The 288358-nt window shown below is 36.2% G+C and overlaps 8 protein-coding genes across 17 annotated transcripts; 2 read left to right on the forward strand and 6 right to left on the reverse strand.

Moving 5' to 3' along the window:
- Positions 1-4024: 4024 nt before the first annotated feature.
- Positions 4025-110297, reverse strand: LOC142339296 (uncharacterized). 6 transcript variants are annotated; one of them, XM_075389231.1, is made up of 10 exons: positions 110099-110211; positions 107948-107985; positions 97298-97661; positions 85557-85631; positions 82724-82777; positions 41702-43142; positions 39834-39897; positions 27565-27770; positions 23096-23277; positions 4025-4659 (listed from the first exon to the last, which is right to left on the reverse strand). In XM_075389231.1, the coding sequence occupies exons 3-10, from the start codon at positions 97493-97495 to the stop codon at positions 4447-4449; spliced, it is 2433 nt and encodes an 810-aa protein (XP_075245346.1). In that variant the 5' UTR covers positions 97496-97661; positions 107948-107985; positions 110099-110211; the 3' UTR covers positions 4025-4446. The 6 variants fall into 6 exon arrangements, with proteins under 6 accessions (XP_075245346.1, XP_075245347.1, XP_075245343.1 ...); XM_075389232.1 differs by lacking the exons at positions 107948-107985; positions 110099-110211 and adding an exon at positions 110258-110297 and having other exon boundaries at positions 97298-97545; XM_075389228.1 differs by lacking the exon at positions 107948-107985.
- Positions 110298-134773: 24476 nt separating this feature from the next.
- LOC142339298 (uncharacterized) lies at positions 134774-184491 on the reverse strand. 2 transcript variants are annotated; one of them, XM_075389235.1, is made up of 18 exons: positions 184403-184491; positions 173861-174180; positions 172097-173448; positions 171528-171760; positions 170053-170189; positions 165638-165919; positions 164935-165008; positions 163208-163497; positions 162153-162241; positions 149481-149745; positions 149048-149164; positions 148629-148697; positions 148463-148542; positions 144976-145087; positions 136541-136633; positions 135935-136041; positions 135648-135768; positions 134774-135374 (listed from the first exon to the last, which is right to left on the reverse strand). In XM_075389235.1, exons 1-18 carry the CDS (start codon positions 184469-184471, stop codon positions 135297-135299), a joined length of 3888 nt encoding a protein of 1295 aa, XP_075245350.1. In that variant the 5' UTR covers positions 184472-184491; the 3' UTR covers positions 134774-135296. The 2 variants fall into 2 exon arrangements, with proteins under 2 accessions (XP_075245350.1, XP_075245349.1); XM_075389234.1 differs by lacking the exon at positions 162153-162241 and adding an exon at positions 162603-162856.
- Positions 137072-138028, forward strand: LOC142339929 (uncharacterized). The gene is made up of 3 exons (XM_075390292.1): positions 137072-137461; positions 137723-137767; positions 137841-138028. The coding sequence occupies exons 1-3, from the start codon at positions 137237-137239 to the stop codon at positions 137871-137873; spliced, it is 303 nt and encodes a 100-aa protein (XP_075246407.1). The 5' UTR covers positions 137072-137236; the 3' UTR covers positions 137874-138028.
- On the forward strand, positions 141223-143119 carry LOC142339930 (uncharacterized). The gene is made up of 5 exons (XM_075390293.1): positions 141223-141391; positions 141759-141979; positions 142418-142462; positions 142541-142599; positions 142886-143119. Exons 1-4 carry the CDS (start codon positions 141334-141336, stop codon positions 142577-142579), a joined length of 363 nt encoding a protein of 120 aa, XP_075246408.1. The 5' UTR covers positions 141223-141333; the 3' UTR covers positions 142580-142599; positions 142886-143119.
- Positions 184492-188021: 3530 nt separating the features above from the next.
- On the reverse strand, positions 188022-189804 carry LOC142339299 (nucleotide exchange factor SIL1-like). The gene has a single exon (XM_075389236.1). The coding sequence runs from the start codon at positions 189692-189694 to the stop codon at positions 188276-188278; it is 1419 nt and encodes a 472-aa protein (XP_075245351.1). The 5' UTR covers positions 189695-189804; the 3' UTR covers positions 188022-188275.
- A 147-nt stretch (positions 189805-189951) lies between these two features.
- On the reverse strand, positions 189952-195709 carry LOC142339300 (uncharacterized). Its single transcript, XM_075389237.1, has 2 exons — positions 195498-195709; positions 189952-190435 (listed from the first exon to the last, which is right to left on the reverse strand). Exons 1-2 carry the CDS (start codon positions 195663-195665, stop codon positions 190274-190276), a joined length of 330 nt encoding a protein of 109 aa, XP_075245352.1. The 5' UTR covers positions 195666-195709; the 3' UTR covers positions 189952-190273.
- A 3466-nt stretch (positions 195710-199175) lies between these two features.
- LOC142339301 (dnaJ homolog subfamily A member 3, mitochondrial-like) lies at positions 199176-207533 on the reverse strand. Its single transcript, XM_075389238.1, has 4 exons — positions 206811-207533; positions 203843-203976; positions 203486-203636; positions 199176-199793 (listed from the first exon to the last, which is right to left on the reverse strand). The coding sequence occupies exons 1-4, from the start codon at positions 207477-207479 to the stop codon at positions 199275-199277; spliced, it is 1473 nt and encodes a 490-aa protein (XP_075245353.1). The 5' UTR covers positions 207480-207533; the 3' UTR covers positions 199176-199274.
- A 6560-nt stretch (positions 207534-214093) lies between these two features.
- On the reverse strand, positions 214094-270596 carry LOC142339302 (uncharacterized). Of its 4 annotated transcripts, none has more exons than XM_075389241.1 (10): positions 269945-270596; positions 269445-269592; positions 245975-246123; positions 243735-243746; positions 243549-243603; positions 243284-243408; positions 242727-242931; positions 242302-242529; positions 214687-214705; positions 214099-214286 (listed from the first exon to the last, which is right to left on the reverse strand). In XM_075389241.1, the coding sequence occupies exons 1-10, from the start codon at positions 270530-270532 to the stop codon at positions 214274-214276; spliced, it is 1542 nt and encodes a 513-aa protein (XP_075245356.1). In that variant the 5' UTR covers positions 270533-270596; the 3' UTR covers positions 214099-214273. The 4 variants fall into 4 exon arrangements, with proteins under 4 accessions (XP_075245354.1, XP_075245355.1, XP_075245356.1 ...); XM_075389243.1 differs by lacking the exon at positions 214687-214705 and adding an exon at positions 222955-222981; XM_075389239.1 differs by lacking the exon at positions 214687-214705 and having other exon boundaries at positions 214094-214286.
- Between the last annotated feature and the right edge of the window lie 17762 nt (positions 270597-288358).

The following is a 288358-nucleotide window of genomic DNA, read 5'->3' on the forward strand; positions in this document are numbered from 1 at the left end:
CGATACCTCAAGAAGATTTATTAATACTACCGAAAAAAACAAAATCAGGAAAAAAAGGAAAACAGGCAAATATTGAATACAATTTGTCCGATTCAAAAAAAAAACATAAGATAACGACAGGAGACAATTTACAAAAAATACGATTGGAAGTAGAAAATCACAAATGTTTTAATAAAACGTTTAGAGAGGAAGCCAAGAAAACATTTGCTCCAGCCTGAATTGAACACAGCTGTTGAGCATTGAGAGATATAGCTGACATTCAAGATTTAGTTGCAACAAAAACAATGTCACTGCGTCTTTTAAATTTTATTGTTCCGACCCTCTTGAGGGGTGAGGAACTATATACTCAAATGGGTTTTTTTTTGTTCAGTCAATTTTCGCCGATCGATATATTTATTGTAGAGAGTTGAGACTGGTATCATTAGAACGCTCGTGCAGCGTAGAATATAGAATTAAAAAGATTTTTTTGTTTTTCGTTCTCTACAGGGAGTTATCGAGGTTTAAATTTCTGAGAAAAGTAGAGTGAATTCACGTTGTTTTTATTCACATTTTCCGGAATTTTTGCCGAAATTTTCGACAATTTTGCCAAAATTTGTTAAAATTTTTATGAATAGTGTCGTTGATTTTATTTTTAAAGACAAACAAGCATTGTTGATTGTTTTGATTTAATTTTTTGGTCAAAAATTCTGGATAAATTTTTCAAAATTCAGCCTTTTTCATCAAAAATAGCACGAAATACGCTACTTTAGTCCACTTTGATTAATTTTGCCGGCAGTACACCCCAACACAACACTCATACAATCTTTGTAAACTCAGAGGGGGGTATTCCTACTTCAGTTTCCGCTGAGAGTGCTCTGTAATTAAAACTTCGCCGTTTTTTGATAATTTTACTCTTTGATTATCAAACATGCAGAATTTGTTTTTGAGTTTTCAACTAACAAATTATCTGTATCTCCACTATTCAAAAAATCAATTGTTCCTAACAGACAAAAAGCATTAGCAGGGCTAGTTTTGGGCCAATTTTGGACTGTTACAATCCAAAAAAAATCGTAGTTGGACGGTCTTTATTTTTGAAAAAAAAAGACTTTTTTTAATAAATAAAACTGACCATATCAACTTCTAGCCTAGTGTCAGCAAAGAAAGACAGCTTCTTCGTTCTATTGTTTAAAATTTAGACTCCGTTGCGTTTTAAGCCTGAAGTTATTGTTTTCTGACTTTGATACTACTAGGTTTCAGATTTTTTTGTTTTTAGAAATTTGCCAGTTTTTTACGTTTTCAAGTTTTGTCACATTATCACGTTATTGACAGTTCTCATATCACATTATTAGCGTTCAAAAAAGAGCCCAATTGATTATATTAAAATCCTGAAAGATATAGATTATCGTTTTAACGGCCTCGACACCTTTTTCTTGAAGAAATTAATTGAACTTTAACTGTCATTTTTACTTTGTCCTTTCGGTCATATGAAATTTCCTGTATAGTGATAGATTTCATTGGCTTTCCATTAAAGAATAGATGAACCAATATTCTGATATTAGTAGATAGCTGATGTTTTTCATGACTTTGAAAACAATCGTTTTCCAAAACTATAAAAAAAACTTTTTAACTTCGCAATTTTGTTCTTTTTATTTTTCTTTTTGTTACCTACTCTTGTTAGTTAATTACAGGTCAAATATGACATTATGGGTGTCAGGGGGAGGTTTCAAAAGGGATTCGTGTCCCAAAATCTACTTTTTAAAGAATTGGTTACGACATTACTAGCTTCCACACTGGTTTTTCACAAAAAAGTGAATTAATTTGGTTTTTGTCATATTTGACGTTCTTTTTGTAGACGCAAAAATATTCTGGATAATTGCAGGTCTTAAAGGCTTCCTTTGAATGAATAAACGACCCTATTTAAATAATTTTTTGTAATTGTTGTCTTTCATGACTTTGGATGTTTTTTTGTTTCGAAAAAAATCAAAATTCTTACATACTTTTGCGCTTCGCTTTTTTGTCTACTTGTTACCTAGTCTCACTAAAGAATGGCCACATAGTACAATATCGCTGTTTGGAGAAGGCGCAATCGAATATTTTTTGAGGGCCAAAATATGGCTTGATGGTTTCGACAGCGTTTTCTGGCAAATTTCAATTGAATTTTTGTATGTTAATTTTTGTTCTTTTTAGCCGCATAAAAAAAAGAATAAGGGCAGGTCCTAATGCCCTTCTATAGAATCATTGGTAATCGTAATTTTTTTTTAATATTCTACTTGATTTCAATGGTTTTCGTTTCTTTAAAGTTAATTGTTTCAAAAAAATAAGCGAATTTTTTAACTTTACTCTTTTTGTTCTTTTTTGTCTAATTGTTACCAAACCGTCTTATCGACTGGTCCCATATATTTTCTGGTGATTTATAAGTTATTTAGATTTGTTTTAGGTTTATATGACGGTATGTTGACTTTGTTAATAAATTTCGTTTTTTAGAACGGACATAAATTTTTTGATGTAATTAATGTTTGTTGTTGTTGTTGTTTGATTTCCTGTTCGTCTTGACTCGCTTTCTTATTATTGGCATATCACAGCAATCTAATGCATCAATTTTTACTCCACTGAGTTATTTGCTTTGAAGGCTATCTTATCGTTCATACACAATTTTTTTGAAAAAATACTTGGGCTTTTTTGGGTTTTTTGGCTTCCCAAAAAATAATTTTTGGGGTTTTCTATCTGTTCCTCATTTGGTAGACAATTATGCCAAAATTATGGATAGGCGGGGTCGGAATCTTATGTGCCATCGCACATTACCGAGCCGCCTTGTTTCTATACATGACAAACACAAAAATTTGTCAATTTTTTGTTCAAAAAAGTCTTTGGAACCAATAATGCGTCGCTTATCGCTTTCATTTTTTACATGTCCCGATAACTAGAATACCGATGTTTTCTCAAGTTTTGTTGCACAATTTATCTTAAGTTTCCAAGCAACTGTTTTCTTACTAATCCAAAACATTTATCGGAGGCGTGCAGCGTTTAAAATCATAATTTTGGGAGTTTTTGGGAGAAGGTTTATAACATTACATCATAATCAAATCTCAACTATTAGTTGCTTTTTGCTTTTTCTTAAATTGACGCTTTTCTTGTGCTTATTGAGTCTTCCATTTTTTCCATAGAAAATAAAGAAAGCAAGGCTCTGGACAAAAGAAAGGGAAACATAGGATTCATTGCTCGGACGAAATATGGTAAGTAAAGGGGTTTGAAAATAGTCGAATGATTTGTACATAACAAATTTTTAAGCAAGACTTCATATATAGAAATGTAAATTGTTTGATTTTACCTTGATTCAATACATAGAAGTAGACTTAATTAGCTGAAGTCAATGTAAATGCATTTTAGATTTTTTTATTCACTTTACAATATTTTTGATTTAAATTGACAATGAACGCGTAATTCTGAAACGTTCGTTTTAATTACAAATAAAACTTTTTAGTTCAAAATATTTTTCTCTTCCAAATTGCGAGAAAACTTTTCCGTCAATTATCGGCATTTTTGAAAAATTAGGTGGAGTGATCATAACTTTAAAAAGGACATCATTGTTGTCCCAGCATTGCTCTCCAATTGGTTTATTATAAATATAAATTTGTGGTATGATAAAGGACTCGTTCTTTCTTTCTTTGGCTCGCTTTTTTCGGGGTAGTTTTATATTATAGGTAGGTTAGTTTGAGGGCTTCTCTTGTCCAAGGCGATCCTTCAACTCGTTTGCACAATCTTTCGGCTATGTTTACATTTGTTTGTTTTAGTGATGTGAATCCCTGTAAGATGGAGTGTACGTCATTGCCTCTCATCGGATCAATCACATCGACATTTTTTTGCGGATAATCTAAAACTTATTTGCGAATTTGACAACTACTATCATTTTTATTAAAACTTTTGAGTCGTTTTTTGAAGTTAACACTATGACTCTAAAAAATCATTGACGGTGTTCAAGCAATGAAATCTTTTTAATAATTTCTAAACAACACCTCTTTGCTCTAAAAAATATGAGTATATCATATTAGTTTGTAATTCAATATGACATGCAAATTATACAAATATAAATAAGTTCTGCGTTAAATTATTTTGATATCCAAAATTATAGCCATGAGAGTTGCTTGCTATCATCGGAAGATAATCATCATTTTGTATATGATATCCTCTAAATTTAGCTCTCCGGATCGAGAATTCTGGAAATATTAGACTATGCTTTAGCGTTTTCAGAAAATTGTCCAAAGGTAATGAAGTTTAATGTTAGCTTTCCACTAATATCGTCTTGTAAATAAGGTCTATTTTAACTAACAAGTTTGGGCGCACGTTTTAGAATGTTTTCTTCAAATTTTAATAAAAATAGCTTTTATTTTGGAATTCTCTAGTGAAAATTTTTTGCTTCTAGTTCTTCTTATTGTCAATTTGTTTGGGTGATCCTCATACAATGCTTCATCACAAATGAAAATCAGCAAACTCGGCTGTAGTTTCCGTGATTACACTCAGAGTATCGTCAATGATATTCCTGCGACTGGCTATCTCTTGCAGCATTTTGTCCACCAGACAACTTCTCACTTCGAACCTCATGTGAAGGCCTTCAGATCTTGCTTTTTTCCTGGACATGAGACCAATGTTCAGGCATGCTTCTTTCAGAAGGTTCTCGTAGGCCTAAAAGCAGGCTTAATTAAGTGTGGCACAAGTAAAAACGATTATGTAATTGATCTCCTATGATCTGCCTCATTAAAATTCGGTGAAAAATTTCAATTAAGCTTCCATTAGAAGTGAATTATCCATTTCGTAATAATAAAAATACACGAGACACAGCAACAAAACTTTAGCTAAATTTACCTGAAAATTTTTTTCAGGGAACTGTTCAGTCTAAAATTCTTGCCTAAAACTACCTGAAAACTACACGAAATTTAGTAAAACTTTTCAAACGTCATCATTTACCCAAATACCCAAAATTATCTAAAAACTTTGACTCAACAGTTCAAGTTTATGGCTCTAATTTAAGTGTTCATAACTTGATTTCAAAATGAAAATTTCAGGTACATAAGTTTATATAGATTTTCGCATCGAGAACAAGATGTCAAAACAGGTTTAGCTTAAAAGGAACAGCTACCAATTATAAAAAATATTTTTGAAGACCAAAACTTGAATCTCGGTACGAACATATGTTAACAATTTCCAAGTTTTGGCGCTATGGCGCTAATACAATTAACAGACTTAATCTCAAAAATCATTAAAAAAACAGCAAATTTCTGTTAGTAGGAACATCCCCATAATGAATGCAAACGAAATCAGTGCGGAGACGGTGTGTAATTAAAATATTTTTGAAGAATGTTATTAAAATTTTTCAAATTAACGTCCTGAAGTTCTGTTTGCAAGTCCCAAATTCACTTTTATCGAATCGTGCTTTATTGTTCCCACACTTTTTGAAAAAAAATGGGAGAACTTTATGCTAGCCCCACTTTTTTGATCAGATAATCTTTTTGAGGGCATCGCATGCTAGCCAATTTGGTATCAATTTGAAGCTCGCTGCGTCTAGAAATTCACTTCAAAGAGAAATCTCAGGAAATTTGCATTTTTTGGAAAAAAAACTCACGCTTTTCTGTCCACAATGTCAGGCAATTTAGCCTAAATTTTTAAATCAGTTTTAGCTAAAATGTTGGCCAAAAATCAATCCTTTACAACAATTAGTGGGTTTTTCTCGCGTCTATCATTGCTAAAGCAAGTATCTTATTGTACCTTATCGTTTTGTCAATGTCTTCATATGGCAAAGAAAAACAAGAAAAAAATTTGCGTCTTTTGAGGAAACAATTTGAGACAATTTTCAGACAATTTTTTAACGTTTCTTTTTCTGTGAACATTCCCTCACCTCAATTTTTAATGAAATGTCCAGTTCGTTCTAATTCTTTGTTTCAGTAACATAAAATTTTGTAACATAACATTTTGTTTCAGTAAACATAAAGTTTTTTAAAAGTAAAAATAAAGTACCATCGAGCCTGAAAGAGAAAGATAAATTTTAGAAAAAGCCTAAACTACAAAAATTCAATTGTCCACATTTACAATGTAGATGGGACCTGTCTACAGGGGGAAAAGATAACCAGTCGACAGAAAGAAGAAAAATCGCAAAGTTCAAATACTCCCCGATTTTTTTTTCAAAATCCGTACAAAACCCCTAGCTTGTAACTATAAATTCTTTCAAAAAATATTTACATGTCAGTCCTCGAAGGAGTTTTTTTTGGTAAAATTATTTCATAGGACAGGATTTTGAAAGAACTAGAGATACAAAAAAAACGGAAAAAAAAGACAAACAATTTAGGAAAGGACATGGGACTTGGTGTCCAGGAAAATATATAAAAAGACAACAACAAGGAACACAAAAATTACCGCTCACATTTTTTTCTAAGAAAACGCATACTATACATGACATAAAACATCAGCTATTACAAAAAACCAAGAAAGGTTGATTTTTAAACAAAAAAACAGGACGCACATCTCATTGAGGAGACTAATGTTTCAACTAAACAAAAGAAGAAAATAGGAACCGTTCAAAAAACAGCAAGAACTGGAGAAGTAAGTATCAAGTACTCAGTCAAAAAACACGGATGTGTTAAAGTGATTTTCTTTTTCACACCAGTGGGATCTCTCAGCATTGTGAAAATGTGACTTCAAAAAAACTAACGATAATGATCTGATATCTAAAAATTACTAAATTTAAGAGACAACTAGTAGTATCAGAGCCCTCAAAACTAACAATTCAAAACGCTATTCAATAAGCAAGTTAATCTTTACCTCGAATGGAAGCCAACGGAATTAGTCGTTAATTAGGCAAAGTCTTTTGACCAAAATGAAGACAACAAATAAACGCAAAAACCAAAAAAAATCAATAGAAAATTGACAGAAGAAAGCGTGTACGCCATAAAAAAAATAGTCGGTTCGCCGATAACTTTCTGTATATTGTGATAAAATTCATTTCAACGCCAAATTGAGTTTTTGGTATTGTTATAAATAAAAAAGACTGCAAAAGAACCACAATTGTGAACAAATATCCAAAAACCCCAAAACTTTTAAAAACTCCCAGCATCAAATTAAAAAAAAACAACCGTTAGAAGAGAAAACTGCTAACAGGACTGCTTTTGTAGTCACTAAAAATCATAATAGACCTGACATTAGAAGGACAGATCTACAATCTCGCCGATTATAATTAAAAGCGGTTAACAATTGAAACTTTCTTTCGAAAAACTTTAAGGCAAGAGAACATTTAGGTAAGCATTCAAAGCACTAGGTAGGTTCATTTAGATACCAATTGCACTTTTATCAATGAGTTTTTAACATAGAGCCAAAGAAGGCAAAAAATGCAGGCAAAACATAAAACTTCACTAAAATTTATTAAAACAGAAAGTCGAAGCCAAGAACGATGTTTCATTGGAAACAAAACAACTGTTCATCAGGCCCGATTGGGTTGTAATTGGGGTATTCAGTAACAAAACCTTGATATGAAAAGGTACATGTCTACACAACATGAGGAAAAAACAAAGGATTTTGAACAAAAATTCAAGAAAGAGCACTTCAATAGAAATGGGATTTTTTTTGCCGCTTGTGTTTAAGGAAAATAAAAATATTCATTGAAAAAAGCTTTAAATTAAGATTTTAACACCTAATAATATAAATTTCAGCAAATATTACGCGAAAATTGATCAAAATTGTACTTAATCATCAAATGTTTACAAAATTTTCAAACTCCGCTAACTCCTCGAAAAATAAGAAATTCAAAATTTTTTCTCAGTTTAAACTCCATAATTGAAGTGCTTCTGAAGATACCATTCACAATTATCTACGATTAATATTTGGAGGGGCCAAAATTGACTGAGCAAAAAACAAATTTCAGTATATAGTTCCTCATCCCAACTAAAAAGGGGTTGAAACAAAGTTCTTTAGTTTCACAAAAAGTTATGGAGGCCCATGTTCATTTACAACACGATTCAGAAAAATTGTTTTTGATAAAAACTATCATAATTCAAGTTCAACTAAGTATTTCGTAATTAGAGGTTGCACAGGTTTTCTTGCGTCCTCTTTAAACTCAAACATTTTTCCTTGTGGTTCTGTTTTAAAACTCAGCTAAATAATTTAGTTTTTTCGGAATAGCTTGATAAAAAAAGTTTGCTGCCAAAACAAACGTTTCTGAAATATCATTATCGATACATTGATATATGTTATGTTTCAGAAATTAACGTAAAAAAATTTATTAGGCAAACAAATCCAGCTCTACGTTATTCATAGGTTCTCGTATACACACGTTGGTTTACGTTATATTTAAAGACAACCTATTATTACATCAATTCTGCGCCGAAATACTGAGGCAGATTTGGAATATTTGAGGGATATTCGGCATGATTAACCACAATTCTTGAGGTCAACTTTAAACGGAAAAATTGACGTCTTTCTGTCATCATCTTCACAGTGGGAGGATCAACGTAGAATTAGAGTTTAAAAAACTACCAAAAATTAATTGAAACACAACAATTTTCAGCCTTGTTAAGCCTTGTTAAATGTGCTTTTTGAAGCAGAATTATTGAGCAGTAAAATGTCTGCTGCTTTGTCCTGCAGCTACAGCTTGTTTGAGGTGAAATCCAACTATTGCTACATTTTCTGGTATACTTGCTCGTGAGTACAAAACACTAAGCTCAATTTAAGCTTTAAACTATGTTTTCTTTTCCATTACTGGTCTTAGACTTATGTTTGTCTTCAGTTTGTTCAGATATCGAATTGAGGTGGTATACATGAAACAATCTCGTATTGAGGGGTCTGTATTAAATCGAGTCCAAATCAAAATAGAACAACTATGATAAGCAAATAGTCAAACAGATATCGTAATGCAGCGATAAGAAAATAAGGTATGTTCAGTTATAAAAGCAAACTGCAAAAATACGGAAAGATTTGTAGCCGCTAAACAGAACTGGTCGGTGAAAAATTTTCCTGGTAAATTGTGGAAGAGCAGGCGTTACCTGGACATGCAAACGGCTGTCCAATTTGAAGAAGGGAGTGCCAAAGGCAGAATCTAAAAAAATGAACGATCCAACAGCGAAGCACCAGCGAAGGAAATCTAAAAGTGCTAATCAATTCGAGTGTAAAGGAAATTGAGGTGCACACTCTGCTTAAAAAAGATAAACAAAGCAGAGACGAACACTAGCCAGGAAATTGAAGCACATTCAGTAAAGAACAGCTTTGGTGAACATCTAAATAAATACAACAAGCAGATACTTGGTGAAAAATGTTAACATTAAACGAAGTCTTGGCTACAAACTAATTTGTGGCTACAAAAAAAATTGTCCACATTGACCCAACAAGCTAATAGTTATGTATCAACAGGCTGTTTAACTTCCAGAGGAAAGAATCCGCCAGCAGTTGCAGCGTCGAAACAAGCTTGATCTAACATCTAAAGCACAAAAAGAGAGTGCAGAGCAGATTTGGACTTTCAATGGCTTAATTATTTAAGCCAAAGCACGCGACCAACAATGAATGCAAGAGCAAAACAACAACTGTCAAGCAAAACGAAAGCGAGGGTAACAACTGGACAATGCATTTGTTCAAACGCTGCAAAACGGAGCAGAATTGACGATCTGGATAAAGAAAAAATTTCTGAAAAATCTTCAGCGAAAAAATGGAGTGAAGAAAGTCAAAAAAGCTAAAGCTCCAGTTCGAAACAAAGTTGCGACTTCAACAGGCACAGTTTGAATGGCGAAAGAAACTAGAGCTAGAAACGCAAAAAAACAACCCAAGATTAATTATCAACAACGAGAAGCAGAACGAGAACTCGAGCAGGGAAATTCTTTGGAGGTTGACGATGCTCGTTCCCACTCAACCAATTTATGCGTCAGATCAACTTTCAAGTAGACCCTTAAAAGGAGATGTCCCGGATGGGGCCGGTAGAATTGGAAACTTTCTAACACCCGAAACACCGACAGCTCGTTTTGGAGCAACCACTGAACCGAACGGAACGGGCCACTTTTCACATAATCGAAACTCTCGCTATCGTTCATCAGATGTCGCAGTCCAGGACTCTTCCCCAGCAGCTGATTTCCGATACAACAATTGTTATTCAGGTAGCAGAAGTAGAACGATGGAAATCCTCTCGAAGGACAGGAGTAGTCTAGTATGTGAGTTGCAATTCTGGAACAACGACCAATATCAGAATCTGTGCAAAATAAGCCAACTGAAGATTCTACTGACGGGTAAGGCCAAGTCAACAGTTTCTCGAATGGGTGATGCCGGGCAATTCTATGATGCAGCCTGGAGCATTCTGGAGAGGAAATTTGGAAAGCCTAATGTGATCATCAATGCATAGCGGGAGAGCCGCCGCAAGGCAAGTTAAGTGAAACTTTAAGACTCATCAGATCTGGTTAATTTCTCAGTTACTGTATATAATTTCGTGAAACCGCGAAACGGTAAAGACTAGTGGCGATCTAAATTTAAGTTCAACGCTGTATATAGCAGTGGAAAATAAAACCAAGATCGTCAAGAGAAGTGTTGGTTCTATGTTTATTATAAAAAATTGCACTCATAAATAGCAGATAACACCCATAATGCTTGGAACTGTCCAATATTCAGGAACTGGAGTATGAATAATCGGTGCAGCATTTAGGAAGCAACGCTTTTGTTACAGATGTCTAGGCTAAGGACAAGCAATCAAAGATTGTAAAGTCAATGCGTATGGTAGAAATGGATGTACCAAGAAGCACAATTGATTGCTGTACTCAGAAAATCAAATAGACGAGGGCAATCACAAATTCAACGTAGGCGCATCAACAATCAATCTCAAAAAAAAATTACCAGTTTTCTTCAGAAAGTTTGTTTCTTAATACAGAGCATTGGCAACAGGTTGGACACATATGCTATACTCGATAGAGAACCAGCAGTTTCCTTCATCGATCAAAACAAGCAAGAGAAAGTTCCAGCCCAAGGCACCGATGCAACGCTCGAAGTAATTGGCATACATGGAACGAAGGATCTGCAGACATAATGGGTCAACTTAAAGGGACCACAATCAAAGGTGCACTCAATCGAAGCGTTTGCACACCCGTCAATCTTTTTTGGAACCACAAACTACGAAAAAAAGCAAAGCTTCAGTCACCTGACTTATCTACCCAACAGAAGTTTCAATATAAAGGAAGTTGGCATCATCGGTAGTCAAGACGCTTGAGAACTAAACAATGAGAACCTTTCGCTGTTTTAACCGAGCTCCGGTGGGTAGTCAGTGGACATATTACAAGCAAAAGAAGACAAAATGTCTGTCATTCCGCCTTCACAAAAGATTTGAAAAAGGCTGCAGGCACAAAGAAGGAACTGCAGGCATAAAAGATGCTAGATAGTATGACGACCATTACAGGCGGTCCCTTTGAAGAAGGAATACTGTGCAGTGAACCAGAGCCAAACGTACCGAACAACAACAACACAGCCTTGGGTCAGCTTTACTTATTGGAGTGAATTTTCCGAGAGTACCAGAGTCTGTATATTATCTAACAAAATCCAATGAATACAGACGTTGAGCAAGGATTCGTAAAGATAATGATCGAGTAGGAAGTGAACATCACTTTTGGGAAAGGATAGTTTCAGCCCCTCCATGCAAGGCTAAATGCAACGTAAATTGAGACTTTTTTGCAATGTCGAAGGAAAAAACGAAGAAAAATGCCTCAACGACAAGCTAATAGCAGGTGCTGAACTACTACAAAAATTGAATGGAAAAATGATCAGATTTTTTGAAGGATTGATTTCCCTGTCAGTGGATATCGAATCAATATTTTTGCAAGGGCAAGTTCCCGTTCACGGTGGATTTTGTTTGACATTTCTTTGGCGGCCAAGGACTAACGAATCTGTCAAATCATATGGGTATCAACGTCACGTATTTGAAGCAAAAAGATCTTCATTTTGAGCAAACAATGCTCTCAAACAAATGCGACCAATATGTATCCAATAACAGCAAATGCAATGCAAAGCAACTTCCACATGGATGATTTCATCAAATCGGTAGAAACATAGGAGAATCAATCGAAGTCTTCATTTTGTTACAACCTCTTTTCTCGCAATACAGATTTGAACAGGAGACGTTAATAAGCAACAAAAATGAGGTCTCCAAATTAGTCCCACAATACTTGAAGTCAATCACCCAGCCGAAAAAACTCGAAGTGAAACCTTTTTCTGAGTGTTTATCAGTGCTTGGACAACAATGGACTGTTACTGATGAACGTGTTCAAGTGTGCAGAGGTTCAAATGACGAAGTTGAAACAACCCTTACTCAGAAGAAGATCCAATTGCTACTATCTTCAATATTTAGAAAATCAAATTGTTTGCTCTGTTCACTCTGCAAATGAGGCGGCTTTTGAAACGCCTTTGGACTAAAAATTGACAATATTGGGACAACGAGGTCGAGCTCAATGAAGCAGCAGAGATCCTGAATTTGAAAAACATTCAGATTTTGCTGAAATGTCCATCGATAATAGATATTTCAATGCAGTGAGGGAGAAAACTGAACTTCATGTGTTTGCTGACGCATCTTAGGAAAAGATGTGTGCAGTAGCCTATCAACGTTTCGAACCCAAAGAATATACAGCTCACTTGGCATTTGCTATTCAAAAATGTAGAGTGGCGCCGAAGAGACTTTTTTCAATACTGCGTTCAGAATTGCATGCAACAGTTATGGCGGGTTTTCAGAACATATAGCTAAGGAACATGAAATGAAGATACATAAATGCAGATTTTGGTCGGACGTAACAATAATATTGCAGTGGATACACAACTGCCATCGTAAACAACACTTGTTTTTGGCCAATCGAGTAGCTGATATACTGGATACACCAACGTTTCACAGAGGAAGCATGTAAGTGGTATCAGTAAACCAGGGGCATTGGCATGAGAACAGTCGACATTGAGGACCTCTCAAGCAGAAAGTGGGTGGTCAAAGAAAGTGAACCTTATCTTTGCCTCAGATGGAGATAACATACCCTCAATAGTTTTCATGACACAAACTGAAGAGAGGAAAGCTGAAAAGTGGGAACAATTCATGAACTTTTGTGAATTGTTAGGCTAAAGGAAAATTAGAGCAAAAAACGAGCAGCCTAAGTAATAGAGAAAAAGCGAATTTAGTCAACTTCAAGCTACTACTGCAAAAAAAATTTCGCAAAGAGATGAAGTCTCTCAAAAATGAATAAGAATCTGCAAAAGGCGGCCAAATCCTACAGTTCTCACGCTTTCCTAATGAAGAAGGACTTATTGGCACCAAAAGGAGATTGGGCAAATTTAAATTGGAATTCAATGCGAAGCATCCACTATTGCTAATTTGTAAACATCACGCAGTTCAGTTACTCTTCCGAAACGAGCACAAGAACAATCAACACGAAGGAGGAATGTCAGAAACGTCGTCCAACAGAAGATGTGCATTCTAGCCATACGAAACGCCATTCGCTCAATCAAGAACAATTGTGTTACCTGCAGAAGTGGAAGGGCACAAACGATAAAACTAGGAATGACAGATTTACCCGAGGAACGGTCAGATGCTTCAACACCTTTTTACAAATGTCGGAGTGGACTGCAAAGATTGAGAAAAGAAACGGAAAGGGACGGGCTGTCAGTTCACATGTCTAACAATGAAAACGGTGCATTTAGAAGTAGTAACCCATGTTAGACAAAGATATTTGCCTCGATGCCATTATGTCCCCTATAACAGAAAGAGGCGAACCTAGTACAATGATCAGCGACAACAGGACAAGAAATTTGGAGGATGAACAAGAATCACCAATTACATTACGGCACGGAACAAAGAAGGGATCGAGGAACATCTAATTCACCAGGGAATCAGATAGAAGTTCAACCCACATGCAGCACCTCACTTTGGAAGAATATGGGAACGGTCGGTCAGAAGTTGCAAGAAAGCAATCTATGCGGTGTAGAGGAACAGCTCAGTCACTGAGGACGTTCCTTCATCTACAATGTGTATCGTGGAGCAAACATTGAACACAGGACCAATGACTCCAGCCAGTTCGGATGCTAATGACTTGTCAGCATTGACTCACAATCAGTTCTGGCTTGGTAACACTTTGCTTGCCATACCTACCACGCGCAGAAGAATTTGTCGACCATCAAACTCAAGGTTGCGCAAATCTCATTTGGAATAGATTTCGAAAAGGATACTTGCCAACTTTGAAGAATTGGTGTGTCTATGTACAGCAAACAAAAACCTTTTAGAAAGCGAACTCTTCAGTTGATTGAAGCTGGTGACGAGCGGGTTTATTACAAAATGGGACGAATTGAGAAAACAATCGAAAGGTGTGACAGTGTGGTTTGAATTGCGAAATTTTGAACAACTCATGAGGTTATAAAAGAAAATTATTGAAGCTCGCCAATATACTATGTCTCAAATCTTGGAGTGGACTGCAAAGATTGGGCAAAGAAACGAATAGCAACGGGGTTGTCAGTTCACAAGTCTAACTATAAAACGGTGAATATTGAAGTAGTACCCGCATTAGACACAGAAAGTTGTCTCGATGCCAGTATGTCCCCTATGAAAGAAAGAGGCGATTCTAGCACAATGATCAGCGACAACAGGAAAAGAATTTGGGAAGTTGAACACGAATCACCGATTACATTGCAGCATGGAACAAAGAAGGGATCGAAGAACATCTACTTCACCAGGGAATCAGGTAGAAGTTCAACCCATATGCAGCCCCTCACTATGGAAGAATTTGGAACTGTCGGTCAGAAGTTGCAAGAAAGCAATGTATGCGGTGTAGAGGAACAGCTCAGTCACTGAGGACGTTCCTTCAACTACAATGTGTATCGTGGAGCAAACATTGAACGCAGGACCAATGACTCCAGTCAGTTCAGAGGTTAATGACCTGTCAGACTTGACTCGCAAAAAGTTCTGGCTTGGTAACACTTTGCTTGCCATACCTACCACTTGCCAAAGAATTTGTCGACCATCAAACTCAAGGTTACGCAAATCTCACCTGGGATAGATTTCGAAAAGGATACTTGCCAACTTTGATGAATTGGTGTGTCTATGTACAGCAAACAGAAACCTCTTAGAACGCGAACTCTTCAGTTGATTGAAGCTGGTGAATCGCGAAATTTTGAACAACTCCTGGGTTTTTAAAAGACCATTATTGAAGCCCGCCGATATACTATTTCTCAGGCAAAAAAAATTTTGTTGCATCTGAAAACAGGTCCGGCGATGTCAAGGCCCAGCTCAAATAGAATATCCATAATTATTAGGCAAACAAATTCAAATTCAATTTAGACATATGTTGTCATACACACAAGTTGGTTTCCGTTATATTCGAAAACAAATTTTCATGTCAATTCTAGACCGAAGTCTTGAAGTTGGTTTTGAGTATTCTTTGGATATTCGACACAGTTAACAAAATTCCCGGCGTCAATTTCAGATGGAAAAACTAACGTTTGTCATTCGTCATATTCAACCAATCAATGGTTCGGGATTGGCATATATGGAGTTTGGAAAACTATCAAAATACTGAACTCAAATACCAGAAATTTCGTCTTATTAAATTGACATACAGTGTGTATAGAAGCGCAACTCTTGAGCATCAATTTTTTTTGTGTCCAGTATCTACAGCTTCTTTGAGGTGGAACTCAACTGTTGCTGCAACAACTTCGGGTTCTGGAGTTGTGACTACACAACACTAGACGCCACTTAAGTTCAAGTTAAATTGTTTTTGCAAAACAATAATTAGACACATATCTTTGCCTTCGATTTTTTCAGATATTGGAGTGAACTGGTATGCATAACGAGATCTCGTATTGTGTGATATGTAGTAAACACAATCCAAATCGATAAGGAAAAACTAACATTAAATATAGTCAAACTGAATTTCTAAGGCAACGATAAGTTAATGGCGTACATACAGTTACAAAAGCGAACAGCACAAAACTTAAAATCCCGACAAATTTGTAGCTGCTAAACAGAACTGGGTGATGCAAAGCTTTCCTCGTCAATTTTGTGAGAGCAGAGCAGCTATTAAGATTGACCTGGCCAAACAGACTTTGAGCACTCCTGGCTGGACTGAACAGGCTCTTGTCCAGACCATTGCATTGACCAAGCGTTTTGGCAGAGCATGGGACTGTCGATTGGCCAGACCCACTTCAACAAGTAAAAGGATCCAATGAACTTAAGTTAGTTATTTTTTGTTCATTTTATCGAAAATTAAAATTGAGAAACTTTTCGAAATTGAAAAAAAACAGTGGGCAGATACTAGACCAACGAAATCCAAATCTGGGTATTGGTTAAACCGAACAGTCTGAGATGTGCACATTGGTCATACCAAACAGACCAAAGTTGGGTATTGGCCAGACAGAAGTCGCATTCAAAACTTTTTTCCAGACCATTGAGTTTGGTCGCATCGGACGTCTCTCCGCGACCCAAGTTGGTCCCACCAATACCTGTCGAGGACGATATCCAGGGGTTGGGGGCTAATTTAACCTCACATATCCCAATCCCTTGACATTTCACACCTCATTTCATCTCCATTTGTCACAAAGGCTCTGATTTATCACTTAATTGCTACAATCCCTATCCGGGCACATTTGTAGCCACTAAGTGGGACTGGGGGAGGCAAAGCTTTCCGGTCAGTTGTGGGAGAGCAGTTAACACGCTTGACTTGGGCAAGCAGACTTTGATCAACCCTGGCCAGACTGAAGAGGCTCTTGTCTAGACCACTGCATTGACCGAATGTTTTGGCAGATCATGGGACAGACAATTGGCCAGACCCATTTTAAAAAGTAACACGATCCAATGAAATTAACAGTTTTTATTTATTTTATCCAATATTAAAGTTTAGAATTTTTTGAAATTGAAAAAAAGTGGGCGTATACCAGACCAAACAAACTAAAATCTGTGTATTAGTTAAAGCGAACAGACTGAGATGTGCACATTGGTCAGACCAAGCAGACCAAAGTTTGGTAATGGCCAGACAGAAGTCGTGACCAAAACTTTTTTTCCAGAACATTGAGTGTGGTCATTCCTGATCTCTGTCCGCGAGCCAACTGGTCCCTCCAATACTTGTCGAGGATTCATTGAAACCCACAAATCACAACTCACATCATTTCACCCCTCATTTTATCTCCATTTATCACACAGTCTCTTAATTGTCTTTTAATGACTTCAATCCCTATATCGATATCATATATACCGCATAAAATATCAGCAAAATTTTCGTTTCCTTATTTTGGTAACAAAATTCAAGGGGTCAAAAAGGATAGGATACATTTTGTTTTAATGTTGCAAAACAGAAAACCTCTACTAATTGAGCCATTCTGACCTGATGACGTAATGTAATAATAACAATAATATTAATAATAAATTGTTCTTTTTCTGTTATCGAGCAACACGAAAGAAGTTGATTTATTGTGCAGAAAAATATGTACAATGAAGTTCAACAGAAAAAAAAGCACACCATTAGATCATCAGTTGATCTTTTCTCAGGTGCCTCACAATGAAGGAATGTCAGAGAACTGTTGATTACGCACCAAAAGAAAATTACTATAGTAATTGAACTATAAATCATAATTGGTTAAAACAAAAAATAAACTGATAATTCCGTGCAGGGGGCTTATAATTAGAAAAACTAACATTAAATATAGTCAAACTGATTTTCTGAGGCAACGATAAGTTAATGGCGTACATAAAGTTACGAAAGCGAACAGCAGAAAACTTAAAATCCCGACAAATTTGTAGCTGCTAAACAGAACTGGGTGATGCAAAGCTTTCCCCGTCAATTTTGTGAGAGCAGAGCTGCTATTCGGATTGACCTGGCCAAACAGACTTTGAGCACTCCTGGCCGGACTGAACAGGCTCTTGTCCAGATCATTGCATTGACCAAGCGTTTTGGCAGAGCATGGGAGAGTCGATTGGCCAGACCCGCTTCAACAAGTAAAAGGATCCAATGAACTCAAGTTAGTTATTTTTTATTCATTTTATCCAAAATTAAAATTGAGAAACTTTTTGAAATTGAAAAAAAAACAGTGGGCAGATACTAGACCAACGAAATCCAAATCTGGGTATTGGTTAAACCAAACAGTCTGAGATGTGCGCATTGGTCATACCAAACAGACCAAAGTTTGGTATTGGCCAGACAGAAGTCGCATTCAAAACTTTTTTCCAGACCATTGCATTTGGTCGCATCGGACGTCTCTCCGCGACCCAAGTTGGTCCCACCAATACCTGTCGAGGACGATATCCAGGGGTTGGGGGCTAATTTAAACTCACATATCCCAATCCCTTGACATTTCACACCTCATTTCATCTTCATTTGTCACAGAGGCTCTTATTTATCACTTAATTGCTACAATCCCTATCCGGGCACATTTGTAGCCACTAAGTGGGACTGGGAGAGGCAAAGCTTTCCGGTCAGTTGTGGGAGAGCAGTTAACACGCTTGACTTGGGCAAGCAGACTTTGATCAACCCTGGCCAGACTGAAGAGGCTCTTGTCTAGACCACTGCATTGACCGAATGTTTTGGCAGATCATGGGACAGACAATTGGCCAGACCCATTTTAAAAAGTAACACGATCCAATGAAATTAACAATTTTTATTTATTTTATCCAATATTAAAGTTTAGAATTTTTTGAAATTGAAAAAAAAGTGGGCGTATACCAGACCAAACAAACTAAAATCTGTGTATTAGTTAAAGCGAACAGACTGAGATGTGCACATTGGTCAGACCAAGCAGACCAAAGTTTGGTATTGGCCAGACAGAAGTCGTGACCAAAACTTTTTCCCAGAACATTGAGTGTGGTCATTCCTGATCTCTGTCCGCGAGCCAAGTTGGTCCCTCCAATACTTGTCGAGGATTCATTTAAACCCACAAATCTCAACTCACATCATTTCACCCCTCTTTTTATCTCCATTTATCACACAGTCTCTCAATTGTCTTTTAATGACTTCAATCCCTATATCGATATCATATATACCGCATAAAATATCAGAAAAATTTTCGTTTCCTTATTTTGGTAACAAAATTCAAGGGGGCAAAAAGGATAGGATACATTTTGTTTTAATGTTGCAAAATAGAAAACCTCTTCTAATTGAGCCATTCTGACCTGATGGCGTAATGTAATAATAACAATAATATTAATAATAAATTGTTCTTTTTCTGTTATCGAGCAACACGAAAGAAGTTGATTTATTGTGCAGAAAAATATGTACAATGAAGTTCAACAGAAATAAAGCACACCATTAGATCATCAGTTGATCTCTTTTCAGGTGCCTCGCAATGAAGGAATATCAGAGAACTGTTGATTACGAACCAAAAGAAAATTACTATAGTGATTGAACTATAAATCATGATTGGTTAAAACAAAAAAAACTGATAATTGAGTGCAGGGGGCGTACAATTAGACATACTTAAAAGAAATAGCTTGAAAAGTCTTGGTTGTCAATTATGTAATTTCTTAAAAACATAGGGCAAAATTTTTGTATTTGCTCTTTTGTCATTTTTAAAACCGTTTTTACAAAGGAAGGTTCAAGAAGAACCAACAAATTCAACATTTTTCGAACCTCACAACCTCAATCGGTTTGTCACATTTTTACGATCACCGCAATCCCGAAACGTCGTTGTGTTTCTTCTTTTATTTACTCGTTTTAATTCGTTATCAATCAAGAAGGAATAAATTGACGTGACTAACTACACATTCGTCTCTTAGCATTTTTATCAACAGTTTAGGTACTTCGTACAAGTTTAGTTCTTTTGCTAAAAACAGATTAAATTTTCTCCTTAGATAGCTCACTGAGTTGAACGTTCTTCTATTGAAAATTATCCTTTATGAGATTTTGTTATTTTGAGTCTATCAATGAAATATCTGACAAATGAGATTTTCCATAAATCAGTATACCATATTGCACTACCGGCTGAACATAACTTTTAAAACCTGAATCATTTGACTTTTCCTCAGAAAAATTCTCAGTCTATAGAAAAGTCCATTGAATTTTATTTGTTTTTGTTTAACCACTTCAATATGAATTTTGAAAAACAATTTATTATCAATTGATATTCCAAGGTAACGTATTGAATCAAGGTTTTCAATTCTTTCTTTATCGATTTTATTATGTTCATTTTTGCAGTAAATTTTATTTTTCCCAAAATACATTAATTTTGTTTTCTCAGTATTGACGGCTAATTTATTTTTAGTTAACCACTGATTACAATTTTTTAATTGAGATTTGTGTTTCATCACAACATCTTCGGCTCTAGCTGAAGTTTCAATCACTGTGGCGTCTGCAAAAAGTATGATATTAGATTCCAGATTAGTTAAATTGTCAACATCTTGCATATTGCTCAGATCATTCACGTATATTATGAAAAGCAGAGGACAGAGTACCGAGCCCTGGGGAACTCCAACTTCAACAAAAGCAGTACTTGAAACAACTTCTGCAATTTTAACAAACTGAGAGCGGTTAGTTAGGTATGATTAAAATATACTGAAGACATGACCTCTCAAACCAATATTATAACATTTGCCTAATAGTACTGTATGGTCTGCCGTATCGAAAGCTTTTTTGAGATCCAGGAATGAGCAAACAGAAAAAACGGAACTATCAGATAATTTTTGTTGCAGGAGTTCAATCAGAAACAAAACAGCGTCAACCGTACTTCTTTTGGCCCTGAAACTAAACTGAGAGCTTGAGAGCAGATTAAATTTCACTAAAAAAGAAATCGTTCTTCTATGAAGCAATTTCTCGAAGATTTTTGCTATCGTTGGTAATAAGGAAATAGGCATTTGGTGGTATACTCTTATATCCAGATTTATGAAGTGGGAAAACTTTTGAAATTTTACGACAATCAGGGAACACGCTAAGATTGAAATATTCCTTGAACCATTTCGATAGAAATGGGCTCAGCACATTAGAAAACTTGTTGATGCAGTAGTAATTGAGGTCATAACAGTCCTCATTGTACTTGTTTGAAGCATTATTTATGATATGAAAAACTTCCTTGTCCGTAATATCTGCAAGAAACATAGACTGCTCTGTTTTATCGGTTGTTTTTAGAAATGATTTTGTTGGTAAATGTGCGTTCATTTTCCTCCCGATTGATATAAAAAAGTTCATTTAAATGGTTGACTTCTCCTTGAGATGGTATTTTTTTCGATTTTCCATTTTTTGGCTGTTATGTCATCATAAACTTTGAAAAAGTTTTGGTTTGTGTTTGCTGCACCCTTTAAAATTTGATTTTGATTTAAAAATCTTCATTTTGTTATTTATCAAAGTTTTTACCTTCCTGCACTGTTGTTTGTATTCGTTATTGGCCGATATTGATTGACCATGGAGTGTTTTCTCCCGCAACATTTTTTCTTTGCTGCAGCGTTTTTGACTTCGTTGTCAATCGAGATCTTCTGCGCATGTTTTCTTGTTGTCCTATGTAAATAGTGATCTAATGCTTCTTGCACAACTCTTTGTGAACATTTGAAATAATTATCAATTCGTTTTTCGTTAAGATCAATTTGTTTTGATCGCTGCCATAGAACGAAACTATTTTTTTCCTATAGAAAAAGATTTTCTAGTTTTGACCAATTTCATGATTGAAAAAAATTAAATTCTGTTTCTAAATTTGTTTCATTCTCCAATTCAAGGAGAAGCGAATAGTGATCAGTGATTTTTGTTCTTTGCCTGATTACATCTGATTCAAAATTTGTAGAGAACAGATCAATATAGGAACATGAATTGGTTGCTTCTCGTGTAATGAGGTTCTCGCTTACCATTTTTAAATCAAATGTTTGGGTCAGTTCCCTTATTTATGATTGTTTGTTTTCTTTGGATAGAAAATTCACATTGAAGTCACCGCACAAGACATGCAGGCTTTATGGATCGCTAACATATTGTTCCAAGTAAGTACTAAGAACGTCAAAAGTAGCAATCGTGGAGGCATTAAGCGGTATACAAACACACTAATAAATTTTTTGTTCCAATATTGAAGTAAACACTAACCGCTCGTATATTATTGAGGTTTAGACACCCACGTATTTTAATTTTAACATTAATTTTTTTGTACAAAAATTGCAACACCTGCACCTCTTTTTTCCCTCTGTTGCTTGTAACCAGTTCATCATAACCATCTATGTGAAAAATATTTGGTGAGAACTTATCTTTAAGCCATGTCTCTGTTAAGCAGATTGCTATAGGTTTTTATTTCAGAGACGCAATTTCCAAAGTGAGTTCATCAAAATTTTTTGTTGGTGAACGTATGTTCTGTAGCATAATAACATGGTTGGTTTCGCGCAGTAATATTTTGTCTATGACGACCATGAGAGAATAGTTCAACTACACAATCTGGGTAATCAACTTTGATCAATGAAATAATTAACAAATTAAGTTAAAAAAAATTAAAATTTCCATCTCAATACTGTTGTTTCAAACTAGATGAATGCGGAAATCAATCAAGTCAGTACTTACCAATTATGTGATCGAAGAGCATCAGTGAATAAAATTGGTTTAAAATTGCAGCTATTTCTGCTACTTCTCTTTGTAATTTCAGGGCTTTCCCCAAAACAGATATCAGTATCTTGTCGGAAGTTGACATTAGATGCTGAGTTTTGTATACTATGAAAGAATGTTTAAATGAGTGTATGGTGCAGACTTAAGCTCGCCTATTGCAAAGTTTATTTTTGCTTGTCTGTCGTGCCGAACGTGCCTCGTGTATGTGGCAGAATGTGGCTCGTCTATACTATAGAGTTAATGCGTCTATGGTACAGACGTGGCCTCAACCGTAAGTACTAGGTACGTCTATGTTGCTCGTTTAAAAAAATTCCTCGCCAGTGTATTTTTGAACGCACCGTACCCCCTGTGTGCGTTCAAAATTGTTCTGCGTCATAAACGAGGACCTCAACCTGGGTTATGCATTCGTTTCTCTTTATTTGTTCTAATTGAAGAAGCTGATGTTGGTGCTTTTTTGGAAATCTGTTCAGAAAAATTGAACATTTTGGTTTTTTCATTAGCGAAGGGCCAATTAGTTGTACGGAAAATTAGTTTCCATTATCAAATTATTCGCCCATTTTTTTGTAAACGTTTTCCATTAAGAAATTAATTCAACTTACAGGCGTGTTTGTTGTTCGATCCAGAGCTCTCAGCTTATGCAGTGTTTTCAGGAGAGTCTGAAACAGGTCGAAAACCAGAACATCTTCTGGTGTTTTGAACTCCTCCAGTTTGTTCGGCTCCTCCTCGAATGGTGACAAGAAACGCATGGACATCACTGAGTAGGGTTTACTTTCAGATTTTGCTAAAAACGACGAAATCATGCAACGTTATTATGCTAATTTAGTAAAATTTGCCACTTTAGAAAATATTTAAGGAATTGAGCAGCATGGCTCTTGCTCTAGAAGTTTGTAAAAATTAACAAACAGTTGTACCGGGACCACTAAAGCTGACACTTAACTGCTAAAAAAACAGTTAAAATTACAGGTTTAAAGAAAACTTCACCACCTTTTACGAATAGCAATGAAGACAAAGAAGTCGGCCAATACGTAAAAACATAGCAGGACAAGTCCTGAAAAGCAATCTCGAGAAATAAAAGAACAATTTAAAGCTACTGTACTTGACTGATGACTGACCGTTACACCAATTGAACAACTTCAGTCAAAAAGGCAAACACAGTTTCAAAAATGCAGAGAAGATCATAAATAAAAGAATCCAAAGAGCATATACTTTAACGATCAGTGCGTTGAATACAACGGCCATTGTCAAAAACTGATGGCAGAAAACGCAGAAAAAGGTTGCTTGATATATATACGCCATCACAGACACGCAAAACATCAAATAGAAAACAAAGAAACCAGGCTGCTCATACAGAGCGACAAACAGAGGCAATAAATGGAAAAATATTAACAATTTGGAAAAAATTAGCGAAAAAAAAACAAAATAGTTCAAGTTTTTGGAGCTATTATTCTCGAAACTCAATTGATGCCACCATAATTTGGTTTTTGAGCTAAGCATAAGCTTTAGAAAAGCTTCATTGGCCCCCAGAGTCAAAAACGTCAATAAATGATAAAAATGACAAAAATTGTAAATATTTCGAAAAGCTATTACCATAAAAATCATTTTCTATCGATCAGAACCAACCAATAACCTATCGCCAAGCCCATAAAAGTTTCATTGAACCCAAAAAACTAAAAACTTGAAAACGATAATAATTTTCAAAGAACTTTATAATAATTGTCAACTGGAATAAAAACTGACTTAAAAATGTGATACCAATATCTTAACACCATTCCAATGCCAATAGGGTCTAGGGAATAACCTATTATAAACATCTAGAAGAGTTTCTGGCCTCGGATGGTAGAAAAATTAGAAAAATTACATAAAATTGACAAAAATGTAAATTGTCAAAATGTGAAAGGAAATTTTATACTTTGTAAACAAATCCGAAGAATTCGCAATGCTAGTATCTTCAAAATATTTTCCTCATCTCCTTTTTAAAGTTTTAGAGCAGTGTTTTGCAGCTAAAATGTTCAAAAACGACAAATTCTTTAAACAAAAAAACTTGAAAAAAATGTAAAAATCATTCCCATTGTGCATACTTAAGTTTACACTTCTCCAATATATCACTGGCATCGACAAAATGGGCAACAGAATTTATGTCTGCAAAAACATATAAATCAATTATAACAGACGACAATTGACAAGTAAACAAACAACTAAAAAACGGAAAAACTCGAAAAAGTGCGCAAAAAACTACTAAGAGCTAAGAGTGTATTTTAACTATATTTTTGGGTCTTCCCAGCAGTTTCAGCACTTTAGGCAATTTAAATAACAATAAATCCATCTGAGAACCTCTAATGAAACTTATTGCTTCTGCTCGCTACTTGTTTATCTTGTTTTGAAAGATTAAAGTCGTAGAAAAGACTGCGACAACATCTTTCAAAAGAACATAGATTAGCAATACAATCCACTTCTTGAATTGTGATAATATAGAAACCCAATTTTATGAGTTTGATTATCACATTTGGCTTCAAATCCATCGGAAAACGTAACTATAAAATCAAATCGTCAACCGCATCTAATCATTCATCAGTAAAAGTTATATACTATTTTTTATTGATACCATTAAAATTCAGAGATAAACTAGAGTTTTTTAAAACAAAATTGTGTCAGTCATAAAAGTTCTTTATCGGTAGAAAACCGTTCTTTCAGTGACATCTTGTTTATAGAAAGCCCTTGAGATCTGTCATTGTTGAGAGTAAATGACATGCCAACAAAACGAAATTGTTTTGGACAAAAAACTAAATACAATATGAAACTTATAGAAAATTTAGCTTGGCTTTTCTACTTAACCAATTTTCAAACAATGGGATGGGCTATATTACCGGAGGAAATTATCATTGAAACAACGCAAACCAAAAACCTCAAAATTCAGGTATACTATTCCAAATTGACTTCTAATCAACCTGGGCTGTCCCTAATAACCCAATAAAGACTTCTTCTAATTCTTCTAGTTGTCCAGCCTGCCCCAAGCATTGGCAGCCACGTCATCATACACTTTCCAGGCGCGTCTCTCATACGTCATTTGGATTAAATCGTTACAATTTCATGCGAACTGAGACATGCTTGTAGGTGTATCTTTGCCTTCTATGTGACTTTCAAAAGGGGCTTTTGCCCGCTAGCGATGGATTCTCGAGCTGCTCTTCACGTGACACAGGAAGTTTAGCTGTCGTTTCCGTATGCTCTTTAGAAGGAATCGAATGACATTTGTGGTTCGTAGAACATGTTAATTGGTCTTCCCCTGGGTTCATGAGACTCCTTTCATTTGGCGAATATCCCACATTTCGAAAAACTCAATTTTCCGCCATTTTTTTTCAAAGTGGTCCAAGTTTTGGAGTTGTAAATCATGATTGAGAAAACATAGATGACAACATTTTCATCACAATAAGAGATACTCTTATTGCAAAGGAGGGATCTCATTTCTTTGAACATTTTCCTGGCAAGAGCTATTCATATTTGTATCCCGACTCTATCTCTTACATCCCAGTTCAATGTGGTGCCAAGGTATGAGCTCCTTCAGGAAGGACTACAGCTGACTTAACTCTGTTATCTATTATTCCGTTAAAACATTCTACTACCCCAACAGAGGGCGTTTTACCCTTCCACGTGAAATTGCAATGTTATATGCGATACATTGTTACGTGTCATAATGGGCGTCTAATCGTTTGTATTGTTCAACCTTTATATAATATTCATACTAAGAGCCGGGAGGGATTGAAGGACACAATAAAAAAACGTCCTTTTTGTTGAATCTACAGTTTGGGTATCCTATGCAGCAGCTTCTGAAGTACAGTTGATTCTCAAAAACTAAATATTTCGTAAAGAAACAATATAGTGAAGTTGAAGTAAATTGGCCCCTCTGGACAAAAGCTCTCCCAAAACTTATTTTTTAAACAGCAAAGTTTTTTATTCCTCTTTAAAAATAATTTAAAAATTCTACATGCCTTTAGACAACTCGTACTCGCTTTTCGCGCTTTTTTTTAATAAAAATTGATGCGCCAAAATTTACTGTTCCAATTTGACTTCAAATTGTCATGGAAATTGAAAATTGAGTGAGCGGATATAAAAAAGTACAATCTAAAACTTTTGGATAGCAAAAATAGAAAGCACTTAAAAGTAGACATTTGAGTGGCTGACAGATGCTATTAATTTGAAATATATTAAATATTTTTCAATCTTGTGCTTTTATCTAATTTAGGTAGTCGTGCGTATTTGAAACATGAGAAATAATTGAAACATAAAAACAAGAAAAATTTTGCTGCGTCTTAACCTCAATATTTCCTTGAAAACGTCTCTTCGACTTTCCTTGAAAACGTCTAACAGTTTGAAAAAGTCTTTTCGCCAATCGATCTTTTTTCAGGGCTTTTAATGGTACCACATTTATATCTCTCCGGGAAAGACATCCATCGGCCAAAATTGGCTCAATGAAAAAAGGACTGGTATTATGTGCCTCAACCCCATTTCACTGAGGGTTGTAACAGTTAGTGTTGAGCTTCTACAGGTATGAGAAGATGATAAAGTGAGCGCTAATGATAACTTTAAAGTGCAGAAATGAAAGCTGAATTAATCCTGCAAGGGCGAGCTCCCAGACAAAAGTGATCTCAGGTAAATAGTCTCCTCAAAAGGAAATGACTTATGATGGGACCAGTTGCACGCCGTTGTCCAAAATTCATGCAACTCTTGCCCAAACTATTTTCATACCAAAGCATTCTCCAGACTTCTTTGCGCTCACACGGTTTTTTTTTTACCGGTCTATGCAAAAATTTACGCTCAAAGATGCTCTGATCAGGACAAATTCGGTCTGGGACCTCAACCTGGGCTGTCCCTGATACCCCAATAAAGCCGAAACTGGTTAGAACCTGTTCTCTGTTATTCCGCTAAAGCATCCCACCCACCCCCATAGAGTACGTTTTGCCACCCCACATGAGATTTCAATGTTATGCGACACGTTATTATATGTCATAATGCGCGTCTGGGGTTTTTATTATGGGGAGGAGGGGGGGGGGGGTCGTAAGAAACGAAAAAGAACCATCGTTTGGGTCGAATCTGCAGTTTGGATATCCTATGCAGCGGCGTCTGCAGTAGAGTCTGCTGAACAGTGGCTGGACCATCTCTTGTGGAACTCCGAGGAGTTCAGCAACTTGCATGTCTACCTGGTATTGCTCCCACCAGAACACCAGAGCCCCAGTCTCAAATGTCTCCAACACCTTTCGTATGATTACGTTACTGTCACTCCTGCAATTTCACATTTAATACTGAATTAAGAAAAGTGGTAACAAGCCATACAGGACATAATAAGGTGACTCTGGATCAAAATTAAATCTTTCTCATCTAAATACTGTCTAATAACGCCTACCGTTTACTAGCTCCAAATTCAATTATCAATGTTTCTCTTTATTACATCAGGCAAGAGCCATTTATTGAACTCAGGAAGTAACTAAGAGCTCGATTGTAACCGAATCCTGTTCATAATCAATTTTCACGTTGGTCCGAGTTGGGTCTACTCTTGCAACTGCATTTACTACCGAGCATTGACAATTAGACCACCGAGCAACACAAGAAGCACGAATCTCACCAATCAAATATTATGTAAATAAAGGGTTTTTTGCACTTTTGAGACGGATTAATTCAGTATTAGCACGTACCTGATACTCAATAGATTTCCCCAGTTTAAACGGATGAGACCATTTCGAATAAACAAAAACCATTTTAAGCTCCTGCACTTTCTGCAGACCCAAAACGAATCATGAGTTGAGGAAAAGTCTAATCTGGTGCCTTTTTGTTTAAAAAGCCGTGTGAATCGGAGTATCATCAAAACTGGAAAAAAAAGACCTGTTTTAAATAAACAGAGCTATTAGCAAAGTCTACAAACATCATATATCATGTCAAACAACAAAAAAATGGGTCTAGCTTTCATAGAACACATTTAGTGATTTTATGAACTCTAAAACAGATTCTTTCGATCAGCTCGAAGTGTTTTTTCAAGTATGTTATACTCGATTGCTACTGATTAAGCCAATCGAGTCGCGAAATCTTATCTCACAATTCAGTCAAGGCTATTGCGCCGCTGATGGCACTTATTTCTATGCAAATAGAATTTATTTGAGCGAGTGCAATTGAAAAGCGATTTACTAAAGTTAAATTGAAACTGGTTTACAGAACTGCAAATTGGAGAATGAACAACTTAGGTAACAAATTAGTATCAAAAAGCAAATGAAAGTTTTGTTCACAACATATTCATAAGACAGGAAGAACTCATCGATTTGTTTATGAGCTGAACAGACAGTTTCCTGTCTAAAAGATGAACAGACAGGAAGTTACAAGGAACATTTGATGAACTAAATTTAAACTAGGCAACAAAAGCACTTGCCCTTCAAATGGGTAATTAGAACTAAATACGTTTACTGATATATGATGATATTATCCATACCGTGTGACATTTCCCCCTGTTGGGAGAAAAATTAGTACATAAAATCCGAAAATTAATAAATATTCACCGGTCACATAAGCAGTAAAATATTAAATAATAGATAAAATATAAAGTTCAGAGAGTTTGTTGAGTTTTTATTCAGAATCTAATTGATCTTGGTTTTCGGCCCGCAAAACAGTCATCTCTCTTGTGAGATTTGGATTTGGATCCGTTGTCCATCTCTCATTAGGGTTTCGTGCCGAAACCTCCCCAATGAATTCGGTATTTGATTCGGGAATTTCTGTTGAATACCCTTCCGTAATCTGAATTTTTTCCACTATCGACGTAGTGGACTTCTTTTGTCTTTTAAGAGTTCTTTTGCTTTTTCTTCCTGATGATGTATCCGAATCGGATGTGTCGCTTATTGTTAGTTGTCGTTTTTTCCTTTTGCGTAGAATAGGCGTTGGCATTTGAGGAGAAGCCACTCGTGCCGCAGATGGTCCAGCTACGTTCGGGTTATGTGGTGGAGGCGCAATTGGCACCGGTGGGCTGAAGTGTAAAATCTGGGTTAGATCAGGTCCATTCTATTTGTGAATGCATTATCGTGTTTTGGGTTGCGTTTTGGGATTCTCATTTTCAGTGAGCGCACAACATTACTAGCCGTAGACATGCAGGATCTGCCCGATGAAACGACACTAATATCGTCCGTTTGTTTATTGTTTCTCATTATCTTTTTGTCCCCGGTGTTCTTTCTAAGTAGGTCCCTTGTATGTTTTATTATTTTGGGTTCGACCGTTTTTTCTTAGATTTTTTTAAATCTACGCTCTCTGTATTGGCCAAGATCAGTATCGCGTTCCGCTTTTGTACCGAATTTTGCGATATCGGAGTTTTGCACCCGTACTTCTTGTCGATTGGGCTCTTTAATAACGCTCGTGGTTGGGCTGGTTTTACATACAGTGCTACCAGGAGCGAGCACTTCGTATAGCCCATCGAGATTTTTCTTTTGACGCTGGCTTTCGTGAATTTTGCTCACTATTTTGACTTGAATGCTTCGTTCGGAACACGGAATTGGCCTGCTTACCCCTTGTGACTAGATTAGTCGTTGTTCTCCGTCTTTCATTTTGTCCTCCTCTTTCTTTGCTCGGGAGTTTGCGGCGCAGATGACCTTTTCTATCTCCGTATCTGGGCATAGGGCCGTGTCTGTCCACTGTTCCTCCGTTAGGTACGAGCGGCCTGGTATTGCGTCTTGAGCTAAATAGTGTTTAATTTTTTTATTGTAATTTACATTTTTGTTGTTAGGTTTAGTGGTGATATTAGAAATTGGTGTATTATATTTTCTACCGAAATGTGCCTCAAATGGTGTGATGTCTTTTGTGCTTTGTTTTGAGATTCTCAGTCATTGTATAATTGCATATAGGGAATGTTCTAAGTTAAAGTTTTTATTCAGTTGTGTTTTCATGCATGATAATTGACGTTTAATTGTTTGAAGAAGGCGTTCTACTATACCTGTTGCTCTGTGATCATTTGCTGGTGCATATTTAGGTGTAATGTTGTTTTCTGTACAGAATATTTCAAACTTTTCTTCCTGTAAAACATCGAGCTTGATCTAATCTAATGGTTCTTGGGATCCCGTTGTTTTATATGTAGTTATTTAAGAATTTATTTACATTTGTACAGAAGCGTTATTTACTATTTCTGCTGTGGATATTTTGAATATCTATCTACACTTGTAATGGAATAAAGTTCTATACCCTTTTCATTAAGTATTCGCCCACCAAAGTCTATTTGTATTTCATCATTCGGTTCAACGCATTTTGGTGTAGGTGTCCATTTGCAGTGCGGAATCACTGATTTTCAATTCTTACCAATTTCCGTGCAGGCTTTGCACTCGGTGGCTTTTGCCAGTATATCCCGATGGATATATGGCCACCAAATATTCTATGCTAATGAAAGCATTCCGAAGCTCCCAGGATGAGTTGAGTGTATATCTTCTAACACCGCATCATTTATCGCTTTTGGTATCGCTATTCTTTCGTCTAGACAGACACATCCGTGCTTCACACTGAGGTCCCGCCAATACGAAAAGTTGTAGGGGCTTATCTCGCGTAGTCTGTCAGGATCGTCTTGTATGACACAATCTCGCACTTCTTTAAGGATTGCGTCCTTTCCGGTGAGGATGGCCAGTAGTTATTCGCTAAATATCTTATTTAATGTTTCTGTGAAGCATATATCGTCTGCCACGTCGATCAAACTGCCTAATTGGGTTTCGGTATTAGATGCCGTATTTTTGGCGGGTGTTGATGGGGTTGTGTCAGAAAAGGTCACTCGTGCCTCCGTTGGAGTAGATTTGGATCTTGTTGCTTTTGTTTTTGGCATCTTGTTGAGTAGATTGACAGAGTTGGTTGCGTTGAGCGGTTTGATAGAGTTATTCAAAGTGGAGTGAAATGTGAATCTATTTTGGTCAAAAAGCGAGTGATTCTTTTGCAGGTTGTATTTATACTTAGGAACTTGTGTTTTCGCGCTTAATTTAGGGTATTTAGGTGGGTTATTTGACTTAATACCATTAATGGGCGTTATTGGGTTTAATTGTTCAGAGTGTTCACATTCTTTACTGTCTGACATTTGCACTGCTTTTGCAGCAAATTTGTTAATGGAATGTGAATTATTTGTTGTGTGGTTATTTGGTGCAAATTGTGATTTTATAATTTTAAGAGGCATTTGCTATGCGAATGGTATATTTAAATGCGGATTAACTGATGAACCTGAAAGTGTTAATTGCCGCGCGAATGGTAGTTTATTTCTAGAAAGCAGTGATTGTGGGGCAACTCGTTTAATACTCATTTGTGAATTAGTATTTAATGGTGTATGCATTTGCGGTGCCATTGACTGTTTTGAATGAAATGAAAGTGAATGCAACTTTAATATGCTATTGAAACTTTGTATTGTGTTATTTTTATTTTTAATTAGATATTTTATTGAATTACGAATTTTAGATATTGTTGCTACTACAAAATGTTCATCATATGCAGATGCTTTTTTAGCTCTTGCGAATGGGCTTGTCCACTAAGCCAATTTTTGCTCCCGGCATGTGTTCAATTGTGAAATTGTATGGAAAAAATCTGTCTATTCATCAAGAGAGTCGGCTATTGTAAGATTTGTTCGATCTGTGTTCTTTTAATATGGACAATAATGCTCGATGGTCTGTTATAACAGTGAAGTTCTTTCCATATAGATAGTATTTGAAATAGTCAATTGACCAAACTATTCCCAATAGTTCTAATTCGTTAACACTGTAACGTTCTTCTGTTGAGTTCAGGAATCGTGATTCAAATGCTATTGGTTTCCAACCTTTGGGTGTATTCTGTTCAAGTGCTGCTCCCAGTCCCGAACATGAAGAGTCACATTTAACTCGAACGCCTAATTTTGGACTGTAATGACTATTTTTTGTGCTGTCGGCAATTTTTTTCTTTTATTAAACTAAAATATTTATTATGTTCTTCTGTCCTAATAACTTTTGTGGATTTTTTGAGAAGTGGTCTAAGTGGATGACATCATTGTGCTAGGTGTGGTATGAAATTGCCAATATAGTGTACTGACCCGAGAAAGGATTGTAGACATTTTAGTGTTGAAGGTGGTGGTATTGTTAGAATTGCTGCGGTTTTACTTTCTAAATGTAATATGCCAGTTTGGGTAAGCTTATATCCCAACCATTCAATTTCCGTTTTTGCAAAACGACATTTTTGAAGTTCTATTCTTAAATTGTCTCAATCTAACTTTTTTAAGCATTTTGTAACTTATGCCAGGTGATCTGTTTCAGTTCCAGTACTAACAATTTTGATGTCATCTAAGAAACAATAGGTGTTTTGTAGACCTCTTAATGTATAGTCCATTGCTTTCTGAAATTCTGCCGGCATGTCAGTAAGGCCGTAGAATCCAGTTTTGAATCTATAGGTGCCGGTGGACTCTCCACAGATAATGCTGAAGTTACAGTGTTTCACAGTATCATGGTGTAAGTTTAGTTGACTGTATGCATATTTTAGGTCTAATGTGGTGAAATATGCTTGTTGACAATTTTGAATGTTTGCGAGATGTTGTGATATTGTGTCAATTAGCATGCCAATGTTGGGCATTTGATATTTATTTTTGTGCAAGGCTTTATTTAGTACGTTAGAATCTAATGCTAGTTTTAGAGATTGATCTTTCCTTACTGTGATCACGATCCGAGATATGAAATGTTCATCTGAGCAACTAGATAGTTTTTCAATATGACCTTCATTCTGTAAATGTTCTAATTCTGCCGTGACTCTAGGTTGTAGATTTATTGGAACACGACAAACTTTTTGATGCTTTGCTGTTAACTTTTGATGAAATTTTGATTTCGCTTCATGTGTCTTTGAGAGACCAATTCTTGAAACTAAATGAGGAAATTGTGCTGCGATTGTCTCTTTAATTTTACATGTGGAATTATTAATGTTATTAACACATTTACCATTCTCTGGTTGTTGTTGTTGTTGTACAACTGCAAGGCCAAGGCTTGTGAAGAGGTCTCTACCAAGGATGATTTTGTGAACGTCTTCCACCACTGTCAAATTGGCTTCTCTATCTATCCAATCATTGTATGCAACCGTTGTCTCCAGATATCCGAGGACTTTGATCGGTTCATTTGAGAATGTTTTTAGGTCCCTCTTTTCCCTCTTAGTGATCCCCTTTGCAGATTGTGTAGTTCGAAGTATTTGATTTGCTAATGTTTTTGTGATGAGACTAACTGCACTCCCAGAGTCAATCATGGCGTTTGCTTTTACATCTCTGAATTGTACTTTAGCATTCACGGGCTCGAGTTGATTTGCTGATTCACATGAGATTGCCGCTACGTAGTTGTCAGAGTCGCTACCGTAGTTGGAATCGTAGACTTGGTCGTATAGTTGTTGGTAACTAGTTATGTAGTTAACAGACTCTTCGTCGTCAAATTTTTCCGGAGTCTTGTCAATTTAGTTGACATTTGTTCGAGGAGCTTTAGATCCTTGTCCCTGTCATAGTTTCGGCTTTCGACATTCTCTCGCAAAATGGCCAATTATTCCGCAATTATTACACTTTTTTCCATTTGCGGGGCAAATCTGTCGATGATTATGACTCCACCGTTGGCCGCAATTGGCACAGATACTATTATATTGGTAGTTTTGGGGTACAATTGGATATTGCGTGAAATCCTTTCTAGTTTGTTGGACATTCGCGTTGCGATTGCGTGTTTAATAATTGTTGACGACATTTACTGAGTTTGTAGCTGGCATCAAATTCTGATTGATCTTTTGCTGATTTTGTGCCCCCAATTCCATCTGAATTGCTATTTCAAGTGCCTTGGAGGGTTCAACTGTTTCCTTTAAAAACTTCTTTTGAGTTTCATGATCTATCATGTTTAGTATGAAAGCATCTCGAATAAGTGTGGTTTCTTCACTTCCTAAACTACAATTTTCAGCTTGTTCTATTAGGCGGCCGTAGAAACTTTCAACAGATTCGCCTTTCTGTTGTTTGTAAGAATAGAAGACAAAACGGTCGTACGTAATATTTCTCAGTTTTATAAAGGAATCCTCCATTGCTTGCCATAATTCTTTAAATGGCTGTATTTCTACTAGGAAATGAGGATGTTTGCTTTTGGAAATACGTCGTCCCTCCGTTCTAATGCTCAAGTATAACAATGATATTGATGTTTGCTCACAGATCCCCCATGGTTTATCTCCGCACAAGATACCAATTTCATCTATCTTTTTGCAACGATTTTGCCAATTTACCTTGAGTTGTTGGTTAAGGATCTTTCTATCCCTTTCAGTTGCTTGCGTGTGATTCTCCACTGGTTCCTCGTAAGTTGGCTCGGGTGGGTATGTTAGCGCTGTTGGTGGATGATTCAAAAGATTTTCGAGCTGACTTCCTTCTTTTGCTAACAATTCGAGCTTCCACTGTTGAGTCCATTTATCCCACGCCAGCGGTGGAGTGGCAGTAGGCTTTTCCCAAAATGCATCGACGTGAAGAGGCGTCTTCTTTGATTCAACTGCTGACTGCGCCATGTTATACTCGATTGCTATTGATTCAGCCAATCGAGCCGCGAATGCTTATCTCACAATTAAGTCAAGGCTATTGCGCCGCGGATGGCACTTATTTCTATGCAATTAGAATTTCCAACTATTGAATTGGTTAATCGCGGTGCGAATGGCGCAATTCTATTTGAGCGAGTGCAATTGAAAAGCAATTTACTAAAGTTAAATTGAAACTGGTTTACAAAACTGCAAATTGGAGAATGAACAATTTAGGTTACAAATTAGAATCAAAAAGGAAATGAAACTTTTGTTCACAACATAATCATCAGACAGGAAGAACTCATCGATTTGTTTTTGAGCTGAACAGACAGTTTTCTGTGTAAAAGATGAACAGACAGGAAGTTACAAAGAACATTTGATGAACTAAATTTAAACTGGGCAACAAAAGCACTTGCTCTTCAAATGGGTAATTAGTACTAAATACAGTTATGGATATATGATGATATTATCCATACAGTATGACAAAGTAAAAAAAGCTTAAAACTAGACTTTTGTAATCAAATAATGCATTATTTCTAAACAAGTTTGTTTCACGTGTGAAAAAGCAAAATTGCTCCACGCGTGTATGATTTTTCGAGTGAACAACGTGTCTCGTGTGATTTCACACGAGTAAATTCTCCCCGTGTAATGAAGAAAAATTACAAGATTTCCCCTGTGATTAAGCAAGTTTACAGGGTTATTTTCTCCGCAAGCTGCTTTTTAGTTGTTCTTTTCTAAAGAAGAAAAATCAACATGAAAGTGATAATTTTAACGAACGCGTACTTTCGTTTAAGTGTTGCAGCCCAGGTAACATGACCCCAGATTATATTTGACCAATGTTCTAAAATTTGTCTATAATATATGAGGTACAGAAGTTTTTCTAGCAAAATCTAAGGGATGTTATCATTGGGGGGGGGGGGGGGGGTTGAGCGGAGTGTTGTGGGGGAGGTGGTGTTGGGGAGGGGGTAGGGTTTGGAAGGCTGGAGGAGAGGAGGTCCAAACCACCGGGTGGAATGGACTTTGGGCGTTCTGCGGGGGGGGGGGGGGGTATTATTGAAGGTGGGAGGAGGGTGACTAAGGGGGTCAAAGTATTAAAATTACGAACAGTCCTTAACAACATGAAATTGTCTCCTCAAAACAGTTCGGCGAAGCGCTTCTCAGTGATTGTAAGAGCACTTATTGTCCTCCGGGTGCTACTTGTTTTTCCCGTTTTTGAGGACAAAAAATCAATCGGGTGAGGCGAAAAAGCGGTTTAGCAAAAAAATTGCATAAAAAGACGACAAGACGAATATAATTTCTCCAAGCTTCATTTGAGAGCGATTAAACAAAAACTGCAGCCTTCACCATTCTTCGTCGGATTCTCCAAAATCAAGCCGAGCGTGTATATCAGTGAGGCCATTACCAGTGAAGTGTTGTAATAGTGCACTAGAACGTAATAAAATTGAACTGACAAAAACATTTGGCTGGAAAAAAACGAAGTCAAAGCTTAAACGATTCTTCATTGAAACAGATACAAATTAATTAATTCAGCTCCTAATTTTGTCCAGCGACAATATATGAGATTCTGAAACCAATTTCTATCTTATTATCAAAGCAATTTGCAATAACTGTTATCTTTCAAAAAATAGCTTTAAATTGATCTAAAGTGGTGACTTTTTTCAGTAATTTTTTGACTAACCTCATTTATGTTTACGAAAAATCACAAAAAAACTAACTTAAAAAGCTAATACAGACGCCAGTACAAATAACCCAGAGGAAGCAAAATTTGCCGCCGAAGAATAAGCCACCAAATAGGTCTCGCTTTTCGGTCTCCAAAGGCGTGATCAAATGTTCCTAACTAAAAACGAGGCAACCGACGATTTGCAGAATCATACAAGAGGTCATACATTAATATCCTAGGAAATGAATAAACTGTTCACCTAAATATCAATAATTTTTGAAAGAAGCAAATTTCAATGGTCAACAAAGTAAACCTGCATGCCTAAAACAGGCAAAACCAGACTAAAATCTAAAAAAAATTGTATGCAACTCGAAATTATTAAAACTATTTGTAAATTTATAAAGAACTCCATCCAGATATGTGGAAATATAACACAAAAAACGCAGACATTTGGAGAAATGCATATTTGAAAAATAGTGGCGTTAAAGTCAATTAAACACGTAACTGTTCTTTTACAAACATTAACCACCACATCATACAAGTCTAAGAAGCTTCTAATAGAAACTAAAAAATTTATCAGTCCCAAACAACTTAAAAAAAGAATGAAAACAACAATCGGGTCACTGCAAATCAAAGAAACTCAAGATTAAGAAATTACTCAATTTTTCAAAAACTAGTTGTTTTTTCTCTCTGATTAACGTTAACTTAGAGTTTATTGATCACCCAATGTCTGAACTCCTTAAATACAGCCGCAATAATACATACACGAGACCTGTATTTGCTTACCTTAAGAGGCAAAACAAAAAGAAAATCTAACAATTACTGACAAAACACAAGTATCTTTTTTTGAAAAACCGTTAAAAACTTTAAACCAATAAGATACATGCTTATAAATGAGTGAAAAAACTGAAAATTAAATTATTACGCTTAAAGATAAATAATTTGAAGTCAACATAAAAAACTAGTTGAATGAAGCTCAAATGATAGGAAGTTAAACTAACAGCGAAAAAAATTACTGGTGATCTATGTGAAAGCCGACAAGGCTTTTCCTTAAAGAAGCAGATCGGAAAACAAAAAAGTATCAGTAAATGATATTAAGCGTTGAACGTGATTAATGTCAATAGCTGGTCTGTGACTATTTTAAGGTATCACATCTAAGCACCATTACAACAAATCGATCGATTATATAAGCTTCGACACAAATGAGTACAAAAAAACAGCAGAAACAAAAACCAAAATGGTGCACCTACAAATAATCTGTTTAAAAACAAAATCAGCGCAGACTTTTTCTCAGTTGCTTTCTAAATCAGTTTTGAGTCTGTAATGCTTTCTCAAATTTTGAATCCCTTCTATATTCCGACGAGAATAAACCTTTTTAAATGACTTCTTTTTGTTCTATTCAGATTTTTTGTTGTACACTTTGGTACCAAAAAACTACGTAAACCTAAAGATTTTTTAAAAAGCAATACAAACGTCAAAGAAAACAACTTTTTGGGTTCAAATTTGTTCTCTAATAACGCGTCATCACACCTTTAGCTTTTATAACGTCTAGTTGACGGTTTGTATAGTTTTCATACAGGTTTCTCACGACGTCTGCCCAATTTCATTCCAAATTTCATACACTTTTTCTTCTAAATTTTCCCAAAAAACTGTCTGTTTTCGTAGTCGTTGCTCCAAAATTGCCCATAAGTTTTCAATAGGATTCAGATATGGACTATATGCTGGCCATTCCAGCACCTTCCACTCGTTTTCTGGGAACAAATTGCCAATAATATTCGATTTATGCACAGGAGCTTTATCTTGTTGAAAAATAATATCCACGAAATGAATTTTTTCTTCGTAAATTTTCAAAATTTCCAACAGCGTTTAGCTTGTTTGGACACTTAACAGGCAATTTCCGTCCTCTGATCGTATTGCACCCCAAAACATAAATGATCGTTTGTCCGAACTCAAATGTTTTGTGTTTTTTTCAAGCAATCTTGTTCCATTTCCTGCCACAAAGAGAACGGCTTCTCATATTGATACACGATTTTGAACGAAAACATTTGCTTTTCTTCTGCAAACAGACTTTTTTTTGCAGCATTTCTTAGAAAAATGCCATATTTTTTAAGAAATCGTCTAACTGTACCTCTGCAAATTGTATCGTAGCAAGAGAAAGCGTTATGAGCCACTCTAATGCGCTCCAGTGAGGTTTTGAGATCTTTCAAAACATCGGTAACTAAAGTTTTTTTCTGTTTTTTTATACAATTTTGGGGTCTTCCGTTCAATTTGTGGGCCTCGAAACTGTTATTTTTCAAGTAACGTTTGTAGGCATACTGTGCACTGGCTCCTGATTTCAAGTTGAGTTGCTGTTGTATTTTAGACCATGAAAATCCGACATCTCTTAGCGTAACTACTTGGAAAAAGGTGAAAGAACAAAACGGTTTAACCATCTTTTCTGTTTAAGCGGAGAAATTTAGAATGAAATTTCTCTTAAAACTTCTATATTTCACGACTTTTTCGCGCCTTAGCGCAGATCATGCTTATGAAGCACGAATCATGCTTTAAAAGCAGAAAACATGCTGTACGTAGCTTTTTGGTACCATAGAGTATTAAGAATTTGTTGTATTGAGAATTGCAATAACTTTATTTAAGAAAAAGAGTCACTTAGTATACTATCTAATTTCGCTTGCAACTTTTAACCCACCCTCAATTGATTCAAATATGAACAAATTTAACATAATTCGGTAAAAGTTATCTAAAGTTGACGCAAAATGACGTTAAAAACGAACAAATTTACTGTAGAACGTCAAATATTCATAGTCTTCGAAAAAGGCGAGGTTTGAAAAACCCTCGATTTAAATTATCATGCGCTTTAAAAGGGCTTCATATTAGTACCACTCACACCTCTATGATAAATTTATCGAAGGGCATAAATGGACTGGGCAAAACAACCCAGGTGAGCATATACTTCCTTCACCTATTGATCTGGTTCGGAACTAGAGAAAGGGACTCAGTAACCTCAATCGCCAGGAATTTATGTATATTTTCTTCGATTCACAAAAACTCAAATATGTTTTAACTTGGCTTCAAATCTTACAACTGATGTTTTGAAGCCAACTCTTGGCGTGTATCTTGAAACTAATTTTTTTTACAACTGATCAAAAATTAAAACGAGTTACCAGCAATTGTCGAACTTCAAGGCAATTTTCTTCAATTCTCGGAGGACACGTCCACCATCTTCAACTAAAACAGACAAGAGAGTAGATCATAACATAACATTTTTCTAAAGCGGAGCTTTTGAGACAACTTAAGACATCATGGGCGTTATTTGCAGTCTTGCAATAATTTCGAATTGGTTTAGCAAAGAAATTTTTCGGAGCAAAGTAGAACTTTACTCGGAGAATAGAATATAGTCTGGATGCAGAAAAGCGGAAGATTTTTGTAAATCTTAAAAAGATTCTTTAACCGCTACTTCTAAACAATGACCTATAGATTACGCAAATCATCCAAAACAGAAAGTTCCTAGATGACATTATATTGATTGAGATTTATAGGGTTGTGACCTGTCGCAGCTTTAGACCACCAAGCATAATTTAAGTAAATTCCATTATTGATCCAGCAATACATTTTTTTCGCTGAGGAACCATTTTTCTTTATTAATTGTAAAATTTTCCTTATTACTGAAATAGAAACGTGGAATTTAAAGATGAAATTTTGTTTAACAAAATCAGATTTTATTATAAAATAACCAAACACTGTCTGTTCTTGTGTCGCAGTTAACGCACAAAAAGGACGCCACCTGGGTCAAGGAGTCACAGCTAAAAATCACAAAAAGATGTAAGATTTGCGGTGAATTTGAATGAAAAGTGTAAGATTTGCGCTCAATGCGATGAATGCGCTGAAAAAAACTTTTAAGCAGTGAATTTTTGTTCCGCCCCTTAAGCGGAAAAAAAAATTTCACGTCTCACGGCAGAATCCGGTGAAAAAAAATTTCAGCGCTACCAGGATGTGGTGAAAAAAAATCAGCGCTACCAGGATGCGGTGAAAAAAAATTTCACTGCTAATCCGTAAAACCACTTATCTTAAGTTCACAGGAAATATCATTGCAGTAAGTGACAGCCCATGTTGAGAATTTCGTTGTATTCAAAAATAAGAATAGTCGGTTTTGTCGGTTTTACTTCGCCAAAACCGATCAAAGCCCCCATGTTTTTTTCGTCGTTTTGATCGGTTTTCTTCGGTATTTAAACGCAAGAATTGTCGGCTTTTGCCGTTCTAAAAATCTTACAAAAATGATAGTCTCTGTCAGGATTCGAACCTTCGACCACTAAATTACTTTCCACCTTCTCTTCCACTGCAACACCTGTCACTTAGTTTTATTCTACTTCTCTTGTATTTAAAACAAATTGAGACTAACAATAGCGACAAAAAAACGACGATAATCGACAGTTCCTACATAAAAAACTGACGAAGTCGACAAAATTCGACAAAAAACGACCCTTCTTGCGTCGATTTCGTCGCATTTTCTCAACCCGGGAGATGATGAAGTAGAATAAAAAGTTGTTGACATGCGAGGTTCGAGAGGTTCGACAGGAGGTGAGAGGTTCGAACGCGTGTACGGCAGTTTCTCTGTAAGAAATCCGGTGAATGTGGTGAAAAAATTTCACCGCTAAAAACCGCAAATCTTTAAAAAATTCACAGCATTCAACGCTTAAAATGCAGGCGCTTTGCGGTGAAAAAAGTTCTTTTTTCACCGCTATTCACCGCTAATCTTTTTATTTTCTAAGCTATTCACCGCATTATTTTTTGACCAAACCTCGACCCGGGCAGCATTTATAGCTCTTGTTTCTGCAAACCCTTGCCCACAATTCTTTCATTCCTTTTTGTTCAAATTTGTTCCAATTGTCCATAGCTTATTACGTTGCAAGAAAAGACAAAAAATTGAGTGATGACGTGTCTTCACTGAATTACGCGTCTTTTAATAAATAGTGTAGTGATTTATTCGAAGCTTTACAGCAGCCTCAGTTTTTAAGATTTTTAGGCCACTTACTCGATTTGGGGCCAAAAAGGGACACATTTGAGGTATCGAGCACCTTTCCATCACGGTAAGGTACCGGCATAACTTTAAATCCACCCCAATCCCCATTGACCTCTCTGTATTGAACCTGCTTAGAAACTTTTGAGTATCCTCTCCTCGCGTGCACCTTGAACTCTATCTTCCGGACTTCAATTTCCCCATAGCGTAGAAAACGCGCCAGGTCGTAGTCATTTACCATCTGCAGATCTCTTCTGTTCTCTCCTGACAACGTTCCAACTGGAATCATGGGTCGGTTTGGCAATGGATAAATCGACAAATATGGTTGATTGATCGGATTGTCGTTTGGCATCTGAGAGTTGGATGGATTGCATTGTGTTTCTGAGGTCATATTGCCCCTGTTTGTGACACCTGTGATGTCTGTAATGTCCGGCCATTCAAAATCGGATTCCTCGTCCGCTGATTGATCTGTGCCCATTTGTGCAGTGGCAAGTGATTCAGAACTACCCATTTCTACGTTTTGATGTCCAAAATGAGTCGTGGTCTCTTCGGCTCCTTCAGTTTGCTGGTTGCGATACTCTTGCACAGTTTGGAATAATGGCATTTGAGAAATGACAGTGTTCGAAGAATCTGGCACAAAATGATCTTGCTGGTAAACGGCAATGGTGGTCCCGTTTTGTGCACTCGATACCTGTCCTATTCCATTTTCATTGTGTGTACCGTGCTCAAAGGGTTCATCTATTATCCCATGTTGTGAAAAACTTTCCATCATTGCATTGCTAAAGTTTGTTTGACTTCTGCGTACGGTGTCATTCGTTAGAGAAACCGATTTTGAATTTTCTGCAGAAGTAGCTGTCATGGTAGGATTAAGATACCCATTGACCCATAAATTGGCTTGAGCCGTTGTTTCTGATCCATTACGTGGCATGAGATCCTGAGGTAGAGGAACCCCATTTGATTGACTAGGAACCCAGCATGTTTGATTAGGTCTGTTTTCTGTTGTCGTGATGCCACCAGTAGCATAAGAACTGAATTGTGACTGGGCATTATCAGAAGCAACTTCTGGGGCTCCGCAATTGGAAATCATTTCTCCAGTTGAACCTACGAAATCTGTAAGCGAATTGTTTATGTCATCAAAACTGTGTCCAGCATGCATTGTCGAACCACTGAAAACCGTTGCCATGGTGACATTCTCAACCTGACTTGATTGCAATTCTGTCTGTAGGACGTTACCCGTCGCCAGAACCTCTGTTGATCTCGAAAGTGTCTTCTGTTGAAACTCAATTGAACAGTTTTGGACAAAAACAGCACTAGTCTGTACTACAGGATCAATAATCAATCTGTTCACAAACTGATATCGCTTAACCCTCTTCCGCAATTCCTCGGGAATGTCTTTATCTTCGATTTTGAGCAGCTTTTCCGGGCAACTTTTTTTCACCGCTGCCTTGAAGTTTCCCTGCAAATAACGAAAAACAAACCGTGTTAATTTTTGACTAAAAAACCAGTCAATGAGGTATACCTCGTGTACGAGAATCCCTGGCTTTCGCAGGCGATTCCTAGGCCCTCGACCCATCTTATTAGTCCTTACAAAAATAAAGCGTATGTTGTGAAAAACAATTTAACCCTTATTACAGGTGTGTTGAGTAAATTTTCCTCTTAATTTAGCAGTGATCTTACATATATCCACCGGGTGAAACAATTTGTGAAGTGAGAAATGCATTTCAGCCCGCTTTATGGATAATATCTTACATAAATTCAATGGTTGTAAAAATGCAAAGAAGCGATTTTTAATGATATGCGTTAGGGGTGAGGTTCATCTCAAGGTAACCACAACATTTGAGTTCCAATTTGCTCAAGTTCATTGCTATTTTCCCCAAAAACCGCCGTTTTTCAATGAATAGAAGATAATTTGATTGCTTTCCAAGTGCAGGTTAAAAACGACTTGTGTGATAGAGATTTGTGGTTTGCGTTCCCAAGAGAGCGGCACAAAAGATGAGTTTTTGTAAGGTTCTTTGTCTGGATCTGGTCAGGTCCCGCCGCGATTTCAGTTACAAATAATCTTTCTATTCACCTTCGGTGGAAACATCATCCCGCATCTATCTCACTTTGACTTTGTGGAGGTGGTATGAGATTGGGGAGTTATGAGTCGCTCTATTTGCCGAAAACAGTGATTTAAACCTCCGTATTTTATCGTTCCGGTCTTTTCGGCGGGGATTCGGTATGTTCTGTCGTCGGTGAGTTTTCGGTAGTTTTTCAGTCCAGCATTAACTGGTTTTAATTAAATTTTAATTGCCATTAATTAGGTTTCTCCCTTAAATCTCCGTTAAATTGGGAATTTATTTCAGATAAGTTGATAATATTGTTGTGATATATTTTTTAGTTGTCATTTACGGGTGGTGTGGAGGTACTATGCTCCTGGTTCAATGTCGGACTTTAGGGTACCTCTTTTAGTGTTCTTTCTAGCGTGCGGTTTCTAGCGAGCTCTGGTTGGTTCGAACCTCGTGTTTCTAGTTTGGTTTACTGGTGCGTTCCTGGATCGTAGTACTTGTCTCGTCGATTCGTCCTGTTCTCGATTATTGCGCTAGTTATATTTACTAATGGACTGAGGTGGCAGAGTTGGTTGTGGATGTGATAGGAGCGTCAAATTCCGAGGTTGTTTTTTAGAGGAGCCTCGCTCTTTTTTTAAGGGCTCGAGGCGTGTCTTCTTGTTTCTTGGTAGAGACGAATAGACGAATAGCAATGTCTTTTTCAGGTGTTTTCGTTTTTTACGCTAACGCAACTACCTTTGTTGTTAGCATAGAGCAAGCTGTATTTGTCCTCTGGTTGAGCTGTCTCTTCTAGTTCGTAGTACAAGAGCTTGAATTTTGTCTGGCCAATATTTCTTTTTCAACAAGGCTGGATTTTTTCACTTGGCTGGTATTCAAGTTTAGCACGCAGCCTAATTCGTTCCTTGTACCGTCTTCCTCCTTGAGAGTTTGGGGCCAACTGTTGTGTTAATCTTTTCATGTCCGAAGTAACCACTTTGTAGGGACGCGCGCGCTTCTTACAAGCTTTGCTGAATTTGAATTTCAAAGCTAGTCTTGGTGTGGTTACTCTATCTCCGACAGTGAACCTCGACCTTTTGTTGTTTCGGTGATTTTTGTGTGATTTTGACTAAAATTTCTGAAACTAAATTTGTGATTGATTTTGTGTATGCGTCAGTTCTTGTGGGTCGTAGTAATCATACGGTGCTGTCATGACGTCAACGCAGCGACAGTTAAAATTTTGTTGTTGTTGTTGTTGTTGCTGTTGTTGCTGTTGTTGTTGTTGTGGATTTTCGACTGCCTTCGATGGGACTTTATCCCTTGAGCATTCCAAAAAGATCACCCAGATATTTCTTCCCCAATTCCTACAATCACAGCACAGTTGCCATGCGCAGCTATTCAAATCATTGAGCCTTTTGTTAACGTACTTCTACCTTAATTTCAATATTGAGTTTTTGAGGCCTTCGATCTTCAAGAAGTTAACTTCAATATTAATTCTGTTTGTCATTCGGCTATTTTTCCGCAATTATTTAAGCGTTTTCATTTCGCAGGGCTCAATCCGTCAGATGTTAAACCGTAATTTGTTTGGCTTCTTGAGCCGTTTTTCACTTCATCGGCGGACTGCAGATTGTATTCAGACAGCGTTAATACTGATTCTTGTCATCGAACTATCAAGGTTGAGTATTTTTCCTCTGCTAGTAACATCTTGTTTCTTTAGAGCCATCCGTGAATCGAACTGACATCCCCCTGGACCTCGCTTAGGGTCACACCTATTGCAACCATAATCAATTGCGCTTCAAATAGGAAGGGCATGCGAAATTGGAGAACGTCCTGCAGATCGTTTGTGAAACCGCAGAAGAGAAGAGGACCAAGTAAATATCCTTGAGGAACCCCGCTGATCACTTCTAGTACCCTCCAAATTGTATGCTCTGCTGTTATATACTACTTCTTATGATTCAGGTAGTCGCGCAGGATATTAAAAAGACAGTCACTAACTCCGAGTTGGCTTAATTTTCGTGGAAGTGTTTTGTGAAGGTTTTCGAAAAACCTGACTAGAAGACGGTTATGTCGTCTGTCGCGCTTCGATCATTGGCCTCGTATATCTTCTTTGAAAAAGAAAACAAATTCGTGAGTAACGATTGTTTTCTAACGCAGCAATGCTGATGCCTCGTCAAAAAATTTAGAAAGTGCGCAAAAAGTACTTTGTATGTACATTTATTGAAGACTTTGCCGTCAATCTTTAGCAGAGGTACTGACAGGTTGTTTTGACCTGTCTTTTGTTCCGTTTTTGAAGATTCGCGTGATTCCGCAACTCTATGCTAAATATGCTGGTATTTTTTCGGCGTCTAATCTGTTTGATGACTTTGTGCCTTGATGCGTTCCATCTATGGGGCTTCCACCTCAAGAAGCCGTTTGAGTCATATGATTTTGTGATGTCGAGTTAACCCAGAATTTGGTAGATTTATATTCTGTAGACAATGAAAATTGTCAAACTTGATTTCTGGGTTTGTATGTGCTTTTCTTCGAAATACTCAGAGAACGCAGATAGAAAAAACTTGTTTAGTTTGTTCACTTTTTTCCAGTGAGGTTAGTGCCGACTGTTTGTTTTGACTAAAACTTTGGGCACGCTTGCAAATGAGTTTCAGTTTTTCAAGTGCAATTACGCTTCCTCTTTTGGACATCATTTTGTACTGGTAATAATAGTTCTCGGGTTCAGCAGCTTCTGTTACTGTGTTCTGCAGCTTGACAACAAGATTTTTTCGATAGCTTGATGTTTTTTGCATTGGAAGTTGTTTCTCAGTTTGCAATTATTTCAAACATTTTGACGTGATCCAATGATTACCGATGATATGTAAATCTAGGGACCGTAGCGTCAATCATAGAGTCAGAGACGAGGTATAACTCCTCGTACAATTTGTTAAAATTGGAATGGCACTTTGGTTAATCTGCACATAACTTTAGTTAATCTGGCCCTTCCGAAGCAGTGGATGGTTTCTATTGTCGGCTTATACTCGAGGTTAGGACATTCAAGTCGAAGTCAAGTGATTTAGTAAATATTTGATATTAACAATTATATGACTTCGTAAATTCCTCATCAAAGTGGGCAAAAAAGGAGCAGTTATGACAGAAAGCCATATCAAATATGCACCAGTAAGAAATCTACCGCTCGTTGATACAGTCCATTTTTGATCCAGTTTAGAACAGCCTATTCGCCATTGTTTTCACTTGTATTGTTGTTCCAGTTTGCTTCCGCGAAATTCATGTCACCTTAAATGAGCGTAGTTCTGTTTTTCGGATTTTCAGATAGCAGTTTTTGGAAATCTTCTTTTATGTTCCTGTATCTACTACCTTTAGGGGGTTAGAGAGTATAGGGGGTTATTGATGGTTTGTTGTTTGATTCATAGTCTACTGTTCACTGCGCATTCAGGTGATCGGTTTCCAGTCGTTGAGGCTTGATGCTATTTTTGACTCCATTTAGAACATTACCCTGGATGTTGGGATTGCTCTCTCGGGCACGTTAGATGGTCTAGTTGCCTAGTTACAATTCAAAATGAATCAATATTCTCATTTAGCAATGCCTCACGCAAATTCCATAGTAGTTCGCGAGTGTTACGGCAAAAGTAAACTTCGTTTTGCCTTCTAAACAGACTAAACAACGGCCATTTACAAGAGGAACGTTCCGAGGGCCTAGTCGATTTTCATGGACTGTGTCCTTCAATTAAACTTCACACCATAGTTAAAAATCTCCAAGTTCCGAATCTTTAGCTTGTCTCACAGTACACCTCGATCAGGCAGCTCTCTTTTCTTCATGAGACACAGATTGTCGGTCTTCTCACCTTCTTTCGATAGTGCAGGTAGAACAAAAAATCTCGTTATGTTTAGCTCGGATCGCTTCTCGGCTGCTTTTGCTAGAACCGACCTGACTTCATGATAAGCAGACAGAATAAACTGAAGAATTTTTGCTTTTCTCTTAATTCGTCCAATTTGCCATGTGTTCTCAATTCCTTTATCTGTGATAGTACACCAATGACTTCCAGTATTTGTTTTAATGCTTCAATCGTTAGGATGAATTTTTTGAATTTTGTTTTTTCGAGGTCCCCGAACCCCTGTGCTAGTTAATTTTCTCTGGTTGTTGAAATTAATATCGCTCTTCATCCTGTTGGTCACCACGGATGGAGTGCCCCTTGAGTTTTTTGGATATACGGCAAGAACTTCAGCTTAGCTTTTAGCAACTTTCTATCAGTTTTGAGGCGACTCATGAGGCGTTTTTCCTATTCCATTCTCCTCAGGCGATCTCCTGAGTTCATCTTCTGAGTTTCGACTTCAATCTTTTTGTTCATCTTCGCGATGGTTCCATCTTATGGGCTTGAGATGCATATGAACATTACACGACAAACAACACACAAACATATTTCAACGCGCTTGCTTTAACCGTTTTCTAGCGGGTAGAGCAATTTTTGTCTTTTTCACACTGTGGTATGATGGGGGAGAGAAAATATAAAGATGGAAGGTAGCTCAGGGGATAATGTCTTTGCTCAGAGTTTGAACAAATATATCCACTCTTCTAACAAAGTAGATTGGAAATAATTCGTAATTTCTAAATAAGAGCCTGAAGAACAAAATCCAGTCTTCTGTGATTGTTACTAGACAAAAAACAAACTGGCGCTATTCGAAATCAGCTCCCTAGTCATCTCTTCCATTTCTCTTCGTTTTCCATTGTTTCTTATTCCGTTTTCATTTTTCGTCAAAAATGAGGTTATGGAAAAAATTTTGAAGAAAATGCAGTTCAAATTCCCGGCCCTGGTGGATTTCTTAACAGTCAGTCACGTATTAAGTGTTCTTTGTCTTCTGGTTTGACACAAGTTTTCAGATTGCTGTGTATGCTGTTTGCAACGTCTCGTTCGCAGTACACGATGCCAACAATGTATCTGGGGAGAACCCGACGCTCGTGTACTGTTGATTAGGGGTTCGCTTCAACCAGAGGTGTTCGGATATCAATTTGTTGATCACGTCGTGCAGCACAATCACTTCATCGCTATGGTCGAAACTCTGTAGTATCTCCCGGAGGCACTTTTGGGGTTTTGCGCAGAAAGATAGATGCAGTTTTCCACCTAACTGTAGACGTGTTCTGTCAATTTAGCCGCTGTGTGGATCAGTTCCGGATTCTGGGTGTTGAGGGCTCTTTTCAGTGAAAATGCTCCAACGATCAAAACCACATCAACGGCCGCCACCGGCCTCCCAGAATATCATTTAATCTCTGAAACTATTTAGTATGTATCGATACGTATCGATGGTGGCTCATATTCTTTTTACGGATCTCTTACCTTTGTAGACGTAGAAAATTACGAAGTCAGCTTTAATTTTAGTTTTTAGGAATTACTTTTTAGGTTTTACTTGTTAAACATCCAGCATAATCATTGTTAGTGTTATGTGTTGAGAAAACTTTGGTTACGATACCTTTTTATGATGATTGTACACTAGTTCTGTACTGTTTTTCAGTAGTTTTTTCCGAAAACTCATCTTAACAAAATACAAACAATCTACTTCGCTGTTTTGATCGGTCCGTGCAAAACTATTTGTATATTGTTGAAGTATTTTGTTAGAAGTGTAGATTTCCCTGTTTTTTTGTTTTTTTAAACTCTTAGGTTATTACTCTTTATGATGAACGATGCGCCGGTACTTGCAATATTCTAAATATCTCCTTCAATGCCCAGCCAGAAAAGATGTGCGTCAAATATGTGTCCAGTAGAGAGCCGAAACGAACAAGTTTTGTAATCTTTCGGTAGGACAGTTTTGTCATTAACTATAACGATCCTCATTGCCGAGTACAAACGTTTGGCGTATGGTTTGCAATTGAGGTGTTTAAGTCATCTTCGTTGTCTACTTTTGCCTGTTTTAACGTTGAAAACTTGTGTTAATCAGTTGCGTTCTTGATGCGTTGCTGGAGTCTCCAAAAGTTTCGGATTGATTTTTACCGTTCTTCTGGAAATTTTTGTGAAGCAATTATTATTGGTGTAAACACCGAGCGCTCTGGACACGCAGATTTTATGATAGAATTCCTGTACGTTTTCCTGAGGATTCGGCCATTGCAGCGCATGAAATTTCCGTCTTCAGTGTCATTGGCGCTTTTGTTTCTTAAGGACTCTGTTTTTGTTTTGCTCTGATATTCTGTTGATCTTCTCATTTGAGCCATTGGATTGTGTTAGCGCAAGCAACTTTGCAATCAAGTAATTGCCGTGTCAAATTTAATTATCGACTTCATTGGCGTTACTGATTTAACCTTTAAAGCATCAATGCATGGAGGTAAAGTAACTAGTGCCATTGTTGTACTAAGGGACTGGTCTAAATGAGGGTAATTAATCTATTGATTAGTTGCTTTTCCTTTATGAATTCGGATGCCGGAACATAAAATTGGTCTTTTTTGATTCCATTCGGCTGATCAAATACCTTTCCAAAGAAAATTTTTTGGTAAGGATATTACAGTTCCTGCTCAATATCTGGAATACGCTATAGAAGGTTGGCTCTTTCTCCCACTTTCTCACAGCATTAGAAAAACAAAATCCAAAGCTAGCGATTCCTTTTCTCATCTTGCCAATTGGCTCTTGTACGCTGAGGTTTGGTGTCTGTAGTACTCTACACCTTTAACTACGTAAAACCTGTCTATTTCATTTGACGTATTTCACTTGGGCTAGTTTCTTTAGGTATAAGCTGCCGGTTGATTGTAATTTTTAATCATTGAGTCGGATAATTTGATTCTAAAAAAAATTTTCGGTTTCAACTTTGTTCCTGATTTCTTCTCCTTCCATGTTATATTCTTTTTACGGATCTCTTACCTTTGTAGACGTAGAAAATTACGAATTCAGCTTTAATTTTAGTTTTTAGGAATTACTTTTTAGGTCTTACTTGTTAAACATCCAGCATAATCATTGTTAGTGTTATGTGTTGAGAAAACTTTGGTTACGATACCTTTTTATGATGATTGTACACTAGTTCTGTACTGTTTTTCAGTAGTTTTTTCCGAAAACTCATCTTAATAAAATACAAACAATCTACTTCGCTGTTTTGATCGGTCCGTGCAAAACTATTTGTATATTGTTGAAGTATTTTGTTAGAAGTGTAGATTTCCCTGTTTTTTTTGTTTTTTTTTTTAAACTCTTAGGTTATTACTCTTTATGATGAACGATGCGCCGGTACTTGCAATATTCTAAATATCTCCTTCAATGCCCAGCCAGAAAAGATGTGCGTCAAATATGTGTCCAGTAGAGAGCCGAAACGAACAAGTTTTGTAATCTTTCGGTAGGACAGTTTTGTCATTAACTATAACGATCCTCATTGCCGAGTACAAACGTTTGGCGTATGGTTTGCAATTGAGGTGTTTAAGTCATCTTCGTTGTCTACTTTTGCCTGTTTTAACGTTGAAAACTTGTGTTAATCAGTTGCGTTCTTGATGCGTTGCTGGAGTCTCCAAAAGTTTCGGATTGATTTTTACCGTTCTTCTGGAAATTTTTGTGAAGCAATTATTATTGGTGTAAACACCGAGCGCTCTGGACACGCAGATTTTATGATAGAATTCCTGTATGTTTTCCTGAGGATTCGGCCATTGCAGCGCATGAAATTTCCGTCTTCAGTGTCATTGGCGCTTTTGTTTCTTAAGGACTCTGTTTTTGTTTTGCTCTGATATTCTGTTGATCTTCTCATTTGAGCCATTGGATTGTGTTAGCGCAAGCAACTTTGCAATCAAGTAATTGCCGTGTCAAATTTAATTATCGACTTCATTGGCGTTACTGATTTAACCTTTAAAGCATCAATGCATGGAGGTAAAGTAACTAGTGCCATTGTTGTACTAAGGGACTGGTCTAAATGAGGGTAATTAATCTATTGATTAGTTGCTTTTCCTTTATGAATTTGGATGCCGGAACATAAAATTGGTCTTTTTTGATTCCATTCGGCTGATCAAATACCTTTCCAAAGAAAATTTTTGGGTAAGGATATTACAGTTCCTGCTCAATATCTGGAATACGCTATAGAAGGTTGGCTCTTTCTCCCACTTTCTCACAGCATTAGAAAAACAAAATCCAAAGCTAGCGATTCCTTTTCTCATCTTGCCAATTGGCTCTTGTACGCTGAGGTTTGGTGTCTGTAGTACTCTACACCTTTAACTACGTAAAACCTGTCTATTTCATTTGACGTATTTCACTTGGGCTAGTTCCTTTAGGTATAAGCTGCCGGTTGATTGTAATTTTTAATCATTGAGTCGGATAATTTGATTCTTAAAAAATTTTCGGTTTCAACTTTGTTCCTGATTTCTTTTCCTTCCATGTAATATTCCCGTCAATTAGTTTCATGCCCGCACAAATTGTTTCATTGCTATCGTGTCTATTTAATCAGACTGTCCTAATCCATTCTTTGCAGTGTTGTTTTCCTTTTTTCTATTTTTTCTAATTCCATTTGTAGTGCTTTCACCAGCCGGTGTCTCTAAAACTAGAATTGTTTAAACTTTTTTTGAAAAAGACCGGAATCTCAGATAACCATTATTAACATTAACCTCGGTTGTTCCTTTTGTGGCATACGGTTTCAACTATAATTGTAAATGTAAAGTACTTTTTGCAGTTTTCAGACAAATTGGATGCATTAGAAAATGCATTTCAGCTCAATGAAAGATAGATAGATGAAGTAGTTGCGGAAGTGTTTTGCAAACATTGAGGTTTCTTTGAGCAAAATTTTCATGATAATGGGCCTTAACTCCTTCTTTCTGACGATATTGTCCATGCTGTCCATAGGGTCTACTGAAAAATTATCTGTGAAACTTTTTATTCAGAATAACGAACGGAGACCAAATGATTTGGAATGACAGATAAACGAGTTGGATTGGTTTATAAATTTGGAATAGAGATGAACTTTTTGTATAACACGCAGACAATGTCCTGTACAAAAAACAGTAGAGTCGGGTAGCGCTCAATTTTGTTTTCGAGCTGCTGAAAATTGAATTTCACATCTATCTTTGTGCACCAAAAAATTGTGGAAATTAGCCTCAAAGCCTCTCTGATTGGGCCGAAACAGCCATAACCAAAACTTTACAACAGGCAGTTGTTGTAGTTATGGCTGACCCTCTGTCCACACCTTGCGTATGCATAATGCCAATCATTCTTTCATAAATCAGCAAACATAATTAATAAAGAAAACGATAGTATTCATCTAGAAATAGGCTGTTAATCTGGCAGCGATTAGTAACATTGTGCTCTGAGCAAAACAAAACAAACACGAGAGATAATATCATTTTAACGCAGAATTTCACCCAAGCAAATGACCAACATCAAGAATGAAACATTATTGTTTTTACAAGAAACTTTAACCAAAATTCGATGTTCACGCGTGAAAATTATCGAGATGACGCTCCAAACAAAAAAAAACATGGCGAAAAACAATACGAATGAAAGTCAATAAAATTATTACGATTGAAAAGAGTCTCAACACCGTCGCATTACCGTTTAATATTATTCGCTTACCCGGAAGACCAGATCTGGAAGGCAGATTGCTATGAATATGCTCTATAAAACAATTCATCAAGAATGTCAAAAATTGGAAAGAAACGCAATTCAAATACATGGAAGAAATGACAAAAATTGGACAGTCAGTTCACGGGAGGTGAAATTTACTTCTCTCTTCGTTTGCAATGGGTTCTCGTGATTTTCTAAGTCGAATTTCTGATCAAAGCTGGGCATCGGCCTCTAAGCTGATGGATAACAATCTAATTTTTCCAGTCAAGCTACAGCTGTCATTTATTTCAACATTGTGTTTGAAATTTTGTACTGTTTTGTTATTGTAGAATAGTTTTTGGTGGTGGCTGGTATTTTGGTGTACTTCTGCAAAGTTTTTAATTTCATCTTTCACAGGTTTGTAATGTATGTATAATTCAGATTTTTTGCATGTTGTGGGCAAGGATCAGCAGAATCAGCGTTTATCTCAAGTTCTTCGAACTTTCTTTGTTTCATTGAGATATAAGCTGACAGCTATCGTTGTCTGTTTTCCTCAATTTGTTAAATTGGAGCTTCAAATCAGAGACCACTAGTTTCACCAGTTTGGAAACTTTCCCAGATTTCTCTAGTTATGTGAGGAAAAATTTTTAATTTTTTATCTGCATAATTTTTTTAGAATAAATTTTCTCGATTTCTGTGCATTTCATTGTGGCTTTTGATTTTGCTCTGACTGTTTTTGCATAAAATGTTATCTCGGTGAGATTTTGAGCGAAGACTAAATGATTGGGAAAAACAGATAAACGAGTTGGATCGGTTTTCAAATTTTCAAGAGATAAACTATATGTATGCCACGCAGACATTGTCCAGTGCAAAAAACGCAGCAGGATTTACAGAGTCGCGTAATGCTCAATTTTGTTATCGAGCTGCCGAGAAGTGAATTCCGAATTTATTTATGAGACATAAAAAAATTGCGGAAATTAGCTTTTAAGCCCCTCTGATTGGGCCGAAGACGTTGCAACCAAAAATGATTGTGGCCTTTTTGGCCCAATCGGAAGTCCAGACAGATTTCGGTTTTGGGCGCGCAAAAAACCAAAAAAGCACAGGACACATTTTATATATCCAAAATGAACCCGAAACAAGCAGATTTTTACAATGGCTTACAAAGTTAGAGCACAGTCCAGTCAAACTAACGCATTAAGCAAAAAAAGTGATTGAGCTGAAGATACTTTTGCATATTACTGAAATGAACACCAGGTCGATGAAAAGGGGAAAAAATCAAACAAAAAGTGATGACAGTGGATCCAGATCCAAAACAAAATTTACGAAAGGAAATCCATGTTTCTGAACTCAATTTTCTGTAGTTGTTGAAAAAAGTATTATAATGGATGCGAAAAGAGAGCAAATTGTTAAATGAAGCTTCGGAAAAAATTCGGGAGATTCGGGATCAAAGCTTTCTGCAAAGAACAGATATAACAGCACATAACTCTCATTGCATTGCCTTGAGAAAATTTAAAAGTTGGAGTAGAAAACAGAGAAAATGAACGCAAGAGATCAGATTTTACCAACAAATTAGAACTTGATGTGACGAAAACGATAATGAGAACAGTTCGAATTATTAACTTAAATTATTCACAAAGCGGGGATGTTCTTAAGTATAAATACTGTTCGAATTGCTCCACGAGAAGCCATTCAAAAAATGAAATACTGGTTTTGTTATACAAAAAAAAACAAAGTTTCGAAATACCACAGAAAACACTTCAACTTCAACCACAAAACAAGTTCAAGTGACACAGTATTTACCTACCATTCGACATGTTCAGAAATCACAATAAAGTATCTTTAGAAGATAAAATAGGAAAAATATCATCACACTACTTCAAAATGTATGATAAACAAACTACACAGAACATTTGTTTCAAAGTCTAAACCCAAAAAGTTCTAAGTATCAATTGAACAAAAGCAGAAATTGAACAAAAAACTAATAACAACACAATAAAAAAATTTAAGATCAAAATTAAAATTCGTACTTGTTTATTGCCGAAAAACTGCGTTGATTTCGAACAATAACAGGAAACACTTCAAAATCAATCATGAAAACAATTCAAATGACACACAAAATACAAAATTAGGCAATGTTGCGGCTGCTCAGGAATCTCAGCGGAACCCATATATCACAGCCTGGTTCTCGAGTTTTACGCCGGCCTTGTTCTTTAAAGGGTTCGATTGACTAACGATCTCGTCGAAAAAATTAGTCGCACTGACGTATTCAAAAGAAAGTAATTTTAATTCTGTTGATTGAATTTAAAAAAAATCCTTAGTGATAAACTATGTTAAATCTCGTGCTGAAATCTACAAAATAGCCGCAGTTGTTGGTCTGATGCAATAACATGATTAGCGTTGGGTCCATGATTAGCTTAGAGGTAACCCTAACCGTTTGCCATAACCTCGGGTGGCTTGGGTTTTGCCTTCCAAAATCGGGGGGTGTACAGGTTTGACCTTTTCAGAGTTTTGACAAATTCTAATTTTTTTCAGTTTCAAAAGTTATTTCTTGCTGTCTGAGGGCTTTTGTCGCTGATTTGAAGTGGCGCCAACATCGCCGGCCTGTTTTCGATCTCGGCAACACCATCGTAAAATACTGGCGCTAACTTCACGACTGGCCGGTTTAGCACTCCATGTGCCATTTTGACTCCCGCTGATCTCACAACACCGTCGTTACCAGTGAAGATCTCAATGATTCGTCCCAATTTGTACTCACAGAGTTTCACGGAGTCATCTGCTAGCCATACTAACTCGCCTTCTTTCAGGTTTCGCACAGTTTCTTTTGACCACTTCGATCTTTGGTCCCAGTGTGGAAGATATTTGCGAGTCCATTTTTCCAGATCATGTCGGCATATGCTTAAGCCGTTTTGAATGATTTTCTCAGGTCATTGTAGAGCTCACTGGATGGCATGAATGGTGCACTCGCGTTCTCTCGTCCTAGTAAAAAATGATTTGGCGTGAGTTCCACAAGACACACTGTGGTGCTACGTACCTTGTCGGTGAGGCTTCGGTTGTTCAAGATTGCAATCATCACCTTCTTGCAAATTTGAACCAGTCTTTCCCAGATTCCACCAATGTGAGGAGCTCCAGGAAGACTGAATTTCCAAACAATCTTTTTCTGTGCTAAGTCACTTTCAATCTTAGCTTTGTCCTTCCCGTTCATGAAAGCTTCCAGCTCATTGGCTGCTCCAACGAAGTTTGTTCCGTTGTCACTGATGATGGTGTTCGGGTAGCCAAGTCTTGCAATGAACCTTGTCAATGCAGCTAGACATGACTCGATGTCCAATGACTGTGCAACTTCGATGTGTACTGCTCTGGTCGTCAGGCAAGTGGATAGGCCGCACCATCTCTTCATGGTACGTCGTAGGAACTTAACTTCGAAGAGTCCGAAGTACTCGACTCTGGTGTCGGTCAATGGGTACACATGTTCATGAAATCGTTCTCGGGGTAGGTCTGCCATCGGTGGTTGGATTGGATTGGCGTTCCTGTGTCTGCATTTGACACATCTCGACTTGATTTTCCTTAATGCATTTTTCAATCCGATGATCCAGTACTCTTGGTGAAGCATGTTTCCCACGTTTTTTGTGCCCTCATTTAGGTTGTCTCCATGTGCTTTGTCCAACAGAAGTTGTAGAACTGAATGTTTCGCGGTTAATAATATTGGGTGTTTTACCTTATAATCAACGTTTGAATGCTTCAGTCGGTCTTTCAATATAATTGCTTCATCTTCTCCTATGAAGGGTGACAGTTTGGCGATGTTCAATGTTTTGGAGATTTCTTTGCTATCGACTTCGAAACATTCGGGAAGTTTTGGTTTTGAACAAATCGAAACAGTAATTTCCCGCTTGATGGATTTCGTCAGATTTGAGGAGTCCACTCTGAGGCAATGAAGTTTAAAATTCGGTTAAAGCTACTCTATCGTCTCCAGTCAGATAGTTGGCATAATTTAGTTTCTGTTGCTACAGTACTCGTAACTTGCTCAGGTTCGAGTTCGTTCACCTGGCACCACGGCTTTGGCGTGTTATCGTCGCTCCGTTGTAGCCATGCCGGCTCGTTTAGCCATAAGTGCTCCTTGAGTCCTTCGTTGGAGATTCCTCGCCTTCCGATGTCGGCAGGGTTTTCGACACCTTTGACGAGTCTCCATTGATACGTCGATGAGTTTTCCAGTATTTCCGCTGCTCTGTTCGCAACGAACACTTGCTGTTTCTTGTACGCTGTTTGTAGCCACTGTTATACTGTTGACGAGTTGGTTCAATGATAGATATCGTCAAGTCTGACATAATGTTTGTTGAGTATATGCTTTCTGAGACAAACTCCGTAAACTGCGGCTTGAAGTACTAACTTCGGTATTGTCATGGTGTCTGATGGATGCGACGCGACATTTTCTTATCATATAGGTCAGTTTTAACGTCGCCTCGTCTTACAGATATGCCACGATACAAATCGCTTCTTCTGACGCGTGTGTGAAAATGTGTAGTCTTAAGTATGAACATCCGTTTTCGATATAAATTCGATTTATTGACATCGTCCTTATTTCTCTCAACTCAGAGCACCAATCACTGAATAGTTTTGAGTGTTCTGCTTGTCCCATTGTTGCCCAAATGCTTTTGAGTAGAAACCGCATTCTTATCGTGAAGGGTGAACATATCCCAAGTGGGTCGAACACCGCTGAGACAAAGGATAGGACAATTCTCTGAGTTATTTTTGCAGGAACTTCTTGCTCAGTTCCACGACAGACAATGAGAATGTCTGTGTCCACATTCCAGTTAAGTCCTAGGATTAAAGATGATTGTGGTTCTGCTTCGAAAGTTTTCACAACTCTGGTTGATCTGTCTGTCTCTGGGATCTGTGACTTGACTTCATCGTCACTTTGTTATCCATTTCGTCAAATTGAATCCACTTTTGATGATGATGTCTCTGACTTGCTGGTAGATCTCAATCGCCTCTTGAGAGGTTCTGGTCGACGTGAGGAAGTCGCCCATGTAGATGTTTTGATGAACCGTTCTGACAATATTTTCGTCGTTGACTGCATTATCTTTCGCCACTTTGTACAAGGCGTAATTTGCACAATTCGGCGAGCTTTTCGCCCCAAAAATATTTCGTGTGTACTCATAGACTTCTATTCTCCCCTCTGGCTCTTCTCGCCAGAGAAATCATAAATATCGCCTGCCATCGTTTGGGACAGCGACTTGAAGAAACATTGCTTCTATATCTGCTGATGAAGCTATTGGGTGTTCTCGGAAGCAAAAAATAATTCCGATCAGACTCTGCAGGAGGTCTGGTCCGAATAGAAGTTTTTCGTTTAGGGCTACACCCTAAATGGTATTTAGGGTATTTTGCTGCTGGTATTTTGCTGCTGCGTTGCACACTCTTCTGACTTTCTCAGGTTAGTGCGGATTTATGACAGGATGATGTGGTGATTACCACTGCAGCTTGTCCTTGGTTTCATTAAGTTCAGTTTGATCAACTTTCCGAACGTATCGAGCATTGACATCTGTGTCGATGGTTTCCTGGTAGCGCTTCCTTAGCGTTTCATCCTTCTGCAGGCGCCGTTCTAGGGACTTGAGTTGCCCCATTGCAGAGTAGAAGTTGTTTGGCAACTTCACTTCGTCCTCTCGCCACAGAAGACCTACTTCATACCTTTCACCGTTGAATTGCGTTGTTTGCTCCAACGTCTTGATTGCTCGTTGTTCCTCTTTTGAATGACCCGTGACATCGCAGTTTGAAGCGTAGGACTCGATATCCCACCATTTACTCAATTGGTTTGCTAGTTTGTCATCTGCAATTGATGTTGCTGTTGTGGCAAGGGTTGCGGCCTGCTTCGATGGTAGCGAACCATTTAAGAACCAGCCAATTGTTGATTTCACTGCCCATGGTGCAGCTTTACCTTCTGAGTTATGGAATTCTAAAGGGTGGTGAATGTCGTAACAATCTTGTCCAAGAATCACTTGAACCTCGTTTAGATTGTAGCTCTGATTTGGCAAGTTCCTCAGATGTGAGTAACGGTCCTTCAATTCTTGAAGCTCCACAATCTGGTCACCCGATTTTAGTATCTCGTGCACATAAAATTGCACTTTTGTGAATGGTTGAGACTTCTCATGGGCTGAAACAGCTATCGGCTCTATTTCAGTCTTGACATCTTGTGAGCCATGGATCCCTGCTACTGATAAGGACGCTTTTCGGCCTTGAAGTTGAAGTTTAGACACCATTGACTTGTCTACAAAGGAAATCGAGGATCTGAATCACACATTGCTAGTACATTTAGGCTTAAGCCTCTGTTTGTCAGCTTGATTCGCACAACTGGGAGTCCTCCTTTGGTGATGTTAGTTGCTACTGCCGTTGTAGCATCTGAGACATTCTTTATAGTATCCGTCTTCGGTAAGTCGCTGTGCAAAAGTCTGTTGTGTCGCCTTCCACAGCTGGGGACACTACATGTCCTGCCAATGCAGTCCTTTGATAAGTAACCTGGTCTCAAACAATTGAAACACAGTCGAAACTTGTGGACATGCTCTCGTCGTTCATTTGCCTTCATTGTTTTGAATATTTTACAATTCCAAATATGGTGATGTCCATCTTTGAGGAGATATTCAAAATTCTTGGGTTTGCTTGACTCATCAGCGTTTGAAGCAAAGGTACTCGTCTTCGGTTTATCACGGCTTTGTTTCTGTCAAACGACGAGTTTGTCTGTGCTAACAGATGCTCATGAATTACTGTTTTGAAAGCAAACCACTCTTTGAAAATAATCAGGTTACCTCTCAGTAGTCGACGATCTTGGAAATACTGCAACCACTGTTCTCTTGGTTGCGGAAAAATTTTACTCGTTGTTGAACTTAGCCCTGCTTCTGCTTCTAGGTCTGATGTGTATCCAAGTTGAGTTAAGGTGTTCGCTACCTTTGTAACCACATTTGCAAATTTGTCAATGCTCATAGAACCTTCAAGCCGAAATGGAGGATGAGGATGTATTTTCTTCAATTGAGCGTTGACTATAACAGCTTATCTGCCATACTTCTCACAGAGTTTATGAGTTTATCCCAAGCACAAAAGAATGATTGAGAGCTGAATCCCATTCCCGATATTGCTGCTTTTGCTTGACCCTTGAGACTTGTCTTCAGGTATTGCATGTTTTCTGTATCACTGATTGGCTTTTGAAGAACAACAACATCAAAAATACCTGACCACTCTGGCCACTCCAGTGGATCTCCTGAACTCAGTCAGTTTTTGTTTTGGCAAGCCACAGGCACCAGTGCTTGGTACTGGTTGGTAATGGGACTCTGACTCCTGTTTCTCTCTCTTGAGAGTGCTCGGTTCTGTCAGTTGCGTTGAGAAAAGTCCCTCACCGAGTTGGAACAGCGGGTTGGTTTTCGGATAGGTGTCGAAACGTTTCTCATCTCTGACCTGGGTGACAATTGTTGGAGGGTCGATAACGTTTGGAGATAGTGGCCGTCTAGGGACAGACTGTTGAGGCACTGATTCTGCCCACCCGGCTGTTCTTTCATGCTTTCGTCTTGATCGAACACTTTGTATTTCATCTGCCACTGATCCAGATGCCCTTGAGCTTCCTTTGGCCAGCTCAATTTTCAGATGTCTTTGTTCTTCGACTTTCTCTGCTTTCTTTCTTTTGCTTTCAAGGGTTCGCTCATGCTGTCGATGATGTCTCTGACTTGCTGGTAGATTACAATCGCTTCTTGAGAGGTTCTGGTCGACGTGAGGAAGTCGTCCAGGTAGAAGTTTTGATGAACCGTTCTGACAATACTTTCGTCGTTGACTGCATTATCTTTCGCCACTTTGTACAAAGCGTAATTTGCACAAGTCGGCGAGTTTTTCGCCCCAAAAACATGTCGTGTTTACTCATAGACTTCTATTCTCCCCTCTGGCTCTTCTCGCCAGAGAAATCATAAATATCGCCTGCCATCGTTTGGGACAGCAACTTGAAGAAACATCGCGTCTATATCTGCTGATGAAGCTGTTGGGTCTTCTCGGAAGCAAAAAATAATTCCGATCAGACTCTGCAGGAGGTCTGGTCCAAATAGAAGTTTTTCGTTTGGGCTACACCTTGGTATTTTGCTGCTGCGTTGCACACTCTTCTGACTTTCTCAGGTTTGTGCTGATTTTTGACAGGATGATGTGGTAATTACCACTGAAGTTTGTCCTTGGTTTCATTCAGTTCAGTTTGATCAACTTTCCGAACGTATCGAGCATTGACATCTGTGTCGATGGTTTCCTGGTAGCGCTTCCTTAGCGTTTCGTCCTTCTGCAGGCGCCGTTCTAGGGACTTGAGTTGCCCCATTGCAGATTAGAAGTTGAGAAGTTGTTTGGCAACTTCACTTCGTCCTCTCGCCACAGAAGTCCTACTTCATACCTTTCACCGTTGAATTGCGTTGTTTGCTCCAACGTCTTGATTGCTCGTTGTTCCTCTTTTGAATGACCTGTGACATCGCAGTTTGAAGCGTAGGACTCCATATCCCACCATTTACTCAACTGGTTCGCTAGTTTGTCATTTGCAATTGATGTTGCTGTTGTGGCAAGGTTGCTGCCTACTTCGACGGTAGCGAACCATTTAAGAACCAGCCAATCGTTGATTTCACTGCCCATGGTGCAGCTTTACCTTCTGAGTTATTGAATTCTGGTGGTGAATGCCGTAACAATCTTGTCCAAAAATCACTTGAACCTCGTTTAGATTGTAGCTCTGATTTGGCAGGTTCCTCAGATTTGAGTAACGGTCCCTCAATTCTTGCAGCTCCACAATCTGGTCACCCGATTTTAGTATCTCGTGCACATAGAATTGCACTTTTGTGAATGGTTGAGACTTCTCATGGGCTGAAACAGCTATCGGCACTATTTCAGTCTTGACATCTTGTGAGCCATGGATCCCTGCTACTGATAAGGACGCTTTTCGGCCTTTAAGTTGAAGTTTAGACACCACTGACTTGTCTACAAAGGAAATCGAGGATCTGAATCACACATTGCTAGTACATTTAGGCTTAAGTCTCTGTTTGTCAGCTTGATTCGCACCACTGGGAGTCCTCCTTTGGTGATGTTAGTTGCTACTGCGGTTGTAGCATCTGAGACATTCTTTATAGTATTCGTCTTCGGTAAGTCGCTGTGCAAAAGTCTGTTGTGTCGCCTTCCACAGCTGGGGACACTACATGTCCTGCCAATGCAGTCCTTCGATAAGTAACCTGGTCTCAAACAATTGAAACACAGTCGGAACTTGTGGACATGCTCTCGTCGTTCATTTGCCTTCATTGTTTTGAATTTTTCACAATTCCAAATATGGTGATGTCCATCTTTGAGGGGATATTCAAAATTCTTGGGTTTGCTTGACTAATCAGCGTTTGAAGCAAAGGTACTCGTCTTCGGTTTATCACGGCTTTGTTTCTGTCAAACGACGAGTTTGTCTGTGCTAACAGATTCTCATGAATTACTGTTTTGGAAGCAAACCACTCTTTGAAAATAATCAGGTTACCTCTCGGTAGTCGACGATCTTGGAAATACTGAAACCACTGTTCTCTTGGTTGCGGAGAAATTTTACTCGTTGTTGAACTTAGCCCTGCTTCTGCTTCTAGGTCTGATGTGTATCCAAGTTGAGTTAAAGTGTTCGCTACCTTTGTAACCACATTTCCAAATTTGTCAATGCTCGTAAAATCTTCAAGCCGAAATGGAGGATGAGTATGTATTTTCTTCAATTGAGCGTTGACTATAACATCCTATCTGCCATACTTCTCACAGAGTTTATGAGTTTATCCCAAACACAATAGTATGATTGAGAGCTGAATCCCATTCCCAATATTGCTGCTTTTGCTTGACCCTTGAGACTTGTCTTCAGGTATTGTTTGGGTCTTTATCACCAGCCGATGTGGATGAAACTAACGATGTCTGATTTCCATAATCCTTGCAGTACCTGTAGAGCGTGATCAGGTCTCTATAGTGACTCCTAATGTCATAGACATCCACAAACTCTCCGGCGCGAACTTCTGGACCTTTTATTCGAATTCATTCTGTGTATAACTTTTCTAGATTTTCTACTTGCTCTTCCATTTTATTACATAATGTCTGTTTTTTTAGTCGCTTAAGTTTTAGTCGCTTTATTTGTTTGCTCGTAGTGTGTCTTTCCGACAGTCAACGAATTTGGTGCGGAAACGTTCAATGTCTCGGAGAAAGGGCATTTTTTCAACTACCCATCGCAAAATTTCACTCTTTTCTTCTAAGATACGCTTGGTATCACTTTCGAAATTTTCAAAATACTTTGGTTTTAATAGTAACCTCTGCTGTTCTCTGTTTTCTTCGAATTCATCGTAAGTTGCGGAGAAAAATTGATATGTTCTTTCTGCAGATATTGTTTTCTTCTGAGCCAATCGGCAAGCTGCCGTCAAGTGTTTTGAGCAACTCAGCGTGTTCACTTTTTAGCTTCTTGAGATGGCCTGACATCGTGTAGTCAGCCGTTTTCCAATGTCTATCGGGACTCTTTCCAGCCATCGTAAAGATTTCGTTCTGGTCCATCAAATTGAATCGAAGATTCGTTGCTGTTCGTGTTGTTGTTAAGGTCTGGGTCGGCGGACCGAATGTTGCGGCTGCTCAAGAATCTCAGCGGAACCGTTATAACACAGCCTGGTTCTCGAGTTTTACGTCTGCCTGACTTTTCACAGGGTTCAATTGACTAACGATCTCGTCGAAATAATTAGTCGCTCGGACGTATTCAAAGGACTGTAACTTTAATTTTGTTGATTGAAGTTAAGAAAATCCTCAGTGATAATCTATGTTCAATTTCGTGCTGAAGTTTAAAAGGCTTCAGCTAGTCACTTTAAATTTGTTGATTGAGGTAAAGAAAATCCTTAGTAATAATCTATGTTCGATCTCGTGCTGAAGTTTGTAAGGCGTCAGCTAGTAGCTAGTATTGTTGCTAAATTCTGGTCAAGTCAGCTCAACTAACTTAAAATCTCCTAAGATCTAGCAAAAATTAGCAAAAAGCCTAAAGTTTTTAAAGAATCAGTTTTTAATCAATCTGAGTTCGTTCAACTGGCACCACGGCTTTGGCCAGTTATCGTCGCTCCGCTGTAGCCATGCCGGCTCGTTTAGCCATAAGGGCTCCTTGAGGCCTTCGTTGGAGATTCCTCGCCTTCCGATGTCGGCAGGGTTTTTGACACCTTTGACGAGTCTCCATTGATCCGTCGATGAGTTTTCCAGTATTTCCGCTGCTCTGTTCACAACGAACACTTGCTGTTTCTTGTACGCTGCTTGTAGCCACTGTAAGACTGTTGACGAGTTGGTTCAATGATAGATATCGTCAAGTCTGACATCATGTTTGTTGAGTATCTGCTTTCTGAGACAAACTCCGTAAACTGCGGCCTGAAGTACTAACTTCGGTATTGTCATGGTGTCTGATTGATGCGAAACGACTTTTTCTTATCATATAGTGCAGTTTTAACGTCGCCTCGTCTTACAAATATGCCACGATGCAAATCGCTTCTTCTGACGCGTGTGTGAAAATGTGTAGTCTCAAGTATGAACATCCTTTTTCGAAATAAATTCGATTTATTGTCATCGTCCTTATTTCTCTCAAATCACTGAGCACCAATCACTGAATAGTTCTGAGTGTTCTGCTTGTTCCATTGTTGCCCAAATGCTTTTGAGTAGAAACTGCATTCTTATCGTGAAGGGTGAACATATCCTAAGTGGGTCGAACACCGCTGAGACAAAGGATAGGACAATTCTCTGAGTTATTTTTGCTGGAACTTCTTGCTCAGTTCCACGAAAGACAATGAGAATGTCTGTGTCCACATTCCAGTTAAGTCCTAGGATTAAAGATGATTGTGGTTCTGCTTCGAAAGTTTTCACAACTCTGGTTGATCTGTCTGTCTCTGGGATCTGTGACTTGACTTCATCGTCACTTTGTTATCCATTTCGTCAAATTGAATCCACTTTTGATGATGATGTCTCTGACTTGCTGGTAGATCTCAATCGCTTCTTGAGAGGTTCTGGTCGACGTGAGGAAGTCGTCCATGTAGATGTTTTGATGAACCGTTCTGACAATATTTTCGTCGTTGACTGCATTATCTTTCGCCACTTTGTACAAGGCGTAATTTGCACAATTCGGCGAGCTTTTCGCCCCAAAAATATGTCGTGTGTACTCATAGACTTCTATTCTCCCCTCTGGCTCTTCTCGCCAGAGAAATCATAAATATCGCCTGCCATCGTTTGGGACAGCAACTTGAAGAAACATTGCTTCTATATCTGCTGATGAAGCTATTGGGTGTTCTCGGAAGCAAAAAATAATTCCGATCAGACTCTGCAGGAGGTCTGGTCCGAATAGACGTTTTTCGTTTAGGGCTACACCCTAAATGGTATTTAGGGTATTTTGCTGCTGGTATTTTGCTGCTGCGTTGCACACTCTTCTGACTTTCTCAGGTTAGTGCGGATTTATGACAGGATGATGTGGTGATTACCACTGCAGCTTGTCCTTGGTTTCATTAAGTTCAGTTTGATCAACTTTCCGAACGTATCGAGCATTGACATCTGTGTCGATGGTTTCCTGGTAGCGCTTCCTTAGCGTTTCATCCTTCTGCAGGCGCCGTTCTAGGGACTTGAGTTGCCCCATTGCAGAGTAGAAGTTGTTTGGCAACTTCACTTCGTCCTCTCACGACAAAAGTCCTACTTCATACCTTTCACCGTTGAATCGCGTTGTTTGCTCCAACGTCTTGATTGCTCGTTGTTCCTCTTTTGAATGACCCGTGACATCGCAGTTTGAAGCGTAGGACTCGATATCCCACCATTTACTCAATTGGTTTGCTAGTTTGTCATCTGCAATTGATGTTGCTGTTGTGGCAAGGGTTGCGGCCTGCTTCGATGGTAGCGAACCACTTAAGAACCAGCCAATCGTTGATTTCACTGCCCATGGTGCAGCTTTGTCATCAGTTCTTGAATTCGAAAGGGTGGTGAATGTCGTAACAATCTTGTCCAAGAATCACTTGAACCTCGTTTAGATTGTAGCTCTTATTTGGCAAGTTCCTCAGATGTGAGTAACGGTCCTTCAATTCTTGCAGCTCCACAATCTGGTCACCCGATTTCAGTATCTCGTGCACATAGAATTGCACTGTTGTGAATGTTTGAGACTTCTCATGGGCTGAAACAGCTATCGGCACTATTTCAATCTTGACGTCTTGTGAGCCATGGATCCCTGCTACTGATAAGGACGCTTTTGGGTCTTGAAGTTGAAGTTTAGACACCACTGACTTGTCTACAGATGAAATCGAGGATCTGAATCACACATTGCTAGTACATTTAGGCTTAAGTCTCTGTTTGTCAGCTTGATTCGCACCACTGGGAGTCCTCCTTTGGTGATGTTAGTTGCTACTGCCGTTGTAGCATCTGAGAATACTGTCGTTAGTACTACTGCCGTTGTACTACTGCTGTTGTACTATCTTCTTTATAATATCCTTTTTCGGTAAGTCGCTGTGCAAAAGTCTGTTGTGTCGCCTTCCACAGCTGGGGACACTACATAACCTGCCAATGCAGTCCTTTGACAAGTAACCTGGTCTCAAAAAATTGAAACACAGTCGGAACTTGTGGACATGCTCTCGTCGTTCATTTGCCTTCATTGTTTTGAAATTTTCACAATTCCAAATATGGTGATGTCCATCTTAGAGGGGATATTCAAAATTCTTGAGTTTGCTTGACTCATCAGCGTTTGAAGCAAAGGTACTCGTCTTCGGTTTATCACGGCTTTGAAATTTGTTTCTGTCAAACGACGAGTGTGTCTGTGCTGACAGGTTCTCGTGAATTACTGTTTTGGAAGCAAACCACTCTTTGAAAATAATCAGGTTACCTCTCGGTAGTCGACGATCTTGAAAATACTGCAACCACTGTTCTCTCGGTTGCGGAGAAGGTTTACTCGTTGTTGAACTCAGCCCTGCTTCTGCTTCTAGGTCTGATGTGTATCCAAGTTGAGTTAAGGTGTTCACTACCTTTGTAACCACATTTGCAAACTTGTCAATGCTCGTAGAATCTTCAAGCCGAAATGGAGGATGAGTATGTATTTTCTTGAATTGAGCGTTGACTATAACATCTGATCTGCCATACTTCTCAGAGAGTTTATCCCAAGCACAATAGTAAGATTGTGAGCTGAATCCCATTCCCGATATTGCTGCTTTTGCTTGACCCTTGAGAGTTGTCTTCAGGTATTGCATGTTTTCTGTATCACTGATTGGCCTTTGAAGAACAACAACATCAAAAATACCTGACCACTCTGGCCACTCCAGTGGATCTCCTGAACTCAGTCAGTTTTTGTTTTGGCAAGCCACTGGCACCACTGCTTGGTACTGGTTGGTAATGGGACTCTGACTCCTGTTTCTCTCTCGAACTTCTGACGTTCCCTGCTGCTGAAATGTCGTCCTTGACAACGGCGCTGGTGGGTCCGTTACTCTAATTGATTTACGGATTTTTGGTTTCTTGAGAATGCTCTGATCTGTCAGTTGCGTTGAGAAAAACTCTTTCACCGAGTTGGAACAGCGGGTTGGTTTTCGGATAGGTGTTGAAACGTTTGTTAACTCTGACCTGGATGACACTTGTTGGAGGGTTGATAACGTTTGGAGATAGTGGCCGTCTAGGGACAGACTGTTGAGCCACTGATTCTGCCCACCCGCTGTTCTTTCATGATTTTGTCTTGATCGAACACTTTGTATTTCATCTGCCACTTATCCAGATGCCCTTGAGCTTCCTTTGGCCAGCTCAGGTTTCAGATGTCTTTGTTCTTCTTCTTCCTCTGCTTTCTTTCTTTCGTTTTCAAGGGTTCGCTCATGCTGTCGAAAACGCCGTTTTTTATGTTGCATCTTCAGACATAATTCCTGCTCTTGTTGCTGTTGTTGTAACTCTTGTTTTCGTTGTTGATGTTTCAACTTTCGCTTTCTACTGTTGTTGTTGCTGTTGTAAACGTAACTTTTCCTGCTGGCGACGAAGTTCTACTTCTTCATGCTCCTGCTCAAACTCCAACTGGTGCTCTCGCAGTCGTTGCTCTGTTTCTTTCTTTGTTCTCAGGTTTTTGAGCTCCATTTCTTCAATCTGTCGCCTTCTCGATGATCGCAAGTTGGCGATATTGGTTTGTTTTCTGCTTCCTTGTGTAGCAGAGTGCCTGGAAGAGACCTCAACGTTCTCTTGTTTGTTTTTTGTCACTCTATTTCCTGTATCAATTAGTTTTGTTTGGGTCTTTATCACCAGCCGATGTGGATGAAACTAACGATGTCTGATTTCCATAATCCTTGCAGTACCTGTAGAGCGTGATCAGGTCTCTATAGTGACTCCTAATGTCATAGACATCCACAAACTCTCCGGCGCGAACCTCTGGACTTGTTATTTGAATCCATTCTGTGTATATCTTTTCTAGCTTTTCTACTTGCTCTTCCATTTTATTACATATTGTCTGTTTTTTTAGTCGCTTAAGTTTTAGTCGCTTAATTTGTATGCTCGTAGTGTGTCTTTCCGACACTCAACAAATTTGGTGCGGTAACGTTAAATGTCTCGGAGAAAGGGCATTTTTCAACTACCTATCGCAAAACTTTACTCTTTTCTTCTAAGATACGCTTGGTTTCACTGTCGAAATTTTCAAAATACTTTGGTTTTAATAGTAACTTCTGCTGTTCTCTGTTTTCCTCGAGTTCATCGTAAGTTGCGGACAAACATTGATATGTTCTTTCTGCAGATATTGTTTTCTTCTGAGCCAACTGATTTTTCACATCATCAAGCTGTCCGTCAAATGTTTTGAGCAACTCAACGTGTTCACTTTATAGCTTCTTGAGTTGGCCTGACATCTTGTAGTTAGCCGTTTTCCAATGTCTATCGGGACTCTTTCAAGCCATCGTAAAGATTTCGTTCTGGTCCATCAAATTGAATCGAAGATTCGTTGCTGTTCGTGTTGTTGCTTAGGTCTGGGTCGGCGGACCGAATGTTGCGGCTGCTCAGGAATCTCAGCGGAACCGTTATATCACAGCCTGGTTCTCGAGTTTTACGCCTGCCTGATTTTTCACAGGGTTCAATTGACTAACGATCTCGTCGAAACAATTAGTCGCTCGGACGTATTCAAAGGACTGTATTTTTAATTTTGTTGATTGAAGTTAAGAAAATTTTCAGTGATAATCTATGTTCAATTTCGTGCTGAAATTTGTAAGGCTTCAGCTAGTAACTTTAATTTTGTTGATTGAAGTTAAGAAAATCCTTAGTGATAATCTATGTTCAATCTCGTGCTGAAGTTTCTAAGGCTTCAGGTAGTAGCTAGTATTGTTGCTAAATTCTCGTCAAGTCAGCTCTAAGTCAAGTTTAACTAACTTAAACTCTTGCATAAACTTAAAATTAAACTTAAAAGATCTAGCAAAAACTAGCAAAAAATTCTAAAGTTTTCAAAGAATCAATTTTTAATCAATCTGAGAGCCAACTGCTCTGCATAACAGTTTGTAATGGTCCTAAATACAATTCGGTTTCACTAATGAAACAATTGGGTTAAAATAAAACATCAAATATTTGTAATTTATAACATCATCACTACTGGTGTCTGATTGGTTAGTCAAGAAAATTATATAGGTCATTGTTTACATTGTAAATGTCAAATAACTGCAATATTTACTTTTGTTGACATAATCAAGGATGGTTATTGCGTCGCTCTAAATGCCCCAACTGTACGGTATTTGACCTTTAATGATCACCTAAAGTTTAATAAATTAAACAACATGAGAAATTTAACAATAAGTAACAAAATATCGAAAAATGCCAATTTTGCACCATATAAGTGCTAATAGCCACACTTGTGGGTCTGATGCAATAACGTTCGTTGGATCCATGAGTAGTTTAGAGGTAATCCTAACCGCGTGCCATAACCTCGGGATGCTCGGGTTTCGCCTTCCAAAAATCGGGGGTGGGGTACAGATTTTCGGTCCCAACTTGTATAATTTTACAGTTTTGAACATTTTTGAGTTTTGACAAATTCTAAGTTTTTTAGTTTCAAAAGTTTATCTTGCTATCTGATGGCTTTTGTAGCTGATTTGAAGTTGCGCCAACAGGCAATTTCTAAAGACACGCAGAAAATAAACCTAAAAATGGCAGGCAGCTACCACAAACCTAGACAATAGGGCAAAATAAAAAAAAGTTTTTTCAAAGTTTGAAAACCAAAAATTTGCTAAAATTCAGTTCAACAAAAATAAAAAAATCAATAGAAAATCAAAAAACACACATTTAACGTTTTCAATTAAAAAATATTATGTTTATCAATTCACAAAAGTCACAAACTTATCAATTATAATTAATTCCTTAAATTCAAACTATTTTTCATTAAGAACTGAGAGAAAAACAAACACTGCCAAACAACAAGAAAAAACGGTACTGAGTAGAAAAGACCAATTTCCTCGGCCCAGTCTAGTCAAAGCAATTAAGTAAAATTGCGCAACCATTGAAGGAGGAGTTTGCAACGCAAAGTCCATCTCAAACTGTAGAATTACTATTGCATTGTGAAATTTCGGGTTAGGTTCTAAGATAATATTCTATGGTGCAATCATAGAGAGAAGCCAACAAACCTCTACTTATTAAAATTTTATGGCAACCTACCGTAGACCCAATCAACCGAGAAAAAAAATTGTTTAATGAAAATTATCTCCTCTTGCAAACCAAAACTTCCATTGCTGAACAATAAAAACTCTAAGGACTCATTAAAAGCACCCAATTAAATATAGCCTGGTAAAATTGATGCAAGAAGATAGACAAATTTGGCATCTTAAGTGGGCAGAAAACTATGGGGAATATATGCCAAAAAGGCGGCATCTTTACTCTATCTCCGCATTGGCACGGAAGGGCGTAGAGTTTTCAACAGAAAGGAATCGCAGCTAGGAAATTGGAAAACACAACAGCAGAATTTTGCAAAGCATAGTAAGAAATATCCATAAGAAACTGAAAATTCACTCACGACTGGTACTTACTATATAACCAAAATCGGCGAAAACGCGAAGCAGTGAAACTTTCTTATTCATAGAATAAGCTGAAAAAGGCAGGCTAGGAGATAAAGAGGATTAAAGAATACGAGATATATTTATCAACAATACGATTGAATTTGAAAAAAAAACTACTCTGAGTAACAGTTACCCAAAGTATTGAAGAAGCATTTCAAGCGGAGATGAAAATAAAGAATCAGCAAAGAATAAACCAAAACCCGACGAATTAATAAACTGTCAATATGGTAAACATTCTTGGAACCGAAATTGCAACACACATTAAAACGAACAACGTCAGAACTTCAATTGCAATGCAATTGCTTTCCCACAAAATAAAAGCTCAAAGGGTTGTCAAAATTGAAATCATTGATGGAAAAATAACCATAAACCAATTTGTTTCGCTCAAGGAAAGAGTTGCAAATTTTGTAGAAATGCCAATCACTTTGCAAGAGTGGGTCAAAAACAAGGAAATCAAAAGCAAATCCAATCACGATAAACAAATATTAATTAATTCGATTGTACTGTAAAACATGATGTTAAAAAAAGTTAATTAGGTCACTGGATATAACCAGTTGTACGATCAAGTATCGTTTTGTGGTATGAAAGTTCGGTTAATAAATACGACCAGACATTAATTTGTAAAACTTCAACAAAAGTGGAGCCTCTCAAAGTAGCGATTCAATTTGGAAAACACAAAAAACTGGAATGATATAAACCGGAGGTGTATGCAGTATCATCAATAAGAGTATCGCATAGGGGATACTGAGATACTGGAGTGACCAAGAATTGAAACTTTGCTCGAAAGAACCAACTGAAGTAACTGATAAAGTACAAGCTTCATTTCCATGTAATTATTGGAATCTACAAAATGTATTACTGAGAGTAGTGGAGAACAGTCAAAAACACATAGTGGTGAGAGATCTCCTCCACCAAACTTGCCTTGCAGTTTGCAGTTGTACAACAGCAATTTGATTCTAGTATATCTATTAACAAATTGAACTTTCATTTCCAACGTCCTATACAACAAAATGTTGATCCCAATTTCCCGGAATAACATCACATCTTGGTTTATTAAAGACAAAGGTTACAAAATCGATTCCATATAAATTTTCAACAGCTATATTTAAAAACGGAGATTAATCTCTTTTAACCTGGAACTCAAAGTCTTCGAAAAAATGAGTAGTCTACAAAAAGAAGGTTACATCAAAAAATATCAAGCTGCTCTGATTAAATTTTCGTTCCGAAAGCCTCAACTGTTAAAAAAGAAAACTAAAAAAACAGCATCAGATTAAAAAGTAATCAATAAAACAGACCTTTGAAATAAGTACCAAATGCCAAACAATGAATTGCTCATTGACCCGATATCACAAAATTTGATTCGAACCATAAATGACAAATACACATACTCATCGAAAATCGCTCTAAATTACGCTTATAATCAACTTCAAATTCACCGAGAAACATCCAATCAAGGTAAATATAAAACTAGGTGTGGAAATGACTGGAACATACCGTTTCAAAACCAGATTTTATTGTATACTTGACTTGACTGGGGAATTGCAAAAAGCTATCGGTTTTACACTTAAGGATTTATCACCTACATTTGATTTAATTCACGATATAATCATATTCAGTACAGAAAAACGTAAATCTGAGTTCAAAACAATTTTATGCTTTATTATTTATTGTTTTTTTCAAAATCGAAATTGAGCACTTTGGACAAAAATTTTCAGAGACTGGGTTTCGCCTTGACTTTCAGAGACAGAGATCGAAAAGAACTGTATTTTTATCTTTACTGCAACCGAATACTACAAAAATTTTAGCTTATTCCTGGAATCAGTTGATTATATCAGTAATTTAATGCCAAACCCTGTTCAGCTATGTCACTCACTTCGTTATCGGAAAGAGATGGATGCAAACCAACTGAATTTATTTCAGTCTGTTTCGATCATTACTGGAGAAAGATTTCGTGTAAACGAATTTGACCAGCTGGGCATGGTCTGTTCGACTACTCTAAATAATACATATATGGCAAGCAATTGACAGTCATAACTGACCGTTGCAATTCTCAAAGAGCAGGGATCTAACAAGGCATACATGAGCCGATTATCTCGATGGGTCGATAGACTCCTTCTAAATAACTTTACAAATGAGCTTCTTTTCTGAGCTGAATGGGAGTTTTGTTTTGAAATCCGTTTGCATGGGAACAAAAATTTTCTCGTATGAAGAAAAATGCACAGAGGCCACCATTTCTAAAATACGTAAATCATTGAACAAATCCTTAATGTAATTCGAATGTAATCAAAACATCCAGCATTATGTAACATGATTTATATCAAACAAATCTTTACAATGATTTTGCGCCGCAAGTAATAACAACAAAACAAACTGTTTAAAATGTCAACAACCCATTGCATCACAAAATTTTACTGTTGATACAGTTAACACTCTGGCCCCGCAAACGCTGCACTTAAATATTCATAATACTAAAAAATCACTAAGGCAATCGAATCGCAAATTCTAATCATAATTAACAAAGTTAATTTATCACCTCAAAGTCCACTATCTGTGAATAGAAAAATATTATTTCTTAGGATAGATTGTACTCTTCAAAAGCTAGAAAAGTTAAAAATGAGAAAAGTAAGAAGATTTATGTGAACTCTGCTCTACATTTGACAAAATTTTAAGAAGCCGCGAAAAAACTTCAGTGGCAAAATACATCTTGCAAAAAAATTTGGCCATGAATACCACAGAACCAATAACCCTCCAAAATTTTAAGAAGCCGCGAAAAAACTTCAGTGGCAAAATACATCTTGCAAAAAAATTTGGCCATGAATACCACAGAACCAATAACCCTCCGTTTTTGCTCAATAAACTCACAGCTATCAGATGTTATCTGACACTTTAAAATTAATCAAACACTCAGACCATTCAATTAGCACAATCGAAATGCCTTGTCAAAAGTCCGATAAAACTTCACAGTCCTGACAATCACAATTCTACTTCAACACAAGTCTTGACTCAAAAAGTACCGTGTACAAACTCATACCCCATCAACAGACCAAAGCAATTCTACCTCGCCAGGAGAAATAAACTTTGTCCAACACTTTCAAAACTGAAATTGAGTCGAAAAAGTTTCGCGGAAGCGGTGTTGAAAAGCTTGTGCAAGTTTTTCAAATTTTGTTCATTTGAACAATTTGTGCGGTTCTGACGAGCAAAGATGCAATAATAAAGGAACCAAGGGATTGAGGAACCGCAGAGATGACGAACAGCGCCTGAAGGTAATCAGTCAGTACATCCCTTCTATATGATGAAATCTAAGCATCATTAGTGGGTGTTTGTGTATCATTGAGCGAATCGCAATACCAAACGCGATAACGAAGCAGTCTTAGACAATATACATTACTCACATCCTGACGTTCTCCCAAAGCTAATTTTAGCAAAAACAAATTAGGTGGACGTAAACCGCGAAATAGTGGAAAAAAACTTCCAGTGCAGAGCATGCACCAAAATCTGGAAGAAATAAGGTGACCCATTTTTAAAAGAAAAAGGCATAGAACAATATTGTATGACGACAACGGATTGATTCAAAATAGCCTTCTCTTGAAGTTTTTAATAACACATTTGGCCTTAAAAATTAAAACGTCTTGAGTCATAAATCGTTGAAAACGGAGTACCAAGATGAATAAAATTGGATCAAGCAAAGTATCTGACTGAGAAAAAACTCAAAAAAATTAGTAAAGATAATTATATTGCGCATATACACGCCCCCGCAAATGATCACAGAGCAATTGGTCTAGTCGGAGGACTAATACCAGCTATCAGTAGTCGGATATCCTGCTCAAATAGGATGATCATGTAATATATCTCTATCAAACATCGCAAAAAAGACAGTAAAACCTGAAGTTACGAAAAGATCATCGAAAAATATTTAGACAAAACAGCAGTTAGGACGAAATTTCCTCAATCATGAACAGTGGGAGGACACAGGCACATTTAGTTTAGTAAAAGTGGAAAAACTCAATTCCAGCGCAGCAAGGTACGCAGCCAAAATAAGGCAAGTGGTTCAAGATTTGGAACCCCGAGTACTTTGGTCTGAATATGCACTGCGCCAAATTCTTCGTACTGAGCGAGTTGCTAAAATCAAATCAAGTCGGCCTGCAAAATAAATGTTGATAAACGAGAGAAAAACACTTAGACGGCTTGTTTGAAGTACCAGCTCCTGGAAATGCATTGTGTAAAAAACACATAAAACCAAGCATCATAACAGAGCCACACAAACCAGAGTGCAGAGTTAGATAATTTGATATCGTTAAATTTCTTACTCATGAAGAAAGAAACACATAATTAGCAGACTACAAATAATTAAACCTGAGGCAACAAGTGAGAAGAAAACAAAAACAGAAAGCTGCCCTTCATAAAAAAGACCTTACAAAAAAATTAGGCGTTCAAAATAAGTCAGCGACGATGTAAATGTGATATCCAGAAGATCATTACAAGCAATAATATTGCATATCAAAAGTAATTGATCGCCTCAAAATCCACTATCTGTTATTAGAAATAAATAATTTATAAGGATGGATTTTACCCTTCAAAAGCTTGAAAAGTTAAAAATGCAAACGGTGAGAACAATTATGTAAACTCTGCTCTACATTTGACAATAAATTAAGAAGTCACGAAAAAAGATAATGACTCAGTGGCCAAATACCTCTTACCACAAAATATGACAATGAATACCCCAGAACCAATAATTCCTCGTTTTATGCCGAATAAAACACACAGCGATCAGTTGTTATCTGACACTTTAAAATCAATTTAGCAATCAGGCAATTCAATTGGCAAAATCAAAATGCCTTGCAAGAATTCCAATAGAACCCCATAATCCTGACATAGTCAAAAATCGTTGAAAACGGAGTACAAAGATGAATAAAATTGGATCAAGCAAAGTATCTGACTGAGAAAAAACTCAAAAAAATTAGTAAAGATAATTATATTGCGCTTATACACGCCCCCGCAAATGATCACAGAGCAATTGGTCTAGTCGGAAGACTAATACCAGCTATCAGTAGTCGGAAATCCTGCTCAAATAGGATGATCATGTAATATATCTCTATCAAACATCGCAAAAAAGACAGTAAAACCTGAAGTTACGAAAAGATCATCGAAAAATATTTAGACAAAACAGCAGTTAGGACGAAATTTCCTCAATCATGAACAGTGGGAGGACACAGGCACATTTAGTTTAGTAAAAGTGGAAAAACTCAATTCCACCGCAGCAAGGTACGCAGCCAAAATAAGGCAAGTGGTTCAAGATTTGGAACCCCGAGTACTTTGGTCTGAATATGCACTGCGCCAAATTCTTCGTACTGAGCGAGTTGCTAAAATCAAATCAAGTCGGCCTGCAAAATAAATGTTGATAAACGAGAGAAAAACACTTAGACGGCTTGTTTGAAGTACCAGCTCCTGGAAATGCATTGTGTAAAAAACACATAAAACCCAGCATTATAACAGAGCCACACAAACAAGAGTGCAGATTTACACAATTTGATATCGTTAAATTTCTTAAAGATGAAGAAAGAAACACATAATTAGCAGACTAAAAATAATTAAAGCTGAAGCAACAAGTGAGAAGAAAACGAAAAAAGAAAATTGCCTTCATAAAAAAGACCTTACAAAAAAATTAGGCGTTCAAAATAAGTCAGCGACGATGTAATTGTGGTATTCAGAAAATCACTACGAGCAATAATATTGCATATCAAAAGTAATTGATCGTCTCAAAATCCACTATTTGTTAAGAGAAATAAATAATTTATTAGGATGGATTTTACCCCTCAAAAGCTCGAAAAGTTAAAAATGCGAACGGTGAGAACAATTATGTAAACTCTGCTCCACATTTGACAACAAATTAAGAAGTAACGAAAAAAGTTAATAACGAAAAAACACACAGCGATCAGTTGTTCTCTGACACTTTAAAATCAATCTAACAATCAGGCAATTCAATTGGCACATTCAAAATTCCTTGCAAGAAGTCCAATAGAACCCCATAATCCTGACAATCACGATTCACCTTCAACTCAAGTCTTGACTCAAAAAGTACCCTTGTACAAATTTATACACCAGCAACAGACCCAAACAATTTACCTCGCCAGGAAAAAACTTTTTGTCCAACATTTACAAAACTAAAACCGAGGCGCAGAATTTTCGCGGAAGCGGTGGTGAAAAGTTTGTGTAAGTTCCTCGAAATTTGTGCATTTGAACAATTTGTGCAGTTCTGACGAGCAAAGATGCAATAATAAAGGAACCAAGAGATTGAGGAACCGCAGAGATGACGAACAGCGCCTGAAGGTAATCAGTCAATACATCCTTTCTATATGATGAAATCTAAGCGTCATTAGTGGGTGCTTGTGTATCATCGAGCGAATCGCTATACCAAAATTGATAACGAAGCAGTCCTAGACAATATACATTACTCACATCCTGACGTTCTCCCAAAGCTAATTTTGGCAAAAACAATTTTGGTGGCCGTAAATCGACCGCGAAATACTGGAAAAACACTTGTCAGTGCAAATCATTCACCGAAATCTGGAAGAACTTAAAATATGAGGTGAACCCTTTTTAAATGAAAAAGGCATTGAACAGTATTGTCTGACGGCAACGGATTGATATTCAAAATATGCTGCTCTTGAAGTCTTTAATAACACATTTGGCCCAAAATATTAAAACCTCTTGAGTCAGAAATCTATTAAAACTGAGTACCAAGATCAATAAAATTGGATCAAGCAAAGTATATGACTGGGAAAAAGCTCAAAGAAATTTGTAAAGATAATTATATTGCGCTTATATACACCCCCGCAAATGATCTCAGAGCAATTGGTCTAGTCGAAAGACTAATACAAGCTATCAGTAGTCGGGTATCATGCTGGAAATTTCAAATAGGATGATCATGTAATATATATCTGTCAAACCTACCGCGCCAAATTCTTCCTATTGAGTGAGGTGCTAAAACCAAATCAAGTCGGCCTGCAAAATAAATCTTGATCAACGAAAGAAAAACACGTAGACGGCTTGTTTGAAGTACCAGCTCCTGGAAATGCTTTGTGTAAAAACCACTTGGTACGCAGCCAAACGCAGGCAAATGGTTCAAGCATACGAACCCCGAGGAGTACTTTTGTTCTGAATATGCAACGCGCCAATTTCCACGTACTGAGTGAGGTGCTAAAGTCAAATCAAGTCGGCCTGCAAAAAATGTTGATAAACGAGAGAAAAACACTTATACGGCTTGTTTCAAGTACCAGCTCCAGCATTATTACAGAGCCACACAAACAAGAGTGCAGAGTTAGATAATTTGATATCGTTAAATTTCTTACTCATGAAGAAAGAAACACATAATTAGCAGACTACAAATAATTAAACCTGAGACAACAAGTGAGAAGAAAACAAAAACAGAAAATTGCTCTTCATAATAGGACCTGACAAAAAGTTAGGCATCCGATAAAAATTAGCGACGATGTAACTTTGGTCTCTAGATAATCACTACAGGCAATAATGATGCATATCAAAAGAAATTGATTGTCTCATAGTCCACTATCTGTTAATAGAAAAAAACTAATTTATTAGGATGCATTTTACCCTTCAAAAGCTAGAAAAGTTAAAAATGCGAACAGTGAGAACAATTATGTAAATTCTGCGCCACATTTGACAACAAACCAGTGAATCCACGAAAAAAAATTTTGAACAAACAAATTTTGAAGCCACGAAAAAAATAACAACTCAGTGGCAAAATACCTCTTACCACAAAATATGACAATGAATACCCCAGAACCAATAATTCCTCGTTTTATGCCGAATAAAACACACAGCGATCAGTTGTTATCTGACACTTTAAAATCAATTTAGCAATCAGGCAATTCAATTGGCAAAATCAAAATGCCTTGCAAGATTTCCAATAGAACACCATAATCCTGACAATCACAATTCACCTTCAACTCAAATCTTGACTCAAAACGTACCCTTGTACAAGTTTATACACCAGCAACAGACCCAAACAATTCATCTAGCCAGGAGAAAATTTTGTCCAACATTTACAAAACTAAAACCGAGGCACAAAAATTTCGCGGAAGCAGTGGTGAAAAGTTTGTGAAGGTTCCTCCAAATGTCTGCATTTGAACAAGTTGTGCGGTTCTGACAAGCAAAGATGCAATAATAAAGGAACTGAGAGATTGAGTGCGCAGAGATGACGAACAGCGCCTGAAGGTAATCAGTCAATGCAACCACTCTATGCGATGAAATCCAAGCATCATTAGTGGGTGCTTGTGTATCATTGAGCGAATCGCTACACCAAAAGCGATAACGAAGCAGTCTTAGACAATATACATTACTCTCATCCTGACGTTCTCCCAATGCTAAGTTTGGCAAAAGATTTTTGGTGGCCGTAAATCAACCGCGAAATACTGGATAAAACTTGTCAATGCAGAGCATGCACCGAAATCTGGAAGAACTTAAGGTATAAGGTGACCCTTTTTGAATGGAAAATGCATTGAACAATATTGTCTGACGGCAACGCATTGATATTCGAAATATGCTTACCTTGAAGTCTTTAATAACACATTTGGCCCAAATTGGTAAAACCTCTTGAGTCAAAAATCATCGAAAACGGAGTACCAAGAACAAAAAGATTGGATCGAGCAAAATGTCTGACTGGGAAAAAGCTCGACATAATTTGTAAATAAAATTCTATTGAGCTTATATACATTCCCGCAAGTGATCACAGAGCAATTGGTCTAGTCGAAAGACTAATACAAACTATCAATAGTCGGGTATCCTGCTGGAAAGTTCATAAAGGAAGATCATGCAATATATATATATATATATATATATATATATATATATAATTTATATATGTATATATATATATATATATATATATATTTGTCAAAAATTGTAACAAAAAAACAGTAAAAACTGAAATTACAAAAAGATCAATAAAATTTTAGACAGAACAGCTTTCCGGAACAAATTAACTGATTCACGAGCAGTGGGCGGACATATAGTTAAGTAGAAGTGAAAGCTCATGTCAACCGCCACAAGGGTACGCAGCCAAACGCAGGCAATTGGTTCAAGCATACGAACCCCGAGGAGTACTTTTGTTCTGAATATGCAACGCGCCAATTTCCACGTACTGAGTGAGGTGCTAAAGTCAAATCAAGTCGGCCTGCAAAAAAATGTTGATAAACGAGAGAAAAACACTTATACGGCTTGTTTCAAGTACCAGCTCCAGCATCCTTACAGAGCCACACAAACATGAGTGCAGAGTTAGACAATTAGATATTGTGAGGTTTCTTACAAGTGAAAAAAGAAACACATAGTTAGCAGAATACGCATAAATAATCCTGCAACAACAAGTGAGAAGAAAACAAATACGGAAAATTGCCCTTCGTAAAAAAGACCTGACAAAAGAAATAGGCGTTCAAAAAAGTTAGCGACGATGTAATTGTGGTATCCAGAAAATCTTAACAAGCAGTAATATTGCACAGGGCCTGAAAATGCGTGTTCCAAAAGGCAAGCCCAAATGCGACTACATAGGCGAAACTCGAATTATAACCCCACTACTACCCAAGTTCCACAAGAATAAACTATTGCGCACCGAAAGGCATACGCTGACACAAGTTCATCACTCGCACCACAAAACCTTTCTTCAAGTAAAACGACAAATTGGGCTGCAAATATCTCAAGCGAAAAATCTGGTGAGTACGTTAGACAGAAGAATGATTCGGATGAAGAAAAAAAAGCTGAAGCAAAATTACAACGCATATTGGTAGTGGAGATTGACGCAATTGAAGGCTTTAACAATCATATTACAGACACTACGCATACACTTGTTGGGCAGTGTGCGCCACGAAATCCTAACAAGAAATATCTGTGCAAAACCGAAACCCAGATTTCTCACGAAGAAGTCGGTTCTTGAGGCCGAACATGAAGGTAACGAGAGTTTTGATGTATATTGAATACTTCTTAAAACTGCATAATGTTGTGTATGTTCTATAACCGGTGAAAAAAAAATAATATTACGATTTTAAGGTGTTGAGTTTTCATATTTTTATTCCTCCAATAGTTGTCGGAGCAGGGGAAATGTTATATGCATATGGCAAATCCATATTCTATTTCGTTTTTTGTTTTTTCATTACAGTAGAAAACAAGGATGAAATTTTGTATTTTCTTACCATAAACAAATGTAGCACAAATTTAGCATTACAGTTAAGTATACTTTTAGCACGGTATGATAACAGACAAAAATATAATCAGATAAAGCCAGCATCATAATTTCGTTGCAATTTTTTTTTTAAAAATATAAAAATAGGAAATTGAAATTAAAAACCAGTTGTAATTTCTGCCTTTTTCTAGGAATTTCTTAAAATTTGACCAGTTTATTGCGAATGGAAGTTTATTGCGGGGCAGAGTCTTCAATGTGAGGTACCGCCCAATACTTGAGACCAAATATAAAATATAAATATTCTTTCTGACATGATTACGTTGATTTTCTGCATGAAATGAAGGTCTTCAAAAAGGTCGATTGGCCATTTTAGAAAGTGACAAATAGCTGTGACAAAGACACAGCTATTTTATGATAAAAGGGGCGAAAAAACTAGGGAGGGCACTTGAAATGGGGGAGATCACGTCGAGAATTCCGAGAAATTGTTTTGTGGCATCATGCGCCGTGCGATTATACGAGAAAACAAGATGATTGAGATCACCAAGATCGCCTACTGGTCGAATATGGAAGAGCGGACCAAAAACTGTTATCAAAGATTAGGTCTTGTAAAATCCTAAAATTTGTGAGAATTATTTTCGGCCGGTGGGAGCTAGACTCAACTCCTCTATGAGCTAACCCCCCGATGGTTTTCGCACCCATGCTCTGGTCTTCATGGCTTGGAATTCATTCCTCTAAAGGTCTGATGACTAAAAACTTGAGGCTTCGGCCAAAGGGGAGATCAATTTCTCAGATCCACTAATCAAGAACTGCAAAATTTATTAAAAAACTGACTCTTTTTTCAAAAAAGTAGAAATTCAGGCAAAACGCTGGAATAATTTCAGTTTTTAGTGGTGACGGAAGTGAAAATAAAAATTTCATTGATATTGTTAATAATGATAGTGCTAATAGTTAAAAAAATAAAACACATATATTTTACAATAACTGGAGTGAACCTGAATACGCAGGAAAAGGGCGTGACTGCAAGCAAGAAGTCAGTGGATCAAAACTGTTCACTGTAGTCGGTTTGGGCCATAATCATAATAAATTCATCGAAAAAATTTACCGCTTATCTCAACTCTTACACTATTGCTCTAATGCAGGCAATTTAATGCAGGCAATGCTCTAATGCAGGCTCTAATATTGCTCTAATGCAGGCAATGCAGGCATGTTTATTTTCACTGCTCTCATCCGCAAATCTCGCATTATTTCTCTGTAATCATGATCGTGAGAAAAGAACAATACAGTCAATTTCTAAATGAGGAAGGAAAAAAACGCTCATTACTTACTTTCAATTGTTTATCAGTTTTTACTTCTGCAGTTGCGACTTGAATTCTATACTCCTGAAATAAAAGAAATAGTTAAATATTTGTTAAAACATTTTGAACAGATAGTTGTTAGTTTATAAGCTATCAAAACTAAATGCATTGCTAAGCTTAATAAGTCTGCATTGTTTGATCGTAAAATTAAATGAATTGTTTATGCACTGTACATATAAAATTTTCCTCCAATTATATATCAATTTGGTAAATTGCTGCGATCATTGTTCCGACCCCACTTGTCGGGGGAGGAACTATTTACTCAAATGTTTTTTTTTGTTCAGACAATTTCGGCCGATCGATATATTCATCGTTGAGAAATGTGAGTGGTATCATTAGAAAGCTCGTCCAGCGTAGAAATAGTAATCAAAAATATTTTTTTTAGTTTCATTTTTTCCAGAGGCGTTATCGAGATTTAAAGTTTTGTGTGAGCACAGGACATTTGGCATGACCTTGTTCACTTTTAGCCTAATTTTCGTTCAAATTAAGATGTTTTCTATACAAATATTAATTCAAGACAAAATTTCACGCTACTAATTGAAAGATTTTTTCATTCCTAAAAGACGAAAGGCGACTTAAGTTCTAATTTTGGTCTCATGGGTAAGTTTACCATAAAAAACAAAACTCGAATTCTCTTTGATAGCTGTTTTTTTTAAAACTTTTCGATTTTTTTGTGTTTTGAAGTCACTTAAAGACTACTCACTTTCCACATCAAGATTCCTTTAAGGATAAACCGAGCTTACAGTCAAATGATGCACAATGAACAAAAGATTTCTTTTCAAGGGATCGCACTTGTTCTCTTTTGGCTTATGCTCTGACTTTTCGTAATTTTTAATGAAGTTTTGATTTTCTTTTTGAGATTTGAATAAATTTTTTAACTCCTATGGCATAGACTCGTTGGCTAAAAGCGCAATAGACTCCCTAATGAGCAGTAATTGAATCTATATTGTGCTTTGAAGGGCAGCTAATGGCCGTTAAGACGTTAAAAATAATTTTTTGAATTTTTTTTGAACATTGACCGACATTAAACCTATTTTTTTAAACTCTATTCATCATGTTCAGTAATTACAGAATCTCCCTCTTTTCTTCTGCAACCAAAAATTATCTGCATAGATATTTTGACTTCTAACTTTTGGTTTTTATGACTTCGATGCCACGAGTTTTCATTTTTTTCTCATTTTTTGGATATCTTTCTCTCATTATTTTGGTTCCTTTTGAAATCTTATAACATTTTCATAATAATGACAGTTCTTATTTGCTTAGAAAGACGTGCATTGGACAATAGAGGAAGTTTTCAGAGAAAACCTTACTGTTTAAATGGCTTAGACAATTTCTTCTCGCGCATTTCCATTATTTTTTGGTTTTTGCCTGTATTTGTCGTTATTTTCATAACGTCAAGACTTATTGTGATGTATTATCGATGACTGATGAGTGAAAAACATCATAGTTTTCCCATTGAGGCATAATTTAGCGTATTTATTGATTTCCTTTGAAAGCTATTGAATTTCATAGCGTTGATATTACTTGTTTTTCGTAAAAATTTTGTTGTATTGATATACTTGTTCATATTTGTTGAATTTCTGAAGTTATTTTTTAACGAAGAAGCATCCAGTTGCTGTTAGAAAACAACAAGATAGAAAGTTTTTACAGAAAAGTTCACTATTTACGACTTCGACAATTTTCTCTCTCTTTTTTACTTTGCTGTTTTTACTCTTTTTTTCTCTTTTTTTTTGTAGTCGTAAAAAACTGAGGGGTCTCATAAGCTTCTATTTGAGGATTGAATAAATGATGCTACAATGCGGTCAGTTTAAAGCAAATAGCTCTAAAATTTATGATATTTGTTTTCAAAATTTTTTTAATTTTTCAGTTTTTGTTGTTCTTTTCTAGAAAATTTTCTAGAAATGCTGAATCTCGCGTAAAAACAGATTCCCATGATTTTAAAATATGGACCGAGCACATTTTTTTAATCGTTCAGAATAATTTTAGCTGAATTAGTATAGATAATAATTGAAATAAGAGAAACAATATTCAGATAAAGCTAATGATTTAAATGGCGTTAATAATTTGTGTTTTCGCAATAGGTTTGTTTTCTTTTAGTTTTTCTACAACTTTAGTTCGTTTCTATGGCTTGGTCTAAACCAATACAGGTCCTATCGGTTTTGTAATGACTTTTTTTGTTATTTTATCAAGAATTATTTCGTTAAAGGCTAAGGGTTTTTGAGACGAAAGAAGTTATGAAACGTTTTTAAAATTGTTGATTTGATTTTCGAATTTTGCCTCATTATTTTTTGTCGACTTTTTAGCTAGTTCCATTAAAGAAAAATCCCATCTGATGTGTAGTTAAAAAGAGTAAATTTGTGTAGTTAAGGTTTTATTTGATTGCATTTTGACGTTGTTACAAGGTGCTTTTAAATTTAGATATTCAGTTTTGCCGTGAAACTTTTGTTTTTGCTGATTTTGTTTTTTGTTTTTTCTCGTAGTCTTTTTTAATAGCAGATCTCGTGAGCGCTTTAATGAGGCATGGCATTATGTAATTCAATTAGTAGTTTGTAAAGATTTTTTTAACTCAAACATATTTTTGATTATCTCTTCATTTGGTTGACAATTAAGTCAAAAATGTTGATCAGCTCGGCGGGTCGGAACATCATGTGCGAACGCATTTTAATGAGCCTCCTTGTTCTGTCTTCTCGTTGCAAAGTTTGCAGTAATTTTGGAGTAAATTAATATAAATTGAACGCTGTTTCAGCCCATTATTATCTAATTGGCAAACAACTTTGGCTACTCTAAGAAGCGAATAACTCACCCGAAATAGGGTGAAATCCTCCTTTTCGTTTCGAAATTTTGATGTATTCAGACATTTGAACTCAAACACTTGATTCTGAAACATATCAAAGTACATCTGATCTGTGCAAAGAGTATACCTTCTATAATAGGCTGCTGAAATCACGGCACGCATAAATACTCAAATAAGTTTAACTTATTAAATAGTTTTATGAAAAACTCCGTGCCTTATATTAAATAAGAAAGCTAAAAGAACTTTAAGCAAGGTTGTCTGTTTACTCAGTAAAAAGCACGGACATACATATACAGCCATAAATACACACACAAACACACACACACACACACACACACGCACACACACACACACACACACACACACACACACACACACACACACACACACACATATATATATATATATATATATATATATATATATATATATATATATATACATACATATACAAACGCGCGCACGCATATGTTTGGTTGCAACACCAGGATCTCAATATCAACGATATAAACGATAATAATTTAAAAGCGTGTCAGATTAGCTCAAGAGGAATGATCAGTCGTGTACTGTTTGAAATATCTGAAAGCCAGCCAAAAAAGTCCCTGGTTTAAGGCTTTATGCATAAGGGCGATATATTTAGATTTCGCATGGGACAGTTAAAAAAGGTGTCAACACTTAACACAGAAAACTACCCTATATTTGAAGACAGGATATACAAGGAGGCTCGTTAATGTGCGTAGACAAATAATGTTCCCACACCGCTCATCCACATTGTTATTTAATTGTCTACCAATTGAAAAGATGTTCGGAATTTTTGAGACCAGCCATTAATAAGACTTCAAGAAAAAAAAAACAAACAAAAAAACAGTTTTTCTGACAAGAACTCAGCATCTAATTTTTATCTAAGAGCATTTAGTAAAAACAGTCAATTAACATCAGATAAAGATTCAAGTATACAAAATCAGTCGTCCTTGAAAAAAGCAGATGTGACCTGTCATTATTGAGACAAAATAAAAAAAATACAAGAACAAAAAAGGTCAAAGTTCAAAAAGCCATTGAAACAATGACCCTGCTCTTTGGTGACATTGAGTCATGGGACACGACTACAAAACAACAGATACAAAAATATTTCCGAACAACTTACAAAGCCCAAAGTAATAAAGACTTCAAAATCTAAGCTATCAATAAAATATTATATATTTTTATATCAGGACTTATTTATATTATTTCAATTAATGCATAACTGAAAATTTCAATGGGATCTATGAAAATTTCAAGGTTAGATAACAAAATACAATCAACAGAAGAATGCATATTGACATTTCAGAAATTAACGAATTTTTTGAAAAGGAATAAAGTCCAAATAAAAAAAATGACTCGTCTTATGACAGCATTAATCAATTTCAATTGTACTTCAATACAAAGCAAATGAAGTCCATCATTAAATAGAATACTTCTCGAGACCACAAAAAGACAAATACCGGCGAAAAGCAGAAGTTGAGTTGAAAATCCGAGAAAACTGTCGAATTCATTAAAAAGAAAAACTATTCAATACCAAATTTTTCTATGTGTTCAAACTTCTCTTCAACACGAAATGGATCTGTCGTCAATTTGGTAATATGATAGGATTTCAAAAAGGAACAAAAAAATTCGATCAGATATCCAAAAAAAACAAAAAAAACTCGTTTAAATGAAAACTCGTGGTGTCAAAATCGTTGAAACAAAATAGTTATTATGAGTAAGCAATAATTGTGTGAATTTTCAGCTCACAATAAAGCCACTGAGACCTGTAACTAATCAAAATAAGAATTACGACCTACAAAAGTACAATAAAACATGCGGTAATTAATATTTAGAAAATAGTCAACAGAAAAGTGTCAGCAGATATTATCGGAGCCATTTAAACCATAAGATATTCGATATTTAAAAAATATTTTCACCTCACAAGAAAACCACTGAGATCTGTAAGCAATCAGAATGAGACTAACGACCTAGAAAAAAAACAATAAAAACAAACAAGAATTTATATTTAGAAAAACATCAAAAGAGAAGTGTCCGCAGATAGTGTCGGAGCCACTAAAACCATAAGTTATTCTGTAAATTTTCTAAATTTTGTTCAATTGAGCGTTTTCCTCAACGTCATTGGGACCTGTCAATCTTGTGAAAAGATGAACAAACATCCAAACATCAAAAAAAGTTGTGAGGTTTTGTAGTATCAAAGTCATAAAGATGAAACATAAAGCCACTAACTAGATTATTATTGTGTTAGCAAAGATAATACGGGACCTGCAATCAATGGGACCGACAGAAAAATTCACAATAACAGTTTTGAAAAGGAACTAGAAATCTCGTAGATAGTAATCTTTATTCGACAGTTTCACCTAATTCTTCTAAGGAAGCCCATTGCACTTTCAATTAATAAGACTTGTTCATTGTACTAGGAAAAATAAAATAAATCCGGGCAAAACCCAAAAATTTACTAAAATATTACTGAAATACGGTGTCGAAGCCATAAAACCATTAGCTATCAACTGAAAACAAATTATGTGTTCATTGGGTCTTATCTGAACATAAATGGTGTTTTTCTTTCATGGAAACTGGATATGAACCATGACTGTATGAACCCGAAAGATGTTGGGAGGATATGAACCATAAAAATGTTCGGCGGATCGGTACAAGCTTATCAAGGAGCGATTCAGACAAAGTGCGGTTGTTGATGTGGAGCCGTACGTGAGCTCCTCAATACGGGTAGCCGGATAGAAACCCCTAGGGTCGCTTTCTTGAACTATCTGAGCCAAATCCCCGACTTTGAGGGGCTTGTTCGGCAGGCATGTGCCACTTAAATCAGCCGTTTAAAGCAGGTATATACTCCTCTAGCCAATATGCCCAAATTTCATTGGCGTAGGACTGCAGAGGAGCGTACCACTTACGATGATCGAACTCCTCAAAGCCAACGCTGGACGGAATTCCGGTTGTTTGGTTACCAGTGGTATCCTAAGAAAAGGAGACAAACCTCGAGTATTTAATTAATTTTTTATCTACTTTAGTTTTTTCGGGGAATTATCTGAGTTATAGAAGCGTAGCAATAGCAGCGTAGCACTAATAGCAGCCTAGAAATTGCAAAGATATCATTGATCTCATTGAGCCGTCAAAAACCCATGGGGTTAAGATTATTGTGATACAGATTCGCAATCTGTAATCTGGGTTGATTCGCGGTGCCGAAATATTCAATTCACTATTCCAAATTAATTGGTTAATTCGCGGGGCGAAATCACTATTAATTTTGTAGCTGAACGATTCAATATTCTGAGTACAGAATATGCGTAGATTTGGCGGAGCGGAATTTAGTTCTATTATTAAACTGGTATTTCGCTTAGCGAAATAAGACTCAAAATTGTTTGTTACACTTTAATGCTTTGGCGGAGCAAAATCTAATTTAAGACAGAGAGACAACTAATTTGAATTAAAAAATGAGCAGAATGAAATAAAATTAAAATAACTAAAATTGATCAACAATTTGATCACGACAATTGAATTCAAATTGCGGCAACTCAAGATCACGAGACGACATGAACAATATGAACAGACAAATTTATCAGGCACAGGATATAAACAAATTGTTAAAACGTGAAAACTCAAGATTTGATCTTCAAACAAGAACTCAAATTATGATTAAATTAAATGGCGAAGGAAAATGAACTAAATTAAATTTACTTAACATAACTTGATTTGCTATACCAAATCATTAGCCCCAGAATGAAATGTACTACTGAACCACATTTCCCCCTTGATAAACTAAATGACGAAGTTATTTATCATAAAATTAATAACATATGTACTAGTTACTATAATTACTACTATAATGTTTTCATTTCAGAAAGTTTTAGTCAAAGCAATTTAACGTTCGGCAAGTTTTAATTACTGTCACTCTCATAAAATCTTTCCGCCTCGCCGACCGTCGTTGATGCATCTGGCCCCTCGTAGTTGGGCGAAATATAGTACTGTATGGGGTAAGACTGTGCAGGGGAGCATGGACCGACTGTAAAATCTGCTTCGTTGTGCTGACTTTGAGCTGCGGCCGTCTTTTTAGCTGAAATGATGGACCTGTTTAGGATCTGTGTTTGCTTAATAATTTGTCTCCTTTTGTTTCGCGAGGGTGCACTGGAACTTGAAGCTGTGGATGGACAATTTTGCGCAGATGCAATTGATTCGTCTGACGCAGTTACTGAAGGTGTTGAACGTTGTCTTTTTGACGGTTTCAGTGCCGCTGAAGCCTTGGTAGCAGCTTTCCGTTTTGCTCTACTAGGGGGCTCCGCGATTTCAATGGATGACGACGGCATCCCCATTGGCACCGCGAAATCACTTGTTACTTCTGCTGGTGGCTTTGGTGGCGCTGTTATAACTGTTTGTTTTGGTTTAGTGGGCATCCGTACTCGAAGAGCTCGAGTTACATTTGAATGTATCGAGGAGACCGCACTGGTATCGTCTGCTATTTTCCGGTGTTTCTTTCGTTTGCCTCCTTCTAATTTCGTTCTGAACTCTTTTGCATGATGACTAATAAGATCTTCAGTAATCTTTCCCGTTAGTGTTTTCGGTCGTCGATTCACATACACTTGTAATTCCGTTTGGCGTTCGGCCTTTGTGTCAAATTTAGCCAAATCTGAATTACGAATGGTCACATCTCTTTTTCCGGGCTCCTTTATCACTGATGTAAATTTATCTGTCTTCACCACCGAAGAACAGGGTGCTAACACATCATATAGCCCGTCCAGGCTTTTCTTGGAGCGTTTAGTTCTTGGTCTCTTTTTGGCGAGCTTAAATTCTAGGGAGGATTCACTTCGTGGCACCGACAGTCCGACTTCTGGATGAGGGATCACTCTGGATTCTTTGTTTGTGTCCTCATTTGCCGATTTCCTGCGTCCTTGTTCAATCTATCTCTGTTTATTTCGAGTTCTGTGTCACTCCTTTCCTCGTTGTCCCAGTTTTCTTCGGAAAATAGTTCCTCCCATCTGACTGCCTCCAAATCTAAATATTTATTTAAAATATTTTTATATGTCAGACTACTTGGCTCAGGTTTCGTCGATATATTACTTAATGGAGTATTAGCCTTTCTACCGAAATGTGCTTCAAATGGTGATATATTAAAAGTCTTTTGACGGCATATTCGTAGCTGGTAAATAATTGAATTTATTGATGCTTTCATATTAAATTGAATTCGCGCCGCCGTTTTAATACAAGCTAGGCGATTCTTGATTGTTTGTACTAGCCTCCCAACTAAACCAATTGCTCTGTGATCGTGTATTGGCGCTTCAATTAACTGTATATTATTTTGACTACAAAATGTTTTAATTTGTTGTCCCGTTTGGCATCGAGCTTGATCTAGTCTAATTGAACGGGGTATTCCGTGTAGCAAAACATACTCTTGAAAGAATTTCAAAATATTATCTGCATTAGCTCTATCAAATACTTCTGCTGTTGGAAATTTTGAAAATCGATCTACACATGAAGAAAGTAAATCTCTTGATTTTTTTCATTATAAATTGGTCCTCCAAAATCAAATTGAATTTCTTCATTTGGAACTTGGCATAACTTTAATGGTGCCCATTTATTAGCAGGAATAATAGACTTTAATTTTTTAACCAATTTTTACACAGCGATTGCACTTTGCCGTCTTTGTGACTCTGTCCCTGTGCATGTACGGCCACCATGCGTGGGTTGCCATATCTGCCATCCGCCATGTTCCAGGGTGAGTAGCATGTATGGCTTCGACGTAGGCTTCTTTGATTGCATGAGGGAGAGCTATCCTGTCGTCGACGCAGACACATCCATTCTTGACATGAAGGTCTTTCCAGATTGAGTGTATGTATGGTGATATCTGTTTGCAGCGATCTTCATTTTCAGTTAAGATGCAGTCTCGTATCTCCTTTAATATCGCATCTTTGGTGGTGAGACTGGCCATTAGCGTGCTAGAAAAGATCTTCGAAAGGGCGAAGTTTAATGTATCCAAGTAGAGGTCGTCTACTGAGGGTGACGTTACTGTTGTTGTGTCTTTATTAGTAGTGACTGGCGTTGGTCCTGCCTCGTCCGCAAATCTTACTTTGGAGGGCGTCGATTGCTTGATTTGCAGCAAAGTTCCTTCATCTGAGTTCGAGTGTGACATCATGTAGACTGTTTTAAATTTATTGGCAACTCGTTGAAAATTGTTCAATTGGGATGGAGACAGATCGGTAGGGCGAGTTAAGGCAAAAAGCGTATGAGGAATGTTAGCTGTCTCGATTTCGATATTAGAACTTGAGTTATTCAGTTATTACGGTAAATGGTTTGCCGTATAAATAATATTTAAAATGTTCAATGGACCAGACAACACCCAACAGTTCGAGTTCATTAATGCTATATCCGTCCTCCACAGAATTCAAAAATCGCGATGCGAATGCCACAGTATGCCAACCATTTGGGGTTCGTTGTTTCAATGCACACCCCAAACCTTTACGTGAAGCGTCGCATTTTATAAGTGTTTCTAAGTCCGGGTTGAAATGTTTATTTTTGGTTGTTTCTGCAATCTTCTCTTTAATTAATGTTAACTGTTTTTCATGTTCATCCGTCCAAATAAATTTTGTATTTTTCTTAAGCAGAGGTCGAAGTGGGTAACATAATTGCGATAAGTTTGGAATGAATTTTCCTAAGTGATGAGCTGAGCCCATAAAGGATCTGGGTTCTTTGAGATTGGAAGGTGCTGATAATTTTCCGACTGCATCTGTTTTATTTGACAATGGTGTTATAATTGTTTTTGTAATATTATGTCCGAGCCATTCGATTTTATCATTTACGAAAAGACATTTTGCAAGATTTATTCGGAGATTTTCTTGATCTAACATTATCAGAAATTTTCGTACTATATCGAGATTTTTTCTATGCCTCCTCTGCTCACTATTAACATATCGTCCAAAAAACAGAAAGTATTATCAAGACCTGCAAGAGTACAATCGATCGCTTTTTGAAATTCAGCCGGCATATCCGCAAGGCCGTAAAATCCAGTTTTAAAACGATATGTGCCGGTCATATCTCCGCTTACGAGGTTGAAGTTGCAATGGCGGGCCGTATCACTGTGTAAATTGAGTTAACTGTATGCGTACTGGAAATCAAGAGTCGCAAAATAAGCTGTCTCTTGCGGCGCGGCTGACAGTGTTTGAGAAATCGTTTGAATTAGCGAGTCTATATTCGGCATTTGATACTTGTTTTTGTGAAAAGCTTCATTCAGGATTTTGGAATCTAATGCTATTTTGATTGATTGATCCTTTTTGACCGTAGTGACTATTGGAGAAATAAAAAATTGATCAGGGCAATTAGTTAGTTTTTCAATATGTCCTTCGTTTAGCAATTTTTCAAGTTCGATTTTCACTTTTGGTTGGAGATGAATTGGCACTTTTCTTCCTTTTTGATGTGTAACCCGATAATTTTTGTGGAATTTGGAGTTGACCGTGTGTTGTTTTGATTTTCTTATTCGGGAGATTAAGTCTGGAAATTCCTTTGCAAACGATGTTTTAATTGCACAAGGTGGTTCTATATTATTGACTTCCGTATTCGGGCAAGGTTTTTGTGATATTATGCATAATTTATCGAAGAGCTCTCGTCCGAGAATTGGTCGAAAACCATCAGCTACGACCGTGATTTTTGCTTTCGGAATTTTCCAATCACTACAGCGAACTGGCGTTTTAAAGTGACTAGACTTTCGACAATATCATAAGAAAAAGACTTTAATTCTAGTGGTTTTTTCTCCGACCATTGTGATTGCGCACAGTTATACATCATTTCTCTGGCGAGCGACATATTGATGATCGTACAACCGCTACCGGAATTGAGGAGCAAGTGACAATCTGTGTTGCCGATCGTTATCGTCATATTTGGCAACGCTATTGGCGGTGATCTAACGTTTTCTACTGTCGCAACGTAATTGTCGTCCGAGGAATCATAGTCAGAAATAAATTGTTCATTATAATTAATATAATTTACGTTTTGATTTCCCTGACTTGTATTTTGATCTGTAGATTCGGCAGTTTCTACATTGTTAATACAATTATTTTGACGTGAATTTCGTGCATTATTAAGTTTTTTCCGACATACCTTGGCGAAATGCTTGAGCAACACGCAATGATTGCATTTCTTACCCATAGCAGGGCAAACCTGGCGATGCGTTGTTGTTCAAGCTTGACCACAACCTCTACATTGACCAACTGCTGCACGGTTAGCTACTACTCTGCCTGACTGATTTCCACGTGCACCCGCGCCGCGAAATTGATTGAATGATTGTATTGCATTCACCGTATTGCCAGTTGCACCGTTATTTGATGATATTCTTTGCTGATTCTGATGGCCCATTTCCATATTGACTGCAATACTAAGTGCTCTTTCGGGGTCAACTGTGTCGCGGAGAACTTCGCGTTGAATATCATCATCCAACATGTTTGTGATGAAAATGTCCCTGATGATCACCTCCTCACGATTTTCATAATTGCAATTTTACACCACTGTGAGAAGAATACATACCGATCGAATGTGATATTTCTTGGGCGGATGAAAGCTATCTCCATCATCTCCCAAAGTTTGAGTGTAGTCAGGTCGTAAATATTGTCATGAGGGAATTTTTGTGTTAGTAAGCGTCTTCCCTCTGTACCGATGCTAAGGTACAAAAAAGACACACTTTTTTGATCACAAAGATGCCATGGTTGTTCCCCGCATAGTACTCCCGCTTTTGTTATCTTTTGACATTTTGAGTCCCATTGCAACTTCAATTGGCTGTTTTTGGTATCTGACGGTCTCTCTCCGTTTCAAGTGTTGCATCTTCAATTGGCATGTCGTACTTTGGTTCAGGTGGCAATTGTACCATCGTTGTTTTCGGTTGCAGTAGCGTGTCCAGTGTGACATTCTCGCGCGCGAGAATCACAAGCTTTACTTGAATCTGCCATTTTTCCCATCTGATTGTTGGGTCCGACGTTGGGCGTTCCCAAAATGGCTCTATCGACAATGGTGTCTTTCTAGATTCACATGCTGACTGCGCCATGTCATACAGATTCGCAATCTGTAATCTGGATTGATTCGCGGTGCCGAATTATTGAATTTACTATTCCAAATTAATTGGTTAATTCGCGGGGCGAAATCACTATGAATTTTGTAGCTGAACGATTCAATATTCTGAATACATAATATGCGTAGATTTGGCGGAGCGGAATTCAGTTCCATTATTAAACTGGTATTTCGCTTAGCGAAATAGGACTCAAAATTGTTTGTTACACTTTAAAGCTTTGGCGGAGCAAAATCTAGTTTAAGACAGAGAGACAACTAATTTGAATTAAAAAATGAGCAGAATGAAATAAAATTAAAATAACTAAAATTGATTAACATTTTGATCACGACAATTGAATTCAAATTGCGGCAGCTCAAGATCACGAGACGACATGAACAATATGAACAGACAAAGTTATCAGGCACAGGATATAAACAAATTGTTAAAACGTGAAACCTCAAGATTTGATCTTCAAACAAGAACTCAAATTATGATTAAATTAAATGGCGAAGGAAAATGAACTAAATTAAAATTAACTAACATAACTTGATTTGCTATACCAAATCATTAGCCCCAGAATGAAATGTACTACTGTACCACAATTATAATTGGAGATGTCTTTTAAAGGTATGTCATCTGTTTCAATTTCTGATACCAAAACGAAAGCAAATTTGAGTAGTGATTATAATCAATGTAAATGGAGAACCAAATTGGTTAAATCTAATACTTAAACTTTTTGATGAATTCCTTTTGAACTGAATTAAGAAATTGATGTCGTATTTTTTGCTTTTCGAATATGTACTTTTTAACTTTTGCCAATTCAACGTCTATTTTGCTGTTTTATTTATTCATTCTAGCGAAACAGTATTAAACAAATAATAAGAAACAGAATCGTTCCAGTGCTTTTTTAACCTAACTTTTTTCTATTTTTTTGATATTTTTTCTACTGAATAATAGGTGAACTTTCGAGATTCGTGGTACCTGTTGAATTTTTGTGGTATCAAAAGTTAGAAAAATAACTGACCTCAGGGGTCCTATAATTTGACATTTTTCTTTTCTATTAGTGTCCTCAGATGATAGGTAGTTTCATCTCCGGCTAAACCGTTCGTTTTTTATTCATTTTTAGTGATTTTTGAAATTTGCTCTGCTTGGCTGTTTCTCAACTGCCTCGATGTTTCGATGCTTCTTTATAGCGCACTGGAAATAAGAAAGTGTTAACTTCTTTTTAACAATGAAATGAACGAAATAGTCAGGGGATTTGATGTATGTTTACGTATTCTTAGAAATTTTTAGCAGCTGATTTTCAAAATACTTTGGTTTCTGTTCTGCCTTTATTTGTCGTTTCTTTTTTCCTCTTTTTGCAGACCTTTTACCTTGTTTATTTTGGCTTACTTAATGTCATTTGCATTGTTGACAATCAAGTCTTCTATTATTTTAAAGTTTCTTGTATTCAAGTCATTATTCAGTTCATTATTCAGTTCATTGATTTTGATAAAAAAGAACTTGAATTCAGAATTCCATTCATTGTGGTTTTACAAAACTAGGTGTTTGCTTGACGAATACGCTCCTGTTTCCGCTTGAGACATTGTATTAGTTTGATGTCTTTTTTAACCAAATCTTTTGCACAGTTCAATTATTGTCTATGCTACTGAAATAATAAAACATAGCAGGACAAGTCCTGACGTACAATTCAAAGAATTTTCATTGACTAAAGAGAAAAACTAGACCTGGAATGGACTATGAGTGAACTGAGAAAACCATTTTAAAAAAATCAGATAAAAAAAGAAAAAACAGAAAATCAATGTCAAAATGCTGCATGTGAACAAAAAAACCAATAGCGAGAAATGAAAATTTAATTCAAATGAAAAACTAGGCCTAGAATGAGCTGTGAATGGATTGGGAAAACCATTTAGAAAAAAAATCCGATCCAAAAAATCGAAAAGAACAGTAGAAATCAGAGTAAAATTGCCGCATGTGAACAAAAAACCACTACCGAGAAACCGAATTTTTGTTCAAACACCGTTTTCTCACTCTACTTTAAAATTAGAGCGAAAAAAAAATTCACGCCGCAAAACCACTCGCTTTTTCGCTCACCTTCCTGTTTCAGCGTGACCAAAATCACTACTCCAATTTGACTTCAAAAATCATGAAAATATGTGAACAGATCTTAAAAAAAAGACAGCGCCACAATACAATTCAAATTCTTTGAATTGTAAAAAGTTATCCTCACTAAATGAACAGTCTCAGATGTGGGGAATAATAGAAAAAGTACAGCTGAGAACAGGCTACTGTTAATGCAGACTCAAAGCCTAATGCTGCTCCGCTGCGATTACGCAGAAACAAATTTATTTTTTACTAGTACAAACGACTGTCCATATTTCAGAATTCATTAAGTATTCTTGAGAATCCATTACTCTATCGTATTGAATGTTTCCCATATCCAATTCATCGGTAAACAAATAACCAAGAGGGTGCGGAGTCGGAGCATTATGTGCGAACGACTATATGTTGTTTATACTTTGCTTTCCTACAATTGCAAGAACAACGCGATATTAAAAAATTTTTCCCTGAAATCAGCAGTTGATTTTTACATGCTACAATTCAAAATAATTCAAGAATAATTTTGCAAAAGCTAACTAACTTTTCCATTTAGATTCATTTATGCACAAAGAGACACAAAGAAACTAACTTGTGGATTATTTTCAATCCATCTGATGAGATCATTTTGGCAGATAGAACAGGCACAGCTGATGTATCGCACACCCTCACTGCCATAGCACACATTGTCGCTGTGGTGATTACACATATCGATGATGAAATTCATAAGGCTCATCTTTTTCGCCCTGCTACCCGCTGCGGCCGGGTTCGAATTTTGCACGGACTCCATTTTAGATTGACCGACGGTCTGTTCAATCAAAATCTGAACACTGCAAACGCCTTTGAAAATATCAACGTCTTGGATACAACTTGCAAGAAGATGATGAATTTCTGGTCAGTCAGCTAACTGCAAATTGGGGTGCATTAAGACAGTAATTATAGAGCAGAGGTCTTTTCTAAAGCAAGATAAGTTGAGCGATAGTTAATTCAGAGAGCACTGTTTTCACTGTATGAACTTTTCAAATGCGGAACAATGTGCTCCCTCGTTACTGCAGATGCTAGCGCATCTTCGAAAGGCTGCCGGAAAAGCATTGCCAAAGAGCAATTTAACTGAAATACATATTTTTGTTTTTGTTTGCCGAATATTCATAGTATCAAAAGTTTGATCAATAGTTAGTTTTTCTTTATTATTGAAATTTAAGAAAGAGAAATGTACTGCCTTGTTTATGAGCATTACATGTCACGCAAGATCTTGATAACTTGCCACCTGGTAACTTGCCACTTGCCACTTGATAATTTAAAACACCTTACCAGGATCTTGATAGGCCAAAATTTCCTGGAGAATCATGACAGTATCTTGACACGATCTTCTTAAGACATGTTGAGAAAATTTTGTTGCGCGAAAAAGATTTTTTTTCAAAAATAACTGAGATAAAAAACTTGTCGAATCAATTTCAGAGTTGAAAACATCAAAAGAAAAATGGATTAAAAGAGTTTAAGAGTTTTGAATCTCAGGTGCTGCAACAACCAGCGGCACGTTAGACAAAAAAGAAGTGATCTAAATGTATTATCATTAAGTCCACTACACAATAAAGACCTTCTGAGCAGATAAAAATTCGAATTTATTAATTATACGATGAAGTGAATTTTTCCGTTTTGAAAACTATTAGAATTTTATGATGTTACCAATGCATAATTGCAACAAGACAGCTAAAAATCGTGTAAATTAAATTTCTCCTGAAAAATTATTAGAAAATTTAATAAATGTTTGACAATGTTTCATAAAGTTGAGGTTTTTCTCCACAGTTCTGCCCAAACCTTTATAATTATTGGAAAAATTAGAGTGCCCAAAGCAAGTCAAATAGTACTTTAGAACTTAATTCTCAAAATAAAGAGCTTCATTTTTTGCTGACGGATAGTATGTCTATGTGAAACTATTGATTCAGTTTTTAATGTCCGGTTGCATACAATTTTTTAATTTTGCCTAAATATAGAATTCATATTTTTCCCAAATAACACAAAATTCCTGGCTCATGTTTTTTCAGCAGATCCATTACATATAGCAAAAAAGTAGTTAAATCAAAACTGATCCTTGAGGTGCTACTTTTCGATCCGTGATGTACATTTTTCAGTTGTTGTTAATGACATAATAGACGCCACTTGGACTATCTTTGCAAAATTTGTTATACATTTTACAGGACTCCATAACTTTTCAAGTTTCTCAGCTTTATAATATAATAAAATGTATCAAACTCTTTCAATGAAACGTGTGAAGCAATCCCAATTTTTTAAGCACTTAAAGTAACCTTTGCTGATGTTTAAATGGTTAATGACGAATTGGCTCTAAATCTAAACCGATCTGAGCTGAATGTTTTGAATTTATCAATCAGATTCATCTTGCACGACATATGGGATTTTTGCTAATTTTTGCTGAAATTTTTGCTGAAAAACGGGGACCGACAGAAAAAAAAGTTTCCGGACGTTCATTTAATCCATGTCTCTAACTCTTGCTTTCTAATCAATCTAAATAAGGTCAACATCCAGTCACATTTCAGACACATTTTTGACTTATATCTAGAAAACTTAACGCGCTCTTCTCAAGCTTCCGGGTGCAAGCAAGTCTTCAACCATGGTATTTAACCTATCAACCTTTGTGGTAAATCATATATCAGAGTGTTACTCGAGACCCTTACATGACAACGGTTACTTCGACATGTTTTCTAAGCTCTCTTTGCTCGTTAGTCTCAATGAGAGCTGTAAGAGCAAAGATTGCGCCTTCTAAAGCCGAACTCTATCTTCATATCGTTGATCTTTTTCTGAGCAGTTAGCTCCTCAATTTTCTTTCAGGTGCGGTGATTCAATTAAAGGAATATTCTCCTTGCTTTGTTTAGGACTCAATTAGGTCTAGGTGCTGCCTAGATAGTTTGGCTCCTGACTGAACATTGAACAATAAAAAAATGTTTCGTGACAAAGAGATTTGAAGCTATCAAACACATCAGATAAAACAAGGTTTGTCTAGAAGTTTCCGAAAAAAATGAATGTTCGTCATCAGAGAACTTTGAACAATACCACGAAAAGAAATTGCATCAAAAAAATTCAAAAAAACCCCAAAAACTGTTTAATGAGATAATCTCACAACAAAGAACAGATTTCAGTATCTCGACAATTGAAACACAACTCCACTAACACTCTAAAAGTTGGCACTTATTAATTCAACTATTTTTTAACGAAATTAGGGCCTGTTTACTACATATTCACAAGAGTCACGCTTGTGCTTGAACAGGGCCCAGGCTAAGGGCTAAAATAGGTAACAACAACAATTAAAATGTATATGTTTCTATCCTGAACTATGTTATGCTCAATTGCTACTGTTTAAGCCAATCGAGTCGCGAATGCTTATCTCACAAGTTAGCCAAGGCAATTGCGCCGCGGATGTCACTTATCACTATGCTATTTGAATTTCTAACTATTGAATTGGCTATTCGCGGTGCGAATGACACGATTCCAATTGAACGAGCGTATTTGAAAAGCGATTTACTAAAGTTGAATTGAAACTAATTTATAGTGCTGAAAATTGGAGAATGAAAGTTTTAAGTTACAATATAGGATTAAAGAGGAAATAACATTTTGTTCACGACATGATCATAGAACAGGAAGACCTCAGCAATTTGTTTACATTGTGAACAGACAGTTTCCTGTCTAAAGGATGAACAGACATGAAGTTGGAATAACGTATGATGAACTAAGTTAAACTAGCTAACCTGCCCTTCAAATGGAAAATATGAACTAAATACGGTGATGGATATATGAGGATAATATCCATACCGCATGACATATCCCCCTGTTGGTAGAAAAATTAGTACATAAAATCAGAAAATTAATACATATTCACCGGTTATATATATATAATAAAATATTAAAAAATAGTTAAAATATAGAGTTCAAATAGTTTTTTGCGTTTTATTATGAATCCGATTGTTTTTGGGTTTCGGCTCGCAAAACCGTCATCTCTCTCGGTAGATTCGGATTGGGGTCAGTAGTCCATCTCTCATTGGGGTTTCGTGGTGACATTTCCCCGTGAATGCTGTAATTGATTCCAGAATGTCGGCTGAATTTCCCTCCGTTTTTTAAATTTTGTCAATTCTAGATGTCGTAGCTTTTTTCTGTCTTTTCAGAGTCCTTTTACTTTTCCTGACTGATTATGTATCCGAGTCGGATATGTCGCCTATTGTCATTTGTCGTTTTTCTGTACGCTGAGTTTCGCGTAAAATGGGCGTTGGCATTTGTGGAGAAGCAACTTGTGCCGTGGATGGTCCAGCTATGTTCGGATTATTCGGTGGTGCTGCCAGTGGCACTGGTTGACTAAAGTGCAAAATTTGTGTTGGGTCGGGTCTGTTGGCCAAAGCATCATCAAGCTTCGGGTTCTGTTTGAGGATCCTCATTTTTAATGAGCGTGGGACGTTACTGGTCGTTGAAATTCAGGATCTGCCCGATGATACGACACTGATCTGTTTGTTTCTTACTTCGTTTAATTTTTTTTGTCTCCGGTGTTTTTCTGACGAGATCTTTTCTGTGTTTTTTGATTTTTTTTCAACGGTTTTTTCATAAATTTTTTTTGGTCTGCGTTCTATATATTGTCCTAGATCTGTATCACGTTCAGCTTTTGTTCCGAATTTCGCGATATCGGAGTTTTGCATGCGTACTTCCTGTCGGTTAGGCTCTTTATAACACTCGTAGTTGGGCTTATTTTTCACACAGTGCTACCAAGAGCGAGAACTTCATATCAGCCATCTAGGTTTTTCTTTTGGCGTTGATTTTCGTGAATCTTTCTCGCTAATTTTACTTGTATACTCCGTTCGCGGCACGTTCGCTGCACGTTCGCTGCACGCGGTTCGCCATCTTTCATTTTCTCTTGCTCTTTCTTGGCACGGGCATCCTTATTGCAAATTACTTTTTCGACTTCCGTATCTGAGCATAAGGCCTTGTCTGACCACTGCTCCTCTGTCAGATAGGGTCGGCCTGGTATTTTGTCTTCATCAATTTCTGTGCAGGCTTTGCACTCATTGGTTTTTGCCAGTATATCCCGATGGATATATGGCCACCAAATATTTTCTGCTAATGATAGAAGCGCGAAGCTCCCAGGATGTGTTGTGTGGATGTCCTCTAACACTGCATCTTTTATCGCCTTGGGTATTGCTATCCTGTCGTCCAGACAAACACATCCATGCTTAACACTGAGGTCACACTGAGTGCTTTTTTCACGTAGTCTATTTGGATCATCTCGTATAATGCAATCACGGACTTTCTTAAGAATTGCATCCCTCCCGGTGAGAATGGCCAGAAGGTTTTTGCTGAAAATTTTGTTGAGTGTTTCCGTGAAACATACATTGTCTGCCGCGTCGATTAAACTGCCTGATGGAATGGTTTCCGTATTAGATGACGTATTTGTTTGGGGTGTCGACGTTGTAGTGTCGGAGAAAGTGACCCAGGCCTTCGTCGGAGTAGATTTATTTGCTTTTGTTTTCGGCATATTATTGATTGAATGAACAGGGTTGATTGAGTTGATTGATTTGACAGAGTTATTCGAAGAGGACTGAATTCTGAGTTTGTTTTGGGCAAAAAGCGAGTTATTATTTTGCTGGTTGTATTTATATTTAGAAATTTGTGTTTTCGCGCTTAATTTAGAGTATTTAGGTGGATCATTTGATTTAATACCATTCATGGGCTTTATTGGGCATAATTGCTCAGAGTGTTCACCATTGCTCAGAGTGATTCTTTACCATCTGACTGCTTTTGCAGCAAATTTGTTAATGGAATGTGAATTATTTGTTGTGATATTTTTTGGTGCAAGTTCTGATTTTGTATTTTTAAGAGGCATTTGCGATGCGAATGGAATATTTAAATGCGGATTAACTATTGAATTTGAAAGAGTTAATTGCGGCGCGAATGGTAGTTTCGTTTTTCAATGTAGTGATTGTGAGGCAACTGCTTTAGTACTAATTTGAGAATTAGTATTTACTGGTGTAAGCATTTGCGGTGCGATTAACCGATTAACCGATGAGATGAAGGTGAATGTAACTTTAATATGCTATTAAGTTTTTGTACAGTGTTCTGTTTATTTCTAATTAAGTGTTCCATTGAATTACGAATTTTAGATGTTGTTGCTACGACGAAATGTTCATCATATGTGGAAACTTTTTTAGCTTTTGCGAATGGATTTCTGGATATGTAGTCCACTAAGCCCATTTTTGCTCCCGGCATATGTTCAATTGTGAAATTGTATGGAAGTAATCTGTCTATCCATCTAGAAAGTCGGCTATTGTAAGATTTGTTTGATCTGTGTTCTTTTAATAAGGATAATAATGCCCGATGTTCTGTTATGACAGTGAATTTTTTTCCATACAGATTGTATTTAAAATAGTCAATCGACCAAACTATTCCCAATAGTTCTAGTTCGTTAACACTATAACGTTCTTCTGTTGAGTTTAGAAATCGTGACGCGAATGCTATTGGTTTCCATCATTCGCGTGTATTCTGTTCAAGTGCTGCTCCCAGTCCCGAACGTGAAGCGTCACATTTAACTCTGACGTCTAATTTCGTATTGTATTGGCTTTTCTCCGTGCCGCTACCAAAATTTTCTTTTTATTAAACTAAAGTGTTTGGTATGTTTCTCAGTACCATTAAATTTTGTGGATTTTTTGAGAAGTGTTCTAAGTGGATGACATAATTGTGCTAGGTGAGGTATGAACTTGTCAATATAATGTACTGACCCGAGAAAGGATTGTAAAGGATTTAATGTTGTTGGTGGCGGTATTGCTAGAATTGCTGCAGTTTTGCTTTCAAGTGGTGATATACCAGTCTGGGTAAATTTACACCCCAAACATTCAGTTTCCGTTTTTGCAAAGTGACATATTTGAAGATTAATTCTCAAATTGTCTTCATCTAACTTTTTTAAGCACTTTGTGACATATGCTAGATGATCTGTTTCAGTCCAGTACTAACAATTATGATGTCATCTAAGAAACAATAGGTGTTTTGTAGGTTTATCACTGTATAGTCCATTGCTTTTTGAAATTCTGCCGGCCTGTCAGTAAGGCCCCAGAATCCTGTTTTAAAACTATAGGTGCCAGTAGACTCTCCACAAATAATATTAAAGTTACAGTCTTTCGCAGTATCATTGTGTAGTTTTAATTGACTATAAGCTTATTTGAGATTTAATGTGGAAAAAAATGCTTGTTGACCGTTTTGAGTGTTTGTGATATGTTGTGATATTGTGTCGATTAGCATGTCATTGTTGGGCATTTGATATTTATTTTTGTGTATGGCTTTATTTAGTACTTTAGAGTCTAATGCTAATTTTATAGATTGATCTTTCTCTACTGTAATCACGATTGAGGGTATGAAATGTTCGTCTGAGCAACTAGATAGTTTTTCGATACGACCCTCATTCTGTAAACGTTCTAATTCCGCCGTAACTCTAGGTTATAGCTTTATTGGGACGCTCCGACCTTTTTGATGCTTTGCTGTAAACTTTTGGTGAATATTTGATTTCGCTACATGTGTCCTTGAGAGACCAATTCTTAAAACTAAACGGGTAAATTGTGCCGCGATTGTCTCTTTAATTTTACATTTGGTATTATTAATGTTATTAACACATTTACAATTCTCCGGTTGTTGATGTTGGACGATTGCAAGGCCAAGACCTGTGCAAAGGTCTCTACCAATGATGACTATGTCACCATCCTCCACCACTATTAGGCTGGCTTCTTTACCTGTCCAATTATTGTATGTTACTGTTGTCTCCCGATGTCCGAGGACCTTGATCGGCTCATTTGAGAATGTTTTTAAGTCCCTCTTTTCTCTCGTAGTGATCCATTTTGCAGATGATGTAGTTCGAAGTATTCAATTTGCTAGTGTTTTTGTGATGAGACTAACTGCACTACCAGATTCAATCATTGCCTTTCTTTCTACCTTTTCAAAATGTATTTTAGCATTCAGAGGTTCGAGTTGATTTGCCGACTCACATGAAAAAGCTGCTACATAGTCGTCAGAGTCACCATCATAATTGGAATCGTAGACTTGGTCGTATAGTTGTTGATAACTAGTTGTGTAGTTAACAGACTCTTCGTCGTCATTTTTTAAGGGTCTTGTCGATTTGGTTGACATTTGTTTGCGGAGCTTGTCCCAGTGATCGTTTCGGCTTTCTAAATTTTCTTAAAAAATGACCAATTATGCCGCTATTATTGCACTTTTTTCCACTTGCGGGGCAAATTTGGCGATGATTGTGACTCCACAGTTGGCCACAATTGGCGCAAATACTAGTATATTGATAGTTTTGGGGTACAGTTGGATATCGAGTGAAATCCTTTCGAGTTGGTTGGGAATTCGCGTTGCGATTGCGTGGTTGAAAAATTATTAACTGCATTGACTGAGTTTGTGGTTAGATTCAAATTCTGATTTATCTTTTGCTGATTTTTTGCTCCCATTTCCATTTGATTTGCTATTTCGATTGCTTTGGAGGGTTCAACAGTTTCCTTTAAAAACTCTTTTTGAGTTTCGTGATCTATCATTTTTAGTATGAAAGCTTCTCGAAAAAGTGTAGTTTCTTCACTTCCTAAACTACAATTTTCGGCTTGTTCTATTAGGCGGCCGTAGAAACTTTCAACAGATTCGCCTTTCTGTTGTTTGCAAGAGTAAAAGACAAAACGGTCGTACGAAATGTTTCTAAATTTAGTGAAGGTGTCCTCCATTACTTGCCATAATTCCTTAAATTGCTGTTTTTCTATTTGAAAATGGGGATGTTTGCTTTTGAAAATACGTCGTCCGTCAGTTCCAATGCTCAAGTATAATAAAGATATTGATTTTTGTTCACAAATCCCCCATAGTTTATCTCCGCACAAGATACCAATTTCATCGATCTTTTTGCAACGATTTTGCCAATTTACATTGAGCTGTTGATTGCGGATCTTTCGTTCCCTTTCAGTTGCTTGCGTGTGATTCTCCACTGTTTCCTCGTAAATCGGCTCGGGTGGGTATGTTACCGTGGCTGGCGGGTCGTTCAAAAGATGTTCGAGCTGAATTCTTTCTTTTGCTAGCAGTGCTAGCTTCCACTGTTGTGTCAATTTACCCACCGTTAGCAGTGGAGTGGCAGTAGGCTTTTCCCAGAATGCGTCAACGTGAAGAGGCGTCTTTTTGAATTCAGCTGCTGACTGCGCCATGTTATGCTCAATTGCTAATGTTTAAGTCAATCGAGTCGCGAATGCTTATCTCACAAGTTAGTCAAGGCAATTGCACCAGGGATGTCACTTATCACTCTGCTATTTGAATTTCCAACTATTGAATTGGCTATTCGCGGTGCGAGTGACGCGATACCGATTGAACGAGCGTATTTGGAAAGCGATTTACTAAAGTTGAATTGAAATTGATTAATAGTGCTGCAAAATGAAAATGAATGTTTTAAGTTACAATTTAGGATTAAAGAGGAAATAACATTTTGTTCACGACATGATCATAGCGGCTGCTTTCTTATGTTCAAGAAGAAAAACCTAACGTAAAAAAAAACATCCACTGGTCTGCCAAACTTGCTACCTTGATTCGACAGCACAGTAGTGTGTGTGCCATTATGTTTTGCTAGAATATTTGAATAAAAACAATGTTTAGTTGGATTTGAAAAAAAGGATTAAAAATGGATTAAGTTTTGCGACACAAACATTTACTTTTTATTTGTTGTTACCTATTTTAGCTTTTACCTTGTGCCCTATTGATGATAATCATTAGTTCAAAAGTTTAGTGCCAAGTTTTGACGTATTAGTGGTGTGTGTGTCAAATGTTGAGCTTTTGAAATATGCTCTTCGATGTGGGATTATCTCCTCAAATGTTTTTTAGACTACTTTGGATTTTTGTTGATGAAATTTAATCGCGTTGGTTTTTTCAATGTTCCCAGATGTATGACATTTTGTTTTCAGATCATTTTTTGAAAAATTGGTGTAATCAGCAGTTTAAAGATAGCTTTGTATCTGTCTTTGTCGCCAAGCATTTTTTTATTGTTCAATGTTCTGTCAGGAGCCAACCTACCTAGAAAGCAACCCCACTTTCAATTTACTCTAGTTTTCTGTATTTTCCTCAATATAAACAAAATCTTAGTAAAATCACATAGTTTTAAGGTAAAACGTTTTTTAAATTCAACTGTTTATTGACTAAATTAAAAAGTTCGATGGATAATTTCAGAGTCTTGTCGTTTTAAGAACATATGTGGTATTTGTTAAAGTCTCACATGTGCTAATTTCTGCAGATGATAAATTATGATCAATGCAAGTTTGGTTGCCATATCTGATTGGCAACCACATCTATTTATTAAACCAAGCGCCTCTTGAGCTCCTTAAATGCAAAGCTGTGATCTTTATTAATAGCAATTTCCTCTTATAAGTCACCCAAATAGAATCACATCTTGTTTTTACTAGGGATCTGTATAGCGAGAATATCGATTTTGGGATGTGATACAAAAATTTAACAATCTAAACTCTCGAGAAGGCTAAAGACCGGGTTAGCCCTATACAATATTGAAAAAAAAGAAAACAATCTCAAAACCAAGGAAAGTTAGTATAATTTAGTGCATTGGTCACCATAAAATCTGTTTTTTAAAAATGACTTAAAATCTTGGAGTAAATAGAAAAATGGAATGTGATCAATTAGTTATGTAATATATTACCTTTTGGAGTGACAAGAGGAATAATTTCCTGACGTATTTCGAATTTGAAAGAATCAGAACAATACTGTGCTCTTTTTTTGCTACCTAAACTTTGTTTCGGAGAGACAAATAAATTTCAACTGTACGTTTCGTTTCATTTGCGCTAGGTGCAAAAGAGGTAAACTTTAAATTATTTAACATTTTTGCTTGAACAGTATTAAAAGTGAACTTTGTACAAAAATTTGCTCTGTTTCAATCCAGATTTATGCGATATACGAAACATTCTTTGGATTTAGAAGTTTTGAAAAATAAGTCATATTGAAGACTAAAAGGCCACATTCATCGACATTTATATTTGTCCAACTCCTTTTCATATATCAAGATCATTTTGGATCTTAGCAAAACTGTTTCTATATTATATCCACTATCAGATTGAAGCATTTTTTCCTGGCTGAGTAAAAGTTCACAGCACAACAGTTTACACTACAGTATTTAGGAAACTTCCGAAAAATTTCAAGTAATGTGACCTTTTAAATGCACCAGGAATATTATTACCTTGTTTAATGAGGGTGTTCTTGCCGAAAGATTGTTTCCTAATAATCATGCAAAGTTCTTGCAAGACTTTACTTTTGTGGATGTTTTGTTGCTCAATAACAATCTTGACGACGCCGTGTATCATTATGCTATTAAGTCAAGGCTATTGATCTTTAGCTCACTGGTAAGGAAATGAAGCGCCTACAACGATATATTGATAAGGGGCGAATACTTCAAACAAAACAATAAAATGCTAAGCAGTTAAGCCGAGTCTTTTCCGGTCCTTCATCTTCTCACGTTGTTAACAAAGAGATACATTTGTTGTTAAATGTGAGAAACGAATTCAAGAAACATGACAATCAGGCAAGTTTGTTGAAAAAAATACGTTCAAACCCCATATATCATTAAGCATACCATTTTTTCCCGAAAATGAACGCTCTTCAATGCTAATCTACAAAAAAACAAGTTCTGATGGAAGAATTGTTCAAGCTGATGTTTGTTTCAGGCAACCACCCATAAGATATAAGCATGGATACATGAAAAAGTAATCGAGCATCCAAAAAAACTGGAGAGGGCAGGCTAAAGCTAAAGTTACTGTCACCAACTTTTTGTACACAAAAACTGAGGTGTAGACTTAAACAGAGTATTAGCTGTCAAAAAATGAGCCTGGAAAAATTTCAATTCGGAATCACCAAAAAACGGGTATGCATTCTGGCCACTGCATCCACAACGGTGATGGATTTCGGTACATGCTTAAAAAGATGTAGTGTTGCAATCGTTTTGTGATAATGGCTGCCGGAGCAACACAAAATTTCAGTAAAAAATTTTTTTTAAATAAAATTTTTACGATGAGAACCAGTTTTCGAGAAAAATGTTAGTTTTGACAAAAACTGATCATTTCCTTATAAAAGTCGTTTCTTCATTTCGAAGCCCTTTGATGGTTGTAGCACAATCCCCAGTAAATCCTATTTGCCAAACCAATAACCGATGCACAAAAATCTGAAGCAATGGAAAAAGTAGCGACAATTACATTTTTTGCTTTCAAAACTATTGAATAAAGATTTGTCTTGGATTCGTACAAAACAAATATGAATTTATTGGGCTCATATTTATTGTAAAAATGTCAAAATGTCAATTGTACGCGCCTATAATAACACAATTTGCTCACCATACTCCACATTTTGTGCATTACTCATTCTTCATCAACCAGATGACTGCTCAGTATGCTTTAGTCCATACATATTTTTTGCAAGCTGCAAAAATTGGTCTCTTCGAGTTGGCTCTGCAAAGTTGAAAAATTTTTGCAGCAGTTTTATCTAAATAACATATATGGAGTTTTTTAATCATTGTGTCTTGACATCAACTATAACTTAATGATTATATAAAAAACATACTAAATAAACGTTCTCGCTTAAATGTTTTGCATGTGGCTGTTCTCTTAAAGAAAATTGTATTTTCTAGTAAAATGTATAATGTACAAATATTAATTTATAAGGTAATTTTTATGAATATGGACAATGTAATTTAAAAATTCCGACACTGTGTGCACTGTATCGCAACCTATGGAAGATCTTAAGTTTAAAGTCGGAAACTGAGGGACAAAATTTTCACCAAATTCCCCAAAACAGTCAAATTGGCCCTTCTCTGGAATTTAGTGACAAAATTGAAACTTCTGAACAATTCTTTCGCAACAAAATTTTACATTTTCAGCCAATTTTAAATGTTTTAAGACATATTTTGCGGTGAACGTTGTGTGGAATGGACCAAATGGTCCGTCCCAATTTGGTGGGGGCGCTAATCGGTAAATAAAAACAACGAAAATAACCATCAATCAGCAAAATAATGGAGTAAAATTTGAAAGAAAATTACTCAAAAGGGAAAAAATAGTGAAAAGTACAAAAAAATGCAAACTTCCAGTTAGAAAAGACATCCCATTTCTGTAGTTTACGCTCTCATTTTCCAAATTAGTATGCTCATTTTTGCTTTCTCAAATCAATTTTTGAAGAAAAAAATAAATTTTCACTCATAAATTGCTGAAAATTCGTGTATTTTGGCGCCGAAGCAGTCGACAACTCACAACTTTTAGACCACAATAATTTTTCAAAAAAGTCGAAACTCAAATGGGTGGAAACAGTGAAAGTGAGATAATGAGCTCGATGTTTGAATACTGACTGTTGTACAATAAGAACTGTATTCTCTGAATACAAAAGTAATCTATATGTGAATGGTTTTCGTGCGAAATTAGTCAGACGTTCAAATGTAGTTACCAATGAAGAACGCTGTACTGAACGTCAAATGAGCGAATACAATACAAATAAAATTGTTACTTACACGTAGAAACGCCACGTCAGTACTGCAGTGATTCAACTATGTCGCCATTTTACTACACTTCATGAAAGCCTGATTCACATAATGGCGGGCAGTCGATAGAGACGAACGTGTGCAGAGCAGAATCGTATATATCAAAGAATGAAAAGTTAATATACCACAAAACTTCAATTAGCACAAAACTTTAGTTTCAAAAATTACCAAATTTGGTGAACTTATATGTTAAAAAGCTCAATGAGGCATATCCATGGTTATACATGCTTATCCCTAGAATTTTCCTCCAATGAAATTGTCAGAGCTCTACTTAATTATCAGAGGTATTCCGATTGAATACCGCAGAGTGCAGAAAGCTATCAGCTCTGATTCAGAGTATGATTCATGTCACATTTTGCATTTAATTATTGGTTGAACGCATTCCGAGCAATTTTTTAAAGCCGGACCAGAAAGATTGATTCTGAGTTTATTGCTGCGGATTCCAAGATCACACTTTATCTTCTCAATTGTTTCTCAATAATTAGTGAAAGCTGATTTTTAATGGAGGTAGGATGCGACAGTTCATTACTCACTGAGATTTACTGCAACTATGGTTATGATGCTATAGCAATATTGGCAGACAGGAGGGTTTAGCCGAAAAGGAAAAAGTGATAAACTAAGCTGACGTTTAAGTCTGATTTATCGACAAATTGGATTGGTGAAAACATCATAAGTTCGTCCCACCCTTACAGTTGGTGTGTGCGGTCGGGTTGTCGGCTTAAATTTTTTATATTTTGGTTGTCGGCTAAATCCCCTGTCGGCCAATCAGGAGACCACCCTTCTGGTTGTTCAAAAATCACGTAGCAGATTAATAGACAAGCTTGCATGATTCCTGTTCAAGTGGTCGACTTATAGTAGAAAAAAATTGGTTTTATAAAATAAAGATTGCATCTAGAACCAATTGAAAGTGTTAGCCGTTAAATAGCACAAAAAAACATTACCCTCGCTGGTTCCACAAAAGGCAGTGCTCGAAAATATCTGGGTCATATATACCAAAAATTTGAATGGATGAACTGAGAACTATGCATTAATCTGTTGAAACAAAAATTAAATCAAATGTTGGAAGGAATTAATCATATCTTTAATTTGTAAAACCTTCATAACATCCTCATACAGTTAGGATACAGAAATCTAAAAATTGCAAAGCTATTAAATTTGATTAATCAATGATTACCAAATCCCTCCAAATATTATCTTCTACCAGAGAGAATTAGAAAAAAGGGATATATTTAGCGTTTTTGTGTCTGTTCTACTTTAAGGATTCAGATAAAATAAAATTTTTGCAGCTCGCACATCTAATTTGAAAACTCAAAAAGATATACCATAAACTTAATCAAGTTCTTTTGGTACGGTCAGAAAAATTCACAAATATGCAGCATTTATTTACAAAAAGTTAGTCAATTACTACAGAGAGATCTCTATTGGCCACTGCATCATTGCGCCAGTGACATCATCCGAGTGATTCAGGGAAAATATAAAGCAGCCCCATTTTTTTTAAGAATGAAAAATCTACCAATGTTACCAACATCTTAGAAAACGCAGCATCATGGAGTTATTATGTTTCTGAAAAAAATTTTATTTGACTCGAGTTCTGAACCCAAGAAAACCCAAAAAACTGCAAAGCTTTTCAGCAACTATATTCAAGTATAGAATAACTGGTTCCAATTCTGTTGCGAACTCAAAACTGTTCGCAATAGACGATCCAACAAGCTCTTGATCACAAAGAATTTCAAGGTCCCAAAGATAATCCAGCTTCTGAAAGATAATCTGCCCGACTCCTCTCACTGCATGTTCGACGAGCTGGAGCATGGTTGTCTGCTCCCTCCATTCCAGCTCTTGGACTTCATATGGCACAGAATGTGTTTAGAGTTAGTGCAAACTACAGGTTGGGTGTCCCCCTCTATATTGCAGAAAGGGAGTTCCCGCTTTGTAAAGCAGGAGTTCTTGACATCTATGGTGACCATGCCATTGAGTGTCACGGTCGAGGAGACGCATATGCATGACATGACCGGATTAGAGATGAAATAGTGTCCACTTGCGCGTCTGCCAACCTCTCACCAGTGGTGGAGAAAAGGAACCTCATTCCAGAAAGCCAATCAAGCCCCGGAGACAACTTTGTCCTGGCTTGAAAATCAGGGAACCTGCTGTATTTGACGTAACTGTTACTTCGTCGCTGCAATCCAACTCTGTCACTAATGCCGCAACAAAGGCAGGATAACCACTTGATGCAGCACATGAACGAAAATATAGCCTGCACGACAATAACTGCTTAAAAATGGGAAATAAATTTGTTCTTCTTGCAATCGAAGTCCTTGGCGGAATATCGACAACTATTAAAAAAACAGTGAAGCGGTTAGCTGTGCTAAATGACCATCGATCTTTTCATCGCCGGGGTTGTCCGTACCATTCAGTTAACTTATACAATCCCTATCGGTTACCGCTGTTTAGGGATCGGCAACAATGTTAGCAGCACGAGCTCCATAGGTGATTAATTTATTTTTCAAATACTCGCCCAAACAGAGGGGAGACTGCTTGATCCATTGTAGGGATATATATATATATATATATATATATATATATATATATAACTCATACACAAACTTTCTCTCACCTAATGAGCGGGGTGTAAAAACTGAAGACTGTCATAAAACACAACAGTCAGAAAAAAGGAACAGAACGTAGATATAATCTTCGTGAACTAACATTTTGGAGTGAGGTCAATCTTATGTAAGGTCAAATTACAACATCAATGGCCGTCTAGGAAGTCATTAAACGCTTTTAAAAAATCAAATGCTTTCTGCTGAATTGTTTGTTGTATCTTTTCTGAATGACCAAAATTCTGATAACTAAGCTTATATAAACCCAATTCTTATACATGTGGACGTTTTGTCAAATACATGTAATGAGACCAATTATAGCAGTTTAAACTCTGAAATTAACACATCAATGTTCTCAGTTCGGCATAAAAATAAACGTTTATTCTCTAAAGTGACTATTAAAATAGAGCACGCTTGATCCTTTCTATCATTTGAACGATTCACTTTTAAACCAATTTTCAAAACACTGTTTTCTAATACCTTGAATCAAAATTTTTTGGCGTAACATTAGGCTATAATAATTTAATACTATCCGTTCTAATTCCGTTGAGCGCTACAAAACCACTCGAAAAATTCAAATGCTTCGATTTAGTGAAGCTCTGAGACAACATAGTTCTTGTTTACAACGAATTTTTATGCTAAAATTGAGGAAAAAGGACTTTTCTCAGTTTTTCATTGACAAATTAGAGGTCTTCTTCGTTATTAAATCAGTACTTTGTGTAATCAAAAGTTGATATAACTCTCTAATCGCAAGAGTTTCAAACTTACTTCTTGGAGACAATATATTCGAAAAATTGACAATTGATGGTAAAATTCACTAATCAAACGTGAGTTTTTGAGTTTTTGTTTGTTTTTCAAGTTAAAGATGTGCTGTAACTTTGGTGTGCATAATTTTTTAAAAATCTCAAACATGTAATATCGAATAACCCCAAGGTTAAAGTTACATGTTGTAATATTATAAATCAAACATACTACATCTTTCCTCTGAATAACTAAATATAATATTAAAATTTTGGATAAAGATTGATTCAATCGAGATTAACGTCCTATCTCCGCATTAATTCAAAGGAAATTCTTGGTTTGCAAAATATTTCGGATCAAAATGTGATATCATTTTTGTTCTGATTTTCCAATTTTTGATCCCCCAAAACAGTTCATAGGTTAGAAACAAATCAATTGGAATCACAAGTTTAAAGTTTTCTTTTTCTTTGTTTATTGGGGATTCCAAAAGTCAACTATTTCCAGCTTTTTCCAGCTTCTGTTGTAATAAGTTTTCGAATCTGTGCAAAACTTTCTTCCAATAGACCGTAAATAGACAGAATAGGGCCCAAATTCACTTGCCGTGTACTCTGGCTGTAGGAATCTCCAATCAACTATTCAAAAATTCTATCTCGTTTTTCCGCTGCTTTACCCTCATAGAAGGCTTATTTAAAAAAATTTGAACCTTTTCAGTAATCGATTAACCAATTGTTTTGCCTTATTTTGAGTAGCTGATTACCTGCTTCATAGAATCTACAAAAGTGCAGCATTTGAATTTCCATCGCAATTCTTACAAATTTTCAGCGTTTCAGCATAATTCAGCACATTTCAGCGCATTATTATGTAAGGTTTTTGCGCTGAACTTTTTGAAAAACAAGCGCATTTCACCAAATTTCTTACAAAGTTCCGGCGCATTTCTGCACATTTCAGCGCATTATTGTGTAAAGTTTTTGCGCTCAATTTTTTGAAAATCAGCGCATTTCTTACACAATTAAATTCTACAAAAGATTGGCGATGAAAATTTTTTAAATCAAATTAGCAAAAGTTGAGAAAAATTTGATTAAACACTCTTAGACCAACTAAAATAGGATAAATTGCTCTCGAAGTGCAATCTGCACAGTATATTTGTAGTTCGGGAATAGCCTAAGTAACAGTTCAAAAAACTACGCGGGGCAATCTAGATAATTTTAATGACACCAAAGGTTTGGGCTAACTATGAGCCCAATAAGGTCAATTCAAAAGTCAAATTGCCACAGCGGGCAAAAGGAAAACCGTTTACGATAGATGCTCACAGATTATTTTGAGAATATTTAAATCTCCACCAAAATATAGAACACTTTGGTTTTCAGTGTGAACTTGATACAGAAAAAAACGAGTGCTGATGATATCCATCTGACAGAGATTTCATTAATTTCAAGACCATAACAATCATTGCAAAAATCAGGCATAAACAAACTTTAAGTTAATTTTTATAGCAACCTCCCGAAGTTCCAAATTTGATACTTCGTAAAAATTGAAAGTGGTCTTATTAAATTCAGGTCCCAAAGGCATATTCAAAAGACTTGTCAGTGTATTCTAAGTGTAGGGAACACGTTTTTAGTAATGTAAACTCAGTAATCTAAAATTGTTTTCAGTCTCTTTTATCGGAGAGTATAAGGAAAACCGTTTATGATAGATGCTCCCAGCTTAGTTTGAGATTATTTAAACCTCGACCAAAAATTAGAACACTTTGGTTTTCAGTGTAAACTTGATAAAGAAAAAAACGAGTGCTGATGATATCCATCTGACAGAAAGTTCGTTCATTTCAAGACCGTAACAATCGTTACAAAAATCAGGAACAAAAATTTTTAGGTTAATTTTTACAGCAACCTCTCGAAGTTCCAAATTTTGAACTTTGTAAAAATTGAAAGTGGTCTTAAAAAATTCAGGTCCCAAAGGCATATTGAAAAGACTTGTCAGTGTACTCTATGTGTAGAGAACACGTTTCTAGTAATGTAAATTCAATAATCCAAAGGTTTTCTGAGTCTCTTTTATCGGAGAGTAACCGTTTCACAGGTTTTTTTGGAAAGAGTCAAGCTCCCATTTTTTGGCGAGCAGAGTTTCAAATTTAATCATATTGGCTTCGGCAATCTTGAATTGATGTATCATCAACAGACTAAGGCGAGAGGAAAACCATAAATTAATCCAAAGAAGGAGCGAATGATGTAACCAAGAGGCCAGAGAGTAGCTAGCGTTGCCTAGATCTCCGTTCCGAGAAAGGAAAAACGGCTAATCATCCGAGACACGTGCGAGACAACAGGTTGGCCGAGACCGGTAACGGGTTGGACGTACGTAACGAAAGCAGTTTTTACCTTGACCACGCAGTTAGATCCATTTTGCTTCGCTTCATTAAAGTGGGAAGGTGTTCGTTAACTAGTCGTCCCCAGACATGATAGGCTGCTGTACGTTTTTCCATAACTTGAAGGATGCTTGGACGGTTGATCAGAAGTCTCCTGGTGGCAGTGAATTGTAAGGTCTTTGCATCAAAAACTGGTTTTGCGTAATGGGTTCTTCATTGTCTGGTACGTCAGCCACATGTGTAAGGGGTCAAGAGCTCAGCATGCTTTCGGCTTCATAGAATCTATCGGAGTGCAGCATTTGACGCACGAAGTCATCCTCGGAAGCAGCGTGATGATTCGCACGAAAATTTTTGCAAAACTTATTCAAGCTTCCTTTGATTCCCCCTACAAAACAAATAGATTTACTTGTTTGCTCTGAAGACTTATGGTAACAATTTTTCTGAACCTATTTTATATTTCTTGACTTTAAAAATGACTTAGAATTGATCATCTTCAACGGCATCCCTATCATCATACTTCGATATCAACATAACTTGTGCAGCAAAAGAGCAGTGATCGAATTTAAAGTCAGTTAACTTGTTTAATACATAACTAAAACAAAAAACTGAGAAATTTAAACTGTTTCCAAAAAATGAACTGAGAACTTTTAAACTCTTTCCTTGTGGTAACACAAACGAACACTAAAAATATAGCCATTAGCTGAACCTTCAATTGATTCCGGAAATTTTTTAAGCTTAAACTTTCAAAAAAAAAAATTTGCCAAGAACATTAGATATTTCTGCTAATTAAATTTGATATCAACCATTTGAAAAAGAGCTAACCAAAATTTCATTACGGCCTTGAATGTATTTTTGGGTGTGAGATGAATTCACAGATGACATTTCTCATTTCTTTGAGTTTTCAACTAAGTCTAATTGTTCCCCAGATAATCTGCATTATACTGACTCCGGTTAATTTTAGAATCACCGGTAATTCACTATTTAATTACTTTAGTGCTTGAGCGATACTGGATAATATAACAGATAAAATGTTTAAAACAGAAAAAAATGTAAACATACGTTTCACAATTTTCAGATTAAATTCCTCGCGTCGAGAAATTTTCCGAAAATTATGCAAGAAATGCGCTGAATTGCGCTTATTTTTCAAAACGTTCAGCGCAAAAACCTTAGATAATAATGCTCTGAAATGTGCTGAAATGCGTTGGAACTTTGTAAGAAATGCGCTGAAATGCGCTTATTTTTCAAAAAGTTCAGCGCAAAAACCTTACATAATAATGCGCTGAAATGTGCTGAAATTCGTTGAAAATTAGTAAGATTTGCGCTGAATTTTCATCGCAATTCTTACAGATTTTCAGCGTATTTCAGCACATTTCAGCGCATTATTATGTAAGGTTTTTGCGCCAAACTTTTTGAAAAATAAGCGCATTTCAGCGCATTTCGTACAAAGTTCCAGAGCATTTCACCACATTTCAGCTCATTAATATGAGAGATTTTTGTGCTCAACTCTTCGGAAATCAGCGCATTTCTTACAAAATTAAATTCTACAAAAGATTGGCGATTAAAACTTTTTAAATCAAATTAGCAAAAGATGAGAAAAATTTGATTAAACACTCTTAGACCAACTAAAATGGGATGAATTGCTCTCGAAGTACAATCTGCAAACTATATTTATAGTTCGGGAATAGCCTAAGTAGCAGTTCAAATAACTACGCGGGGCGATCTAGATATTTTTAAAGGCGCCAGAGGTTTGAACCAACTATGAGCACGATAAGGTCAATTCAGAATTGCCACAGCGGGCAAAAGGAAAACCGTTTACGATAGATGATCACAGCTTATTTTGAGATTATTTAAACCTCCACCAAAAATTAGAACACTTTGGTTTTCAGTGTAAATTTGATACAAAAAAAATGCGTGCTATCGCATGATATCCATCTGACACCGAGTTCATTAGTTTCAAGACCGTAACAATCATTACAAAAATCAGGAATAATAAAAATATAAGTACATTTTTATAGCAACCTCCCGAATTTCCAAATTTGATACTTTGTAAAAATTGAAAGTGGTCTTAAAAAATTCAGGTCCCAAAGGCATATTGAAAAGACTTGTCAGTGTACTCTATGTGTAGAGAACACGTTTCTAGTAATGTAAATTCAATAATCCAAAGGTTTTCTGAGTCTCTTTTATCGGAGAGTAACTGTTTCACAGGTTTTTTTGGAAAGAGTCAAGTTCCAACTTTTTGGCGATCAGTGTTTCAACTTTTTTAACACTGGCTTCGGCAATCTTGAATTGATGCATCATCAACAGGCTAAGGGGAGAGGAAAACCATAAATTAATCCAAAGAAGGGGCGAATGATGTAAACAAGAGGCCAGAGAGTAGCTAGCGTTGCCTAGATCTCCGTTCCGATAAAGGAAAAACGGCTAATCATCCAAAACATGTGCGTGGCAACGGGGTGGTCGAGACCGGTAACGGGATGGACGTACGTAACGTAATCAGTTTTTACCTTGACAACGCGTTTAGATCCATTTTGCTTCGCTTCGTTAAAGTGGGAAGTCACTCGTTAACTATTAAAAAAAGAAGTCACTCAGATTTTCATGCTAAAATTGAGGAAAAAGGACAATTCTCAGTTTTTCATTGACAAATTAGAGGTCTTTTTCGTTAATAAATCAGTACTTTAAGTAATCAAAAGTTGTTATAACTCTCTAATCGCAAGAGTTTCAAACTTACCTCTTGGAGACAATTTATTCGAAATATTGACAATTGATGGTAAAACTCACTGATCAAACGTGAGTTTTTGAGGTTTTGTTTGTTTTTCAAGTTAAAGATGTGCTGTAACCTTGGTTTGCATATTTTTTTAAAAATCTCAAACATGTAATATCGAATAACCCCAAGGTTAAAGTTACATGTTGTAATATTATAAATCAAACATACTACATCTTTCCTCTGAATAACTAAATATAATATTAAAATTTTGGATAAAGATTGATTCAATCGAGATTAACGTCCTATCTCCGCATTAATTCAAAGGAAATTCTTGGTTTGCAAAATATTTCGGATCAAAATGTGATATCATTTTTGTTCTGATTTTCCAATTTTTGATCCCCCAAAACAGTTCATAGGTTAGAAACAAATCAATTGGAATCACAAATTTAAAGTTTTCTTTTTCTTCGTTTATTGGGGATTCCAAAAGTCAATTAGATCCAGCTTTTTCCAGCTTCTGTTGTAATAAGTTTTCGAATCTGTGCAAAACTTTCTTCCAATAGACCGTAAATAGACAGAATAGGGCCCAAATTCACTTGCCGTGTACTCTGGCTGTAGGAATCTGCAATCAACTATTCAAAAATACTATGTTGTTTTTCCGCTGCTTTACTCTCATAAAAGTCTTGTTTAAAAAATTTAGAACATTTTCAGTAATCGATTAACCAATAGTTTTGCCTTATTTTGAGTAGCTGAAAACTTCAAAGAATGTACAAAAGTGCAGCATTTGACGCACGAAGTCATCCTCAGCAGCAGCGTGATGATTCGCACGAACATTTTTGCAAAAAATTTTTTAAAGCTTCCTTTGCTTCCCCCTACAAAACAAATAGATTTACTTATTTGCTCTGAAGACTTATGGTAACAATTTTTCTGAACCTATTTTATTTTTCTTGACTTTAAAAATGACTTAGAATTGATCATCTTCATCCATCGGCATCCCTATCATCATACTTCAATATAAACATAGCTTGTGCAGCAATAGAGCAGTGATGGAATTTATAGTCAGTGATTGAATTTAATACAAAACTAAAACAAAAAACTGAGAAATTTAAACTGCTTCCAAAATATAAACTGGGAACTTTTAAACTGTTTCCTCGTGGTAACACAAATGAACACTAAAAATATAATAGCCATTAGCTGAACCTTCAGTTGATTCCCGAAAATTTTTAAGCTTAAAGTTTGCAAAAAAAGCTTTGCCAAGAGCTAGCCAAAATTTTATTACGGCCATGAATTTTTTTTGGGGTGTGAGATGGATTCACAGATGACATTTCCCAATTCATTGAGTTTTCTACTAAGTCTAAATGTTTCCCAGAGAATCTGCAATGTACTGACTCCGGTTGAATTTTAGATTCACCGGTCATTCACTATTCAATTACTTTAGTGCATGAGCAATATTGGATAATATAAGAGATAAAAAATTCAAAACAAAAAATATTTCAGATTAAACTCCCCGCGTCGAGAAATTTTCCGAAAATTATATCAGAAATGCACTGAAAAGCACTTAATATTTCAAAAAGTTCAGCGCAAAAGCCTTACATAATAATGCGCTGAAATGTGCTGAAATGCGCTGAAACTTTGAAAGAATTGCGCTGAAATTCCATCGCAATTCTTACAAAGTCTCAGCACATTTCAGCACATTTCAGTGCATTATTATGTAAGGTTTTTGCGCTGAAATATTGAAAAATCAGCGCATTTCTTGAGAAGTTCCAGCGCATTTCATCACATTTCAGCTCATTAATACGCAAGGTTTTTGTGCTCAAATTTTCGAAAATCAGCCAATTTCTTACAAAATTGAATTCTACAAAAGATTGGCGATGAAATGTTGTTAAATCAATTTAGCAAAAGTTGAGAAAAATTTGATTAAACACTCTTAGACCAACAAAAATAGGACGAATTGCTCTCGAAGTGCAATCTGCACAGTATATTTATAGTTCGGGAATAGCCTAAGTAACAATTCAAAAAACTACGCTGGGAAATCTAGACATTTTCAAAGACACTAGAAGTTTGAACTAACTAAGACCACGATAAGGTCAGTTCAGAAATCGAATTGCCACAGCGGGCAAAATGAAAACCGTTTACGATAGATGCTCCCAGCTTAGTTTGAGATTATTTAAACCTCCACCAAAAATTGGAGCTTTTTGGTTTTCAGTGTAAACTTGATGCAGAAAAAAACGAGTGCTGATGATATTCATCTGACAGAGAGTTCATTAATTTCAAGACCATAACAATCATTGTAGAAATCAGGCATAAACAAATTTTAAGTTAATTTTTATAGCAACATCCCGAAGTTCCAAATTTGGTACTTTGTAAAAATTGAAAGCGGTCAAAATAAATTCAGGTCCCAAAGGCATATTGAAAAGACTTATCATGTACTCTATGTGTAGAGAACACGTTTCCAGTAATGTAAATTCAGTAATCTAAAGTTATTTTGAGTATTTTTTCGGAGAGTAACTGTTTTCACACGTTTTTTTAAGGAAAAAGTTAAGTTCCCACTTTTTAGCGAGCAGAGTTTCAACTTTTGTAGTATTGGTTTCGGCAATCTTGAATTGATGTATCATTAACAGGCTCAAGTGAGATGAAACCCATAAATTAATCCTAAGAAGGGGTCGAATGATGTAACCAAGAGGCCAGAGAGTAGCTAGCGTTGCCTAGATCTCCGTTCCGAGAAAGCAAAAACGGCTAATCATCCGAGACACGTGCGAGACAACGGGGTGGCCGAGACCGGTAACGGGTTGGACGTACGTAACGAAAGCAGTTTTTACATTGACAACGCGTTTAGTTCCATTTTGCTTCGCTTCGTTAAAGTTGGAAGGTACTCGTTAACTAGTCGTCCACAGACATGATTCATAAGTTGATGTACGTTTTTCCACAACTTGAAGGATGCTGGCATGGTTGGTTAAAAGTCTCCTGGTGGCAGTGAATTGTAAGCTCTTTGCAGCGGAAAATGGTTTTGGGTAATGGGTTCTTCATTGTCTGGTACGTCAGCCACATGTGTAAGCGGTCAAGAGTTCAGCATGCTTTTGATCTCAAACACGATGGTGTGGAAGACAACTAATGTGAGCCTGTTGCTCCCTAGAGTGATCAAAATGATCCGTTTAGCATTCTGCATCAACCGCTCCCACGCACCGCCGAAATGTGGTCCGTATGGTGGGTTGAACTTCCAAATTGAGTTTTTTATAAGAAGATCAGCGCCAATGCGTCGATTGTCGAGATAACGGACGCCTCGCTTTAGTTCTTCAATTGCTCCAACAAACGCTGTCCCGTTGTCACTCATGATATTTTTTGGTTGACATCTTTGTGCCGCAAAACGTTGGAGGGCGTTTAGAAAAGTGTCCCTGTTTAAATCAGGGCATGACTCAAGATGTGCGGCACGCGTGACCATGCATTTGAAAATGAGGCCGTAGTACTTGGTGAGGTTGTCTTTGGTGTTTTCGATAGAGAAGAATCCCAGGAAATCAAAAAAATCAATTCCCGTATTAGCGAATGGGAATTGCGATTGAATATCATTGAACATGCACAGTGGCAGTGGAGCTATTAACGGTTTGACATTTTCAGCATCAAATTGGCCGCACAAAAACATCCAAATCGGATGCTTAATAACTTTTTCCTTAGACTGAAGACAACGTATTGCTGTTGAACAAAAGCCTTCACGGCTTCGGTAACTTCTTTTATGCAAGTTCGATCTGCATGCTCAAGATACAGGCGTTTTATTGCGTCTTTGGCATGAAGAACTGTTGTTAAATTATTTAATTGTAATTCTTCAGGAGCAAAACGTTGGCCTTGTGATCTAAGTATTCCGTTTCGATCTAAGCATGGGTTTAAGGACCGAATCTTGAATTTGGGATCTAGCTTACGTCCTTTCTTAGCAAATGAATATCTGAATGGAAAGCATTTTCCTGTGAAACTCTGGTGTGGATGTACACCTTGTTGTGTGAACTGAAAATGTTTTGCTGTGAGCTGAGTTCTTCCAATTGGAGTAAAGTTCTAACTGGAATTCCAGTTGTCCTTAGAAGCAATCCAATCAAGAATACCATGGCAGTCTGTTCAAAAATGTGGCCCATGAACCTTGAGCGTTGTCTCTTTTTGAACTTTTTTGAGTAGTCGTATCCCGATTATTGCGGCCTCAATTTCAAGATTTGGAACGCTCAACGCTTTTAAAGGAGTTGCTTCACATTTGCTGATTATGAAGTTGGTTTCGATTTTTATGCTGTTATTGTCATAACTGCAAAAATAAATAATTGCTGCCATAGCACAAGTAGATGCATGAACAAAGACATCCCATTGATGTTTAATTTCTTGTGAAATTGCAAGAAATTTGAGTGCTCGCGAGTGTTCAATTGGGGGCTGTCCGAAATAACTGTGCAGTTATTTTTTTGTGCAGTTGTTTATGTAATTTCGCAGGCTACGGTGTGTCACATTTTAAACCCAGTTGGCAAACTTTCTTCATTGTAATCTTGAAGCCTATAATCACTGGTGCCGCAATCGCGACGGGCTCGAAAATCGACGCAACAAGACTGAAAAGTTTTCTTTGCGTATACATTGCTGCATTCTTTGATTTTCTTCCAACGGTTTTATGAAAAATTATCATCAACGAAATTCTTTTTTTGTCCTAATACGCGCGTGCTTTCGTTCCAGAGCTATAGGACAGTTTGATAAGAATTTTTTTCAATTTGAAACCTCCTCGTTGGAAGCTTTCTTTGACTTGCATTTGTGTCTTCCGCTCCAGCGACAGTGGGCAACGAATGATCGTATTCGTACATTTAAAATTGTTTGATTTTTGCTGGAAAACTTTTTGGGAAAGTTTTCTGCCTTGTATTTAATACATTGATTTAGGGCAAAGATGGCCATTCACGGCAAGCAAGTTACCCCAAAAATCAACCGAGTGAACTGATATTGAATAATAAAGTAATTTGTTGACCAAATAAATTGAAGTGCTGATTGATCTTCCTCTTTGACAGCAATTTGCATGAACATACTTTCAATATCTGCCAAAATTGAAACTGGTTGCTAAAAAAAGAAACAGTATGCTAAGTAGGCTGTTCAAGAGATCTGGTCTTGTGAAGGGGTTTCTGTTCAATGACTTTTCTCGATACTTCGAAGCGGCATTTATCAGTCGAATTTTTCTGGTTTTGTCTGGTTTGTTTGGAATTTGAACAACGATAATGTGACAAGTAACATATTTTTTCAGATTCATGTTCTGTCACTTCGACTGGTTTTATGTAATTTATGCTTAAGTCTGTTGAAAGGGTTTTCCAAGCACTGGAGCTGATTACGAGCACAGTATTAATTGTTCTCTAAAAGGCAAGTCGTATTCCAGGGAAAACAATTTTTATATCTCAGAGTTTTGTCGTATGGTTCTCTGAAAAACTTTTAAGGCATACTTGTCTTCATTAGAAAGAATAGATCTGTATTTTCGGGTTTCTTCACTTTCAATTTTCCAGAACTGCTCAACCAGCACTCATAAATGTGTTTTTTTTTTTGGTGTGCTGTCTTAAAACATGATGAACAAACGGTTTGGTTGTTGTTGCACGATGGTTAAATGTAGATTCTGAAGGGTTGAGAGAAGTTTCATGCTCCCCTGCTAATGTCCATCCGAGTTTCGCTTTCACACCAAGGGGTTTTTGTGTGTTTCCGGGTATTACTTCGCTTGGATGAGTGAAGGCGAAGGTTTTTTCACCAAAGAGGGCTCCAGTTCTGCCACCAGCAACCTGAGGGAAATGGACGTCGCCGAGATTATTAAATGTGTCACATATTTGATTTAGATCAATTATGTTGCCTGGTGTGACGTTCATTGCTGGAGTGCTGTATAAAAGAGATATTTCAAAGCTTTGTCTCAATGACTTATACGGAATGACAATGACTGGCGTTGTTATCTTTGAGAGCGGCATTTTTTTCTGGGTATTCAAGTATTAGTGTATCGTTGATGCCTGCGCTTCATAAGGAAGTTCTAAAAAGTTTGTTATGTTGTCAAGCAAAAATGAGAACTGGCTGCAATGGTCTATGAGTGCACACGTACCAATCTCTAGGAGGAGACGGCTTTTGCTGGTTCACGAGAAGCTTTTGTTGTTGGAAGGAGAATCGAGGTTACTCCTTTTAGTGTTTTGCTCTTTCATTTTATCAAAAGATTGTCCATTGCGATAATGTTTTTGTTTGTTTTGGCTTTGTGACACTCCATTTGTTGAATGCTGTGTAGGACTGAATGGAGGAGATCCCGTTGAGAACGCAGCAGGCTGTCATTTGATTTGTTCTGAAGGGTCATGTATGGCAGAATGATTCGGCCGTTGCAGGTTTGGCAGTTCATTTAGGAACAATTCTGCCTGAGGTGATTGTTGCTCAAACAATTCCTGCACAACTTGTTTTCGATAACGATTTTATATCAACCCTGTGGTGATTGCTTTTGGTAGTCGGGACAAATTTCCACAAAAACGGTTAATTATTGAAAAGTATTGCCCGGTATCGTAAATTTGAGCATGAAGTTCAAAAAATTGTTGAAAGGAACGAAGTGACGCTGGTTCAACTGCTGTTGTGAGCCTATGATCAGCCCATTTCAACAAAATGTTGTAAGGCACTTTCTGTTTTGCTTTTTTAAGCAGTGTGGTGCTCTGAAGGTCTGCCTGAAAGCCAAGGTATTCAAATTTTAAACTCAGCGCTTTGTAAAATTTGAAAATGCGACAAATAATTTATTATTATTTGGAACAGTTGCGCGCCATGACTCGGGCTGATTTATGAAGACGCTTACTACAACTTGGGTCTCCAAAATGGTTCATCGGTTCACTTAGAGCTGTTTCATAAAATGCTGGGTTACAGGAGTACGACTCAATGACTTGTTTTGTTTTTCCAGAGACTGTTTGGAGTTTACTGATCCCTTGTGTATCAGTTATACCAGTATTAGCATAAAACACTGAAACGAAATTGCTAACCCATGCATGATATCGCAGAGGGCTGCCATCGAAGTGCGGCAGTGACAGTGGTGGCAGTTTGATCGCTTGATTTTTACTTACAACGTTGAGCAAGGTTGTTGTCGATGTAGTTTTTGAATAGGTTTTCTTGAACTGGTGGTGGCAAACAATGCGGTAATTGTTTATTTTTTTCTGTACTCATTGCGCTTTTTTGTACAATTTGTGTTTGAATTTGACATACTTGCTCTTTGAGACTTTGCACATTGATGTCATTTTCTCCAGAGTCATTTTGTGGTTCCTGAATCCTTGTTTTTGGTCTAACAAATACTGGCGCTGTTTGTTTGCTACTTATGTTATCTCTTGTAGTCAACAGAAATTGCACTTCCGATTGATTCTGTGCAGTCGAACTTTCAGACCAACTGTGTTTCACCGGTTTTGAAAAGTAGCTGAAGAGTTTCTTGAGCTAAAAATAAAATAGTAAAAGGGGCTCCTGGGTTTTGATAACATTCTGTGCAGTCGAACTTTCAGACCAACTGTGTTTCACCGGTTTTGAAAAGTAGCTGAAGAGTTTCTTGAGCTAAAAATAAAATAGTAAAAGGGGCTCCTGGGTTTGCTTATATTGCCGTGTTACCTGTTGAATGGCACTAGCGAAGATAATTTTAGAAGTTGACATGTTATCAATATTGTAAGGTACAGGAAATCGATTGTAAGTATTGTTCTGTACACTAAATTCATTAGCAAATTGATCCGTCTGCATGCACGTACCCACAGCGCGTGTTCTCTGTTGTTGAGTCATATTAGGCTCGATGTTGTTTTTACAAAATCCTGATGTAATTTCAGCTCCTTGTTTTGTTTTTTGAATGTTTGTGTTACGTTATTTGGTGTCAACAGTTGTGCGTTTGGCTGTTGATGGTTAAATTTTTGGCAAATCATCAAACTTGTTGTTGGACGTTAGATCGTAACGTCTAGATCGTAACCTTAAACGCAACGTCTATTGTTTTTTTTTCGTTAAAAGTAATGTGACGTCTCCTGCTGTGTTGGGGTTTAGTCCATCAGTTTGAATGGGGTCGAAGTCAAACGATTTTTTCGATATATCCGGTTGTTGTTTTGCTTTGAACTTTTCTGCTGAGAAGGTTTGACTAAATTCCTGAAATTTTGATAACAGGGGTCGTGTATTGCTGTTTGTTGGCACGAAGAGAGGTTTGGTCCTGGGAGGTACTGGTGGTGGCTGAAGTAGAGCTTTAACTTCACTGTTGGTGTCCTGAACTGCCTGTATTGATTTCTCGGTTCCTGTTGGCGATGATCTGTTAGACCCAAGAAGGCGTGAGCTGCACTTCCAACTGACGCTAATGTCATCTCGTAAGCGTGTGGACGACTGGCTGAGTTGTCCGTCGTCATCCAGGCTTTTGACATCATGTTCGCGGATTTGCAATTTCGGCAGAAGATTGGACTGTCTTCCTGTTATTGATGAGATTGTGCTTGAATCAGGGTTTTCAAGGAAAAATTTTTCAGCGGCCTTTCTGTTTTTCCTTTGTTACTTCAATGTTGCTGATTAGAGGAGTCAGCGTTCTAAAACACCTCCTCTGTGAAATTGCAGTTTACAGAAGATCAAGCTGTTTCTTGAAATTCAATTCTGACATCTTGAAAATGTTCAGTGCGATTTTGCAGCTCTGAGTGTTTTTCTTTGCCATCTTGTGGTTTTGCTATCTTTGTCGTTTTTGAGTTCTTTCTTAATCGAGGATAGGTACAAACGGCTTAAAAAATACTTCGCTATGCAAGTTTGATGGGGGTACGGGGACATGGGGCCTGACACAAATTCAACAATTAGACCAGTTAATGTATTTTTACTTTGTTAATTAACCCAAAGCAAATTTCTCGAAAGCATTTACACTATATTATTGAAGCTAAATCCAGCTTCATGAAACTTGGTTTGAAATAAAGAAAAACTCTCGACCCAAATAATTGCTATTTTTGTTAATGAAATTCGACTGCTCTGACCAACAGTTAAATCAGCATAAAACAATAAGTTATTTTTGTGTGAAAGCAGAAGTTTTGACCAATATACTTGGGATTTCTAAATAATTGTTACAATAGACCAAGGAAGTTTGCTTTTGTTAGTTTTTCTCAAATAAATTCCAGATGCTTGATGACACTTCAACTAAACGCTAGCCAAATGAGTTTTTATTCTGAGGCAAGGAATAGAAAAAAGGCTTCACTTAATTTGTAATTAGGAAAAAGGCGATGCGTACAGGCAACAAGGGCTTTTGAACACAAAATTAGACAGCTTACAAATATTTTCGAGTATGATCTTTTCCGTTGAACAGTTACTTTTATCTTTGCTGTTTCGCACACCAAAATGAAGAATCTTTCGTGTGAAGGTAAAGTATGAAAACATTTTTAATCAATAATCTTCATCCTCTTTTAAGGTGATATCTGAAACAACTTTTTCCGAAAAAAATTGCTCTCTAATGTGACAGTTGATGACTTCTGTGACATTTGGAGAATTGGAAAAAAAATCCTTCATCTATTTGGTAACTGCTATAACCAGGTAAAAAGGGACTCCGACTGTTACTGCTGAGGCTGAGACAGAGGACAAAGTATAAGAAAAATCTGAGCTTTGTAGAAGCTATTTTGCCATAAGTATTATTCAAAATTTTGCTATCTGAGTTGGAGAAATATTGGCAAGACGCGTGCGTACAAAAGATCTTGCTTATCAACTCTTGCTTTTCTTGAACAGTTGTTTTCAACTATTCTGTCTCAAAGCATGAATCAGCAAAAACAGCAAATAATTTTTGTTTTGCTAAAGGAATTTATTGCTGCTGCTTTAAACTACCAAAGAGCTTTTCTCTCTAATAAAAATGCAGCCTTTCATCTAGAGAGAAAAATGGCAAGGTTGTATGGAAAGGTGAAAAGGTTTTCAACAAACGTCAACATCTGATTCTGAAAAAGACAAACTTTTCTATGAAAACTTTTGCAGCTTTTTTTGTTAACAAGCGTGCCCTTTTCTAAGAAGATAAAACGTCACTCGGTTTTTATTTTTGGTGCGACTGAGTTTTAATTGCTATCGACTCTTTTTTATCAAACTTTTGCAAAACAATAAGTAATTAGCTGTCTTAAAATGAATTATTGACAAAATTTACAGAACAGTAACGGTTGCTTCTTTGCTCAAGCTATGCTAAGAAAAATTCAAGTTTTTGAATCAAACGTTTTTTAAAGGGGGAACGGGAATTCTTAGGTGACGTCTGAGAAGCCGTCTCCTAGGGCAATCATCTGCGTTAACGTCTGAAACCGAAAACAAATGTTATGGACTTTTCAAGGTGTCTAGTGAAACGTAAATTTTCTTTTAAAAAAATGTTACAGATTTGATTTTTTTCGGTACAGAATTCCGCCAACAAATAAAATTTTTAGAAATCAAGTAACTGAATAAATTATACTTCACTGTCGTCGATAAACTCTAAATTATTTTGAATAAAGCGTGCGGAAAAAAGGTGAGCTTCTGAGCAAGGAAAAATGTTTATCGGAAAGATTGCAAAAACATTGCGCGCCGAACTTCACCAAAAAACTATGCACTCTATGTGTAGAGAACACATTTCTAGTAACGTAAATTCAATAAAGTAATCTCATCTTCGGTCTCTTTCATCGGAGAGTAACTGTTTTACACGTTCTGTTTGGACAAAGTCGAGTTCCCACTTTTTTGGCGGGATCAGTTTCAACTTTTGTAGTATTGGCTTCGGCCATCTTGAATTGATGTATCATCAACAGCCGGCAAGGGATAATTTAACAATAAATCAAAAACGTATGTAGAAATGTCTTATAAAAGAAACTAGGCCACTAAGATAAAAGTCCATTGCTACTTTTTGTGCAGTCGCACATTTATTATCCTCGCTTATAACATTATGATTGAGAGCAATTTGGAACACACAACAATCAAAAAATCAGGCGCGAAAATTTAGCTTGAGAAGTCAAATAAGAAAACATAGCTGGCAGATTGCCAGAAAATAGCCGCAATAGATTCGTAGATCGGCAGTCTAAAAAAAACAGTAAAAGACAGACCAAAAAAATTTGTCTTTTCATTGAAGGCTGATCTGTTATATTTTGATTAAAAATCTGTATAAGTTATTGCTGCCTCTATTAGCTGATCTCAAATAACCTTCATTTAGAGTGACACACACCCATTTGACCTTATCTCTTTGAATTAAAGTAAATAAAAGTCAATTTCAAAGTGAGGAAGTCATTTTTGAGAGTGAGGTAAGTCAAGTGTGACCAAAAATTTAATCACGTGAATGAACAAAAAAACTCGCTCCACTAAGAGCGAAAAATGACGTCACGTATGCATTTCAGTTGAAATTGCATGAACGAATGAACAAAAAGTGGCTGTGACGTCATATGGTCGTAACAAAAATCATGACGACGAAATAAAAAAACATAGCAGGACAAGTCCTGACGTACAATTCAAAGAATTTTCATTGACTTAACAAACAACTAGACCTAGAAGGGACAATAAGTGAATTGGGAAAACCATTTCTAAAAAAATCAGATACAAAAAGAAAAAAAAACAGAAAATAAATGTCAAAATGCTTCCAGGGAGAACAAAAAACCACTAGTGAGATATGTAATTTTGATTCTAACAAAAAACTGAGTCCAGAATGAGCTGTGAATTTAATTGGAAAAACTATTTAGAAAAAAAATCCGATCCAAAAAATCGAAAAAACAGAGTGAAATTGCCGCATGTGAACAAAAAACCACTACCGAGAAACCGAATTTTTGTTCAAACACCGTTTTCTCACTCTACTTCAAAATTAGAGCGAAAAAAATTCACGCCACAAAACCACTCGCTTTTTCGCTCCATTTCCTGTTTCGGCGTGACCAAAATCACCACTCCAATTTGACTTCAAAAATCATGAAAATGTGTGAACAGATCTTAAAAACATAGCCGGAAGAATTCCGGAAACGACTCGAAGTAGAAATCTGACTATTCTCACTAATCAGATGCATCACCAGCATATTACCAATCGACAGACATTGTAACCAATCCATAAAGAAAAGACTGGAGAAATGGAAACTTGACAAAGGACAAAAGCAAAAAATAATGTTCTCTAAAAATCCAATTAAAATTCTCTACAAAAAGATAACATGCAGCTTCCCATCCACAACTCATAGAAATCAATTAGTTATATATTTGGCTAGATCAATCTCCCACCTAGTACTTGCAGAGAAACGTTAAAAAACAAACCAAAAAACTAAATTTAACGAATTAGAGTTTTGTATAATTTGTTTAAATGAAAAATGCCCTGCTAAGCCTTCAAGTGCAAATTCATAGTATCAACACCTACAAAAATGCTCCTTATTGAGAAAACGTGACCAACAAAAAACATTAAATTGGAAGAAATAGGCAAAAAAATTCAGAAAAAAAAGACAAAAAGTGGCCAAAATTTGCTCTGATTTACTCGATTTTCTTTAACAAAAACAAATCAAAACTAATATCAATCAAAATGAGAGACACCCTAAAGAGCTACAACAACTGAATTCCACTAGAAAACTCCCCCAAATGCTATCAAAGGTTGAGTAAGAATAGAAACGACATCTAAAACCAAATTGACCAAAAAAAACGAGAAAAAGTAAAGTGTTTTTTAAATTTTACAAGAAAAAATAAAGCCAAAAAAAGTTACTTTGTTTAAATAGAGCAATGAAATGCTTGCGAAATAATGGGCAAGTCATAACAAGCTAAAAAAAATTGTCTACGATAGAAAAAAAAACAAAAAAAGGCAAAAAATTAAAAAAGTGGTTAAAAAAGTCTCTATTTTTCTGTCATTTTTCTTCAGAAAGAAATGTTTTATACCAACAAAATTGTAATCAATTGGTATCCCTGATATTTTTTGAGTACCGAGCTTCTATGCAAATTGCACTTAAAGCAGTAAAACATTACAAAAGGCCAAAATACATTAAATTTCGTCGAAAAATCAGCAAAACTGATCAAAAACCTCCAAATTTGCATAAAACTCAAATTAACTACTTGAAACCTTCAATTCCTATCAGAACGAGCCCAAATCCAATACAATATTATAATCAAACCTCATAAACAAGAAAAATTGCAAAAAAACTGCTTTTAAAAGCCGCACGTGAACAAAAAAATTTCGCTCGCTCAGAGAAAATTTTGTCACACATCAATTTCGCGCTCTCTCAAAAACAGCGGTATGAACAAAAAACCACTCTCTTTTCGCTCCGCTCTTCACTTTTGTTCAGCAACCAAATCACTCCAAATTTTTCACGCGTTTCATTTCCCGCTTAAAAATTCGCTCCAATAAAATTGATTAAAAAAAAGGACTTCTCCAATACTCCTCTTCGAGTCGTAAAAAAAAAAGACAGCGCCCCAATACAATTCAAATTCTTTGAATTGTAAAAAACCAAGAGAAGGCCAATAATAGCCCCAGCTATCGCTGTGCGGCTATTAAACAGTAAGGGACTCATTTTGCACGAAAGATACAAGCACGAACGGAGTGATGAATAACTTAATAGTCTAGCTCTGCTGTAATAAAAATTAGTTCTGTTATCAGTTTTGGCAGAAAAGAAGTATTTCTTCATCTCTGTGGGAGAGAGTGGTCAGGTATGAGGGGACAATTTTGCCAATATGTGCCGAATGGTACAAACAAACGGAATTGGCAAAAATGAGTTCAACGATTAGTTCTATAATTTGCTGCAATAGTTTGAAAGCTTTAGATGTGTGAAGACTGAAGTAGATATCATTGCTTAAATTAAGTTCTACTTCACATGAATTTTGTATAATCTGTAAGAAGGCAATTAGCAAAAAGCTCTCGGTTTAAGTGAGATGCTTATAACTTATCAAGACGAGATGCTCATAACATTATCAAGAGCAAAATATTTATTTTATATTTGAAAATGCGTTAAGGTTCAAAATATATTAATCCAAGCAAGCGATAGAAGTATTGCATAAAACAGGATCCGCAAAATACTGGCTCAATAGAGAGCATTTAATCTCTTTTTATATAGCGAAGTAATTTATATGAGAGGAAAATGTAGCAAAGAGAATCTTTGTTTTGTGCTACCGACTTTTTTTGTCTGGAAAACATTTTGTCTGGAAAATTGACTTTCGTCCCCAAGAATGGGCTAGACAGGTAATGAAACCTGGAAGGCATTCAGTTACTAGCTCTTTTGAGTTTTCATTAGCTCTAAGTACGGCTACCGAAGCTGCTGAGAAGAATCAGAAACAAGGTGTGAAGGGTTCAGGCAGTTTAGGCCGCTCAGTCCCCCTGTTTTACGCGTTACCCCGCAAACTCAACCCCTTTGAGACCCCTCCCCCTCAAAAACACCCCCATAATGCACCACCTTTTCTTTATTTTATCCCTCTCCAAAGTAAGCTTCAGATAGCTTTCCTAGCTTCCATAGCTCCTGGCGAAGCCAACCTCTCGTTAATCGTTTGACAGCAACTTGCCTGACGTTATCCGGTTGTGTTCAGTTACTCTCAAACCATTTTTGAAGCAAATGTTGGTAATTTGCGTGTCTTTTTCTGCTTCATTTCTGCTTTCATTTTGGATATTTTTCCACAAACTAGAAGTCTCTTGGCTAGACCGTCCCTTCCACTGATACATTTTGGCTCGACTGGCGTGTGAGAACAATTCGCTAGAAAAAAGCATTTCAGCAATTTTTGATTTTCTGTTGGTAACTTTGCCAAAAAAATGTTTATGTGATTTTAGGTCTTTCAAAGGAATCTTGTGTTAACCTTGGCCCTCAATTGTTGTCAGAACTGTTTTAATGCTCCTGGGCGAACTTGAAGCCATTTCTTTTATGTCCTCTTATGCAAAAACTTATTTGATCGTATTGCTATTTTATTCTGCAACATTCTTTCACTCGGTTCAATTCAATTTCCGGGTGACTTTTTCACTCCTGAGAATTTATTGCGCGATCTAAATTGCTCTTTTCAAAACAGGTGCCCCTAGAGAAAAAATTTCAGGATTTAGAGATCAGTGTTTTCCGAAGTAGGAAGTGGGTGACGAAGGGTTTAGTTGAGTAGGTTGTCGGCCCAGTTTGAATAGGGAAGAAATTTTATAGGAAGCGAAATTCGGAAAATGACCTTTCGATCTTAAATATTACCATCAAGTTCTACTATGTACACTCGTTGTCAAAGAAAAGACACAAAATGCAATTTTACATGTTAAAGTGCCTGTTTTAGAAGCAATTTTTGTCAACACGTCGGCCGTTTCTTTTGATTTTTACATTAATTGATGCATGATAATAAACCGGATCTATTTAACTTCTGATCATAATGCGTCGATTGATAAAAACCGACGAAACAGCCTAAGTTTTGTTGTGTAAAAATTGGTGTCCAAAACAAGCAGATTACCATAGCAAAATTGCATTCTTTGTGTTTAGTTTTGTCAACAATTGTATAAGTACCTAAGCTACAGTTAAGCGCCCAATGTTCCAAAACAAAGTCAATGTTCTTAAACATTAGTCATTGTTCGAAGACAGAGTCAGAAAATTTTCTTTAGCTAAAACAATGTAGAATACCAATACTCCTCTTTGAGTCGTAAGACACACGTTTACAATGATTGCTTCAAATTCGTTCGAGATCAAATAAAAATTATACTAAGAAAACTGAAGGCATGAAGTGCTAAGGAAATCTGTTTAACACTAAAAAAGCTGACATTTTTGAGTCAAGGAAATTGCTAAACCATTGAACCCTCGCTTTGCTGGTAGGCTTGAGAAAATTTTATTGAGCCCAAATTTACCACCGGAACAGCTAGAAATCGGCGGGCCATAATGAAACCTTCAATTCAATAGAACTAGGCGCCGATAGGATATACACTCTTTTCATATTTTCACGTGGCATAGCAACATCAACAAGCAATTACACGAATGAAACACGAAATTCAGGTCAGTCTTGGGAAGCTAACACCTTTTGAAGCCATCCAAACCAATTATTTAAACTTCACAAGTAGAAAAAAAAATTATGCGCCATCAAAAAACATCACAAAAACCAGACATCGGGAAAACAGAGAAATTCACAAATTTCACAAAACAGAACTTCATCGTCTGCCAACCAATTTTGGTTCATTGAGCACGATAACTTAAAAAATTTTTGCAAAGATTATACAGCCTGTTAATCCTTTTTTTGAAAAATAAACTTAATTAATTCAATTAAAGAATGCTTCAAATTATCTCAATATAAAATTAACTTTTAAAAGGAAGTCAAAGCACAATACGAGGTGAGAACGTCAGCTGCACAGAATATCTTTGTAACCTTTACAACTATTTCATTGACACAATGAAAACGCTAACAAAACAAATGAAATGAAAATAGAATTCTGCTTCAAATTAGGCTAAAAAACAACTTAAAACGCAATCACCATTCTGACATGAAACTACTAAGTTGTTACAGTTTTTGAGCTACTCAGTTGCTGATGACAACATACATATAATTCAATGCAATCTGAGCCATCGCCTGTCCCACCGATTGATTGGCATTTTGGGAATATAATTGAAATTATGGCCATATAGTGCAAGAATAATTTTTAATTGCAGGACAGGGCAACACGTCCACTAATTGTTATCAGGCTTCTGTCAAAATTGAGACACAAATAGGAGCCAATGGTCGTTTAATGTTTGCTGCTCCGGTTAATTATCTGGCTAGTTTCGGATGCTTTCAGTCGTAATTTTCTCTTTCAGCCAACTTGCTTATTAAATTTTCACACAACTCGTTCATTTCCTTGTTGTCCTTCACCTAAAAAGTTCAAAATCCTTCAATTTTCTGACATCGTGAACCCTATTCATTACTTAGACAACGTATCAATCAACACATAAAATTAGATGAGGCATTCGGAGTTGCTCTCTCGCCATGCTTTCTAAGATCGCAACCCGGACCTCAAATAACATTTATGCAGTTGTGCCTAGAAAGATGCAAAGCTAGCAATGTAGCGCTTATTGCTTCTATTGTAGATCTACATTGCAAATCAGTATATATGGATGATAGGCAGACGAGGCGTGACTAACTTACCTTTCTTTCGTAGGAGAGCTGGAGTGCATCATTGGCCATCTTGAGTCTCTTCAGCTCCATCTCCAGTCGAGTGATTGTGCCCTTAAGAGCCCTCTCGTTCTCTTGAACTTGCTGCTCAGCTCTGTACGAAAAAAAACAAGTGTTCTCTATAATTCCAGAGACAGCTAATAGTAAAAATTAAGATCGTCAATGCCTTCGAAATTTAATGATGGTCGTTTTAATCATATGTATTATACTTAGACATACCAAAAGGTCGCCAGAGGTAGTCAAAAGTGAGAGATACTAACTCGGTGAATCGCTCCTCCGTGTATGTCTTGAGAGTAGCGTACATCTTCTCTTCGTCCACAATCTTCTGATGGGCTTTCTGCAGCTCCTGTTTCAGCACTACCTCATTCTGCAACACAACACGATAAACTAACTGGGAAATTTACGCATTTACTAAGACCACTCAGTTATTCGTCGCAACATCTCATAAATTTCCATCAACCCCAGAAGTCCATAGATTGTTTTCCACTTAGTAGGAACGGTTAACGTGCATTTTATGTTCATTTTAAACCCGTTCAACAGAATTTGAGTAAGGGGCATTAAAGAGAAATTTTTGAGCATTTATGAGCTCCTTCATTCTATTCGATTTGAGGAGGGGTATTTTTTTTGGTTCGGTCGCCTTCTCCCTTTCTCAGAAAGTACCTAGTTTTTAGGTTGCTACTCATAAACTCGATATTATGATGTGTTTGTGGCAAATTGAACTCGTTCTCATTTGATACAGAAATGTATCCTTGAATACATCTCATAAAAATTGATTACAACCGGAGAATAACCCAGTCAGTTTTCAGTTTCAACTGACTCTCAATCAGTTAGAAATAATCAAGTCAGTGCTGATTGGGTTTACTAACATTCTTGTACTGTCCGATGGCATCTCGGGCTTTGTTGTATCTCTTGAGAGCCTGATCGAAGGACTGCTCCAGAGACTGCAGATCATTCTGATACTAAAACAACTACCACTCTGAAGCATGTGAAAAAAGCTGCAGCACATTTTTACACTAAACTCTTTCCAAATTTTATATAACTGTGTTATTGGCTCCACTATACAAGACGCATACCGTAATGAGTAAAGAACTTCTACTATCTTTGCTTTTATGAGTACTGAGTCAGTTTTACTTGGCTGTTAAAAATTACTTCTGCAGAATTTAAACTTTCAAAACAGAGCTGTAGCCGTAACTACGCGTAGTTGTACTAAATAATTTATCACATCACTACCTGACCACCGATATATCCAATATTAATAAGTCATAACCCAGACAAGTTGTCACTAATTTGTTCGAAATTACTGAACAAATGTCAGATAATCCACTTCCCTCTTAAGACCTATTAATTAGGCGAAAACAAAAGACAACCCTCATATTCTTTCAACCTTCGGGCAAATATTCAGAGCCAACACTTGCGACTATAAATTAAAATACTAATTGAAAACCGATCATTATCAGATTTTCATAATTACTCAATTCATTTATCAACCTACAAACGCACTCTGCACACGCGAAATCATTTTACTCCTCATTTGAAACTTCTCAACATTATAAGTTAAAACAATGTCGTCCTATTCAAGCGAGAGACACGAAGAACAACGATTCTCTTCCTCCAGTGGAGCGGTGTTAGTTGGTGCGAGTGCAGGGGTGGGGGCGTACGTGTTGCCAGAGGCTACAATGGTGGGAACAAGCACCGATGTGGTGCCGGGTGCTGCCTTCTACAGACACCAAAGTGCATACAAGACCGAGAAAGCAGACGGACTGGGCAGAACTTCACGCGTAGAAGCAGTTAGTATAATAGATCAAACAACAAATTCATACAGGTATCCTCCTCCACTCACCAGCTTAGTTGTCATAAAACGTTTGCGCCTTCCATTAATCGTAATAATGGGTGTTAGAAGTAAATCTGTAGACCAAAAGCTCATTCATACTTGAACAATACAATCTATTGTAACAGAAATCTAACGTATTGAGTCCTTAGAAAACCCACCCTCAATTTCAATCTCATTAATCTTTATCTATTCACAAATTTTCAAACACTTTGTTTAGACTCGATTTGAGAAACGAGACGCTGCATGCAAACAACTGGAAACGGTAATAAAACAATTTTCAAACACACACAAACTCTCAAATTGATACGCCATTGCATAGTTCCTTTTTATTTCAGACGCACAAGGAGCTAACAACCCCTGGAATATAGAAATGATTGACAGTGGATAACCAAAAAGCTACATCGTGAATCACACACAGCTCACAAACTTCATCAATGCCACAAAACCAACAAAATGCAGTAAAATTATTTTTAAACAGCTTCTTATTCAGATTTCAGATTCTCGAATAAAAACTTCCATTGAATTGCTCTTGCCTGAAAAGCGGCTAGAAAACAGTATTGAGGTATAAGCAAAAGCTCTGCAGAGTTAGCAACCATGTTTTTTGACAAGTCACATGATCATATCAATGTCTAGCATAAACACCAATTCAGTTGCTAAGGTGTAAAACTTACTTAGAAAAATTGTTTTCCCCTTTTGAAGCATAATTATCTGGTGGGCACATAGTTTAAAACCTATTAAGAAGACCACGGCGCCATATAAAAGATAAATTGCCTTAGAATTCAGACATCTACATTTGGAAAATAAACCGACTAACGTCGGATGAATTGCACTCTAACAACAGGTGGGGCAATTTTATTATAGGGGGCGTAGCTTTGAAACGTTCTATGTGTGCAAAAAACAACCCACATTTCGCTCACAATCGTTTTTATATTAGAGACAAACTTTATTTCAGATATAGGGCAACTCGGATCACTCAAGAATGAAGAACTCGAGTATGAACACGTTACAAAAGAAGTCTAAAAAGGTTTAAGAACAAAAGCAAAAACGGTCAAGTGATAACTTTTCATAAAAAGGAGGCATACGTTTACAATATTTGCTTCGGTTTAGACTTAGGGAGACCACCTGCTTGAGTAAATGGGGACAGAAAAGCACTGCAGAAAAGTGGAGGGATGGTGTCTAAATCTACCGAATCCAAAATTTCCTTCCACGCCGTGAACTCCTGCTTCCTCAGCAGTTTCGTAACGTACACTTAGAGTCACTTATTAATGCTCCAACAGAACTGCAAGCAAATTAATGTCTTCGCGTCTTGTTTATCCCGTTTCTTTTGACGAAAAGTCAAATAACTTGAGCAAGCAAAGAACATCATTAAAAAAAACGGTTCAGCAACGGTCGAGTTTGCTTGCTACTCGGCCAATAACAGAACAAATCCAACCAAACCAAAACAACAAAACGACTTCTTGAAAATACAAATTTCTAATCAAATTATTTAACTTCTATCAATGTAATTTAACAAGTCTTACATTTATGCTCTTGTGATTAACTCAATTAAGAATAAATTTTTATAATACTATCATCAACAGAGGAGAGTTAGCCACATAATAAGAATCAGAGGAGAGTTGGCCATAGAATTCGAGAGGAGAATTAACCACAGTTTTTAAGATCACAGTTTGTCTCAAAGTCACCAAGATACACTGCTCTATAAATTTTCCTAAGAATATTACCCTGAAGCTTCTAAACAGAAAAGGAATTGCGCAGAAAAATGCGAACGTCAGCAAAAAAACAGGCCCATCGTTAAATTTCTTAACCATAGCCGACAAATTGCCGGAAAAAAACCGCCGTTGACGCACATCGGGATTGAAACAAATAAAAAGAAATATAGAAATCGAAAGAAATTTTCAATAAATGTACTAACTCGGTGTGCAGTTTCAGTTATATTCGAAAACTATACTTAATTCAGATTTTAAACGGAAATTTAAGCTTAATACTAATCTCAGGTAGTAATCGCTCTGATAACCTAATGCACTTACTTAATGACCGGGCTTTGGTTTATACCGCTTCCTTTTATTTTGCTCTTTTGACATTTACCAGATTAATTACATTATTGCTTAATTCAATGCGTGAAAGAATTTAAAATGCATTCAGTTGAAACAATGAGTGAAGTAAGCCACGAGTCAAACGTGAAAATCGTGACCGATTTAAAACGAAAAACGCGATTAAAAAAGGAATTAAAAAAACAGCAAGACAGGCCCGGACACAATTCAAAGAATTTTCATCGACTTAACAAAAATCTAGGCCTAGAATAAACTCTGAATGGATCGGAAAAACCATTTAGAAAACAATACGATCCAAAAAATCGAAACACAGTAAAAAACAAAAACATAACCGACTAACGTCGGGCGAATTGCTCTCAAACGACCGGCGAGCGGTTGGATTGGTCAGTAGCTAACCATGGGGGGGGGGGTGCACCGGGGGCTGATGGGGGGCAGCACTGGGTTGGGGGGGGGGGGCAAAAGCGCGGCGGTGGGGGGGGGGGGGGTGGAGCCAATAGTGGGGGTGGGGGGTCATCAAGGGGGGGGGGGTGTCTCGACCTCTATGAACCGCCCTTCACACCATAAGTATAAGTATAAGTCTCCAAAACAGTTTGAGCTGAAATAAACCTGAAAGGCTCTAAGAGCACTTAATGCCCGCTGGGCGCTACCTGTTTATCCCGTTTTTGAGGACGAAAAGTCAAAAGCGTCAGACGAAAAATTGGTCAAGCGAAAAATCGCATAAAAAAGACCGACAGGACTAATATAATTGCTACAAACTTCGTTTGAGAGCAATTAAAACAGAAATTGCCACATGTAAACAAAAAACCACTAGCGAGAAAGCGAATTTCATACATCGTTTTTTAATACTTTGTAATCCGAGCAAAAATTTCACGCGGCAAAACCACTCGCTTTTTCGCTCCACTTCCTGTTTCAGCGTGACCAAAATCGTCACTTCAATTTTACTTCAAAAATCATGAAAATGTGTGAACATATCTTAAGCAAACACAGCGCCGCAATACAATTCAAATTCTTTGAATTGCAAAAAGGAGAGAACCTAAATAATAGCCATTGAGAGGCTGACAGCTGCTATTAAAAACAAAAGTTAACTGATTCATCAAAGACAACAAATAGTTGAAACTAAAACAACAACTTACTTGCTACGTAAGGGTCGCTCCACAGATCAAAAACACGCCATCAAAATAATATTTCCATTCGTTAAATCCACGATGAGATCAAAAATAGTTTTCGCTATCGCTACGCGGCTATTAAATTTTAAAAAGACTCTACAATGCTATGACTGTATATATAAAAAACAAAAAATACAAAAACCCATTCTGGCCATTTTGAAAAATTTCAAAATACATAGTCACTTTTGAGCGACCGATTATGAGGTAAATCAAGAGAATCCTTGGCCATTGGGCTAAAAAATTAGGGTCGACGCCTGAATCTGGGAATGAACATAATCTGAATCTCATTTTGCAAATAACGATTCTTGATATTCATGAAAATCATAATATTCAATTCCCTGAGAAAATTGTGTAAAGAATTCACAATATCGAGCGAACATTTCCCTACTAACAAGAACAAACAAGCAAAATTGCACTGAAATCCTCAAAATACATCGAGCAAACAATAAGGCTAAAAATACTCGGGGAACAAAAGGTTTTATAACTATAAATACCCAACTTATTTATCCAACATCACAGTAACCAGGAGCTTCAATTTATTTAAGCTTTTAAACATCAATTTATCCTCACATCATCATAACAAACTTTACCTCGTTTCATCGGCTATAAAAATGGGAGGCACACAAGAGCAAAAACAAAAAGAGGTTGAGCAAGAGAAAAACAGCAAAGGTGAGCGAGCTATATTCTTAGTCAAAAAATAGTTTAATCTATCCAACTAGATCAAATCCTGATGCTGATTGCTTCATTCAAAACAGCTTCTCAGTGAACTCGTCACTTTGATGAGCAATAAAGAGCATAAAAATAGAACAAACCAAAAAATAGGATCGATATCTAGATTAGAACAGATCAAAATTTTAAGTTTCACGGGAAACAATCTATCCTCTCCTGAACTAAATTTTAGAAAAAAAATGATTTGGCGTTTCTTGTCACAACAGAGGCGAGTTCTTCGACGTATTAGCAAGATAATCACAAGAACCTTGTTCAGTTATCGATAAGTTTTTGCTACGCGACCGTTGAAGTGTTACTATATTTGCAGCAACATCTTCATGTCAAATCAAATGGGAAGAACCTGAACCAAAGCAGAAGGTTTCTCCACATCAGGTAGATGATTCGGAGTGGCCCTCATGCCATGCAAAGGATTCTCACTGGGAAGAACCCGAACAGCTAACAGTCTCAGGGCCAGTTTACTACAAGCACGAGAGCTCATACAGGACAGTGCGAGGGCTACCAAGCGGTAACAGAAACATTGAGCAAGGGGTAAGTTGCACGGCTATTTTCATTAACACAGCCATGTTCGGGAGGTGGTGCCAAAAATTTACACCATGAATTTATAACCTCTTCAGAGGTTTTGGTGGAATATACTTTGAGACTAGACTGGTCGACCTCAAAGAGCACCGAACAGAGACCTAACAGTCTATTGTTTTACCAGATCATCCATTTCTCAAGACGAAATGTCAATTGCTCAGACAAAAATCAATGCAGCGAAAAATCGCGTAAAAAAGACCAACAGTATCCAAATAGTTACTTCTAACTTCATTAATTGAAATCAAATTTTAGCTCACTTTTAATCATCTAATTCAGAATTTACGGAATTCGGTGCTTCTATGAGGCAATTTCAGACAAACAAGGAATGCAACTATTAAATTAACTTTGGATAACTTTCGCAAATAAAATGTGCTTGTCTTTCTGTTTTAGTCTCGCCTGGAAATCCGTGATGCCAAAGGTCGACATATCGAAAAGGTGAGAGAGCAACAATATCAAGACAATGAACAAAATTGATTCTTTATTTTGGTTCGCTAATTTAACTTATGTTTTCAGAGATTCATGGAGCAGGTACACAACGAGACTGCATCTTGAAACGCTAAAGATCTTACGAGGTAAGTACATCTTTTCCACAAAACGATAAAACCCCAACATGCCTATGAGATTTGTCATAAGTTCATAAAATTGTCTTCTTCCGGTGTTCTAAAAAATTGGATCGAAATAATTTATTGATGATAAAGTTTTGAGTCAAGCAATTAAAGAGTGAGCCTTCTTAAAAGAGATCTCGAACAATCTAGTGAGGTGTTATGTGGCAAAACAATTTCATTTTATAACGTTTTATTGAGCCTTCTGTTATGTGGCAAAACAATTTCATTTTATAACGTTTTATTCGTATTTTAGCAACAGAAGATCAAGAAAGCAACAGAATCATGGCAACAGCGAACTCAAACTTTCAGATTCTTCTGAAACTTAACTCAACTGAACTGACTGCTTTCAAACAATTAACAGACTGATAATAATGACTTACACAACTTTGATACTGAGCAAACATAGATGTTATCTTTATTAATTGCTCACTAGTATTACTAGATTCTCTACTAGCATGAATACACGAAATTTATTGTTCAGACCCTACTTAGTGGAGGTGGGAACTGTATGGTCAGATGGTTTTTTTGTTCAGACTAGACAGTTGTAGTTCTATCAGTAGCACGTTCGCCAACCGTAAACCAATGTTTTAGAATTTTCATTGAATTTGGTCTTCTTTCAGGAGTTTTTAAGGTTTAGGTTTAAAATTTTTGTAACATCGGATGATTGACCCTTATTTCGTCCAATTTTTCAAAACTTTTCTGCTCAAATTTTGTTTTATTTTGCTAAAAACAAGTTCATATATGCTTAATGAAGTAATGTATATCATATTGTAAAGTAGACAAAGGGTCGGTATACTTCTATGTCTGACTTTTTGTGCTAAATTTTGGGTGATATTCTGATAATTTATCCTCTTTCTAGAACCAAATTATTTATTTTAGCTAAAACTGCTGAGGTTCTCAACAGAACTGTCACAAAACCTCTAAAACCTGTTCAAAAAATTCTCTGGAGTAGAATTACTGTTAGTGGAGCCTCAAATGCGTAGCAAAACAATTTGAAACTACAGTTCTGTCGCTAATTTCCTGATTTAAATCGATTTAAGTTACTTTTGTTCCTTTTTAGCATCATTTTTGGTCAACTGTGGACATTTTTAATCAATAAATTGGGCAACTTATATCAAAGAAGCAATAAAGTGGCCATTGTAGGTCTCATCACGTCTTGGAAGTTTTAAGTTTTCAATTATTGGCATAAGATTTTTATGGCTTTGACAGCATGAATTTTTGTAAGTATCTGTAATTTGGAGTTCTGCCTCGATTTGTTGCTAATTTTGTAGTCTCATTACTGAGAGATGCATTTCGCTCTGTATTGAAGCATAAGTTCAGTTTTCTGCAATGATTTTATGCATAAAAAGTTTCATTGTTTACAATTTTGAAGACTGCTAATTGTTTTCCTGATTTTCAAAATATTTAAAATAATTTTCCAATCCTTGCCCCTTGTTGTTGTTTTCTGTCGACTTGAATCTTAGTGTCATTGATTAAATGTGCCATCTGCTTTCTAATGGGACAAATGTCAACCAAAACAGAGCGTTTATTTTAAAAAGTTTGTCTAGTTTAATACTTTGTTTTTTTTTGTGTGTGAGAAAGTTGTAGTTTTGCACGTATATGTTGTTTTCTGCCGTCTTGTGTCTCAGTTTTACTTATAAAACACTTCGGCTATTGAGAACTCAAGAATCTTGTTTTTGTTCACATGCCGTGCCCTCTATCATTTTTACTAATGTGTCGCCTAGCCGAATCAGGAAACAATATTAGCTGCTCTCCAACTCTAAATGATGTGCAGGATGTCTTTATAGCGCTTCGTGTTCTATTAACTTTTGATGCTATTACTTGCAATTTGTATTTGAGTTTTATCAAATGTCTTTGTGCTATTTTGTCTCCTTTTTTCGCAAAAACGTTATGTACACTTGAACACGGTGTACTTGGCTTTGATAACTGCAAAACCATTGTCGTTTGATGATTTAATTTGAAAACTGGATAGAATTTGAATTCAGAATCTCATTTTTTGTTGTTTGGAAACCGGTGTTTAACAGATTAAATATTTTTTCAGCTTGACAAAATCTTTCGCTTGATTTTTGTCAACCAAATGCATCGAGCAGTTCAATGGATGTCCCTCTTAGTGATCTAAAAACTCACACGTATTAACTTCACTGCTATACAAGCTAGTCCTGATTTGAGAACCCATCAAGTTTCAAAGTACAAACATAAATTGTTTTGAAACTTTCCCCATTTCTGTTTCATTTGATAAAAATCCACAAACATGAATCAGCGGGATCGGAACATTATATGCAAAGGCAAATTACCGGGCTCTTCCTTGTTTTGTTAAAACTATTAACTTAAACTCTAGAGTACCTCTTCGTTCTCTTGGCTTAGTCTGTTAATCTCCTTCTGTAGATCACCCATGGCTTTGTCTTTGATCACACATAGTTGTGAGAAGGCATCCTCCAGATCATGCAGTACCACACTGAAATTACAAAGAACACTCAATTATCTCACCGTCAATTTTTTATCTCCTAAACATCTTTCAACAGCTCAACCAATGTTACAACGTTAAGAGTGATTTCTTTTTAACAAGACGAACAAATCACACAAGTATTCCTGGAATCACAAAAAACAAGAAATGTTGAGACACTCCTATTTCATGTAATTTTTCTTCAAATTTCATTATAGGAAATTTGAATTTCAAGATAAGAGGCGTTTGTATCATCGAAACCAGCATCTATATAAATGAACACTCACTAAAAATCTTCTCCAAAAACAGACCTATAAATTTTGGCAATTTCAGCGATCCGTTTCAAACCATTGGATTTAGAATCACAAGAAGCTCAGAGCAACGAGAATTGAGTTCTGATCAGGATTTTATTGTTTCGACCCCTCTAGAGGGGGGAGGAACTATATACTCAAATGGGTTTTTTTGTTCAGACAATTTTGGCCGATCGATAAATTCATTGTAAAGAGTTGAGACTGGTATCATTAGAAAACTCGTCCAACGTAGAATATGGAATTAAAAAGATTTTTCTGATTTTCGTTTTTTACAGGGAGTTAATGAAGTTTAAACTTTTGCAAAAACAGAGTGAATTCCGTTCATTTTCACATTTTCCGGAATTTTGACTAAAATATCGTAAATTTTGCTTAAAGTTTTTTTTTAGGAAATTGTTGTTGATTTTATTTTTAAAGACAAAAAAATATTGTCAACTATTTTTATTTAAATTTTTTGTCAAAAATTCTGGCTAAGTTTTTCAAAATTCAGACTTTTTCATCAAAAACAGCACGAAACAAGTTTCTTTAGTGCACTTTGATTAAATTTACAAAATTACACACCAAAGCACCACTATCACAATCTTTGTAGACTCAAAAGGGGGCTTTTTCTACTTCAATTTCTATATATATCTATATCAAAAGCATTCGAAAAAATAAAGGTTCCTAATGGTTGAACAGCAGTAGCAGGGCTAGCTTTGGACCAATCTTGGACTCTTACAAAACAAAAAAAAGCGGATTCAAATCAGTCGGTTTTCTTTAAATTAGATCTTTTTTATATTAATTAAAGAACAGAACATTTCAAATCAAATCTCTGTAGTGATCGGTCCAATTGGCTTGCTAAGCAGCTCCAAAGTAGTGCATATAGTTTTTTACTTGGAAGCTTATGGTCGTTTTGACTTTAAAAATATTTGATTTTTAAATAAATATTGGCTTATTGAACTTTTACTATTTTTTTTTAATTTTGTCAACTTGTAGCTTAGTGTCAGCAAAGGAAGAAGGCTTTTTCATTCCAATGATTTAAAATTTATACTCTATTGTGGCTTTCCGCCTTAAGTTATGGTTTTCTGGCTTTGATACTACTAGATGTCACATTTTTAATTTTTAGGTATTTGCACAATTTTCATGTTTTCTAGTTTTGTCACATTATCACGTTATTGATATTTTATATCTTATTATTGGCTATCAAAATCAGTCACAATTGATAATATTAAAATTCTTTCTCGAAGAATGAAGAATTTAATTGAATTTTTTAATTTTGTCTTTAACTGTCGTTTTTACTTTGTTTTTCTTAGTCGTATAAAATTTCGTGTGCAATGACCCGGCTTCATTGGATTTTCATGCATGAATAGATCAGCTGACATTCTGATATCAGTAGATAGCTGATGGCTTTCACGACTTTAAAAACAATTGTTTTCCAAAAAATGACATTACCGTCGCATTTTTGTTCCTTTTGTCTGTTTGTTACCTAGTCTTGTTAATTACAGGCCAAATATGACATCAATGGTGTCAAGGGAAGGTGTAAAAAGGGGATTGGTGTCACAAAATCTAATGTTTTTAAAGGATGCATTATGACTTTACTGGCTTCGACAAGGGTTTTTCACAAAAGTAAACTAATTTTTTGATTTATGTCATATTTGAGGTTCTTTTCGTAGACGTAAGACATATTCTGGATAATTGCAGGTCTCAAGGGTTTCCTTTGGAAGAATAAACGAACGTATTTAATTTTTTTAAAAAAAATTAATGGCTTTCATGACTTTGAAAATATTTAAAAAAAATTCTTAATTTGGCCTTTTTTTGTCAACTTGATACCTAATTTTAGTAAGAGAGATCACATATTACATTATCGGTGTTCAAATAAGGTGCAATTGAACATATTTTGGGGGCCAAAGAATGGCTTTACGGCTTCAAAAGCGTTTTCTGGCAACTTTTGATTGATTTGTTTCTTTGTTTATTGTCTACTTGTTCTTTTCGTAAACGCATAAAATATTGAATGCGACAGTTCTTCACTCCCTTCTATGGAAACATTGGTAATAAGCGAATTTTTCAACTTTACTGTTTTTGTTCTTTATTGTCTATTTGTTATCAAGCCTTATTATGGCTTGGTCCGATATCTTTTTTGGTGAATAACAAGTTATTTTATTTAGTTTCAGTTTTTTCTGACGCTATTGTGACTTTGTTATTAGGTTTTGTTTTTTACAACGGACAAAGTTTTTGATGCAATTAATGTTTGTTGTTGTAGTTTGATTTTGCTGTTCGTCTTGACTCGCTTTCTTAATATTGGCATAACCCATCAATCTAATGCATCATTTTTTACTCCACTGAGTTATTTGCTTTGGAGCCTATCTTTTCGTTCATACACCAACTTTTGAAAAATACTTGAATTTTTGGGTTTTTCTATCTGTTCCTCATTTGGTAGACAATTATGCCAAAATTGTGAATGAGCGCGATCGCACATTACCGAGAATCCTTGTTCTTAATTTTATGTTCAAATAGGTTCTGTAACTTCAAATAATGAAGCTCTGTAAAGCACTGGACTGTTAAGATGCATTGCGCTGATGTTGATTTATAATTTCCTCCATTTATTAAAAAGTGAGCATGCAACATAATTATTAAAAAATTGATTAAAACTAGCGTCAATAAACAACCATAGCAACAAATTTCAATAAACACGCTTAAATGATGTGCGGCAAAAATATCAAGAACCGCTTTTGAACTTGTAGATCGTGCTCCAATAACCGCATTAAAAATTGGATTAACTTAAACGTAGCTGAACGAACGAAGGATGAACCACGGACAATTTTTGGTGGCGTCTAGGATAAAGCAACTTAATGTCTTTATCCTAATTTATAATGTCTTTAACATAATTTATCTTTTTTGAGAAGTCAGACAAAAAAAAGCATAATGAAGACAAGCATGATTAATATAATTGCTACACACTTCGTGTCACAGCAATTAATTATGATGCAAATTTTAAGTAAGCCAATCGAACCGATTAAAAAAGCGGACATGCTGCACTAAAAATCGAATATTTCGTTGCTTGCTAAGGAGTTAAACTTTTTTTGCAGAGTGTAATGCTTACGTGGTCACTGCTGCCTCCTCTGTGTACTTTGACAATTCCTCCTTCATTTGAGTGTTCTCATCACGAAGACATTCGAATTCCTACAACACAACAACTCATCACATGGTTCAATCTGCGTCACTGCATAACTATGGTGACCAATCAAGAATAGTGAAGTAATTGTTACCTTGAAAAAGTCTTCTTTCACATCCACGGGCAAGTCAGCTTTAGCACCAAATGCACTCGCAGCACTGGTCTAAACAATACGGAACAACCTCTACTGTAGTCTGCCTTATTTAGCTTTAGTCCTTTTTGAGAGCTGGTATATATATACAACATTGGTATTACCTTGGCTTCATATTTATACATCAGAACACATTCAACATCTTGACACACATTTAATTAACAGTCAAAAGTAAAATGTCGACCTAATAGTCTATTTTTCACTGAACTTGCGCCAATTGACTCAATGGTAAACCAAATCTTATTATCACCTAAGACTGGCCTAGCGATAACACCACACAATTCAAGTGCAGCTGATGGTAACCTTCGTAATTTTACGATTTGAGCAAAAACGAGAAAATTAAAGACAGGTCAACTAATTACCTGCTTCACTGAAGAGTTGATGACCTCTGCAGTTAGATGGTCCAAATGATTGGTAATAGCAGAGATCTCACTTGTGGACACACTGCCGTTCACTGCCTCTTGATTATTCTCCTGATTCTAAACAAAGTTTAACAAATTCCGCTTCATTATACTAACCAATTTTCCATACTTGGAGCTATGATTGTCGTATTATCATTAAAATAACTTAATCATTTATCATAACCATCTGGAAGAAGTACACCTTACTTATTGCAGTTAATCAGCCGGGTCTTCTCTCGCTCTTGGTCATTCAACAAATAATGTCATTCAGTCAATGATGTCATTCAAAAAGGTGTACTGCTCGGCATCAGCCGGTTCCACTAGCCTCTTCTTCAATTTTACATTGTATTTTTTTTAAAAAAAGAAACCCCCTCCTTTTCGCTCCCTGACGTACCTCTTGGCTGATGTCTTTCTCGCTTTTCTTCACCGGACTCTCTTGTTGATTCAATACCCTTTTAGCTTTGGGCTTCCTGATAGTCTTCACCACAGCAGGTGTAGACTTCTGCTGCTGTTGCTGTTGGTCTGAGGAGCTGCTATCCTCCTCTTTCTGTTTGCTCTCTACCGCAGCGACAGATGCCGGGGTGGAGGCGGAAGCGGATAGTTTGGATTTGAGAGACTTGGCAACTTCAAGTGACGAGGTCGGAGTTTGCTTCACTTGCCTGCAAAGTACAGAATTGTCCATACATCAGCTGGATGAAAAGTAAGAGTTGTTAAAAAGATAGATATCAGTCAAAGGAAAGAAAAATCACTTCATACGTATAAAAATTCAGTTAAAACATTTTAAAATTTTTAATCCTGAAGAACATATTGAAGCAGAGGTTATGAGAAAAAACTTTGACATTAGCTACGCTAAAAGTCATTATAATGGTTGATGGTTCTCTCGTTAAAACACCAATTCCAATTTAACATCCTAACAATTTACGCAGTACAAATTCGTATGTCAGGTAGCAAAATAGATTTTGCCCACAAATTCGAATTAAAGTGACTCCAATTTGATTGAAAAATGTAACGTGATTTACGTACAATGACGTCATCGTAAGGTCATAACCAAGATCTGATTGAAAAATAAGACGGCTCTTAATCACTTCTTGTATTTGAAAACAAAACAAGGAACAGCAGCCTCCAGAACAACCAGAAATTATTGGAAAGATCTATATCTAAAGAAACAAATAGCGTCAATTGCTTCACAATTATAGATACCATTCTTCTATATCGATGCTACTGGAGCTATAAGTGCGATTCATATCAAATCTGATCGTTCGAGACTAGACGAGAGCTCAGACCAGATCTACCAGACCACAAACTAATATATATCTTCTGGCTACTCAATATATCCTATTACAGTTTGATCTGTAATGCCGAGCAACAATCCATTGCCATCCTGTCAAAATATATTCCAGTTAGTCTTCAAATTTTCGAAAACACGTTATCAAACTTAAAAAATAAAACTAACTTGTTCGGTGATGTTTTGTTGCCCAAAAACAGATAAGATGAATCAATAAAAGTAAATTTTATAAGGCCAACTAGACCAGAATGATTGTTTTCAGTAGTTTAAATTCTCAGCGGCCGTCTTCAAATATTAAATTTACTACAAATAACAACAGCGACGTGTACATTGTATTTAAAAAGAAGTCTCTGAACAGAAAGCGCAGCTTAAACCACACAGCGAAGGCTTAACTAGGAAAAAACATACCGCATACACACACAATACCGTGCTATTAAAAAAGCGCGGCGTTTTATTTTGTACATCGCTGAAACGTTCTAAATACATTTTTATACCATCATTATACACTTCTATCTCGCAGCAAATGCATATAATACACAAAGCTCACGCGAGTTCAATAGGTCGACAAAATGAAAAAACAAAAAAGCACCTCAAATTAGGTACAAAAAATGATTATTTCCCTCCCCAAAAATAACGCAACGCATTTTGAATGATTAACTGGAGCTTCAGCAAACCCGAATGTTACACCAACCTACATGTGTTGTAACACTAAAGGAACATGGTTTTATTCTTGGATTTATTGAACTATCGATAGATATTAAGTTAAAATTGATGCCTCGCGAGTACCTAATTGAGCAACTGGCAAACGCAATTTCGGTTAGTACATTAGCAGATTTATACCAGATCCAGATCATCTCATATGACAAAAATCACTAGCACAAAACATCAATGATGAACTAAAAATGAAAGCTAAATAAAGAAAGGGCTCGTTAATGGCTTGACACAAAAAGTTTTAACCTCTGACTTACAGAAAACACATTAAAAATGGTAGGCCTCGGAAAAACAACAATTTATATCGCAACTTTGAATTTTCGAAACTGGAACACATACAAACTGGAGATCAAATATTAAAATCTCTAAGATCAAAATAATTTTAGCGTCGGATAAAATAAAAGTCAAAATCTAATGCTTTGTTGCAAATTTCCACAGCCAAAAATGTCTTTTTGAATAAAAACTCAATGACTCCACAAGTTTTCAGTTCTCGAAAAATTGACTCGACATAAAACATAAGAGTAAAATTGAAGGAAACAGAGTAACATAACAACCTACTTTCAGCCGTGAGAAAACAAATAAAATAGCTGGAAAATTTAGAGAAAATAGCTGCAATAGCTTCATAGACCTTTAGCCTCAAAATACCATTGAAAACAATGCAATCTGAAAAAATGAATAAATTCGTTTTTTACCATTTGTTGTGATGTCTATCTGATTTGAAATAGTCCTGCACAGTTACGCTCATATCATCTTCCATTAGATTGAGACATCCTGAAATGACCTCAACCACTCGAATTAAAAACCTCAAAAATCAATTTACGCCGAGAGACGAGGAAAATTCATATTGGAGTGAGATGTGAACAAAAATTATTTACACGAACGCAGAAAAAAATTGGTCCAGTTAGTGTGAAAAACGACAAGCAAGCAATTAAGTAAAAAAAACTGCATGCACGAATGAACAAAAGCTAATTTGAAGTAACATGATGTCATATTGCTTGAAAAAATCCGATTAGGAAAAAACCAGGAGAAGGCCAATAGTAGCTCAACTCAGCTATCGGTATCGCAGTTAAAAAACATTGTTAAAAAAATTTATAACATAAACCGACTAATGTCGGAAGAATTGCTCTCATAAAACATAGGAGTAAAATTGAAGGAGACAGAGTAACATAACAATCTACTTTCAGCCGTGAGAAAGCAAATAAAATAGCTGGAATATTTAGAGAAAATAGCTGCAATAGCTTCATAGACCTTTAGCCTCAAAATACCTTTGAAAACAATGCAGTCTAAAAACTAAATAAATTCGTTTTTTACCAGTTGTTGTGATGTTTATCTGATTTGAAATAGTTCTGCTCAGTTTAGCTCATATCATCTTCCATTAGATTGAGACATCCTAAATGACCTCAACCACTCGAATTAAAAACCTCAAAAATCAATTTACGTCGAGAGACGAGGAAAATTCATTTCGAGAGTGAGATGTGACCAAAAATATTGACACGAACGCAGAAAAAAGTTGGTCCAATTAGTGTGAAAAACGACAAGCAAGCAATTAGGTAAAAAAAACTGCATGCACGAATGAACAAAAGTTAATTTGAAGTAACATGATGTCATATTGCTTGAAAAAATCTGATTAAGAAAAAACCAGGAGAAGGCCAATAGTAGCTCAACTCAGCTATCGGTATCGCAGTTAAAAAAATTGTTAAAAAAATTTAAAATATAAACCTACTAATATCGGAAGAATTGCTCTCGATCGACAGGCGGGTGGAAAAAAATTTGACCCCGGCGGGATTCAAACCACTGACCTCGCGCTCCACAACCAGATGCACTGACAACTCGGCTATCAGTCCCTTGTTTTTGCTATGTGCAACTGACTTTATATTAGAAACAAGCTTTACTTCGGAAAGAGCGCAATAGAGATCACTCAAAAATGAAGAACGAAAGCGTGAAAAAGTCACTTGAGAAGTCAAAGAATGTCCCAGAAGAAAATCGCAAAATGGTCAAGAAAAAAATTTGCATAAAAAAAGATCAACACATTTACAATAATTGCCATGAACTTCGTTCAAGAGCAAAACATAACCGGCAGATTGCCGAATAACAGCCGCCGTTGATTCCTATAACTCTATTGGGATTGAAAGAAAAGAACAAATCAACGAAAATTGATTTTTGTATAAAAACATTTTTAAGTGCGATTAATTTTGATGTCATTTCGTAATTGAACATACTTCTGTCTCAGTGAGAGGATACAGGGTCTAGTATTAATACCAATAGGCATTATAGATAGTAACTAAAACTTATGAGAACAAAGTTAAAAGTACCGGGCATCTAAAAATGGGCTTTATGGGTTTATCCCTTTTCTTCATTTTTAATTGCTTTGCTGAGCAGCTGTTGTTTAAAAGGACTTTGAGCAGAATGACAGAAGAGTGAAACTAGCCTAGAGAAGTCAAAAAGATTTCACGCAAAATGTCGAAAAAGCGGCAAAATGGGTAAAGCGAAAAAAAGTTCGACGATGTAAAAAAAATAGGAGCGCTAAAATAGCCGGCTGAGAAGATGATGGGGGGCTATTAATAATCACTTTACTCATCTCAGAAACAGTGGATAGTTATTTTTAACAATGACGATGTGCACGTCACATATTCATCAGCTATTACGAATTCACAGTGAACTAAAAATTGGTCGCTATAATTAGTGTTAAATAATTGCAATTTTCTAATAAAACAATAAACATACCCGGCAGATTGCCGGTGCCGGAAAATAGCCGCCGTTGATTCCAATATGCATGATTGGGATTGAACGAATAGAATATATTGAAAAAAAAGATTGTTGTACAAAAATATTTTTCAAGTCCGATTTATTTTGATGGCATTTCGTAGTTGAACATACTTCTCTTTCTTAGAGAGAGGCTACAGGGGCTACTATCAACACCAATAAGCATTAGAGGTGGTAACTAAGACTTATAGGAACGACGTTCAAATAGCGGGCATCTAAAATTGGGCTTTATGGGTTTATCCCGTTTCTATTTCTGACTTCAATTTTTTATACCGACTCTGTTCATTTTGAATTGCTTTGCTTAGCAACTGATGTTCAAATTCACTTTTAGCAGAATGAGAGAAGAGAGAAACTAGCCTAGAGAAGTCAAAAAGATTTCACGCAAAATGTCGAAAAAGCGGCAAAATGGTAAAGCGAAAAAAAGTTGGACGAAGTAAAAAAAAATACGAGCGCAATAATAGCCGGCTGAGAAGATGAGGGCGGCTATTAAACAGTTAATAGAAAAACGACAAAAGATTTGAAAGTTTTACAAATTTTTTTGTCAAGTTTTAAATTGCTCCGATAAGCAGGGACAGCCTGCAAATATTAATTTTTGCTTTTTAATATTTATAGCAATATGATGGCCCCCAAAATATTCGCTCCGAGGTCTTTTGATAGACATTGGAAATCTGCAAAAATTGTTACTTTTCTGTGTTCTTGAGTATAATGATCCCCTAATTGTTTTGCTACGATAAGTGTTTTCAAAATACCACTCCGATAAGAGAAACAATTGTCTCCCCATGCCCGTGCATTTTGCGATATTTGTAAAAAGCAGACTTTTAAGCAGATTTGGCGCAAAACTGCAGAAAGATAGGATAAGTTATGGGAATCTGAGAGCCGTTCTTTGTATCTACTGCAGTGTAAGATAAACTGGTACCGATAACTCTGAAAACAAGTAAATTTGAAAACATACCCGGCAGATTGCCAAAAATAGCCGCCGTTGATTCCAATAAGCATGATTGGGATTGAAAGAATAGAAGAAACTGAAAAAAAAAGATTTTTGTACAAAAACATTTTTTAAGTCCGATTTATTTTGATGGCATTTCTTAGTTGAACATAACGTAGTTCTGTTTCTTAGAAAGAAGCTACAGGGGCTACTATCAATACCAATAAGCATTAGAGATGGTAACTAAGACTTATAGGAACGACGTTCAAATAGCGGGCATCATAAATTGGGCTTTATGGGTTTATCCTGTTTCTATTTCTGACTTCAATTTTTATACTGACTCTTTTCATTTTGAATTGCTTTGCTGAGCACCCGATGTTCAAAATCACTTTTAGCAGAATGAGAGAAGAGAGAAACTAGCTTAGAGAAGTCAAAAAGATATCACGCAAAATGTTGAAAAAGCGGCAAAATGAGGTAAAGCGAAACATTTTTTTATTCGACGAAGTAAAAAACATAGCAGGACAAGTCCTGCCGTACAATTCAAACAATTTTCATTGACTAAACAGAAAAACTAGACCTAGAATGGACTATTAGTGAATTGAGAAAACCATTTTAAAAAAATCAGATAAAAAGAAAAAAACAGAAAATCAATGTCAAAATGCCGCATGTGAACAAAAAAACCACTAGCGAGAAATTAAAATTTAAATCAAACAAAAAAATTAGGCCTAGAATGAGCTGTGAATGGATTGGGAAAACCATTTAGAAAAAGAGCCGATCCAAAAAATCGAAAAAACAGTAAAAATCAGAGTGAAATTGCCGCATGTGAACAAAAAACCACTACCGAGAAACCGAATTTTTGTTCAAACACCGTTTTCTCACTCTACTTTAAAATTAGAGCGAAAAAAAATTCACACCGCACAACCACTCGCTTTTTCGCTCCATTTCCTGCTTCGGCGTAACCAAAGTCACTACTCCAATTTGACTTCAAAAATCATGAAAATGTGTGAACAGATCTTAAAAAAAAACATAGCCGGAAGAATTCCGGAAACGACTCGAAGTGAAAATCCATTTAAACGCCATCCAACTACTCATCAAACAAAACGTGCCTTCACTAATTTACGATTATCTTGAAACAAAGTCATGAAACAAAAAAGTAAAAACAATAAAATCAAATCTGTTAAAATATGATAAAAAATCTGATCAAATTTTGTTATAAATTGAGATCCCGAAGAAACTATCTCTGACAAAATAACTTCATCAAAACAACTAGTACTTACAAAAACCACTTATGCGAAAATATTGAGAAAAATACTTTAGGCTAAAATTATGAAAAAAATAGCTCTTAAAAACAACTTTCACTGAAAAACTGGAAAAAGTTACTAAATTTTTTAATATTTCAAAAACATATAAATCCAAAGAAAAATTCCTTTCAGCCAAAAGGGTATCCAGATGCTCGCAAAACAATAGGCAAGTCATAATAGGCAAAGAAACTTACCAAAAAACAGAAAAAAAACGAAAAACTGCAAAAAATTAAGAAAAATAGTTCCAAATTTCGCTATTTTTTGTCATATTTCTCAACAGAAAAATGATTCTCACCCACAAAACTGTAACCAATTGTTATCATAAAATTGCTCAAGTAGAAGGGGTTTCTTCAATACCCATTTGAACCAGTAAAACAAAATAATCGTCAAGAGAACGCAAAAATTAGCCCGAAAATCAGCAAAATACATTAAAAACCTCCGAATTATCATAAAATTCATAAGAATTTCCAGAAACCTTCACACCACTACCGAAACCAGTCTAAAATTAAAACAAAATCATAATCAAACCTCTGAACCGAAATAAATGAAAAAAACTGCTTTAAAATGCCGCACGTGAAAAAAAAATTCGCTCGCTTAGAGAAAATTTTTTCACACATCAATTTCTCGCTCTCTCAAAAACAGCGGTATGAACAAAAACCACTCTATTTTCGCTCCGCTCTTCACTTTTGTTCAGCGCCAAAATCACTCCAAATTTTTTCACGCGTTTCATTTCCCGCTTCAAAAATCACTCCAATAAAATTGATTTAAAAAAAGGGCTTCTCCAATACTCCTCTTCGAGTCGTAAAAAAAGACAGCGCCCCAATACAATTCAAATTCTTTGAATTGTAAAAAATAGGAGCGCTATAATAGCCGGCTGAGAAGATGAGGGCGGCTATTAAACAACATAATCAATCGACATTATAGTGCCAATGAGGGCACATAAGAGAGAAAACTGGACTCTCATATTTTTATAGTTTTCCTGAAATTTGAACAAAATTACAAACCTTTTATAGAACCGAATGATCGGAGTTACTTCCTGCAGTAAGAATCTATTTTTTTCAAAAAAAGTATGGATCTAGATTATTTCGGGTGAGGGGGCGAGGAATGGTCATTTCTTTGCTTTATCTCCTAGTGTTTTTTCAACATACCTATCAATAGCTGCGAAAATGTCAACAAAGTTTAATCATCTCGAAATTTTGTGCCTTCATACAAATCCATAGAACAAAATCAATGAAACACTGTGAGTATTACATGGCGTAATATTACCGTCAAGCACAGAGTTCATTTAGCAGAGAACGATCTGTGCTATAAAGTCTAACAAAGCTATGTTTACAAAAAATATCAAATGAGTGATGAAACATTTCAGGTGGCTTATCTCACGCAAAATTGAACTATAACCCAATCACGTCGGATGAATTTCTCGCAAACGAAAAACGAGTAAGCAATTTAGATCACACAAGTATATTTGTCAAGGACACGAAACTCAAGCAAAAGACCCTCTTTGTCAGACAAAAATTTTGCATTAGACAGGACTACAGAACTTGCTTCAAACTTCCGTGCGGAGCTGTTAAAAAATAATTCGGGTAAGAGGCTGTCTCAAAATAATATAGATCTGACAGATATATAGTACAGATTAAAGCAACCGGAAGACTCCGGGCTCAGCTGGCAGTAATACTTGACAAAGAACGCAGATAGATCCTAGCTTAAATATACTATTTACTTTAAATTCAGTTATTAAAATTGTTATTAAAACGTAACAAAACTTTTTTAAAAATGGTGAACAATAAATACGAAACCAGATAAACTTTTCTGAAAATCTTCCACGCGTTTCGACTCCAAAATAATTATTCTCAACAGACAGTGGACAGATCTTGAACGAACAGCCAAAGTCTCTATGATCAACAAGAAGGAAACCCAGAATTTAGTAGTCACAAGCTACTTAAGTCACAAACTATTTAATTCATACAATTCAAATTTCTGATTTCAAATTAATCCATTTTCAAATCGAACACTAATGTCGTTCACGTAAAAAGGACTCACATTTCCATTAGTTGGATGAGCTCTATCAAATGTCACTTAGAGTTTAATATTCACAAGGATTTTTAAAAAAGGTAATAGTATTGAGTGAGATAAATCATGTATCCTCAAAAGTTTTATTAGAATTGCCCTAATAACTTATACAGAATGCAGAAACGAAAAATGTCACGTATACATATTCAGCTGCGAAGTGGAAGAAGTCGCTTAAAAGGTCGTTCTTCAAGTCGTTCTCACAGCGTGATCAAATGGTCGTAATAAAAACGACAAAATAGGAAAAAATAGCCAAAATCGACAAAAAGTAAGACCTGACTGAAGCCACAGTCTTATAGCTTCTTATATTAAATTCATTAAACTATTAAAGCCTCAGTAAACAGTTGAACTGAAAAGCGCTTCTAGTTAGTCAGAGACTCACTTGACATACAGAACATAAAAGAAAAACTTAAACAAAAATATTTCACTAATTTCAGTATAAACAGGGCCATCAACCAATCGATCTCCTCTACAAAACAACCCATGAAAACAAGCAAGTTAAAGCAAAAAACAAGTTAAAAACAAGCAAGTTGGCTTCGTCAATAGCTAGATAGTTTAGGGAGGATAGTTTTAGCTTAATATAAGAGCGCTGGGTTCGGGTGAAACGATGTGCAGGTGGGATTGAGTTGTGGGGGGGGGGGGGGTGTTGGGGGTGAAGGGAGCTCATTTTGGGGAGGTGTAAAGAGGAGGTCAGGTCTAAGAACCGCCCTTCACTCCGTGAATTTATGCCCCAAAATGGTTAACAGATCCGTGAATCGCATACTTCGAGTCTAGTGAACCAAAAGGCCCTAAAAGATTTAATGCCCTCCGGGCGTCATCTGTTTATCCCGTTTTGAGGAGGAGGAGGACAAAATGTGTCAGACGAAAAATCAGTGAAACACAAAAAGACCATGCGACTAATATAATTGCTAAAACTTCGTTTCAGAGGCCAATATTTGATTGACTAAATTTAATGAAATTTCTTTATAGCAATAAAATCAAAAGAGTATCACAGCCATCTTCAATGCTTACTGCAGGCCGAAAAATCCCCGAAAATCATCAAAAAATTTGAAGACGAGAAAACATACCTCTAAACATTGTCAAAACCAGCAATATGACACAATAGCACAAAATTGCGTTGCCCAAAAATAGATTGCCGCAATATGACACAAAAGCACAAAGTTGCGTTGCCCAAAAATCAATTGCCTCGAAAAAAATTCGTAGTTTACCAAAACCGTGTTCTTAAAGAGGATCCACAGGTATTAGTATCAATCATAATAACCATTAGAACTGGTAGATACGGCTAAAACAAAATTAAAGTAAGGAACATCTAAACCCTTCAAGGGTTTATCCTGTTTCTATTTTCGATTTTTTGTTCGACGCTTACTCTTCAATTTAAACTACCTCTTCTGGGGGATTTTACTGAAGGATTGGGAGAAAAACCAAGAAAACTACAGAATTTGTAAGAAAAACGCATTCTAACTAATTGGAAAAAGGCTGTTTAAGCAGGAAAATTACTAGCTTATCTTTAACGCAAACAACATACTATTGATACCAATAGAATTAAAAAACAATCACTGTCACTAAAAACAAAAGTGAGAACAAAAATCGCTGAAATTTTTTTAAACTAGCATTGTAACAAGCAGCAGCAAACTGCATCAACAAGTCTAATACATCTTCAAAATGTTCACCAAACTAATCTGGGTAGATTGCCAAAAATGAAATTTTGTAATTGAAAGTTGAACATGATACTGTCTCTTAGTGAAAAGATACAGGGATTCGTAATTTTACCAACAAACAATAGAACTGGTAGCTTAGGCCAATTAGAAGTGAGTACTAATACTGAGCATCGAAAACCGTTCTTTACGGGTTCATCCGTTTTCTTTTCGTTTTTCAAAACTTTCATTAAGATTACTTTGCTTGAAAAAGTGCTATTTGAGCAACATTAGAGAGAGAGAGAGAGAGAGAGAGAGAGAGAGAGAGAGAGAGAGGGATAGATTAATTCATCCAGGTGAAAGTTAAATACAACAAAAGAATATTTATTAAATATCTTGCAGCATGGAACCAAGGGTGCAACCTTATGGGTACCTAAAACTCAAAAATATGTCTAACAAGGGTATGAATTTGCAATAGAGAACTTTGACACAAAAATTTTTGAAATTTGTAATATATTTAGGTTGTGAACATCCATTGGTAGTACTGAGTTAATTTGCTGTGCTGTACAGTTTAAGGTTCTATGTTTTTTTTAATGAAGGCTCATCCAGACACTCAAATTTTGAGAGCCTTGTTTGTCTCAATTTTTTAAAAGTTAACATGTTATTAACATCGTCATGAAAAAGGTCACCTATCAATGATTTTAGAACAAACTTCAACAGTTTATGTAGATGAGCTATATGTTTCAATATATGTTTGTTTTCATTATAAAACAGTAGGACAGTTTGTGACTTGCGATCCAAGAAATAAAAAATCTAATAAACTGACTATAAAACCTCACACAAAACCAGCTCCTGATTGTCAACATCAACAAAGCACATGGCCCAAAAACACAAAACAAGAGCAAAAAACTAATATTTAAAAAAAGTTGAAATGTGAAGTGGAAGTCAAACACGTGACTACATACCAAAATCCTTAACAATATCATACTTTTTGAGGTTGAAATTCAAAAAAAAATCTTGCTTAATTAAACTCGAGGAGAATAGCAAAAATGCCAGCGTACTAAAGAATGAGTTAAAAATTGCAACTACCCGGGCAAAGTTATGTTTAAGCCTGAAACCCATTAGCTGAAAAAACAAGGACTGTAAAAATTCAAGTTAAAAATAAAAATGATTTGAAAATGCCGCAGATGACCACAAAAATCCCGGGGTGAGTGTGGGTACGGTGTGATTGAGTGGGGGTGGGTCAAAATTAAGAACCGTCCCTTAGACCATGAAATTGTCGCCTCAAAACAAATTTGGTGAATCGTATTCTGAGACTGGTTAGGCGTAAGGCTCAAACAGAACTTAAGGCCCTTTGCGCGCTACCTGTTCATCCGGCTTTTGAGGACGAAAAGTCAAATGGGTCAGACGAAAAATCGGTCAAGCAAAAAATTGAATAAAAAGACCACACGACTAATATAATTGCTACAAACTTTGTTTCAGAGCAATAAAAAAACTGTCCCTGAAATGCCGCTCGTAAACAAAAACAACCGACTAACGTCGGGCGAATTGCTCTCAAACGACCGGCGAGCAGTTGGCTTTGCCAGTAGCTAGCCACGGTTTAGTTATGCCAGATTTAGCTTGATTCGACTCTGCAACCTTTAGTATTTTAGCCTTGTTAGTAAATAAATAAAATAAAAAACTGATATTAAAAATTTGCAAATTATTGCAAAATTTAAAAAGAAAAGCTTCCAGAGTTGGCGGTGATAATGTTAAAAACTATTTTTTGTCTCTGTAGTTATGTCAAGTAACCCATCTGCAAGACTTGAAAAGCTTCGTTGGCCAGTAATGATCGTTAATCTAAGAGTAGGACAAAAATATTCAAAAATTTTGAAAACAATCGCAAATTTTAACAAAATCTTGCTAAAACTCAAGAAATTAAAGCCTTCGAAACCATTTAATTGTCTCAAGAGATTATCCAGTATCCCTATTTCAAGCTTTAAATAGTTTCACTGGCTCATAAACTTGGAACACGATAATTTTAGGAAAATTTGAAAAACAATTTATCAAAAAATTGCTCAAGCTGGAGTCATAAAAATATTGATAACCATTCCATTAACTCTAGAAACTATGCGACAGCTTATCTTCAAACCATGGAGGAGGGCCCTAGGACTCTGGTGCCGAAAAAAATGATAAAAAAATTCAAAAAGATTCAAAAAATTTGAATAAATCGCAAATATTTTTTAAAATTGCTGATATTAAAACATTCCATTACATAAAAAAACGAAAGCTCACAGAGCAGCTTCATGACGTCCTTGGTTCGGAAACTTAGATATTTTCTAATTTTCTGTTTGCAAAACGTCTGTGGCCTTTTAGAGTATCAATGCTTAAATTCTCTTACCACTGTGAGTCATTTTGTTCAGCAGATTCGTTGTCATTCGAAGCCGCACTCAATTGTTTCTCATTTTCAGCGTCAGCCTCATTTGTGGTCTAAAACCCATCCATCCCATGATAACAATTTGCAGTTAAAATCAATCAATGTGTTATGAAAACAGGTGTTAAATCAACTACAATTTCCGCAACTTGTTAAAACGGAACTGTATGTATTTATGTGTTACGAAATGAGTATGTCCGAACACTTCGAAATCTATTACAGTTCCTGATTACGCTCTCTGGTTTTCTGTTAGAACCTATATCGTATGAAATAACCAAATAGGTCACTGAAGACATGTGCTAGATTCATTAATTATTAGACACCAAACTTAACAAGAATCACATTCAGAATTTGAAGTTGAACAATACAATCACTGCAATAAAAACTGGTTTAAAATCCATTTCGTACGGTTCTCACATTGAGTTCGCGCGTCCAGCAGGCGAACAAGGCCTCTCGTCATTAGCTACAGTTTTCCGCTTGTTTAAAGAGTTCGAAGTGACGTCCGACAAAGGGCTTCTGATGACGTCATAGCGGTCAATATCAAATGGTAACGTGGACATAGAAGCCACACTTCGCAACATTGGCGGAGGTGTTATTTTTCGCAGCCTAGCGACTGCTGAGTCAGATAGAACGGTGAAGGACCAACGTCTTTCATCTGTGTTCTCGTCACACTTGATTTAAAATATTCATTTGATGCAAATATCAAATCATGTCAAAATTAAAAAGAGCACATTTTCCGTTTGTTTTTTTTTAAAAAATTCGAGATTAGCTGGTAGGTTGCACTTTCTATAGCAAAATCTTTATTTGAACCGCACCACAATAAAAATATCCTTTGTGCAAACATAGAAACAAACAAATATCCTTCAGCGTACAGGTTAGGTTGCTGTTATAACTGTTATAACTTTCATCTTGAAATAAGTTTTTAAATACTGCAGCTTTATGGCATTCTATGACATCATTACAACAGACAAAAATTGTTATTAAGTATTTTGGACCATAAACAAGGGAGAAAAAGAACTTACAGTATCAGCAGCTGCAATCTGATTAGCAAAACCATCATCAAATTTGTTCAATGTAGCAATAGGCGCTGCATTTCCAACAGGAGGAGAAGTGCCCATCATCATTTTGTTACTGCTTGCAAATGGGTTCTCAATAGCATCGAAGTCAATGTTGTCATAATCAATCTCCACTTTCTTTCGAGGCAAGGGTGGCGATTCTGCCATCATCTTACTTGATGACTTGAAGGGGTCCGCCACTGACTCAAAATCAAAATCATCCTGCTCATAGACTGTCGTTTTAGGTTCCTCAGGTTCTGAAAAAAATTTAAATCTAAAATCAGATGGCGCAGAATCTCAACAATGCCAAGAATAAGCGTTGCAATAATTGGAGTATCTGATCAGCTACTTACTTTTAAACTTCATCCTGAGCATATTTACTTTGCATAAAATAGCTTACAAGTAGCTCACAAAAATGGACAGAGCATTATGAACCTGGATTTGAGAACACACAATTTGCCAGTAACATAGGAGACATTGATTAACACGACACCCACTTTAGACCACCACCACCACCACTATCCAAAAAGGAGGATCATTTCAAACTTTCACATGCCAAACACGTGTTAAAGATAGAAGAAACTTAAACTTTTATTGCAAGAACAAGCTCACCAAAAATATTACAACAATTAAAAGGCAGTAAAATTGTTGCCTTCTTTTTCAAAAGAGCAAAATTTCCTTTATTGTCAATTACCTCATCAATTCGCAGTTGAAGATTCACATTTTGTCAGTAGATTCGGCGACAATTTTAGACAGCGGACATCGCTCAATAGATAACTCTTTCACTGAAGTCAAGTAAGTTAACCATCAATTCTCATGCTTAATTAAATGCGCGCTGACTAGAATTCAACTGAACTCAATTTAAACTAGAATTCAAGTGAGGGCGGGGAAATCATGTTCAAAACAAAGCGTGCAACTGAACAGTCAGAAAAAGCCTGACAAAAAACAGCAGGACAAGACCTGAAAAACAATCCAAAAAATTAAATGAAAACTTCAAAAATACTGTACTTGACGACTAGCAAACCAACTGAACAATACCCCCAACAGACAAACAGTTTTAAAAAATGAGAAAAACAAAAACTAAGCTGGCAGATAGCCAGAAAATAGCCACAATAGCTTTGTAGATCTGCTGTCTCAAAAAGATAAATGAGACCGAATTTCTGAAAATGGGAAAAGTTGCGTTGACCTTCCCTATAGCCACTGACAATTTGTCATCATGGCTTTAGAATTTCTGTTCTTATATGATTCCAAAAATTGTAAGGTACCGATTAATTCGAATTAGTCGCTACCTGATCAGCTGGCTCTCCCTTTAAAAAATGGATCCAACTCATCTTTGTACGCTACACATTTTTCAGCGTCAAATGTTCTAGACAAGTGAGGAAACCTCTCACAATTTTTTCAAGTATGGCCCACTCACCGTTGGGTTTTTCAATTTTAGTTGAAAGAAGACTCCGAATAGGCCTTAGAGGTTCAGCTTTTTTTGGTTCACTGACCTATGACAAGACCACAACAAATTTTTTGTCCTAGCTTTCAAAATGAAAAAAATCTAAAAAATCTTGAGGACACAAAATTTATATGGTCCAAAAAATGCTTTATCTTTCGGCGGCAGTTGAAAATATGAATTTTTGGCATGAGGTCTTTCCTACAGAGTGATGCCATGACTCTTACTTAAAACTGATTCTTAATTTGCGTACCTGCGGTAGATGAATTGATAGCACCATTTTGTACATCCTCTGTCGACTGCGTAATTGACTCTGAGGGCTGTGTACTAAAACAATGAACTATTTTATTTATTCAATATGTCTAATATTTATACTAATGTCGGAAGAATTGCTCTCGAACGACAGGCGGGTAGAAATTATTTGCCCCGCCGTGATTCAAACCACTGAGCTCCCGGTCCATAACCAGATGCACTGACCACTCGGCTTTCAGTCCCTTATTTTTTTTATGTGCAACCGACTTTATAAAAGCAACAAGCTTTACTTCGGAGTGAGCGCAATAGAGATCACTCAAAAATGAAGAACGAAAGCGTGAAAAAGTCACTTGAGAAGTCAAAGAATGTCCTAGAAGAAAAGCGCAAAATGGTCAAGCAAAAAATTTGCATAAAAAGACCAACACGTTTACAATAATTGCTATGAACTTCGTTCAAGAGCAATTAATCAGAAAACACGAAACAATTATACAGCAGACGAACAAAATCGAATCATTTCAAGCTTTCCTCAATTCAAAAAGAACCCCTCATCATCTAAAAAAATCGAATCATTCCGTTGATTCCCAATAACGCAACACAGTAGAGAAGCAAATGCGACTAGATGTTGAAAATAGCATATATTTTGCGCCTGCAAGCTAGAGGGACATAAACCGAGAAGATCGGTATGGTGAAGACAGAAATTTAACCTCTGGATTTTGTTTCCACTGCCATTCTGCTTCAGCTCTTCTTCGGATGGAGGAGGTGGGAAGTCTTCCTCGTGATTGAGACTTGAGCTAATATTATTACAAGCAGCAGTATTCGCATTATTATTCTGGTCCTGTATGATTGAGTATGAGGAATTGGACTGGTCAGTGTCTGTGACGAATGAAGCATCTCCAGAAGACGAAGCAGCTGGTGCGACAGATGTCTGTTCTACCTGCACTGTAGAAGTTACGACTGCCGACGGATCAACCAATTGGTTATCACTTCTGAAACAAACACATTCATACAAGGTACTGTTCAAAGCTCAAAAATCATCACAGAAAATGATGACTTGTCGGAGTCAACAATAATATACAGATATACCTAATACTCACGTGGTTAGAATGACTCGCAGCAATGAGCACCTCTAAGAAGATAAAATTCAGTTCGATTAGGGTGGCAAAAATGTGTAGTAAATCGGTATATATAAATAGCCTGAATTACCTGCCAAAGCTCGATCTGGATGTGTTAAACCAGCTTGAATATCAAATTAACTCGAACTAAAACCCCTCCTTCTGAGTTAGGATTCACTAAATTGTTCAAAAAATGAGAGTTTCTTCCACTAAAAGACAGATAAGTTTGCATTAATTAAAAATGTTTTTCCACTTTGGGCAAACATTTTTAAATTTGGAACAAGTATAATCTAAAGATGATAACGCAAATATAAGTATTTTTGAAAAAAAAATCCGAATGAGAAAAAAAATTATGACTTCAGGTCATTTGGTTTTGAGATAACTGAAAATAATCTGTGAGCGATACTATCATTTCTATTGCGGCCCTAAAAAGCTAAGTATGATTACGAAGATAACTACTTCTCTTATTTCTCGGCCATAAACATGGATTAAACCATAGCCTAAGAACGTCATTGAAACGTAAGAACATGAAAGTAAAAATAATCATAAAACCTCAATTTTTCCAACGAGGAATCAATTTAAAATACCTATTCAAGGATCGATTCAATTTTTAAGGGCTTTTTAATGATATTAATTTAGTTACTTTCCGCAGAGGATATCGTCTGTCAAAACTGATCTAACAAAAAAAACCCGGAGAGTGCCTAACCCTCAAACAACTACGTTCAATGTCGGCCCATTGACCACCACATGACCTTCAAGCGCACTGGGAAACTCTTGAAAAAACTACCCTACTTTCTAAAAACTCCCCAGAGCCAACTCGAAATAAAAATTCAACAACGAACGTTAATCTGAAAGGCAGAAAAGTACCAGAATTAGGCAAAAACTTCGCAAAAGCGAAAATTAAAAACTACTGAATTTAGCCAATTTATGACTGAACGAAATCAAAGTACTTTCAATCAAATCAGAAAGCATCGAAACCAATATAAGGACTGATTTAACAGAAATACACTAAATATACACCAGAGAAAAGAAAAATCAAAAACCGCTAAAAAAATCGGCAAAATTACAAAATTAGCTCAAGATTCCATCTAGAAGTCTAATTATATGACTAAGATGAACAAAAAGGCTCTCAACAAACATGTTCTTGCCAGTATGTTTACAAAAATTACTTTACTCAAAAACTTAAATTGCCAGTTGCTAAGCGAAAAAATCCAATTAGCAGAAAAATTGCAGCTTTTTGAAGATTTATGAGAACTAACAGAATTAAAAAAACTAACTGATTTTAAAGTTGAGAAAATGAACGAATTTAAACCAAATTTAGTTTCATGAGCGAAATCAAAATTTTCCATTAAAAGACAGATGAAGTTTGCATTAATTAAAAATGTTTTTCCACTTTGGGCAAACATTTTTTAAAATTTGGAACAAGTATAATCTAAAGACGATAACGCAAATATAAGCAATTTTGAAAAAAAAATCCGAATGAGCAAAAGAATTATGAATTCAGGTCATTTGGTTTTGAGATAAATGAAAATAATCTGTGAGCGATACTATCATTTCTTTTGCGGCCCTAAAAAGCTAAGTATGATTACGAAGATAACTACTTCTCTTATTTCGCGGCCATAAACATGGATTAAACCATAGCCTAAGAACGTAAATGAAACGTAAGAACATGAAAGTGATAATAACCATGAAACCTCAACTTTTCCAAAGAGGAATCTATTTAAAATACCTATGGAAGGATCGATTGAGTTTTTTAAGTGCTATGGAAGGATCGATTGAGTTTTTTAAGTGCTTTTTAATGGTATTACTTTAGATTCTCTCCGCAGAAGATATCGTCTGTTAAAACTGATCTAAGAAAACCCAGAGAGTGCCTAACCCTCAAACAACTGTTACCAAACTTTAGAAAAGTTAAAATGCTATTTATTAAACTCTTTTGGTAAGCTGTAGGTAAAAAGTAAACATAAAATCCGTTGCCAGATCCTTAAATCAAAAAAGTCAAAAACCTTAAAAAGACCAAAATAGATTAAAATTTGATAAAAATTAACCCCTTTTTTAGCAAATAAAATGCAGAACAGAAATCTACCAAATGGAAGACCAACTAAATCACAAATGAATAACATAGCCGGCAGTTTGCCAGAAAACAGCCGCAATAGCTTCGTAGATCTGCAGTCTCAAAAAATTCACAAAGACAGACTAAAAAAGAAAATTATTCTTTTCATTAAGGGCTGAGATGTAATATTTTGATTAGGAATTTGTTTAACTTATTGCAGCTTCTAAAAGATGACCTCAAATACCCTTCATTTAGAGTGACACGCACTAATTTGACCTTATCTCTTTGAATCATAGTATAGAAAAATCAATTACAGAGTGAGGAATTCATCTTCGAGAGGTAAGTCACAGGTGACAAAAAATTTAATCACGCGAATGAACAAAAAAACACTCTCCACTAAGAGTGAAAAATGACGTCAAAATCAGTTGAAATTGCATAAACGAATGAACAAAAAGCAGATTTGAAGTGATTGTGACGTCATATGGTCGTAACAAAAAATCTGGACGGAGAAAAACCAAGAGAAGGCCAATAGTAGCGCCAGCTATCGCTTCGCGGCTATTAAAAAACAACTAAGATCAACTAAAAAATCCCCAGATGCTATAAAAAATGTAACATACCCAGCAGATTGCCGGGAAATACCAAGAAGCATTAGAGATTGTAACTAAGAACTAAGTGCAAGTAACTCGCATCTAAAATTGGGCTTTATGGGTTTATCCCGTTTTAATTTCTGATTTCGATTTTTGATACTGACTGTTAATTTTGATGTCCTTTGCTGAGCAACTGGTGTTTAGAAACACTTTCAGCAGAAAGAGAGAAGAGTGAAACTAGCCTAGAGAAGTCGAAGATTTCACGCAAAATGCTGAACAAGCTGTGAACTCAGGTAAAGGGAAGAAATTTTTACTCTACGAAAAAAATAGGAGCGCTATAAAAGCTGAGGCGGCTATTAATAAGAATAAGAAAAACAAAAAAGCATGCAAAGATAATATTTTTATCAGATGATAAACGATCTCTAAACGAACTGATACTAGTGGAATTGATTGAGGCAAACACCGTTATCCGATAAATTTTAGTTAAAACTTAAAAATCTACTGTGAAAAAAGCCGAATATGATCAACAAAATTTTTCTCGCGTAGCTAAAATTTTCTCACACCTACTTTTCTTGCTCTCTCTCAGAATAATGCATGAACGAAACGCACTCGAAATTCTCTGCCTTTGGCTTTTGTTCAGCAGATTGACCTAAACACTTCTTTTCACGTGCGTCATTTGACTTTCTCTAATACAAAAGTCACCGATTAAAAACTATAGTGCCATAACTCTTCTAGTCGTAAAAAGACAGCACCCCAAAACAATTCAAATTCTTTAATTGTAAAAACCATGCGAGGGCCAATAACAGCCCCAGCTATCACTTTGCGGCTGTTAATGAAAAAGTTATCGGAAAAGTTTCGACACTTTTTTGTCATGAAACCCCTCCTTATCACGCAGATGACTTCCATTCAAATACAATGTCTGAAGGCTAGCGATTTAGAGCAGCAATCAAGAAAAACACTCGTAACCACAAATCACAGAAATGAAACGGAAAATAGGGCGCGAAATATGCGGCACAGAAGACTATCAGGACCAAGTACCTACCACTAACTTTGTTTGAGAAGTACAAATAGTTTCCAAACAGATATCTGAAGCGTAAAAAGCGAGTATACATGGGCACGCGAGAATAAATTACTTCGGTACATTACAGGCGAGTATAAATTACTTCAGTAACCATAACTTGAGACACGCATGATCTAGTTTAAAAATGCCAGATCTCTGTAGTGCAGATTTTACAAAGGCAGCTTTACTGTATACAATTTACGTGAATCCTGCCAAAGTCTCTTTAAAATGTTGGCCAAAAATGCTAAGCGGTTCTGGATTAATGACAAATTTTCGGCGAAATTAGCAGAGCCACGTAACATATACTCACCGATTAATTGGAAGGGTAGCTGATGAAAGTGTTTGTTTACTGCTGTTATCTTGACTGTTTACTGTTGCCGCTTGGGAAGAGCCGCGCTTAGGTACTGGTGGTGGAACTTTCTTGGGCGTTGAATCTCTGCTCTCGTCCTAAAAACTTACATTTATTTTTAAAATCACAACAAAAAAACATACCCGGCAGATTGCCGGAAAATAGCCGCCGTTGATTCCAATAAGCATGATTGGGATTGAACGAATAAATATATTGAAAAAAAAAAAGATTTTTGTACAAAAATATTTTTTAAGTCCGATTTATTTTGATGGCATTTCGTAGTTGAACATACTTCTGTTTCTTAGAGAGAGGTTACAGGGGCTACTATCAACACCAATAAGCATTAGAGGTGGTAACTAAGACTTATAGGAACGACGTTCAAATAGCGGGCATCTAAAATTGGGCTTTATGGGTTTATCCCGTTTCTATTTCTGACTTCAATTTTTTATACCGACTCTGTTCATTTTGAATTGCTTTGCTTAGCAACTGATGTTCAAATTCACTTTTAGCAGAATGAGAGAAGAGAGAAACTAGCCTAGAGAAGTCAAAAAGATTTCACGCAAAATGTCGAAAAAGCGGCAAAATGGTAAAGCGAAAAAAAGTTTGACGAAGTAAAAAAACATAGCAGGACAAGTCCTGACGAACAATTCAAAGAATTTTCATTGAATAAACAGAAAAACTGGACCTAGAATGGACTATGAGTGAATTGAGAAAACCATTTTTCAAAAAATCAGATAAAAAAAGAAAAAAAACAAAATATCAATGTCAAAATGCCGCATGTGAACAAAAAAACCACCAGCGAGAAATGAAAATTTCATTCAAACAAAAAACTAGGCCTTGAATGAGCTGTGAATGGATTGCGAAAACCATTTCGAAAAAAATCCGATCCAAAAAAATCGAAAAAACAGTAAAAATCAGAGTGAAATTGCCGCATGTGAACAAAAAACCACTACCGAGAAACCGAATTTTTGTTCAAACACCATTTTCGCACTCTACTTTAAAATTAGAGCGAAAAAAATTCACGCCGCAAAACCACTCGCTTTTTCGCTCCATTTCCCGTTTCGGCGTGACCAAAATCACTACTCCAATTTGACTTCAAAAATCATGAAAATGTGTGAACAGATCTTAAAAAAAAAAGACAGCGCCCCAATACAATTCAAATTCTTTGAATTGTAAAAAAAAATACGAGCGCAATAATAGCCGTCAGAGAAGATGAGGGCGGCTATTAATAATAAGGCTAATCTTAAAATCCAAATGTATCTTAAGATCTTAAGATGAGCTTCATAACCAAGCACGGGTCGCATAATTGGCGACGAGTCCTCACCTTATTTTTAAAACTCTATATGAGCAGAGATTCTGGTTGAAAATGGATAAAGCCTTGAACAATCTCGACAGAAGCCAAGAACATTTTCTCAAACGTAAACTGTTCAACTCACAATTGTTGACAAGCTCTCCTGTTGTTCGTCAGCAGACACACCAGTAGAAGCAGCATCCCCAGCTCCGCCCGAGGAAGTGGTCAACTTAGCAGCCAACTCTGACTCAGTTGACAGCCTTGTGTTAGCACTCCTCTTAGCCTTATGCGGTGGAACTCTAGTTTTGGTCTTTGCATGAGCTGATGGACGGGTGATCGTAGCTGTTCCGTTCATCTCAGGAAGCGTGTCTGCATTTCCTGTCCAATTCGTAAAATAATTTTAGACAAATTCCTCACCATTTACATGAAAAACGGTTCTGGCATCGCAATCGTCTTTTTTAGTCTGGTTAGATATTATAAAATCAATTGATTAAAATCTATCATCAAAACCAATGACAGGCAAGTAAGATATATGAGTTCGAAATAACTTCTTTCGAAATTCTTACAACTTTCAATTCCTCGCGTTGAATCTTGTTCATTTTACGATTGCAGCGGAATGCGAAATGATTTAATCACTTTTACTTTCCTCAAGTAATTGTAACAAAAATTACAAATAGAAGCACTTCAAAAGAAAAACTGGATAATAGTAACTACCTGGGGTGGACGACATATCTGCAGTCGGTAAAGACTCAACATTGTTATTACTGAATTTCGTGATGGGCGCTGGAGCTTCATCAGGTGGCGTATTCTGCATCATCTTATTGCCACTCGCAAAAGGGTTTTCAATCGCATCAAAATCAATATCGTCGTAATCGATGTCGGCATTTCTACGAGGCAAGGGAGGCGAATCAGCCATCATTTTATTCGAAGATTTGAACGGGTCCGCGATCGCCTCAAAATCGAAGTCATCTTGTTCGTAAACAGTCGACATTTTTTCGTCCTTCTGTAGCTCAAGACTGGCTTCTAATGTGGTGTCTAATATCGAAACTGTACTACTATCGTTATCTACAATTTTAGCTTCAGGATGAGCAGAACTATTATTAGGCTGTAAAAATGGTAGAAGAACAGTGGAGTCTTGGTTTTCCAAATCGCAATCAAACGTTTTATTGTGTACGGAATCTTCTGTGTTTATTCCAGTTTCTTCAAACACAGACTGTCCGAGAAACGACGAGTCTAAATCCTCTTTGCCTTTTTTGTTGGCTAAAGGACTTTCAAATTCCTCAATCACGTTCTGTGTTTCGTTTGAAAGTAAGAGCTGTCTTCCCGACTTTGTCAAAGTCTGGCAGCTATCACTGGTCGATTGCGATCTCTGAGGCAAAAGAAGCGGCTCCTTGACTGGCAGCCTTGCCGATGGAATCCCAAGTGAAAAGGTAGGACGTCTCAACGGCGAATCAAACGCTGGAACAGAATTGAAATCCACCTGATCCGCACTTCTGAACTCAAGCTCCGAAGCCTGCTGACTCTCGAGCAAATTTTCAGAATGTCGCTTCGACGCACTCAACGTCAAGGTCTGCTCGCCCTCGTTACAGAATACGGAAGTACAATCGTTCGCAAACGTATTGTCAAAATATCTCCTGTTGCCTCCCGAATTTCCTGCACTAGAACCGCCTGAACTACCAATAGAGGACTTGCCCACAAGCAGATGTTTATTCACGGGAGTTGCGAGTTCAGGAATGACGGCCAAGAGATCACTGGAGCCTGTTAATGTCAAGGGTTCCTGTTCGGATCCCGAAATCAGATGTTCCTCAGCTTCACCAAGGACAACCGTAGCGTCAAAACTGGCGTCCGATTCAGCACCCGAGCTGGCGTGCCTCGGAGCTGACACAAAACTGTCGTCTAAAAGCGAGTTCAAAGAATCTCCACAGACGGAGTAGTATAGACTGCTGCTGTCTGTGGATGAAACAGTGCAGTATTTGGTTCCAACGTGGTTTGGTGAGGCTGTAGTGCTCAAGTATATGCTGCTGTTCGGAGATGCTACTCCACTTCCAAGCTCACTCGACCCCGAGCTACAAACGATAAGCAATAAGCACTATTATGGAAATTCATAACGTAATCAAATCACAAGCTTCAGCACAATTGTTTCAAAGCATAAAATCATATTCAAGTCAACTCCAAACGAACGATTTCTTTTATGGTTACAACAATCTGTTGTCTCTGAACAAGAGCTGAAGTAATTTATATAATTTGTGCGAACTTGAAGTAATACTTTAATGCGGCCGATTTTCTACCAATTGTAGCCGGTGAATATACTTAGCAGCAATTTTTCATTTTAATGAATGATAGTAATCATAATTACTACTTGCCAAGCAAATTTTCTTGCTGTGAATATTAAATTCTGATATTCAAAAATTACTCAACTTGGCAGAAACAAAACTCACAGTAAGATTACAATTACTAGAATAAGTCTCTCGTACAAACCTTTCGTTCGCTTCACCCAACCGTGAAGACTCAAGATGATCGTCTTCTCTCAGTTTATTAATAAACACTGCTCCTGTCGCTTTCTTCTCAGGTGTACAATTACTACTCAAGCTACCAGCTGCTACAGGCGTGTCACTTGTTCTCTTCTTCAAAGCCGGTGAAAACGATCCAAGTCCCACGCCACCGTGGGTACCTGTCTGGGGTCCCGCAGCTACTCCAACGCCCGATTGGGAAGAGGGGACAAGTGCAGAGGTTATGCCAGACGCACTTGCAGCCGACTGAACTGCGGCTGATGACTTTGGATCACACTTCAACGAATCCTGGAATATTTTAAATTTTAAATCCTTTTCCTGTACAAAAAACAATTTGGCCCAACACAGACAGATTTTAAAAATAATCAGAACAGTTTATCAGTTCTTAGAACTTTTTGTATTCGCATTTATTGCACTCACGCTTGATAGTAAAAACAATATTGCGACAAATCAGTAGAGATCGAAAGAAATCGTGATAAAAGATTAAAAGCCCAGCTTACCATCAGCTATCAAACAGAGACAGAAGTCAGTACAAATAAACCCACAGATAGTTAGAATAGTGTCATGTGCTTTCATTTTGATATATTGACAGAAGCAATAAATTCCGACACTGTACGGCACGACACACTAATTCATCGCCATTCGCAGAAAACGTAATAGATATAGAGAATTTACCAATCGGTAAATAATACAAATAAAACATCACCGAGGCATAAAAGTTGTGAATTTCCGTAAATGATTCATGAACTCAAAGCTTAATACAATTTCAAAGTTTACAGGTTTTCGCTATAAAACGCCCTCTTTGATAGCCTCATAGGTTTTTCTAGCAAACCTAATCGAATTTTTCATCTTAAAATGTAAGATTTGACTAACTTCGTCAATCAAACGGCTAGCAAATGCTAATCAAAGATAGACAAGAAAGTCAACAGTAGACAGACCCGGCAGATTACCGGAAAAAAGCCCCCGCCGGAAAAAAGCCGCCATTGATTCCCATAAACCCGATTGGGATTAACAGAAGAGAAAAAATGAAAATAGTGATGTAACAAAATAATTTTGAAGTGCGAACTATTTTGATTTTTTCTTGTTAGACTTACTTTTGTTACTTAATGAGAGGATACACAGTGGCTAGTATCACTAACAATGAGCATTAGAGATGGTACCTAAGACTTATAAGAACATGTTTCAAGTAACAGGCATCTAAAGTGGGCTTTATGGGTTTTTTCGGTTTCTAATTTTCCGTGTTTTGATACTGATTATGTTCACTTTAGATTGATTTGCTGAGCAACTGCTGTTAATAGCACTTTCAGCAAAATGAACAAAACTAGCCCAGAGACGTCAAAAATCAAAGAATTGAAACAAATGAAGACAACAATATCAGCCCCCTTAAAAGAACAGCCTCCGATAAACAAAATAAGAGCCCAGACCGTCCACGAAACATCGAAAAAAAATTATTTCATTTTAGAAAATTAGTGTTATCAAAGTTATCATGCCCAACAACGTCAATCTCAAAAGACTTTGGCATAATAGGAGTTTTGACAGCCAACTTTGCAAAAAAAAACCACTGCAGAAAAAAATAAAAGAACAAACGTCTGGCGAAAAATGATTTTTACGAATGTCATTGACAATAAGTGGCATCAAAGTCAAAGAAACACGCAACTAACACTTGAAAAATTCAACATCTTTTGCACTATTTTTTAGTGGCAAGGAAAAGCCAAATTTTAAAAGAATTGGGGGAACACGCAACAAACGTAGCAAAAAAGCCTGCAAGAATCAAAAGTTCAAAAACAGTCAAAAACAAATAGTTTCAAAGATAAATAAAAAACTAGCAAGGAAACTAAAACATTATATAAATCCAATCATACCTCATTTGAGAGCAAATAAGACCTATCATTAATGAGACAAACTGACAGGACAAAAAATTAAGAAAAGTCATAAAAAATCTCGAAAATTTTTTATGTCGTTTAATAGTTCATTAAATGGAATCGTGACAAAGTAGTTAAAACCTGCAAGTTTGAACTTAAAAATAGGTAAACTCGAATAAGCCTAAAAAAGCCATTGAAAACTACAATTGATGAGACTAAGTAACAGAAAAAACAAAAAATCTACAAAGGGGCAAAATTCGAACTAAATTTTTTTCTGAAAGCAAGTGGTGTCAAATTAGTGAAAACTGTTTGATATGAAAAACCTTGATAGGAGAAAATTGATCGAAATTGAACCTATGAGATTTCCTCCCAGAGTTTTCTATAATGAGACAAAATGATATAAAAAATAAAAAGATGAAAAAAATCCAAAAAATCGATTTTTCGAAAACAGTTAGTGTCAATGTCGTCAAAACTATTAACTTCAACTCCAATTAGCAAACTATTTTCAATAACCTCAATAGAGCTATTGATACCTGTCAGTGATGGGAATGAATAACAAAGCAACAAAAAGGACTACAAAAACAGCGGAAATCTTTTATTTCATGAAAACAAATAGCGGCAAAGTCATTGAAAACCATTTGTAGCCTTTAGAGGGTTTAAAAAGGAGCAACTATGCATTATTAGAACATACGTATTGCCTTTTATAAAGTATTCGTAAAGAAAGTGAAAAGAAAAACTGCAAAAACAAATCAAATTGCAAGTGAAAAAAATGCTCTCAAAAACGGCAAATCTGTTTAAACACCATTCTCTCAATTCACTTTAAACAGCACTTTGAAAAAAGTCACGCCTTTCAAATACTTGATTTTCGTTCATCTTATTTGTTCAGCGTGACTAAAATCATTACTCCAATTTCACTTCTTATGGACAAGGAAATAAGTGAAAAAAAGTGCGAACAGATCCTAAAAAAACGACAGCACACCAATACAATTCAAATTCTTTGCAATGTAATGAAAAATATGGGCGCGATAATAGCCTGTTGAGACAATGAGGGCGGCTATTAAACAAACCAAAAAACTTGCTTGTTCTGTGAGGGGCACAGAATGTTCCACATTTACATTAAATGCGGCCCATTCGGTATTGTTTGGTCGATGTCCTGCAACTAAGCCTCTGGACTAAGAAATTTAGTTTTTGTTTTAAAGTTTGATATAATTCTTCACAACTTCCGTGATTTATCTCAAATATTCAACCAATTATTCAAATATGACCGACCTCAATTAATGGCCGACTGAAAAGATGACCGCACTTAACACAACTTTTGTTTGTTGTTTATTAGAAGATTGAATAAGAAATAGGAATGATCAAACTCAAGGTTAAACAATTTGATCGAACTGAAAAACTTCTTGGATTGTCTTTTATTTATTCTGATTTTTGTTTCAATTCGCAAGGTTGCCAACAAAAATAATTGTTGCGTTATCAATGGTTAGAATGACAAAATTTGGCGGATAATGTGTTTCATTTGTTTCCCAAAAAAGTCCTTTTTTCTGAGGCATTTGAGTTTTAGATAGACACGGTGTTAGAAATGATACATTATTATTGTTCTAAGATGCCCTCCACAAAGCCTCTGGTTATTTGAAATGAGCGAAAAGGATCAATTTAAAAAAATATCAAAATTCAGGCCTAATTAACTAAATTGGCCAAACTTTTTCAAAGAGCAGGATTCTTGGAATTTCGCTATGTAGTGCAATTCTAGACGCAAAAGACCTTTAATTTGATTCCACACACGTTAGTCTAATTTGCCATAAGAAAAAAATCAAAATGCAGGTCTGGGATCACATTTTTTTCAGAAGATGTGGGAACAACAAGGACAATAGGTTAGGTGCGCTCCCACAATGCTCCACAACTTCATATTTTAAACAATTTAACAAAACTCAAAGCTGTCTGCATTATAATCGAGACACGATTCAAAATACAAAGTTATATTTTTACCGCTCCAAGGGTGTACGTAAAGTTTTTAGCGTTCCAAAGGTGTACAAAATAAACACCTCATCTTTGGATTTGAAGCAGACGTTTCTAGCCAAAGACAAAAAAATGAAAAAAAGAACGTTATTGCTGAACTTTTCATTGGCTCCAAAAACCGGAATAGTCTCTTAACAAATAGTCTCTTAAAGCCAATTGCTCATACTTTACGAATAATCAAAAGATTTTTTAGTGTAATTTAGAAGAACGGTATGGTATGGAGATTTATAACGAGACAATTTTCTCTTATCGCAGTGGCAAAAAAGGTATTAAATTATCCCTATTAAATATCAGCTACTATACCAATTGATAATATGAAATTCCCACTGTTGCCAACGATTTAGTAAATGCAAATTTAAAAAAAATAAGGAAAATTTCTGTGGCACTTTCTAATAAAATCTAAAAATTCTAGATATATTTGTCTTTTACATTGAAATCTAACAAAACAATTTTGAAAAATATACTGCAGTTGCTCCTGTAACGCTCCTTAGGAAAGCGTAGCACAGTAAAAGCCCGACAGATCAAATTGAAAGATAACAAAATTTGTATAAAAACATTCTTAAAACATTTCATGAGGAAAAAATGACAGCCGAGAAGAACCAATAGTCGGAAACGAATCAATTTCTGGGTTCATAAAGAATAAAGCCCTTGAATCACCTAAAAATTTTAAAACTGAATTTCAAATGATTGCATGTAGGCGTTCTGAAGACCAGTTCAGGCAAATATATGAAATTTTAGACATTTATATTTTTTAACAAAAATGACCACAAGCATCGTTTCAGTCTCGCATCATTCTAAAAGGATAGCACCCAAGAACTTTCTTCACACGCTAAGTTGAAAACAGAAGCAAGTTTAAATAAATTAATTTTTCGATAAATTTTGTTCCGCAGAAAATAAAGAAAGGGTATAATGCAAAATACTCTCAACGATGTGATGATAATAATAAATCTTGAATAGATCACAAGCAGCAAAATTCGTCATAGCATCTAGAATCAATTCACGTAGTGTCTTGATCTAAAAAAGAAACTGTGAATTTTTCCATTTTCTTAAAAACCTCTTTAACTTACATGTTAAACAATGAGGCTCGGTAATGTGCGTTCGCACATTAAGTTCCGACCATGCTCATCTACATTTTTCACTTAATTGTTTACCAAATGAGGAAGAGATAAAAAAATTAACATATCAACATATCGTTCAACAAACTACTAAAAGAATAAAACAATCTACTCTAGAGGGCCTATGAGACCTGTGGCTACCATAATATGACTACCAGAAAAGACGGCAAGAAAAATCAAAAAGTTACAAATATTAATTACGACCAAAACTCCTTCTCCATTTTTTGGAAACCACTAATAACCAAATCAAAATGGCATCAGAGAAAAATTGTACTAAGAAGATTAACCGGTACTTTTTGGAACAAAATATGGCACTTTTCCTCAATGCGACTTGGCAACAAGTCGGCTAGAAATGAGCAAAAGCGGCAAAAATTTATTAAAACATTGCTTTTTTAAAAAAATTAAATTCGAACTGATTAGAAACATTACGCATCAAATTAAATCATTGAAAGAGTCTTTTATACCTCAATAGAGAGTGACTGAGGCCTTTCATTATCCAGGATATATCATATGACTACAAAAAGAACGACAAATACAGGCAAAAACGAAAAAATTGCACGAAAAATTATGCACGAAAACGATGTCCCCCAATCAATTATTTATTAGGCCGATCACTAAAAACAATAAAAAACTTCGTTTTCATTTTTTGCAGGTGACAACATTTGTAAGTCAAATGACGCCCACTATTGTGATACTGTGAAAGGAAAACAAAAACCTAAATATAGGGGCAAAAATCACGAAAATTGGTTTTATGAAAACTGGTTGTTCCAAGAAGAAAGACCATTTGAGGAAATTAAAACCGTTATGAAGAGCAAATTATATTTCAAAAGATAAATGATGTGAATTGTATATAGAGATGCTTGGCTACAATTTAACAGAAATAAGGTTGGTAGATCTCAAAAATCTATCTTTTTTTATTAAAAACAAATAATTTCAAAATTCATAGCCAACAAAAGCTTTCGACTAAAAGATTAGACAGTTTGTCTTGCAACTACTTGGAAAACTAATTGCGACTGTTAATAATGAGACTAAATCATAAGACTATAAAATAACATTAAATACAAGCTGAACTAATAAGTTTCACAAACAACTTTACTAAACCACAGTTTTGAAGCCATTAAATTTAACCGCGATTACCCATAAGATGTTAACCGCGAGAATATAACATCTTCATTTGCGTCTCCTTTGATCATCATATCATCTTTTTGTTAAAAGACTATCACAAAATGACAACAAAAAGAACCACAAAAACTGAAAAGTATCTAAACTTCACAAAATTCTTCTGAAACAAATTGTCTAAGCCCTGAAGACATCATTTAAAAAGTTTAAACAACAGAAAAATTATTGTTTGATTCAACAAAACATTAAAAAGAGCTCAAAAAATGAGGCTAATTTACGAAAATGATACAACATTGTAAAATACGACAAAAACTAAAACCAGAACAAAAAGGGATAAGTTGAAGAATACTATTACTCATTTTTTTCAGAAATTTAATTCGAAAGTCAAAACAGCCATTAGTTATTTACCAATATCAGTTATTTAAGTTCACTTGTTTATCTAGAGTTGGCCACTGAGACCTTTAATTACACAATATTTGGCATATGAAATTAAAAATTAACAACAAATAAAGGGCAAAAATAAAAACTTCTACCAGTTTCTGGAAGAGAACGGAGTCGCAGCCCTTCAAACCATATGTCATGAAAACGAAAATTACGTTCAGCTTCAAATGTTGTAAAGCATTTTTCAGCTAGATTGTTAAATAATGTGACAATTTACAAAAGAAACAAACAACAGCAAAAATGGGCAACTATGCACAAAAATCAGAAAATTTTGTATGAAAACTCGTTGTAACAAAAGCAAGAAAACCTTCTGTAAAAACAATCGGCCAAACTAATTAGTTTTTATTCTATAAGGAGGAAAGGTTGACCTGTACTTACTGAGAATAAGCAAAAAGTTGACTAAAATATAAAAAATTGACAAGTTCAAAAAAATCAGAAATTTCCTTAAAACAAATGCACTCATTAACATAAGAGACAGATAGGTAACAACCGAATGAATAAAAAAGGTTCACTTGCACCTCTTGAGGAAGAAATTTATATCTTTGAGTGGTTAAACTTAAAAATCAGACTGCCAGAAGAATAACAATTGAAGGCAAAAGACAAGAATTCAGTTAAATTTTACTAAAACTCTTCCTCAAAGCCATAAAAACCCTTTGGTTCTCTGAAAACAAACTGTATCTACATTTGTCCTCAAATTTTCGTAAGTTGGAGCTGTCATTAATGGAGCCGTGAAAAAAAATTGTCAGTAATTAACATTAAAAAACAAAAGCAAAATATTTTGAAAAAAGGCAGCATAAAAAAACCAAAAAGTCTCTGATTCTAAGAGTCCATGATAATATCAAACCCCTCCCTGATTTTGTCGCGCACCCAGCAAACCGACTAAGTGTTTCAATTATTTGCGAATTAGACCAATTAATGAGTGGAATTCTTCAAATAATGAGAAAAATTGCATTTTGTATAATTATCGAGTTAAATCTGCAAAAAACGGCAAAGTTTTAATTCCAGAAGACTTTCATACGGCGCCTAATTGCAATTAGCGCTCTTTTTGAGATTAGGGAGTCTGTGTTAAGGTTTCTATGTCACTAAGTCTGGCAAACTTTAACACAGTGGACCAAAAAAAGCATATTTTGTGCCGTTTTTGATGAAAAAAGTTTGAATTTTGAAAATTTTATCAAAAATTTTAGCCGAAAAATACTTTAATCAAACAATTCAGCAACGCTCTTCTATCTCTAACTGAACAACAAAGCTCTGCTGTCAAATATTTTAACTTATTTTGAATTATATTAGCGAAATTGTGCCAAATTTTAGCAAAACTACTGAAAATGTGAACAAAAACAGTCGAATGTTCACACTTTAAACCTCGATAACTCCCTGTAAAACACGAATATCGAAAAATCTTTTTTATTCCGTATGCTATGCTGGACGGACTTTTTAATGATACCACTCACAATTCTCTACGATGAATATATCGGTCGGCCAAAATTGACTGAACAAAAAAACCCTGTTGAGTATATAGTTCCTCCCTCCCCACTAAAGTGGGGGTGGGAACAAAAAATGGAAACTGTTACATCCTAGTTGCCTCATTAATTATAACTACTTTATTGAATCGACTATATATCTAATAAAAAAATACATTTTTAAGACATCTTTTTAGGTTAGGTACCCAGCGCAATTGAAACGTAAAAACGTGAAAGTGAAAGTATTTTAGAAACTTCAACTTTCCCCACGAGGAATTAATTTAGAAGAACTTTTCAAGGATCGAGTCAGCTTTTCAAGGTCCTTTTAATGTATCACATTAGATTATCCTCAAAAGATATCATTCGGTAAGAACTAATCTAATCAAAAGCCCGGGATATCTTAAAGTGCCTAACTCTCAAACCAATTTGGAGGACTGAAACAAGTATTTTAGTTCAAACATATTAAACAGAAAGTATATGCCGCTAAATTCTTTCTAAATGTGGATAATTGAAGAAGCTTGTCGATATTTTAACCCAAGTCACTTTCTAAAAAATTTAGCAATGTTTCACAATTAAACTGCCTAAACTAACAAAAATTGTCCCATCTGGTACCAAAAATAAAATGTGTATGATGAAATTCCAGAGTGACACAGAAACCAGAAACCAAAAGGTCGCAAAGTTTCGCGTCCGATTGTGGTCGACCTTTAAAGACAGAATCCCAAAATAGGAAACTCTAATTAGCGCAGAGCTTAGTAACTACTAAAAAAATAACGCTGAAGTTCAATATCTCGACCCAGAGGAACACTTCTGTAAAAAAAATCAGCATGTGAGCAAAATCACCTCACGCAGAAAAATTCTTTCCATCATAATTTTTCATCCCTCTGTCCTTTGTAGAGCAGTATGGACAATAAAAACTTGGCGCTCCATCCAACAGTCTTGATCAGCACCCCAATTAAAGAAGTGAATTTTACATCAGAAGCTTTAAATTTTGAAGAAATGACTTTTAGCATTTCAGCTCCATTGCACTTTTAGCAGTCATAATGCTGCCAATTCATTTCAACTTGCTCTGAATCAGAGCAACTTAACTCATAAAAAAGGGAAGTCACGTGTGAAAAGTCAACTGAAAAGTGGTTCAAAATCGAATTTAAAAAAGACCGACCGGCCTCAAATATTTGCTGCAAAATTGGCTTGAGAGCAAATAAAAAGCTTCAGCAATATTCCTTTTCAAGTCGTAATACTATTCGAGTATATAAAATTTAAGAGCAACAGCTCTTAAATATTTGCCAGTGGTATAATTACGAGCTATTAAACGGCTGATACTTCACGTACCATAAATTTTTGGGTTAAGCTAGAACTTCCGTTATGCAAAAAAACGTAATGTTCAGCATCAGGATATTTCATTAGCGAATGATAGCAATTGTGACTATTGGATTAATACGTAGTATAAAGCGTAATGTGTGCATCTGATTGTCTGATTAATACTTTCACTTTGTTTCCATTTGAACTAGGTTAATGTACTGCGTACACTCTAATCCCGAACTCCATCTGTCACCAGTAAAAATGATCCCTAAGGAAAAAAAGCACACCAAAGAGACCTGATCCGTTAGCAATGCAAAGAACTTCATGTTTCAAAACTTAATCAGGATGTCAACTATCAGAGATACCCAAATACCAACGATCACCGTGTCATCTAGCCAAACAATTCAGAAAATAGCAAATTGAATTAAATTTTTGCCCTATTTCAGACGCATTATCTGTCTGGGTAAAATTCTCAGCAATTTCAAAATTGACCCCTAGTTGACATTGCACCCTTAACTTGTGTATTACTAAAAAAAAGGATAGAGGATAACTTTCTGAATTGTTATAGTTCAAATCCACTCTAGTTTCCCGATAAGAACAAGGCGGCACTTGTACGCACACTGTATGATGCAGCAGCCATGGGAGTCACAAATCTGGATAACATAATATCACAATAATGATTTAAAATCTGAGGGTGAAATTTGCATCATGGTCTCAGTTATTCTTCCCCGTCCCGGGTAAGAAGCAAACGAAATTTATAGCCGTATTATTCTTATGGTTGGATACTGTAGGGCATTGCACAATAAAACTAAAAACAGCGCTTGTTTATTTTTTAAAAACTTTTTTTTGCATCACAAGGCAGCATTGTCTAAGGCAGCTCTGAGTATTAATTATTACCAACAGCATAACAGACCAGAAGATATTAACTGAAATAACCATAGGAAAAGATGTTATCGTTTGTCAAAAGTGTATCAGATCTCTGAGCAGTATTATTTGTGTATAAATTCAGCTGTTAACTGGTAAAGGAGAGATTGATGAAAAACGAACGAATGAGGTAATGCTTGGGTGGCTGACTTATACTTACAAGAAGTGATCTGAAAATAATTAAATGCTCATCATTTTGTACCAAATAATTGCAGAAATTGCAGACCTACATTAACAGGTGTTCAAATACAACATTTCAGAGGTAGCGTAAGCTAACCAGAGAGTGGTGAGTGTTCTGATGCTTGTTTGTGTCAATTTGCTGAAGAACTCTCCATTCATTATCCATCTAAAAACATCACTTAATCTAAATGATAATGTCTTTTCATCATAAATAAATATCAGAAGCTATTCTTCAAACGAGTTCAAATTTACGCACAGCTAGAAAAGTTATACAAAATCAGAATGTATTACATAGCCCGTTATAATAAAAATAGAGCGCGTATCGGGTGTCTACGTGTTATGCGCAAAGAGAAAAGATTCAAAATAATTTGAACTAATTCAACTAAAAATCACAAAATTTCTGCGTATAACAGAATTAATATTTATGGTTAATAAATCACTGAGGTCGGTCAATTAATCTCAAACAAGACCCGATAGCATATAGAAATTAAAAAATTGAATAGAATTGCCTACAAGTACAACAACAACAAAACAAGTCAGGCATGTGTTGGACACAAACGTAGCGCACTCATTCTTCCTAAAGATAGAGGGAACAGCCCATAATAAAGATAACAATGTAACAAAAAAATCTATTTCGAAAATAATACTTGAGAATAATTCTAAAAATTTAGCTCGATTATTTAAGCCATTCACATTTCACGCTCAACGAAAAACCAAAAACTGAATGCTTTAATGATTGCCAAGCTATCATCATCTCTGATACCCACTCGAGGAAACAGTCAATAACTTTTCACAAAATTGGATAACAATATGAAAACTTTCATTAAGTGCAAAAATTGCCGTTTCTAACAACCAAATGATGGTTAACAATTTGAACAGTGAGCATAACAGTTACCATATTTACGTAGAAAGGACAAAAACATGTCTATTTGGTTTAATAAACAATTTAATCAAAAAATCCAAAGTTGCAGTTTATAAAACCTTTTCCAACCTCGCAAAAGGCAATATTCAGTTTTAGAACAGTTCGAACATCAGATCAAATAATTATTCAGACACAATCACACAAAATTAATTGCATAAACAATCGCATAAACCAAAAACACTTTTTGGAAATGACAGGAAATAGTACGGAATTTTATAATTGCTAGTAAATTGCTTTGATAAGATGTAATAACATCGAGCAGTGATTCGGTTTAAGATTTAGGAATGATAAAAAGCCATTCCAGAAAACTACAATTGTTTTTTCTCGAGTTTATTTTGGAAATAACTATTACTACGAGAAGAATTTAGCCTACAACTGTGGGGTTTTGAGATATTTGAAGATCGACCTGTAAATCATTTGGCGGGAAATTCTGAAAATGAGGGAAAAATTGGGTGACATAACTACCGCATTTCGGGTTTTATTCCAGGGTCCTGTGCATTGACCAAAAAATGTCATCCTCAAAGAAAGATATGGAAAAACAACAATCCTGAATATTTTGGACAATTTTTATTTCACTATTTTTTCTGAATTTTAAGATTCCCTGTTACAGCAAAATCCTTTAGTTTCTGCGGTATATTTACAAAATCGATACATTTAGACCACCATGCTATCAGATAGCTCCCCCTCTCAAAAATGGATCTAAGTAATCACTGGGGATGCTAAACTCACCAACATTTGGTTTCTGTTATTTTGACTTAGACGAGTACTGCAGCCCTCCCCCCCCCCCCCCCCCCAATAAACGTTCTTTCAAAAAATTGATTCCGACTATTATATTTGTAAAAAAAAACTTTGTACGCAATTTGACAGGAGAAAAAGTTATACATCTCAGAGTTACTCTTGATTCAAAGTTAAAAATTTAAGACAAAGAGAAAACCTTCCCCGAAAAATGAATTTTCGAAACTTTCAAAAGCAATCAAATCTCCTTACCCAATTAAGACCAGATTATTATTAAATGCTACTAGTTGTCAGTCATCTCCATTACACATTGGTATTTTAAAGCGGAATTACAAGCAATTTGAACATCTACCGAGAAAAACAATTAATTGAGTACCTCTGTCAAGACGTGTTTTGACTTTTTCAGATCGAATTTGAACGAATTCCCAGACAATTTGAGTTTTGTAAGTTTACTTGAGGTGATTTCAAGTTATAGGTATCTATTAAATGAGTCCAATATCAAATGTTTTTTTATTGCTTTAAGCTTACGCGTTCTCAATTGAATGTTCTTGTTGTTCATTTAACGTGTTCTTCTGTTATCAAGATTTTTGACAAAATTACGAAACAGTATACGATACATAACAGCACCTATATTGATTTTCAATAAAAAAACAGTAGAGATCTCTTGGAAAATGCACTAAAAAGGCTGGAACTCCGAAGAGATCAGATTCTCGAAGCAACGCTAATATCCGATATCATTTCAAACTTCAGCTCTCTATTTGTGATTCACAAACCCTTGAGTCTGTTGGGCTCAAATCAGAAACATATACAATCGAGTAAAAACGGGCCGCCAAATTTTACAACATAGTTTCTTTAATTTTCAAAACTTATTGTTTCTCTATTTTCTCATCCTATTTCCACTGCCTGCTCGTTGCAGACTTGGATAGCAGGACTTACCCATGTAGTATGAAAGGGCGAGCCAAGCAGACAATTAAAATCTGCAGCAACCCTGATGTATCTAATGCGCATTAGATCTTGCTTACTTTTCAAGTGGTCGATACCAATCTCGCTGTGTTGCGGAGCGAACAACAATGAGTTTACCTCCTTCATCAATACTTAGTAGTTCCTAGGGCTATAAATTGATCTCCTATAATAACTTGGTTGTATTGGAAACTTGGTATATTTTCCAATCATAGAGTCACCTATTTCATCAACTACTTTCTTTTTTTAACCGCTCGTTCATAGTTGAGACTAGGCAATTCCGGATTGAGATTGCTCATTTCTGTAATATACAAAATTTTGCCTTCTAATTTAACCTTTAAGAATAGTACAAGCTCCTGGTACAACCCTCTCTGTTGCTTAGGATAATGGGCTTGCGAAATAACCACTTCTCTAGTTTTTAAACGAAACTTGAGGTATTTATTGGGATTTGAATTGGGAAAACTCCACACCAGATTTTTGAATTCTACAAGTAAAAACGAGCGCGCAAAATTGTCGCTATTTGCTCAATTGTTTTATTACAAAATCCGAATATTTCTTGGACAGTTAGCAGCAGCCAACCAGTAAATTATACTTAAAACCTCTGAATTCAATCATTTATTCATTTAGTTAAATCGCAGCGAAACACATAAAAACGTGGTCGAGTTGAAGATTCATGGCTGTTTTTCGAACATTTGAATAGCTTTCGTAAATTTAAGAAGCACAGTTTGAAGTTGCTCACGTAACCAAATATTTGCTTGAAAACAGCTGTGACAGTGTTCAAATATTGCGTAAACAAAAAATGTTAAATAATCCAAAGAACAGCTTCTTTTTTTCAGCCAGCAGCCACAGCACTGACTACTTGATTTCAAAAATCACGCACTACAAATAACAAAAAAAAAGATTTCGAAGAGTATGACCCCCAGTTTAGAAAAAATACCGTGACCCACTATCCACAAAAAGACTGCGAAGAAATAGAAGAATATGGAACAAAGGTGTCAAAACAAGACGATAGTTTGTTCATTTAAATCTACTCCTTTATTAACCCAGCCTTTTCGTTGCAAAGTACTCACACAATTTTTGAAATTAGACTGAAGAAAAATTTGGTATCGCATATATATATTTCACTTTTTGAATTGTTGGCACAAAAACGTAAACAAGTAGAAGTTAAACCAAACAAAATAGAAAAGGTCAAATTAATTTTACTTCAGTAAAAATTGAAACAGACAAATTTTGCTCGTGATATGTTGATATGACTTAGAGTAACGTTATCAAAAATAATTGCAAATATGTCTTGAAAAGATGCAAAGATACCGACAGCACCAATCGGTAAACGATAATTTGAAAATACAACGATCACAGTTCCGGATGTCTAGGCAAAAACATAATTGCCTTTAAGAGATCCTGTAATTTGGCCAAAACTTCTTTTCTGTACTCCATTTGATCATCGTCCAACTTAATCTTAACACCACCTCCTCTTAGATCCTTTTCAAGCATCAAATCTTTAAAAACTGTCTGCAAATGTTCCAACCACTGTTTCACTTCTGATTGCTGACATACATTCTCGCTAACAAAAAGCTTTGAAGCATCTATTAATGTCTCAAATGAATTCAAGTTTGAAGTGAAACTTTGACGTCTGAAAGTTTCACTCAAAATTTGGCAAGTGCAAGATATTCCTTGCCCAACTGAGGCTAGCTGATATTGCCTATTTAGCGTTCGTGTTGCATCTGAATGATCGTCATCAATTGACGCGTAATTAGCTTCGTTTATCAAATCCATTTCTAGTTGGGCAACCTTGAAGCTTGGTAAAAAACCTTTTTCAGTTGCTTTGCATAATAATTGGTAACCGTTCATATCTCCAAAAACTTTCTGAGCAAACGGAAAGTTTCGGAGAAAAGCTGAGAGCGCATTAAATGCCGATTTAGTTAGAGACGATTCAATGTTTGAATCCAACGCTCTTGTCAAAAATTGTAAAATTTGACCATCTTCAAAAGCGTACACTTTCAATTTCTGATTGCTTTGCAGACACGACGTTAATACTGTTAGCGCAGCTCTTTTAACAGATGTGTCAGAATGATTATAAACTTGCTTAATCAGGCCAAGGCCATTCATGTGTAAAATGAAATCCTGCGCGTTATCAATTTGGTGGGTATAGTAAGTCAAATCTTCCATTTTAGTCAAAATAACGCTTTTTTCTAGATTATCAATCGCTTGACTTCTCAAAAACTGAACAATATCTTGAACTATTTCAGATTCAGTTTGTATTTGATGATTTAAGTCTTCAAAATCCTTTTTCAATTCTTCAATGTCTTTGAACTTCGAAAGGTCAAGGGCACTATTTTCATTTTTTGGCCCATCGTCTGGCATGTTAACAAGCTTCGCTTTAAGTTCTTCATCAGAGAGATAATTGAACTTTCCAGATTGGTCAACCCATCCAGTAGATTCGGAGCTTTTTGATTCCTGGACCTGTTCTTTGTCGTCCAAAAGCTTTGCTTCCTTTTCACCAGTTTGGAGATTAATTCTGTAATGCAGTCCTGAAGGTAGCATCTGACCTGGTTTGACCTTTTGCCACACTTTAGAGGGAATGAACAACTCGTGTTCGTAATTTTCATCTTCTGGTGTTTCATTCAAATTCGCACTTTCTTGAATCGGTTCAGGAGCAATTTGTTCTTCTGATTCTTTTTCTTTGACAAAGACAACTGCATTGTCATCACTCAAAACAACGACACAATTTGAGACTAATATGAGTAATAGAAGTTTCAACGCCATAGCCATTCAATACAACCGATTCTGAAACGCATTTGAATATTCAATGAGTGCTTATGCATCGTAATATCTTTTTGAGAACCGAAATAGATATTCATAAGAAATACCAAAAAACACTACATAGGCTTTATTCGCAACCGAATATTCCATACATTGATATTGTGCCCATAATGATTGCATAAACATGCCTTTTCTCGCCATTAAGTGGACACAGTTTAACGCCATCTCTTCAGTTCAGTGTGTTTGATGGAAATCATCCAGGAAAATGACACGCACGCAAAGTATATTTAAGAAGAGGTTCTTCACTTTATGCTTGACTCTATTACGATCACAAAATAGTATCAGCGTAAATAGATGACGTCACACATCATGCATGTGAAAACATTGAGAGGATAGATAGTATGCATATCAGAGGTATCAGTGGTTAAAAAAAATACATTTACAATAATATTCAGCTGAACAATATTTAGCATGAGGAACATAATGAGTGACCTGTTTCAGCGCAGACAAACTTGGAAACACTGTATAGCTCGAAAACATTTGAGTTCGTTTTGGTTCTTCGTGCGGGCAGCTTAGCAAATTATCTGCTCAATTGATTTTGACGAGTTCCACCTCGAATATTAGGGTAGCATTTGGTGGAATGACACCAGCTGCTCCTCGCGATCCGTAGCCATACTCGGGTGAAATTGTGAATCTAGCTTTTTCTCCCAATGACATCTGTGGAACACCCTCGTCCCAGCCTCTGATCACCTATATAGCAATAAAGAGACTAATTAAATCAGGGCATTTGAATAAAATGACTCAATATAATTAGATAAATCACCTCTCCTTCAAAGAAGTCAATTACTTTCCCGGGGTGAAATTTTTCAAGAAACAGAAAAATGCTTAATGTGCTGTAATTTCTCGGTATATCAACTGTTTAACCCATCCTCCGTATGACAATCCAAATGCTCCAAGTTAACAAAGAGTACTGGGAACAAAAACAGCCACAAGAAATTTACGAAACAATTTAGACAGAATCAGTTCTAACTTAACTTTTGTAATGTAGATAGTCTGAAAAACAGAAAACTCATTATCCCTACGGAATTTGCAAGTAATCGGACTCTTGGTAAACAATAGCACAAACTGTGTCATGACAGCAAAAGTAAACAAACTTAATTATACTCCTTTCAATTTCATACAAACTCGACAACTTTCCCTCTTTGAAAACTCTCGCAACAGGCTATCAGCTCCAAAACAAGCCGTAAAATATTTTAGAACAACCAATATTGGAATTAATCAAAAACAATTATATTGATTTTTTAAAAAGAGACAAAATGGGACCCAGAAGCATGAAATATTAGAAGGCAATTGAGATTCAAACCTTTCTACAATCCTTATTGGAATGTACCAGTAGTGTTTCAGGCAACGCTGCAAAAAACGACAATTCAGCTGAAAATGTTGCATATGAAATTTCACGAAATAAACGAATAATTATCCAGTTCAAAACCTAAATAACTTTTTCAATGAAAATTTCCATTTAGACTCCATCCTGACCAATCAGCTAACATCTCATTTTTTGCAAACGAATCTCAAAGAAAGATGTTGCCCGAACAACAGTCGCTCGCTTGAATTGCATTTTTGACCGCCAAACAACATAAATGCTCCAGCTATTCAGCAAAATCTTTAGGAAATCATGCTGTTGAAAAAACATCAACTCCTGTAATTCGTAAGAGCAAAGGAATATTCATTAGTAAACACCGGAGAGTATAAATCGAGTTCCCAACCACCAGAAGCCACACAAATTTTCGTTTTTCAGATAACATTGTCGTTGTCTTTATATGAACGTGACTTGATTCTCAAATATGGGTGTGCAATAATGCAAGAGCGCAACCGAGTTCAACTGGATGGCAAAATGTTGGACATCATCAATGCTGTGGAGGATGAGAGAACGAGAGTACCTATCAGGGAACTGGCAGTATAATTTCAAGAAAAATCTGACTTAGATAAAAAAGGTATAGGAACTTAGAAAAACTTACGCAGAACAAATGAAAGAGTTCGAGAACAAGAACGGTAGTCACGTGATCATAAAAAACCTCCAATTGATCCACGTGATTCAATCAATCATTTTGAAAATATAAATTTTCTAAAGGGATCGTAGAAAGTTTTATGTAAACGAATCGCAGCTAGCTAGAAGCATATCAGAGTCTTCCATCTGGCAGTGAGTTCCCTGATAATTTGACATCCACAGTGAATAATAAGTTCACAAAATTGGCCCTAAAGGGTATGGTGTATAAAGAACGCAACCTTCATGCCGATGCAAAAAACAATTTTATCCAGAAAAAACAATTGAACGGAACGGTTATATACATTTAAGAAAGGTTGCAACCAGTGGAGAGGTCGATCAAAAGATAGAGTGGCGAAACGGTCCAAATAACTTCTATATGAAAATGAAAGTGCATTATTTTTGTTCTGTGTTGTGATAAATTTGATCCAACTCAAAATTGAATAAAATTTTGTGTCGGCAACAAATGTTGATATCTATAAGCTGCAAAAACCTAATATTAAAAACAGCTTTAGAAAAAGTTCAGATAGACACAACCCCACACCAACTAAAGCAAACTATTCAAGCGCAATAATTGAGCTGATGACTTACCTTCTGAAACCCAGATAGATAAAATTTTGAGATTGACTGCAAATAAGTGTGGTAATAAGCTATATACAGACTATCCTATTTGCTGTTGTTATGCAAACCACGCATGATCGAGTGTTAAACTTATTGTTCTTGTTACTGAACTGATGGTAAAAAGAAACTTTTTTGTTTGAACTCCTGTAGAGCTTCTTTTCATAAAAAATCATCTCTGAAAAATTTATAACGAGTATCTAAAAATAGGAGCTTATAGTGAAAATGGAAATAATTTTACTCCAAACCTGATCATTTGCCTAGCTCCTGTTTTTCCCCACCTCTTTGGATTTCTTCATATTTTTTCCTAGGTTTCTCATCTGGCTTTTAAATGAAACGTCATCCTCTTTAACACGAATTACTTTTCCTCTGAAGGTTAAATACGTTGCTTCTTAATCCTGTAAACATTTTTTTTCGAACTACAAGCGAAAAAGTTTTAACAAATTGGAAACAATAGGAAACACAGTACGTCATCACTAACTCATAGTTCCAAAAGGACCAACACGTCAACTCTAACTAAAACTGACTGAAGACAATTGTACCAATATTGGCCTGTCTGCGGGAAGTGATTTTATTTCGATAAGGCTGATAAGCCAATGTCACAAATTTAACTGCGTCAGAAACGTTAAATCTCTAGAGAGTGAACAAATTATAGGAGTGTGACTTAGACTGAGACAAAGCCTCCAGGTGAATTTAATTCCCATACTTTGATGACTTAGTTGTCTTTAAAGTATTGGTGATCACAAATTTAGTTTGCTAAAAACAGCACATTAAAAATGGAGCAGTGTCCGAAACCTGATATGGGAGAAACTGTTATACTTACAAAACATTCGCGCAATAGGAATTAATTTTGATGAACTTCATACTCAACTAGAAGGTTCAGATGTTAAGCAGCAATTTTTAGCTGTCACAGAAACATGGGTTCTTATTGAAACCAAAACATCTTCTGCCAAGACATATGCAAAAAAATTGAAACTTGCAATCGAAGTGTCGAAAACAGAGGCGGTGTTGCAAACCTTATTACAGTGTATAAGTCTGATTACCATTAAGAAGACTAGTTACCGAAACACACAGATTAATACGGTTAGAGCAAAGGGTTCGAAGTCCGAAAAGTGCTTGATTACTGTTGTCTATGAAGCACGTAAAATGGACACTTTTGAATTTGTCCACAAAAAGTTGAATCATCCATTCAAAATAGGACAGAGAAAAAGTAACCACCACATTGCTGTGGCAATTGTAACAAAGACATCCCATTGAGTCAAATCAAAAACGAGACAAAACGTCCATTCCTTAAAATTTGAGCGTGCAAAAAACCAGAAGATTATACAAGAATATCATTTTTAAGCCAATCAAAAACTGACCTTGTTTTGCCAAACTTAGTAGTTTAACACAAGTTCAAAGCGTCTCAGTAACTGAACCTTTCGGTGGCGTCAGAGAATCATGCTTAACTGACACAAAACAAAATGAGAAAAAAGGTCTCTTTCCCAAAGTTGAAAAAAGCTTGATAAACTAGAAACAAAAATTCACGTGAACAAAAAATTTCAAGAAGCGGACAATAGCAAGTTCTTACAAAATAGATCTACAAGCTCGGCGATGATAGAAAGTTTAATAAGAATATCGGAAGAATTGCTCGACGAAGTCGTACCTCATAGAAAACTTAAAGCTCGAAGTGAAAAAAAGATGGACTAATTCGAACATCAAAGAATATTTCTCAAAAATTTTTGCAAAGAAAACAACAAGGTTTTTCAGGTTTGGAAATCTGACTCAAGAAAAGAGCATAGGCCTTAATTAAATTGCAACAACAGATATATCTGCAAAAGAGCTGAAAAATACTTTTGAAATAGGACAAAAATGGGCAAACAATTTCACTAATATTTCTAGAAATTAAGGTTCCCAAAGAAAAAAAGAAAGGTATAATGAACAAAAAGTTGAATAAGATATGTACATTCTTTTGCATTCTCGACTATTGTTTTAAAACCGTGTCACCTACAATTACAGACCAGCTTAGTCAACTTTTCAACAATTTCATTAACAAAGAAATATTCTTAAATCTGCTTAAAATTGATAAAGTAATATTCGTAAATGAAGAGGGATGAAAAATGGAGCCGGAAACTACCGACCCATCTCCTAATTACCAGTAGTGGGCAAACTTTTCGAAAATTTTACAAAAGAATCTAACACTTCCTGGTAAAACACAACGTCCTGGCATGAAGGCAGTTAGGTTTTCGCACGAACGTTTGACGATCGACGCAGTATTTCAAACCTTCGAAGCATTACTTCAGCGAAAGCAACAAAAGGCATATCAGTGCACGTTGCTTAATTTTTCAAAAGCCTTTGCCACGGTCGATCATCAACAGCTCTTAGCTAAATGTAAAGATATGGTCTCAGAGGCACAATAAAACGGGATTTTTATAAATCTGATAATAAACATCTCCTACGTTTATTCTGGTACCGTTTCTATCTAAAACAATAATTGTCACGGCTTATTTCTACGGTGATGTGGCTATTAATCATGAGTCATAATTATCGGTTTTTCGTAAAGATCACTGGAATGAGACTCATCAATTGTTTCCTCGGGAGACTCCACTAAGGACTAAAAGTCTGCATGGTGCTCTCTCAAAAAGTGTAAATTTTGTTGAATATATACTTTGAATGTATTATCAGCCTTTCGAAATTTTCATTATTGTTATTTCGATCAATCGCATAATTAGAGAATAAGCCAAAAGAGAGTAAGCCGTGCTGGTCTTTTGTTTTTTGTCTGGCTCTAAGAAAACTTAAAGCCCTCTGGTCGTCACCTGTTTATCTCGTTTCTGGCAAGTCATAAATATCAGACAAAAAATTTCTCAAACGAAAACGCGCATTAAAAATACCGCAGGACTAATATAATTGCTACGAACTTTGTTTGAGAGCAATTAAAAAGTCGTTCTAGCAACCGATTGAGTTTGTTTTAATTGATAACTGCTCTTCTCGCCTCGAATAATTTCTCCCAGGGCGTGCAAATTGGTTTCATAATAAGTCCAACTGTCATACGTTTTCATGAAAGTTTGAACAATTCGGTCTCTGAGAAAACTGTCCGTGGAGATTTTTTCACAGGACCGAAATTAAATCATAGCCCACATTATCAATGGCGCCCAAAAATTGAGTTCTAACCTGTCCGACACCCAATTTGAACTCGAATGGCTTTCCTCTATCCCTGGAAGAATCGAACTTCTTGCCGTCTGTGAGGGTTCCCACGTAATGCATTTTGACCATATCTCCTACTTTGGGGAAGTTTTTCCCATCGCCTGGTGACAAGGACTCAACTTTAAGAGGTGCCATTGGTTACACAGAATCAATTGATCTAGAAATTGGCAATGAAATGCAAACATTTTTCAACTTGACAAAAACGAGCGCTGCTGTTAGGTATGTGACAGCAGATGGAAAACGGTAGAATAGGGACAGTGAATCGAAAATGAAGGCTATTCTTATTGGATGAAGTTATTTGATATATATGACGAGACAACAGCTTTTTTACCATTTCTGTTGCCTGCAGGACTTGATATGAACCAAATTCAGCAAATCGTTCTCCGAGATTGCGTGAAAAATTAACGCCTGTGCATTAAATTACACGAAGAGCCGCACACATTAAGATCACAAATTTTATCTTCAAAGATAGTTACGGAAAAGCAGTTTATTAGTTTCACACTGCGTCTCCATTTACAAGTAATGGAAATATTTATTTTAGCACTCGAGAGCAATAGAGGGTCACAACAAGGAGACAATTTGAAAAGACAACTCACAATTCTGACAACTCACATCATGAGTCATTCTTAAACGCCTAGGAACAGATGTAAGTGGAATGCTCCAATGTTTCTGTGCATAACACAGAATTTTTTCAATACCAAATCATACCAAAAAACGGGGAGAAAACATGCAAAGTTGAGACAAAATTATAGAAGGCAACAACCCAGTTATCTTTTCACAGAAAGTTTTGTAACACTGTAAAAAACCGGGTTCCTCAATGCACCAAATCTAATGAAATATTGTAACACTCGAGATAATATTTAGATTATCTTATCAGCATTATAACAATTAACCAGAATTTTTTTCACATATTTTGATTTGAATAAGTGACGTATCGGGAGCCAGAGCTCATTAAATCCCAGAAAACGGTATTAATGAATCTTGACTGCTTTAACCCTCATTATTTATCAATACATTGAAGAGGCAGAAAAAAGCCATCGATAAAGACTTGTGACAAAATGTCAAAGAATTAAGAAATTTACCTTCAAAATCGAAAACAAAATAAAAGAAGCTTCCAGCAACCAAAACCTGGAGTTACAATTGATATAAATTCAACTATGTTTTTTCTCCAATACTTAGAAATGAAAACTTAGTAATTGGCTACGCTAGCTTTGTAGAACTGCAGCCTCAAAATACATAAAATCAGACCAAAGAAAAAATAATTATATTTACATTTTTGCTAATAGCTGATATGCCATAGTTTTTAAAAAATTGTAAAACCTATAGGTTGTTTCTATTAGCTGCCCTCCAGTAACTTCCAATTAGAGTGACATACACTCAGTTGACCTCAAATTCAATTAAAACAAGCAAAAATCAATTTGAGAGAGGAAAAATCGCCTGTTACCAACAATCTAATCGCGCGAACGGACAAAAATCTCGCTCCACCAACAGTGAAAAATGACGTCAAGCACTCATTTTAGTCGAAATAGCATGAATGAATGAAAAGCAGATTCGAAATAAACGTGACGTCATATGGCCGCAGCAGGAATCTTGAAGACAAAAAGGAAAAGTCGTGAAATACAATTTAAAGAATAAAGAAAAATAACCGATTGAGAAACCCAAATGCCCGCACGTTAACACAAAATTACAAACAAGAAAAATTTTTGTTCAAAAACATTTTCCCCACTCTAGTTAAAATTAGAGAGAAAATATTCTACGTCGCAAAACTAGCTTTTTTGCAACAATTCTTGATGTTTCCATGCTACCAATATCATTAGGCCATTTGTACATGAAGTGAAATTTTAACAATACCTTAAAAAAAGAGCACCCCAATACAATCAAGTTTTTTGAATTGTAGAAAACCAAAAGAAGGCCAAAAATAGCTCCACTCTCGCTACCGCAGCTAATAAAAAGAAGCGCCCAGGCGTTAATAGTCAAAAGCAAGGGTGGATTCCCAATTTACCAGAAAAGAAAGCAACAAAGTAAACCGATAAATAGAAAATAACGGCGATAGCTTTGCAGACGTGAAATATCAAAGGCCTACCAAAAAGTATAACTAAAAAAACTACGAACAAAACAGACTACGTTTCCTCAACTTGATCAGACTTTAATAAAGACGTCTTTATTCTTAGCAGCTCAACTCTGAGACATCCTCCTTTGCCATTAACGCCTCAAGTTAAAGAAATTGAAGTCATTCTGAAAGAGAACAGCTCAATTTGAGAGTGAGATATCATGTGCGACCAAGAAACTATTTACACGCATGAACAAAAGACCCATGCCAATAAGACCAAAAAACCACGTTACGCAGACAACTCGAAAAATTAGATGACTGAACGAAAACTGTTTTGAACTGAGCACGATCACAAGTTTCCGGAATCCCTCTTCTTAAAAACTATGGCATATCAGCTATCAGCAAAAATGTAAATAGAATTATTTTTTGGTCTATTTTTTTCCAGCGCTGTTTTCATACGAAATTGCAGTTTCCGCAGTCTCAAAGAACATTGAATACTTCTTACGATGCTTAAAATTTTTATTCTATTTCTACTCTCGACAGAACAATTTGATGGACGTGACGCAGTGTTCCGTTGCAATAAATCGGGAGTTTTCCATTAAATGTCAACTATGCGGAAAAAGTTTGAAATCCTGGAATTGTCAAAATTGTAATTAAAAACAAAACGTCTGCAAAAATTGCTATCGAATGACAGGTGGGTCGTAAATTTTTCTTCATGGGCGCAAAAATATTAGACAAAGGTAGGGTTCCAACCCCGAACTCCTGGGTCCTATTCCATCACCTCGCCAGAGGCAGTAACCACTCGACTATCAGGGCGCTCTCATTGTATCTCTAAAAATCGGTTTTGTTTGAACAACAAACTTCATTTCGGAATGAAAGCAACTGAAATCACTCAATAAACAAGAAAAAGTGGGCGAAAAATTCATTTGAAAAGTCAAAGATTATTCTCGAACAAAAGCACAAAAATTTTTGCATAGAAAAGACACACACGTTTACAATAATTGCTTATCATTCAAGAGCAATTAAAAACGTTTTTGAAATGATTTTTTAAAATGTTTATTCGAAAATATTTCTAGCATAACAATTTTGTGCAAGGATAATTTTGCATGCGTACAGAAATCTCAACTTGCTTTTCAAGATTTAAGCTGATATGTTTGATGTTTATGTTTTGCGCAAATTAGAAGAAACAATCCCACTCTAACCGATGCCAAAGGTCCTGCTGTGACCTCTCACATGCTCAAAATGCAAAAGAATGGCACAAAAGGCGAACAAAGTTTTTTTTTTTTTTGGGGGGGGGGGGGTTAGGACGTGTGTGTGTGTGTGTGTGTGTGTGGGGGGGGGGGGTGTTGTTGTGGTTGTGTGTGTGTGTGGGGGGGGGGGGTTAACCTCTAAGAACCGCCCTCTAAATATAAGTCCTCTAAGAACCTCTAAATATAAGTCTCCAATGAAAGGCTCTAAGAGCTAACTTTATCCCGTTTTTGAGGACGAAAATTTAAATGGGTCAGACGAAAAATCGGTCAAGCGAAAAATCACATAAAAAAGACTAACAGGACTAATGAAATTGCTACAAACTTCGTTTGAGAGCAATTAAAAACTTATAGGTCAATGTTTTAATTCGGTTGCAGCTTGGCAGTACAAAATTTAAAAGGAATACACCATTTATAGCAATTCGACAACTCTTCGACAAATTACAATTATCCTTTGTTAGCATGCGGCTCACTGCTGTTTCCACCATCACCATTTTCAACAGTCTGTTGAGAAACATCAGAGCTATGTTCATCTTTAGAATTCGTGTGATCTGTTCCACCGTTGAGAAAACCTGATTTAATTGCATCAACCAGCTGGATCGGAACTCCGTCTAAATTAACACCACCAGCTGCCGAATCTTTGTTTGGATCTGTTTCAACAAAAACTGCCATCAGCGCTCGCTGAATATCGGTGGGATTTATGGGAACTTTAATTTTAACCGTTACAAAATGATCGCCAAAATTCTCTCCGATTCGTGATTTTTTAACGCCTTTGCCTGCGATTTTGAATCTTTCATGGGAGCTCGTGCCCTTAGGGATCCGAAGTCGAACAGTGTCGTATAATCCCTGCACATGAACGACGCCACCCAAAACTGCCTGCGACACCGATACTTCAATGTCCGAATAAATGTCAAAATCAATTTGCTTGAACATGGAACTTGGCATTACTCTCATCGTTACGAACACCTGAAACAATTTAGTCAAAACATGCATTCGATAAACATGATGTGGGAGAAATTATAATTAAAAACAAAAACGTCGGCAAAAATTGCTCTCAATTAGAGCAAAAATAATTATAAATCCCCAAAATTTTAATAATTTTGAAACTTGTCATTTTGAGAATTATACTAGCACTTTTGCTCTCATTGAGCGTTCTAATACATCCGGGGTTGATTACAAAATCGACCAAAGTACTCACTGCAAACAGAGACTTTGGAGACAAAGTTTTATGTAACATTGGCCTTACGTGGATTAGTCTTAATAGAAACAATACATCGAGAAGATGGATTGACAGCAAAAATGCCAACTAGACTGTTAAGACCTGCAATTACAACAGAAAAATGATAAAACATAGCCGGCAGATTGCCGGAAAATAGCCCCTGTTGACGCGCTTGATGCAAATCGGGATTGAAACGTAAAAAAAAGAAGAGATAAATTGACCAATTTTTTTTCTATTTTTTAGTGTCAAAAACTGTTCTAATTCGACGTGATTTCGGTTGAATTCTAAAACTATATTTTATTCAGCTTCTAAACTGAAAGCTAATAAGCTTTAATACCAATGTCAGCTAGCAAACACTCTAATGAAATTTGATAACCTAATTCTCAAGGACTTAATGACCGGGCTTTATCGGATTATCCCGTCTCTTTTGATTTTGCTCTTTTGACCTTGACTGTATTTACTATCTTGCGTAATCCATTGAGTGAATGGATTTAAAAACAATTCAGTTGAAACAGTGAGTGAGGTAAGTCAGAAGTCAAACGTGAAAAACGTGACTTATTTAAAACGAAAAACGTGATCAAAAGATAAAGCGAATTAGCAGGACAATTAACAGAAAAACATAGCAGGACAAGTCAATATTAATGAATTTTTCTAGTGACCATATATCCGAAAAGATTCCCTAAAGTCCATATGCAGCCGATTAAATCTATAACGTGTATTCTCCATATTCTCCACCATTCAAAAGACTGAGAAGACTCTATTCTCTTTTGAATAAGTCATGTCACACTATTCCAGTCATTCTCCTGATTGTTTGTACACTGTATATCGCTGACTCCGTCGTTTTTAGTATATTCTGCCGTTATAATTAAAGTTCTCCTTCAGTGCTTTCCTGAGTCGTTTAGTCCAGTATAATTAGGTCTACTTCGAGCGCAGAAATAAGTAGCCCTCGCCCTATAAACCTTGAGACTGTTAAAGGAACCCAATGAAACATTACACCTTTAAAGCAACATAGTTGTTAATTGCACTCTATAGGTTTCCTACGCAAGATGTAACCATAGGCAGTTAAAATTGGCGTTTTTTAAAAGTCATTTCGAGGGAGGTGAACGCATGATCAAAGGGAACACACTATTGGCCAAAAACTCCCAAAAATTGAGATAGAGATATGATGTCACACCTACCAATTTAGTTGCAAGGCCGTAGAAGGCATTAAAAAATGAAAACCTAAAGGATCGCGAGAATCGTTGAAAGAGACGACAGACTAGAAAACATAGCAGGACAAGTCTTGAAATACAATTATACGAATTTTCTTTGTTTAAGCAAAAAACAATCCAGAATAACAGTAAAAACAGATATTGTCGCAACAATAAAAACTATTGAAACCCGAACTCTTGTTCATACCATTATTTGACTATACTATAAAAAGCGGAAAATATCATTCTGAAAAACCAATCGCCTTAAGAACTCTGACAACCGCCATTCACACCATGAGAATACGTCTCTAAAGCAGTTTATGTGAATCACATAATCCAATTTGACTTCAAAAATCATGAAAATGTGTGAACAGATCTTAAAAACATAGCGGAAGTCTTTGTCAAAAAATTACCTTTTGAATTAAATGGTTCCCACTAAAGGGACATCTAAAATCATTTAAAAAATCAAGTAAAAAAACTAAGATAGCCCATAAAACCAACTGAACTACAAAAAACACATTATACCTTTATATTAAAAAAGCCAAAGTACGAGAACAGCAAAAACAAGCCATGTGAGGCTCCCAAAACTTTTTTTAGAAAAAAAAATTGAATTCTAAAAAAAACGGCCAAAAAACTTACAAAATTTATCAATTTCCGTAAGTTCTCTCAATCGAAACAATATTTTGAAAATAAAAACACTAATCAATTGGAAACTAAATAAACTTTGTCGTCTTAACAATTAACTTTAATTGTCGCCTTAAATCACAATGAACGCGATAAAACTAAACAATGACCACTATCAAAAATTAAATCAAAATTAATTATGAAAAAGACTAAAGAGACAAAACAATATTCAAACCAAAAATTTGTATGTTGCGAAAACCAAGCCCCTAGAACACTTGCTGGAAAAAAGTCTGGTTCAAAATTGTTAAAAGTGAAGCTAGCAAAACCTCAGTGCCATATTTTAAATAAAATCAAATGCCAACACAAAACCGTTAATAATTCAAAAAAATTATTATTTCAAATTGATAACTTTCAATTTAACAAAGGCAGGGCGAATAAAACTATAGTTCTTAGGAGAATGCTAGGAAGAAACATGCTAGAATTTGGAGACTACATACATTGTGAAAAAGATAAAAAAAACTAATTCGCAATTTCTGAAAAATAAAAAAACTATATTGAGAGCTCTAATTAAAAATCGAAATAAAAAATGAGATAAAAAATATGGATCTTTGTCATAAGGCAATCAAGGTTTAAGAACATTGCATAGCCATCTTTCTGTCTCAGTAAGAAGTGAAAACAGCTTAATTGCGCAACAGTTGAATAATTTATGGAACCGATGGTTCAATAAAAGACTTTATGGTAAATAAACTCAATGTACAAACAAAAAATTTGACAAAAACCGCCAATACCGTATTAGTATGTGTACAATTCTATAAAATAAAAACACCTCACGTCAAAAAGAGGCATTCAGAAAGCGAATTATCAAAAAGAGGTTGCTATAATTGCTAATTTGATAAAGAAAAATCCACTCAAAGAGCCGAAAATGAAAGAAAAATTAATGAAAAAAGCCAAAAATTGACAAAAAATTTGGGAAATACGGTTCAATTTGTCACTTGAAACGCATTATTAAGCTCTCAAAATCATTGTGGTATCGATTACAGATGGTTGTATAGTCATGCGGCAAAATTTAGTTCAACAAAAAAACCAAGTTAAAATAAAAAACAATTGGGCCAAAAGGGCGAAAACACGGCCAAAAACTCATCTATATGCGCCAATCTCTCAAAAACTATTTTCACAGTCAAAAAGTCATTAACTGAACGCAGTGCATGAACAAAAAACTTCGCTCGCTCAGAAAAAATTTGAAAATTAGTTCACACGGCAAATTACTGTTTCACTGTTAGGACAAAACGCCGCCTGAACAAATAGTACTTCCGGTTAAAAAAACCAATACTCCTCTTCGAGTCGTAAAAAAGAGCGCCCCAATACAATTCAAATTCTTTGAATTGTAAAAAACCAAGAGCAGGTCAATAAAAGCCCCAGCTATCGCTGTGCGGCTATTAAAAAACACGATGTCCCCAATAATAACCGCTATCGCGTAGCGGCTATTAATAAATTCTTTAATTGGATTGTGACCTTATGAGAAACGTAAACGGACTAACGCCAGATGACTTAAGGGGCAACCTCGAACGAGTTTGTTTTGGGATTACAATTTACAGCTCGCTCCGTCCGTGTAACAGTAATCTAACCTCCTCATTGCCCACTACCATTCTCAGAGTTTGCTGGTCGGCAACTCCAGGCGGAACGGGCACCGTCACTGTTTTGGACAAATCTACTGTTCCCACGCCATTACACGTTGTACACGGGGTCTGGATTATCTTCTTTTTGCCCTTACAGTACCTGTAAGACACAATTGCTACAGCTGGTAGACAAAAAAGTAGATGAGCAAACAAACTAGCATTTAAAATAATTAATTATGCCGGCGTGCTCTTGAGCACGTGTTATTCTTTTGGTTCGGTTTCGGATAAGTTCTTCGCCCAGGGTCTACGACACATATGGTCTCATGTCAATTGGTACAACTATGTAACTGCAGATAGCCAGCAAACCTGCACGTCTGTTGAAGGATGAAACCACCTTGTGAGAATGTTTCCATCCCACTACCATTGCAGTTCTTACATTTGGTCACTTTGGTTCCTGGCTCCGCTTTTGATCCCTTGCAAGATTTACACGTCTCCTTCACCTGCAACAGTACTTCAAATGTCGACAAAACCAGTTTTAACGACACTTTTATAACCTCTGAATCTGACGTTTACTTGAAACTTTGTAAAAGCAACATTATATTCTCCAGGCAAACTCAATTCAAATCGAAGAACACGCTTTGTGAACAGCTATTTATCAGGCGCCTACCAATTTAAAAAGTGTTCAAAGAGTGGAAAATTTTGCCCTCGAGTGTACTACATGCAAATGAGTTAGAAAAGAGCTAAATTTTGCTATTTTTTCAAACAATTACATCATTTCTAGAACCCTCAGAAATAACATAGCCGGCAGATTGCCGGAAAATAGCCACGATAAACGCCTGTGGCCTTCCATGAATTGAAACAACTAAAGAAATAAGATAGACAGATTGACCACCAGTCCTTTAATAGACCACTAGACATTTTGGTTAGATTCAGACTGTCATTTTTATGAGACACATACGCTCTAAGGAAAAATAAAGCTTTTCCAAATTTAATATTCGAAATCAAAAACTCAAGACTCTAATACTCAAGAATTAGGGCATATACGTTTGGCACTACTTAGATGCACACTATAGACTTTTAACTAGTAAACGTTCATAAAATTTAAAGTTCATTAAGCGAGTTCAGAAGTCATTTTTTGAGTGAGGTAGGTCACGCAATTGACCTAAAAGCAGAAAAAATGACGTCACATACACAAATTTTAACTGCAAAGCAGTAGAAGTCACAAACTGAAAAGGTCAATTCCAAGAAGTCGGGTGGGTCGCAAGAATCATCCGATGCAGATGACGAAAAAAAAAACCAGGACAAGTCCTGACTTACAATTCAAAGAAATCTCAATGACTAAACAAAAACTAGACATAGAACGGACTGAGTGAATTGGGGAAACCATTTGCAAAAAAATCAGATTAATAAAAAACTGAAAATCAATGTCAAAATGCCGCATGTGAACAAAAACCACTAGCGAGACATGGAAATTTGGTTCAAACAAAAAACTAGGCATAGAAAGAACTAAGAATGGATTGGAAAAAACATTTAGAAAAAAATCCGCTCTAAAAAATCAAACAAAAGTAAAAAACATAGCCGGAAGATTGCCGGAAAATAGCTGCGATAGATGCTCGTGGCCTTTCATGAATTGAAACAACTAAAGAAATAAGATAGAAAGATCGACCACCAGTCCTTTAATAGACCACTAGACTTTTTGGATAAGATTCGGACTGTCAATTTTATGACACATAAAGTCTGTAAGGAAAAGCCCTAAAAGAGCTTTTTCAAAATTGATATTCGGAATCGAAAACTCAAAACGAATACTCAAGAATTAGGGCATATAAGTTTGGTACTACTAAGATGCACAGTATTGATCTTTAACTAGTAAAAGTTCATAAAATTTAAAGTTCCATAAGTGAGTTCAGAAATCATTTGTGTGTAGGTAAGTCACACAATTGACCTAAAGCAGAAATGACGTCACGTACACAAATTTTAACTGCAAAGCAGTAAAAGTCACTGAAGTCATTGAAAAAGTCAATTCCAAGAAGTCAGGTCGTAAGAATCATCGATGGAGACGACGAATTAAAAAAAAACCACGATGTCCCCAATAATAGCCGCTATTGCTTCGCGGCTATTAAAAATCAAAGTGAAATTGACCTAAAAGCAGAAAGAATGACGTCACATACACACAAATTTTAACTGCAAAGCAGTAGAAGTCAGCGAAATTGAAAAAGTAAATTCCAAAAAGTCAGGTCGCAAGAATCATCGATGGAGACGACGAATTAAAAAAGCATAGCAGCACACGTCCTGACGTACAATTCAAAGAATTTTCATTGACTAAACATAAATTAAACCTAGAACAGACTATAAGTGAATTGGGACAACCAATTCCAAAAAACAAGATGAAATAAAAAAAAATCCGTGACGAAATGCCGCATGTGAAGAGAAAATAACTAGCGAGAAAGAGAAATTTGGTTCAAACAAAAAACTAGGTCTAGAATGAACTAGGCCTAGCCATGAATGGATTGGGAAAACCATTTAGAAAAGAATCCTATCCAACAATAAAAAAAACAGTAAAAATCAAAGTGAAAATGTCGCATGTGAACAAAAAACCACTAGCGAGAACGCGAATTTCTCTTCAAACACCGTTTTCTCACTCTACTTTAAAGTTAAAGCGAAAAACTTTCATGCCGCAAAACCACTCGCTTTTATGCTCCATTTCCTGTTTCGGCATGACCAAAATGTCTACTCCCATTTGACTTCAAAAATCATGAAAATGTGTAAACAGATCTTTAAAAAAAGACAGCGCCCCAATACAATTCAAATTCTTTGAATTTCAAAAAACCACGATGTCCTCAATTATAGCCGCTATAGCTTCGCATCTATTAATCAGGAAAAATGTTTTCTGCAAAAGTTACAAGTAAAAGAGTGGAGAACATCAAAAAAAGAATCGTTGCTTTATTCTATATAGCTGAGAGCAGAGCTACGGGGTGCGGAAAACTTTGAGAACAGTGTTGAGAACTGAAATGATGTAAATATTCAAGAATTACTAAACCTTCGATCGTATTTCTGTTAGCTATTCTGTCTTTGCAAATACAACTGTTAGGGACACTTTAGCGTCAACCTGGGTATAGAAGCACCACCTATTAATGTCTTAATTGGTAATCGCCTAAAGTCCACGAAACTTAGGTTCAGTATTTTTACCTAATGGCTACAAAAATTGTGTTCGCCTAATCGAGTTTTCGCCTAATATACTACGTCCCAAAAACACCTTTTTCAAGTTTCTTCCACTTCTGAAACGTGAAAACTTTCGAAAACATGTAATTTATGAGATCTAACTGATATAGCTTACATGAATATCCATATCTTTCTTGATTCCTAGACAAGCCTCTTTAAACGTCAAGTTCATTACATACTCTCGTGGATAACTTGCAGATTGAAACTGATCTTCATCAAAGATATTCTGTCCCAGCCCACCACCAAAAATATTTCTAAACAGCTCTTCTGGATTTATGTTGGACTGGTACTGCCATTGTTGACCACCCGTGGCCCCGAAAGGAGCTCCACCAAAACCCGCGCGTCTGGACGCATCATATTCCGCCCGTTTGTTATCGTCCTCCAGAACTTCGTATGCTTCTGAAATTTCCGCAAACTTTTTTGCTGCATTCGGGTTATCTTTGGCAACATCTGGGTGGTTTTTCTTAGCTAGGTCATAATAGGCTTTCTTAATTTCTTTGACAGATGCCTTTTCAGAAACACCGAGAATTTCGTAATAATTTTTGGAATACAAATTGTTGGATCCATGAATTTTTCGACTCGTGGAAACTTGCGTTTGTTGGATATCACACAATTTCGAAAATGAGTTTGGGTAAAAGTTTCGAACAAAAGCTTTTTGATTCTGGCTTGATTCACTGGTCAGTTTATTTCCCGTTGTCCGATTCCTTTGGCAACTCGAGCATAACTGCAGACCTCTCTTGAGAACAAGAATCTGCCGAGGATAAACTGAGCTAAGAGTTGACATCGTGTCATAACATGCGCATAGAACCTTTAAATATTTTCAATACCGTACACCACATCACCTGAAATGAAAAAGCATCTTTTCATTTAACGGGTCAAATAAACACTTTGGTAATTTTGCCCAATAACGATTTAATTCATTCAAGCATTTGGGCAAATATCGAGAATTGAGCAAAGCAACTACATAACTGTTCACTAATTTATTCTTCTCCCAATGAATTATTGGGGTTTCCGAGTTGAAGCACAGTATAATCAAAACATTATTGAGCTCAAACCAAGAGCATGAAATCAATTTCAGTTAAGATTAGATTGTATTGACCAGACCTTTTAGAGGCCAAAGATTTTATTACATAAAATCGAACCACTAAAATCAACCAAGTTCAACAAAGAAACTGCCCAAATTCTGAAAAAGGATCTCCACAGCACCAGAAGTCCAAAACTTCAACAGGACAAAAGGGGAAAAATAGCTCAAAATTGCATCTTAAACTGGAACATTTGCTTCAAAAAAATTCTGAAAGTAATATTGCTAGCTTAGATAAATGAGGCAACCGCCTTAGGCTGAATAAGTTGTTGAGTAACAACAAAATAAATAGAGTAAGACAAAAAAAATGCTCACACAGAGCAAAATTCTTTACACCTGTTTTTCTCACTTTGTTTAAGAAAAAAGCACGAACATAAAACCAGTCAAAATCGATACCTAATTTTGAAATACATTCCACAGATCTTTTCACGTGCAGGGCAATTGACCTCCTCTTAAACACGTGCTCTAAAAATGAAGTCATTGATTTAAAAAAACAGAAGGAAGACTCCGGAACAGGCTCGAAATATACATTCAGGCTCGAAATATACATTCACTTAGCCCTCAGGCAAACACTCAAAAAATGAAAAGAGCCTATTATATAATTTTACAAATAGCTTCGAAACCATAAAAGAAAAATAATATGAGAAAAGGCAAAATTGATTTCAGGGAAAATAAGATAAAAACTCCGAGCAACTATTGGCAGAGCAACTTGCAAAAAATATATAGACTTGAGTACTAAATGACTACAATCAGCTATTAACTCAGATTCGGTAGATGCAATGAGATCCCAGGAAAAGGAAAAGAATAATAGAAAATTCCATTTAAAAAGTTAAGATGCTACCTCTCGACAAATATTCTGGGGAACTTTTAAAATATTGTTCTGCTCGATCAGTGCCCTACCCAGTGCCAGTCAACGAAACACTATACAATAATAAAAAAAGCAAACACGTAAAAAATATAACTTATACAATATAATATTATTTAAATGTTTTATATAATTTATTTCACGAGATAAAACTGCCATCTATAATCTTCAAGTTTCAACTCTCAGTAGCAATCTATAAGAAAGCTCTATATAACTATATAAACCTTTATGCCCATATAAACCTATATACCGATATATAAACCTATATAAACAATATAAAAAGAGAACAATGAACAAGAAAAGATGAAAAATTAAAAAGATGAAATTTCGAAAAAAAACAGGCAAACTTAACCAAAAATTGACCAAAAATTTGATTAAAATTAATCATATTTTCTTTAACGAAAACAAGTATGAAAAGATTGACCTAAACAGTTTTTTTACATGTGGCATTTTACATCCTCTAAAACATCCTTTAATATAACCTCTAAAAAGGAGGTCACCAATTGCAAAAAAAAAACAAATAACCATTACTACTCTTCGAGTAAAAAAGTAGTCAACCATTACTTCTCTACGATTCCTGAAAACATAGCGACTCAATATATTTCAAATATTCTGCATTGTATTAACAGAACAATTCTTAAACCACAATTCGAAGAATTTTCACTAACAATCTCAACACACCTAAAAATGGCAAGCACTGCAATTCGGAAACCAATAAAATCTAAAACCACCCAGAAATTATAACTGACAAAACGAAAAGATTACACTTCGAATTGCCTGATAAATCATTTAGAATGTAAACGAAATAAAAACCCGAAATAACAGTGAAACCAGGTCAAATTGTCGCACGTGACCCAAATTCTCTCGCTAAGAACCATTTCCTCGCGCAACTCTAAAATCCTTATAGCCAAAGCAACTAAGAGCAAGAAAGATATAAAAAAAGTTCTACAAAGAACGTAAAGAAGTACAATTAGAAAATCAGTTGACAAAAGAACAGCAAAGAAGAATCAGTTAGAATAAGGACAGCAAAATGGTGGTACTACAAAATTTAAGACAGTGGAGCTCATTATAGAGCGATATTGCAGAAAAAGTGCCTCCTTCACTATTTCGAAGTCCACTCGCATTGAAACAAAGAGAAAAAAAATACAAATTGGCAGCCTTTTCTTCGGAGGGCCAGGAAAGCTCTAAATCTTAGTAGTTTTAGTTAAATTACACAACCATACAACTTTCAGCTAGTAAACGGAATCTATTAAGCTTAATATTAATATTAACTTACATTCGCTTTCAGTATATGTTAGAACAAAGTTTGTGGTCACCCGAGGGACAGTGCCCTGACACAAGGGCACTGGCGCCGGGTGCTAGGTACAAGGCATGAGTCGGACTAGGATTTATATTCTAACGTGTTAGGCAATTTTTGTTAACACTTGAGACGGTAAGAAGTGACATTTCGCTAGTGTGAGAGAGAGCAAAAAAGCAGGGCAAGCAAAATTAGACTCAAGAGGGCAACTCAGTGGACAAGCAACTTAGACAGATCTGCCGTAAAAAACTATTTCTATTGCATACGTGTTTTCCACAGGAGCTTTCAAGACTTAATTGTAAAACTAAATGACTAAGTTCAGCTGCTTCGTGGTTCTAGTGCCTGGCTATTTGTTAGCCCCGATTCACTAAGGAACATTGATAAACCAAAGCAAAAAAACTTAATGACACGGCTTTATTGGTTTAATCCGTTTCTTTTGATTTTACCTTCTGACCGTGACTACATTGACCAGATTGCTTAAGTCAGTTGCATAACTCTTAAGCACTTTAAGTTGAAATATTGAGTGATAATCGTGTAAAACAAAAAAAACCGTGAAAGCCACAAAAAAGAGAGCGCCTAAATAATAGCAAGCAACTTGAGCAGTTGATAGCGGATATAAATTAAAAGCTTTCCGTATTATATCATGACAGCGGATTAAATTTTGATAATTCAGATCAACAGGACTCAATCAAAGTCACAAAAGTTAAAAACTCAAAAAGAAACAACAGGAAATGCATAAACATCCAAAAATATTAGTAGCGAAAAAAATGCCGAGGACATTCTTTAGGAGCAATAATTTTATAAGTAACATGATCAACTTATGTCCAACAAAATGCTCTCAATCGTGTGAGTTATAACTCAACATGACAACCTCACTTCATTGTCTTAAACCAATGGGGTAAAATTATAATCTTGCTTAATCGGTGCATTAGAATGCGCCCCAAGGGATCTTGAAGTTATGTACTATCTCATAAAGAGAACAAAAACGAGTAAAAAGTTTCACAAAAATGAAAAAAATTCCCATCTCTAAGTAAACTGAGACTGACACAAAAATCAAGGGATCATTTTTGAGAAAGGTTTAGAGTCGTTCCTTTCATTACAAAAGTGCCTCCTTCACTATTTCGAAGTCCACTCGGATTGAAACAAAGAGAAAAAATACAAATTGGCAGCCTTTTCTTCGGAGGGCCAGGAAAGCTCTAATTCTTAGTAGTTTTAGTTAAATTACACAACCATACAACTTTCAGCTAGTAAACGGAATCTATTAAGCTTAATATTATTATTAACTTACATTCGCTTTCAGTATATGTTAGAACAAAATTTGTGGTCACCCGAGGGAGTGCCCTGACACAAGGGCACTCGCGCCGGGTGCTAGGTACAAGGCATGAGTAGGACTAGGACTACAAACCAAAGCAAAAAAGCTTAATGACACGGCTTTATTGGTTTAATCCGTTTCTTTTGATTTTACCATCTGACCGTGACTACATTGACCAGATTGCTTAAGTCTGTTGCATAACTCTTAAGCCCTTTAAGTTGAAATATTGAGTGATAATCGTGTAAAACAAAAAAAACGTGAAAGCGAAAAAAAGAGCGCCTAAAGAATAGCAAGCAACTTGAGCAGTTGATAGCGGATATAAATTAAAAGCTTTCCGTATTATATCATGACAGCGGATCAAATTTTGATTACTCAGATCAACAGGCCTCAATCAAAGTCACAAAAGTTAAAAACTCAAATAGAAACAACAGGAAATGCATAAACATTTAAAAATTTTAGTAGCAAAAAAATTGCCGAGGACATTGTTCAGGAGCAATAATTTTTATAAGTAACATGATCAACTTATGTCCAACAAAATGCTCTCAATCGTGTGAGTTATAACTCAAAATGACAACCTCACTTCATTATCTTAAACCAATGGGGTAAAATTATAATCTTGCTTAATCGGTGCATTAGAATGCGCCCCAAGGGATCTTGAAGTTATGTACGAAGTTATGTACTATCTCATAAAGAGAACAAAAACGAGTAAAAAGTTTCACAAAAATGAAAAAATTCCCATCTCTAAGTAAACTGAGACTGACACAAAAAACAAGGGATCATTTTTGAGAAAGGTTTAGAGTCGTTCCTTTCATTACAAAAGTGCCCCCTTCACTATTTCGAAGTCCACTCGGATTGAAACAAAGAGAAAAAAATACAAATTGGCAGCCTATTCTTCAGAGGGCCAGGAAAGCGCTAATTCTTACAGTAGTTTTAGTTAAATTACACAACCATACAACTTTCAGCTAGTAAACGGAATCTATTAAGCGTAATATTCATATTACCTTACATTCGCTTTCAGCATATGCTAGAACAAAATTTGTGGTCACCCGAGGGACAGTGCCCTGACACAAGGGCACTCGCGCCGGGTGCTAGGTACAAGGCATGAGTAGGACTAGGACTAGAAACCAAAGCAAAAAAGCTTAATGACACGGCTTTATTGGTTCAATCCGTTCCTTTTGATTTTACCTTCTGACCGTGACTACATTGACCAGATTGCTTAAGTCTGTTGCATAACTCTTAAGCCCTTTAAGTTGTAATATTGAGTGATAATCGTGTAAAACAAAAAAAACCGTGAAAGCGAAAAAAGAGCGCCTAAATAAAAGCAAGCAAATTGAGAAGTTGATAGCGGATATAAATTAAAAACTTTCCGTATTATATCATGACACGGATTAAATTTTGATTACTGAGATCAACAGGACTCAATCAAAGTCACAAAAGTTAAAAACTCAAATAGAAACAACAGGAAATGCATAAACATCCAAAAATATTAGTAGCAAAAAAATTGCCGAAGACATTGTTCAGGAGCAATAATTTTATAAGTAACATGATCAACTTATGTCCAACAAAATGCTCTCAATCGTGTGAGTTATAACTAAAAATGACAACCTCACTTCATTATCTTAAACCAATGGGGTAAAATTATAATCTTGCTTAATCGGTGCATTAGAATGCGCCCCAGGGGATCTTGAAGTTATGTTCTATCTGATAAAGAGAACCAAAAACGAGTAAAAACTTGCACAAAAATGAAAAAATTCCCATCTCTAAGTAAACTGAGACTGCGACACAGAAATCAAGGGATCATTTTTGAGAAAGATTTGAGTCGTTCCTTTCATTACAAATGACTGCGGTGAGTTCCTTCCTCCCGATAAAGCTAGCTCAAGAAACTTTTGAAAGCAACATTTCATTTCGAATGGGCACTTATACGCATCCAGAATTTAGTGCCAGAATAAAATTGTCGTTGGTCCTCTAGATGAATTGACTATTGGAACTAGCTTTGGCGTCCCCGTGGGGTTTTAGTGCTTCAATTAGCTTCTTTCTCAAATAATGTTCAGGTGCATAATATGAGTTAGAGCGATTTGTAAGGAGCTTAAGTAGGCCAAAAGGCCTAAAATTTGATATAAGAATGAGATTGAATCATGAGACTTATTTGTCTCAAGACATGAGAAAATATCAGACCTTTGAAAAGTTATCCCGCTCAACTGAATACATTTTTTCTAACAGACCAGCCTTTTGATTGTCATTAATTCGTTGAATATAGCCAAGTCAAACAAAAAAGTGCCCATTAATATTTTAATTTCGTACATATAAACACAGTGCGGTATCCGTCGAATAACTGTCCACAATCCCAGAACACTTCATTATGATACAAAGCTGTTATGCATATTGGCTTACACTGCGCATAGAGCTATACAAATTTATCCAGAATTAACTAAGTAATTGTTTAATAAATCTAAACTAGCTGTAAAGAGGTACTTCTAATCAAGAATCAACTACTGCGATCAAATAGGAGAAAAATCATTCGGTGCATTGAAAACACTTCTTAATATTTGAAAGTCACTGCTCATCGACTCAGTTTTGGATTCGTGACTCTGATTCGAAGTCACTGAGAATTTCTAACCATTAGGCAAGCTGAGTTCACTTATCATTCAATGCAGATTTCGGCATTTTAAAACGATATCTGTTTCATTCATCTCCCGATGATTAAAATATTTTTTTTTCAAATCCCGAAAAGCCGAACTAATGCGTGTTTTGTTTTAATTATGGCGTATATAGCATAAGAGATGGTACTATTCATTAACATTTATATGTATCTTTCCGTTACCCCCCCCCCCCCCCCCAAGACCTGACCGATTCGCCTTGTCTGGCCAAAAACTTAACGTTGAATTTGTTGAGAATCAATGAGCTTTCATTATTTGCACGAAGCGATCATACAAGAAGCGAAAGTAAGTATTGACAAATTTGATCGAATTCAATGAGAACATTCTCACGAGCGGCAATCTTCAAAATCCTTCTCCCATTCATCACTAGTTGAAGAATCTAAAACACAATGAAACACTTAGCAACTTCAGCTGGATAAACAACTGACACAAATATACAAATGTATGACACGTGTTAGACTATGATTAATAAAACAATGAGTTCATGAATAAAGAAAAAACAATTCAGATTACAACAATTTGTAACAGGTGGTGCGATATTTTATTGTCAACTTTCCAGAGAACCAGTTTCACTTAGGGAAAAATTTTTTGAACAGGAAAAACGTCCTAGGTAGTTAGAATTTACACAGTAGATAGCAGAGAAAGTTCACAATTGCAATTAATCGTGGCCTCTATACAATGAAGTTCGAAAACAGCTGTCGTGGAAAACACGGTGCAGCTAAAGTACGCCGAAGAACTATTGTAAGAATAGTATTCACTTGGAGGAAAATTCTACTTACAAATTGTAGAGAAACGAGTCTAAATATGGCAGATGCATGATACGCTTTTGCTGCTATTATTTGCAGTAAACTGCACCAATTAATCGAACTAAAAACGAAAGCTTATAAATTTCTTAACCGAAGTGAAAATGACTCAACTATCTCGAAACAGTGCTATTTATTTTTCATATAACAACTTCCTAAATCTACGAATTTGGAGAATGGCCGAAGGAGATGATGGAGTCCACCTTCATACCATTGCCAAAGAAGCCGAAGGCTACCGACTGTAGCAACTTCCGCACGATCAGCATCATGAACCACTCAACTAAGATCATCCTGAGAGTTATCATGAACAGAATGAGAAAGATCATACACGAGGAAGTAAGCGAGATGCAGTTCGGCTTCATGCCCGACAAAGGCACAAGGAACGCTATATATGTAATCAAACGAATGCAAGAACGGAATAAAGAAATGCAAAAGAAGATTTTTTGTTTTATTGATTACACAAAAGCGTTTGATCGAGTCGAACATAACATCTTATTCGAAATTCTAAACGATTTTGATTTTGCAGACAAAGATATCCGAGTGCTACAAAGCTTGTACTTCAGACAACAGGCAAATGTTCGTGTTAACAACGAGTTGTCTGGTTATACAGACCTGAAACGAGGTTAGACAAGGTTGTATAGCTTCACCCGATCTTTTCTCACTATACACGGAGATGATTATGAGACACTCTGACGACGAACCAGGTGTAAATATGGGAGGACACAATATAAACAACATCCGATTCACCGACGACACTGGACTGATCGCGGGCTCACAGGAAGACCTACAAAACCTGTTAAACGTAATATATGAGCGAAGTGAAAAATTCGGTATGAAGATCAACACGGCGAAGACAGAAGTAATGATAATGAACAACTGGGACAAAGAAAAGGCAGAAATAATGTTGAACGGAGTAACGCTTAAACAAGTCGAGAAGTTCAAATATCTTGGCAGCTGGATAACATCTGACGGGAGCTGCTCCACAGATATCAAATGTCGGATCGCAGAGGCGAAGACTGCGTTTACAGAAATGAGAAGCATCCTTTCGAACTTAAAGATGCCGTTCAAACTGAGGTACAGAATTCTGAATTGTTATGTCATACCAATAATGATGTATGGATGTGAAAACTGGATTCTAATGAAATCAGACAAAGAAACTGGAAGCAGCTGAAATGTGGTTTCTGAGACGAATGCAGAAGATAAGCTGGAAGGAAAAGAAGTCGAACGAGGAAATTGTGAAAAGCACTATTGGTTCGAGGAACCTGCTTGCGAAAGTGATGCAAAGACAAACATCGTTCTTCGGACATATCATGCGCAAACAAGGTATTGAGCAGGTTGTGACAACGTGCAAAATCGACGGCAAAAGGAAACGTGGTAGACGCCCGACACAGTTTCTGGATCAGATAATGCGATGTACCAATTCTCAAAGCGTCGCTGATGTCATGAACAGAGTCAGAAGCAGGACATTAACGGTTGCCAAAGTCTTTTGACACGGCACTTCAAGAAGAAAGATAACAACTTCCTGCGCCTGCAAAAATGGAAAAAATACGCGAGTACGAACGTATGACGATCTGCCCTTTAAAGACAAGCAAAGGACAGTAGTCCGCTTTAACCCCCCCCCCCCCCCACCATTTGAGCTCAGCTGCTTAGCTTTCTGAATGAGAGCCATTTAGATCCCAAAACAAAATTAAGAGAAGTCTAGCGCAAAATGTTACTCAAAGAAGTGAAATCGGTCAAGCAAAAGCCTATCAACAGATATCGCACTAAAAAAGACCCACTGGACGCAAATATTTGCTACACAGTTCCTTTAGGAGCAATTAATCACTTATTCGCCAGATTGCAGAACATGGCTGCTACGACCCTGCAGCAAGAATTACAACAACAAGGCAGCAACAGAAAACAAGCCTGCAATTAGTTGGGAATAGGTTATTGTATTAGCGATTCACCGAAACTGTTTTGAGGAGACACAAATTCACGAGACCACGTTAGTTGGTTTTGAGAGAGCGTTGTTTAACTACGGATCTGGTACTCTGAATATTTTTGGATGTTATGGAAAAGCTTTGTCTGAATTTTTTGGTTTCAATTAATAACTAATTCCCTAATTCAATTCCCTAATCAATTTTTTGGCTTCAATTAAATAACTAATTCCCTAATTCGATAAACAGGCTGTATATCTTTTCAAAAATCCTGATAAATTCATCAAAATTGAAACCAGAAAATTCAGACAAAAACTTTTTCCATATCATCTTCCAGAAAATCAGAGTACCAGATCCGTAGTTAAACACCACTCTCTCAAAACCAAGTAAAGTCGTCTCGTGAATTTATGTCTCCTCAAAGCAATTTCGGTGAATCGCATACTTCGAGACTAGTAAGTCGTAAAGCTCTAAGAGAGCTGCTGAGGGCTCAGGGCTCTACCTGAGAGTGCTAGTTAACTTTATGTGGCCAAGAAACTTTTCACAGATAAACCCATGGCCCCAGTTAATCCGAGGGGGGGGGGGGGCACAGGATAAACCCATTAGCACCCCTAGAGCGATTTCACATCAAACTACCTTCAACGCCTGAAATTACAACGTTTTTCTAACGAAAACTCAGCAATTTTCTTGCTCGAGATCTACGTCGCGCATGATTAAAAACATGGCCTAACAAGTAACCTAAAACACGTTCTAAGGAGTGCATGAAATGAGGACACGAACAAGAATTTCGTCGATTCAAGCAAATTTGACTACACGTTCATTTAAAGAATGCCTCGCAGACAATTTTAAACATAACCGACTAACGTCGGAGGAATTGCTCTCGAACGAATAGTGGGAGCTCGAATCTATTGCAACCTGCTTCAGTTCTGGGGTGGCGGGAATTAGGGAGGGGGTATATAAATTCACAAATAACGTCATTACAAATAGTAGATACCCATTACGATTATTAGATATCACTTCAACCACTAAAAAATTGAAAGTGAAAAAACCACCAATGTCGGTTCATTTTTCATTTGACTTTTAGTAGTGAACTGCCGCCAATTGAGTTGAGCTGCCTACACTTTTGAATGAGAAAAAAATATTGGGAGAGAAATTATGAATGAGAAAGATCACGGAAGACAAAAAAGTCACTCGAAAAGTCAAAACGGTCAAGAAAAAAATTTTGCATACAAGACCATCACGTATACAAACTCGTTTACAAAAATTGATTCAAAATTGTTTGATTCGAGACCAATTAACAACCAAAAGTTCTATGGAGCAGCGGCTGGGACTAAAATTGAACATTTGGGCCGTAAATAGCTAAAACATTCATTTGAGCATTAAAATATATTACTTAAAATCAAACAACTCATACACAGCTCCGTTTCTGTGTAAACTGGAATGCATAGACAAAAGGTTGCAGTCAGTCTCAATCACAGATAAGTGGCCATGCCATAATATACTCAATGCCTCGAGGATAGTATTAAATGTCAACAAACTTTGCTCATCTCTCAGATACGCCAAGAAAGTTACCACGAAATAGCCCTCAATAGCGATTGGAACACGAAAACAACATAGCTAGCATATTGCCAGAAAATAGCCGCAAGAGCTGTGTAGATCTGCAGAATCAAAGAGATAGCAAGAAAAAAGACCAAAAAACATTCTTCGTTTCATTGAATGCTGGAAAGTTATATTTTGATTAAGAAACTGCATAACTTATTGCTCTTCCTATTAGCTGCTCCTTAACAACCTTCAATTGGAGTTATTAAAACCCACATTCACTTGACCTTATTTCATTGAATTAAAGTAAAGAAAAGTCAATTTGGGAGTGAGGAAGTCATTTTTGAGATTGAGGTAAGTCACGTGTGACCAAGAACTTAATTACGCAAATGAACAAAAAAATTGCGTTCCACAAAAAGTTAAAAACGATCGTGACGTCATATGGTTGTAACCAAAAACCTTGACGACGAAATAGCCGGAAGAATTCTGGAGGCGATTCCACGCATTGAAACTTCACAATTAACACGCTTATAGGAGCAGAAATCATTGTGTGCTAACCTAAAACATTTATTCCTTACCTCAGCAGCTGTTAACAAAACATTCAGTAAAAAAATAACGCCATGACGAAAAAGATTTGATCATTAACCTCAATTGAAAAATCCTATTCTGTTGACTGGATTTCCTTATAATTACTCTGGCTTCTATTTGAGATGAAAAAGAGACTAGCATCAATACCACGTAATTAGGATTAGACCACGTAATTAAGACTGATTAAGGACAAAGGACTAAGTAATGCCCGCCTAAAAACGGGCTCGATAAGTTGATTCTGTTTTGTTCATTTTGCGACACTGAGTTTCACCACTCTGTTCATTTTAGGTAATTTGCTGAGCAACTGCGCTTTAAATGCAGATTGAGCGAAGAAAGAAAACTAGCATAAAGAAGTCAAAAAGATTTCACGCGAAATGCTGAAAATCGGTTAAATGTATGTAAAGCCAAAGTAAGTTTGATGTAGGCATGGTGGTTAAGTCTGGTTTAGTGACGTTTCACAAAAATGTGGTATTATATGGTAAAAATATAAACCAACTAACGTCAGATGAATTGCTCTCGAGCGACAGACGGGCAAAAATTAATTTATAACAAAGACGTAGCATAGAAATGTTTAAGGGAGCAAAAAAATCCCCACTGGGGTTCAAACCCAGTCCTCCAGGTTGGCAGCCTGACATCTTAACCACTCGGCTAAAAAGTTGATTTCCATTTGCCAACAATCGGTTTCACCAACGAACTTGATTTCAGACAGAGAAAATTAGATCACTCAAAACTGAAGTGTGAAAAAGTGAATCAAAAAGTCAAAAAATATTCCTCAACAAAAACCTAACAGAGTCAACGCAAAGGTTTTGCATAAAAAAGACACACTCTTACAATAACAACTTCATACTTCGATCGAGATCAATTAAAAATATATAAGTTGCAGCACAATAATGACCGTGGGTTCAAAAATATCAAACATTAACATCAGAAGAATCGCTCTCGAATGACTGGCTAGGAAATCAATATAGAAGAGAGCATAGGCTTGAGAAGCGTTCTGATGCAAAAACTTCTGACTAGAGGGGGGCAAAACCGCGGCCTCCCGGATGAGTCCTGAGCTTTAACTACAACGCTACAAGGGCTATGCACGGTCTTCTCTCACAATCGCTTCTATCTTCGCAAAAGACTTAATTTCTGAATGCTCTCAAATCATATCACCACTAGACTTTAATAGACCCCTAGACTTTTTGGGTTAGCTTTGGACTGTCATTTTTATGAGACACGTAAGCTATATAAGGAGAAAGCCCTAATAGGGCTTTTCAAAATTAGGATCTTTTCCGTTTGTGCCCCCTCAGCTTAGTGGGCGCATATTATTTGCACCCCTCAGATGCACGTGCAATATTTTTTACATAATGACTTACTATGTAATGGCACGTACTCTGTAACTGGGGGCGCATAACGTACTGGGGGCACAAACGGAGAAGATCCCAAAATTAATATTCGAAATCAAAAAGTCAAGACTCGAATAATCAAGAATTAGGGCATATATGTTTGGCACTACTTAGATGCACATTATTGACCTTTAACAAGTAAATGTTCATAAAAGTTAAAGTTCCGTAAGTGAGTTCATAAGTCATTTTTTTGAGTGAGGTAAGTCATTGAAAAAGCTTATCCCAAGAGGTCAGGATAAGACGAAACAAAGATCTGTTAGACGGAGTAAAAAAACATAGCAGGACAAGTCCTGAAATGCAATTCAAAGAATTGAATGAAAAACTTAAGAATTACTCTACCTGACCAGCAGATCAATTCAACGATGCCAGCCAAAACACAAACAAAATCATCTCAAAAAATTGAGAAACAAACAATCAAACAAACTAAAATATCTAATCATTGATAAAACTTTAGAAGCTTTTACCCCTAAGGCAAAATTTGATCCCTTTAAATATACCTACTTCAAAAATAAGTTTAAAACCAATTTTGTAGCTGAAATTGGTGCAGTATTATATCTGCAAGGCCTGAAAAAATTCATTGGCCCTTGAAGATCGATTAAGTCGAGAATTTTAAAAAAATGATAACAATTGAAATTTTAATGAACTGTTGCTGAAAATCGTGATAATAATATCTTAGGAATCATTTCTTAAAAAAAGATTCTAGTGTCTCTAGAGGCTATCCAGCAAACCAATTCTAAGCCTTAAAAAATTTATTCGTTCAAAGATCGATAGACAATAATTTTTTATAAAATTTCAAATTTCAAAAAACAAAAATCGTTCAATTAAAATGCTGAAAATCCTCCAATTATCCTCTAGCAACTATTTAATAACATACTATCAAACCCTGTATGAGGTTATCTGGCTACTCAGGCAAGAAAAACTGAATAAAAGACAAATGTTTTGAAAAAAACATATATATATATATATATATATATATATATATATATATATATATATAACTTGCAAGTTTTATCAGAAAAATTTCAAAATTCGAAAGGTTAAATTGTTGAAAACAAATCCATTGAAACTAACAACTATGCAGTAACTTTGTGCAGACCGTGGAATAGGTTTCCTGGCATTTGAGAATGGACAAATACAAAAAATTGACAAAAACTTTAGCAAACCTCAAAAAAATTGCAGAATTTATTTTTAAAAAATGCTAAAATTCGAGACCTTAAAATGTTGAAAACCAATCAATTATTACTGGAAACTATACAAGGCCCTATTATCCAACCTTAAAAGATATTCCCTGGCCCCTGAAGCTGGAAAAACGCAAATGACAAAAATTTTCAAAAAACTTGAAAAAATTGCAAAAACTAGTATCATATTGTGTGTTTGTGTTCGTAGTACCAAAACATATAGCTCATAAAATGGCCATAACAAGTACTTTTTTCTCGCAAAAGGCCTTCATCAACTTTTAAACTGCTCTTTTAAATTGCTCTTGAACGACTAGTGGGAGCTGTAATCAATTGCAACCTGCTTCGGTCATGGGGGGGGGGGGTAAATGGGACTAAGAAGTTCTATAGTGGGCTTCAAATAACCACATTAGAGGTTAACATATACCGCTATTAAGATTTGAAGTAAAAAATGACACCAGTTTTGGCGCACTTTTCATTTGACTTTTAGCTGCTTGAAGTTCAGCTGCTTGAAATTGTGATTGAGAGGGAATTTTATATCACGCGAAATGCAAAAAGTCAAGGGCGCAAAAGTCACTCGAAAAGTCAAAATTGTCAAGCGAAAATTTTGCATAAAAAAGACACACGTTTACAATAATTGCTATGAACTACGTTCAAGAGCAATTAAAAACTTCAACCTAAGATTTCAAGCAGAAAATCACAAAAAAAAACATGAAAAATTGCACCATTTTGAGCCCAAAAACTCCTAAAAATGACCTTTTAACCTTGAATTGAGGCCAAACCAGCAGCTGCAACACTCTAAGCACTTGAAGGACTACTAACGTCCACTTTGGGCCTCTAATGAAACTTAATGCCGCTGGGCCTTACCTGTTTATCCCGTTTTGGAAGATCAAAGTCATTGAAAAATGTGAACACATCTTAAAAAAACACAGCGCCCCAATACAATTCAAATTCGAATTGTGAAAAAAAATTAGGAGCGCTATAATAGCCGCCTGGAATTGAGGTTGCGGCTATTAAAAATATAACGATCAAGCAAACATTATGGAGAAAGACACGTTTACAATACATACCTCAAACTTCGTTCAAGAGCAATTTACAAAAAAAACGAGGGAGGAGGGGTATAATTTTGCTGTGGTTATCCAAACCACAAAAATGTCCTTACACCGTTAAAATTGAAAAGGGGGGTCAAATTTCTTCAAAGAATTGCCCTTCGCACCATGAATTTGTCTCCTAGGCAGTTTCGGGGAACATCATACTTAAGAGACCAGTACAGCACTTGCTCAGCATCTTGATACCCCCGGGTTTAACCAGTTCAGCCAGCTTCGCTTAAGAAAAAGTCACAATCATTGTTAGTCTGACGACAGACCAAGAAAACGTCCCCACGAAAAAAAAGGGTCCAGAAAAATTGCGCGTACCAAAAACTGCTCTCAAAAATACCAACAGGACTAACATAATTGCTCCAAACTTTGTTTGAGATCATTTAATAAGGAACCTTTGATGGGGATGCATTATCCCGTCAGAGCGTTGTGTGAATTCTGTCAGAAATATTGCAGAGATCTTTCAATAGAAGGGGCATTCATCACCTGTTACAAATAGTTTACTTAATTATCATTGGTTAAGGATTTTATTGCAGTAACTCACATTAAACGCACTAACTTTGACGAGTACCTACAATAACACTGCTTCTAAGATCTGCTTCGTTTTAAAATTTTAATGAAAACGTACAAAGGAAAAATGTGTCCTTATATTCCCGGACATTAAAAATTAAGTGAGCGCAATTGATTAACATTAATTGTCGGCAGATACTCAAACTTTAAGACTTAGTGCCCAAGCTTTATTGGTTCATCCCGTTCCCTTTGATTTAGATTTCTGACACGTAACCTTGCTGAATGAATTCTCAATTCCGTTCAGTTAAAATAGTGAGTTACTGGGTTAAGTCAGAAAGCAAAAGGGAAAAATGACCTAGCTATCTACATTTTAACAAAAGGGGAGCCTTTGATATTTAACAAAGCATATGCCCTGCATATACAAAATAAGACCTAGAAAAAAACATAAAATAGAAGGTTTTTTCCCTTTTATCTGCCGACGAAGTAACTAGAAAGTATCTATATATTGATATCATAAAGCACATCTAGCTATGTAATACCAAAAAGAAAATATATCCTTTAATTATTATACCAATAGAAAGTGACAAAAACCCACAAACTACGGTATTAATTCACTGCAACTGTTCGAAACCAAATAGTGTCTAAGAATAAATATTAGCAACAAACTAGGCAAATTAAATGAACTGCATTGTTCCGCAATGGAACGCCGACAAAAACCGTTATTATTGATACAAAAATGCAAGCCAACAAAAAAGAAACATAGCCGACCAACGTCGGACAAATTGCTATCGAACGACCGGTGAGCAGTTGCCTTTGGTATTAGCCCGCTGGTGCTTAGGGATGCTAGCATTGGGATGGGGGTCCGTTTGAGGGGTGGTGGGTGGACGAGAGGAGGTCCAAATCGCCAGGTAGAGGGCGGACGGTGTAGTGTTGGGTGGGTGGGTGGGGGTTTGGCAGGGGCGACGGATGAGGGTCAACTTTTTAAGATTAGGAACCACTCTTCACATGAAATTGCCTTCTCAAAACGGAGAAGAGTAAGGCTTAAGGCTCTACGTGAACTGCCCATCCACTTAATGCCCTCCGGGCTTCAACTGTTTATCTCGTTTTTGGGGAGAAGTTAGAAGGGTCACACAAAAATTCAGTCAAGCAAAAAATCCAAAAAGACCACAGGATTATTATAATTGCTACACAGATCATTTGAGCGCAACTAACGACAAATAAGGGCAAAACAAATCCAGATATTTTCAATTGAAACACTGAAAAAGTCTCAAAAAACTGATTTATACATTAAATAGGTTCCATTTCGCCTGATTCGAAACCAAAGGGGACCTATTATTACCGGTTAAACATAACAACTGAAAACGTTAAATAAGTACAATTGCGTGTCGCTAGAGGGCAAATCGGACCAGCTATTAATGAGAATAAGTGATAAGCCAAAAGAAAATTAACAAAAAAAAAATGGGCAGAACACTAATTCACTAACTTCTTAACACTAAAAACTCCTCAGAAAAATTCACTATTACTTTTGAAACAAAAAACTAAAGTCATAGAAAACAAAAGCTGCCCATTGAGATAATAAAAAAAGCGACTACAAATCATTAGAACACTTTAAATAGCATTCGCGAAATATCAAACAGAAAAAAGTGAAAAAAGTCGAATTGATGCACGGAAAATTTGTCCAAACACCAATCTCTCACTCCACTTCAAAAGCTGATTGAGAACTTTTAAGTTTTAAAACTATTATTTTTCGCTTTTGACCACTCTAAAGTGACAAATTCAAATTTGACTTCATTGGTATTAAGAAGAGTAAAAAAAATGTATGAAACATCTTCAAAATAAGCAACCCAATACAAATCTTTCGGATTGTTAAAAATACCACCGGGTGTCAAAATTTCCACCCGAAATAGCCACCTTTGATGCCCATAACCCCGATTAGGATTGAGAGAACAGAAGAAATGGATTGATGTAATGAAACTGGATTAATGAAACTGATTGATGTACGAAAACATTCCTAAACTGCGAACTATGTAATACCGTCCCGCTGTTAGACATACTCCAAATTTTTGAAAGGATAGATGGTCTAGTGTTAAAACCAATAAGCAATAGAGATGGTAACTAAGACTTAGAGAGCAGAGTGCAAGAAGCAGGTATCTAAAATTGCGCTTTAAGGGTTCGTCCCGTTTCTAATTTTGATTTCGTTTTTTGATACTGATTCTGTCAACTTCGGATTGCTCTACTGAGCAACTGCTGTATAAAAACAATTTGAGCAGAATGAGCGAAGAATGAAACAATCCTAAAGAGAAAAAAATTCACCCAAAATGTCGAAAAAGCGGCAAAATCAGGTAAAGTTAAACTAATTTTTGTTCGACGAAGTTAAAAAATACAGCAGGAAAAGGAAAAGTCTTGAAATAATTCAAAGCATTTCCACTGCCTGAACAAAGAAAACCTAGAACAGACTATTAATGGATTGCAAAAACCACTCACAAAAAATCAGATAAAAAATAAATAAACAGTAAAATTCGCTATTTCTCTCCAATTCCTGTTTCAGCGTTACCCAAATAATCACCTCAATTTCACTACAAAAATCATGAAAATATGTGCACAGATCTTAAATAAACAGCCGAAAGTATCCCGGAAACGACTCGAAGGAGAAAATTGACCAGCGAACAGGAATAATAAAAATGCTACTGAACAAAACTTCAGAAGCAGTAACAGGAAAAAAGAACAATGAAAAGCTGATAAAACATCTGATTAAAAAATTTTTGTCACAAGAACAGCAATTTGCCGAACACCAAGCAACACTGTTAGTTACCATTCATTAAACAACTACCAATTGACAGAAAAATTATCAAAAAATAATGGAGAAAACGGAGGCAGGGGAAAAGAAAGAAATGAAAGACAAATTATAAACATCTCAACAAAACTTCCAAAATTTGGCTACAAATTATCCATAAATTGCCGAAATGCAACCACTAATTTAAATAGCTGTTACTGCTGCTTTTGTTCAAGCATTCACCAAGGCAGATTCATATAAAAAAACAATAAAAAATGCGGAGAACGAAAAACAACAAATATTTGACTTTATTATTTCATTGAAAGGTCCCCTCTCTAGCTTTTTGTGGCAAATTTGTGAAAAAAAACCTCTAGAAAAGCTCTCAATTAAAGATCAAAAAAAGAAAAAGTAGAAAAAAACACAAAGAAATAAGCAAAAATAGGCAAATTTGCTTAGAACTACAAAAATATCTAACAAAAGAACTCAAATCCGAATCAATTCAATCGAAAGGCAGCCAAAACAACTAGAGCAACCATTTCCACCCAAAGACCTCCTCAAATTCTGAAAGTGATCATAGAAAACAATAAGATCAACTTGAACTTTAAAAAACGGGAAAAATTCAATATCACAGCAAAGAGCTAAAACCATGTGCACATCATAATAGGCTAAGAAAACTATCTAAATTTGATAAAACTGACGAAAAAGAGCAAAAAATTCTTGATATCTGACAAAGTATTCAGCTCCAAAGTTTCAATCTTTTAAGCTACTTTTAATGAGGTGGCCGTGTAGGTTCTGATTAGCAAGAAAGGTCATATCAGACCGATACAACAAACCGGTGAGATCCAATCTCCCCCTATCCCCCAAACACTTTTCTGGGGGTTTCAAGTACATATCGGTTCTTCTTTCCATTCCATCTGGAACTTTGAAACATAAATTCAAAGGGCCAAATACAACAACTGTACAACTATCACGAACAGCAATTTGCCGAACACCAAGCAACACTGTTAGTTACCATTCATTAAACAACTACCAATTGACAGAAAAATTATCAAAAAATAATGGAGAAAACGGAGGCAGGGGAAAAGAAATGAAAGACAAATTATAAACATCTCTACAAAACTTCAAAAATTTGGCTACAAATTATCCATAAATTGCTAAAATGCAACCACTAATTTAAATAGCTGTTACTGCTGCTTTTGTTCAAGCATTCACCCAGGCAGATTCGACGAAGTTAAAAAATATAGCAGGAAAAGGAAAAGTCCTGACATAATTCAAAGCATTTCCACTGCCTGAACAAAGAAAACCTAGAACAGACTATTAATGGATTGCAAAAACCACTCACAAAAAATCAGATAAAAAATATATAAACAGTAAAATTCGCTATTTCTCTCCAATTCCTGTTTCAGCGTTACCCAAATAATCACCTCAATTTCACTACAAAAATCATGAAAATATGTGCACAGATCTTCAAAAAACAGCCGAAAGTATCCCGGAAACGAATCGAAGGAGAAAATTGACCAGCGAACAGGAATAATAAAAATGCTACTGAAAAAAACTTCAGAAGCAGTAACAGGAAAAAAAACAATGAAAAGCTGATAAAACATCTGATTAAAAAATTTTTGTCTCAAGAACAGCACTTTGCCGAAAACCAAGCAACACTGTCAGTTACCATTCATTAAACAACTACCAATTGACAGAAAAATTATCAAAAAATAATGGAGAAAACGGAGGCAGGGGAAAAGAAATGAAAGACAAATTATAAATATCTCTACAAAACTTCCAAAATTTGGCTACAAATTATCCATAAATTGATAAAATGCAACCACTAATTTAAATAGCTGTTACTGCTGTTTTTGTTCAAGCATTCACCCAGGCAGATTCGACGAAGTTAAAAAATATAGCAGGAAAAGGAAAAGTCCTGACATAATTCAAAGCATTTCCACTGCCTGAACAAAGAAAACCTAGAACAGACTTAATGGATTGCAAAAACCACTCACAAAAAATCAGATAAAAAATATATAAACAGTAAAATTCGCTATTTCTCTCCAATTCCTGTTTCAGCGTTACCCAAATAATCACCTCAATTTCACTACAAAAATCATGAAAATATGTGCACAGATCTTCAAAAAACAGCCGAAAGTATCCCGGAAACGACTCGAAGGAGAAAAATGACCAGCGAACAGGAATAATAAAAATGCTACTGAAAAAAACTTCAGAAGCAGTAACAGGAAAAAAAACAATGAAAAGCTGATAAAACATCTGATTAAAAAATTTTTGTCTCAAGAACAGCACTTTGCCGAAAACCAAGCAACACTGTTAGTTACCATTCATTAAACAACTACCAATTGACAGAAAAATTATCAAAAATTAATGGAGAAAACGGAGGCAGGGGAAAAGAAATGAAAGACAAATTATAAATATCTCTACAAAACTTCCAAAATTTGGCTACAAATTATCCATAAATTGCTAAAATGCAACCACTAATTTAAATAGCTGTTACTGCTGCTTTTGTTCAAGCATTCACCCAGGCAGATTCGACGAAGTTAAAAAATATAGCAGAAAAAGGAAAAGTCCTGACATAATTCAAAGCATTTCCACTGCCTGAACAAAGAAAACCTAGAACAGACTATTAATGGATTGCAAAAACCACTCACAAAAAATCAGATAAAAAATATATAAACAGTAAAATTCGCTATTTCTCTCCAATTCCTGTTTCAGCGTTACCCAAATAATCACCTCAATTTCACTACAAAAATCATGAAAATATGTGCACAGATCTTCAAAAAACAGCCGAAAGTATCCCGGAAACGAATCGAAGGAGAAAATTGACCAGCGAACAGGAATAATAAAAATGCTACTGAAAAAAACTTCAGAAGCAGTAACAGGAAAAAAAACAATGAAAAGCTGATAAAACATCTGTTTAAAAAATTTTTGTCTCAAGAACAGCACTTTGCCGAAAACCAAGCAACACTGTTAGTTACCATTCACTAAACAACTACCAATTGACAGAAAAATTATCAAAAAATAATGGAGAAAACGGAGGCAGGGGAAAAGAAATGAAAGACAAATTATAAATATCTCTACAAAACTTCCAAAATTTGGCTACAAATTATCCATAAATTGCTAAAATGCAACCACTAATTTAAATAGCTGTTACTGCTGTTTTTGTTCAAGCATTCACCCAGGCAGATTCGACGAAGTTAAAAAATACAGCAGGAAAAGGAAAAGTCCTGACATAATTCAAAGCATTTCCACTGCCTGAACAAAGAAAACCTAGAACAGACTTAATGGATTGCAAAAACCACTCACAAAAAATCAGATAAAAAATATATAAACAGTAAAATTCGCTATTTCTCTCCAATTCCTGTTTCAGCGTTACCCAAATAATCACCTCAATTTCACTACAAAAATCATGAAAATATGTGCACAGATCTTCAAAAAACAGCCGAAAGTATCCCGGAAACGACTCGAAGGAGAAAAATGACCAGCGAACAGGAATAATAAAAATGCTACTGAAAAAAACTTCAGAAGCAGTAACAGGAAAAAAAACAATGAAAAGCTGATAAAACATCTGATTAAAAAAAATTTTGTCTCAAGAACAGCACTTTGCCGAAAACCAAGCAACACTGTTAGTTACCATTCATTAAACAACTACCAATTGACAGAAAAATTATCAAAAATTAATGGAGAAAACGGAGGCAGGGGAAAAGAAATGAAGGACAAATTATAAATATCTCTACAAAACTTCCAAAATTTGGCTACAAATTATCCATAAATTGCTAAAATGCAACCACTAATTTAAATAGCTGTTACTGCTGTTTTTGTTCAAGCATTCACCCAGGCAGATTCGACGAAGTTAAAAAATACAGCAGGAAAAGGAAAAGTCCTGACATAATTCAAAGCATTTCCACTGCCTGAACAAAGAAAACCTAGAACAGACTTAATGGATTGCAAAAACCACTCACAAAAAATCAGATAAAAAATATATAAACAGTAAAATTCGCTATTTCTCTCCAATTCCTGTTTCAGCGTTACCCAAATAATCACCTCAATTTCACTACAAAAATCATGAAAATATGTGCACAGATCTTCAAAAAACAGCCGAAAGTATCCCGGAAACGACTCGAAGGAGAAAAATGACCAGCGAACAGGAATAATAAAAATGCTACTGAAAAAAACTTCAGAAGCAGTAACAGGAAAAAAAATGAAAAGCTGATAAAGCATCTGATTAAAAAATTTTTGTCTCAAGAACAGCACTTTGCCGAAAACCAAGCAACACTGTTAGTTACCATTCATTAAACAACTACCAATTGACAGAAAAATTATCAAAAATTAATGGAGAAAACGGAGGCAGGGGAAAAGAAATGAAAGACAAATTATAAATATCTCTACAAAACTTCCAAAATTTGGCTACAAATTATCCATAAATTGCTAAAAGCCAACCACTAATTTAAATAGCTGTTACTGCTGTTTTTGTTCAAGCATTCACCCAGGCAGATTCGACAAAGTTAAAAAATACAGCAGGAAAAGGAAAAGTCCTGACATAATTCAAAGCATTTCCACTGCCTGAACAAAGAAAACCTAGAACAGACTATTAATGGATTGCAAAAACCACTCACAAAAAATCAGATAAAAAACATATAAACAGTAAAATTCGCTATTTCTCTCCAATTCCTGTTTCAGCGTTACCCAAATAATCACCTCAATTTCACTACAAAAATCATGGAAATATGTGCACCGATCTTCAAAAAACAGCCGAAAGTATCCCGGAAACGACTCGAAGGAGAAAAATGACCAGCGAACAGGAATAATAAAAATGCTACTGAAAAAAACTTCAGAAGCAGTAACAGGAAAAAAAACAATGAAAAGCTGATAAAACATCTGATTAAAAAATTTTTGTCTCAAGAACAGCACTTTGCCGAAAACCAAGCAACACTGTTAGTTACCATTCATTAAACAACTACCAATTGACAGAAAAATTATCAAAAAATAATGGAGAAAACGGAGGCAGGGGAAAAGAAATGAAAGACAAATTATAAATATCTCTACAAAACTTCCAAAATTTGGCTACAAATTATCCATAAATTGCCAAAATGCAACCACTAATTTAAATAGCTGTTACCGCTGCTTTTGTTCAAGCATTCACCCAGGCAGATTCATATAAAAAACAATAAAAAATGCGGAGAACGAAAAACGAACAAAAATTTGACTTTATTATTTCGTTGAAAGGTCCCCTCTCTAGCTTTTTGTGGCACATTTGTGAAAAAAACCTCTAGAAAAGCTCTCAATTAAAGATCAAAAAAGAGAAAAAGGAGAAAAAACAAAGAAATAAGCAAAAATAGGCAAATTTGCTTAGAAGTACAAAAATATCTAACAAAAGAACTCAAATCCGAATCAATTCAATCGAAAGGCAGCCAAAACAACTAGAGCAACCATTTTTACCCAAAGACCTCCTCAAATTCTGAAAGTGATCATAAAAAACAATAAGATCAACTTGAACTTTAAAAAACGAGAAAAATTTAATATCACAGCAAAGAGCCAAAACCATGTGCACATCATAATAGGCTAAGAAAACTATCTAAATTTAAAAAAACTGACGAAAAACAGCGAAAAAACTCTTGATATCTGACAAAGTATTCAGCTCCAAAGTTTCAATCTTTTAAGCTACTTTTAATGAGGTGGCCGTGTAGGTTCTGATTAGCAAGAAAGGTCATATCAGACCGATACAACAAACCGGTGAGATCCAATCTCCCCCTATCCCCCAAACACTTTTCTGGGGGTTTCAAGTACATATCGGTTCTTCTTTCCATTCCATCTGGAACTTTGAAACATAAATTCAAAGGGCCAAATACAACAACTGTGCAACTATCAAGAACAGCAATTTGCCGAACACCAAGCAACACTGTTAGTTACCATTCATTAAACAACTACCAATTGACAGAAAAATTGTCAAAAAATAATGGAGAAAACGGAGGTAGGGGAAAAGAAATGAAAGACGAATTATAAACATCTCTACAAAACTTCCAAAATTTGGCTACAAATTATCCATAAATTGCTAAAATGCAACCACTAATTTAAATAGCTGTTAGTGCTGTTTTTGTTCAAGCATTCACCCAGGCAGATTCGACGAAGTTAAAAAATACAGCAGGAAAAGGAAAAGTCCTGACATAATTCAAAGCATTTCCACTGCCTGAACAAAGAAAACCTAGAACATACTATTAATGGATTGCAAAAACCACTCACAAAAAATCAGATAAAAAATAAATAAACAGTAAAATTCGCTATTTCTCTCCAATTCCTGTTTCAGCGTTACCCAAATAATCACCTCAATTTCACTACAAAAATCATGAAAATATGTGCACAGATCTTAAAAAAAACAGCCGACAGTATCCCGGAAACGACTCGAAGGTGAAAATTGATAAGCGAACAGGAATAATAAAAATGCTACTGAACAAAACTTCAGAAGCAGTAACAGGAAAAAAAAACAATGAAAAGCTGATAAAACATCTGATTAAAAAATTTTTGTCTCAAGAACAGCAATTTGCCGAACACCAAGCAACACTGTTAGTTACCATTCATAAAACAACTACCAATTGACAGAAAAATTATCAAAAAATAATGGAGAAAACGGAGGCAGGGGAAAAGAAATGAAAGACAAATTATTAACATCTCTACAAAACTTCCAAAATTTGGCTACAAATTATCCATAAATTGCTAGAATGCAACCACTAATTTAAATAGCTGTTACTGCTGCTTTTGTTCAAGCATTCACCCAGGCAGATTCATATAAAACAACAATAAAAATTGCGGAGAACGAAAAACAACAAAAATTTGACTTTATTATTTCGTTGAAAGGTCCCCTCTCTAGCTTTTTGTGGCACATTTGTGGAAAAAAACCTCTAGAAAAGCTCTCAATTAAAGATTAAAAAAAGAAAAAGTAGAAAAAACACAAAGAAATAAGCAAAAATAGGCAAATTTGCTTAGAACTACAAAAATATCTATCAAAAGAACTCAAATCCGAATCAATTCAATCGAAAGGCAGCCAAAACAACTAGAGCAACCATTTCCACCCAAAGACCTCCTCAAATTCTGAAAGTGATCATAAAAACAATAAGATCAACTTGAACTTTAAAAAACGGGAAAAATTCAATATCACAGCAAAGAGCCAATACCATGTGCACATCATAATAGGCTAAGAAAACTATCTAAATTTGAAAAAACTGACAAAAAACAGCAAAAAATTCTTGATATCTGACAAAGTATTCAGCTCCAAAGTTTCAATCTTTTAAGCTACTTCTAATGAGGTGGCCGTGTAGGTTCTGATTAGCAAGAAAGGTCATATCAGACCGATACAACAAACCGGTGAGATCCAATCTCCCCCTATCCCCCAAACACTTTTCTGGGGGGTTTCAAGTACATATCAGTTCTTCTTTCCATTCCATCTGGAACTTTGAAACATAAATTCAAAGGGCCAAATACAACAACTGTACAACTATCAAGAACAGCAATTTGCCGAACACCAAGCAACACTGTTAGTTACCATTCATAAAACAACTACCAATTGACAAAAAAATTATCAAAAAATAATGGAGAAAACGGAGGCAGGGGAAAAGAAATGAAAGACAAATTATAAACATCTTTACAAAACTTCCAAAATTTGGCTACAAATTATCCATAAATTGCTAAAACGCAACCACTAATTAAAATAGCTGTTACTGCTGCTTTTGTTCAAGCATTCACCCAGGCAGATTCATATAAAACAACAATAAAAAATGGGGAGAACGAAAAACAACAAAAATTTGACTTTATTATTTCGTTGAAAGGTCCCCTCTCTAGCTTTTTGTGGCACATTTGTGGAAAAAAACCTCTAGAAAAGCTCTCAATTAAAGATAAAAAAAAGAAAAAGTAGAAAAAACACAAAGAAATAAGCAAAAATAGGCAAATTTGCTTAGAACTACAAAAATATCTAACAAAAGAACTCAAATCCGAATCAATTCAATCGAAAGGCAGCCAAAACAACTAGAGCAACCATTTCCACCCAAAGACCTCCTCAAATTCTGAAAGTGATCATAAAAACAATAAGATCAACTTGAACTTTAAAAAACGGTAAAAATTCAATATCACAGCAAAGAGCCAAAACCATGTGCACATCATAATAGGCTAAGAAAACTATCTAAATTTGAAAAAACTGACAAAAAACAGCAAAAAATTCTTGATATCTGACAAAGTATTCAGCTCCAAAGTTTCAATCTTTTAAGCTACTTTTAATGAGGTGGCCGTGTAGGTTCTGATTAGCAAGAAAGGTCATATCAGACCAATACAACAAACCGGTGAGATCAAACCTCCCCCTATCCCCCAAACACTTTTCTGGGGGTTTCAAGTACATATCAGTTCTTCTTTCCATTCCATCTGGAACTTTGATAAATTCAAAGGGCCAAATACAACAACTGTACAACTATCAAGAACAGCAATTTGCCGAACACCAAGCAACACTGTTAGTTACCATTCATTAAACAATTACCAATTGACAGAAAAATTATCAAAAAATAATGGAGAAAACGGAGGCAGGGGAAAAGAAATGAAAGACAAATTATAAACATCTCTACAAAACTTCCAAAATTTGGCTACAAATTATCCATATATTGCTAAAATGCAACCACTAATTTAAATAGCTGTTACTGCTGCTTTTGTTCAAGCATTCACCCAGGCAGATTCATATAAAACAACAATAAAAAATGCGGAGAACGAAAAACAACAAAAATTTGACTTTATTATTTCGTTGAAAGGTCCCCTCTCTAGCTTTTTGTGGCACATTTGTGAAAAAAACCTCTAGAAAAGCTCTCAATTAAAAATCAAAACAAAGAAAAAGTAAAAAAAAAACACAGAAATTAGCAAAAATAGGCAAATTTGCTTAGAACTATAAAAATATCTAACAAAAGAACTCAAATCCGATTCAATTCAATCGAAAGGCAGCCAAAACAACTAGAGCAACCATTTCCACCCAAAGACCTCCTCAAATTCTGAAAGTGATCATAAAAAAACATTAAGATCAACTTGAACTTTAAAAAACGGGAAAAACTCAATATCACAACAAAGAGCGAAAACCATGTGCACATCATAATAGGCTAAGAAAACTATATAAATTTGAAAAAAACTGACAAAAAACAGCAAAAGATTCTTGATATCTGACAAAGTATTCAGCTCCAATGTTTCAATCTTTAAGCTACTTTTAATGAGGTGGCCGTGTAGGTCTACGGTCCTAACAGATACAGTATATGATTGCCTCGATCTTTAAGCGGAATCGAATTGGAGAAAACTCTTTGCTGTTTCAAAATGTATTATAACAACCGACAACAGATATGGAAAGAAACAGGCGCAAAGCTGTGCAGAATGTTTTAGATAGAAAAAATTTTTGGAAAAACCGAGACTTTGGGGATTCTGGAATCAAGCTGCGTCACTGAAAAAGAATACAAAAGAACAATAAAGATGACCTCAAAACTATTCTGCAGCGGGAAAAGGGGGCATCCACTCAACTGCATTAGGTGAAGTGTTAAGAAGACTTCAGGCTAAAATCAAGGTCGCGGAAGCCAGCAGCGATGCAGATTAGTTCAAAATTTAACAACTCTGTGTAAGCATTCGGAGTGATGCAGAAGCAATTAATCACTCGTAAAAGATTTCGTACGAAACAATGATGAAACCATCGCGTAACTCAGACATTCTGCAGATTGATTTTCAAATTGTGTTGGACTCGGTAAAACGCAGACAACTTCTGAAAGTCGTTAATAAATACTTACCAGGTATAGATGCGTTTAACAATTTTTGCCACTCAGATCACAGTCCACTCCTCTACAACACACTGATTGTTTCCATCGAATCAGGTGTTCAGCAAGACCCATGAGGCACTTTTCTGTTCTCTGTCACGCTCTGAGCAGTAGTGGAAAAGATTCATGGGTCGGTAACCCATCTGCATCACCATATATGCTATCTTGATGAGCTCATCGCAGGTTCTGACGAACAACTTGTTGAAACTTGACAATTTTTATGCGATTACGCACCAGAAAGTAGACTTTTCGTCCAATCCGACACATGCGAACTTTTGCCTCCAGTAGAGTTAAAGAACAACGATGAAAGAAAAGTCCTCCGCAGGATTAGAGGTGCTAGGAGCAGCCCTTGGGAGCTCAGAATATGTTAAAATCTCATTAAACGGGTAGACAAAATTTCCGTTGCCTTGGCTACTTCGTCTACCTACAAAGTTCCTTAGGAAATTTGCATAATTGTATGAAAACACCAAGAATGGCGTATTCGCTTCCTTGTAGCACTCGAAAGAAGATATTTAAAAACAAATCTGATGATAAAAAACAGGAAACTTACAAGAACATTCTGGGTACCGTTCTTAGTGATGACTCATAGCGCCTATACTGCCTATAAGTTTCTGAGGTTTATGCATTCGGCAATATCTGGACAAGTTCAAACCTGCTTTCGTTAGCTTCGTAATGTCGCTTGACAAGCTTATGTCAGGTATCACAAGTCAGAGTCCAAAGGATGACAATATTTTACCGGAAAACTATGATACCTCAATTCCTTGCACTCAGGCCTTCTCAGAACAAAATTCAGGAAATCCGCGACAAAAAAGATTGAAGCACTAATTGAAAAACTGTGCTGTAGGGGAGAAGAAGCGAGACTTCAGTCTTTATTATTCTGTTATTCGGGAGCAAGGCTATTACCATCACCTATACCAGCTCTCGATCTTTATTTGACTGCACAAGAATTTCGAAGTATATATTAGGCGTACCAAATTCTAATACAGAGAGCAAATATCCGTATTACAAAAATAGACATTTATGGTGGCCATAATGTTTCATGCTGTGCACATGGCGCTGCAATAGCCAGGCATAATCGAATTTGCGTTAGAGTTGTATCATCTTTCTCCGTGTCAAACATGCCCCCAATGGTACAAAAGAAGAACCTTATGCCAGAGAGCAATTCACGGTCAGACGACATCCATGTTCCATCTTGGCAAGCAGGTAAGCCGGCAGCTTTTTTCTTGAATATGATTTTATCGCTGCAAAATAGCTCACTTGCAAATGTGGCCTTGAAGGCTGGTCATGCTCTTGAAACAGCAGAAGAGCGGAAAAATGGCACGCATGAAAACAATTGTTCAGAAAGAGGAATTCTTAATGTTCCACTTGCAACTGAAGAATTGGGGGTTTCTCAGCGACTTTCAGGAAGACGCTGAAGAGATAGGCTGTTATTGCCGCCAATAGAAGCTTTATTTCTGAGGGTTTGTCGGTGTCTTTTAACAAATTCACTCAGCCAATTTCCGTAAATGCCACCCGAGGAACCGCATTCGTTATACTTGCTAGAGCCCCATGACAACCCTAAATGGGCAGATAAAAACTCACCCAAAGAGAGGGAGTATTGGCTCTAATTCTAGTCATTAGTGAAACGAAAACAAGGAGCAGTTTTCTCACCTCGTGGTCTCAACCAATGAGCGGGGAGACTGAAATTAACTACCAAACAACGCAATCAGGCTGGTCTGGAGGATGACACTGCAATATAGAAAACCCGGCTGTATGGGACTGTATGGGACACAATTTCAAGCTGTTTCCAAAAGACAAAATGATCTGTCTAAGATTTGAACTGATGAAGTATAACTGCGTTTACCAATTTTCGCCACTCAGATCACAGTCCACTCTTCTACAACAAACTTATTGTTTCTATCGAATCAGATGTTCAGCAAGACCCACGCGGCACTTTGCTGTTTTCTGATACGCCCTGAGCAACAGTGGAGAATATTCATGGGTCGGTAACCCATCTGCATCACCATATATGCTATCTTGATGAGCTCATCGCAGGTTCTGACGAACAACTTGTTGAAACTTGACAATTTTTATGGGATTACGCACCAGAAAGTAGACTTTTCGTCCAATCCGACTCAAGCAAACTTTGGCCAACATTAGAGTTAAAGAACATCGATGAAAGAAAAAAGAACCCTCCACAGGATTAGAGGTGCCAACACGCAAAAAAAAGATAACACTCGCTAAAAAATGAGCAGAAAAGATGAAAGCATCCAAATTATCATAAAACACACATATTATTTGCCAAAAACCTTCAATCACTATTAACACGAGCCTAAAATTATTACAATATTGTATACAGAGTCGGCAGATTGCCGGAAAATAGCCGCCGTTGACGCGCTAGACGCATATCGGGATTGAAACAGAAAAAGAAAAAAAGAGATAGAAATTGACAATATTTGTTCCTAAGTTTCAAAAAATGTTCTAATTCGTTGCGCAGCTTCAGTTAGATTCTAAACTTATACTTACTTCAGCTTCCAAACTTGAGGGTATTAAGCTTAATACTAGTTTCAGCTCGCAACCGCTCTAATGAAATTTGATAAACTAAGTCAAAAAGACTATGACCGGGCTTTATCGGTTTATCCCGTTTCTTTTGACTTTGGTCTTTTGACATTCACCGTATTCACCAAATTACGTAATTCAATGCTTGGAAAAATTTAAAATCCATTCAATTGAAACAGTGAGTGAAGTAAGTCAGAAGGCAAACGTGAAAATCGTGACTTATGTAAAACGAAAAACGTGATCAAAAGGTAAAGCGAATTAAGGAGAGCGCATAAATAATAGCCGGTTGAAAGGCTAACGGCGGCTCTTAATAAAACCTCTTCACCAAAAATTGCATAAAAACTGCTATTAAAAGCCGCACGTGAATTAAAAATTTTGCTCGCGCACAGCAATTTTTCACACCTCAATTTCTCGCTCTCTCGAAAACAGTGCAATGAACAAAAAACCCCTAAGTTTTAGCTCCACTCTTTCAATTTTGTGCAGCACCCAAACCACTCCAAATTTACTCACGCGTTTCAATTCCTGCTTCTAAAGCCACTCCAAAATTGATTTAAAAAGACTTCTCCGATATCCCTCTTCGAGTATTAAAAAGACAGCGCCCCAATACAATTCAAACTCTTTGAATTGTAAAAGAAAAAAATAGGAGCGCGATAAAAGCCTGCTAAGATGAGGGCGGCTTTTAAAAAGGAGAGCGCCTAAAAATAGCTTTTGAGAGGCCGACGGCCGCTAATAAAATATTACAAATTCTACAAGCACTTATTTAAACATACCCGGCAGATTGTCGGAAAATAGCGGCGTTGATTCCAATAAGCATGATTGGTATTGAATGAATACATATTGAAATAAAAAGATTTTTGTACACAAACATTTTTAAGTCCGATTTATTTTGATGGCATTTCGTAGTTGAACATACTTCTGTTTCTTAGAGAGAGGCTACAGAGGCTACTATCAATACCAATAAGCATTAGAGAGAGGTAACTAATACTTATAGGAACGACGTTCAAATAGCGGGCATCTAAAATTGGGCTTTATGGGTTTATCCCGTTTCTATTTCTGACTTCAATTTTTATACTGAATCTGTTCATTTTGAATTGCTTTGCTGAGCAACTGATGTTCAAAATCACTTTTAGCAGAATGAGAGAAGAGGGAAACTAGCCTAGAGAAGTCAACAAGATTTCACGCAAAATGTTGATAAAGCGGCAAAATGAGGTAAAGCGAAACATTTTTTTGTTCGACGAAGTAAAAACAACATAGCAGGACAAGTCTTGACGTCCAATTCAAAGAATTTTCATTGCCTAAACAAAAACTTTGGAAAATCATTTCCAAAGTTTTTGGAGTGAATTTGAAAAATCATTTCCAAAAAAAAATCAGATCAACAAAAATTAAAAAACAAAATCAAGGTCAAAATGCCGCATGTGAACAAAAATCACTAGCGAAAAAGAGAAATTTGGTTCAATCAAAAAATTAGGCCCAGAATGAACTGAATAGATTGGGAAAACCATTTAGAAAAAAATCCGATCCAAAAAATCGAAAAAACTGTAAAATACAAAGTGAAATTGCCACATGTGAACAAAAAACCACTAGCGAGAAAGCGAATTTTTGTTCAAACACCGTTTTCTCACTCTACTTTAAATTTAGAGCGAAAAAAATTCACGCCGCAAAACCACTCGCTTTTTCGCTCCACTTCCTGTTTCGGCTTGACCAAAATCACTACTCCAATTTGACTTCAAAAATCATGAAAATGTGTGAACAGATCTTAACAAAAACATAGCCGGAAGATTTCCGGAAGCGACTCGAATCATCAAAACTACACAAAAAACCGTAATTAAAGCTGAGTCAATACCCTTTGTATTAAACCTTTAACTCATTACCTCCCAAGGTCTAATCTAAAAATTAGTGAAATTTAAACCACTATCACCAAGAGAAACGAAATGCAGCAAAATTTTATAATATTGAAAACGTTTGGCAACGTTAATAAGTGCGACATAATTAGGATGGACAAAATACCAATAGCCTGAAAAAGCTGACAGGCCTATCAGTTGCCCTCAAATAACTCATGATTCTAATCTCAAGGTCGCGAAAGCAGACGGCAAATAATAACCATAGAAACTAAGTTAAATTTTTCAAAAATAATGCGCAAATTTAAGAATCAGAAAACCACTACAATTAGATTTCTAAAAACTGCAATTAGGCCAAAAACAATACATACTTCTTCCTTGATGTATATTTTCCAGACAACATGATTTCATACCAATTCAAAAATTAAATTATTGGAAAACAAGCAACAGAATAAAAATCAAAGGCAAAACATTGTTTAAAAACAATACCAAGGACTGAAGAAAACTGCAATAAGTAATAAAAAGTAGAAATTTTGGAATAGGTTTTCTAGCAAACTCTCAGGACAAATGTATGATGAATGAAATCAATTGCAAACTAAAGAAATTACGAAAATCTAAGAAAAACCTGAAATCATTCAATTTTTAACAACTGAAAAAAATCAAAACATCTAATAAAAATGTAGATGCAAGGCCAAAGCCAGAATGATACAAACTAGAATGTGAAAAATATGGACAGAATGTAAGGAACACAGTAACAAAAAGACATTCTTGATTTTTGAAAGTTAAAAATCAAATTAATTAAATGAAGAAAACGATTACATTTAAATGTTCAACATTCGAGACATAGTAAAAACAACGCGACATCCTAGACAAAGATCCATCATCCTGAACGGAACAAAACGAGGCAAAATCAGAATTCAAACCTACAAAAAATTTTGCAAAAAAATGTTCAAAATTTTTCAGACCGCATTTATGAAAAAAAATTTTTCAATAAAAAGGTTTTCAAAAAACTTAATGCCAAAATATGATTGAGATTTCATTGAACAAAATTTAAATCCCTCATATTGCACAAAAACACTAGTGCTAGTAATTAAAACCAAAAAACAAACAAAAAACAGAACAATTGGAAAAAAACGACCAAAATCGGATTAGCATATGTACAATTTTATAAAACAAAATTAAATCGAGATAGAAAGAGGCGTTAAGTATGTGAATTATCAAAGGGACGATGCTATGTTAACTGATTTTTGACAAAAAGACGGCTGAAAGATCCAAAAATGAAGAAATTACTAGAAAAAAAAGACAAAAATTAACTAAAAATTCAAGAAATATCTGACAATTTTGAACTTCAAACGCATTTCCGAGGTTTACTTTCCAATATAGAATTATTTCTACAAAAAAGCAAATTATAAGCAAAAAAGGGGCACTTGGGCAAAAAAACGGCCAAAAACCGTTATCTATATGTGCCATTCAGTCAAAAACTACTTTTCAAGGTCAAAAAGTCATTCACTAAACGCAGCGCACGATCCAAAAACTTCTCTCGCTCAGAAACAATTAGTTCACACTGCAATTTTACTCACTTTCGTTTTCAGGTCAAAACATCATCTGAACGAATAGTACTTCCGGTAAAAAAAACCTTAAGAAAACCACTACTCCTCTTCGAGTCTTAAAAAAATGACAGCGCCCAAATACAATTTAAATTCTTTGAATTGTAAAAAAATAGGAGCGCTATAATAGCCGGCTGAGAAGATGAGGGCGGCTATTAATAAATTCTTTCTAGAAGCATATATTTTTCAGCATGACTCCAAAAGTTAAAAGTGAGAAAGCACAGGTGCTAACTTTGAGCTAAATTCACACATCCAGATCAAGCTTTGGCGGGTAATTTACACTATTTATATAAGCTGATTTACTACATATTTGCCACCCATAAACATAACCGACTAAACGTCGGAAGAATTGCTCTTGAACGACTAGTGGGAGCTCTAATCAATTGCAGCCTGCTTCAGTCGGGGGGGGGGCTAAATGGGACTAAGAAGTTCTATAGTGGGCTTCAAATAACCACATTAGAGGTTAACATATACCACTATTAAGATTTAAAGTAAAAAATGACACCAGTTTCGGCGCACTTTTCATTTGACTTTTAGTATTAAATTGCCGCCAATTGAGTTCAGCTGCTTGAAATTGTGATTGAGAGGGAATTTCAGATCACGCGAAATGCAAAAAGTCAAGGGCGAAATGCAAAAAGTCAAAATCGTCAAGCGAAAATTTTGCATAAAAAAGACACACACGTTCACAATAATTGCTATGAACTACGTTCAAGAGCAATTAATCAAACAATAGTAAATTGAACTTCCAAACTGCTGCGTATTTCTGCGTGCCCCTCTAACCTCGTCAATAATATTTAGACTTGCCTGGTGCTGATTCGATGTGTTGCAGAGAATCATCACTTGGGTCGATATGTACAGAAAGCTCCCTTGATTGTCCACTCTGGTCAGTGGTCGTTCCTCCTACTTTCTCCGCCTCTTTGGCCTTCCTCACATTTCTCTCTAGCTCATCCGCTTCATTCTCGTCATCATCATCTTCGCCCCAGCCATCGTTGTTTGAAGAAGAATCTGACTCTTTAGGTTTTGTTGCGTTGCCTAGAAACACGCATATTCAAAATATGTCCCAATAAAATGTGTGGCCAAAAAGTAAATTTCCTTGCGAATCAGCTGCTAAAATAATCGGTGAGATTCCAACCAAGATATCCATCAGGTCAACGACGATTAAAAATTTGTTCTTCTATAATGAAAACATGACTGGACAATGTGAACCTGCTAGACAATAAACTTCTCACCTGGTGGTTGAGATATGGCTGCCTGTTTAACATCTTTTTCTTTCCCTTCCTCTTCCTGCTCCTCCTCCTCTTCGTCTCCCCAATCCAACAAATCTCCGTGGAGTGATGTCTGCACCTTGGACAACAGTTCCGTCTTTCGCTCTGCCTCGTTCTCCAGTAACTGTCGTTTGAACCACAGCCGTGACCAAAAATCCATATGGCTCACCTGCAGAACTAAGCTTTAATAGTACAGCATTGATGCTTTGAATCCCGTCACATTAGAAGACCAGTTAGTCCTTTCTCAACAAAATATGCAACTTTTTATTCACTTCATTAAAAACATAGCTCTTTGCTTATGGTTTTCTGGTGTCTGAGGAGTTCAGCCTGAGGCATTCACTTAATAATCGCAACAAAAATGATTAACAAAATCTTGACAACATATATCACAAATATAGCACGCAATTTGTTTTTACCGAAACTTTTCAAGGCTTATCAAAATTATAAATCTGACTTATCACATTTTGAACTATAACAATTAACCTTAATTATGAGGCGAATCAGCAACAATCTTTACTGACCTCCGATGGCACAAGCCTTGAGTATAGCATCCTCAGTTCTGTGTGTTCAACCAGGAGAGCCGAGATCTCACTCTTCACTGAGTCCACTTTGAATGCTGAACAGAATGCCTCAAACGCCTCTGAATCTAAATACGCACTGTAATAAGAAGAATGAACCAAAAATGCACAATCGTGAACCTGGTGCATTTGTCTAATTCACACTTCGTTCAGTCAATGCGTGATCAATGATTCAACAAAAAATAATTTTACAATCTGTATTTTAAACCTGCGGGAGTTGTCGTGAATGTTTTTGGATCTCTGTAAAGTGCCTCCAACTTTCCCTGAAACAGTAAGAGTTAATGGCTCTAAATCTTTTGACACTGTCCTTTCGTTAGTATGTATAGTGGAACTCGAAGGTGAGAAAAGATCAATCGGTGGTTATAATGAAGGAGAAACAACCCAGTCATCATACCTTATCAGGGTCCTGCGAATAATAGAAACTCGCAGTTTTCTCAATTTACAGCAATGGTTTTGATATTAAAACAAGGAGGCTTCTACGCTAGCGCTTTTTTGCACAACTAGTTCCCATACAAACTTCAACATAAAAATATAATTAAAATACTGACATCACTTCGAGATCCACCCCGTGCAGTGCCAATACCTGAACTGTGAAGAAAAAAGTGAAATTCTTTTTCGAACTCCTAATTTGTAAGTACGGTTTATAGGAAACACGGGAGAAAAAGTTCTTCATTTCACAGACATTAAAAGAGTAGATGTCCAATTTCACATTTTTTTTTAATTTTGAAAAAAAAATGCGAACGTTTCCAAAAAAAAGTTAATGCTGATTGAAGTACAAGTTCTATTTGATGCGGACAAACCCTTCAGCGACCCATTCTGTGCCTGGACACACAAAGAACGGGTCGCTGAAGGGTTTGTCCGCATCAAACAGAACTGGTACTTCAATCAGCATTAACTTTTTTGGGAACGTTCAACTTTTTTTTCAAAAATGTGAAAATGAACATCTACTCTTTTAATGTCTGCGAAATGAAGAACTTCATTTAAAAAAATAAAAAAAAAAACTGAGAAAAATGGCAATTACTGTCGACTAACTAAAAATGTCAAACTTGCTACAGATTTGCGTTTTCTCTTGTCCTTATTCGTGCACAGGTAATCCGATTTCACATCTTACTCGTGTGAATTTCTTATTTTCTCCCTGCTCAATCGCTAATCCCCTCAAATCATCTAATGCAGAGTATTCAACGATGGTTAATAAAGTCATATTTTAAACGAAACGAACTCTAATTACAAATTGAGGAAAATTTTTCCTCTTAAATAGCAGAAATTCCACACGTCATCTGGACAGTGATGAAACACCCAACAATTTTTATTTTCTCCAAACCCACTGAAATGGGGGTTGGGAACTTCATACCAGCCCTACTTTTTGCTTGATCAATTTCGGCCAAACTTAAATATTTTGCTGAGAGATCAAGAAATATCATGAAAATCTGAAGAACTGACTCGGCTGTTAGGACTTTTCAAATTTTTTGCTTCTCGAAGAAAAATTCAGGCTCAAAGTTTTTAAAATTTTTCACATTCTTGACATTTTCACTTATTTTGCACATTTCATGGAAGTTTTCATATGTTTTAATAAATGAAATTTTCAATGCTTGAATTAGCAAAAACTTACTAGAGCTATTAGTGGCTTTCTACTGGTTTTTTAAAATTCAAAGAAATTGAATTATAATTGGGCACTCTTTCAAGAGCTGTTCCCATTTTTTTCGTTTTTGTTGTCAATGAGAAACACAAGAAGAGAGGTGACTTTCGTGCCGCTGATTTGGCAAAAGGAGCGAAAAACTTATTGTTTAAGTAGCTTTAAAGCGATGTGAGGTTTTTCGAAAACATTTGCAGCATTTAAAGTAGAGTGAGAAAGCTATTTTTCCGAAATATTCCAGCTATTTTCTTGTTACACAATCGATATCAAGCACATGGTTATGTGAAGTCTGAATTAGGACACAGATCTATAACTATTTTTAGAGACGATATAATTTTAGAGATGATTTCCGTTGCCTTTTGATAATGAACATTTTTTGAAGAAACTTTTCAAAATAAATCAAATTATTAGACTAAAACGTGTCTCCTAAGTCAACTTTTGAGTTCGCGATAAAATCGATAATTTTGTTTTTCTTGGTTATTTTATCTTTTGCGTCCATTTTTGTGACGATTATCTATCAAAAGCATCATTTTTGAGTTCACGACTTTTGGTTAAATTAAAATTTAGCTTATGAAATTAAATTTGCTATTTTGGAAATAAAAACTACAAGATCAAATTCAATGCAAATCACCGCCATCCAAAACAACAAATCATCACTCTTAGGGCTTAAAACTGATAACGCTTTTTCTCAGAAAATTAAAAATTGACAGAAAAGATCAACGGACCCGCATGTATTTCAAAAAAAAAACATGAATAGTAGTCTTCTAAGACTAAAAAATTGAAGGCATACTACAGGCAGAATTTTTTCCAGCTGTTTGTTTTGTCCTGAGGAGAGAAGCAATACGCCCCCTTAATTCAGCCCCGACTTCAGTCATCATGAATTAATATGTCACTGATCAGATAAAGACGTTACATAAACCCCAAAACGGCTGCTGCAATACCTGGTGGTAACGATATAATGTATTCATGAAAGTCTCAAAATTAGGTAATTAGAAATTCACCTCCAGAGAATTTTCTGGCGTAGGTGTAACTCCAGCCATTTTTACAGGATTTCTCACACCTCCATCTTCGTCGCCTTGCAGTTGGTAGAACTGTGCGGTGGTACTGTACAGAGTGGACTTCACTGAGCCGAATAGATATGACACGTCACCTGACAACATTAAGAGAACCTAGACCTAGAATAGAAATCAGTAATCAAATTTTATAGCTCAACGATTATTCGTTAGAAAAACAAAAAGAAAAGACAGCATAAAAAATACATTTCTGAAAAAACAATACAATTACTAGCAATCGTGAGCTCTAGTAAGCTCATCAGATATGCTGCATAAATGCTAGAATTTTTTTGGACATTCTGATATCCGAAGCTGAATAAAAAATTTATTGCGGGCATAGTTGTCGTTGACAACTTGGTGTAGACGAACCTCATAGTACAGTGCGATGCCCTCATTTGAACTTTTGAAAGAGATAACCCTTGTGATTAAAAAGATTAGGAAAATGATATCTCGTAGGAACTTCAGAAGAATGTCCGAACAGAGAACCTGACATCAATACTTCTTTGACTTATTGTTACGCACTGATTTTAATAGTGTTCCTCGTGGTGTTATTGAGGTTTATATTAGGAGTAATTAACTCGGATAATTGGCATTTTACAAGGACTTATTTGGTGTTTCACAGTGCGGTTTTTAGCAGATATATTTTGAAACAAAATTAGCTAGTAATAGCCTTTTATTGAGCGGTTCGGATGCGCGATATATCCACTGGTTTGCCTTGTATTTAATAGCTTTTCTCAGAGTTATTCTGCTCTGTAGAGGCCTTGTGTAACTTAGAGTTTTATAAGGATTTTCCAGTTCAATCTTTAATTGTTTTGGCAATAATTAATCAATAAATTTAGCAAGAAGTTTCTCAAGTTTTTATCAAGTTTAACAAGATGTTAGGCAACTGATTGTTAGGCTGGTTCTCCGGTGTTCTGGTGATAGTGGGTTTCGCAGGACTGTGCCTTCAGTTGTATTGGTCCTTCGCAAATATTTACTGATTTACAAGTTGGGCAATTTCCGGCTTTTGTACGTCTCTTGGTGTTTGTTCAGTACATATACAATTCCGTATTAGCATCTACTTTATCAGAATAATTACTTCACCAAGTACATAATCTCTCATGAAGTTATTTACTGATTATGTGAATTTATCATCAAGAAACTCAAAAAAGTAAATATTGAGGCTTTTAGGCACTTGAAGTGTTTGCTAGTAAAACTGTCAATCTGCGGTTGTTTTTCACCTAGATGGAAATACTGGCTATATATGGCCTTGAAACTAACTGAATATGAACTAACTTATAGCACTTATTTATGGATATTTAAGGGAAAATCATCACGTAACTATAAGGAACGAAATAGGGGCGTGACACTACCCGACTTTATGAAAATTTTCCATGAAAATTTTGAGAAGGAACTGGATTTTTACAATTTTTCTATAAAACATATAATCTGCACGAGTATGGTGATATAACATATTTTTGTTGGAGCCACCCAATTTATGTTTTCTTAGAAAAGAGTTTGGAACGAAAGCATTTAAGTTAAGGACAATGAAAGAAGATAAGAGAAATAAAGTTTAAGTTAAGACAAGGTTAAAATAAAGAGGGTTAAGACATAATTAAGGGTTTTAAAGGAACATGAAGGATGTCAAAATGCGCTAATGTTGAGGAAATAGTGAGAATAGAAGGTAGAGTTAGGGTTTAGAGAACACATTAAGATTAGCACTGAAATTTATCATGGTTATTTCACTGAGTAATAGCTCTTTGAAAACATTTGAAGTGACTGAATAAGTGGTTAACAGCTCTGGTTAATTTTCTAGGGTTGGAGTACTGATTTATTGGTTTAAATCACTTATGATGAGATCTTAATGAATGAGGGGATACTGAATCATTTAAAGGGTTAATACTTGGACTATTTAAGACTTTCATGAACTTAAAGAATACTTTCATCTCGGGGTTGAGCTTGATGGTCCAGTTCATCGTCTGTGTTGAATCGGTCCATGGTGTTGAGTGACATGGTAGAAGTTGCAGGCATGGAATTTCGTCGTTGTCGCTTGAGGGTTCCAAGTTCTTCTGGGGAAATGACTGTTGGCGGTTGATTGAGTTGTTTGGCTAGAGTTGTGACTACATCTGCTTTCAGATGTTTGGGTACGGAAACTACTGGGTTTAGCGGTACATTGGTGCCGTTAAGCTTCATGAAATTTGGTACCATTCGTCGTACAAAGGCTACTTTATGGTATAAGAACATGAAGAGAATATGTAAAGCTAGATTTCCGATAAAGACAATGATTGTTAGCGAGAGAGAAAGTTTGATTGGAACGTAGGATTCAAGTTTGTCGATTAGTGCTGGTTTATTTCAGTGGTAATTGGCTTTGCTATAGCATCTAGTGACTCTGTTGATAACTTTCTATTCGAGTAAATAAGTTCGGTTTTAACTTTCTTCAATAAATCGAGGTTTGCTTCAGTACTGGAATCATATTTCGGAAGGCCGTTTATGTTAGGTACTGAGTCAATTAAGTGTGCAAGTGGATCTGGTAATTTTACATTAATTCTCGTTGCTGGAAGGTACTGACAACTTTGTAAATCAGCTCGAATTTTAATGTGGTCACTGAACATTGTATGTCCACATTTTAATGTGATTAAACAGATGTTACAACCTTTATGAGGAACATTGATGTGTCGGCCATTTTCATCCGTACCAATCTCACTAAGGGTATAATCACTTGAAGCTGATGTTAGGAGCCAAATTCCGTATCCAAGGTTCTGTGCTCGTTCTGGGTTGGGTAACACAACCTTCTCTGTATCACATACTTTCAATGCTGAGATTGTGTGGTGAAACTTGAGGGTTGCTAGACACGAGGAGAATCCAAGGTGGGTTTCCATTGTCTCATGACAGATTCGGTATCGTGGCGATCCAAGACAGTTGTCATACTGAGCTTTCGTCAGTACTGTGGTTTCCATCTGTCCTTCTGAGATTGCTAAGTATTCTCCCTCTATTACATATCTTAAGGCGTCTACGGAGTCCTTCTGAGGCATAGGGATTACTATTGCACGATAAACTTCAAACACTGTCTGGCTAGAGGCTAGGGGAATGGCTAGTGTCAGTAAAAGTCCGTCTTCAACTGTCGAAATCTCTTGTACTAATTTTGCATCGTAGTACGAAAGTATGTCAGTCATTGGTATTGCCAAAGTTAGACGATCTGGGGCGTTCTTTTGGCTATCATGGACTGCATCAAGGATCTTTATCAAAGATTTACGAGGCACTAAAGAGATTGGAAGACGTTTGTCAAGTAACGTAGGAATGGCATTTATAACATTAATTCGAAAGGAATATAAGGCTGCTCTATAACTTTTGATATCTGCGTAAAGAGTAAGAAGTAATGATGCTGCTGTGTCAAAGTTAAAGTTCAATTGTTGTTGTGATAAATGAATTTCCATACAGGAGGCTAGTGCATTCAGATTATGATCTATAATTGCAAACTGTTCCTCTACTAGTTTCCAGTTTCTGTTCTGGTTTTCTTGCATTTCGTTTTGGACTTTGTAAACCTTTGCAAGTTCGTCAGCAACTAGGAAAAATTTGTCATCGGTTTGTGCTCCGATTTCCATGACATAGTCGTTGAGGCTATTGAAACTGTTAGCTAATCGATCGATATTTTCAGCGTTTTGAGACGTTCGCTGACAAGATCCGAAAATTCCTATGATTCCAACGCATCCTCCGCTGCTCATTGCTATTCCTGGGCCGAAAAGTCCAATTCCAGCAACTGCGGCTGCTATAGCAAGCGGGGCGGCTCTTTTCTGTCGGTTTTGAGGATCTTCAACTCTGGTGAGGAGTTTTTCGGTCTCGTTGCGTAGTTTGAGGACTTCAATTTCAGCTTCGATTGTTTCATTGAGGATCTTCGTGTAAAGCCAGTCAACATTGAAGGCCTGTGTCTGATTCCGATACGTGGTACTGGACGTCATATTACAAAACTCTGACTTTGTTATCCATTTCTGTGAGAGTTCGTTAAGTAGTGTCTCTACTTGTTGTCGTATCGTGAAATTATAACGAGGAAACGGTACTAAAAATTCCACGTTAATGAACTTTTCAGTAATTAGGATCTTTCCTTCCTTATGGAAGATGATTCCTTTATCCAGAGCCTATATGATGTTTGTTCATTTCAGGTGTACTTTAGTTTGTGATCATGTGTGTTGATGTGTATATTTTTTGATATTACTACTAAATATGGTGTTTAAACATGTTGAAGTGTGGTTATTTGGTCGAATGATGGATGTGCGATGATGGGGGTAGTGGTTGGGGTGGTCGAATTATGCAGTCTTTACATGTTTTTTTCGAGTTTTTCAGATTATTTTGCCAACAATATTGCACCATGTGCTTTAATATCACTGTTTCCTCTTTAATTATTGGATGTTGCACAAATGGGACCAGGTTTGTCGGAAGGAACGCTGTTCACTGGTCGAGATTGATCCATCCGAAATGTAATATGACAGCGGTAGATAATGTAGTTATTGACAGTGGGAGTGGTGGTGGGACTGAATGGTGGATTATTATTATTTTAGTATTCTTTTTATTATTATCCTTAGTATCTGTGTTGTTGGGAGTGTGGGCAAGTCGAAGGAGGAGAAGGGGGGAAGTGAAAAGATCAGAGGAGGCCGTCAGGGAGGATTCAGTGTGACTTATTATTTATTTTTATTTTATTTAATTATACAATTGTTGTAATATTATGTAATATTAATATTAATATAACTGTGTAAGGACTATTGGGACTGACTTTAATATTGTAGTTTTACATGTAATATTGACTGGTGCTACTAATATACTTCGTACATGGTGCTAGTAATATGGTAGTAATTAATATAGCAAGACTTTTGTGGGGGGGATTGAGGATATAAGTAGGGGACAAAAGGAAGAATTAGAGAGACGTAGTAAATAAGTGAATGCTTGTGAAGGGTGTAATTGTGTGTTCAGAGCGTTGTTGTGTGTTTTGCGGCATGTGTTATTAATTATTAGCGGTCATTATAGCATGGTATTTAAACGTCCTTGGCATTTATTGCATAATTTGTTCTGTTTGTGTTTTCATTCCTGTGATTGTTCATTTTTGACTTAACACTTTAGTTTTCTGCATGCTTAATAACTAGTTTGACTCAATTTTTAAACTTTCAGATAGTTATTGTGAATCATGGATGTTACCCAGTATGAGGATTTTCTGACTTTCTTGCGAAGCAAGTCGTTGTCTCAGTCTGAATGGATGTATGCATCATTTGTTCGAACATCTGAGGAGCGACGAGCTTATCGGGACAAAGCGGAGCATATGGTACTGGGAACAAAGAATGTGGGAACTTCAGAGTTGGCTGTAAATCGGGAGGTGTTGATGTACAAAGTGGAAGTGAAGGTGGGCAGCGAGATGCAAGTTCAGGAGAAGGAAATTCCAACTCAGCAGATGGTGTCTCAGGAGTTGGCTTCGCTTCATGTCGGGTTCAGTGCTTCTGCAAAGCACATTACTCGTGTGAGGTCACAAGTCGATCGCCTGAAAGCTGCTGGGTTCTTCTTTCCACGGTCTATGGGGGGATTGCAGGCCGCTGTTGAGAGGTAATTGCATATATTTATAATATTTATTTATATTTTTATTTGTTTTTTTTTGTTTGTTACATGTATTATTAATTGTGGAGTGATGTATGCTTATTGTTTAGAGCTAGTCGTGAGTGTGTGCCATGTTTCGTAAAGAAGATGCACGGCAAAGAGGTGCATTGCACTTTTTTCCGTGCAAATCTGCGTGCGAACGTGTGTGCCGAATTGGGGTACGAGTTTTACAATGACATTTATGCTGAGTATGTGGACATAGTGTCATTTAAAACTCCAAAGTTGCTTGGTGCGGCTGGTGTGAGGGCCGAAGTTGGTGGTCTGTGTGCTCTCAGTGCTCTGTACTACACTTTAACTGGTCGGAAGTCAGGTATTTGTTGTGTTTTGACGCAATTTTCAGTAAGTTTATTACTGTAATTCACATTTGTTCGATGTGTTATAGACAAGAAAGTTCCCAAGCATAATGTTCGCGCTCTACGCTTGGCTATTGTGGCCAAGATGCGTTCGCCTGGGTTCTCTGAACTTGTAAAGGACCAGTTAGGGTACTTTGTGTCGGAGTATGAGATTGCTGAGAGTGAAGATAATGGGTCGTTGGCCGAGTTCTGGGTAAAGTTTCCTGTTATACTTGGTAATCCTGGTACGTGCATTTGTAGGTAAATATTATCTGAGGTTTTGCTATTTAGTTTGTCGGTATGGCTTATTTCCTCGGATGCAACGTCAACATCTATTGGCAGTATACTGAGGAAATGGGGGGCGGCTTGGTGTGTTACAGGCATTCGATCAATGCTAAAGCCTCCGCTCCTGCTGTACTGATCCAGTGCATCGAGAAATTCATCGACAATGAGTATCGGTACCATTGTGAGCCAATCGTAGACTTTCCAAAGTGAGTATTTAACTGTTTCTGTGAAGATTTATCGTGTTTTTCATATAATTTTGAGGCTTTTTGTTTATTATAATGACATTTAAACAGGTTGGACGATGCTGAGCGGTACGTGACTCGTTCTACTAGGACAAGGGGTCAGTCCGGTCAGTGTACTAGTGGTGGTGGTACCGTAGCTGAGGATAGCACCGATGAGAATTGACTAGTGTCGGTGCAATTATATTCATCATGTAGTTTAGTTTCATCTATAGGTGAGTTTTTACTTATTATTTGTCAATTGTAGCTTTGATAGTTGGTTTTTACCATTGGAACTAGGAGCTGTGGTGTGTATGAGCATGTGGTAACATTTTAATTGCGGTGTGTGACTTTATAATGACATATTTATGAAAGTGAAATTCTGGTGACATAACGACTTTTTTAATTTTTGAGCATTAACTTTAATTTACTTGTAAATTATTGATCATGGACTGGTTCTAATGGCTCTAGATGCTTATTCTGGTTGTTAGCAGCACTTGTGTGTAATTTGAACTGGTTTAGAGGAGTATATGGTACTAATTTTCACATGTAATTTTTTCGTGATCTTGGTCATTTTTCCGCATCAGAGCTGGTGTTGCATATATGTGAATTTTTCAATTTTTATTGGATTTTGGGCAAATTTTTTTGGCTTAGCCCACACAGTAGACATCGGTGGGGAATAACTATGCTATAAATTCAGGTTTTTCGGCACCTTTTGGTCAACTTTTTGACTAATGTATGAAAAACCGAAAAATGCGAAAAATTGAGGGCTCCAGCGTCACTCAATTTTTAAATTGCTCCAATCGGGCTCAAAATTGGTAGGTCGTTTCAGTGGCTTAAAAAACCCTGCAGCGCAAAAATTTGGCGCAATTTAAGCATTTTTCGCAAAGTTATGATTGTTTTTGTGATCTGAACCTGGCTATTTTTGAATCATGAAATTTCGGTCTAAATAAGTCTTCACTGTTCATACATTTTTGGTATTGAATGGTTAAAATGGTACTGTATGTGCTTGGTACTAATGTATATTACTGAATTATAGGGTTTGAAGGTATTTATCGGGTCAGAACATTGATTTTTTCGTTCAATATGCTAATTTTCAGGCATGATTTTTCCACTAACTGAGCTTCGTCGAGACATGTATCAGTCTGGTGATTCTCTAGTGGCCTAAATCAGGTGATAACTGTTAGTACTGATATCTGTGGCTATCAGGGGTAGCATTTTGGTAAGTTTGAAGTTAAATAACTTGTGTTTTGTGCCGGTTTTTCTGTGAAATTTACTAGATTTTTACTTGTGAAGCATCATGTTTTGTGCATAAGTTGACATAGATTGGAGATAATTGATTTTTGACAGTAATTGTGAGTCATACTAGTGAGTACTATGTTGGTAGCAACTATTGGTGCAGTTTGGTGCATGATTTGACTTCATTATGTGGAGGTTTTCACTTTAGAATTTTGGGCTAAATTTGATCAGATATGTGCAATTTTCGATTTTTTCACTTTTTTCAACATTTATGAATTTTAAGCTAATAATATCGGATTTTCCATAAATATTTCGGATTTTATGAACATGTTCGTAAATTTTAAAAAAGTCTCCAAAATTGAGGGGCCCAGCGTCACTCAATTTTTAAAATGCTTCGATTGAGCTCAAAATTGGTGAATCGCTTTATCGGCTCAAAAACCCTGCAGCGCAAAAATTTGGGCAGTTTCAACTTTTTTTCACGAGTTATAACGTTTTTGCTGCAGTGAACCTGGGTTTTTTGAAAAGGCTCGGATAGGGGACAGGTTATTGGCTATGAAAAACTTGTTCAAAATGATTGATATTGCTATGGTTGGACTGCTCATGAGTAGGGCTAACTGAATTAACAATAAAATTGGGCATATTCAGGTATTAAGATGCATTTTTGATCACTTTTTCTGGTAATTTCACTTAAATTTTTGTGATTTTCGTTATTTTGGAAGTGTTTTCTCAGCTTGTATTGGCACTAGGGGGCTGGGAGTGCATATTCTGAGAGCTATAGATGTGGGCGTGCTGATGGTATGGTTAATTGCTGTCAGAAGTGAATAATGTTGACTCTAGCTGGAAATAACTGAATTTTTCCTGATAAAATTGTGGCGATTTCAGAGCTTATTTGGGTTTAAGTCTTCATGGTTGATACTGGGATGAGCTGGAACTGGTTTTTATGGTACTACAAGGCTAGTGGGGGGTTGCACTAGGGTTGTAGGGGGTATAGGTGGCTTCAATCGGGTCATGTGGGAAATGAAATGACAAAATTTTTGAAGCAGTGAATTGAAGCAGAAGCGCAATTTTCGTTTTTTCATCATTTTTCAACATATACTTGGAAATATTGGGTTTTAACGGTTGTTTGAGGTTGTACCATGTGTGTGGCAGCTGGGAGTAGCTGCTGGAGGCATTTGGGACAGTTTTTGGCATGTTTTTGGGATATAATTTACACTACATTTTAATCAATTTTAACACACTTTGGTAGGGTTCGGTATTTTTGTCATAACTCAACTTTTATTGATTTTTGACGGTATTTTGGGTACTGGGATGTCAAGCGTGAGCAGTAGGTTGGACTAGGGCTATAAAATGGGTCAACTGAAGGTTTTTTGTAGGAGTTATGATTGAATTCGAGCGGATTTGAAAAGTGTCAAAAATTGAGGGCTCCAGCGTCACTCAATTTTTAAAGTTCTCCAAATCGCTTCAAAATTTGCATGTCGGTTCCTCGGCTTGAAAAATGCTGCAGCGCAAAAGTTTGGGGTGATCGGGGCATTTTTCACGATTTTATGACTATTTTTCTGAAGTGAACCTAGGATTTTTGGAAAGGTCAATTTTAGGCTAAGTTTTTGGTACTTAGAACGGGTCGAATGGGGTCAATAATAGCTGGAATCGCTTCTGCTGGATGAGGGCTTTTCAGAACAATAGGTTAATCCAGGTTCAGACAAGTAGTTCTGGAGATATAACAAAATAACTAGGATTTGAGGTCAAAATTTTTCGGATTTTTGGCGATTTTTGGGCTTTAGGGCTAAGTTTCTCAGGCTTGTTGGGCTTTTGGGGCAAATGAAGGGTGTTGCTAGACTGTACTGGGTCTGCAAATGCTAATGGATATAGATGGTTATGGGTAGAGGGTCGAAGACTTGACATATAAGCTCTAATATGATGTTAAAATCCAATTTATCATAGCCACTGGCGAGTTTTGGAAGACTTAAGTGTGAAATTCCTGCATCTATTACTATTTCTCTCAGTTCAGAGAGACTTGCTAATACTGATTCGTATGTGGGTTTGTGGTAGTATCTGAATTTGGTAACTAAACTGAAGATATAACGTTCAGAAATGGGGTCGAAGTAAATTAAAACTGAGCCAATATCAGGTGGATATCTAAGTCTAATTGCACTTGGAGCTGCTGGGTACCAGCTTTTGACTTGTCGGTCTAATCCTTTTGCCATTGCAAGGTCTGCTGATATACAGTGTGCAAAAGAGTGTGGAGAGTATAAGATATCTGTTGGTGAACTTAGATATGTTGCATTTATTTCTTGACTAAAATGGTTTAACTTTTGATAAGATGAGCCTGGTGAAGATTTTTTCGATTGATTGAGATCTAGTTACTGGTTTGTTTGTTGAACTGCTGGGCTTTTTCCCTGAATATTTTGCTATACTTGTTCTAACTTGATCTAGTTTTGTCTCTCTACTTGGTGTATTTGACTGTTGTGCTGATGCTTTTATTGCTTCACGTTTTTCTTCTTGTTCCAGTCTGGCACGTGCGTTTTTTGGTCTAGGAATGCCTGATCTTCTAACTTGGTTGGTTAGGTAAGGGTTCGTTCTATCTTCATCGTGTAACCATATTTGTCTAGTTATTTTAAATCCTTGGACATTTTTCTTCTGTTGGTATTTTGGTGATTTGAAAGCACTTTTTTCTGGTTGTCGTTTAGGGTGATAAGGTCGGACTCTTAATTTTCTATCAGTTAACGCAAATTGCTCTTAACGTGTTTCTGGAGGCGAGTCACTATCGAATGGTTCTATTGACGGGCGAGGCTGTTGAGCTGGTAGGAACATTTCATCATCTGATGAAGATGATACAAGAGGAACACGAACTTCTGGTTCTTGATGTCTAATTTCGTCAGCAATTAACGGATTTACTGGTATTCGGGCAATTTGTTCTGCATCCAGATTTAGGTCAGCTAAATTTTCGTCTGAACTACTATTTTCGTCAAAAAGATTTGGGATTGCTTCATCTGAACTTGAGGAGTCAAATACTGGAAGATGAACTGGGGCAGTTCGTGGTCTAACTGCTGGTGCTACTACCCTTGGTGGGGCCGGTGGGGCTGCTGGAGGTGCTGCTGCTTCTGGTCCTGCTAATGGTCCACCTAGGGGAACATTTATGGTCACTCTGACTGGATCTTGTTTCTCTTTTGTAGCTTGTTTTATTTCCTTTTCTTGTTCGTTTATCAGTTCTGGAATGTGTTTATCAAAAAGCTCTGGCTCCATGTGATGACTTCTAGATGGATCAGGTTGAAAGTTTGACGGGTTGATGACTTCGAGGTCTTCAGGAGTTTCACTTGGATTAATTGGCTTCAATCTGATGCGATGAACACATTGGGTGTAGTTCGTATTTACTTTTCGAATGATGTAATTAGAATCAGTAAGGACTTTTTCCACTTTATATAGCGGTAGCCATTTCTGAACTTGGGAAGCTATTACTGTTGATTGCTCTAATAGCTTAGGATTTAAAAGTAAACAGAATGATTTTTCTGGAATTGGTTTTGCTGATGCTTTTTGATCATAATACTTCTTGTACTTCAAGTATGCGGTCGTCAGTTTTTCTTTGTTTTCTCCAAACTTTTGCTTCATGGCGTCCTGCAGTTCATTTACAAAGTCAGAGTTTACTGCTACTGCATCCATTACTTTTCTGGAGAACCTAATGTCGAGGGGTTTTATGGGTTCTCTGCCATGGAATAAAGTTGAAGGACAACAATTTGTCGCTGAATGATATGAAGTATTATGAATAAAGGTTGCAAGAGGAACATATTTGTGCCAGCCTTTCCATTGTTCCTCAGTATTGATTTTTAATATTCGTTTCAGTGGTCCATGAGATCGTTCTACTGCTCCAATAGTTTGAGGGTGCTTTAGTGAGGCATGTTTTAACTTCACTTCTAGTAAACTTGCTAATTCTGACATTAATTCAGAAGTAAAATTGGTTCCTAAGTCACTAAGTATTGTTTGAGGAATGTAGCTGTGCTGGAAGAACACCTTTACTAGTTCTCTGGCTACTGTATCAGCATATCCATTTGTTAATGGGACTGCAAATAGGTACTTTGTGAAGACATCTATTCCACTCAGAACATACTTATATTGTGATGACTTTAGGGGGCCTACTAAATCGATTTGTAGCATATCTCCTGGATATGATTGTAGAGAACTGACTGGTTGTAACTTGGGTGTGATATGGCTTTTTGGAACTCTGTTAAGTTGAAGACAAGTGAGGCAGTTTTTGATGAAACTAATGAAATGTTCGGTGAAGCCTGGGTAATAGAATCGCTTTCTAAATTCTTGAATTGTTGCTTTAATGCCTAAGTGACCTGCCGTTTGTGAATTATGGAGCCTATATATAGTCTCTTTCCACAAATGCTTAGGTACACAGAATTGTTTATGAAGTACTTTTCCAGTATCATCATAAAAATTCCGGTATAAGACATTCCCTTCAAGAATTAATCTGTTGAAGTGTTTGTGGTACTTTTTTAAATTGGTTGAGGCATACTTTAAATCTGGTTGTTGGTTATTTTGTTGTATCCAGCTTATTACGGTTCTAATGTCTGTGTCTTTTTGCTGCTCTTCTGCTAAATTAAGGCTAATTAAGTTGTCTGTAAGATCTGGGAACTCATCTAATGGATTTGGGTACTCAATTGAATTTATTTCTGTTTTTCTTTTTAGTTTAAAGAGCCCTTGAATTTCTGTTACTGGTAAGTTACTTTGACGTTTTTTGTATTCTTCATAAAACCCAATCTTTTTGAGAGCGTTCAGTGCTTCTCCATTTAATTCGTCATCGTTAATTTCGGTGTCTAGTAGTACGTTTAGTTCAACATCTGGGTTTTGTGCTTCTGTGTCAATTTCGATTTCTCTAACTGGTATTCTGTCTGTTAATTTTAAGGACATTGTTGCTGTTTTATCATTCTCCATTCTAGAGAGAAAATCTGCGGCGTAATTAGCGCGTCCAAAAATGTGAGCTATTACTATATTAAAGGCGAGTATTCTGTCTAAACAATTCCAAAGAGATGGCGGTATTACTTTTGGCTGGAAGAATTGTGTGAGACTTTTGTTGTCAGTGAGTATAATTACTTGTTTACTTGATCCCCAAATGTAGTGCGAAAAGTAGTCCAGCGCGTAGTACAAAGCTAGGAACTCTTTGTAGTAAATTGAGAACTTCAATTGCGTGGCATTAAACAAATGCGATCCAAACGAAACGGGAGCGTATGTTTTCTTTTCTTTCTTTCCTGTTTCATTTACGTAGTCTTCCACCATTAGTACAAAACCTGCACCGTGGTAACTAGCGTCACAAAGAATTACATACTGCAAGCCTGGTTTTGGCAGTCGCAATGTTACATTCGTTGCTTCCATTAGATCCTTCTTTATTACTTCTAATGCTTTTACATGTTCTTCTGTGGTTTCTATTACTGCATCCTTCTTCAGGAGCTTGTAAAAGGACATTAGTTTTTCACCTAGATTAGGGATGTAATTTCGGAAGAATTGCGTGAAGCCGATTAATCGTTTTACTTGTTTTGTTGTTTTCGGCATTTTGAATTTATCAAGAAATTTAGTTATTTTCGATTTTCTGGTGATATTCCTTCTGCACTGATGTTATTTCCCAGAAATTTCATGGTATCGGTTGCTATTTCACACTTTTCAGGTGACAATCTCAGTCCAGATTGACGTATACACGTAAAAATTTCTCGTAAAGAAGGTACCAATTGTTCAAAATTTGTTACTGCGTTTCCAATATCATCCATAAACTGGGTACAATTTCCTGATGCTAAGCATGGGTCCAAATAATGTCTAATGAAGGAGCTAAACCCAGTTACTGACTTATTCAATCCTTGTGCAAGACATTTATAAGCATAAGTTCTCGAAGCAAAGTTAAATGCTAGCAGTTGCACTGATACATCGTCTGCCATTTGCACACAGTGATATGCTTGAGAACAGTCAAGTTTCGTAAACAGTTTTTTCCCGGCAAAGTAGTTTATTGCATCGCTCATGTTCGAAATTGTGAAATTTGTATTCACATAATCGTTTTTCAACAAATGATTTACTTTTCTCAAGTCAATTAATAGTCTAAGTCTTCCTGAATTCTTTCGTTGTGCGAAAAGTGGACTACTATATCTTGATTGAGACAAAGTTGTTATCAGTCCGTAGTAATGCATTAATGCTAGTTCTACTTGTAACTCATTTCTCAAATGGACAGGTGTTGGAGGGCCTTGTTCATAAATTGGTATGCTTCTTTCTGGAGTTAACTTTATTTTCAAATCTGTATTGTATCCGACGTCAAATCTATGTTTTGCAAAAACGTCACTGAATTCAACTAGTAGTTCACCTACTACTGCTTTTTGCTCATCATTAAGGGCCGATTTCTCCCACGGAAATTTGCTCAAAAAGGTTATTTTATCCTGATTATTACCCTTTGGATCTAATTTCTCCATTTCTTGCAGTTTTAGCAGTTGCTCATAGATATCTCTCTGCAAGGGCGACAAGTTTGTCGGATCTGGGCACGTTTCAGGCGTTGGGAACCATAGTTTTTCATATTCTGTGCTGGTTTCGCTGGTTGAGCCCTTCTTTTTGGGGTGTCAGTAACTTGAATTAGTTGATTTATTTCTGTTAAATAATTTTCGCTCATTTTTGCCACATTAATTAATTGAGGATCTACTTCTAACAACTTTTCAGCTTGGTCTGATGTTAAGAATGAAAATTTGGCTATTTCTTCGCCTTTATTTATGGTAATTGGGTAATCGGTAATGTTCAGGACATAGATGTACAGAATGTTATTTTCAGCAACTTTACTTAAAGAGGATGTTAATATTACTTCATTATCTTTTTCAAAGATTTCGTTTGGAATTATTACTCCACAAAGGTCAGTGAATGATTCTAGTTTATCGTAAAGCTTACATTCTAATACTGCTTGTTGATTCGGCTGTAAAACTTGCTTTTTCTGTGTATAAACTCCAAATTTTTTGCGTTTTACCACTCTTCTAGGTTGCTTTTCTGGCTGTATTTCATTTATTTGTAATGTTTGATCAGGGAATTTAATGTAACTTTGTCCTGGGCAGATGCTAACTTTGTGTTTAACGAAGAATGGGTTGCCTAATATTACAGGAGTTGTGACAATTAAAACAAGGAAATCTGTAAATGTTTGTGTGCCCAATTTAAACGTAACTTTAATTGCTTTGTCAATTTTAACTATATTTCCGTTTGCCATTTTAACTTTATCTAGATCAGGCTTTTCTATTTCTGTTATTGAATTGATATTTGTATTAATTAGCTCCTTGTAAAACTCACGACTTATCACGTTGGCAAATGCTCCTGTATCGATTAGTGCGCGTCTTTCTAATTCTCCATTAAATTTAACTTTAACATAGGACAATGTTCTGCATAAAAGTGGGACAATGCTGAATAATTGCTGAACATGTGGTGTTGGCTTTGGTGTGGATTGAGGTACTTGTGTTGTGAGTTGCACAGTTTTATTCACTTTACATTTATTATTATTACTTTTGCGTTTTCTACGCTTTTTGTTACTTTTGTTATAAACTGGATCTATTACTTTATCTAACTAGGACTAGACGTGCTTTCGTTATAATAATTGACTGAGTTTTTATAATTTTTATTTTGTTTTTTAAAGTTGGGTGGCTTTATTAGTTTTTTTGTTGATTGAATGGGAAATTCATACCTCTCATATTTCTACTTTGGAGTGCACCAGCACGACTAAATTCTTTTGCTTTTTGCATACCATATCGGTCTTGTGCTGGACTATCGTAAACTATACCCTGTCTAAGGAGGTTTTGAGGGGTATTTTTTATTGGGAACCGATAAACTGGTCTATTAACATAAGCTGGATGAACAAATGGGGGACTATCTGAAGGTTCGGTCCAATAATTACGAGTTTGTGACTGTTCGTTATAATGAAACGGTCTAGGGGCATTAAATTGTGGTCTAAACTCTCGGTAATTATTAGCACGAGGGGCATACTGTTGCTGGGGCCGGTTTGCTGAAATTGACGATAATTGGGCTGATATTGACGGTAATTTGGTCGATAATTCTGATATTGAGGGCGGAAATTTTGTCTATAACTTTGTTTGTAGTCTTGTTGAGGGTAATGTGGTGTGAATATGTTTACTGGGCCTTGTTCTGATGGCTCATTTTTAGGTGCTGATCTCTGCTCAAGTTTCTGCTCAAGTTCTTTCTGATTATTTGAAATAGTAGCTATTGCTTTTAACATTTTATCAGTATTTGTTTCCGTTATTTCATTAAAACCGTCGTCGAAGTACTCTTCTCTGTTGCACATCTCCCTAATTGCAATTTGTTGGCTAGCTAAGGTGCAAAACTGATCTATTGTATCTGTTTCTGGCCTTTCTAAGAGCTTAGGCTTAAGCCAGTTTGGCATAGACTTAATAAAGAAGCGCTTCATTTGCTCATTTTTTCGATTTTCTGACATCTGAAGGGCAGAATCTCTTGCTGCTGTCTCTCTTTCAAATCTACGAGCTTCTGGATCACCTGCTCCTGCTGGCGCTACTACTATTTCAGGTGCTGGATATGCTTTATTGGCTTCAGTTCTTAACTTTACTAAGAAATTTTTAACAGTGTCTGTTTTTGGATTAAACTTTTGATTCTCTAACTTTATAATTCTGATCTCTCTCAACTCATCCTGCGTGAATCTTTTTCTTAGAGCTGTTATACTGTCTTCGAAAACAAGTCTGGTAGCCTCTGGTAGGGTTAAGAAGTATCGTAAAGCGTCTCCTTTTAACTGTAATTGCAGAAAGTTCGCTTGTTGCGCGTTTGCGATTGCTGCAACTCCAATTGCACCTGTTATTAGTTGTTCAAACTCGTTAAAATTGTCGGTTTCTGATCCGGAAAAAGGCGTGATGTTGATCTGCGCGTGTGCCATTTTGCTTTTTACCCAATTAGATTATATACTTTTCGTTCAATCAGTCTTATTTTCGTTCTAAAGTATTAAATAGCACACTTAACTTAATGGAGAGATTAAGGGGTTTTAAGAGATGAAAACAGTTAAATGAATAGCACAAGAATATCAGAAAAGAAACTACTGAAACCATTCATTCAGAAAATAATAAAGATGGGCTGCTTATAAACCTATTCCTAAAGCTCCGGTCGAATCGTCAGACTTATATCGTTGAAGCCGTATGGGCCGCCGAAGTCTGACCTCTAAAGAGTGCCCCTTAGTTTAGGAAAATCCGTGGGTACCACGACCGCACAGGCCTGGTAGCTGCACTCAGATAGGCAACAGCATAATGACCGAAGTCACTGTTTGATTCATTAACCTCCGGAGCTGGGCGGGGAAATAAAATATAATTGTTTTTTATTTTTGTTAAAACTTTTGTTTTGCCCTCTTTTAATTAATGTTTAAGTGATGGTTTCAGTAATTTAGCTTATTCTGATGTTATCTGATAATCAGTAATGATGTTGTCAAGGTTAATATCTCTGTCAGATTGAAGTTTGTTACGAATAAGGCCAAATTTGCGAGCTTTTTGATTTAGACTTTTTGCTGTCCAATAAATTGCAACACGTTTATCATCTTTATCTAGCACATAAATAACGACGGATTTATAAGCTGAAGAGGAAAAAGCGCTTACTATCTGAGCTTGTGTTTTATTGCTGTTATGGGTGTAGTTGATGTTATTGCCTTCGATATGTTCAACAAAATTGGGGGAAGCGCGACAATTATTAATAGCGGGGAGAATTTGTTCTTTATAAATTGACATAAATAAAGCACCAAAATTAATTTTACAAATTCATTTACTCACAATATCCTCGTTTGCAAATACCCTGTATTGTTTTTGTCCGTTGTGGCGGCTGTGGTTGAGTTTGTTCCAGTTATTGTCCACTCAAGCACTTTTGAATTGTTGTTACACTTAGTCCACAAAGACACAAACACAGTTTCCACCCATTCTTTCCTTTGTTACTGCTTTGTGCGTTATCATTTTGGTCGAGAAGGAAGTGCTGGATGTGATTCTGGATGATTGGAGGCTCTCAAGGTAATGAAGAAGGAGAGAAGAAAGAAAAACAACAAAATAAAAGAAGGAAATATCAAATTTATCGAGGAATTTATCGAAATATCGGTTCGTTAAACTGGAAAACAGTTAATAACTCCTGTCACCATGTTACGCACTGATTTTAATAGTGTTCCTCGTGGTGTTATTGAGGTTTATATTAGGAGTAATTAACTCGGATAATTGGCATTTTACAAGGACTTATTTGGTGTTTCACAATGCGGTTTTTAGCAGATATATTTTGAAACAAAATTAGCTAGTAATAGCCTTTTATTGAGCGGTTCGGATGCGCAATATATCCACTGGTTTGCCTTGTATCTAATAGCTTTTGTCAGAGTTATTCTGCTCTGTAGAGGCCTGGTGTAACTTAGAGTTTTATAAGGATTTTCCAGTTCAATCTTTACTTGTTTTGGCAATAATTAATCAATAAATTTAGCAAGAAGTTTCTCAAGTTTTTATCAAGTTTAACAAGATGTTAGGCAACTGATTGTTAGGCTGGTTCTCCGGTGTTCTGGTGATAGTGGGTTCCGCAGGACTGTGCCTTCAGTTGTATTGGTCCTTCGCAAATATTTACTGATTTACAAGTTGGGCAATTTCCGGCTTTTGTACGTCTCTTGGTGTTTGTTCAGTACATATACAATTCCGAATTAGCACCTACTTTATCAGAACAATTACTTCACCAAGTACATAATCTCTCATGAAGTTATTTACTGATTATGTGAATTTATCATCAAGAAACTCAAAAAAGTAAATATTGAGGCTTTTAGGCACTTGAAGTGTTTGCTAGTAAAACTGTCAATCTGCGGTTGTTTTTCATAAACATAAACAAATTAGGGGATACAGGCCTAGATGGAAATACTGGCTATATATGGCCTTGAAACTAACTGAATATGAACTAATTTATAGCACTTATTTATGGATATTTAAGGGAAAATCATCACGTAACTATAAGGAACGAAATAGGGGCGTGACACTTATTAATAAAACTACAGGTCGAAGTAACCAAGAGAACAAAAAAAACTCGGGAAATGCTCAATTTTCAAACAACCGATGAACGTCAGGCGAATTGCTCTTCAACGCCCGGCGATCAGTTGGCTTCGTCGGTAGGTAGTAGGGCTTGGGGACGGAGTGGGTTGGACAGTCCGTGTTGATCCTTACTCTACCTCTTCTTAAAGCATTGTTCTTCTAAAATCTATCGACAATGAAGAACGAAATTTAAAAATTTTGAAATTAAATTAATATAAAGTCAAAGGGTGACCAGCAAATATGCTATAAAGACACGAAATGAGTTAAACTCAGAGCCTCCTTCTACTTATATTGAAATATTTGTAGAATCTTTCAAATCACGCTATGACACCTGCTCAGTGACAGAGGAGAAAGAGTCAAATGGCTAAATAAAAAAAACTATCAGATAAAAAGTCGGTGCTACAAAAAACTGCATACAAAAAAGACCAATACAACTTAAAAATGGCTAAAGATTTAGTTTGAGCGTAATTGAAGACAGCCCTTCAAATCCATAGCTGTATATTGATTGATACTCTTAAGCAGATTAGAGTAATCACACCCGACGATCATTAACAAGTCTCATGCAAAGTCATTGAAAGAAGAGAACAAACATTAACTCATTTTGGGCTCAAAACCATAACTAAAAATATAGCAGTTCAATAACCTGATTACCGAAAAGGTTTTTAAAAATACAAAAACAACAAAATCGCGCTGAAATTAAAATTTTAGAAATTAAAGGCTGTTAGTCATGAAAACTAACAGCAGCATAAATTTTTCAATTGGAACTAGGCAACATTAAAACACATTACTAAAAATTAGCCAAATTAACGCACGTGAGCAACAAGTCTCGCACGACACTTTCACTCTACAACAATGAAGTCAGGTCGCACTATAAAAACGCTTGATCTTCGCTACATTTGGTGCTTCGCTGCAACAAATCACCACTATTGAGTCACTTCAAAAGACTCCTAAGTGACTGCAAAATTCATCAAAAATCTTATGGCGTGACATCAAAAAAGAAACGTCCTCCAATTTTTCTTGCCTGAACAAAGACATCCCAAAAACTATCAATGAATATTATTTAGTAAAACAAACAGCATTGCAATAGAAAAATAATTTTTCGCGCTTTATAAACAGTTATCAAAAACTTCAAATGTGTTCAATCTAACTTTTATCGCAAGAATCATATGAAAGAGCAATTCGTCACAAAAACCACAAGTAAGAGCCAAACTATAACAAAAAAGTACAACGACAAAACACTCAAAGATAATCCATCAAAAATTTGCTTTGAAAAAATTAGAAATTAGCATAATCAAATTGAGAGGGCAAATTTAAAACAAAAATAATTTCTTGCCAGTTAGTCAGCTGGTTTTAGGCATTGCCAATCATCTCATCTCATTCTTCATCATTTTTAACACATCCACTGCTTCCTGTCAATGGTCGGGCAACAAAGATGCTGTTTTCAAGACAGATTAACTGGTTTTTTTCTAGGGTCTAAAGCTTTCATAACAAATTTTTTCGATTTCTGCTCGATAAAGCTGACGTTAATCATGGGCACTTAAAACGTCAGGTAGTCATTTTAGTTCAAATTGGGCTTCGTGAGAAAACAGCGTCGGAAGCGACATCTTCATTAGGCGCGCGTGATAAAGTTGTTGTTAAAGTTAATGTCATTTCTCTTTTCGTTTCGCATTACGTAAAGGTAAAGAATCCTCATTTCAATTTGCAGAAAGAGAATATATCTGGCAGATTGCCAGAAAATAGCCGCAATAGCTTCAAAATCTGCAGCCTAAAACAACAGTAAAAAAAGACAGACCAAAAATTACTCTTTTTATTAAAAGATGAGATGTTATATTTTGATTAAGAATCTGCTAAAGTTATTGCTGCTTCTATTAGATGCTCTCAAAAAACCTTCAATTAGAGCGATACGTACTCACTTGACCTTATCTCTTCGAACTAAAGTAAAGAAAAGTCAGTTTTAGAGTCAGGAAGTGATTTTTGGAGCCAGGTAACTCACGCGTGACTAAAAACTTAATCAAGCGAGTGAACAAAAACTCGCTCCATTAAGAGCGAAAGATGAGGTCACACGCAATTTATTTGAAATTGCATGAACGAATGGACAAAAAGCAGATTTGAAGTGGTTATGACGCCATATCGTCGTAACAAAAATCTTGACGACGAAATAAAAACATAGCCGGAAGAATTCCGGAAACAACTCGAAGAGTCGTCTTCGTGAAGGTATAACCTTTTAAATCAACTGGTTCTAAAGTGACTATTGAAAACAAAAAAAAAATAAGTCAAAAAATGCAGATCGCCCATAAATCCAACTGAACTACAAAAAAAAATTACATTACTCCTATATATAAAACAAGCCAAATTTTTTGTACATAAATGAAAACATCGAAGTACGCGAGAGACAAAATCAAGCCATGATAGGCTCCCAAAACTAAATTTTGGGAAGAAAAAATTGAACATTGCAAGAAATGGCCAAAATGTGTTAAAAAATTTATCAGTTTACGTAAGTTCTCTCAATCGAAACACTATTTTACAATATAAAAACAGTAATCACTTGGCAACTAAATAAATTTTTTCGCTTTTACAAATTAACATTAGCTGTCACTTTAAATAACAATGACCGCGATAAATCTCAGCAGTTACCAAAATTAATCAAATCGAAATTAATCATGAAAAACACTAAAAAGGCAGAACAATATTCAAACGCAAAAATTCGTATGTTACCAAAACCAAGCCCTAAGAATATTCACAGAAAGAGAGTGTTGTCCAAAATGTGTAAAAGTAAAACTAGCAGAACCTGAACGACATATGTTAAACAAAATCAATTGCAAACAAAAAAATTTAAAAAATCAAAGGAAAAAGACAAAAATTGTTAGTTCAAATCGATTATTTTCAATTTCACAAAGACAGGTCGAATAAAACTACAGGTCTTGAGAGAACCTTTGAAAGAAACATGCTAGATTGTGGTGAATAAATACATTGTGAAGGAGATTGTGAAGAAGGGAAAAAACTAATTCGCAATATCTGAAAAATCAAAACCAAATGCAAACTGAAAATCAAAAAAAAATTGAGGTGAAAAATATAAGGATAAAGATGGATTTTTTTTGTTTTGGAGCAATCGAGATTTAAGAACATTACATAGTCATGTTATATAAGAACTGAAAACAGCTCAATTGCGAAACAGTAAAACAATTTCAAAAAATGTTCAAAAAATGGTTAAAACGTTCAATGAATTTTAGAGTTATCGCCAGAAACCATCCAATTAGCAAAAAAAAAAAACGAAGCAAAAAGAACACCGACGGTGCACTTCGGAATCGGAAAAAGGGATTAATATGTGTACAATTTTTTAAACATAGCTGGCAGATTGCCAGAAAACAGCCGCAATGGCTTCGTAGATCTGCAGTCTCAAAAAAACAGTAAAAAAGCGAGACCAAAAATATTCGTCTTTTCATTGGCTGACATGTTATATTTTGATTAAAAATCTGTATAAGTTTTTGCTGCCTCTATTAGCTGCTCTCAAATAGCCTTCATTTAGAGTGACACACATCCATTTGACCTTAACTCTTTGAATTAAAGTAAAACATAGCCGGCAGATTGCCGGAATAGCTGCGAAATAGACTTGCGTGCCGTAAAATACAGATGGAAAAAGATACAGAAGTGAGTTGATAATAGTTATCGCCGCCGCCTATAAAACTTACAAGTTTATTTCTAAGGTTGTTTTTGGGTGCAAAAAAAGTTTCCCTGTCGCGTCTCGAACCGTCGATCTCCGGATTAACAGCCAGTCGCCTTAACCACTCGGCTGTCGGACCAGACAATCTGTTTTCTTTCAATCAAATGTTTTAGGAACAGATTCTGTTTCTGAATAACCACAATTTAGGTCACGCAGAAAGCGTGAAATCAAGCGCGAAAAAGCCATTTAAGCAGTGACGAGACAGAATGTTCTAGAACAAATGTAAAACGAAAATGAAGCGTCAGACGACGAAACAAAAAAAAACCAAGAGCACCGCAATATAGCTACGCTCAGCTTACAGCTTCGCAGCTATAATAAAAGTCAATTTCAAAGTGAGGAAGTCATTTTTGAGAGTGAGGTAAGTCAAATGTAACCAAAAATTTAATCACGCGAATGAACAAAATAACTCGCTCCACTAAGAGCGAAAAATGACGTCACGCACGCAATTCAGGTTGAAATTGCATGAATGAATAAACAAAAAACAGATTTGAAGTGGTTGTGACGTCATATGGTTGTAACAAAAATCGCGACGAAAAAAAACCAAGAGAAGGCCAATAATAGCCCCAGCTGGTCAAATGGACGAAAACACGGCTAAAAATTGTCATCTATATGCGCCAATCTCTCAAAAAAAACTCCTTTCAAAGTCAAAAGGTCATTCACTGAACGCAGCTCATGAACAAAAAAACTTCTTTCGCTCAGAAAAAGTTAGTTCACATGGCAATTTTACTCACTTTCACTATTAGGTCAAAACGCCGCCTGAACAAATAGTACTTCCGGTAAAAAAAAACCTTAAGAAATCCATACTCCTCATCGAGTCGTAAAAACCAAGAGAAGGCCAATAATAGCCTCAGCTATCGCTGTGCGGCTATTAAAAAGCCTGTGGTTTACAAGTGACCATATTGCTGCTCAATTGTAGAGCGTTAACTATCGTTTCAAATTATAAGTTATAGTTTTTTCTACCTTTGAATTTTCCAACAGATTCGTCGCTGACGTTGAGAGTAGTTTGGAGTGTTTTTGTAGTTGAGGTGGCCAAATCAGTCGTGTCCTTCTTCACAACAGTCGCAAACTCGTTTAAATCACGCTTCAGAAACTCAGCCGCTGTCACACTCTGAAATCGCAAGTCAAATTTTATGTAACACTAAACATATTTGTAACCAAATCATATTTCACATGAATCACAAAATATAAATTTCCGGAACTTAACACAACCGGCAATTCGTTGATTGGGAAAGCACGGACATGACACGATTTAACAGTTTCTGCAATCAGTAGTACCCTCAATTAACGTGTTAGTAGTTCATTTAGTGACGATGCCCTCCAATTTTTTTTATCGGGGGGGGGGGGGGGGTGGGTGCCTGAAAAATGGTTTGTGGTGAAACTTGAGACCGCTTTCTTTATTTAAAATACAGGGAACATTAAACTGCCTTTCAACTGATAATTTTAACATTTGGTTCAATGACCTGCTGTTTGGCTGTGTTGAGAGCACCAGTCACCCATCCGGATCCCCAGCCAGAAATACCAGAGAGATACTGCCCATAACCGGGCTGTCCAGAACTATCAACATCACCGCCACTTCCCTCTGCAGCTTCTGGTTCACTTTCAGCGGCTCCTCTCTCAATTCTAGTTTGCTCAGTAGGCAAAGCAACTTCCGGTTGAGCCGACACAATATCGTCAGGGGATGTATTCTGGTATGTTACAGGTTCCACTTCGTCATCCTCTTCGTCTAATTGAAGGGCATTGGTTAGTAATGATGCGGCCCAAGAACCCCAGCCGGATGCACCACTTGTAGATTGTTTGGAGGTTGTTGAAGGTAAACAGGGTAGTACGGGTAAGGGCTCCCTAGTACTCTGAGCTCCTGCACTATCTCCGATATTTAGATGCTCTACATCTTCCACAGGGGAATCAGTTTCTTCGACCGAAGGTTTTGCTTCAGCTGACATTTGAGGCTGTGTCTCATGCGCCTTCTTTTCATGACCAGATGGTTGCAAATCAATTGTTGCGGTTGGTTCCTGGGGTGACTTCAAGGCTTGATCACCTGCTGGCTCCATAATTTAAGTTGAAAGTCAGCTACATTTTAGAACTCTACTACATCTGAAAACAAACATATTATACCCGTAATTCCACGCAACAATGTTTAGTTCTGCTCCCAAAACGTTATAGAATAACTTTGACCTTCTAAGCATATATAAATAAATTAGATTACAACTATAGCACCACTCAAATTCATCGGTCATGCACTTCAATCATAAGTGACTCTTTCAGTACTTCTTCACCGTGAAATTTTGTCCATGGGTTCGAAGAAAACTGCAGTTCGAGTCTGAGAGAATCACCGCCAAAATTGAATATTCCAGGTAATGTAGGAACAAACTCCAAGCAACACTCCGTTTCTGATTTGTTTATGAGACCTCCTAGATTTTCCTCTGGATTTAAACAGAAGTTCGATTCTTCGCCTTTCCACTTCAGGACGAGATTTTTAAAATCACCGAGGTTATTTAGGACCTGATATCGGACAATGAAGGGCTTGTTGACATAAATTGGTTCAGGCGACAAAAGCCTTGGTTTCAATATCAATTTCAAATTGAACGACTCAAACAGTGGCAGATAGTATAACGATGACCTGGAAAGATTTAACTGTTGAACACTCCATTGCACTCGGCACTGGAACGAGGCAAGGGCGGCTGAGTTTGTTGAGTTCTCGTCATGTTGCGCATAATTCAAATCAAGAGAATTGACATCAATAAAAAATTGCACAGAACTGTCAGGACCCACAACATTTCCTATCCCACGGTAAGAATCTTGGTCTAATTCAACACTTTGATTGTTCAGAACCAATTCAACTTTTTCAATGGATACATCTTGGTAGAATGAGTTGCAAATAATAAAATTTAACTCTGATGAAACATCGCAGCATTCCACATACAATGACGGACGAGGAACAACAATCAGCTCAATGGTTGAATCAAAATCTGCACGCGAAATGCTTTTAGTAGTTAACATTGCGCAAAGCTTGAAGCGAACGAGACCCCAGCAGTTTCTGGGGAGTTTGAATTGGAAAGAAAACTCATAAAATTCTGGTTCGTCTTGATAGCTGATGTTTACCCAGTCACCGTCAACAGGCACAGACGAGTACAAAACAGATTCCTTTTGGCTGTCTAGCTTGCACTGACATCTTTGAAATGAATTGTCTCGGATAATTTTTTGAGGTGCAGCTGCCTCCAAAAACAGAACTTTTACGAAGAATTCGGGCACTGTGTGAACAGTTGAAACTGATTTCAAAATGGATGCATCTACTTTGACCAGACCTTGCTCGAGGTGTATTTTCTCAAACTCTACATCCATCTCTGCAACACAATAGCCAATCTAAAAGGGTCAATTAAAAAGGACCCTCTAATCTTAACGAGTAGTCATTCTCAAAGGAACTCCTTCACATCGTGCTATATACGCTAGCGAAAGTCTCACAGGTCAAATTTTAAACAAATATATTGGCAAATTGAAGTTCATATACATGCCTAGAGTTTTTCGGACGTTTACTTGCGTTTCAACACGCCATAAACACATAAATTCTGACAGTAGTCAATATCAGAAGGGCATTATATGCAAAATAAATGCACACTAAATTTTAGGAAAATAGTAGTAGTACAGTCTTCAGGGATTAATATAGCCATTTGTTTGCAATCAAATATTGAGATAATGGATCTTAGTCTTAACTATTTTAGTTTTCCACTTGGGTAGCATGAGCCGAAGTAGCAGTTTATTATAAACGAGATTTCAAACAAAGAACATTGAAGTCATTTTTGTATAATACACGCATTTCGGATCTTTACCGTTTGTACCCCCCCCCCCCCCCAGTACGTTAAGCACCCCCTAATTAGGGGGTGCACGTGCCATTACACGGTAAATCATTATGTAAAAATATGGCACGTGCATCTGGGGGTGCAAATATGCACCCACTAAGCCGGGGGGGGGGGGGCTCAGGGACACAAACGGAAAATTTGAACGTTTTCGCAATAACTTTTTTTTCGCAGGAGTTAACAAACGAAAAAAATCCCACATTTCTTTTCTAGTTGCTCTGGATAGGATATTAACTAGAAACGCAATTCTGGGATCTTTTCCGTTTGTGCCCACACCTTAGTGGTTGGGTGCATATTATCTGCAACCCCCAGACGCAGGTGCAGTATTTTTACATGGTGATTTAGTATTTTGTTTTGTTGGGGATTTTCGGGTTATCCTGAGGGGATTTCTCCCTGTTGTTGGATTAGAATCTTGACCACTGATCTCGGCACAGGTGGCAATCACATGCCAGCTGCCAAGAACACACGTTTCATTCTGAGAAGTTGTTTTGACGATTTTTCATGAGCTTTATAATTCGGGTTTTTAGGCCAATCGGATTTAAGAAATCCACTTCATTTCCGATATTATTGACAATCCGGCACACTTGGTAGAAGAACTCATGCCGGGCTCTTTCGGTTCTGACCTTTTTGAGGTTAAAGAATAGATTTTTTCTCTTTTCTGCGTCACGAGGAATTGGAATGGGGCACAAATAGAACTTCCGTTCCAGTAAATAGAACTGGGGCACAAATAGAACTTCTATTGCAGTAGTATGTAATGGCATATGCTCTGCAACTGGGGGGGGGGGGTGCATATCGTTCAGGGGGCACAAACGGAAAAGATCCCAATTCTGATAATGAATTCTGAGTTAGTTTTCTTGCATTACCGAGGTGGACGACCTGGCTCCTAGACTGACAGCTTGATTAATATGAAACCCTGCAACAAGCGCCGGGGCTGGGGAAGAAATTAAATTCGAAGAAGAATCAAAGTCACCGAGAATGGCTACGTTTCAGCCTGTTTTTTTTTCTTTGAAGGCTCCGTCGGACCGACCAGCAAAAATTTCTTTAAAAACTTCTGCAAAAAAGCTAATCAAAACTACCCAAGAGGCGCGCGGAACAGACCAAAAAAAACGGAACAGATCCAAAAAAAAACGGAAGATCCAAAACTTTTATTCTATACACCAAACACTTCTTCTTAGCAGTACTTTTAATGTAAATTATGTGCTGCAATTCTGCTTGCATGATAACACACAAAAAACTTTATTAGAAGCTCTTTGATGGCATACCACCTCCGATTGAAAAAAAATACTAAAACGAACATCTTTGATTAGAACTACGCTTGCAGCTTAAGCTTAGAACCAGTCCAAATTTAAAGACAACAACATTCACACTGTCTGCAACTATATCTAACTGTTTCTACGGGTGGAGTTAAAAAACATCAAATTAATATTTCAATGTTCAAAATCACAATAATTCAATTCTTTTACTCAAGAAAAGTTTCGGTTGTTTGAAGTCCACGGGTCCTGATTTCTGTTTTATAATCCAAGTTTGCAATTTTTTGGGCTCATACATGAACACAAACCGATAAAATTTAACAGACATTGAGTGTGTGTTGCAGTGTATCGACAAAGCAAAAATGATCAATTTAAACGCTGATGTAGACCAAGTTTGAAAAGATCAAACTACATCTCCAACGTGGGACAACATTACAATAATCTACGAAGATTTGGCCGCCACATATGATGGCATCGAAATTCATCTCGATTGCGGATATAATAACAGCAACAACATTTTCTTCGTCCTTTATAGAATCTCTTTCAGTTAACTCGGAATTCTAAAACACGCCTCTAAAATCTTCTGAAAAATTCTAAGTTGACGACTACTTGAATTCAGGAATTATGTATAAGTTCAGTTTGGATTGCGACAAATAAATCGTAATAAAATTGCAAAGAAGGGAAGGCAGTCTTTAAAATGGATTTCTAAGTTATTATAAACCGTGAAGTTCAATTTTCACTAGTTTCAGCCCAAGTTTTTATCATTATTTGCTCATACCAAGATACCAGCGCTCTTTCTGTTTGTTTCTTTTCCAAACAGAGTGTTTGGCCACAAAGATAACGTTGTACGTCATAAGTATTCTCAGTCATTATCGCGGTTCGGACGTTTTAACCAAAATTTCATAAGACAGCTGGTTAAAAAAAACTCTCATAATTAATAGGCCGTAATCACAGCTGTTAGTTGTCACTTTCAGGTGTTTTTGTTAAAAGCAACACAAAATGGAATTTTCAAAACCGTCCGGTTAGAAAAAATATTCAGCATGTTTAAATGCGGTTTTAGTTGGTCACAACAGTGCCATTCCATATGAGAAGCATAATGTTCCACTCATTATCAATTTAAAAACGCAAGTTCCATCCCTGAGTTTTATATATATTTTTATTCTCCGTTATCCATGAGCACGCATTTTATTTAAAATCTCCTGGTATTGCCTTCCGTGTCAGGGTGCATCCAGTGGGTAAGGTTTCCGAAGCTCCCCTGAATCTCCTCAAATGATGCAGTGAGGCACAGCCAAAGAAGGTCTTAAATTGACGGCTCTTAGCCTGGCAGCTTGCTTTCAGTCTCCACCAGTCTTTTGCCAATCAACTCCTGAGCTTTCATCTTTGCCTGTATTTTTCATTCTAATTTTTTGCATTTGGCCGCCGATTTCAAAACCTCTTTACGTGCTGCTTTCAGTTTCTTCTCAATAACAACAGATTTGTTATGAAGCTGTCGTTAGCCACCCAAACAAAGCGTCTGATTCTGATCTAGAAGGATTTTCATTTGATTCCAATCCTCAATAGTCACAGGAAGCTTCTGTGACAAATATGTGGGGTAGGGTGCATCAATTACCACGACCGTTCTAAAACAGTTTTACAAACCGCGGATCCTGTAGACTCCTCGTCGGACCATTGCTTTAACTTCAAAGAAATATTGGAGACAATACATAATCATTCCCATTTCTGGTTTCATTGGCATCATGAGCAAACAATTACATTGTTATAAACATTATCACAAAAACTAAACTCGCTTCAGACAATCTCTTGACGTTAAAAAATGACGTTGATCAGAATTGCTGGAACCTGATCTCTGCAGCTGATTGAATACTGATTCTATTGAACATTTTGTCGAAAAACTTTTTGTGTTCTCTGCTGAAAAACGAAGAATCTCTAATTCTCTTGAAGACCTCTTTGTTTCTTTCTAATAAAAAATTTCGTATCGCTGTTTCAAAGAAGTCCTTCTTGTTTCTTTACAGAATTCAGTTTTTATTTCTCAGAATACTTGTGTTGTCGTTGTTTCTAATCACATTTTTTCCATTCTTTCGAAGACTTTTTTGTTCTTCTGTATTGCAGACCCCTTATTGTTTTTCTTTGCTCGTATTATTTTCTAAAAGAAACTATATCTCTGTCGCCAATCTAGAATCCATTTCAATAAAAAGGCAATTTTGAAAACTACTTTTGAAATATTCAAAGATGATGAACTAACTGGTATCGGCAGTTATGTTTTGACTTTCCTTTTTCTTTCGTTAAAAGCAATTTGAAATGTAATTTTTGCAAGCTTTCGCTTAGAAAAGATCTTGAGCATGTTTAACTGCGTTTTTGATTGGTCACTACAGTGCTTTCCACTATGAGAAGCATAATGTTTCGATCATTAACACATTATTAGCTTAACAGCAAAGTTCCATCTATGAGTTTCATCTATATTTTGTTCTTCGTTATCCAAGAGCTCTCATTTTTTCTAAATCTCGTTGTATTGCCTTCCTTGTCAGAGTGGATCCAGAGGGCAAGTTTTCTAAAGCGCCCCTGAATCTTCTCAAGAGATGCAGTGCGGGACAACCAAAGAGGGTCCCAAATTGACGGTTATTTGCCTTGCAACTTTCTTTTCATTCTCCTCCAGTCTTTTCCCATTCAACTCTTGGTTGTTCTTCTTCTGTAATTTTCATTCTAGTTTTTTGAATTCGTCCGCTGATTTCAAAACCTCTTTACAAGCTGCTTTCTATTCCTGCTTGTTTACAAAAATTCTTCCTAATTCCTAAAACTGTATTTAGTCACCCAAACGAAGCGTCCAATTCTGTTGTAAAAGACTCGTAATTGAGATACATTTGCCCAATTTTGCCTTCTAGCTCATATGATTTTCAATTTGATTCAATTTCAGTCTGCAATTGCTCACGTTTTTATCGCCAACGATTAGTTGTTGCTCTAACTAACGAACTGACCCTATAAACGTAACATTGTCCTGCTGTACTTTAAGTGGCTTCTCTTATTGCAGAGAGGCAGCTCTTAGCTTCCCGTTTTTGTCAATCTGGATTTTCATTTGATTCCAATCCTGGATAGTCACAGGAAGCTGCTGTGACAAAGTTGTGGGGTAGGGTGCATCAAGGACCATAACCGTTCTAAAACGGTTTATCAATTCGCGGATTCTGTAGACTCCTCGTCGGACCATTGCTTTCACTTCAAAGAAATATTGGAGACAATACATAATCATTCCTATTTCTGGTTTCATTCGCATCATGAGCAAACAATTACATTGTTATAAACATTATCACAAAACTAAACTCGCTTTAGACAATCTCTTGACGTTAAAAAATGACGTTGTTCAGAATTGCTGGAACCTGATCTCTGCAGCTGATTGAATACTGATTCTGTTGAACATTTTGTCGAAAAACTTTTTGTGTTCTCTGCTGAAAAACGAGGAATCTCTAATTCTCTTGAAGACCTCTTTGTTTCTTTCTAATAAAAAATTTTGTATCGCTGTTCCAAAGAAGTCCTTCTTGTTTCTTTACAGAATTCAGTCTTTATTTCTCAGAATACTTGTGTTGTCGTTGGTTCTAATCACATTTTTTCCATTCCTTCGAAGACTTTTTTGTTTTTCTGTATTGCAGACCCCTTATTGTTTTCCTTTGCTCATATTATTTTCTAAAAGAAACTATATCTCCGTCGCCAATCTAGAATCCACTTCAATAAAAAGGCAATTTTGAAAACTACTTTTGAAATATTCAAAGATGATGAACTAACTGGTATCGGCAGTTATGTTTTGACTTTCACTTTTTCTTTCGTTAAAAGCAATTTGAAATGTAATTTTTGCAAGCTTTTGCTTAGAAAAGATCTTGAGCATGTTTAACTGCGTTTTTGATTGGCCACTACAGTGCTTTCCACTATGAGAAGCATAATGTTTTGATCATTATCAAATTATTAGCTTAACAGCAAAGTTCCATCTATGAGTTTCATTTATATTTTGTTCTTCGTTATCCACGAGTTCTCATTTTTTCTAAATCTCCTTGTATTGCCTTCCTTGTCAGAGTGGACCCAGAGGGCAAGTTTTCTAAAGCAACCCTGAATCTTCTCAAGAGATGCAGTGCGGGACAACCAAAGAGGATCCTTAATTGACGGTTATTTGCCTGGCAACTTTCATTTCAATCTCCTCCAGTCTTTTCCCATTCAACTCTTGGGTGTTCACCTCCTTCTGTAATTTTCATTCTAATTTTTTGAATTCGTCCGCTGATTTCATAACCTCTTTACGAGCTGCTTTCTATTCCTTCTTGTTTATAAAAATTCTCCTTAAATCCCAAAACTGTATTTATTCACCCAAACGAAGCGTCCAATTCTGTTGTAAAAGACTCGTAATTGAGATACATTTGCCCAATTTTGCCTTCTAACTCATATGATTTTCAATTTGATTCAATTTCAGCCTGCAATTGCTCACGTTTTTTTCGCCAACGATTAGTTGTTGCTCTAACTAACGAACTGACCCTATAAACGTAACATTGTCCTGCTGTACTTTAAGTGGCTTCTCTTATTGTAGAGAGGCAGCTCTTAGCTTCCCGTTTTTGTCAATCTGGATTTTCATTTGATTCCAATCCTGAATAGTCACAGGAAGCTGCTGTGACAAAGTTGTGGGGTAGGGTGCATCAAGGACCATAACCGTTCTAAAACGGTTTTCCAATTCCCGGATTCTGTAGACTCCTCGTCGGACCATTGCTTTCACTTCAAAGAAATATTGGAGACAATACATAATCATTCCCATTTCTGGTTTCATTCGCATCATGAGCAAACAATTACATTGTTATAAACATTATCACAAAAACTAAACTCGCTTCGGACAATCTCTTGACGTTGAAAAATGACGTTCAGAATTGCTGGAACCTGATCTCTGCAGCTGATTGTATACTGATTCTATTGAACATTTCGTCGAAAAACTTTTTGTGTTCTCTGCTGGAAAACGAGGAATCTCTAATTCTCTTGATGACCTCTTTGTTTCTTTCTAATGAAAAATTTCGTATCGCTGTTCCAAAGAAGTCCTTCTTGTTTCTTTACAGAATTCAGTCTTTATTTCTCAGAATACTTGTGTTGTCGTTGTTTCTAATCACATTTTTTCCATTCCTTCGAAGACTTTTTTGTTTTTCTGTATTGCAGACCCCTTATTGTTTTTCTTTGCTCATATTATTTTCTAAAAGAAACTATATCTCTGTCGCCAATCTAGAATCCATTTCAATAAAAAGGTAATTTTGAAAACTACTTTTGAAATATTCAAAGATGATGAACTAACTGTTATCGGCAGTTATGTTTTGACTTTCACTTTTTCTTTCGTTAAAAGCAATTTGAAATGTAATTTTTGCAAGCTTTTGCTTAGAAAAGATCTTGAGCATGTTTAACTGCGTTTTTGATTGGCCACTACAGTGCTTTCCACTATGAGAAGCATAATGTTTTGATCATTATCAAATTATTAGCTTAACAGCAAAGTTCCATCTATGAGTTTCATTTATATTTTGTTCTTCGTTATCCACGAGTTCTCATTTTTTCTAAATCTCCTTGTATTGCCTTCCTTGTCAGAGTGGACCCAGAGGGCAAGTTTTCTAAAGCAACCCTGAATCTTCTCAAGAGATGCAGTGCGGGACAACCAAAGAGGGTCCTTAATTGACGGTTATTTGCCTGGCAACTTTCATTTCAATCTCCTCCAGTCTTTTCCCATTCAACTCTTGGGTGTTCACCTCCTTCTGTAAATTTCATTCTAATTTTTTGAATTTGTCCGCTGATTTCATAACCTCTTTACGAGCTGCTTTCTATTCCTTCTTGTTTATAAAAATTCTTCTTAATTCCCAAAACTGTATTTAGTCACCCAAACGAAGCGTCCAATTCTGATCTAAAAGACTCGTAATCGAGATACATTTGCCCAATTTTGCCTTCTGGCTCATATGATTTTCAATTTGATTCAATTTCAGCCTTCAATTGCTCACGTTATTTTCGGAAACGATTAGTTGTTGCTCTAACTAACGAACTGACCCTATAAACGTAACATTGTCCTGCTGTACTTTAAGTGGCTTCTCTTATTGTAGAGACGCAGCTCTTAGCTTCCCGTTTTTGTCAATCTGGATTTTCATTTGATTCCAATCCTGAATAGTCGCAGGAAGCTGCTGTGACAAAAGTGTGGGGTAGGGTAAATCAAGGACCATGACCATTTTAAAACGGTTTTCCAATTCACGGATTCTGTAGACTCCTCGTTGGACCATTGCTTTAACTTCAAAGAAATATTGGAGACAATACATAATCATTCCCATTTCTGGTTTCATTGGCATCATGAGCAAACAATTACATTGTTATAAACATTATCACAAAAACTAAACTCGCTTCAGACAATCTCTTGACGTTAAAAAATGACGTTGTTCAGAATTGCTGGAACCTGATCTCTGCAGCTGATTGAATACTGATTCTATTGAACATTTTGTCGAAAAACTTTTTGTGTTCTCTGCTGAAAAAAGAGGAATCTCTAATTCTCTTGCAGACCTCTTTGTTTCTTTCTAATAAAAATTTTCGTATCGCTGTTCCAAAGAAGTCTTTCTTATTTCTTTACAGAATTCAGTCTTTATTTCTCAGAATACTTGTGTTGTCGTTGTTTCTAATCACATTTTTTCCATTCCTTCGAAGACTTTTTTGTTTTTCTGTATTGCAGACCCCTTATTGTTTTTCTTTGCTCATATTATTTTCTAAAAGAAACTATATCTCTGTCGCCAATGTAGAATCCATTTCAATGAAAAGGCAATTTTGAAAACTAGAAGAATCTTGAAGATGATGAACTAACTGGTATCGGCAGTTATGTTTTGACTTTCACTTTTTTTTTCGTTAAAAGCAATTTGAAATGTAATTTTTGCAAGCTTTCGCTCAGAAAAAGTCTTGAGCATGTTTAACTACGTTTTTGATTGGTCACTACAGTGCTTTCCACTATGAGAAGCATAATGTTTTGATCATTATCAAATTATTAGCTTAACAGCAAAGTTCCATCTATGAGTTTCATTTATATTTTGTTCTTCGTTATCCACGAGCTCTCACTTTTTCTAAATCTTCTTGTATTGCCCTCCTTTTCAGAGTGGACTCAAAGGGCAAGTTTTCTAAAGCGCCCCTGAATTTTCTCAATAGATGCAGTGCGGGACAACCAAAGAGGGTCCTAAATTGACGGTTATTTGCCTGGCAACTTTCTTTTCCAGTCTTTTCCCATTCAACTCTTGGGTGTTCACCTCCTTCTGTAATTTTCATTCTAATTTTTTGAATGCGTCCGCTGATTTCATAACCTCTTTACGAGCTGCTTTCTATTCCTTCTTGTTTATAAAAATTCTTCTTAATTCCCAAAATTGTATTTAGTCACCCAAACGAATCGTCCAATTCTGTTCTAAAAGACTCGTAATCGAGATACATTTGCCCAATTTTGCCTTCTAGCTCATATGATTTTCAATTTGATTCAATTTCAGCCTGCAATTGCTCACGTTGTTTTCGGAAACGATTAGTTGTTGCTCTAACTAAATTTTGGAGACAATACATAATCATTCCCATTTCTGGTTTCATTCGCATCCTGAGCAAACAATTACATTGTTATAAACATTATCAATAAAACTAAACTCGCTTCAGACGATCTCTTGCAGAATTTTGTCTCTTAGAAACACTTGTGGTATCATTGGAGACAATACATAATCATTCCCATTTCTGGTTTCATTCGCATCCTGAGCAAACAATTACATTGTTATAAACATTATCAATAAAACTAAACTCGCTTCAGACGATCTCTTGCAGAATTTTGTCTCTCAGAAACACTTGTGGTATCATTGTTTTTAAACATTTTTTTCGTTTCCATTGCCGATTTTTTTGTTGTTCTGTCTTGTTGTTCACGTATTGTTGTTCTGTGTTCAATTTACTTTCTCAAAAAACTATATCTCTGGCGCCAAAAAAGAAACCATTTCAATAAATCCGTAATTTTGGAAACTACTTCTGAATACTTCTGGAAAATTTAAAAGTAATTAAAAAATTAAACTCAGCAAATATTTTTTTTGCTTTCTACTAGTTTGTCTTGCTAAAAGCAATTTAAAATGTAATCTCCGCAAGCGTCCGCTTAAAAAAAATCTTGAGCATGTTCATCTGCGTTTTTAATTGGTCAATACAGTGCCCTCGCCTATGAGAAGCATAATGTTTCGATAATTATCAATTTATAAACTCAACAGCAAAGTTTCATCAATGAGTTTCATTTATATTTTGTTCTTGGTTATCCACGAGCCTGCATTTTCTTAAATCTCTTGGTACTGCTTTTCTTGTCGGAGTGGATCAAGTTGGCAGGGTTTCTAAAGTTCCCCTGAAATTCCTCCATAGATGCAATATGGGACAGCCAAAGAAGGTCCTAAGTTGACCGTTTGTTGCATAGCAACTTCCTTTCAATCTCCTCCAGCCTTTTTCCAGTCAATTTCTGGGCATTCACCTCCTTCTGTATTTTTCATTCTAATTTATGAAATCAGCCGCTGATTTCAAAGCTTTTTTACTAGCTGTTTTTTATTCCTTCTCGTAATAACAAATTCTCCTAAAGCTGTCTTTAGCCACCCAAACAAAGCGTCTGATTGTGTTCTAGAAAACTCGCAGTCGAAATACATTTGCTCAAGTCTGCTTTCCAGCTCATGTGATTTTCTATTTGTCTCAATTTTAGCCCGCAATAGCTGTCGTTTTTATTCCGGCAGCGATTAGTTGTTGGTCCAACTAATGAACTGACCCTTTAAGCGTAACATTGTCCTGTTGTATTTTAAGTGGCTTCTCTTATTGTAAAGAGGCAGCTCCCAGCTTCTCGCTTTTATCAATCCGGACTTTCATTTGACTCCCCGTTGGACAAATGCTTTTACTTCAAAAAGGAGTTGATAATACACAATCATATCCAGTTCTGATTTCAAGCCGCTTGCTAAACAATCACTTGCCTTGTATTAATTATTTTAGTAAAAGCTTAACTAGTTTCAGTCATTTTTTTGACGTTGAAAAATTGTGCCCTTGATAAATGTTGGTTTTTCTTTGCTAACGGAAAACGCGAATCTTGGAAGCACCAAACAATCTCTAATCATTTTGTTTAGAATTGCCGAAATTTGATATCTGCAGCTGATTGACTACTGATTCTATTAATTATTTCGTCGGAATTTTTTTTGCGTTCTTTGCTGAAAAATTAAGAATCTCTGTTTTCCTTGCAGGCTTCTGTGTTTCTGTCTCACAAAAATTTTCGCATCGCTCTTCCGAAAAGAGTACTCTCTGTTTGCATCGCAGAATTTTGTCTCTCAGAAAAACTTGTTTATCACTGTTTCTAAACATTTTTTTCGCCGATTTTTGTTGTTGTTCTGTCTTGTTGTTCACGTATTGTTGTTCTGAGTTCAATTTGTTTTCTCAAAAAAACTATATCTCTGTCGCCAATATAGAATCCCTTTCAATAAATCCGCAATTTTTGAAGCTAATTCTGAATACTTCTGGAATATTTAAATGTAATTAAAAAAATTAAACTCAGCAAATAATTCTTTGCTTTCTACTGATTTTTTTGCAAAAAGCAATTTAAATTGTAATTTCCGCAAGCGTCCGCTTAAAAAATATCTTGAGCATGTTCATCTGCGTTTTTAATTAGTCAATACAGTGCCCTCAACTATGAGAAGCATAATGTTTCGATAATTATCAATTTATAAACTCAACAGCAAAGTTTCATCTATGAAATTTATTTATATTTTGTTCTTCGTTATCCACGAGCACGCATTTTCTTAAATCTCTTGGTACCGCTTTTTTGTCAGAGTGGATCAAGTTGGCAGGGTTTCTAAAATGCCCCTGAAATTCCTCCATAGGTGCAATATGGGACAGCCAAAGAAGGTGCTAAGTTGACCGTTTGTTGCATGGCAACTTCCTTTCAATCTCCTCCAGCCTTTTTCCAGTCAACTTCTGGGCATTCACCTCCTTCTGTATTTTTCATTCTAATTTATGAAAACAGCCGCTGATTTCAAAGCCTTTTTACTAGCTGTTTTTCATTCTTTCTCTTAATAACAAATTTTCTTAAAGCTGTCTTTAGCCACCCAAACAAAGCGTTTGATTGTGTTCTAGAAAACTCGCATTCGAAATAAATTTGCTCAAGTTTGCTTTCCAGCTCGTGTGATTTTCTATTCGTCTCACTTTTAGCCTGCAATCGCTGTCGTTTTTGTTCCGGCAACGATTAGTTGTTGGTCCAACTAATGAACTGACCCTTTAATTGTAACATTGTCCTGTTGTATTTTAAGTGGCTTCTCTTATTGTAGAGAAGCAGCTCACAGCTTCTCGTTTTTTTTCAATCCGGACTTTCATTTGACTCCCTGTTGGACGACTGCTTTTACTTCAAAAAGGAGTTGATAATACACAATCATACCCAGTTCTGCTTTCAAGCCGCTTGCTAAACAATCACATGCCTTGTATTAATTATTTTAGTAAAAGCCTAACTCGTTTCAGACATTTTTTTGACGTTGAAAAATTGTGCCTTGATAAATGTTGGTTTCTCTTTGCTAACAGAAAACGCAAATCTTGGAAGCACCAAACAATCTCTAATCACTTTGTTTAGAATTGCCGACATTTGATATCTGCAGCTGATTGACTACTGATTCTATTAATTATTTCGTCGGAATTTTTTTGCGTTCTTTGCTGAAAAATTAAGAATCTCTTAACTTTCCTTGCAGGCTTCTGTGTTTCTGTCTAGCAAAAATTTTCGCATTGCTCTTCCGAAAAGAGTACACTCTGTTTGCATTGCAGAATTTTGTCTCTCAGAAACACTTGTGGTATCATTGTTTCTGAACATTTTTTTCGTTTCCATCGCCGATTTTTTTGTTGTTCTGTATTGTTGTTCACGTATTGTTGTTCTGAGTTCAATTTACTTTCTCAAAAAAACTAAATCTCTGTCGCCAATATAGAATCCTATTCAATAAATACGAAATTTTTAAAACCATTTCTGAATTCTTATGAAATATTCAAAGGTGATGAACTAATTGAACTCAGCAAGTATCTAAAAAACTCAGATTGGAGGACAATCGTTAAAAATTTATTATAATAAAATTTTATTACAAAAAAATTTGCAAGTTATTATTAACCGTGAAGTGCAAATGCCACCGTTTTTAGCGCCCAGTAATATCATTATTTGGTAACACCAAGAAAACTTGGTTCCAGAGTCTTTGCTCCTTTTTAAAAAAAAATCACTGTTTTGCCCCAAGTAAAACTTTGTACATAATGACTATTATCATTCACTATCTCGATTCTGAGGTTTGAACCACAACTTGACATGACAATTGGTTAAGTCAGTTGTCTCATAAATGATAGGCCATAATCATCAACGTTAGTTGTCACTTTCAAGTGTTTTTGATAAAAAAGAAGCCATTAAAAATTTAATTTTTGAATAGTCCGCCTCAAAAAAATTCACGAAAATGTTTAAATGATATTTTAATGGGTCTCTCCACTTGCCATTTATTAAAACTGACCATTGAAGCGCTTTAAATTGACAAACTTGCCCCTTATTTTGCAGAAAAACCTCACATGAACCACTTTGAAGCACTGAAAAATACAAACAATGCACCTGCAAACATACCTCAGCCAATCACTGAAAATGCCCAAAAACAAAGATGACCGAAGAAAAAAACAAAATGTTCTAATTTAAACATCGTCGACAACCTCCACGAATTTCACGAAACACTTGCAAAATCTTTCGAGGAAAAAAAACCATGCCATCTCATGACTCCACCGACATCATATTCGGCAAATTATTCTGATTATTAAGATTAGCTGACTTATATATGATACTTTTTACTGACTGGCTATTTTTTCGTTCATTACAGTATGAACACTAATTAAACCTTTATCTGTAAGTTTGTTCTGATAAAAACTAGTGTACCAGTTCAGTTTTCTCCTATGTTAGTTTTACATAGGGTTGAAAACTGGGACATAGGATTTGAAGGACTGCCGAGAGTCGTAGCCTACCTTATTAGTAACATTTACGGAAATTAAACATGTAACATCTATCGCGTTACATATTTAAATCGAGACATAGTAACAACAGAGAAAGTTAGAGTATTCTGTGCACAATCCAAAGTATCCCCACATTCGCCTTCTTTTGCATGCCATGAACCAAATAATTATATCATAAAGCAGAAAAAACTTCATTTACATTAAGAGTTGTGCTTTAGCAAGCTGCGGCGGAAACCGCAGTAGTTCCAAATCATTTATCTGATAAGGTAATCGATCGCAGAACTGTTGCTCAAAACTGTATTGCAATCGTCTGCGTTTATCGTTTAGAAATGTTACTGCAATTTCTTTACATATTTTGATCTCAAAAATTTTATCAGCGGCTTAACGGTCGTCTTTAAAATAGATTTACGCATAGTTCACTACAGCAGAATGGTTGAAAAATTGGTGATCAAGTTGTACTAGGTGAAATGCTGGAAAACTGGACTGTTTTCAATTTGTTCTACTCGTCATTTTTTATCAAATTTAACAGAACATTAGAGTGATGATAATTATTAAATTGTAGTAAAATGATGTCTTCGATTAAATTTTTGTTTATTTTTTAAATCCAACGTTATCGCAAGTGCCTGCTCTGTCAGCATTGTATGATTGAACATATACAAATGATTAAGTACAAGAAAATCAGAACATTTTAACCAATTCTACGAATTCGTCTATTTAATTAGAAGTTGTAGCACTCTCTCGAAAATTACAAATTTCAAACTTATTCAAATGAAGTGAAAAATTTAATCGAAAATTATATCATTGTCGTTTGAAATATAGTTCATTTTTTTGAAGATTGTGACTCTTTGCAATTCATGGTTCTGTTTGATTACAATTTTAAAACGATTTATCTGAAATTATTTTCCCGTGCGCTAGGTAAGGTCAAACAATAATATTTCAGTCCCTATTCTTGGCTTTTGCCCATGTCGGACGTGTTCAGAACTGGATTGCGCTGGCTGATATGCAGTGCTTCAATCTTCAGTTTCGGATCTGTTTCATATTAAATGTCTACACTTTTATTTTCAGAAGCCTTTCCCATTTATTATTTCAATATTAAGTGACTGTGCAGGCTGAAATTCCAATTTCTGACATACATCTCAAGCTACTGCGCGCTCAGATATGCCTGATTTCATCAGTTACTTCATCAAATTGCTTTACTTACTTTTCCGGGTGTAGTTGCACTTTATCTTGAATTATTTTTCGAATCTTGAACCTCATGGTAAATTTAGATTAATTAGATTGTCCTGGTTTGACGGGCCTTTCACGAGAATGTCTCGTGTTTTCCCAATAGTTCTAGTTTAAATGTTGCGTGAAGCACACTATTCAAGACTGCAGTAAAAACATATATGCAATAAGGCTGCGTGACTAGTTCACTGAATTGCCCGTTATAGCGAATGGAACATGATAAATTTTTGTCTGGATTTACGTGAAACCTAAACGGTTTTTTAAAATATCAAATATAACCATTGCTGCACGTGCAGAATATTTCAGAGGGTGCATATTTTGTCTTTTTTTAATGAGTAGGAGTCAATTAAAGTTCTGAATTTCTCCTTGATTCAGATAAGTTCCGAGAAAATGGATTCTGAATTTTGCCCTATGATTCAGGGGAGATTCAGATACAGACACTATTCGGAATTTCATTTGTACTAGTTCTAAAAATTGGTGTCACACTGAAAATTTATCGTATCAGTCCTGATGAAGGCTGAATTATAGGTACGGGCTAACTTTTTATCGCATATTCTTCAAAAGGGAACGTCAAGATCACTATGAAAAACTAAGTGAAAATTTTTTCATCAGAGATTGTCTCTCATTAACAAAATGAAAACATCCATTAAGATAAGCGCTATTAATTTTCCCATAGAATTATTTCCGTGCCCAGGATTCGATCGCCATAAAAGTTTCGAAGACTTGACACAACGATTTGCGATTACCCCTGGAAATGTTTTTTGGAAGATAGGATATAAGATTTTTCATGGTTTTCTTCTAAAACAATTTAACGCTGTTATTTGTCCGCTTTTGTGATCCTTCCTTGCAAGTATACTAGACCTGATAATGACCATTAAAATTAATCAGCCATCTTTTATTCACTCCTATCTATTGTTTCATTTCACATCTGCCGTTGCGGACGTTCACTTTTGACAGAAAAATGTATAAGTATCTTAATAATGAATGTGATTCACAAACAGCAATTTTTTTTGGGTGTTTGATAAAAAGTATGACAAAATTCTGAAATCTCAATATTTTTGCAACTGAAATATGATTTAATGTTGATTGAATAATGACATCTTAAAAGTTCGTTTCAGCTTATTTGAACATGAACTTTGATTCGTTCATGGTTGCATTTATTTTATGGGCTCAGATTTTTATATCTGTTTTATCAGAGGAGTTGAAGACAAAAAGGCAAGCATTATTCTCTTTTACTGTTTGAGGTTGTAGGTGCTTAATTCGTGAACAATCACACAAAATTTTTAATGATAATAACTAGAGATAGCAAAATATTTTAAAAAACTCCTCACAAGAACAAGGAAATCGGGAGCATTAGGACAGAACCAAAGTAATTTAGTTCTAAATTTAAAAGTTTTTTTTTCCATATTTGTAATTTGTTTTTCAAAATCTTTTCATTTAGTTATTAATCCACACAGACAGGCGACTAATCAGTTCATTTGTTTAGACAGATCAATGTGCAGTTTATATTGTTCATTCTGTTTCAAGTTGTATTAATGTGATCAAC

Source organism: Convolutriloba macropyga, chromosome 5 (genome assembly GCF_964194025.1).
Source record: "Convolutriloba macropyga chromosome 5, txConMacr16.3, whole genome shotgun sequence".
Taxonomy (NCBI): Eukaryota; Metazoa; Xenacoelomorpha; order Acoela; family Convolutidae; genus Convolutriloba; species Convolutriloba macropyga.

What these genes read in the sequence shown, in the direction of transcription:
- LOC142339296 (XM_075389227.1), bottom strand. Translation starts at nt 109,122, where the DNA reads ATGAGTAATGCACAAAATGTGGAGTATG. An exon ending in TGCACAAAATGTGGAGTATG is followed by an intron (nt 97,546 to 109,094) that starts GTGAGCAAATTG and finishes ATATTTTCAAAG; the next exon opens with GCGTTTGCAGTGTTCAGATT. An exon ending in AAACTGATAAACAATTGAAA is followed by an intron (nt 43,143 to 82,723) that starts GTAAGTAATGAG and finishes CGTTATTTGCAG; the next exon opens with GGAAACTTCAAGGCAGCGGT.
- LOC142339929 (XM_075390292.1), top strand. Translation starts at nt 137,237, where the DNA reads ATGTCGTCCTATTCAAGCGAGAGACACGAAGAACAACGATTCTCTTCC. An exon ending in GAACTTCACGCGTAGAAGCA is followed by an intron (nt 137,462 to 137,722) that starts GTTAGTATAATA and finishes CACTTTGTTTAG; the next exon opens with ACTCGATTTGAGAAACGAGA. An exon ending in CATGCAAACAACTGGAAACG is followed by an intron (nt 137,768 to 137,840) that starts GTAATAAAACAA and finishes TTTTTATTTCAG; the next exon opens with ACGCACAAGGAGCTAACAAC.
- LOC142339930 (XM_075390293.1), top strand. Translation starts at nt 141,334, where the DNA reads ATGGGAGGCACACAAGAGCAAAAACAAAAAGAGGTTGAGCAAGAGAAA. An exon ending in ACAGAAACATTGAGCAAGGG is followed by an intron (nt 141,980 to 142,417) that starts GTAAGTTGCACG and finishes TTTCTGTTTTAG; the next exon opens with TCTCGCCTGGAAATCCGTGA. An exon ending in AAGGTCGACATATCGAAAAG is followed by an intron (nt 142,463 to 142,540) that starts GTGAGAGAGCAA and finishes TTATGTTTTCAG; the next exon opens with AGATTCATGGAGCAGGTACA.
- LOC142339298 (XM_075389234.1), bottom strand. Translation starts at nt 184,471, where the DNA reads ATGGATAATGAATGGAGAGTTCTTCAGCAAATTGACACAAACAAGCAT. An exon ending in GCTACCCTTCCAATTAATCG is followed by an intron (nt 165,920 to 170,052) that starts GTGAGTATATGT and finishes TGTTTGTTTCAG; the next exon opens with AAGTGATAACCAATTGGTTG. An exon ending in GCTGGACGCGCGAACTCAAT is followed by an intron (nt 149,746 to 162,602) that starts GTGAGAACCGTA and finishes TGTACTTTGCAG; the next exon opens with GCAAGTGAAGCAAACTCCGA.
- LOC142339299 (XM_075389236.1), bottom strand. Translation starts at nt 189,694, where the DNA reads ATGGCTATGGCGTTGAAACTTCTATTACTCATATTAGTCTCAAATTGT.
- LOC142339300 (XM_075389237.1), bottom strand. Translation starts at nt 195,665, where the DNA reads ATGGCACCTCTTAAAGTTGAGTCCTTGTCACCAGGCGATGGGAAAAAC. An exon ending in TCAAATTGGGTGTCGGACAG is followed by an intron (nt 190,436 to 195,497) that starts GTTAGAACTCAA and finishes ATTGCTATATAG; the next exon opens with GTGATCAGAGGCTGGGACGA.
- LOC142339301 (XM_075389238.1), bottom strand. Translation starts at nt 207,479, where the DNA reads ATGTCAACTCTTAGCTCAGTTTATCCTCGGCAGATTCTTGTTCTCAAG. An exon ending in ATCCTTCAACAGACGTGCAG is followed by an intron (nt 203,637 to 203,842) that starts GTTTGCTGGCTA and finishes TGTGTCTTACAG; the next exon opens with GTACTGTAAGGGCAAAAAGA. An exon ending in TGGTAGTGGGCAATGAGGAG is followed by an intron (nt 199,794 to 203,485) that starts GTTAGATTACTG and finishes AAATTGTTTCAG; the next exon opens with GTGTTCGTAACGATGAGAGT.
- LOC142339302 (XM_075389239.1), bottom strand. Translation starts at nt 270,532, where the DNA reads ATGGAGCCAGCAGGTGATCAAGCCTTGAAGTCACCCCAGGAACCAACC. An exon ending in CAAGGCTTGTGCCATCGGAG is followed by an intron (nt 242,932 to 243,283) that starts GTCAGTAAAGAT and finishes TTAGTTCTGCAG; the next exon opens with GTGAGCCATATGGATTTTTG. An exon ending in ACACATCGAATCAGCACCAG is followed by an intron (nt 214,287 to 242,301) that starts GCAAGTCTAAAT and finishes ATTGTGTTTTAG; the next exon opens with ATTCTTCAACTAGTGATGAA.